Genomic DNA, 288,358 nt, shown 5'->3' with positions numbered 1-288,358 from the left:
GCTCGATACCTGTGGTGCTGATGGACATGAGGTGCAAATAATTGGGAGCTGAGGCCTGCTGTGCACCTTTGTACATAGTGTGCAGTAATGTGGTCGATAAGCACCTCTGGCACTGAGGTCCAGGCATGCCTCACTAGCCTCATTAAAGTCTCGTGAATCAGTGTCTGGATTTGACCAACGCTATAAGGGGAGAGGCATTGCTAAATAAAGTTATGAGTAACAAAACAGGTCAGGTAGATTAAGTAATTGTGCCTGAGCACCTCAGGCATAGTAGCCATAATACCATAAGGCTCAAGGTTTAATGTGAGGTGAAAAATCAAGGGCACCAGATTAGACGAGGGCAGATTTTAGAAAGATGAGGAATGAGCTAGCTGCAATGAGATGGAAACAGAAATTGTCAAAGCACTGTGATGTGATATTTTTAAAAAGGAGAATGCAAAGTTGGAGAATAAATATATACCATTTTAAAAAATGGCTTCAAGTTCAAATACAGCATGCTGTGGATAAATATAAAAGATAGAAACAAACTATTATTGATTCGATTTATATGTATGATGAAATAAGAAGATACAGGAAGAGAGGTTAAGGAGAAGAAGGAGACAATGTCAAAAATATTGTTTCAAAAATATTTGAAACAACAGTGTTACATAAATGCATCAGCAAAAAAGAGAATAATTAAATGTGAGGTGAGCCCTCTAGAGGTCAGTGTGGTAGTAGTGGGTAAACAGAAATTAGCAGTGTGTACTTAACAACTTCTCCATTTCAGTATTTACAATAAAGGCTTTTCAGGAAGGGGTAAATATTGAATTGAAAAAAGAAATGAGAGATATTATAAAAAATAAAAGAAACATATAGTCGTTTGGTAGCACAGAACTTGAGTACTGCTTAAACAAGACACGTTAAAGCTTTTCGTCTTGCACTCATCAGGACACTTTGCAAGAATACCAAATATAAGGGGAAAACACCCATTTATACTGTAAGAGAAGAAAGTGCTACTTGGTTGGCAAGTGGACTCTGATTGGTAGAGGTGTTGCCATGGAGAATGCACCAGTGATGATGACTGACAGTTAACTACCAAGCATTGTTTGGAATTTAAACCAGGCAGCTTAACCCTCATTGGTCAAGGCATTGCCCTGAGGAAGGAGTCAGCGAATGGTTGTCATTTATTTTGTTTAGCTGAAACAGGCGCAATGTGTGTACATGTTCTTTCTGTCTGCAATGAACAGGGCCCTGTGTATTAATATATGTAGCTTCCAGTACACACAAATGCACCATATTGTGAGCCTAACTGACAATCTTAAATTGGTGTCAGTGTAATTCTTAGTACACAGAGGGTTACTTAGCAAATGTTGTCCAATCGTGGAATCATATCTAATGTTGGATGCTATATTTTGAGTTTTGCAAGGATGGGCGAATAGCAGCTGGGACATGCTGTTTGATATGATCTGCCAGTCTTTGGAATGTGCAGCCTACATACCTAGCGTCACACTGGCACTGAAATTCATATACCACAGTACTTATTTGTGTGATAGGCAGAACGTCTTTTTGGCTTGATGGCAGCATCCTGTTAGTGGTGAATACCACTCGTGTTGCCACTGCATAGTAGCAGCGTGAAACAGCTAGCTTCACCTGTTGCTCAAATTTTTGAGATACATAGCCCTTCCAGGATAATCTGAATGAGACTGGGCACTTTTTAGGACCTAAACTGGCAGCCTTAGGCCCGTTCATGAATTTGCATGATATACAGCATGAAATGATCAGTTTAGCCATTATCCTGGAGGATGTCTTTGATGTGGCCTATTTCAGCATCAAGCTTGCATGGTGAGCAAATGGCTCAGGCCCTATTTACAAGGTTGCTGATAAGGCCAAATCTATAGCTTGTAGAACTGTAAGAATCCCAATGTGCATATTGACCAGTGAAGGACAGCTTGCACTAGACCGTGATAGAGAACCCCCTGGCAGATTTCTCAACTAGTACACGCTATTAAGCTACGAAGACTGAAAGATCGTATCAAACAGCATGTCCCAGCTGTTGTTGGCAACGGGCAAAGTACAGACCGTACCCAACCAGCCTGTGCTTGCAAAACTCAAAACACGGTGTACTACATTAGATGTGATTTCGTGATTGGCAACGTTTGCTAAATAATCCTCAATGTGCTAAGAATTACATTGACACCAATTTAAGATTGTCAGTCAGGCTTGCAGTGTGGTGCATTTGCATGTACTGGAAGCTACATATATTAATACACAGGGCCCTGTTCTTTGCAGACAGAAAGAACATGTACACACATTGCACCTGTTTCAGCTAAACAAAATGAGTGATCGCCATTCGTTGACTCATTCCTCAAGGCAATGTCTTGACCAATCCGTGTCAGGCTGTCTGGTTTAAATTCCAAACAATGCTTGGTAGTTAACTGTCAGTCACCATCACTGGTGCATTCTCCATGGCAATAACCCTACCAATCAGAGTTCACTTGCAAACGAATCAGCTCTCTTCTCATGCAGAATAAATTGTTGTTTTCCCCTTATATTGATATTCTTCTGAAGTGTCCTGATGAGTGCAAGATGTAAAGCTTTGGTGTGTCCTTTTACAGCAATACGGAAGGAACATATTTGAGAGTTATATAAACTAAAGGAAAAAGTAGCAGATCTTCATAGAATATATTCAAGGAACTTAGATTTTATATTTAAGAAGGCTGAGAGAGTGGATGTGTGCCAGAGGACTGCAGGGTGACCAATGTAAATGTATTTTTAAAAAGGGATACAGAGCTAACCTAGGTAATTACAGAACACTTAGCTTAATATATATAGTTCAATTATAAATGAAATTACTAAATATCTAGATGAAGAGAAAATACTTAGAAGGAAACAGGGAGTATGCGTTAAAGGCAGTTTCTCAGAATGGTTGAAATACATAGAGATGTCCCATATGGTTCTGTTTTTGGACTACGTCTGTTTACTATGCACATTAATGATTTGGACATAGGGTAGAGTGATTCGTGTCCAAATTTGAAGATGATCATAAAATAGGAGGCATAATAAGTAATTCTGAGGACCAAAGGGAGCTGCATGAACACTTTGATAAAGTGGCAGCATGGGCGAAAAAGTGCCTGATGGAATTCAATATTACTAAATGTGAGGTAGTACATTTGGGAAATAATAATAGTAAAAATTACACTCTAAATAAGAGGAGGCGAGGAGATATAAAAGAGTAGAATGTTTAGGCGATTCAGGTTCACAAGACCTTAAAAGCAGCACCTCGAGCGGATAAGACCATAAGGAAGCTCGTGGCTGTTTTTAGGCTCAGCTTTGTTGATGTGACACCAGTGGATGCCTAAACCAAGAGGCCACATCAGCATACTTGGGACAAGCTGCTGGACAATGCTCGGCTTAATACGCAGTTCACTGAACGTGCCGATCGGAGGCGCGCCTGCCCGTGCCCACTCCTGCACTTTCCCCGCCTGATGGGGGGGAAAATTCTTCCCTATCTCTACACACTGACTCCTGAGGTAGCCTGCACTACTCTCCTATTGGTTACTACAGATTATGTGACCTTCCTTAACAAGCATTATTCTTAAAGGTACATTACACAAAATAAAATCATAATTACTACATTCTTCCTGTTTTAACTCAGCTATACATATACTTAAAAGTACATATTTTTCAAGACAACATAATATTTACACTGTGTAAGGAATTTACAAATTCAGTCTTTCACGTGGTTTCCTGATGGTTGTGGAACGTCGCAGCTCCACAACTTCAGATTCTTTGTCAGAAACCTCCTTTTCCGGAGTTGCCTGAACATCAGCTGCTTGGTAGGCACTTGTAGTTCTGTATCCTCAACTCTTACAGGAATATCAGACATGTCAGTCCTGGGTTGGGTATCCTCAACAGGAAATGCAGGCCCGGTCATGGTCATTGGTGGAACCATATCTTGGTGATTTGTCTCTCTCTTCCTTAAATGGTCCATATGTTTCCAGATGATCCAGCCTTCCACCTCCACGTGGCAAGATAGAGGTCCAGTCACCACACTTATTTCACCCGGTAACCACTTTGATCCTTCTCCAAAGTTCTTCACATATACAGTTTCTCCCACGGTAAATTTCCGCTCACGACTACGCCAGTCGTGTCTAATTTTCTGGCTTCCCTGATTCCTTTCCACCTTCCTCTCTAAATTCGGCATTATTAAGCTGAATCTCATCTTGAGATGGCATTTCAACAATAACTCTGCAGGTATGACACCTGTTGTTTGAGAGTTATATAAACTAAAGGAAAAAGTAGCAGATCTTCATAGAATATATTCAAGGAACTTAGATTTTATATTTAAGAAGGCTGAGAGAGTGGATGTGTGCCAGAAGACTGCAGGGTGACCAATGTAAATGTATTTTTAAAAAGGGATACAGAGTTAACCTAGGTAATTACAGAACACTTAGCATGTGAGGGGTAGTCCTGTAATGAAAAAGAAAGTATACTAGTTTGGTCGCTAAGGAATCACCAGTTAGCTTTTTCATGCCTGCCTTGAACGTTTGAACCGCCCTTTTGGCCAGTCTGTTTGAGGAAGGGTAATATGATGCAGTTTTCACATGAGTGATACCATTGATGCTGATAAACCGTTGAAACTTAGCACTCGTAAATGCCGTGCCATTATCGAAAACGACTACTTCTGGTAGTCCGTGAATGGCAAAACACTGACGTAGCTTATCAATTGTAGCGCCAGATGTTGGTGATGACAATGAGCAGAAACACTGTTCCCAGGAAAGGTCCAACATAGTCAATGTGTAACCACACCCAGGGTCTACCTGGCCACTTCCACGGGTGTAACGGAGCTGTCATCGGCAACTTTAGCAGTTGCTGACATTGCACACAGTACTTCACTAAACTCTCTATTTCACCATCGATCCCAGGCCACCATAGATAGCTGCGTGTTATGGTCTTCACTCGGGAAATTCCTGGATGGGCCTTGTGTAATTCAATTAAAAGTGGCTCCCTTCCCTTTGGAGAAACTATCATTCATGCTCCCCACAATAAGATGCCATCTCTTCTGGTTAGTTCATGCCTCTGTTGAAGTACGGTTTCATTTAATCAGATAGGGACTACTGTGACCAACCATGCAGCACTTGTTCTTGTACTTGAGATAGGACTGGGTCCCAAATTGTCCAGTCTCTGATCTGTCGAGCACAAACCAGTGAGGAATCTAAGAAACTTAACAGCAAAACAAGTTCCTATAGAACTGGGACATGCTCATCATTTTCTTGTACATGCAAACGAGTAAGTGCATCGGCGTTTGCAATTTCATTGCCAGTCCTATGTACGAAAGTGTATTTGTATGCTGCCAGAATTAAAGTATTTCTGTACCTTTCTTTCTTCTTTCTAGCGCAGACTTTAATCTTGGCCTTCTTTCTGACTTCACTATTGGCCAGGCTTCTCTCAGATGCAAGCTCAACTTGTCTGAGCTCAGTGACTGAGTCTCCCAAAATTTCATTATCTGTCTGCTCCTTGGAAGATTCTGTGACTTTTGATTCCAAAATCTCTTTGGCTTCATTTTGCTGCTTCTTCAGTTCTTCTGTTTCTTATTTGTATTTGTTTGCTGCCTCCTGGAAAATTGAGAATTGTTGTGCCTTCTCTGCCAACTAATTTTTCAGTTTATTCGAAGAAGTGCTGAATTCTCTCTGTTTCTCTTCACATTTTTCCAAAGGTGCAAACTTTGACCTGAGGGAATCTATTAATGTGTGAAGGTCTTTCAACAGGTTTACTTTTTCCCTGCAAAGGTTGCTCACCTCGTCTCGAACTCTGTCATTAAGCAAGGTCTCTTCGGGTTTCTTCCGATGTTCTTCCAGGTTTTTGCTTAAGACAGCCTGCAATTCTTCAGGTTGTTGAGTCCTTACACACTCCTTTTCCAAAACAGGAATGCTTCCAGCTTCCATTTGGAATCTCAGTGGCCACTCAAGGTTGATTTCCCTTAGCCAATTTCACCCTAGAAGGCTTGATCCTCTGCCTCTCAATACCAGCACTGGTAGCTTTGCCAGTTGGCTTCCATAATGGAGAGTTACGCTGCTAATGCCTTTTACTTGAATGTCTTCACCCATGTATGTTTGAGTTTGGCAGCTGTTTATTCTAAACTTAATTGATATTCACCATTATTCACATGTCTGAAGGTGTGTTCCCCAGTTACTGTAGTGGAAGCTCCCGTGTCCACTTCCATTTTAATAGGTTTGCCATTTACTTTCACTGTGACAAATATAGGTTCTGTCTTTCCAACTTTCAGATTAAACAATGAGTAAATGTCTGAATTTGTTGTTTCAGGCTCTTCTACATTGTAGATTCATTGGGCTTCTTCTTTTGTTTACAATCCTGCTTGAATCTTTCCTTGCATTGCATCATCATATGTCCATTTCTGTGACAGTAATAGCATTCAATTTTTTTAAAACTGCAAATCGCTAAAAGACTGCTTTATTAGAATTATTCTTAGATTTCGCTGCTAAGTTATTTTTCTTTATTCTTCAGCTAGTGGGAGCTGTTTCCTGCTTCTCAGCAGAGTCTTGCATTTTTGCACCCTTTTCAGCTGGGGTTTCCCACCCAATGTGGAGGACGGCACCATTTTGCACACCTTGTATTCCTTTTGAATCTCTTACTGCGCTTTCCATGGTGCTACCTCTAGTGCCTTCTTGAAATCCAAATTCACTTCGGGCAATGATCTTTTCTGAATAATGTCCTCATTCACGCTGCACACTAAACGATCTCTGAACATGTCATTTAGAGGCGAACCAAATTCATAATGTTCCATTAGCTGCTTCAAATTTGCCACGTAACATGCAATTGTCTCACCCGGGGCTCTATTTCATGAATTAAACCTGAACTCTGCTTTGTGACTGAGGGCTTGTGTTGAATATGACCCTGCACGAGGTCCACCAATTCATCGAAATCTTTTGAATCTGGGGCACTGGATGCCGTCAAACTTCAAATCAAACTGTCAGTTTTGTTCCCACCTGTACTTAAGAGGATTGCTCACCTCTTCTCTTCCCCCTTGTCTTGTTTGCTTGAAAAAAGGACGTGAGGCATTCTATGTAATGAGACCAATCATCTGTGGCTGGTTCAAAAGGATCAATTCTCCCAAATTGCGGCATTTTGAGAGAGGATAACTTTTTCAGTTCTAACAGAGCTTGCAACTTACAATCACTGGGTGAGGTACAGTGCCAACTTCTTTCTGTTCAATCTTGTACATGTTCTCATCGCCAGTTTGTTGTGAGGGTGGCCGAGTTGCTACTATCGATAGCGTTGATCTGCAGACACTGCTTGGGTGGAAACATTAAGTTTATTTACAATGTACTCAGCAGCATCTACATGTGTGCTTTCAACTCCAACCTTATCTCTACACACTGACTCCTGAGATAGCCTGTGCTACTCTCCTATTGGTTACTACAGATCATGTGATCCTCCTTAACAAGCATTATCCTTAAAGGTACATTACATACTTAATGAAACTATAATTACTATGAAGACCCTCATGGCTCATTTGCATAAATAATCACAGCCTGCCCTGCTCAGGATTCTTTGGCAGCCACCAACTCTGGGTACGTTAAAACAAAATTAAAATAAAACCCATCCTGTAGAGTCAGGGAGAAAAGGAGTAATCTTTCAATTGCACAGGAGTCATGATTGGATTTCCCATGTAGCTGCCTCCAATCCCTCCTCTTGGGACTCAACTGAGGGTTGCAGCCTGCAATGCAGGCAGGCCAACATTGACCAATTGGGGGTGTGCCGCCATTTTAAGTGGGCGGGCCAATTAAGGCCTGCCCAACGTGACGTCTGCTAGAAAGCACTATGCGCTCCCTGGGCGGGCAAGGGGGGGTGGGTTTCCTCAGCCGAGAGTGTGCTGTTTCGCGCATGTGTGTGAAAGAGCACACTGATCTCCCTGAGGCTAAGTGCTGCCTCAGCGAGATCGGCTCAGAATTAAAACTTTGAAGGTAAGTGTTTGAAAAATTTCCCTGACATGTCCCCTCATGTGACACTGTCAAATGAGTTGGGACATGTCCATCACTTTAACTCTAACCTTTATTAAATATTTAAAAACCCTCATGAAACCTCATCCAGCCCGTGGATGAGGTTTCCTGCTTTTTCTTAAGCCCAGCAGGGCTCCCGGCCTGCCCGCCAACCCTAAGGTTGGATGGGCAGCCCTGTTAATGACCTCAATTGTTTTAGTAATAGCCTCAATAGGCCGTTGACAGGTCAGCGGGCGCACAGCTGACTCGGCTGCCCTTCTGCCGACCTGAAAATGGAAATGACGTGGGGTGACGTCGGGAGTTCCACCTGACGTCATCCTGCACCATTTTACGCGTCAGCAAGCAGGCCTAAAGATCCTGCCCATAGAGTTAGAGTTGAAAGCACATATATAGTTGCTGCTGTGTACATTGTAAATAAACTTAATGTTTCCCCCCCAAGAAGTGTCTACAGATCAACTCTATCAATAGTAGCAACTTGGCCACTCTCACAACAGTCTTTGACCTACATAAGATGTTAATTGTTAAAGAAATCAAGGAAACAAAGGGGTAAATGTACCCCAAAGTGCTAAAATATAAATTTCCTTGATCTTTTTAGCACTATAGTGGTGTAACAATGGCAAAAGTGATGAGGTAATGAGGAAATTTAGGCTCAATACATTTTACAATATGATTTTTTTAAAGAAAAGAAAAAATCTATAATTTATGTATTGTCTCATTCACAGCAACAATGATAAAGGATATAATATGACAGATTTGAAGACCTGTTAAATATAGTAAGGAACAATTATGAAAGTTGAAAGTTTATGTGGTTATTATTTACTTCTGACTCAATTTTGAGAACAACAAGCATCTTCCACTTAGTGGAATTGGAAGGACTGGAGGACACTGATATTTATGCTATTTTCCAGGATAATGCTACAGTGGATAAGTGGGAGAGCCCCTGCAGAAATGTATCCCTTACTGCCTTATCATTAACTACAACTAACCTTGTTTCTTGCTCTGATACTTTTAAAAGAATAGATTATGTTTTAGTTGTCTGTACCTATGTGGATAGCGCATTAAACAACATCTTCCATTTAACAACCCATTCAGATAACTTCTTTAAATCAGCTTTCTATCTACTAATCTCATTTCATTGCTAACCTTAGCGTACATTCTGAGTCGTATACAAATTTCCTAATAGCATTATTCATGCCCTCCTCAAGCTCTTTGATCAAAATACTGAACAATAAAGGACAGAGTTTAGGGGAATACTCATACTGGGTGACAGTTTGAACCCTCCCTGTTAATAACCACCCTTTGTTTATGCAATTTCAAATAACTCCCAATCCATTCCACTGTTTCTCCAATAAAGCCATGGCATCATTTAAAAAAAAACATTCCTCTATTTGGACCATTCTGTTCATATGTAGTCAAAAATCAACTTGGAAAACTTTATTAAGAGCTTGCCCAATGGCTTAATGGGTGCAGGTACCAGTACTGTGAGCCACAGAGAACAAAAGGATTCCTGGTTTTAGCTCACTGCCATTTGAGTTATCCAATCTCACGCAGGGTGGCTTTGCTTGGGGAGCTCCTGAACATTTGTGAAGGCAGGAGGTGGGCTGTATTTTACTGAAGTCCCTGTAGCGTACAATATAGAACACGTCAATAATGTCCATCAGGTCCCTCAGCTGTGTGTGATTTCAACAACTCGACACAAAATAATACACCTTGCATAATACATAACCATGATCCAGTGATCTTTGCCCTAAGTTCATGAGTATAGCCAGGTTCTAGCTCAGTTATGATGGGCCCCATTGACCTTTGCAGAATAAATGAGTGTAATTCAACCATTGCAGTGTAGAAAGAAGGCTGCCAAAGGATGACGTCATTGAGGTATAAAAAGTATTAAGTGATATAGGAAAGGGGAAAATATCACTTTCAAGTAAGTCAGGAGCATAGGATCAGGTTAAAGTAAATTTAAAAGAGATACCAGGATATTTTCTCTGCTTCACTGACTCACTCTAACTTATCTTCCTCTGAACGTACAGAACTTAGGCCCAACATTGTTATTGAACCTGCGGGCAAGGGTGATACTGTTGTTGTTTGGCTTACCAACCTGTAAATAATGGAAGCTGAACGCCATTTCTCCTACTCCTCATCCTACCTCTCCCTGGACCATGACCACATCAATCCATCATTTCCAAGATTGTCACTGACCTCAAATCCTCTGGAGAACTTTCCGGCACAGCCTTCAACCTCATAGGCACCCAATCCTAAACAGCCTATTTGAACCTCCTTCTCAAGATCCACAAAAAGAACTGCCCTGGTAGATACATCATTTCAGCCTGCTCTTGTCCCACTGAACTGATTTCTTCCAATCTCAACTCTACTTTTCCTAACCTTGATCAGTCTCTGGCCACCTACAACTGCTACCTTCTGACAGTGTCTGGCACTTTAACTGTTTCCAGTTTCTTGGCCCTGAACCTTTCCTTTAACCATTGACCTTCAATCTCTCTACATCTCCATCCCCCATCAGGATGGCCTGAGGGCTCTGGGTTTCTTCCTTGAATGGAGGCCCAATCATTCCCCATCTACCAGCACCCTCCTCCACCTGGCTGAACCTGTTTTCACATTGAGCTGCTTCTCTTTTAACTCCACTCACATCCTCCAAATAAAAGGTGTTGCTATGGGTACTTGCATGGGTCCTGGGTTATGTTTGCCTTTTTTGTGGGAATAGTGGAATATTCTTTTTGTCAGTCTGACTCAGGTCTCCTCCCTCAGCTCATTGGTGAGTTTCTTGCTCTTGCCAAAAGCTGAAAAGTTTAATCAACTTTTCCTCCAATTTCCATCTTTTCCATGATTCACCTAGTGCCACTCCCTAGCCTTCTTCCCTTAGCCCTGCACATTCTTCTTTTCAGATAATAGTCCAATTTCCTCTTAAAAGCCTCTATTGAACAAGCCTCCACCACACTCTCAGGCAATGCATTCCAGATCCCAACCACTCACTGCATAAGGAAGACATTCCTCATATCCCCAGTGCTTCTTTTGCCAATTACCTTAAACCCTTTTGTTCTTGATGCTTCCACCAATGGGAACAGTTTTCCCTATATCTATTCTGTCCAGACCTTTCGTGATTTTAAATACCTCCATCAAATATCTTCTCAACCTTCTCTTCTCCAAGGAAAACAGCTGCAGCCTCTCCAATCTATCCATATAACTGAAGTTCCAAGGGGAGGCAATGGCATAGTGGTATTGTCACTGGACTAGCATTCCAGAGACCCAGGGTAATGCTCTGGGGACCTGGGTTCAAATCCCAACATGGCAGATGGTGGAATTTGAGTTCAATAAAAGTCTAATGATGACCATTGTTGATTATTGTAAAAACCCATCTGGTTCACTAATGTCCTAGAGGAAATCTGCTGTCCTTTAGTCTGGCCTACATGTGACTCTGGACCACAGCAATGTGATTGACTCTTAAATGCCCTCTGAAAAAGGGCAATTTTGGGTGGGGAACAAATGCTTGCCTAGCCAGTGATGTCCACATCCCATGAATGAATAAAAAAAAGTTCCTCATCCTTAGAGCCAATTTTCTGCATTCTCTCATGCTTCACATCTTTCCTAAAGTGTGGAATCCAGAACTGGGCATAATGCTCCAGTTGTGGCTGAACCAGAGTTTTATTCAAATTTAACATAACCTCCATTATTTTGTACTCTATGCCTCTATTAATAAAGCTTAGGATACTGTATGCTTGCTTAACTGCCCTCTCAACCTGTCCTGCCACCTTCAATGACTAATGCACATATATACCCAGGTCTGTCTGCTCCTGTACCCCATGTGGAATTGTACCCTGTATTTTTTCCTACCAAAATGAATCACTTCACATTTCTCTGCATTAGATTTCATCTTCCACTTCTCCGCCCATTCCACCAACCTACCTATTTCCTTTTGAAGTTCTACACTATCCTCCTCACTGTTCACAATGTTTCCAAGTTTCATAACATTTGCAAATGTTGAAATTGTGCCTTGTACACCAAGATCTAGGTTATTAATATATATCAGGAGAGCAAGAGCCCCAATACCGACTCTGGGGAACTCCGCTACAAACCTTCCTCCAGGCCAAACAAAAATGTCCATTAACCACTACTCTCTGTTTCTTGTAACTCAGCCAATTTCGTATCCACATTGCTACTATCCCTTTTATTCCATGAAATATTTCTTTTCTCACAGGTCTGTTCTGCCACACTTTATCAAATACCTTTTAGAAGTCCATGTACACCACATCAACAGCATTACCCTCGTCAACCTCTCTGTTACCTCATCAAAAAATTCTAGCAAGCTAGTTGAACACAATTTTCCCTTAGGCAAATGCTAGCTTTCCTTAATTAACCCTCAAGTGACGATTCATTTTATCCTGAATTGTTGTTTCTAGAAGCTTCCCCATCACTGAGGTTAAACTGACAGGCCTGCAGTTGCTGGGCTTATCTTTTTTGAACAAGGGTGGAATGTTAGCAAATCTCCACTCCTCTGGCACCACCCCTGAGTCTAAAGAAGACTGGAAAACTATGGCCAGTGCTTTTTCAATTTCCATTCTCATTCCCTCGGCATCCTTGGATGCATCTCATCTGGCCCTGGTGCCTTATCAACTTTAAGAACAAACAACCTATATAGTTACTAATTTTAAACCCTTGAATTGTCTGAACAATCTTCTCTTTCACCATGACCTGTGCAGCATCTTCTTCCTTGTGAAAGACAGATGTAAAGTATTCATTTAATACCTCATCTATGTCTCCTGCCTCCTTGCGTAAATTCTCTTTTTGGCTCTTAATTGTCCCCACTTGTCTTTTTACCACCCTTTTACTATTTATATGCATATAGAGGGCTTTAAGATTCCCTTTAATATTAACTGGCAGTTTCTTTTCATACTCTTTCTTTGCTTTTCTTATTTGCTTTTTCACTTCCCTTCTGAACCTTCTATCTTAAGCATGTTTCTTAGTTGTATTATGCACCCCTGACACCTGTCAGATGTATACTTTTACTACCTCATGAGCAACATTTTCCCCGAGTCGGGGGGGAGGTGTTGGAGCAGATGCTGGCGGGCGGCCTTCCAATCAGCGCCCCCGGTCGGGGGGTGCCGCCATTTTACGTGGGCGGGCCAAGTAAGGCCCGCCCACATGATGTCCACTAGGAAGCGCTATGCGCTCCCTTTGCGGGTGGTGGGGTGGGGGGGGAATTCCCTCAGCCAGGAGTGCACGTTGTCGTGCATGCATGTGAAAGAGTGCACAGATCTCCCTGAGGCAAAGTGCTGCCTCAGGGAGATCGGCTCCGATTGACAACTTTAAATAAAGGTGATAAAAACATTTCCCTGCCATGCCCCCTCATGTGACACTGTCACATGAGTTGGGACATGTCCATAACTTTTATTGAAACATTTTATAAAAATTTAAATACCCTCATGAAACCTCATCTCACCCGTGGATGACGTTTCATGTTTTTTCTGAAGCCCGCCTGGGCTCCCGGCCTGCCCGCCAACCTGAAGGTTGGACGGGCAGGTCCATTAATCATCATAATTAGTTTTTCAATGGTCTTAATAGGCCGTTGACAGTTTGGCGGGCGCGCCAAACTGAGAATCTAAATGACGCAGGGTGATGTCGGGACGCATGCCTGACGTATCCCCCCATCATTTTACACATCGGCAAGCGGGCCCCAGCCCCGCCCCTGCTCACTGACGGAAAGATGCTGTCCCATCTTAATCTCTATCTATTCATCAGACAAGGACATACGAACATATGAATTAGGAGCAGGAGTAGGCAACTCTGCCCCTCGAGCGTGTTCCACCATTCAATAAGATCATGGCTGACCTGAATGTAACCTCCTGCCTACCCGTGATAACCTTTCACCCCCTTGATTATCAAGAATCTACCTCTGCCTTTAAAATATTCAAGTACTCTGCTTCCACTGCCTTTTGAGAAAGAGAGTTCCAAACACTCACGGCCCTCTGAGAGAAAAAAAATTCTCCTCATCTCTGACTTAAATGAACAATCCCTTTTTTAAGACAGATGAGGAGAAATTTGGATTTCTGGGAGCTCTCGATTTGTTTGCCCTATTTTTCCCCTTTGTGGGAATATACCTTGACTGTGCCCAAGCTATCTCCTGTTTAATGTTAGCCCATTGTTCAGTTACAGTTTTGCCTGTCAACATTTGATTCTAATTTATTTGGCACAGATCCGTTCTTACCCCAGTGAAGCTGGCTTTCCCCCAGTTAATCATTCTTACTCTGGATTGTTCCTTGCCCTTTTCTTTAGCCAATCTAAACCTTATGAAACAATGATCACTGTCCCATAAATGTCACCCTACTGACACTTGATCCACTTGGCAAATTACATTGACAAGAACAAGGTCTAGCAATGCCTCCTATCTCTTTGGATTGGAACATACTGCTGTTGTTATGATCCCAGCTGATGTTACTACTGGACCAGTCAGATCCCTGGGAGGAACGCCCCACTTTTTTGTTTAGAAACATGGAGGGCAGCTACTAAGCAGAGTCACAGGAGTCAGCTGATGAACTTTTAATCAAAGATCAAAATATTTATTAAACAAAAAAAGATAAACCATATTACAATACTTCTTCACCCACAAATATACCTTTACAGATATATACAGATTTGTAAGGATAACATAAGTTACAAATCTTATACTCTAATGTTCACAGGAAGTACACAAACCATGTAAACCAATAGGCGACCTGTGGTCAGGCACTCCACATTCTGAAACCAAGTGACCGATGCCACCCCAAACAGATGCTATAGATATTCAACATCAACTTCCCCCACCCCCCAGATGCTTGTCACACTGTGAGCCAACCAGTCTCACTGAATTCCGTTTTTCACACAAGGGTTTCTAATCTCCACTCTCGAAGAACTCGCTTTGGAATCTTCTCCCAAACGACACTTTCTCTTGGACACCTTGCATAAGGGCCCATCTCCAGGGTTTTGAACTCTCCTTCTGTTGTTCCTCTCCCCTGGGTCACCATGCGCATTCGACTTTATCTTCCATGCACTTTCTCTCAGATACTCAGCCGTGCCAAAAGAACACAACTGCTTCACATGCCCATATTAAAAGGTACAGATCTTTGGCTGTCCCCTTGGGTCTCCTGGCTTCTCGCAAGCCTATTTTGCTATAAGTCTGCATCCTGCAGCTTTCTCCCTTTAAGCTTGGAGCCTTCCTCTCTGCTCCTTACTTTCATTTCCACTGAACAGGACCTTTTCCAGACTCCTATTTTCCCTTTGACTAGAAGGTCATCTTGCGACTTTCTTCTTTTTCCCACTCCCTGGTTTCTGGGACCTTCTCCTGTTCTTATGGGAAATCTGCTTTCTGCAGCTCCCTCTCCTGTCCAGATCCTCCTAGGTCCTGGTTTCAATTGAACTGAAACTACTTTTCTGTTTTTCTCTGTCTCTGTGGGTCCCTCTTTCTGGACCCCTGTTGTAACAGCAGTTTTCTTCTACCTTGTGTTTAACGTCCCTTCAAGAGTCATAAAAGCTCATTAGAATGCAAGCATCTTTTAAAGTGAAACCAAATCTCAAGTTCCCCCCTTTCCTAACACACCAATACAGAAATACAAATTAAACTTAAACTTAAAGCTAAAACTCATTCCTAACACCTACAAATACAAATATAACTTACTTAAGCTATTTCTAGTTCCTAACACTGTAGAAACTTTTTGTGAACGCACTCTAGGAACTCTTGCCCCTCTCTTCCCTTTACACAATGACTATCCCAGTCTATATTTGGATAATTAAAGTCCCCAATTATAACTACTCTATAAGTCTTGCACTTCTCTGTAATTTCCTTGAAAATTTGTTCCTCTACACCTTTCCCATTAGTTGGTGACCTATAGACTTCACCGAGCACCGTAATTTTGTTCTTTAGCTGAAGCCAAATGGATTTTGTTCCTGACCCCTCTGGGACATTCTCTCTCTGCAGCATTGCAATGCTCTCCTTAATCAATATTGCCACCCCACCCCCTTTCCTTCCTTTCCTATCTTTCCTGAACGCCTTGTATCCAGGAATATTTAATACCTAATCCTGCCCTTCTTTGAGCCAGGTCTCTGTTATAAAAATAACTTCACATTTCCACATGGCAATCTGTGCTTGTAACTCATCAATCTTATTTACCACACTCCATGCATAGTAACTCCAATTTAGACTTTATTATTTTCTGTCTTACTCTGAACCCACCTAACATCTGACTATTTTCCTACTATAGTGCTATCTATCTTTCCCAGTATTCTGTGCACCTTGCTATTCCTCTCTGATATTACCTCCTGATTCCCACATCCCTGCCAAGTTAGTTTAAATTCTCCCCGATAGCAATTGCTAAGTGCCCTGCAAGGAACTCAGTCCCAGCTCTCTTTGAGTGCAACCTGTCTCCCCCAGAACTGCTCCAATGTCTGTGGAATCTAAAGCCCTCTGACCTGTACCATCTTTCCAGCCATACCTTCATTTGCTTTATTCTCCTATTTCTATACTTACTTGCACGTGGTACTGGGAATAATCTAGAGATTACTATTTTTGAAGCCCTGCTTTTTAATTTCCTACATAGCTCCCTATATTCTGACTGCAGGACCACATCCCTCTTTCTGCCTGTCCCAAAGTGGTCCATGACTGCTGACAATTTAACCCCTCTCTCAGGGTGCTCTGCAGCCACTCAGTAACATCCTTGACCCTACCACCAGCGAGGCAACATGCCAACCTGAATTCACATCTGTGGCTGCTGAAATGCTTGTCTATTCTCCTAACTTCCAAGTCTCGTATCACTATTGCTCTCCCAGTCTTCTTTGTAACCCCTATACAGCTGAACCACCCATGGTGCCATGGACTTGGCTCTGGCTGCACTCTCCCGGTGAACCATCACTTTCAAAACTGAGTACTGGTTGAAAAATGGGATGCACTCAGGGGATTCCTGCACCATCTGCCTGTTTAACATACAAACAAGGAGCAGGAGTAAGCCATTCAGCCCTTTGAGCCTGCTCCGCCATTTAATAAGATCATGGCTGATCTGAGAGTAACCTGAAATCTACATCCCACCTATCCCCGATAACCCATCACCTCCTTGCTTACCAAGAATCTACCCACCTCTGCCTTAAACATATTCAAAGACTCTGCTTCCACTACCTTTTCAGGAAGAGAGTTGCAAAGGCTCACAACTCTGAGTGAAAACAATTTGCCTCATCTCACTGGTGCCCTGCACAACTGAAGCATAATCTCCCTACTTTTGTATTCAATTCCTCTCGCAATAAATAATAACATTCTATTAGCTTTCCTAATTACTTGTTGTACCTGCATACTAGCCTTTTGTGTTTCTTCTTGACTGTCTGGTGTCCACCTATTCCCCCTCCTCCTGCATACTCTTACGCTGTGGGGTGATGTCTATAAACATGCTATACATACTTCTGATTGGCTGGTAGCTCTCAGGGGGTAGGACTTCTGCCCTCAGGGTCCTTGATCCTGGTGAAGGCCTGCCTCTGGCCTGTCAATGGCACTTAATGCAGCCGGCCTTCCAGAGCTCCAGCAAGCTCTCCAGCTGGCAGGCGAGACATCTGCCACCTCCATTAAATCCAGCTGGGCTGTCTAGGTTTCCTCCTCCCTAACTCTTCTTCCTCATGCTCCTGCTCCTCAGCTGTTTACTACATTTGGTGGTAAGAGCTGCTCCCTCATGATGGCGTGGTTGTGCAGCATATGGCTGGCTACCATGAATCTTGGCATCTGCTCTGCCATCCAGGCAGGGACCCAGCACACCAATTGTTGACTCCGGTACCAGCTTTGCTTTCATTGTATGTATGCTCGACACATTTGCATGGATTGCATTCCAGAGTCATAGAAACTTAGAATGGTTACAACACAGGAGGCTATTCAGCCCGTCGTGTCCATACCAGCTCTCTGCAAGAGTAATTCACCTAGTCCTGCTCGCCTGTAGTCCTGCATCAGCCATGTTGTCAGTAGGTAGCCCTTGTTGCGCTGTGGGCACATTTGGTTTGGTGTGGTGACTCAAATGTAGCTTGCACAATAGTCTGCCACAGAATTGAGGCACCACGACTGCTGCCAGGATGCCAGGCATTGACCTGCATAATTCACTGCCTATGGTCACACACCAGCTGCATGTTGAGGAGTGGAATCCTTTTTGGTTCCAGGATATGGCAGAGTTGGCATGTGGTACCTGCAAAGGGATGTGCGCACAATCTATGGCAACCGCACCATGGGGAAGCCGGGAAGTGTTGTGAACTTGCACGCTCATTCCATCTGTTGCTCTCCAGCATCGGGAATAAAATGATGCTAGGTCTCTCTGGATAGACAGCCTCCGTGGCCTTGCTGAATGAAAAATAGTGAAATGCAAACTGCAAGATGTTGCAAATATCTCCAGCACCAGCCTGGAAGGAGCCAGATGCATGAAAGTTCATTGTCACGGTCACCTTCACAGGCACCGACAGTGCAGTCATCACCTTTCACAGGCACCGACAGTGCAGTCATCACCCTTCACAGGCACCGACAGTGCAGTCATCACCCTTCACAGGCACCGACAGTGCAGTCATCACCCTTCACAGGCACCGACAGTACAGTCATCACCCTTCACAGGCACCGACAGTACAGTCATCACCCTTCACAGGCACCAACAGAGCAGTCATCACCCTTCACAGGCACCGACAGTACAGTCATCATCCTTCACAGGCACCGACAGTACAGTCATCACCCTTCACAGGCACCGACAGTACAGTCAACACCCTTCACAGGCACCGACAGTGCAGTCATCACCCTTCACAGGCACCGACAGTGCAGTCATCACCCTTCACAGGCACCGACAGTGCAGTCATCACCCTTCACAGGCACCGACAGTGCAGTCATCACCCTTCACAGGCACCGACAGTACAGTCATCACCCTTCACAGGCACTGACAGTACAGTCATCACCCTTCACAGGCACCAACAGAGCAGTCATCACCCTTCACAGGCACCGACAGTACAGTCATCATCCTTCACAGGCACCGACAGTACAGTCATCACCCTTCACAGGCACCGACAGTACAGTCATCACCCTTCACAGGCACCGACAGTGCAGTCATCACCCTTCACAGGCACCGACAGTGCAGTCATCACCCTTCACAGGCACCGACAGTACAGTCATCACCCTTCACAGGCACCGACAGTGCAGTCATCACCCTTCACATGCACCGACAGAGCAGTCATCACCCTTCACAGGCACCGACAGTACAGTCATCACCCTTCACAGGCACCGACAGTACAGTCATCAACCTGCTCTGAGGTTGTAGTTGCGGTGGCAGCAGATGGCAGATTTCAGTAAGGATGTCCTTTCTGAGGCACAAATGTCTCAGACATGTTGGTTGTTGAAATTCAAGTCTGGGGAAATGCTCCCTGATCACCCTGTGTGGATGTGGCCTCTTGCTGATGGTTTTTCTCCCCTCCTCCTCTTCCCTCTTGAGGAGGCTTGTCCTGCTCTTTGTGGCTCCCAGTCATGCTGTATTCCAAAGGGAATACCTACTCATACACTCATATCCAGAAGCAATTGGTTTCTACAGGGAGTTTGAAGTCCTCAAAAACTTCTTCAGTACCAGCCACAGTGCTCCCTGTAGACTTTTGCAACTTTAAATAACTATGGAATGCACCAAACACTTGTAAAATCAAAGCAACATCCAGAAGAAATCAATCAGCAACTTACTTGTAAGATGTTGATGCTCCCTTTAAATAGTGCTGGTGGGTTTCTTTCCTGATGTTGAAGGCATGTTCAGCTGTGTGAGTTTAGGAGAGGGTATTAGCTAGAGTGTTGAGCTCCAAAATGGCAGCGATGACATCAAATCTGTGTTGCAAGCTGACTGATGTCATGATCTTCCTGCTCTGCAAATTTCTGGTGGCCACTTAGTGTACATTCACTAATGCCCTCACCAGTATGGTGTCTGGCACAGTTCACTCTGATGCTAATTTGCAGCTCATAGCACCGAATAAAGGGCACCATTGATTCCAGTTGCATGCTCAAGAGGCAATACCTCATAAATCTACTGGTATTCTTGGAGCCATATCTAAATTAGTAAACAAAGTGAACCCAGGGGATATAATTTATTTGCTTTTTAGAGGAAACTTGACGAAACTCCACTTGAGGCTTTAAAAGATTGAGACTTATAGGGTAAATTTTCAGTTTGCTGCTCATCTGTAAAACTGAAATCAGCAGAAATGAAAAATGGATGGTTTCTATAAAAGGTGGCAGAACCACAATACCAGTTAGATGCCAGGCAGCAAGTTTGTCATCTACTCTATAGAATGGAAGACAAATTAGCTGATGGAATTTAAAACTGGTTTAACTGTAGAAGAGAGAAGGTGATGATAAATGAGGGAAGATTTGGCAGGGAGCATTGTCCAATAAAGTTTTCTAGATGTCCTTTCTAGGTGCCCCGGTATTCACACAATTCATGAATTATTTGGAGGTCCCTATTTCTTGTAAAGCTTACGAGGACATCAAAGATTAAAATAGTGCACACAAAAGTCTGACGCTAAAAATAACACGTAGAGGAACCCTTATGTGGCCAGATGATGAGTTTCAAATAGAACAAAAAAAACCATTTCAAACATCAGAATCGATGAAGTGGTTGGAGTGCTAGGTAAGTTTAAATGTATCTAAATGTCCAGTTATGCACATTGAAATAGGAATGATGAAACTTGTGTATGTTGTGTACCATTAGTAAAGGTGTAAAAGGAAAAGGAATCTGGGGGTGATCATTGAACATTCACTGAAAGTGACTATGAAACTGTTATCAATAATCAAGTACTCAGACACATTTTGAGGGGATCTGGTTTCAAGTCAAAATAATCTACAATGCAGTTCATTCTTAATGATCATTTTGTATTACATAGCAAATCTTAATTTCCAGAAGTACTTCTCCTTTATACTACTGATGCACTTGCACTCAATCAGAATGATCAGCAAACATTTAGTTATGAGTATTTTGAAGCGACTTTTTTTAACATTTCAGAAACAGTAAGGAATTTCATATTCTACTGAAAGCTATTAAAACTGAGTGACCAGCCTTGCTGCCCTCAGCTGTAGCTTCCTTCTCTCAGCTTTCCATGGGATACTGGTGTGGCCATGTTTAGAAAATTGTCAGCAAATTTGGGCACCCTACTCGCAAAGCACTTTATGGATTAAAATAGGTTCAGGGAAGAGGGGAAATGATTGCACAGATGTCAGAAAGTATGCATGCTCAGGCTGCATCAGCAACCACCGAAATGAAGGTCATGGTGGGTGCTCAGACACATGCTCACACAGCTCAATGACCATCACCTATTTCAGGAACCTCTGTCACAATAACCACTTGGCCATGCTTCTGCCACTGTGAGAGCACCTCATAGAAGCATTAGGTTACAATCCAGGTGTCAATAACAAGCACTATGGTGGCAAACAGTAAAAAAAGACCATGCATGGCTATAAAATGTGGTGGCACTTCATTAGCATTGTGTCACACGAACTTACAAATTAGGAGCAGGAATAGGCCCCTCGAGCCTGCTCCGTCGTTTAATAAGATCATTGCTGATCTGATTATAACCTCAACTCCACATTCCCACCTACCCCTTATAACCTTTTCCCCCTTGCTTATCAAGAATCTATCTAGCTCTGCCTTAAAGAATATTCAAAGACTCTGCTTCCACTGTCTTTTGAGGATGAGAGTTCCAAAGACTCATGACCCTCTGAGAGAGTAAAATTTCTCCTCATCTCTGTATAAAATGAGCGACCCCTTATTTTTAAACCTTGACCCCTGGTTCCAGATTCTCCCACAAGAGGAAATATCCTCTCTACATCCACTCTGTCAAGACCTCTCAGGATCTTAAAAGTTTCATTCAAGTCATCCCCTACTCTTTGAAAGTCCCGCAGATACAAGGCTAACCTGTCTAACTTCTCCTCATAAGATAATCTGCCCATCCCAGGTATTAGTCTATTAAAGCTTCTCTGAACTGTTTCCAATGCATTTACATCTTTCCTTAAATAAGGAGACCAATTCTGTACACAGTACTCCAATGTGGTCTCACCTATGCCCTATATAACTGAAGCACAACCTCCTTACTTTTGTATTTAATTCCCCTCGCAATAAATGATAACATTCTATTAGCTTTCCTTATTACTTGCTGTACCTGCATACTAACCTCTTGCAATTCATGCACTTGGATACCCAGATTCCTCTGCATCTCAGAGCTCTGCAATTTCTCACCATTTAGATAATATGCATCTTTTTTATTCTTTCTGCCAAAATGGACAATTTCATACTTTGCCACATTATACTCCATTTGCCAAATCTTTGCTCACTCACTTAACCTATCTATATCCCTTTTCACCCTCCTTTTGTCCTCTTCACATGTTCCTACCTATCTTTGTGTCATCAGAAAATCTAGCAACCATACCTCCATCCAAGTCATTTATATAAATTGTAAAAGGTTGAGGCCCCAGCACTGATCCTTGTGGCATACCACTCACTATATCTTTCAACCAGAAGATGACCCATTTATACCTACTCTCTGTTTCCTGTTAGCTAGCCAATCTTCTATCCATGTCAATATGTTACCCCCTACACCATGAGCTTTTATTTTTCACAATAGCCTTTGATGTGGCATCTTATCAACTGACTTCTGAAAATCTATGTACAGTACATCCACCGGTTCCTCTTTATCCACAGCATATGTTACTTCTTCAAATAACTCCAATAAATTAGTTAAACATGATTTTCCTTTCACAAAACCATGTTGACTCTGCTTGATTACTTTGAATTTTTCCAAGTGCCCTGCTATAATGTCTTTAATATTAGCTTCTAACATTTTCCCTATGACAGATGTTAAGCTACCTGTCATGTAGCTTCTTGTACTCTGTCTCCCTCCCTTTTTGAATAAAGGAGTTACATTTGCAATGACTCCAGTGGCCAGTGAATGTTCCTGTAGTGATATAATAGAATAGAATCCGAGGTGAAATGAATGATCTGCTTTGCAAGTGGATTGTGGTGGGAAGTTCCCATATTTCCAGCAATGAGAAAGATAGTTGCCGGACTGATAAGGAAGGGAACATGGCAGAAGGAGTACGTGATTTAGGTCCTCAAGTCTGTTTTGCCATTCAATTGGATCGTGGCTGATCTGCAACCTAATTCCACATACCTGCCTTCTCTCCAAATCCCTTAACATTTTGGGTTAACAAAAATCTATGAATCTCTGATTTAAAGTTAACAATTGATCTAGCATCAATTGTCTTTTGTGGAAGAGAGTTCCAATCTTCTACCACCCTTTGCTTATAGACATCTTTTCTAGTTTCACTCCCGAAAAGTCTGGCTGCAACTTTTCACCTATGCCCTGTAGACCCAGATTCCCACCCACTGGAAACAGTTTCTCTCTATCTACCCTATCTATTGCCCTTAATGTCTTGATAACTTCCATCGAATTATCCCCTAACTTACTTTTCATTTCATTTCATGGAATGCAATCTTCATTTGTGTAATCTTTCCTCGTAATTTGACCCTTGGAGTCCAGGTATCATTCTCAGGGCTGATGCAACCACTAGGTGAAATTGGCCGTGACCTAGGGTGGCAAGATTTGGGGGGCAACAACCACGGCACATGACACCGACACCGTGTCAAAAAACTGATGTTTGAATAAACTTTAAAATGATATTGAGTATTAACGAGACTTTATTATGAGCAGCGGCATCGTTCAGAGCATGCATGAGCACCTTAACCAAGTGACCAGGGGCGGGGCACGATGTAGTTTCACTTCCTCCTCCCCCACCCCCCCGGGGATTTTCTTGTAGGCAATAGCAGCGAGTGGCTCTTTCCTGGCCCCACCCAAACCCTGTCCCCCGCCGCACATGCTCATAGCCTCTCAACCGCTTCCCTCCACGTGGCACCTCCACATACTCACTTAACCACCCAGTTCCTTTCCTGACCTTGCCCTCTTCTGGCCAACACATGCTCAATGAAATCCTGTGAAAATCCTGTGACTGGTCCTCTTCTCAGCTTCTCTGACTCTGCCACCGCTGCTCGTGGCAATGTTGATTTTGATATCTCTTTGACTCAGCTGCTTGTGGATTCAGCCCCTTTTCAGCTGCCTTCTTCATTCAATGCAGCGCTCCTTACCTCCTGTGGCCCACTGTCTGCCCTCTGCTGCCGGGTGTGCTCGTGCTTTTAAAAAGCTGTTGTGCCATTGGTTTACTCTCAGCTGCTCATGGCCGCCCCCACCCCCACCTTCAGCCCAATTAACCACCTTCACTCCAGTGATTGCAGTGGGAGGAACTTGCACTTCCCTGCTCTGCAGGCAGCTCAAAGTCAACAGGCAACAGTCTTTGGAGACCTGAGAAAAGAATTAACAAGAGGAGTAGGCAGGGAAATGGCTGGAAAAGCCAGAGGTGTTTCGTAGGCTGCCAGTGCCAGTCAGACTGGGATAAGGAATGGTGAGAGTGTTAGTAGTGAGCTTCAGCTTCCTCTAGTCAGAGAAAATCCAGGGAATACTTAAGATCAATGGTATCATGGCAGATAGTGATAGAAAAAAGTTGTCTGGGGCAGGGTCTCATAAACGGAAGGCTGGAAAGGAAAAAGAACAAGCAAAGCAAGAAGGTTCCATTCTGAAGTACACAACATCAAGAAGATGAAGGTAGATGTAGCTCAAAGGATCAACCTGAGGCCAAAGCTGAGACTACAGTTTTACCTACAGTCTCACAAGTTGAAGTAATGCTTGAGGAACATCTGAATGTCAAAGAAGATGAACCAAATGAAGAAGTCCACCAGGGTCCAGATTTGAAAGGACGTGGGCCTGCTACCAGTGTGACCAGTTTGAACTATGGTGACACTGCTCCTGGGCCCAAATGTGATGGTCGTGTGCGACAGATGTTGGTGGAACATGGCCAGAACAAGTTCAGCAGTTCAATCTCCCTGGAGATCATAATCAAAGAAAATTCTCAACAAATCATTACAAAAGGATACTTACCAATGGAGAAGAAATGCACTGTCAGTGGCTACAGTATTCCATGTCAAAGGACTTTGTGTTTTGCTTCTGTTGCAAGCTGTTACCAGTGGTGCGTCATCTCCTTCTCCTGATATAGTTTCGAAAGATTGGAAAAACATGTCGGCAATTCTAGCAGCACACGGGAGAATCAGTGAACATTTGGAGAATTTTCAGAAGTGGAAAGAACTTGAACAATGATTGAAAAACAAGAAAGCAATTGATCAAGGAAATTTGCGCCTCATTCAACAAGAAGGAAAGCATCGGCAGCAAACCTTAGAATGACTGAGTGCTTTGGTGAGAGTTCTTTGCCAAATCTAGCCTTTTGGGGAACAAAAATGAAAAGCTGCATACTTCCAGTAATGGGAACTTCTTGAAATTTGCAGGATATCTAGCTTTGTTTGACCCAGTTAAGGATGAGCAGCTTCGTAAGAGAAAAGACAACGGCCAGAATATTACGGCTTGTCAGCGAGCATGTGCCCGACCCCAACAAGCGTAAAATGACACATGATGGCGTCGGGTGAGCGACTCGACGTCGTCGCACACTTGCACAATATTTTGGTCGGCGGGTGCACGTAGGAGTCACTTGAGGGGGCATGTTTCTTAACAATTTCCAATTCTTTATTTTTATTTCTTAAAATCTTCATCTCCCTGATGCAGAGCCATGCCTCAGGGAGCTTTACCTGCATATGCGGAAGTTTGCGCTTGCCCTCCTTCCACCCCCCCCGCCCCCCGCCACCACACAGGCAGCGCTGAAGGCCTGCCAGCGTGAAATCACGGTGTGGTTCCGATCGCAGGCAGCAGTTGGCTTCCCGACCACTCCCACCTGCCCCCACCGAGCCCTCATGATGAGGGCAAAACCCTGGCCCAATGAGCAGAATCTTGTTAAGGCACTGGGGGGTCTCACCTGCCAGCTGGAGAGCTGGCACTGTGTCTTTTCGGGAAAGCTCACTGAACCATGTGCCAATCAGGTCATGGCAAGGCCAGCGGCAAGCCTTCCCCTGGGATCAAGACCCCGGAGGTGGAAGTCTCACCGTACTGAGAGCTGCCGAGCAATCAGAGGCTGGCAGCTCCTGTACTCAGCAGCGCCACAGGGGAGGCCATGGCTGCTGCTGGAAGGACAGGCACCGGAGTTGCAGGATCGTGGAAATACCCTGGCCATGGGTAAGTAATGTGGAGGGCAGTGTGGGGTCGTGGGGTGAGGGGTGTAGGGGTTCGGCAACAAGGGCAAAGGAGTAGCTCTCAATGGGCACCCTCCTTCCTGATTTCCAGTCCTTCAATTGCGCATTGAGTGCTTTTGGTTGAGGGACTACACCCCTCCCCCCCACCCACCCCACCACCACCGCCGCCCCCCCAGCTGAGGAGATGACAAGCAGCCTCCACAGGGTTACCCGTCATACATGCTGCATGGTGACAGGCTCACCTGCGGCTGGGTAATGAGTGGTGGAGGGATGAGGTTCTTAAGTAGTCATTAATTGACCACTTCATGGCCTCAATTAATGGCAGTGGTGAGGGGTGGGGGGGTGGGGGGCGGGTGGTAGGTCGACCATGGGCTTTCCCTCCCAGAACTTAATTTGGAAGGTAGCGGGTTCCCACTATGCCATCATCCTGCCTAATTACATGTCCTTCCCGCCTCCAAGCTCCCCAGCAGGTGACAGCAGAAGATTCTGCCCAATGAGACACACGTGCGTTACTATCTTGGGAAAGATATACTGAATGAACTGATTTGGCTGTTACCCAACACCATCAAATAAGAAAATCGTAACATCTGCTCATGCTGCCCAAATACTTTTCAATCATTCCAAATTGTACACCAGATGTAGGTCATGTTGAAGAAATGACCATGCTCATTCACTTTGTGGACACAGCATCAGACACTGATAATTGGGAGCCAAAACACATAAAGGGACATTTCTTGGGATTTATGCCACTAAAGGAGACAACTATTGTTGGTATGACGGACACTATCCTCCACCAGTTAAAAGAGGTATCATTGTCTATTGAAAACTTACGGTTGGCAGGTGTGCGCGAGAGTCGGCAGCACGCCCGTGAACAATTAAGCGGCCTATTAAGGCCATTAATCAATTAATTGAGTACAATTTTTCGCTGCCCGTCCAACCGTTTGGATGGCAAGTGAGCAAAAAGGCCAAGCGGCCTTTGCATTTTTGGTGAAACTCCATCCATGGGCAGGATGAGGTTTCGACCAGTGATTAAAAAAAAACTTTTTGCACTTCTATTTAACATGTCCATGCTCATGTGATAGAGTCACATGAGGGGACATGTTTTCATTATTTTTCGTTTCTTTATTTTGAGCGCTGAAAATCTGCAGCTCTGTGCCTCAGGGAGCTTTTACTGCGCGCACCCATGCACATGCGTGTACTTCAACGCTCGCGCTCCTCCCGCCCCCACCCCGGTAGTGCTGAGCGGTGCAGCGTGCGTCCCACACTGGCTGACTGTTAATTGGCCAGCCAGCGTGAAATCGTGGTCGAGGCCCGATCGTGGGTGGCTGTTGGTTTCCAGGCCGCTCCCGGACACACCCACCACGCCTTCCTGACGAGGGCAGGATTCTGCACAGTGTGTATTTCTCAGCTTCAACATGTTGTTGGGAAGTTCTAATACTCCGTATGCCTAATCTTACAGTGAAACCATTGAGTGAAACAAGATGGGAAAGTTGGATTAATGGCCTTGAAACCTCTTTGCTCTCAGTTGCCTTAATTGAAATCTCTGATGATACTCTGACAGGAGCATCTGGCGATACCTGAGTAGATGCACAAGTTCTTGTAAAAGGCATTTCTAGTTTCAAGTTTGGGTTTCCCTTGTTGTGCGGTATGACATCCTCTTTGAGATCAACATGACTGGCGAACAGCTTCAGGTGAAGGAATTTGTCATACATGGTGCCTTTAAGCAGCCAAGAGAAACCAAGAAGTTTCTTGTAACTCTAGGAGTGATGAAGAGTTTGAGAAAACATGGGTAGATGCATGTGAACTTGATAAAGATTTGGAGATATTGGTAAACGATGATCTAGATCTGGTCCATATTAGGAGAAAGAGGAAGAAGTTCACTTAAGAAGTAAATGATGAGCCTATTCAGAGCCCCAAGGAAAAATCCAAAGTGAACAAGGATTTTTGTAGTCCTTGGCAGGGCAGTATAATTGGTTGAAGAGGGATTCACACAGATGCATTAAATTAGTAATAAAAATAGAAAGTGCTGGAAAAACTCAGCAGGTCAGACAGCAGCTGTGGAGAGGGAAAGAGTTAACGTTTCAAGTCTGTATGACTCTTCAAATTAGTGCTGTGTTTGGCTTCCTCGATGATGCTCACAGCTTGCAGAATAGCACATCAAGGCATATTATGGAACATTGCTTGAAGCTAGAGCAAGCTTTAAAACATCGGGTGGGGGGGGGTGGAATTCTCCCATCTGGGACCAGGCCTCATGATGGGGGTGGGGACAGGGAATGTTTCCCGCTGCGGAAGCCAACGGGAAAGCCTGTGGTATCTTCTGGCCCCAGCATCATTAATTATGCAGCTAGGGGTTTCCTGACATCGTGTATGGCGAGGCAGGCTGGATGGCGCGTGCCCCACTATCATATCTGAGTGCCATATTTAAAAGACGCCCCAACATCCTCACTGTCGATACAAACTACAGAAATGTCTGGAAGGGGAGGTGAAGGTCCAATGCTGAGGTTCAGTGACACCTCCCTGTACATCCTCCTGGACCATGTCCAGGTCTGGAGGAATACACGGTACCTGGCTGATGGGAGGAGGAGGCCAAGCAGGGAAGCCAACCCAGCATGTGCACAGGTGGCTGATGCCATAAGCACCTGGGCTGTACAGAAGAGGTCATCAATACCACGCCACAAAAGGATGAATGACCACATTCGCTCCACCAGGGTAAGTAAAGCCTCAGCTGGTCACATAAACCACGAGACCAATATGTCAGGGTAAATGGCCTCAGTGGCAATGGCATGGTTGTGCCTCAGAGCCTCATTGCAGTGCATCCACTCTGCCATGGAGTGACTATTGTGCCTCCTTCACCCTTCAACATACAGAGAGCATTGTGTGGACGGGGAGGGTGGGGGTGGGGGGAGGGAAATGAGCTTAGCCGCAGAGGGCACCAGCAACCTCTGCAAATTTGATGCCTATCTGAACCTTCTCCTTACATGTGGTTGGGCTCAGCGCTCTGACCCACAATCCTTCTGGACAACTTGCAGCACAGTTATGCCCTGCCACACAATAGTGGGCCATCTTAAGGGTGGAAGCATGTGAATTGAACCAAATTGCAATATACAAATGGATGCAACATGCAACTCCTCTCAAACCCATCTTGCCTGTTGTCTGAGCAGGAAAAGATGAGGCACAACTGTCGAGAATGGGAGAAGACGGGAGGGGCCGTCCACATCTGAGGCCTCTCACGGAGTTTGAAGAGAGGCCAGCTCAGCTGGCATCGTGGAGCGGGACCGGGAAATTGGCGATAGGGAGCTTGGACCTGGGGGCCACTCAGTAAGGATCCATCCATGGTATAGAAGCCTGAGAGTCAAACTGGAGGCAGCTCATGCTGTCACTTGCACTTTCCTCTCTCACTTACAGGGGCCAAGAGGAAGAGGTCAAGGCCTGAGGATGAGGACTTCCTGTCAGGTCTCAGCAGAAGACCTGGCTCAGGGAGGAGCGAGGAGAGAGGAGGAGAGATGCTCACCTGTACAGGTGTCACAGCAGACACCTGCACCTTCCACCAGCCTGGGGACACAGATGTCAGTGGGCATTATTTCTTGCTTAGGAAGGGTCTCACAATCTGGTGGTCATCATACAGACAGAAGGAGGTAGGTTCAGCCGAGCACACCAGCACTCGGAGGACTGCTGGAGAAGAGGCATCTGCAAGGTTCGAGTCTGATGACGAGCCTCTGGAATGAGCCTTCCAACTAATGGTGGAGAGTAAGCAAGAGGCAGGGGAACATCAAGCAGAGGTGCTCGAGGCCCTCAAAAGCGTGGCATGCACGTCAGTGGAATATGTCTGCCTGCTCTTTCATGAAGCCCAATTGTGCGCACATCAAGGTCGCCATGAGGAGGTAGGCGGACGTCATGAAGAACGTGGTCCATCAGAATGCCCAGTTTCTGCCAGAGCTGTGCACAGACTTGCACTCCATTGCTGTAGCCATGGGTGAGTTTTTGCAGTGGCAATGAGAGACGGGGACAGGGTTTCTCGACCTCCCTCCAGTTGTCCCTTCCTCTCAAGGATTCAGGCTGGAGCCTTTGGACACCCTAAAGGAGGAGGAGCGGCAACTGGACATCACTGGGTCATCTGCTCAGGGGCATCTCAGGAATAGTCTGCACTCTCTGAATCCCCTTTGCCTGTGACCCCTTCAACCTTGAGCTCTGTCACCACAGAGGGAGCAGCTGGCCCATGGGGGCAGCCAAAGGAAGTCAGGGCCCTCTAGGCCTCATTCCTCTAGAGGATGGCCACCAAAGTCATCAAAGCCAACAGGGCAAACTAGTCAGCAGGCTGCCTTCATCCCTGCTGTGGATGTTGGGGGAGCACCTGGGAGAAGTAGTAGGCCACGGAAAATAAATACATTTTGATCACAACTGGTTGCACATGATTGTCACAATTCTAACGTCTGGAAATATAACCTTTCACTGCTATAATGTCTACTTTCCTTTTTCAGCATGGTCCTAAGACTAAGCGATTGCCCCCACCGCCCCCACCACCCCACTCAAGTACCTCTCCTGCGGACACCTGGCGCCCTCAAGTGAGTCTGCAGGGAGAAGGGTGTGTGGCAGGTCCTTTGCGAGCCATGTGCAAGCACTCCCCCGCGCATTCTGAGCCTTCATCTGTCAAACACATATCCCAGGTGCCTAGCATTGTCAATACTGCCTGCTGGGGTTCCCTTTCAGTTGTCCAGTTGAGATGACCTGCACCTCTGCCTACCCACTGACCCAACTCCCATGCGGCGTCTTGGCCTGTCCAACACAAGGCTCTGCTTACTTTTGGTTTGACCAGCATGGTAGCTGTCAGTTCTTTTCTTCGCTCTGGCACCATTTCCCTTTCCCCAGTCACCTATGCCCTTTCCCCATCATCAATGACCCTCCTGGCATTACCTTCAAGCTCCCCACTGTCATCCTCCAGCCCGAAACCTTTTCCTTTGAAAATGTCCAGGTGAATGTTCACGTTCCCTTCTTTCCCGAAAATCCCACCCCCGTGCGCCTTGACCTGCCTGACCTCCTCCTGTCAACCCCTCAAGTCCATGTCTACTCCCCAGTCCCCGCAAATGACCCTCACCACTTTTTCACATGACACCGTCGCACCCTCACACTCCCACCCTATTGGCTCCTTCTGCTCCCTGTAACCATGACCATTCCCTCCTACCACGCCCATCCTGAGTTCGCTCCACAGGAGTCAGCGGTTGACTCCACCGAACCATCCTTGTGAGCCCCTTCACCTGGACATTACTCCCACCCCCACTTCACACACAAGGACATTTCCGCTCCTCCCCCCACACATGTGATCCCCCACCCTTTCACATACTTGGACATGACCCCAACATCCCCCACCCCTGTGGCAGCCAACGATCCTTACCCAACCTCCCCCATCCATTCCCTGTACCGCCTGGCTACACCCCTGTAAAACCCTTTCCTTCACCCCCAGCCATGAATGTCCTCCTCTAGGCTGCCACACCTCCACCACATCTGCAACCCTCTTTGCCTTCTTTAACCCCCCCACCTCCCCAACACTCCATCACCACCCAACTTTGCCTCCTGCTGCCTTCCATCCCACAGCTCAAGGATCCAATCCCATACCGAAGTCCCTGGAAGAATGTCTGAGCCCACAGTGACATCCCTGGAAGAATGACCGAACCTATGACGAGGTCTCTGGAAGAAGATCTGAACCTATGATGAAGACCCTGGGAGAATGTCCAAACCCACAGGGAAGTCCCATAAAGAATGTCCGAACCCATGATGACGTCCCTGGAAGAATATTCGAACCCATGGTGAAGTCCCTGGAAGAATGTCTGCAGCCTGAGCGAGGTTGCTGTGTGGAGAACTGCTACCTCTGGAAGCCGCTTCACAGAGGAAACAAGTGGATGAAGTTCCACCCACCCTGTGCTGCATGTGGTGCTCCAGGGTCTGGTAGTTGGAGGCCCCCAACACGTCGTCAGATGTCCATGAGCTGACCAAGGCCCTTAAGGTAAGTCCCAACTTTTGCACGCCACATTAGTCCAAATGTGTTCTGGACTGGCATGTTTTCCTGCTGGTGTTGCAGAGAATCGGGCGAGGGGGAAGATTCTCGTCGGGCCTTCATTTGCAGCACATTAGCGGGATGCAAATCAATTTCAAGCCGGCCTCCAGCGAGAATTGCGATCTGCCATGGCAGGCAGTATCGGAAAATCCTGCTGTCCTTTCATGCTGGCATGAAACCAATTTTTGGATCTCCTGCCGCATTCTAACCCCCACCCCCCCTCCACCCCCCCCCCCCCCACCCCGCCTGCCATTGATCCCACTGATGGGGGGGGCGTGGGAGAATTCCGCCCCAGGACTTCAAAGATATTGATGCCTCAGATTTGTGCAGTAAATTGCGAGCCAATGCAAGACAAATTCCAAAGTGTGGATCACCACAAGATGTATTGAACTTTTAATGCAAAAATAACTCAGGGGCAGTGCCCCCAACACATTTATTGCCCTCTGCATCCTCTTGACCTGCTCTGTGGCCAATGGTAAGAGAAGCTGTTCGAAGTTAAAGCTGATCAAAACGTACATTCAAACTTGCAAGAAACGCTTGTTGGGCTCTCCGGCTTGTCAATAGAACAAGAAATTGCACAAGACATTGACCTGAAGGAACTTGTTTCTACATTTGTGAATCTGAAAGCACAGAAAGGGCAGGATTTTTACCTCGTCCAGCGGGTGCGGTGGGCGGGCCCGGGATCGGCTGCCACCCACGATCGGGCCCCGACTGCGATTTCACACTGGCTGGGAGCCTCAGCGCTGCCAGGGTGGGGGCGGGAGGGGCGCGAGCGCTGACGTATGCACATGTGCGTGGGGCTGCGCATGGTGAAAGCTCCCTGAAGACACAGAGCTGCCTCAGAGAGCTGAAAATTTTTAACATTAAAAATAAAGAATTAAAAAATAAGGAAACCATGTCCCCTCATGCGACTGTCACATGAGCATCAACATGTTGAGAATGAGTTTTAAAAGTTTTGTGTTTTAATCACTGGATGAAACCTCATCCCGCCCGTGGATGCAGTTTCGCAAAAAATGCAAAGGCTGCTTGGCCTATTCGCTCACTAGCCAACCGAACGGTAAGACGGGCAGCAAAAAATCAATTGAATTGATTGATTAAGGGCCTTAATAGGCCTCTTAATTGTCAGTGGGCGACTCTCGGGCGCGCCCGCCAAGCGAAATACCGCGAGAGTGCGCGATGATGTCGGGACGCTCACCTGGCGTCCTCGTGCACTATTTTACTCTTGTTCAGGTCGGGTGTGCACCCACCCGATGAGGGAAAAATTTTGCCCAAAGTTACATTCTAAATTTTTTTTGATCAACTTGCAGGAAAACACATAAGATAATATCATGTCATGTGAGCCAACGTTACACATTAATGCATGTGCATTGTACATTTTATATCCTGTGAAAAGTGTTGAACAATGAGAATGTTATGTTCAATCAGTATCATAATATATTCATTTTTTTATTGTAAAATAAATCCGAAATGTATTAATAAATGCATACTAAACTAATGCAAAATACTGTTGATTTCTTTCCGTCATGCGTGGGGAAGGGAATGGGTGGTGCCGCTGGTTGAAGTACTAGCTGCTTAAATTAGAGTCCTGTGTTTTCAAGTTCAGCCATTCAGAAAGGTAAGCTCCCCTGCCCTGGGTAATGATCTCGTGTGATGCAGGTTGAGGTCTCATGAGGTTCAACCATTCAGAAAGACAAGCTCCTGGATGATGATCTCCATGATGCAGGCTGAGATATCGCGAGATGTGTGGAGCATACGAACCTAAGTGGCACTGAGAGGGAACATGGTGGTGCTGCAGAAGAAGCAGAGCAGTGGAATGGGACTTGGAAGGCTGAGGCCACTGGAGCTAGGGCTGAGGAGGGCAGGTCACGGAAAGCTCAACTTATCCTCTGTTGTTTGACAATTTTTAGTGGACTCTCAACTCACACACTCACAAATCCATCACACATCCACAGGGCCCTCACTCACAGCCAGTTCAAAGGACACCACCATTCACTCTCTCACACACACCTTCATCTGCCGTGCGGATCATGTCCTCATCCTGTCCATGGCACCACTCACCACCCACACATGCCAGGCATCCTTCTCATCTTCCTCCCATAGCTTCCAACTTGATAGTCGCCCAACCTCGGACGGCCCACTTCTACCTCCTACCCAAAATCCACAAACAGAACTGTCCTGGCAGACCGATCGTATCAGCCTGTTCCTGCCCCACGGAACTCATTTCTCGTTATCTTGATTCCCTTCTCTCTCCCCTTGTCCAGTCCCTTCCCACCTACATCCGTGATTCCTCTGACATCAACTATTTCCAGTTCCCTGGCCCCAACCGCTTCCTCTTCACCATGGATGTCCAATCCCTCTACACCTCCATCCCCCACCAGGATGGTCTGAGGGCCCTTAGCTTCTTCCTCGAACAGAGGCCTGAACAATCCCCATCCACCACTACTCTCCTCCGTCTGGCTGAACTTGTTCTCACACTGAACAATTTCTCCTTTAACTCCTCTCACTTCCTCCAAATAAAAGGTGTGGCTATGGGTACCCGCATGGGCCCCAGCTTTGCCTGTCTCTTTATGGGGTATGTGGAACATTCCTTGTTCCAGTCCTACTCCGGCCCCCTCCCACAACTCTTTCTCCGGTACATCGATGATTACTTCGGTGCTGCTTCATGCTCTCGTTGGGACCTGGAAAAATTTATTAATTTTGCTTCCAATCTCCACCCCTCCATCATTTTCACATGGTCCATCTCTGACACTTCTCTTCCCTTCCTTGATCTCTCTGTCTCAATTTCTGATGATAGACTGTCCACCAATATCCATTACAAGCCTACCGACTCCCACAGCTACCTCGACTACAGCTCCTCACACCCCACTTCCTGTAAGGACTCCATCCCATTCTCTCAGTTCCTTCGCCTCCGTCGCATCTGTTCTGATGACGCTACCTTCAAAAACAGCTCCTCTGACATGTCCTCCTTCTTCCTTAACCGAGGTTTTCCACCCACGGTCGTTGACAGGGCCCTCAACCGTGTCCGGCCCATATCCCGCGCATCCGCCCTCACACCTTCTCCTCCTTCCCAGAAACATGATAGGGTCCCCCTTGTCCTCACTTATCACCCCACCAGCCTCCGCATTCAAAGGATCATCCTCCGCCATTTCCGCCAACTCCAGCATGATGCCACCACCAAACACATCTTCCCTTCACCCACCCTGGCGGCATTCCGTAGGGATCGTTCCCTCCGGGACACCCTGGTCCACTCCTCCATCACCCCCTACTCCCCAACTCCCACCTATGGCACCTCCCCATGCCCACGCAGAAGATGTAACACCTGCCCCTTCACTTCCTCTCTCCTCACCGTCCAAGGGCCCAAACACTCCTTTCAAGTGAAGCAGCATTTCACTTGCATTTCCCCTAACTTAGTCTACTGCATTCATTGCTCCCAATGCGGTCTCCTCTACATTGGAGAGACCAAACGCAAACTGGGCGACTGCTTTGCAGAACACCTGCGGTCTGTCCGCAAGAAAGACCCAAACCTCCCTGTCGCTTGCCATTTTAACACTCCACCCTGTTCTCTTGCCCACATGTCTGTCCTTGGCTTGCTGCATTGTTCCAGTGAAGCCTAACGCAAACTGGAGGAACAGCACCTCATCTTCCGACTAGGCACTTTACAGCCTTCCGGGCTGAATATTGAATTCAACAACTTTAGATCTTAAACTCCCCTTCCCCCGATCCCCACCCCGTTTCTTCCCCCTTTTTTTTTTCAATAATTTATATAGATTCTTCTTTTCCCACCTTTTTCCATTATTTTTAAATCTACAACTAATACTTTGTTAGTCTGTCCACCCCAACCCCACTAGAGCTGTACCTTGAGTGTCCTGCCATCCATTCTTAATTAGCACTTTTCTTAGATAATATCACCACCTTCAACACCTCTTTGATCCTTTTATCTGTGACATCTTTTGATTATCTGCTCCTATCACTGCTTGCTTATCCCCACAACCACCCCACCCTCAACTTCTCTCTCCCCCCGCCCCCCGCCTTAGACCAGCTTATATTTCACCTCTCTCCTAATATTACTTCAGTTCTGCCGAAGGGTCGCGAGGACTCGAAATGTCAACTGTTTTCTTCTCCACCGATGCTGCCAGACCTGCTGAGTTTTTCCAGGTAATTCTGTTTTTGTTTTGGATTTCCAGCATCCGCAGTAACTTTTAGCTTTTTGTTTTTATCCTTCTCATCTGGTCTGGCAGGCGTCTGCTTACACTCTCTTCACCTGTCTTCATGCAGGACCAGCTGGCACACTGCAAAAGGGAGAGGTCGCAGACTGGTGGAGGAATGCCTGACATCAAGGTCTTCACGGACTTGGAAAACAGCCATCCAGCTGGCTGGTGACGATTGGGACTGTTCCTGTATTGACGGTGAGTTTGGCAGTGCTCAACCAAGTGAGGATCCAGCAGTACATCAACCAGTCTGTGAGTGAACTCCCCTGTTCTGCAGTCCCCTGCCATGCATTAATTATCTCTCCTTGCTTTCGCAGGCACATCTGGAAAGCAGCCGAGGGGGTACATGAGCCAGGTCCTCGACACAAGCCCTGAGGACACCTCAGATGAAGAATCTTGATGACACCCTAATTGATGTCTGCACCTTGATGGTGCTTGTCATTGCTGCCAGAATGTTGTGGGCAGGCGTCACAGAGTTCTGTCTTTCTCTCTGTGTGCTCTCAGCAACTTTGAGTTGGGGTTGGCCCCCATCTCTTCAGCACCTGTGACCAGTGACACTGTGCTCCTGAAGGGGACAGGTGCTGAATGCTGACAAAGGGTCAGGTGCATTTAAAATTTCACGATGGTGTCCGACCCTAATCACAGTGTGCAAGCAAGCTGCCCCCATCCAGACAGGAGTCAGGAATTCACCAAGGCTATGTGAAGGTCTAAGGAATGTCCTGACTGCATGTCGTCATCATCCTCCACGAATCTTGCGACTATAAGGGCCCCCCAAGCATGCCTGCCTCATCTGGCCAGTGCAATGGTCTCATCACCGGCATCCTCGCCATCAAGGACCTCATCATCATCATCATCATCTCCTTCGACGTCCTCCTGATGGGAGGATATGTGCAGCTGCTCCATCTCCTCCTCAGCCAGATCCTCCCTCCGTTGCAGCAGCACCAGGTTGTGTAGCACGCAGCAAGCAACAAGCAACGATGATGTGCGGCACCCTCCGACCTGTTGAGGTACTGGAACCTCGTTTTCTAAATGCCTATCGTTTGCTCCACCAAAGTCCAGGTCGCGACATGAACATCGTTACACCGTCGCTCTACTGCAGTCTGAGGCCACCGTACAGGCATCATCAGCCACGTCCTCTGCGGGTAGCCCTTGTCCCCAGGAAACCAACCCTGCAGCCTCGATGGACCCTGTTAGATGTCAGGGATCTGAGACCTGCTAAGGATGTAGGAGCCATGGACACTCCCTGGGAATCATGCGCAAACCTGTAGGATTGTTTGTGGTGGTCACACACCAGCTGAACATTCAGCGGGTGGAAGCCCTTGCAGTTGGCATAGTTGACTGCTTTTTGCCATGGAAATCTATGTGCCACATAAGCGTAGTCAATGGCACCCTGCCAATGGCAGTGATCTGCGCAAATCCCAGCTCTCTTGCTTCCTGGCTTTCGTGATCCTGGGTGAAATACACAAAGTTCTGTGCCTTCACAAAGATGGTGCCTGTGACCTCCTGGATACACTTGTGTGTGGAGGCTTGCGAAATCACACAGGTCACCTGTGGAGCCCTGAAAGGAGCTACTGGCGTAAAAATTGAGCACCATGGTCACTTTCACAGCCACTGGCAATGGATGCCCTCCATGTCCCCATGGCGCCAAATCCTGCAACAGGTGGTATATGTGTCCAACCAGTTCCCTAGACATGCGTAGTCTTTGGTGACATTGGCTTCAATCATCTGCAGGAATGACAGGCGACATCTATTGACACTGTGTCCAGATAGGTGCCTATGATCGACGGCTCGCTATAGCTCTTCAGCTGCATGTGCAGCAGGCCCTGCCACCACTTCATCTTGAGGGAGGTGTTCCTCCCTTTGCCAAGCCCAGGTGCCTCTTCTTCTGCATCTCTGGTCTCTGTAAGCCATAAGGCATACTGCTGAATCACCAGGCTGCATGATCCTGATGTTCTCCTCCTGCAGGATCAAAGAGAGAAACGCATGAGTTAGCATATGTGCCCTAACAACCTCTCTTGGTTAAGTCTGAAGGCCCCTTAACGCATGCTGGAGAGTGTTGGCTGCCACTTGGATGGCCAGCGTGTAGTGTGCTCATTGGCTGTCCGAAACCCCATCCACCTCCGCCCCCACTCCACTTGGCCCATTGGCAGCAGCTTCGGCCATTGAACTGCATGCTGTGCTCTCAGCTCAGGCATTCTCCTAACCCGCACTGCAAGGCTGTACTGTTAGCTTGAACCATGATGGATACTGGTTCAAACCTTAATAAAGTCATTGCAAGGAGCTGTGAGCACCTCCACCAGTGACTGCACCTTGGCCATCTTTCACAAGGAGATTATACAACTTGCCCAGTCGGCCAATTACTCTGCTGCCTCCTAAAACGCACATTAATTTGCAGTCTGCGCCCGAGGGGTGAAAAGTTCTGGAGCATTAGGTGGCCCTTTCATGCTTTTCCATTGCTTGAGTGGGCAGAAAAGCTTCAAAGGCCCAACTCTAAGCATATCAATGGAGCTGCAACTGAACGGTCTCAGCTGCGGAAGAATATTCACTTTTGACAAGCTTTTCCAAATGCATGGCGGCTTCCCTCACCTTGATTCTGACAAGCAGGGCTTATAATTAGATGCATATATATTAAAATGGCATTCCAGACAATTGGCGGCGGGAAATGCGGCCTGCCACTGACGGGTGGACCGGACAATCGCAAACTGGTTTCATGAGGGCGTAAAACCGATTTTTGGCCTTCTTGCCATATTGCCCCTCTCCCACACCCCCACCCCCCCACCCGCCATGTTGCCCGACACTAATGGGGCTGGAAAATTCCAGCTGGTGTCTCCCTTCTCAGAAAAACCATAGTCAAACTTGGCGACTCCAAGTGTATTCCATATTACATCACATGTAGCAAGATGTCATCATGCATGACATTCTGGTTGAACTATAATGGATCTCAGACTTATCAAGAAATGGTGCCTTAAGATTGTAATGGTGTGCTCAATGATGGCGTAGAAACATTGATCTCATTAAACCGGTGTTCAACAAATGTATGGGGATGGTGCATAGAAATCATAAACCACACCTGTAGTTTGGTTTAAAATAAAAACAGAAACTGACAAATGTCATTGGCATGGTAGGTGCAAAGAATGTGATCAGTATGATCTTGTGCAGATGACAACAACATAGCTGCATATTGATGGAATGAAAGCCCTTGCAATTCATGTAGGCAGCAGTATTGTGGACAGAAACATGCAGAATAACATCTGTGAAATCTGTGGTGCCAAGAACTTTGGGATATCCTGAAAACTAAGAAAACTCTGGAGCTTTCTTCTGCTGTTTCCAGATGTCCATGAGAAGGATGATGGAAGTATTTTCTCCAGTTGACTGCTTTATACTTGTAGGGACTGCAGAATGATTAATCTTGATTATGTCTCCTTCAGCATCCTGGAAGGAAATGGAGATAAAAGAATGTTGAGGGCTGCTACAGTCTCTGCTGCAACACGGAATGCATTGCTTCCCCTGGTGGTTGGCTGCAAATCATCCTGCAGGATGTGGCACAAGGCTGTGACTGCCTCCCAGGAAAAACATAGGGAGGATTTTAACTTACTGATCACTAGGAAAGGAGCAGCAATGGAGTACCACTGTTTCCCACTCCATGTCCACACTTCTGCAAATTTAAACACTGCTCGTTTTGGCGATGGGTGGACTTCTTGCCAAAATCTGTCAGGAGCCTTATTAAAAAATGCAAATCAGAGTGCCATGTTGTAAATTGGACCCCGGTTACATTGCAACCTGCTCCTGCAGCAGGTCTTTAAAGTAAGTTAAGAACGTTTTCTTAGTCAGGCCTAGAGGAGCAGGAGTGCTCTTTTGGATCACACAAGATGAATCCAGGCTACTGCTGTTCCAACCTACTCTCCCTGCCCCTTACAATACATGGACCTACCCTGCTACTGGCAACCTCCTCTCGGCGCTGGTGGGTGTAGGGTGAAGGGTTAACTTCAGAAGCACATATGATGCTGATGTAAAAATGATGTCAGATCACATGACTGAGAAGCAAGCGAGCTCTGAAAGGAGGAGAAGCTCCAACCTCGCCTAGGAGTCCAAATGTGCAATTAAAGAGTGATGGTTTTAGGAAACTGTAGACTTGAGCAGTGTACTTTGGGAGGATGGACAATCCCCAAAACCCCTGTCTAGAGCCTGGTCACACAACAAAACATGGTGACAACAAGTAAAAGACTGAGCGAAGCTTAAAAAGAAGCTAGAGGGCTGGCAAGAAAAGAGATCCGCAGAGGAAGGAGAAAAGAAAAACAATGAAGACTCACCAAGACATCAGAACATTGCTGGAGTCACAGATACAAGCCCAGGGGCCAGACAGCAGTGAGCAAAGGCCCAAAGTAGCCAGCATAGCACTGAAGCAGGAACAATTCCAGGGCTCAACAGAAGCATGGGAACCACACTAACACCATCAAAACCATTTCAGAGTGCAGAAAGCTCGTAACAGGCCCAGAACTGGGATAACTGGAGAAAATGGTTCACAAGGTACAGAACTGCTTCAGGGTTACACAAAAAAAAATCAAAAAAACCAGGTCAGCACATTATTTATGCAGTAGGACCTATCACTAACAATGTGATCGCGAGGCAGGGGGTTGATTGGACTTCAACTTCTTATGAAAAAGTCCTGCAAGCTTTTGACTCTTATTTCAACGTCCATCAGAATTTAATAATAGAGAGGGCCAAATTTAATTGAAGAAAACGAAGACCAGGTGAAAACATGGATTCGTTCAACAACCACCTCTATAGACTAGCAGGGAACTGTGATTGCAGAACCCTAAAGGATGAGCTGATTCATGATAGAATCGTGGTCAGGTACTAGGCGCAGCATTATCAGATCCCTTGCAGACAAGAGAGGATTTAACACTAGCGAAAGCTGTGCTGGTTGTGAGGCAAATGGAACTCAGGAAACAGAAATAAAAGCAGAAAAAGCTGGAAAAACTCAGCAGGTCTGGCAGCATCTGTGGAGAGAGAAACAGAATTAATGTTTCAAGTCCGTATGGCTCTTCTTCAGAGCCCCATCTCCATTGGACATTCTTCTCGCCTGTGTGGTTTGTTCCCGCCACACCGAAGACATGTCAAAGTGGCAGTTGGCGTGCTTTTCCCCATTTTGGCAGGCTTATGCTTTGGTACGCTTTCTCTTTTATGGTCTGCAAACTGAATGGTCTCACTCAATCTTCTCCAAGGGACCTCTCCTTCCCCGTGATTTCTTCCCCTCTGTTTTCTTTTAGCTTCAGGATTCTGTTTCCTGAGATAAAAGCAAAATACTGCAGATGCTGGAAATCTGAAATAAAAACAGAAAATGCTGGAAAAACTCAGCAGGTCTGACAGCATCCATGAAGAGAGAAACAGAGTTAACGTTTCGAGTCTGTATGACAACCTGTAAAAAGAGGGAGGAAATTTTAAAAAAGGGCCGCATAGAAGAAATAGAAGAGCCACAAGCAAAGGAATTAATGTTCCTGGGGGAAGGTAGATGATACTGAAAACAAATATTGGAGTATTAAACTCAAAGTAGTTGGATACCCCACAAAGTTTAAACTAGACACAGGAGCAGGGATTTCTGTTTTATCAGATGAAATTAAATAGCGTAAGTAGATTGCATTGCAACCCCTGTCTATCAAATTACAGAGTCCTGATGGGACAACTTCAAAAATGAAAGGCCAACTCATGGAAAAGCTGAAATATAAAGACCGAGAAATCCTTGAACCTCCCTAAGTCATTCAAAATCGAAAGTGCTCTCTACTAAGCAGAAAGGCATATCTAAAACTGAAATAAATCTATAAAGCAGACAAAGTTGCTGAAGCTAAGCCAATTTGCCTCTTTACACTGAAGAACTTCCCTCACCCACTCTTGGATAAAGTCAAAGATGAAACTGAAAACATGCAGCAGCAAGGGGTTATCTCACCTGTCACCATGCCGACAAAATAGGGTTCAGGTATGGTTACGGTCCCAAAGCCAAAAGGCTCTAGAAGAATCTGCGTGGATTTAACTCAACTAAACAAATCAGTGGAGGTGAGATCCACCCAATGGCCTCAGTGGTTGAGAGCCTTGCCAAAATAGCCAAGAGTACCTGGTTTTCCAAATTGGATGCGAACAGTGGATTTTGCCTGTTGTCTCTAGACAAAGAATCCTGATCGCTGACCACATTTATAATGCCATTCGGTTGTTATGTTTCAATGGTTTACCCTTTGGAATAGCAACTACTCCAGAAATTTTCCAGAGAAAAATGTCTCACATTCCAGAAGGCATGGGAAGGAATATTATGCTATATAGCTGACATACTTATACATTTCTCCATGAGAGAAAAGCAGGATTGCAGAGTAGAAGCAGTCCTGAGAGTCCTACAGGATGCAGACCTATCATCGAATGGAAAATTTGAGTTTGTCGAACTATGATCAAGTTTCTAGGTCACATAGTTAAAGCCATTGGAATCATAACTGATCCACAAAAAACAAAAGTAATCAGAAAATTTCCACCACCCAGGAACAAAACTGAGCTTCAACGATTCCTCAAGATGGTCGACCAAGTTGGCAGGTTTCCACCAAATTGTGAGAAACTGTTCCCACTCAAGAGAACATCAAGAAGTAGAGGGCACAGACTCAAAATAATCAGCAAAAGGAGTCGATGTCATGTGAGGAAAATTTTTTTCACCAGAGGGTGGTTGGAGTCTGGAACAAACTTCCTGAAAGGGTGGTGGAGGCAGGTTCGATCAAGGTAATTAAAAGAGGGAATTGGATTGCTCCCTGAAAGTAGAGAATGTGCAAGGTTACAGGGATAAGGCAGGGCAGTGGGACAATGTAGAATGCTCTTTCAGAGAGCCAGTGCAGACTTGATGGGCCGAATGGCCTCCTTTTGCACTGTAAGGATATTGTGATACCGCGAAATGCAGCAAGACCTAGACAATATCCAGGCTTGGGCTGACAAGTGGCAAGTAACACTTGTGCCACACAAGTGCCAGGCGATGACTGTCTCCAACAAGAGAGAATCTAATCATCACCCCTTGACATTCAATGGCATTACCCCCATCATTGAATCCCCCACTATCAACATCCTGGGGGTTACCATTGACAAAAAACTGAACTGGACTAGCCATATAAATACTGTGGGTACAAGAGCAGGTCAGAGGCCAGGAATCCTGCAGTGAGTAACTCACCTCGTGACTCCCCAAAGCCTGTCCACCATCTACAAGGCACAAGTCAGGAGTGTGATGGAATTCTCCTCACTTGCCTGGATGGGTACAGCTACAACGACACTCAAGAAGCTTGACACAATCCAGGACAAAACAGCCCATTGATTGGCACCACATACACAAACATTCACTCTCTCCGCCACCGATGAACAGTGGCAGCAGTGTGTATCATCAACAAGATGCACTGCAGGAATTCACCAAGGCCAGAGCTTTTCTCTTGTTGGGCGGGCGTGCACCTGACCTGAATGAATATAAAATGACGTGTGTTGACGTCGGGTGAGCATCCTAACGTCATCGCGCACTTGCACAATATTCCGGTAGCGCGCCTGCCGACATTTAAGCGGCCTATTAAGGCCCTTAATCAATTAATTGAGTGGAACTTTTCGCTGCCCATCCAACCGTTCGGTTGGTGGGCGGATGAAAAGGCCAAGTGGCCTGTGCATTTTTGGTGAAACCTCATCCATGGGCAGGATGAGGTTTTGACCAGTGATTTGTAAAGAACTTTCTACACTCATATTTAACATGTCTCTGCTCATGTGACAGTGTCACATGAGGGGACATGTTTTCATTATTTTATATATCTTTATTTTTATTAAAAATCTTCAGCTCCCTGAGGCAACCCTTTGCCTCAGGGAGCTTTTACTGCGCGCGCCCACGCACATGTGCAAGCTTCAGCGCCCGTGCTCCTCCCACCCCCACCCTGGCAGCGCTGAGCTTTGCAGCGCGCGTTTCATACTGGCTGACCATTAATTGGCCCGCCAGCCTGAAATCGTGGTTGGGGCCCAATCACGGGCGGCAGTCGGCTTCGCGTCTGCTCCCGGGCCCACCAGCCGCGCCCGCCCGACGAGGGCAAAATTCTGCCTCAAGGCTCCTTAGACAGCACCTTCCAAACCCATGACCACGACCACCCAGAAGGACAAGGGCAGCAGACACATGGGAACACTACCACCACCTGGAAGTTCCTCTCCAAGCCGCTCACCATCCTGACTTGGAAATATATCACCATTCCTTCACTGTCACTGGGTCAAAATCCTGGAACTCCCTCCCTAAGAGCACCTTGGGTGTACCTACACCACATGGACTGCAGCAGTTGAAGGAGGCAGCACACCACCACCTTCTCAAGGGCAATTAGGGATGGGGAATAAATGCTAGCTTAGCCTGCGATGCCCACATCCCATGAGTGAATAAAAAAAATCACTCAGCACTTACCAGCCACTGCAAAAAAAAAGTTGCAGCAAATAAAACAAGTCCAGCAATGAGATGAAAAGTGTCTCCGAGTTGGAGAATATTATCTGGAAGGAGCCAGACCATAACCCGGTAATCCAATACCATGGCAGTACTCTGAACAGCACAAGCATCTCACAGTCATTGATGACTTACTAGTCTTCAACAAGAGAATAGGCATACCGAGAGCACTCCGGCTTGATGCCCTTCAAAGATTTCACAAAGGTGTTTAAGGAATAGCAAAATGTTGTGTGAGAGCCTAGCAATCAGTTTTGTGGCCAGGCATTACTCGATCTACAGAAAAAATGATTTCTAACTGCCTTACTTGGGCCATAAGCAGCCAGGAACAAAAATTCAAACCCACCATCACCACAAATGACCATGAGAGCGTAAAACAGCATGAGGGAGAACAGAGAAACATCCAGGCTTGGAACTTTATTCACAGGCAGTTAACAGTACTGAAGCCTTGGGAGAGAGTATGGGTCCGAGACCAACATTAGGAAGACAATCATTGATAAAACTCCGCAACCAAGATCGTACAGGATTATGACGGACCAGGGTCTTGTAAGGAGAAACCGTAGTGCCTCCATATCCTTGGAGAGAAAGACATAGAAACTTGGGTTTACTACTGAGATCTTGATGAAGAAGCAGACAGACTTATTACAAGCTCCAGAGCCATTAGGAGAAGAACACTCACACTGACAGGACGGAGAGTATGGAATATCCTCAACCTCAAAAGGAGATTAAAACGAGACTAGGGAGATTGGCCAAGGCACCTCAGAGACTGATCCTGGGAAGCCTGAGACTTTGGAGGGAGGTATCGGAGGATGTAAATATGACAGGGATAAAGACTTGGGGGGAGATGTAGAGTAAAGGGTTAACATCAGAAGCATCCAAGATGGTGATGTAATAATGTTAGATCACATGACTGAGAAGTAAGAGAGACCTGGAAGGAGAAGAAGCTCCAGGCTTGTGTAGAGGTCCAAATGTGTAAATGCTTGATGTAAGTAAAGAGTAGTGGTTTTGAGAAACTACAGACTCGAGCAGAATACTTTGGGAGAATAGGTAATTCCCAAACCCCCTTCTAGACCCCGACTGCACAATGAAACAATGGACAGCCTCTGGGATGCTGGACCTTCAGTCTCCCAACAGCCAGCTGCTGCTTTCACCCAGTAAAGGCAAACATCTAACCAGCTGCATCCAAAGCAACCTCCGATGAAGACTTTTATACAGGATGTCTATCCACTCCAGCTACCGCCAGGATTGGTCCACTGCAGGCATTGCTTTTCAGTTTGATGCATGAATGTTCGCCTTGGTCTGCACATGCTGTAAGGGAAGGGCGGGATGAGAGTGGTTCTGAACAGTCCTCTGACATCTCGTGCCTCAAGGACCAGACCAGTTCTCTTCCTCCTCCTCCTAATATATCAAATAGAGCAGGATTACCATAGGACTTCAATGTTAGGTTTCCTGCAAAACTACACATGCAAAAATCCTTCCTGTAAACCCATTTCCAAACAGAGTGGTAGGAAATGGGCTTGGTTTTTCAGATGCAAAACCAGAGCAAAAAGCTCAATTTCAAATAGGAAGCCAGCTAGTGGAGTTGGGTAGATGGCTAATCTGCGGTTCAGAATAATGACAACAGCACGGGTTTGATTCCTGCTTTTACTAAGGCAAACCTGGGGCCTGATTCCTTGTGCTGCCTGGTAGTAAGTGGAAGGCAATGGCAAACTACCCCTGAAAAACAAAATCAGCCAAGGAAATGATTCAGGGTAAAGGATCAGCAGATAATGAGCCAAGGACCTGCCTTCAGGCAGAGCACACTTCAATCACTCACCCATATCCTCAAACAAGTCTCCCACTATATTGGCTTGTGTGATATTCAAGCATCCCAGGTAGCTGTCAGAAATAGGTGTTAGGTTGCTTGCATATGCCAACAAGGGGCCTAACTTCTGTTGAAGGCTCTCCCTGGGAAACTGGTCTGTGCTGAGTAGAGGAGACGCAAGGCCAGCTTAATTAGTTTTGGTTCCTCTTGTGACCTAACTAGTGGTCCTTAAAGGAACTGCTGGAGGCTGCAACCTAAACATTTTCTTAGCTAATATATTTTGGAGGAAAAACAAGGAAGTAAAGTATAAACTCAATGGAAAGGCATTGAAGGGTGTGCAGGAAAATAGAAAACCTTGTGTGCAGATATATATTTCCTAAAAAATGCAAGTAGGTAAAGCCCTAAAAAAGGCCAATAGCTCTTCAGCCTTTATAAATGGGGCATAGATACAAGAGCAAAGGGGTTGTGATAAATTTGTACAAACAATAGTTAAGTCACAGATAGAGTAAGGTGTGTAGTTTTTACATTCTATGAGAGAAAGAATATTAAAGCCACAGAAAATGTACAAAAGATAGATTCACCAGGAAATTGCCAAGCATGAGAAATGATAGGAACAAGGAAGAGTTGAGATAATTGGGCTATTCCCACAGGGTCAAAGAAGGCTGAGAGGAAATTCAATAGAAGTTTTTAAAGTAAGGAAGGATTTTAATAAAGTGAATAAGGCAAGACTATTTCCCTGGTTGAGGAGTCTGACAATGTGCCATGAATTTAAAGAGAGTGAGGAGAGAGGTAAGGGGAAACTTTTTTACACAGCATCATTGAAAAGAAGGATGCCATTCAACCCGTTGTGTCTGTGCCGGCTCTCTGCAGGAATAATTCAAAAACTCCCCCGCCTTTTTCCCTCAGTCCTGCAATATTTTTCCTTCAGAAAATATCCAATTTCCCTTTGAAAGCTATGATTGATTCTGCCTCTACCACACTCCTAGGCAGTGCATTCAAGATCCTAACCAGTCACTGTGTAAAAGAACTTTTCCTCATGTTGCCTTTAGTTCTTTTGCCATTCACCTTAAATCTGTGTCCTCTAGTTCTTGACCATTCTGCCAAAGGGAACAATTTCTCCATACCTACTCTAGCTAGGCCTTTCAAGATTTTGAATACCTCTATTAAATCTCCTCGAAACCTTCTCTTCTCTAAGGACAGCAGGCCCAGCTTCCCTAATCTATCAATGTTAATAAAATGCCCCAACCTTGGAACCATTCTTATAAATCTTTTCTGCACCCTCTCGAATACCTTCACATCCTTCCCAAAGTGTGGTGCCCAGAATTGGCCACAATACTCAAACTGAAGCCAAACCAATGGTTTGTAAAGGTTCATCATAACTTCCTTGATTTTGTACTCTGTGCTTCCATTTATATTTATTTATTTAAATTTATGGAACTTTTTTGGAACATGGAATGCTTTGCCACAAGGAATGCTTCAGTCAGAAACTATTTCATCTTATAAGGGAAAAGTAAATAAATATTTGAAGCAGGGGAAGATACTGGAGAGAGAGCAGACCAATGTCATTAACTTCAGGAAAAAGCTGGCATATACATGATGGGCCAAAGGGCCTCCTTCCATTTGTAACCATTTACAGTCCTAGGTTTCTACCTTCCTCCTCCTATGGTCGGAATCCAACTGTGAAACGTTTACTGTAAAAGTGCTTTATACACATAAGTTGTTGTTATTAATTCACCGGTATCGATAGCGGCTACATTGGTGGTCTAGGAAAAGGCAGTTAATATGGAATGTGTTTTAGTCAGTGACATTGCCAAGAGTACAATTTGTCTGGGGCTGATACTTTCAACTCTTTTATTCTTCACACAACCTTTAGTTATTAAAAATAAATGACTGCAGTTAGATCACTCAGTATAATAAATGCAATACCCACAAATTCTGAGGGTGTTTTGATTCCATAATACTAGTGGCTTTATTGGCAAATAACCCTTCACCAAAACAACGTCAAAATGGCAGTCACTCACCTGCTGCTTTTCCTTTCTTCAGTTAATATTTTGTTAGTGGAATTGCTTTATGCCACATCGGCACTTGTGTAAAATCACATTAACACACAAAGTGCACATCAGTGCCTGTAAGTCAAATAGATCATACTCTGTACCAAATAATGAAGCACATCACCTTCTGCACTGAAACATTGCACAAAATTAATTGTGCACCTCAAAGCAGAATCTAGCCTTGTACGCTCTATATGTTGCTCTCTTGCTATGTATCTATCATCCAGGGAGGGTATCTATTCTTGTGATTGAGCAGCTGAATACTGGCATAGCTTCCCTTGCACAAATGTACAATTACATGCAAATATAGAATCTATTGTTTTATAGAAATTTACATTATATATACATGTCAAATATTTCGGATTTTCTCACAGCATGATGAGGAACTGCTGATTGAAGGAAATAATCTGTGTAAATTCTGTATTAAATGACTCCTGTCAACTCTTGCATTTATTTCTCAACAGTGTTAATTGTTTTTAACATAAAATGTTTATTTGATTACAATGGGTTTATTGTAAGAATGAAAAGTTAGCATTTCTACGCTAAAATGTGTATATTCTTACCTCTCTTTGAAGGCAATAACTTGGCGATGTAGCTAGCTGTCATTTTCTCCTCTTTTGCATCTTCCCAAAAGGAGAGCCCAGGGCACTGTGGAATCACTGTCTCACACATTACAGCAGGCCTCATCAAGAAATTTTTTTTTAGCACTGCAGTGATACCTGAGGTCTGGGGTATTCTCAGATAAGTACTGTATTCCACTCATTGGGGTCACAAAGGTTGAATCTAATGCCAAGCAGCCAGCTCCATTTAGTTACTAGTACACCAATGCAGGAAATTATCAATACTGATTGTCTCCATCATCTCTCTGGGGAATCTGGTCTATAGATTAAACCTTCATTCACTGAAATATTGGCTGGAATTTTCTGGGTCCTTTGTGGATGGGATTGGTGGGGGTGCGGAATATCGAAACGGAAGACATTAGAGTGGAAGCCCAATATTGTCACGTTGCTGCCGAACATTCCCTATGATGGCCATGGGCACAGCGGGAAGGTAACTTTGCCAGTTAATTGGCCAGCTGTGAGTGATTTTATAGGGGAGTTCTAAATTTTACCGATGGTACATGGGAACCATAGGGCTTCAGAGACCTGCCTGGGAAAAGGAGGTGGTAAGCAAATGAAGCTCCATGCTGGTTTTTTCCTGCTGCTATGGAGTGAGCCTGAGTGGCATTCTAGGGAGGCTGGTGGAGCAGAGTGGGCACTAGGAAACAAAGGCAGAAGTGGTAAGTGGTGGGGGTGGGAGGCGGTGAAAGGTATCAGTACTGATACCTACAAATATGTGCTGTCAATTAAGTCCCATCTGGACACTGGCACTTGAGTACAAGAAATGCAGGTAGGGAAACAGGGGTGATGGTGTGTTTGCATAAGAGATTTTGGAAACTGAGAGATGACAACAGACATGGACCTCATTCATGGACCGAGGGCACCCCCACTCTGTGGTTGACAGGGCCCTCAACCGTGTTTGACCCATCTCCCACACCTCTACCCTCACCCTTTCCCCTTTCTCCCAGAACCATGATAGGGTCCCCCTTGTCCTCATTTTTCATGCCACCAGCCTCCGCATACAAAGGATCATCCCCCACCATTTCCTCCAACTCCAGTATGATGCCATCACCAGATACACCTTCCCCTCACCATCCCTGTCAGCATTCTGTAGGGACCATTCCTTCCTTGACACCCTGGGCCACTCCTCCATCACACCGAACTCCTCATCCCTTTCCCATGGCAACTTCCCGTGCAATCGTAGAACCTGCCCCTTTACCTCCTCCCTGTCCAAGGCCCCAAACACTGCTTTCACATGAAGCAGTGATTCACTTGCCATCTCCTTCAATTTGGTCTACTGTGTTCGTTGCCCCCAATGCGGTCTCCTCTCCACTGGGGAGACCAAACACAGACTGGGTGGCCGATTTGCGGAACACCTTAGGTCTGTCCGCAAGCAAGACCCAGGCCTTCCTGTTGCTTGCCATTTCAACACACCGCCCTGCTCTCATGCCCACATGTCCATCCTTGGCCTGCTGCAATGTTCCAGTGAAGCCCAATGCAAACTGGAGGAAAAGCACCTCATCTTCCGACTAGGTACTTCACAGCCTTCCGGACTTAACATTGAGTTCAACAACTTCAGACCATGAACTCTCTCCTCCATCCCCACCCCCTTTTTAGTTCAGTATTTTAATTTTTAAAATTTATTTTCTTTCTGTCTTTTTATTTATTCATCTTTTTTATTTTTTAATATTTTAAAAAATCCTTTTTTATCTTTTTTCCCCAACCACCACCCCCCCCCCCACCTCCCCCGTCCCCCAACAGGGTCACCTGTCACTTGTTTCTATGGGCAGGATTTTTAGGTTGTTGGGTGGGCGTGATCGGCGGGCCCAGGATTGGCTGGAGATCAGTCCCCAACTGCGATTTTACGTTGGCTGGCCAATTAACGGCCAGCCAGCATGAACTGCATGCTGAAATGCTCAGCGTTGCTGGGGTCGGGGCAGGAGGAGGGCAGGCTCTGACATAAGCGTGGGCGAGTGCTGAATGAAAGCCTCCCTGAAGGCAGAGAGCTGCCTCAGGGAGCTGAAGACTTGAAAGCAATTAAAGATTTTAAAACCAGGAAAAAAATGTCACAATCAGTCACCTGAACATATACATGATAAAAATGCTGTCCATAGGTTCTTATTTTTTTTCATTAAATAACGGAAACCTCATCCCGTCCTTGGATGAGGTTTCATGAAAAATGCAAAATCCGCAAGGCTGATTTGCCCATCCGCCAACCATTAAGATTGGACAGACCACGAAAAATCGGAGACAATTGTAATTTCAATTATACTAATTGGCTTCTTAATTGTTGGTGGGTGTGCTTCTGACTTTTATGCCTTCTGCCGACCTAAATATCGCGTGAGTGCAGGATGATTTTGGGATGCTTGTCTGATGGCATCCCGTGCGATTTTGCGTCCAATCGGGTCAGGTGCATGCCTGCGCGCCACCCTAAAAATTCTGCCCTTGTTGTGCTTTCACAGAGCCCTGACCCTTGTTCTGCTATTAACACATTCTGCTATCTTACTTTTATGCCACTATCAGCATCTTCTTTAGTCTTTAACACCACCACTAACACTCCCTTTGTCTTGTGTCCATGACCTTTGTCAATCTCTTCTGAGCTCCCACCTAGCCCTGACCTTCTATTTTGGCTCCACCTGCTCCACCCCTTCTTAAACAATATAAATTCCATCACATTTCTACTTCTCTTTAGCCCTGAAGAAGAGTGATATGGACTCAAAACATTAACTCTGTTTCTCTCTCCACAGATGCTGCCAAACCTGCTGAGTGTTTCCAGCATTTTCTGTTTCTTATATGGACCTCATTCATCCAAGCTTCGGGGCCCACCCAATGAGGAAGAGTAGCAGCAGAGAGGGAGAGAGGCCTAGGCACAGGCAATGGATTTCAGGAACCTTGGAGCCAACAGGAGGGCTTGCCTTGGGGTGAGGGCACAGAGGGCGCAGATGGGCACAGAATAATAATCATGATATTTTATTCAGGATATACATTTGCAGCATGAAGGCTGAATTGCAGTGTGACTTACATTGAAAAATTCATATATAATAAGTAATCAGGTTAAAAATATGCAAACGTGTAAAAATCATGTAGTCACGAAAATAGATAAACAAATTCAGCAGATAACAAGGAAGTAGTGGACCGGATAATTAAATAAGGATAATGTTGAATTAAAATTATATTAAAATGGCAAACAAGAAGAGGCTACTTGCCAGAGACGGTCTGCTGTCTGAAGCTCAGTTGTTTACAAATGTTTGAGTGGTAGTGTCAGCAACTTTGCCTCTTCAGGGAGGCCATCACTGATCTGTGTGCCATGCTGCAGGATGAGCTGAGGTGGACACCCAATGCCAGTGGCTCTGAAGGTCACCATGCACAGAACCACTACACCTCCGGGTCTTTCCAGGGATCCACTGGAGATAAGTGCAGAGTTTTGCAGTCCACAGTGCATCAATGCATCAAGGTGGTGACCAATGCCCTTTTCAAGAGGGCCAGCAATATGTATGTTTCTGCACTGATCCATTCAGTCAGACTGAGAGAGCCATTGGGTTCGGGGCCATCGCTGGATTCCCCCAAGTGCAGGGTGTGATTGACTGTACAGATATGGCCGTCAAGGCTCCCATGGACAGAAAGTGGCCTTTATTGGTAGGAAGGCTTCCATTCCATCAATGAACAACTACAATCACTGCAGGCGGATCCTTAAGGTATTATTCTGTGCCCATCTGCGCCCTCTGTGTCCTCACCCCAGGGCAAGCCCTCCTGTTGAGCCCCAAGGTTGCTGAAATCCATTGCCTTTGCCTCTCTCTCCCTCTCTGCTGCTACTCTCCCTCATTGGGTGGGCCTGGTTCCCGGGAAGCAACCACGATGAAACATACTTCGGCAGTCCCGGGTGCCACAGCTTTTCCGGCTCCCCAGCCCACCTTCAGGATGGATACTTGGTGACAATGGTTATCTACTGATGACATGGTGACTAATGGCTGGGAGAAACCTATGCACAGATGCATAGGGCAGGTACACCATGTGCCAAAGGGCAGCCTGAACTATCATTTAGCAGCTTATAGGGCTTCTGAAGATGCATTTTAGGTGCTTAGATTGGTTGAGCCCTTTGGTATGCCCCAGCAAGGGTTTCACATTTCTTGATAGTCTGCTTGAGAGACACTGGTGTCACTGGCAGAGGGACTGAGGAGCCACTATGCACCACAGGACTGCCCTGAGAGGAGCCCCAAGATACGAAAGACAGTCGTTCTTCCTCCCTTGTAAAGTAAACTTGTTTGTCCCTGCTGACCTGAAAAGTGCAAGGATGTGGTGGAGACTCCAGGTACCTTGTCCCTTCTCGTCTTGCCACTGCTAATCTGAGATCATGGACGAGGCGATGGCATGCAATCTGCCCACATCTTAGACATCCACTGAGTGGTCAGCTGGATCTGGCTCTCCATGAGGGTTCTGCCAATTTCACAATGGATGAAACCAATTGCTCACACACCTGAGACATGGTGGCATTCAACGCCGAGATTGACTCCTCCATCATTCATGCTTGACTATGCATAGCCTCTGGAAGCTCCACCAGGTGTTCTCTTATCTCACACTGCAGCGGCAACAATTGTCGAGTTGCTGATGACTCCAGATGCACATAATCAGCCTGGAGCTCAGCATTGCCCTGGCCTCCAACAGTCCTCCAACTCGACTGTCACAGCCTATATCAGCTGCTCAGGTGCTTCTGTGATTTGCTCACCACCTTGTGTCCCCAAATCTAAGCTCAAACGGATACCCACTGAAATGAGAATATCTGCGATGGTGGAGGGTGCAGTGGAGTGATGTTATGATGCACTTTTTGAGATCCTCTTCTCCTTCTCAGAGGCAGATGGCTGCACCTGGTCACTCCAACACCCTGTTCTTTGGTCTGATCTGCACGAGAGAACAGTTAGTTTAAAGGTTATGTGCTTCACGTTGCATCCTTCCAACTGTTCCTAGGGTTGAGCTCCATGTACATGAACACATTGCCTTGTGCGCACCAGGGTCTCCATTGTGTTTCTGTACTGGGCCACTCACTCTCTTGGATATGCACTCTTGTCATTACAGATGGAGTGGCCATCATGCTACCCTGCCAATTCCAATGCCTCCTCCTCCATGGGAGTTAGGGTGGTCCCTCAATGCCAGTCTTGGCCCATTCCTTGAAGTTTCTTGAAGTCTTCTGAAAGCAGAAGGATGAACATGGAGATAATATCTCCATGGAGCCAAGCACAATGCCCATACAGGTGGCAGCCCAGCAGTCCATGATGGGGGCACATGAATGCCTCCTGCTTGTGGCCACTCTTGAGAGATTACATGGGAGTCATCAATCAAAGACAGGCACCTCTCGCCAGGATGCAGCCATGCCTCTGACATCAAACTCACACTCTCATGTTGCTACAAGCAAGCCCCAAAGGGAAAAGAGGTATGGAGTACTCATCTTTTCAGACTGATTAAGGTAATTTGACATGCTTGTGGCAATGGAGCCAGGTTCAGGGACAAACCCATAGCTGCTGATCTCCTCTGTGATCTCCTTCCAGGCTTGCTTGGTGAGTCAGGCCAGTCTCCTTATCCTGGGCCTTGAAAAGAGGACTTCTCACCATGCTCTTGCAGCCTGGAGGAGAGCTTGCAGGAGGGCATCACTGAACCATGAGGCTTTCATGCTGCCATTCTTGCTGCCTCTGTTCTTTCTATCTCAAGGTTTCCAGACAGTCCCCATTAAATTCAGTGCAGCAGCTCTTTAAATATGGTGCCAGCACCACATTATGTGACTTGACGCTGCCTCCGCCACCTCTCAGCCTGGCTCCGCTCCCTCAGTGGTCGGGCCCCGTGCCGCGCACTGCTAATTTGCCAGCCACCAGAAGCACAATTTCATGTTTTGCAATACAAAATAATCCATTATATTCAACACACTAAACCTTGGCCAGTTGAGGCTTCTGCCTCGTACTCATATGTGTGTGTGAGAATTATGATAGAGCACGAGAGAAGAAATGGTCATGTACATTAACAAAAATTTAAAAGGTCCTGGCTCCTAAATTCCTGGGATGCGATCTTGGTGGTTATGCTAGGATCACGCCCATTGGTTCCCAGCAGCACTAAGCCCACTGTAGTTTTTGGGAGGGGCACCCTCCACCATCTCAGATATTCTCATTTCGGTGGGTATCCGTTTGAGCTTAGATTTGGGGACACAAGGTGGTGAGCAAATCACAGATGCACCCGAGCAGCTGATATAGGCTGTGACAGTCGAGTTGGAGGACTGTTGGAGGCCAGGGCAATGCTGAGCTCCAGGCTGATTATGTGCATCTGGAGTCATCAGCAACTCGACAATTTGCATGGAGAAAGTGGATGGAATTCAGGCACATCCACAGAATCCACAGAAACTCTGTCTTTGATCTGCCTGTGGTGAGGGGGGTTGGTTACGGCGCATCAACTCTGCTGATGGCCCTGAGCGATTGGGTCAACTGGGTGAATTCTTAAAAGACAAATTTTGGAACCTTCTGGGATCCAGTCTGCTTGCCCAATTGCACAGAGTTTGGAGAGTTTGAATAGTGATTAATACAACTGGGATTATATTTGGAGTAATTTGTAGCGTTCTTACTAGTCAGCCTTGGACTTCCTTCTCATTGCTGCTAGAAATCTGAGGTCACTGCAAATGTTTTACACCCCATCCCCTCTACCCACAATCAGGACATCTTAGAAGCAACAAAAGGAATTATTTATGGACATATCATTCTATGCCATTATAATGAAGGAGGAACAGCAAAGGGTGGAGGAAAGGAAAGTGAGTCAGCAGTTAATGGGCTTCACCCCACCAGCTACTATTACAGGCAACACAGGTCCAATGAGGAGAGTGTGATTCACCAAAGAGACAATAGAGGAACTCTGCCACTTACTTTACAAGGACCTGCTGCACTTATCTGCTCACACTGCTCTGTCTGTGGCTATTAAGCTGACAAATGCTTTATGACACAAGATCATTTCAGACAGTTGCAGAGGGAACTCTGTAGTATCAACCAAGGTGCAGTATGGCCATGTATTTGTCAAGTGACTAATGCTCTTTACTGAATACCTGGGAAACTCATCAACTTTGGTAACACAGCAAGGCAGCAGTGGGATAGGGCTATCCAGTTCTATGTGGTTGAAGGCTTTTCCAAGATCCAGTATGCAATAGACAGCACCCATGTTACTTTGCATGCTCCTACAGACAACCCTCCTCTACAGGAAGGACTTCTAGTGCCTGAATGCACAGATTGTGTATAACAGCCTGCAAAGGATCCTGCATGTCAATGAGAGATATTCTGGAAGTTGTCATGATACACGTATCCATGAAATTTGGCTCTCCCTGGTCTCTTCAAAAACAAAATCAGGTCAACAGATAGTTTGTGGATGTCAAGGCCTACCCACTACATAAATAGACACTGATCCCACTCAGAGTTCCCCAACAACAAGAGAGAATCATTACAATTAATCACATGCCTCTACAAGAATTTTCATTGAGAGAAAAGAGTAAGATTTGCTATTACGGACCAGCTATAAACATTCAGTAGATCAGCAAAGGCAAAAGAGTTTTCAGTTAAGTAATAGAGCAGATAACTGAATCATAGAGAAACATGGATATTTCCTAGAACAATACTTATGCATTGCCTGTAAGTGTATAGATGGGACCATGTCACTTAGCAGCACTTATGTTCAGTATTTTATGTACTATAAGGCAGACTTGCATGTTGAAATTTAAACAACTTAGGTCCTTGCTCCCTGACATATACCTAACTACTCTCTGTTCTGTCGATCCTTGTGACTGCAGGATCTGGCGACTACAGCAGCCAGTTAACACTATTTATTCGTTTTACAGGATAAGACCAATCCTGTGGAAGACCAGGCTACTGAACGAAAACATGGCAACATCTGAAATTTGACACCATATGAAGAGGAAACCAAGTCCATAATTGCCTTTGATTCTGGTTTGGCTGTTGAGAATGGAGTATGGATGTCTTTGTGGCTTCAGTAGGTTCATGAGAATGTATATATTATCTGTTTTAATGCTTCTATCTCTTTACCAGCTACCATCCCCTTTCCCAGAACCTTCTACCAAGGATCCCATGACAAAGAATTAACCTGTCCCATGTCCATCCCAGGATCTGAGGAGCCTGAGAGAAGGTGTGTGATGACTAGCTGTGAGGAAGAAGTATTTTACATAGACCATTGAGTGTTTGGTGAGAAAATGCAGATTTTTGATGAACTGAGACTTTCAAATAATAGTATTCTATTCATCTGTGATGGTGTACCAAACAAGTTAACCATGGGCCTGCTCTTCATGGGCTAGATTCACAGCATCAGCAATATTACCATCAGATAGTCTGGCATCCTTTGAGATATCTACCATCAGTCCATTCCAGATTAGAAAGCTATGAAGTGCACAACATTCTACCATAAATTGCAAGTCATTGCTGGGGATATACTTCAAGGCACCCCCAACCTATCCAGACACTCGAAACTTCCTTTGAACATCCCGCTCACTTGCTTCATCCTTATCATTATCTTCATGTGTGCATCATTGTAGCATTCCTGTGCAGCACTGATGGTCTTAAGAAGAAGTTTCACGAGTCATGGGAGTACAATGTATTCCTAGACACACAGAAGCCATCCCGGCCCTTGTCTCTGACATTGAAATGGGACTAAGACCCTGGGCTGCCTTTAATCCGTTATTTTAGTGATACCATGCTGATTCCAAACTGGAGTGTATAGTCCATCAAAGGTCAGGATTGCACTCTTCATGTAAGTCATTTTCTAATTGATCCGTGTCATCAATTGGGGGGGTTTTTGACTGCATTCGATTCAGTTTTGCCATTAGTGACTGTTGTATAACATATGGCTTCCCAGGAGTTGGTTTATATGTTACTTCAGTCATCTTCGGACTAATAGTAAGCCCGTAGCTACTAGCAGAAGCTGATTGCAAACCTATCCATCATCAGCTGAAGGTCCTCTTCAGAATGTACCACAAATGTACAATCATCAGCGTAAAAAAGTTATTGTAAAATTTGTTTAGAAACTTCAACTGATGCTCACAGTATTAATAGATCAAACAGTTTTCTTGTTGCATGAAAACAGAAAATGCTGGAAAAACTCAGCAGGTCTGTCAGCATCTGTGGAGAGAGAAACAGAGTTGACGTTTCGAGTCCGTATGACCCTCCTTCAGAGCGGTCTGAAGAAGGACCGTACAGACTCGAAACGTTAACTCTGTTTCTCTCTCCACAGATGTTGACAGACCTGCTGAGTTTTTCCAGCATTTTCTGTTTTTGTTTCAGGTTTCCAGCATCCGCCATATTTTGCTTTTTTCTTGTTGTATGGATTTGTGATCCAAATTTACTTGAAGGTTCTTTGTTGTGTCATCTAGTGTAACCGGATATAATCTGTTCTTGCTTCACATCATTCAAAACAGGGAAATGTTTAGACAGAGTGCCATCAATGCACATTCCGCCAGGCTTTCATTATTCAGCTGTTTCTGAACTGACAAGAACTCTCCAGACAACCTTTTCCTCATATATCTTCAAAGTCTGACCTGTCTGATGGTGTCAAGACTATTGGTCAGGTTAACAAATACCATACAAAGATCTTGACTTTGCTCCCCACACCTGTCTTGAATTAAGTTTGCAATGACCATTATGTCTGTGGTGCCTTCACTGGCCCTGGCACTAAGTACTGTTCTGGGAGATCATGTCCATTTTATTCAGCAACAAACAACAAGGAGAGAAAAGAATCTTTCTTCGAATAGCAGTCAACACAGCTTTCAATGGAGAGGATCCTGGCTAACCAAACTCCTTGGCTCCTTTGAGGAATTGACAATCCGTGCTCACTATGGAAACAGAAAATGATGTGTAGTTAGAATCCCATAAGGCATTTAATACAGTTCAATACAAAAGGTTACAGATTAAGTTCAAAGCTTTGGAAATTTCGGAGAAAAAAAGGGCATGAATAAGGCACCGGCTGAAAAAGAAAAAAAAACTTGGATTTACTTCATATTTTTATGAATTTAGGATGTCTCAAATTTTTTACAGCCAATTATGTACTTCTGAAGTGTACTCCCTGTTGTAATGTGGAAAAAACACTAGCCAATTTGCACACAGCAAGCTCCTACAGATGGCAATGTGATAATGACCAGATATTCTGTTTTAGTGATATTGTTTGAGTAATAAATCTTGGTCAGGATACCAGGGATTACTCCCCTGCTCTTCTTTAAAATGGTACTATGGGATCTTGTATAGCCACCTAAGAAAGCTTTAACGTCCCATCAGAGAGATAAATCCTCTGACAATGCAGAGCTTCTTCCATACTGCACTAGATTGTCAGCCTTGACTATTATGTTCAAGTCCTGGACTGGGACTTGAACCCACAATCTTTTCACTTAGAGGCAAGAGTGCCAGCAACTGAGCCAAGGCTGATACTTGATTGAATGATTCCAATCTCCCAGTTTCTCCATCTCCCTCGTATGTATTCTGACAATATCAATACCATTCTTCTGATATTTCTTCCTCTTCCTCAACCACAGATTCCCCTCAACTGTGGTTGACAGGGCCATTCAATTTCCCATATATCTGCTCTTACCCCTTCCCCTCCCTCCCAAAACCACAACAGGGTTCACTTGTCCTCACCTTCCATGCTGCCCATTCAACAGATCATCCTCTGCCTTTTCCGCCATCTCTAATGTGATACCACCACAAAACACATCTTCCCCTCCCTTCCCTTTCGGCATTCTGAAGGGACTGTTCCCTCTGTGACACCCTGGCCTGAATTTTTCCTGCGTCAGGTGGGCTCAGTGGGAGTAGGTGGGGGCAGTCGCGGAGCTGACCGCCACCTTCGATCGGCTCCGCACCGCCATTTTACATAGGCGGGCCAATTAAGGCCAGCCCAGCGTAATGCGCGAGTGGTAGCGCTCAGCGCTACCTGTGTGGGTGAGGGGAGGAGGGAAGAGTCGGGGCCAACGCTCTTTCACACATTCATCTGAAAGAGCGCTTCAATCTTCCTGAGGGAGATTGCCTCAGGGAGATTGAAGCACTTTTGAATGTAATAAATAAAATTAATAAAAATTTAATGAAACATGTCCCCTCATGTGACTGTGTTTTTATTTTTCAGGAAAACTTTTCATTTAATTCATAAAAGCTTTAGGAAACCTCATCCTGCTTGGGGATGAGATTTCCTGAAAAGCATAAAGGCCACTTTGCCTTTTCGCCTGCCTGCCAACAGTAAGGTTGGACTGGCAGTGTTAATTTGACATTAATTAATTTGTTAATGGCCTTAATAGGCCTATCAATTGTTGGCGGGCATGCAGCCAACTCTGGCGCATGCCCACTGAATGAAACATCGCGATGATGTTGGGACACACGCCTGACGTCATTACGTGTCATTTTACATGCCAGTGTGTCGGGCCCGCCCCCGCACGCCAACTGAAAAATCCTGGCCCCTGGTCCACACTTCAATCATCCCCAGCACCCTCTCCTTTTCCCATGCAAATGCAGGATTTGCAACACCTGCCTTTACCTCCTCTCTTCCCACCTTCCAGGGCCCAAAACACTCCGTCTAGGTGGAATAGTGATTTAGGTGAACTTCTTTCAATTTAGCATACTCTACTCGCTGCTCACGTGGTCTCATGTACATTGAGAAACCAAATGCTTTGTGGAATGCTTCTGTTCAGTCTGTTAGAGTGATCCTATGCTTCTGGTTGCCTGACATTTCACTTCTCCACTTCACTTCCACTCCGACCTCTGTCCTTGACCTCCTACACTGTTCTAATGAAGCTCAAAAAAGCTTGAGGAACAGAATCCCATTTTTTAATTAGGCACTTTACAGCCTATAAGATTCAACGCTGAGTTCAACAATTTCAGATCATAGCCTCTGCTCTTATTTTTGTTTGGATGACAACTGTTTATGATGCTTCTGCTATTATCATTTACACCTCCTCTAAACCGATCTTTTGTTCCTTGACCTGTTCCATTACCACTCCCTTTAATCTCGCATGATCATCCCTTTTGTCATTAAATCTCGCCAGACTCCTGCCCCTCACCCCTTTCCCTGCCACTGTATTTGCTTTCTGAGGCTGTTTAATCTGCTCAGAATTTCCAGCATTTTCTGTTTTTATCTCAGATTTCCAGAGAAAATGGGAGGTGATGGCATAGTGGTATTGTCGCTAGACCAGCAATCCAGAGATCCAGGGTAATGCTATGGGGACTGAATCCCGCCATGGCAGATGGTAGATTTTGAATTCAATTAAAATCTGGAATTGAAAGCCTAATGATGACCATGGAACCATTGTCGATTGTTGTAAAAATCCATCCTGTTCACTAATGTCCTTTAGGGAAGGAAATCTGTCGCCCTTACCTGGTCTGGCCTACATGTGACTCCAGATCACAGCAAAGTGGTTGACTCTTAAATGGCCTAGCAAGCCACTCAGTTGTATCAAACCGCTACAAAGTCACAAAAAAGGAATGAAACCGGACGGACCACCTGGCATCGACCTAGGCACCGGAAACGAAAATGGCAATCTCAGCCCTGTCGACCCTGCAAAGTCCTCCTTACTAACATCTGGGGGCTAGTGCCAAAATTGGGTCAGCTGTTTCACAGACTAGTCAAGCAACAGCCTGACATAGTCATCCTCACAGAATCATACCTAACAGATAATGTCCCAGACACCACCATCACCATCCCTCGATATGTCCTGTCCCACTGGCAGGACAGACCCAGCAGAGATGGCAGCACAGTGGTATTCAGTCAGGAGGGGGTTGCCCTGGGAGTCCTCAACATCGACTCTGGACCCCATGAGGTCTCATGGCATCAGGTCAAACATGAGCAAGGAAACCTCCTGCTGATTACCACTTACTGCCCTCCCTCAGCTGATGAATCAGTGCTCCTCCATGTTGAACACCACTTGGAGGAAGTACTGAGGGTGGCAAGAGCACAGAATATACTCTGGGTGGGGGACTTCAACGTCCATCACAAAGAATGGCTCGGTAGCATCACTACTGACCGAGCTGGCCAAGTCCTAAATGACATATCTGCTGGGCTGGGTCTGCGGCTGGTGGTGAGGGAACCAAGGGGAAAAAAGATACTTGACCTCATTCTCACCAACCTGCCTGCCGCAGGTGCATCTGTCCATGACAGTATTGGTAGCAGTGATCACCGCACAGTCGTTGTAAAGACGAAGTCCAGCCTTCACATTGAGGGCATCCTCCATCGTGTTGTGTGGCACTACCACCGTGCTAAATGGGATAGATTTCGAACAGATCTAGCAACTCAAGACTGGGCACACATGAGGTGCAGTGGAAGATCAGCAGCAGCAGAATTGTACTCAACCACAATCTGTAACCTCATGGCCCGGCGTATCCCCCAATCTACCATTACCATCAAGCCTGGTTCAATGAAGAGTGCAGTATGGCATGCCAGGAGCAGCACCAGGCATACCTAAAAATGAGGTGTTAACATGCTGAAGCTATAACACAGGACTACTTGCATGCCAAACAGCATAAGCAGCAAGTGATAGACAGACCTAAGCAATCCGACAACCAACGGATCAAATTTAAGCTCCGAAGTCCTGCCACATCCAGTTGTGAATGGTGGTGCACAATTAAACAACTCACTGGAGGAAGAAGCTCCACAAATATCCCCATCCTCAACGATGGAGGAGCCCAACACATCAGTGCAAAAGATAAAGCTAAAGCTGCAGCCAGAAGTGCGCAGCCTCCTCCGGAGGTCCCCAGCATCACAGATGCCAGTCTTCAGCCAATTCAATTCAGTTCACATGATATCAAGAAATGGCTGAAGGCACTGGATACTGCAAAGGCTATGGGCCCTGACAATATTCCGGCAATATAACTGAAGACTTGTGCTCCAGATCTTGTCGCGCCCCTAGCCAAGCTGTTCCAGTATAGCTACAATGCTGGCATCTACCCGACTATGTGGAAAATTGCCCAGGTATGTCCTGTACAAATAGCAGGACAAATCCAACCTGGTCAATTACAGCCCCATCAGTCTACTCTGAATCATCAGTAAAGTAATGGAAGGGGTCATCAATAGTGTTATCTAACGGCACTTGCTTAGCAATAACCTGCTCACTAACGCACAGTTTGTGTTCCACCCGGGCTACTCAGCTCCTGACCTCATTACAGTCTTGGTTCAAACATGGACAAAAGAGCTAAACTCCCGAAGTGTGAGTGACTGCCCTTGACATCAAGGCCGCATTTGACCAAGTGTGGCATCAAGGAGCCCTAGCAAAACTGGAGTCAATGGGAATCAGGGGGAACATTCTCCGCTGGTTGGAGTCATACCTAGCACAAAGGAAGACGGTTGTGGTTGTTGGAGATCAGTCATCTCAGCACCAGGACATCACTGCAGGAGTTCCTCAGGGTAGTGTCCTCAGCCTAACCATCTTCAGCTGCTTCATCAATGACCTTCCTTCCATCATAAGGTCAGAAGTGGGGATGTTGATGATTGCACAATGTTCAGCACCATTCATGACTCTTCAGGTACTGAAGCAGTCCATGCCCAAATGCAGCAAGATCTGCACAACATCCAGGCTTGGGCTGACAAGTTACAAGTAACGTTCATGCCTCACAAGTGTCAGGCAATGATCATCTCCAACACAAGAGAATCCAACCATCGGCCCTTGATGTTCAATGGTATTACCATCACTTAATCCCCCACTATCAATATCCATTGAGCAGAAACTGAACAGGACTAGCAATATAAATACTGCAGCTACAAGAGCAGGTCAGAGGCTAGGAATCCTGCTCTGAGTAACTCACCTCCTGACTCCCTAAAGCCTATCCACCATCCACAAGGCACAGGTCAGGAGTGTGATGGAATACTCCCCACTTGCCTGAATGAATGCAGCTCCCACAACACTCAAAAGCTTGACAGTGCCCAGGACAAAGCAGCCCCTTGATTGGCACCACATCCACAAACATTCATTCCCTCCACCACCGACGCACAGTAGCAGCAGTGTGTACCATCTACAAGATGCACTGCAGGAATTCACCAAGGCTCCTTCGACAGCACCTTCCAAACCCACGACCACTACCATCTACAAGGACAAGGGCAGCAGACAGATGGGAACACCACCACCTGGAAGTTCCCTTCCAAGTCACTCACCATCCTGCCTTGGAAATATATTGCTGGTTCCTCACTGTCGCTGGGTCAAAATCCTGGAACTCCCTCCCTAACAGCACTGTGGGTGTAACTACATCACATGGACTACAGCGGTTCAAGAAGGCAGCTCACCACCACCTTCTCAAGGGCAACTAGGGATGGGCAATAAATGCTGACCCAGCCAGTGAAGTCCACATCCTGTGAATGAATAAATAAACGAATAAATAAAAAATCCACAGTATTTTGCTTTTGCACAGGTGGATAGGTATTTGGCTTCAAAATTCAGCGCTCATCTGCTGCTGAAACCTTCATCTATTCCTTTATCGCTGGGCTTGACTATTCCAACACACTCTTGACTGACTTCCACCCTCTGTAATCTTGTCATCCTAAACTTGGGGGGCTAATGTCCTTAATCACACCAAGTTCTGTTCACCTATTGCCCCTGTGATTGCTGACCTAATTACCCATGGTTAAAGAACACCTTAATTTTAAAATTCTCACCTTTGTTTTAAAATCTCTATGAGGCCTCACCCCTCCATAGATTTTTAATCTCCCCCAGCCCCACGCCCTCCAAGATATTGGTGTTCATCTAAATCTGGCCTCTTGAGCAAGTCTGATTTTAACTGCTCCACCATTGTGGCCATGCCTTCATGTGCCTCAGTCAAAAGCTCTGGAATTCCCTCCCTAAACCTCTCTGCTTCTCTACTTTTCTTTCCTCCTTTGAGACACTTGTTAAAACCTCTTTAAACTAACTTTTGACCATCTGCCCTAATAGCACCATATGTGATTGTGTGTCAAATTGTGCTTTATAAAGTTTCTCTGAAGCACCTTGGGATGTTTTCCAACATTAAAGCTGCCAAATAAATGCAAGTTGTTTTTGGTGTTTGACTCTGAGATGAGCTCCTGACCACACTTTTGCTCCATCACTATTTTCACCTTCACCTCTATCTCAGATCATCTGTTACTGAAACCCTTATCCATTCCTTTTTTAAGCTCTATATTTGACAATTCTAAGGGACTCCTGTTGGGCCTCTCATCTTCCATCCTCCATAAACTTAAGTTCATTCAAAATCCTGCTGCCCAGATCCTAACCCACAACACAACCTGATCACCCATCAATGGCTCCCTCTTAATCAATGCCATGATATTAAAATTCTCATCCTTGTTTTCAAATCCCTTCCAGGCTTCATCCCTCCTTATCTCTAATCTCCTCCAGGCCAACAATCCTCTGAGATACCTGTGCTCCTCCAATTTTGGCCTCTTAAGCATTCCTGATTTTAATTGCTTCAACATTGGTAGCCCTGCCTTCAGTTGTTAACACCCCAAGCTCACAGTCACACATGCAATGTTTCACTGCTTTTTTAAAGAAACACTGAATATAAATTTTATTTCACTAAAGCTTTTGAAATTTGTCTTTTTTGTTTTTCAAAATCATTTCAAGAAAAGCTACTGAACAGAAAGCGTGCAAAACTAAGGAAAAATATTTCATTTATGCAGTTGATTCATGTTGGAAAGTTAGGAGCACTATACACGCTCAGATTGCACAGTCTAATTTCAGCTTACACAGTTACAGCTTTGGGCAAAGATGTCACAGTGAAGATCAGGCAATAGGGAAAGGGTGAGTCCTTCAAGTAAAATCTTTAATGAAGCCATAAAAGAAACAGAAGATACTTCAATGGATAAATGTGAACATGATATTGTGATACATGTAATTTTTAAAAATTTGTTTTTGATTCTTATCTTAGAGAATATAAATTTCAGTTACTGAAGAAAAACACAGCTTTGAGTTTATTTCATATTTCTGATGCTTTCTATCCCTTGTAACATTGCTCACATAACAGTGGTCAGAATTGATGTACACTGACATGGATAATATTCCCAAATAGAAATGCTTGTTTGTGGAACCCGTGACCTGTTTTTACAATTAAAATGTGATCTGCTCTCACTATAGAACAACATCTACTATGTGTCACACTCCACCTACAGAAGTTTCTGCAAATATTTATATTGGGTCGAATTATGCCCTAGGTTTGTTGGGACTGCATTTATCTATAGGCTTTCTATGGGGTTTTACATGGAAAGTTACTGACAGCCAAACAACCAAAAATGCAGTGCTCTCTGCAGAGCATCTTGTACCTATGTGAACAGGGCAAGCAATTGGGTATCTCCCTAACCAATCAAATTAAAAAATCATTAATCAGCAATGTAAAATCTAGACAGTGTGTGTCAGTTAAAATATTTAATTCAATGTTAAATCAAGGATTTGAAAGGGAAATAAAGATTGGATTAAGAGAGAAATATAAAAGAGAAAGAAAAGGTAAAAATAAAATACGTTTTATAAAAAATCTTCAACTACAATTAAAAGTTGTATGAATGAAACTCCAACTTGTAAAATTTACTTTTCAGTGCCAGAGAAGTTGTTTGGCAGTTGTCATTGCATTAAAAAAGTACTTAGGCTGGAATGGGCAAAGCCTAACCTTTACAGACAAATTTAGCCCTTATCTATGGGTTAAGTACTGCACTTTCACACAATTGGTACATTTGAATAATGGGACAGGTCATACCAGAGGAGTAGGAAATATTGGACAACAACCTTTAGATTTCCATATTTAAGTGTGGATGTACAGCCACCAGAAGTTGCTGCACAATTTGCCCATCAATAATGGTTAGTGTTATTAACTTCACTACTATTTTTACAGCAAAATCTGGCCCAATGGATTTTCAATGATTTTTACACTTCCCATACATCAAATTTACTATATGATAGATAGGTCTATATATATATATATATATATATATATCTATATATATAAGGACATTGTTTAATGCTTTATATTTGTTTCAATATTGTGACTATTGTGGCAGTTCTGAGAAGTAATGGTAAATTTATATTACAATTTGTTTTTATAGGAATATTGGAACAGGACTAGGCCATTCAGCCCCTTAAGCCTGTTCTGTCATTTTATTGAACCATAACTGATCTGTACTTGAATTCTATTTAGATGTGCTTTCTCCATATCCCATGATACCTAACAGAAATCCATTGATCTCAGTCATGAAAATTTCAATTAATTCAGTATCCATGCTCTTTATGGATAAGAGCTCTAAATTTCCACTACCCTTTGTTTCAGAAAGTGCCTCTTCCTTTCACTCCTAAATTCCCTGGTTATAATTTTAAGATTATACTGCTTTGCTCTTGACCCTCTTGCCAAAGGAAATAGTTTCTCCAAATTTATCGTATTGAACCAATGTATGATTTTAAACACCCGAATCAGATCATTCCTCACCCCTTTAACTTAATGGAATGCAAACTAAGTTTATGCAAGTTGCCCTCATAACTTAACCCTCACAGACTCAGCATCATTCTGGTAAATTTATGTTGTTATCCCTCTGGGCCAAAATACCTTTCCTGAAGTGCATTGTCCAAAACTGAATAGAATACTCCAGATGGGGTCTGACCAAAGCTCTGTACAACTGAAACATCACTTCCTCACTTTTGTCTTCCAACCCACTTGAGAAAAAAGCCAACATTTCATCAGCCTTTTTAATTACACAGGCTGGCACTCTTTTCACTTGAAAACAGAAGGCTGAAGGGTGACCTAATAAAGGTCTTTAAAATTATGAAAGGTTTTGATAGAGTGGATACAGAGAGAATATTTCCTCTTGTGGGGAAGAGCATAACTAGAGGTCATCAACATAAGATAGTCACCAAGAAATCCAATAGGGAAATCAGAAGAAACTTCTTTACCTAAATAGTGGTGAGAATGCGGAACTCACAACCACAGGGTTAGTTGAAGCAAATGGTATAGATGAAAAGCATATGGAGGAGAAGAGAATAAATTGTTACGATGGCAGATTTAGCTGAGGAAAGCTGGAAGGGAACTTGAGTGCAGTATAAACACCTGCGTGGACTGGTTGGGCAGAATGGCTTGTTTCTGTGCCATACATCCTATGTAAATTGCTTTTTGCACCCAGGACCTGCCTTCAGTGTACATAGACAGCTAAATCTCTTTGCTCCTTCACAGCTCCTAGTCTCTCGCCATTAAGAATATAGCCTGATTTGTCTTCCCCGGATCAAATCCCACCTCACATTTCCTTGCATTAAACTCAAATTGCTATAGTTTTGCCCATTCACTTAGTAAGCTTATTTCAATGTCCTTCACTCATCTATACAATTGAATATGCTTTTTAACTTTGTGTAATCTCAAACTTGGATAAATAACACTTTATTCTTGAAACTTAGTCATTAATAAATATGGTGAAAAGCTGAGACCTCAGTACAGATCCACTTGTTAGACTCTGCTAACCAGGCAATTGTTACGATCCCTGTAGAGGCTGATAACTTTTAAAAAGAAGTTCGAACTTCCAGTTAATAGCTGAAAGAATGACTCATCAAGATTTCATGCTTTGAGGTGTTTACTATAACAAATGACTAAAAATACTAGTAGCTAAACACTATCTTTATAGGCAACTTATACTTTAAACCACAGAAAGGAACCTTCCCATTTTATACTTATCATGCATCACAACCTCCACGGAATTAGAATCCTTAGAGCAAACAGTCCACAGTTGCTCCCAGTTTCCAAAGGATTCACATCACCTTGTTTCATTGAGTAGTAACTTTGAGTGACTGTCTTCAGGTACTTTCCTTAGTTTTCGGAGAGTTTCCTAAATCCACTACCAGAAGTAAAGCCTGTCCCAATGATTTTTACCCTCTAGCCGTGCCAGGTTGACTCTCCTGGAATCTTTAGATGGTGGCAGGATGTGCCTCTTCGACAAGAGACCATCTCCCTCCTGCATCTGGCTGTGGTAGATCGCAAAGTCAAGCAGTCTCTTCTCTCTGCTAACCAAACAAAACTGTGATATTCATTGATTTGTAGGGAAGCCTGTAACCTGATCTCAAAAATGGCCTCTTCTGCCCTCTTTACCATGGCAAGATGAAACACATTAGCCTTGCATCCAAGTAGAAATGCTGATTAGAAATATTCTTGACCCCAATTCTCTTTTACCTTAGAAATAAATGGACAGTTTACAGCACAATTATTTACTTTCTGGGACTTTGGGAGTCTCAGGATCTACCCATTGTGAACTCAGAGACTGCTGTCATTGTCTCCAATCTTGAATACCTTACACTATTGCCCCTTTGAGGGGCCTGCTGTCAAGTAATCTTCAGAACAGGTCACATGATCACCTCCATTTTACTTTAAATTAAAGACACAGTTCAAAAACATAACAATTTTATAAACTTCATAATTAACACAATTTTATTTTACGCCTTCTGTCTCCCACCTCCCAACCAATTAGAAAATCTATGTCACAAAATTACCTTCAATTCCATGCATGTTCATTTTTAATAATAATCTCTCATTTGGCAAATGTCTTTTAAAAGTTAATATAGGTAATATCCACAGACATTCTCCTATCCACTCTGTCAAAGGCCTCCTTAAAACATTTCACTAAATTAGTCAGGCATGACCTACCTTTCACAGATCCATGTCGAATGTCTTTGATCAGTTTTGACCGGTTCAAGATATTTTGGTTATTTTTATCAGCAGACAGTTCTGCAGTTCTTTAAGTTATCTGCTAGAGAAGATTATGGACCTCAGTAAAATTATAAGAAATAAAAAAGTTTTTTAATTTTATCAGCTATTATAAAATTTCAGTCTAATAGTTCCCTATAATGTGATGATGTAGGCAAATGTTATACATCTAATAAGTATCGCTACTGTAGTTATTTTTATGCATGTCTTCAAATTTCTTATGTGATTGTAAAGCAATTTTACATTGATAAAATTGAGATTTCACAACAATACTTTTGTCTTTATTATATAAGCTTTATAAAAGTGATATAGTTAAAACAAACAGTATATTTTACATTAAGTTTTAGTTCCATACTGAAATCTTTTACTACATTTTACCTTGTGTGTGTGTGTAGTGAGCAGTATTATAAAGTTTGCAGATGATACAAAATTTGATGAAGTGGTAGGTCATGAAGAGGGTAGTTAAAGGCTACAGGATGACATAGACAGAATGGAGAAATGGGCAGAAGCATGGCAGGTAGAGTTCAATGTGGAGACGTATAAAGTGATACACTTTGAGAGAACTAATATGAAAAGACCTTATGCTATAAATGGCACAAATTTGAAAAGTGTAGGTGAAAACGTACACAAATCCTTAAATGTGACAGGGTAACTGGATAAAGTGGTTAAAAAAGTATATTGGTTTCTTGAGTTTATGGATAGAATAGAATATAAAGGTAAAGAGATTGTGCTTGAACTTTATAAATCACTGGTTAGGCCTCAGCTGGAGTCTGTAAACAATTCTGGGTACCGCCTCTGGAACAATGTAAAGACCTTAGGAACGGTACAGAGGAGATTTACCAGGACGTTACCAGGGACGAGGGGCTTCAGTTATACGGGGAGGCTGGAAAAGTTAGGACTATTCTCCTTGGAATAGAGAAAGTTAAGAGTTGATCAAATACAGGTTTTCAAGACCATGAGCAATTTTGATAAAGTGGATAGAGAAAAATTATTCTCTCTTGCAAGTTGGTTAATAACTTGGGTGTATAGGTTCAAAATCATTGGCAGGAGCTCCAGAGGGCAGATAAGGATTTTTTTTTTCCACTGAAGAGTTGTCAGGGTCTGGAATACTCTATTTGAAAAGTTAGACAAAGCTGATTCCATTAATCCTTTTAGAAGGGGGTTGGGTAGGTACTTGGAGATGTGGAAATTACAGGGTTCCAGAGACAAACTAGGAATCTGAACAAAGCACAACTCCTCTTTCAAAGATCCAAAAAAGGGATGACAGACTGAATGGCCTCCTTATTCACTGTAAGTTTCTATAATTCATAAATATTTACCACAATATATTGCACATACATAGGCAATATTCCCAAAAATACCTGTTTTTCTTCTGTAAATTGTTTGTTAATAGATACAGAAAGGAACATATTTTGATGGTTATTTTGTGTTTACTTTGGTAAGATTGGATATAGGAAGTATTTAAAATTATTTAAAGGATTCGCAAAATTAGTTTTTGCATGTAACCCAATCTTATTCTCGATAGAACTGTGTGTTTTATTATATCATGTCGAAAATTGTTCATGGTTCTTTCATTTCAAAATAGGCTTTCCTGACTTTTTTGTGAAAACAATGTTCCTTTTGGAACTCACTTCCTAACAGCACTGTGGGTGTACCTACATTGCATGGACTGCAGCGGTTCAAGAAGGCAGCTCACCACCACCTTCTCAAGAGCAACTAGGGGTGGACAAAAAATGCCAGCAGAGCCTACATCCTGTGAATGAATAAAAATACTGTGAAACTTTCTCACTGTATTGCCACAATCTCTTATTGATATGAGTAAATTATGTTCAGTCTTCTCATTGACATTACTTTGATAACATGATACTAATTTCTCTGAACACTGGAAGCACCCACCTGGTCTAAAATCTATCAATATGAAACACATTTGTGTAGCTACAACATTAGTTTCCTAATTTTAGTGCCAACATGGAGAAAATATCTTGACAATTCTACCTGGTACAATGTTCTTCATTTACACTGAATGGAAAAATCCTTTCAAGCATTGTAAAAAGGGATACTTCAGGCCTACCTTGCTACAAGCTTGACAGAACACACTCTTGCAGTTTACAGCATATGTTAGTTTCTCCTTGGGCTAAATGGGGTTTACACAGTTCCAATGTTGTAATATTTGCTCTTTGGCTGCTGTCTCCTGGTATTATAATGATGTAATTAAATGTAACACATCTTTTTTAAGCTCTTACAAACATGGTATTTGTCTTTTGAACATGTTTTAGAATGCTACTTTCTATGTGATTTATAAAGCAACCTGACCTTTTCTCCCATACAGCATGCAATACATCCGATGATTACTTTAAACCAGCAACACCAAACGTTTCTGTTACTTTTCGCTGCACCGTTTTAGAGATTGTTCTTTGTCTGGGTTGTATTGGTTTTTCAGAGATCTAGTTACATACTGTATGTTGCATCTGTTGCAAGTGTCCCAATGCTTTCTCTGTGGCTTGCTCCCTTCCCGTGCTATGCTCCCTTGTAGTTCAACCGCATGCAATATGCCTGATGACGAGTTCCTATTCTAGTAGCTAGGTCTGTTTCTCTCTATCTCTCGCACACATTTTATATAAATCTTATTAAATCCCGTACGTTGTGAGGGGGGGGGAGGTGAACAACGTACCTCTGGACTGGCTGTTTCTCTTTCAACCCTCCCTTCCCTTTTCTGCTGCTGTAGTTCGTATTTAAACAAACTAAAAACGAGTTCTTGTAACAAGGCAGTTCTTTCTGCATGTGTGTGTGTGTGTCACACCGACAGGGGGAAAAAAAAGAGATGCAGGTTTGCTGTGTATGCGCACACATTTATACAGAGATGTTTTTATAAGCGAGAGAAGGTTAGTTAAACAGTGTATGTTTCTCCCAGTTGTTACAGTCTGTCTCTTTGGTTGCTCTCGGCTCTTGCTCGGGCCTGGCAACCAATGAGGGTCCCTCTTGTAGTGGCAGCTTCTCGCCCTCGTCCAAACAGCCGGAGAGAGAGAGAGAGAGAGGGAGTGTGAGAGAGTGAGTGAGAGAGAGAGGGCCAGCAGCAAGCAGCAACTTCTCCTTCAATCCGCCTGACTGTCACTTGCACAACAACAACCAGCAACAGAACAACAAGCAGCGACTTTTTAAACATACAACTTCTCTCACCCAACGCCACCCCGAGCCGGGGGTGGGGGAGAAGAGAGCACTCATTAAAGAGAGAGAGAGAGAAGCAGACTGTGTGAGAGAGAGAGAGAGAGAGAGAGAGGCTTTAAAAGGGCCGCCGGACGGACGGGACCCCGGCACCAGGTGTGTACCAGAACCACCATTTCAGTGACTGTAAACTTTTCATTGATTGTTTATCTCTGGCTTTTGGAAATACTGATCATTTTGTGGCGTTTGCGTGTGTGTGAGAGACCCAAGTAGGCCAGAGAGAGAGCAGAGCTAGGCCAGTGTTATAACACAGGGAGAGAGAGAGAGAGAATGTAGACAAGTGAGAATAATAAAAGGAAACTGTTGGCAGAGGGGGAGAGAGAGGATTGTGTCTCAGTCAGGGCAAAGTGGGATTTGTGCTGACATAAACCCTGCCTTTGGCCATGGGTAAATGTTGGGGAGGGGAGGAGGAAGGGGGTTAAATGCCGGGATTACAGGCGGCGAGCTGTCTCCATACTGGACAATAATGTGATGTTGTCAATAACTTAGGGAGAGGGAGAGAGAGAGAGAGAGAGAGGCCTAGTCCTTTAAACCCCGTTTTCTCATCTCTCTCCCTGTAATGGTGGAGTGAAAGCAATCGGCTCGGGGCTCAGACCGGGCTTTTCGCTTTCGGTTTTCTGTCATGAAAAAACAAACAAAATAAATAAGGAGGAAGGGGAGGGAGAGGGGGGGGACTGGATCGGAGAGAGAGAGGGAGAGGGAGATCGGTTTGTAACGGCGAAAGGATCAGCTGGTTCCCTCAGTACAGGAAAGTCTCTCAGTGAAAAACCCCCATTAACATCCAGAAATCTGCAGCCACCTCTCTCATTTTGCAAGAGTTTGAGCCGGGCACCGCCGTGACCTCCCCTCACAGAGAGAGAGAGAGAGAGGGGGAGAGGGAGAGGGAATCTGATGGATGAATAAGGTAGAGAGACAACACTGTGCAGCCTCTGTACCTGCTTTTTCTGCCCTTGTCTTCTCTGATCAAATCCCATTACCGCCTCATACGAGATTTGCTGTTTAATTATCCAGTGGTGCTGCGATACCACAGCTTTAAACACATCGCTGTTTATTTATTATTATTTTAAACCAGTGCACTTTTTCTCAGGAAGTATAATTCTGGTGCTGAGTGGGACCCCCCCCCCTCTCCCTCTCCCTCTCTCTCTGAGGGGAGGTGGAAGCTGAAACCATTCCGTGTCCTGCAAATGACACGTTTATAAGCGACTCACTCAGGCCAGGGCACTTCTTTTCCTTTCCTCTTTTTAAAAAAACAAAATAACCCCCCCCCCCCCCCCCAAAAACAAATTGTTATTAGTGTACAGGAATACAGGGACAGATCACTGAATGGCCTGGTGATAATCCACCAGAGATCTAACCTTGTAACTAAGAGGGAGTTTGGGTGAAGCAGGATGGAGTAACCAGCACTGAAATGGCAGCTTGTTTTGGGGGAGTTTTTTATCCTCCCTCCCTCCCTCTTTCTTTCTCTCTCCCTCCCTCTCTCCCTCTCCCCCTCTCTCTCTCTCTCTCTCTCTGTATGAGTGAGGTTTTTTGCACTTGGTTTCCCCGAAGCAAGATGGACTCTCTCGCTGTGTCTTGTCAGCCTTAGATCGACATTTTGCACAGCGATGCAAACTTGAGCTTGGCCTACTTTTACACTGCAAATAGTGTGATGGGATTAGAGGAAAACGGAACAACGTTTCTGAACGGCGATCGCCTTTAAATTGTAACTTCGGTCACTGTACTTTTTTGTTGCATTTGGGTTCTGTCGAGTTGCCTGTATCAAAGAGATTTTTTTCCCTGTGTATGTGTGTGTGTGTGTGTGTGCTGCAAGTAGTCCTTTTCCGGAACACCCCGTGTTTTGACGTGTGGTTTGAATGTACCTGTGTTGCTATCTAACAAACTGATTGATTTTTTACACTTTCTAATCATTCTTAGTGCCGAAAACTGTAAAATGACAGTATATTCTACTATTTTAATACGTAAGGCGTAGTGTACGTCCCATGTGCCGAGTATGTATAGCACTGTCGTATGGAGCTGACAGGTCCTGTAGCTACTGGCTGGGGCTAGTGAGCCAATAGCTAATGCAAGATTTAGAGTCGATCTGAAGCAAAATTCGTCACACTTCGACTTCTTAACTAAGTGCAAATAATATTGTTAACCCATGATGACATTTATAGCTTGCACTGGGAGTCTTTGATTCACAGTTTTAATTCATATTTCTGTTAAATACAGGTGTGATACTGGAGTGTAGATGAGTATGTCAGAAATCTCAGGGTGTACTGTTTGTTTTCAAAACTTCAGTTCTTCGAATGGAATAATAAGCGGAAGATCAAGGAAGTGAAGAGTTCTTGTTGGAAGAAAAGTAAGGCAAAGGAATCAAGTAAACTATTTTGTAATTGGAACTGGTGGCTTCTCAATCGAAAATGGCTGTTTATAAAATGGATTTAATTTCACAATTGATGAAAATAATCTAACCCACAAGTGATAACTTGTGTGTGAGATGATAGTGGTTTTCCTTATAAGGGACATGAACTTCAGGCTTTCTCCATTAGTCACAAAAATTGCCAATTGGAACAATAGTTGGCCAGATTTGAAGTTTATAATTGAAGTGTTAATGATGCAATTTGACAAAGTGCATTATTTTATTAAATAAGATGTGAACTATACCTTATTTCTAAACTTTTCTGCAATACTTTTTAGTATGCAATTTTAGTGTATTCCAGATATCTCAGTGGCTTTAGGAGGACAGTGGCACATTTACACTGAAGTAAAAAAGGAATTCAAGTGCACGTCAGAGATTGTGGTACATATTGGTACCAATGACATAGGTAGAAAGAGGGATGAGGTCTTGCAAGCAGAATTTAGGTAGCTAGGAAGCAGATTAAAAAACAGGATCTCAAAGGTAGTAATCGATGGATTACTTCCGGTGCCACGTGCTAGTGAGTATAGAAATAGGAGGTTAGTCCAGATAAATGCGTGGCTGGAGAGATGGTGCAGGAGGGAGGGCTTTAGATTTCTGGGACATTGGGACCGTTTCTGGGGGCGGTGGGACCTATACAAGGCGGACGTAATGCACCTGAACTGGAATGGGACCAACATCCTTGTGGGGAGATTTGCTAGTGCTGTTGGGGAGGGTTTAAACTAACTTGGCAGGGGGATGGGATCCTGAGAGGAGGTTCAGCAGGGGGAGATGCACAGCCAAAATTAGAAGAGAGAGTAACTGAGTCTGGAAGGCATAGAAATTATAGGCCAGTTAAGGCACAAGGGAGCTTGGCAAAGTTGGATGGTATTTATTTTAATACAAGGAGTTTGATGAATAAGGCAGATGAGTTGAGGGCACAAATTACCACATGGAAGTATGATGTCATTGCTGTCACAGAGACATGGTTGAGAGAGGGGCAGAATTGGCAGCTCAATATTCCAGGATATAGGGTCTTCAGGCGAGATAGGGAAGGAGGGAGTATTGCAATATTGATCAAGGAATCAATTACAGCAGTAAGGAGGGATGACATCTTAGAAGGCTCCTCAAATGAAGCCATATGGGCAGAACTTAAAAACAAAAAAAGAGCAATCACATTGCTGGGAGTGTACTATAGGCTCCCAAACAGTCATAGAGAAATAGAAGAGCAGATATGTAGGCAAATTTCAGAGAAGTGTAGAAGTAATAGGGTAGTAATAGTGGCGGATTTTAACTTCCCCAGCATTAACTGGGTTAGTCATAGTGTGATAGATTTAGAGGGAGTGGAATTCTTAAAATGCATCCAAGAGAGCTTTTTAAGCCAGTACGCAGAAGGTCCTACAAGAGAGGGGGTGGCCCTGGACTTAATTTTAGGGAATGAAGCCGGGCAAGTGGTAGAGGTATCAGTGGGGGAGCATTTTGCAGATAGTGATCATAATTCCAATAGATTCAAGGTTGTTATGGAAAAGGACAAGGATGGACCAGAAATCAGAGTTCTAAATTGGGGGAAGGTCGATTTTAATAAGATCAGATATGATTTGGCCAGAGTGGACTGGGAGCAGCCACTTTTAGGTAAATCTATGTCAGAGCAGTGGTACTCATTCAAGAAGGAAATAGGGAGAGTACAGGGCCAACATATTCCAGTAAAGACAAAGGGTGGGACCAACAAATCCAGGGAACCCTGGATGTCAAGGGATATACAGGTTTGGATAAAGAGAAAAAGGGAGGCTTAAGGGAGATACCGAGGGCTCAAAACAGCAGAAGCCCTGGAGGAGTATAGAATGTGTAGGGGAGAACTTAAAAAAGAAATTAGGAAAGCAAAAAGGTGGCATGAAAAAACATTGGCAGGTAAAATAAAGGAAAGTCCAAAGTTATTTTACAAGTACATTAAGAGTAAGAGGATAACTAGGGAAAGAGTAGGGTCCATTAAGGACCATAGTGGTAATTTGTGTGTGGAGCTGGAAGACATAGGTAGGGTTCTAAGTGAATACTTTGTGTCGGTGTTCACAAGTGAGAGGGACGGCATGGGTATGGAAATCAGGCAGAAGGACTGTGATATACTTAAAGAAATTAGCATAGAAAGGGAGGAGGTTCTAAGTGGTCTGGCAGGCTTAAAAGCAGATAAATCTCCAGGCCTGGATGAAATGTATCCCAGGTTGTTGAGTGAGGCAAGGGAGGAGATAGCAGGGACACTGGAAATAATTTTCAATACCTCTCTGGCCACAGGAGAGGTGCCAGAGGACTGGAGGACAGCCAACGTGGTATGTTATTCAAGAAGGGAGGAAGGGGTAAACCAGGGAACTACAGGCCAGTCAGTCTAAACTCAGTGGTGGGGAAGCTATTAGAAGCAATTCTGAGGGACAGAATTAATCTACACTTGGAGAGGCAGGGATTAATCAAGGACAGTCAGCATAGTTTTGTTGAGGGGAGGTCATGTCTGACCAATTTGATTGAATTTTTCGAAGAGGTGACCAGGTGTGTAGATGAGGGCAATGCATTTGACGTAGTCTACTTGGACTTCAGCAAGGCTTTTGATAAGGCCCCGCATGGGAGATTGATAATGAAGGTAAGAGCCCATTGGATCCAAGGCAATTTGGATCCAGAATTGGCTGAGTGGCAGGAAGCAGAGGGTGTTGGTCGAGGGGTGTTTTTGTGACTGGATGCCTGTGACCAGTGGGTTTCCACAGGGATCGGTGTTGGGTCCCTTGCTGTTTGTGGCATATATAAACAACTTAGACTTGAATGTAGGAGAGTTGATCAGTAAGTTTGCGGATGACACGAAAATTGGTGGGGTGGTAAATAGTGAAGAGGATAGCCTTAGATTACAGGAGGATATAGATAGGCTGGTCAGATGGGTTGATCAGTGGCAAATGGAATTTAATCCAGATAAGTGTGAGGTGATGCACTTGGGCAGGACAAAGAAGGCGCGGGAATACACGATGAATGGTAGGACCCTGGGAAGTACCGAGGATCAGAGGGACCTTGGTGTGCATGTCCACTGATCCCTTAAGGTAGCGGGAAAGGTAGATAAGGTGGTGAAGGAGGCATATGGGATACTTGCCTTTATTAGTCGAGGCATAGAATGTAAGAGCAGGGAGGTTATGCTGGAACCGTATAAAACGCTGGTTAGGCAACAGCTGGGGTATTGCGTGCAGTTCTGGAATCCGCATTATAGGAAGGATGCACGAGAGAGAGTGCAGAGGAGATTTACCAGGATGTTGCCTGGGCTGGAGAGTTTTAGTTATGAGGAGAGATTGGATAGACTGGGGTTATTTTCCATGGAGCAGAGGCGATTGAGGGGGGACATGATTGAGGTATAAAACTATGAGGGACATAGATAGGGTAGACAGGAAGGAACTTTTCCCCTTGGTGGAGGGATCATTAACCAGGGGGCATAGATTTAAGGTAAGGGGCAGGAGGTTTAGAGGGGATGTGAGGAAGAATTGTTTCACCCAGAGGGTGGTGGGAATTTGGAACTCACTACCTGAAAAGGTGGTTGAGGCAGAAACCCTCATAACATTTAAGAAGTATTTGGATGTGCACTTGCGATGCCATGGCATATAAGGCTATGGGCCTAGTGCTGGAAAATGGGATTAAAATAGTTAGGTACTTGTTTGACCGGTGCAGACTTGATGGGCTGAAGAGCCTTTTTCTGTGCTGTGGACCTCTATGACCCTAAAATGACCTTGTGTACTAAGATATACCACTATGTTAAAACATTCCAGTTGATTCTCTTCTCAAAGATATCACAACTTCAGCTATTAGTTTTGAAGATCTTGCATGAGTGAAAACATCTGCATGTTTTGAAAGCTTTAAAGAGCATTCTATACTCAAAGTACTGTTATTAGTATTTCCTAACAGTTGTATTAATGGCATCTGGGATTAACGCAATGCATCGACTTGCTGTCATTTATTACCTCTTTGTTTAGTATTTACATTGAGAATAGTGCATGCAGTTCTACTCACCATATTAGAAAAGGAATATAGAGGTACTGGAGAGGGTGCAGAGAAGATTTACAAGGATAACACCAGAAACGTGTAGGCATACACAGTTGGAAACGATTGAGGGGCTGGGTCTCTTTTTTTCTCTTGAAAAATGGAGGTTGAGTAGTGATCTAATGAAGGTCTTTAAAATTATGAAAGGCTTTGATAGATTGGATGCAGAGAATATGTTTCCGCTTGTCGGGAAGAGCATAACTTGAGGCCATCAATATAAGGCAGTCACCAGAAATCCAAGTTGGAATTGAGAAGAAATTTCTTCATCCGAAGAGTGGTGAGAATGTGCAACTCGCTATCACAAGGGAGTGGCTGAAGTGAGTAGTTCAGATGCATTTAAGAGCAAGCTGGACAAGCATTTGTGGGAGAAAGGAATGGATGGTTAGAATGGTAGATTTTGATGAGGAAAGATGGGAAGAGGCTTGTGTGGAGCATGAACACTGTCGTGGACTGGTTGGGCCGAATTATTTGTTTCTGTGCCATATGTCCTATGTAATCCTATTATATCTTTTAAGAACCCATAATTTAGTTTTCCTGGTAATGTTACTTTTATTCTAATAGCATCAGTTATTCCAAGTACATAGGTACATCATTGCTATTTTCTTGTTGCACCACTCAGTCTTCTCAGCTCCATGAAAATGCCAATGCTGCCAGAACCACTGTAGCTACAAAAGAAAAATTGTGTTTTAACTGCAATGTGGTTCATCTTGCGTGTTTCTAAATTATTTCTCTGTTGGCTAAAGAAGTGGTTAATCATGCTGGACTAGTGTTAATAATTAAAGGTATTTTAATGGTTGGAGTAGAGACCCATCTCTAAAAATCTGCAGAGTGTACTACACAAGTAGATGGTCTTAATGAACCAGTTCATTCTGAGCAGGTGGATTCCACACTGCATTGCCTAGCTATGGTAGCACTGAAGGTGTAAGTGGCATTTATGCTAAATTCTGAAAAAACTGTTGTGGGGAAGGAGAGAAAATCGGTAACTATCCTAGTAGTTATTTCCAAGAACTGGCAACTCAAACTGGAGCCAGGGAAAAATAATTTGTTTGATGTATTTGTACCTTAGTGTTCTATCTACAAGGATGGGGATCCTAGTGAAATTTAAAATCACCGAATAATTCAGTTGATTTCAGTGACTCTTGGCTTTTTTGTGACATGTTCTGGCATGTATATCAGATGTGTTTGAGGCCCATGTTGTATAAAAAAGGAAAACGGTGGATCTTATTCTCTTGGAGAATGCATGGTCATGATTTTACACAAATTTTATACAAATCAAGCATTAAATGACTGTCAAACTTCAGTTACATTGTTTTCATTCATTTCTGTGAGGTTTTCAACCTAATGTTTTGTGCAGCCCTTGCAAAAGGTGAAAAGGACTATGTGTCCAAATTTTGGACTTTATCTGGGATTATGTAGCCCAGCTTCAGGATCTAGGTAAGGACATCAATATGCTTTTAAGGTAAGATTATGCATTTTCACACATCCTGCTTGAAGTGGTCTTCACTGATAATGTTAGGTCTAATTGAAAGAGAATGGCCTTGAAGTGTCCAGTCTTGGCATTTCTGAAAGAACCGTTGGCTTTTCACAAATTTCATGTTGGTGAACCTCCTTGTGCGCTTGTTAAGCAGTGAGCTATTGTAGCGAATGCTGCCATGTTTATAGTCTTATGGTTTTGCACAGGGCAGGAGAGATTCTGATGTGGTGATTGAAAGATGTAAGAGGTTTTGTCCCAATTGTTGATTCAAATTAGTATCTGGGGTTTCTGCTGATAACTAATTTAACTTTGATGTAGTTGTTCTTTTGCATGCAATCCTGAATAAAGGCCACTGTTGTCTTGTCTCTCATTGATAATATGAAAACCCCAGAGTGAATTAAGCTTTTGGCTTACATAATATGTTTCCAGACAGTTCTTTATGGTTTAAGCTCCTAGCCATGAAAAAGCATGCTACCTAAGGCCTTGTGCAAGATCCAGGACCAATCCTTAATGTGGATTAGTGACAAAAGGGGGAAAAAAATAGGAGGTACATATCTTACACCAAGTTGTTGGTTATAGGAAGTTGACTCATGACAGGCATTTTCCTATCTGAAAGTATCTTACATGAAGACTTGATTAAGTAATTTCTTATAAGTATGGCTGGTATGAGATGTTGGACTTAGAAATTGCTGCTGAAGTGTTACTCCTCAAATTAGTGGAAATTCCATTTGATGGGGTATGATGTGTGTCCATACTGTGATCAGGTGGCAGTATGCTCACCCATTTTATGGTGAGTTTTAATGCTCACTGTGGTGCTTGTGAGGAGTTCCTATGACTTGCTGTTTGCCTAGTAAGAGCTCAGTCGAAAGGTCTAAGAACCAACCAATGTCTACAATTGTTGGGGATGAGAGGAAGGTAATGGGCGTTTTGTTGTTGATGAGTTTGGCCCAAGAGGCATGCCTGGCAATGGGAGATTGGGACCAAGTTGATTTTCTGTAATCCAAAACCTAGTATGGGTTGATCTGTAATACTCCAAGATGTGGTGATTGAAATTAATATTATTAATATTAATATTAATGATTGACTGGCCAACCTGTCCTGTTGATAGGATTTGTCCTGCCACTGGCTCGTTTGGCTTGAAATATAAGAATACAAGAACAGGAATTGACCATTTAGCCCCTCGAGCCTCTTCCCCCGTTCACTGAGATCATGGTTGATCTCCAACCTAACTTCATATACTTGCCTTTGCCTCACACCCTTTAATACTTAGGGATAAAAAAGACCTATCAATCTCCGATTTTAAAATGAACAATTTATGTAGCATCAATTTCAGTTTGAGGAGGAGTTCCAAACTTTTACCACCTGTACTAAACTAACCCTGCAAACAACTGCCCTGTGTGTGAAGGTTATCACTGTGTTGGTACAAGTTGCAGTTTCAGTAGCTTAATCTTGAGCAGAACTTTTAGCTACACTTGCGTACAAGATCTAGGCTGACACTTACTTTCAATGTAGTACTGAAGAGTGCTGCATTGTCCATGTCTTTCACTCGAAGAAATACCAAACTGAGGCACCATCTGACCTCTTGGGGGTGGTGGGGGCAAAGATCCTGGGGCACTATTTTGCATTCGACTAGGGGATTCCTCCTCCATGTAGTGGCCAATTTTTAACTCTCAGCCAGTGTCACTGAAACAGATTACCTGGTCATTATCCCATTGTTGTTTTGGAACCATGCTGTGTGAAAATTGGCTGCCATGTTTCTTGCATTACAACGGTGATGAAAGTTCAAAAGTACTTCATTGGGTGTAAAGAGCTCTGAGAAGTCCTTGGGTTCTGAAAGGCACTAGATAAATGCAAGTCTTCCTTTTAAGTTTTTATTGCGAACCCTTTAGCATTGACTTTTTTCAATTTGTACCTAAATTTTCTAATTTAGTTGAAATGGCTCCATATGAGAAGCACTAACATCAAGTAAAGTGAATCTCTAATTATTTCTTTGTAGGCTGTTTTCAGCAATCATAAGTATGGCGATATTTTCCGACCTATGTCTGGTGGCCAGTGGACCAAAAAAATGTTTCTCAGAGGAAAATAACAGAATCACCATAAATGTATTGAAGTAAAACCCTTGTTATCACACTGCGTTCATTGTCACTTTTTGTAAGATGGCAAATTGAAAGTGACAGTAATAGGAATCCTCATTCTCACATACCAAAGTGCACTGATTATCCAAGATGGTTATTGGAAATTTAAATAAAACAAGTTTCCCCCAAATGATTCAGCTGGTTAAGCAGCTGAGTTTTACAAACCGCTGTTGTCAGCTGTCTCTCGGTTCGAGGGTCATGTCTACTCAGGATCATGTCTACTCAGGATCATGAGTTGGGTCTTCATGGGTCATGGGTGGTCTTGTGACTGAACAGGCCTATTCTCAATCCACAGATCATCGGGCACCTGGGGCAGGACGTTCCACAAGGTAGTGCAATTCGGAGTGCAGGATTTACTTCTTTTTCCTTTCCCCTCCGTTGCTACTCTGCTTCATCATAGATTCAAAGTGTGATGGAGCTTGATGGACAAGTTCAAAGTTGACACAGTTTTGAACAATTGGTAGCAAGCTCTTCCCAGTCATTAATGTCAATGCTGCTGTGTTTTAAGGAGAGTTTTAGATGTCTTTGATGACTTTTCTTTGTCCTCCCTGGAACACTGGCGATTGGAGAGTTGAGAAAACAGGACCTGTCAGTGGAGATGCTTTTTGGCTATTCTGCCAAATGGTCCAGTCCAGCAAAGTTGGTTTTGCAGGAGTTTTGCCTGAATGGTTGTGAAGCTGGCTTTAGGAAGTACACTAGCATTTGTTTGACGGTCCTCCCATTGAATCTGGAAGATGCGGCGGAGGCAATGCTGATGGACTACCTCTGTGTCGTTGATACACAGTCTAGTTCTCACTGCAGTACAGGGGAGGCGGTGACGTACTGGTATTGTCACTGGACTTGCAATCCAGAGACCCAGGGTAATAGTCTGGGAAGCCAGGTTCGAATCCCACCACAGCAGATGGTGAAATTTGAATTCAATAAAAGTCTGGAATTAGGAGTCTAACGATGACCATGAAATCATTGTTGATTGTTGTAAAAACCCATATGGTTCACTAGTGCCCTTCAGAAAATCTGCCGTCCTTACTTGGTCTGGCCTATATGTGACTCGAGGTCCACAGCAATGTGGTTCATTGTTAAATGCACCCTGAAATGGCCTAGCAAGTCACTCAGTTGTATCCCAACCAGGCGGACCAGCCGGCATCGACCTAGGGACCGGAAATGACAATGGAAAACTCAGCCCTGTCAAATCTGCAAAGTTCTTCTTGCTAACATCTCGGGGCTTGTCTCACGAACTAGTCAAGCAACAGCCTGACATAGTCATACTCACAGAATCATTCCTTACAGACAATGCCCCAGAAACCACCATCACCATACCTGGGTATGTCCTGCCCCCCTGACATGACAGACTCACCAGAGGTGTTGCCCTGGGAGTTCTCAACATTGACTCTGGACTCCATGAAGTGTCATGGCATCAGGCCAAACATGAGGATGATGACCACGTACCGTCCCCCCTCAGCTGATGAATCAGTGCTCTGCCATGTTGAACACCACTTGGAGGACTAGGTGGCTAGGGCACAGAATGTACTCTAGGTGAGGGATTTCAATGTTCATCACCAAGGGTGGCTTGGTAGCACCGCTGACCAAGCTGGCCGAGCCCTAAAGGACATAGCTGCTAGATTGGGTCTGCGGCAGGTGGCGAGGGGACCAAAAAGAGGGAAAAAAATACTTGACCTCATCCTCACCAACCTGCCTGCTGCAGATGCACCTGTCCATGACAGCATCGGTAGGAGTGACCACTGCACAGTTGTTGTGGAGACGAAGTACCACCTTCACATTGAGGATACCCTCCATCGTGTTGTATGGCAACACCACCATGTTAAATGGGATAGATCTTGAACTGATCTAGCATCTCAAGACTGGGAATCCATGGGGAGCTATGAGTCATTGGCAGCAGCAAAGTTGTATTCAGCCTCAATCTGTAACCTCATGGCTCAGCATATCCCCCACTCTACCATTGCCACCAAGCCTGGTTCAATGAAGAGTGCAGGAGGGTATGTCAGGAGCAGCACCAGGCATACCTAAAAATGAGATGTCAACCTGTTGGAGCTACAACACAGGGCTACTTGCATGCCAAGCAGCATAAGCAACAAGTGATAGACAGAGCTCAGCGATTCCACAACCAATGGATCAGATCTAACTCTGCAGTCCTGCCACATCCAGTTGAGAATGGTGGTGGACAATTAAACAACTCACTGGAGAAGGACGCCCCACTAATGTCCCCATCCTCAATCACATCAGTGCAAAAGATAAGGCTGAAGCATTTGCAACAATCTTCAGCCAGAAGTGCCGAGTGGATGATCCATCTCGGTTTCCTCTGGAGGTCCCCCGCATCACAGGTGCCAATCTTCAGCCAAACCGATTCACTCCATGTGAAATTGGGAAACAGCTGAAGGTACTGGATACTACAAAGGCTATGGGCCTTGATAATATTCTGGGAATAGCACTGAAGACTTGTGCTCCAGAACTTGCCACGCCCCTAGCCAAGCTGTTCCAGTGCAGCTACAACACTGGCATCCACTAGGAAATGTGGAAAATTGCCCAGGTATGTCCTGTACTTAAAAAGCAGGACAAATCCAACCTGGCTAATCACCGCCCCATCAGTCTACTCTCCATCATCAATAAAGTAATGGAAGGGGTCATCAACAGTGCTATCAAGTGGCACTTGCTTAGCAATAGCCTACTCACTGGTGCTCAGTTTGGGTTCCGCCAGGGCCACTCAACTCAATAACTGATCAAAGCCTTGGTTTAAATGTGGACAAAAGAGCTGAACTCCCGAGGTGAGGTGAGAGTGGCTGTCCTTGACATCAAGGCCACATTTAACCAAGTGTGGCATCAAGGAGCCCTAGCAGAACTGGAGTCAATGTGAATCAGGGGGAAAACTCTCCACTGGTTGGAGTCATACCTAGCACAAAGGAAGATAGCTGTGGTTATTGAAGATCAGTCATCTCGGTTCCAGGGCATCGCTACAGGAGTTCCTTAGGGTAGGCAACTCGGCTCCACTCTGTCCAAGGGCAAATTAGGGATGGGCAATAAATGCTGGTGTAGTCAGCAATGCCCACATCCTGTAAATGAATAAAAAAAGTGTGGTGATGACAGCTGCTCCGTGTGCTAGGACTTTTGTTTACTTGCGGAGATCTTTTTTTGTCAAACACTCGCTACTGTAGATTGCAGAAAGCTGAGCTGGTGCAGCCAATTCGGTGTTCGATCTCCTTGTCAATGGTAGGCTTTTGAGAGGGGTGGCTGCCTAGGTATGGGAAGTGCTCAACTTATTCCAGAGTGTCTCCTTCACCATAAATGGACATGGAGTATTTGGCTGACCAGTTATGGGTTGGTATGATTTTTGATTTGGCAACATTCAAGGACAGACCAAGTTTCTTGTCTGCAGAATTGTAGAGATCGGGATTGGCTTGCAAATCTGGTGTAGAGTGGGCAATGACACTACAGTGATCTGCAAACTGTAGACCATGTATGTCCAAGGTGGTCAGTTTAGTTTTGGCATGGAGGTGACTGAGGTTAAAGAATTTTCCCTCCAGGAGGTATTTAATACTGACACCAGAGGGCACTTGATCTTTGATGAAGTGAATCGCCACTGTCAAGTAGATTGTAAATAGCATGGGGGCTATTACAGAGCCTTGCTTGACCCCGATCCAGATTTTGAAGGCGCCTGTTTCAGAACTCCCACTCGACAGTTGTGTCATATGATCCTGAAGCAGTTGTAGGTTTGTGATGAAGTTTATAGGACATCCAAATCTTTGGAGCACAATCCATAGAACCGTGTGATTTATTGAGTCAAGTACTTTGGTCAGGCCGATGAATGCAATGTAGAGTTCCTAATGGTGTTCTCAATGTTTTGCTTGGTTTTGTCTGGGAGGTCTAAATCCACACTCTGTCTCTGGGAGAATTTCCTCAGCCACAGGATCTCACTGATTCAGGAGAATGCATGTCAGGAAATTTCCTGCTATGGACAAGAGGGAAATACCTCAATAGTTTCTGCAGCATGATTTATTCCCCTTCTTGAAGGTTGTTAAATTGTTGCATTCCAGAAGTCAGTTAGAAGTTCTTTTTCTCCAAGCTCGTAGGATGAGTGCATGGCATCTTGATGTGAGCAAAATCCCGCCAGCTTTGAAGACCTCATCTGGAATATTATTGGGGCCACAGGCTTTATTGTTTTTCATCCGATTGTTTGTTGCAGTTCCCCTGTTGATGCTGGTTCTCCCATGGATTCTACCACAGGGTACTGGGGGAAGGCGTGGAGAGAATCAGCTGCCATTGTGGATTCATGGTTAGGAATTGTTGTAAATGTTCTTTTCAGCGTTGACATGTCATTGTCATCCTTTGTGAAGAGAAACACCATCCAGCGAGCAAAGTGGATTTTATCCATTTGACCTTGGCCTGTAGATGGCCCTGGTGGCTTCAAAAAAAGCTTTACATGTCATAATAGTCGGCACATCATTGGATCTCTTGGGCTTTCTTTTACCATCACCTTTCCTTTATTTTCCAGATTTGTCATTGGGTGTCACCCTTGAGCTGTTGGTATGCTGCCTTCTTGACTTGCAACTTTGAATTGTTCTGTCAGGCAATGAAGGCTGCTCACTTTTGTTCTAGGAGGTTACATATTTCAGCATCATTTTCATCGAACCAGGCCTGGTGATGACAATGCTCGAACAGTCTAGTGCAAATAACTTTATTTTATCCCACTGTTCTGGAATTCTTCCTCTTGGACTTTTGGGCCTTGCAATGTCTTGGTGCTAGATGGATGTTCATCACCAATTGAACAATTTATGATCAGTTGAGCAGGCATCAGTCCACAGCATGGATCAAGTGATACAGACATCACTTAGATCTTTGACCTGAGCAATTATATAATCCAGGAGGTGCCAGTGCTTTGAGCTAGGATGCCTCCATCTGGTTTTGTATTTGTCCTTCTGGTGGAAGAGGGTGTATATTATAATGAGGTTAAGCTGAGCATATTTTGTCAGTAGGAGAATGCCATTTGCACTGGCTTTTCTTACTCTGTTTTTCCCAATGGTTCCACTCTGGGCATCGGAGTCATGACCAAACCTGGCACTTGGGTTCCCCAGAAGGATGATCTTTTCTTCTTTCTTTTTTAGGGATGGTAGTGAGGACTTCACCAAGGTCAGAATAGAACTTTTTCTTAACACCCTCATTGAAGTCAAGGGCCTGGGCATAAATGCTGATGGCACATTGGTTACGGCTGAGCTGAAGATGAAGTGTCATGAGTCTTTCATTTACACAACTGGGGAGTTCTGGTAGTGTATCCAAGATCCTATTCCGGATGGCGAAACCAACTCCGTGGACACAAGGGTTGCTATCAGCCTTTCCTTTCCAGTAGAAAGTGTAGCTCCCTGCTTGTTCCTTCAGCTGCCCCTCCAGAGGAAGGTGCGTCTCACCGAGGGCGGTGATGTCAATTTAGAACCTAACTTACATGATATGATTGTAGTTCTTCTTTCCAGATGGTCACTCTTGAGTTTATCCATTAGTGTTCTAACATTACAAGTTGCAAAATTTAAAGTTTTTTTTCTTTCTTTGACCACAAATATGGTGACACCGCAGGGTGTGGTTCCCCAGCCAGGAGAAAGTGGATCAGCCTATTTTTGGGGCACCTTTTCTAGCCCCGTCCATGCCCCATTTGAGTGAGCAGAGGGCACCCTGAAGAAGACTGCTCAGTCACTGATGCTGCTGCCCAAAGACACCCCTGTCCTTACATAAATGTCCAACGACCTTCCATGTATCTGTCGCCTGTGTGCAGATTCTTTACTAGGGACTCCCAGGTTCATAGCCTTGACCCCGTCGCCAATTCTCTATCATCACAGGGCTTGGGAAATGCACCCTGGTAGAAGCCTGGTTTCTAGTGTGGGAGGAAATCAATTTACTAATATTTAATCCATGTAGGATACAGGGCAACATGGGGAATGCTTTGAACATGCATTTATTGCAGCACACAAGTTGCATGCATAAGTTTATATAGTTTAGCAAAGTCTAACTATGCTTTTAATATGTACATGATTTGCGTAGATGTGTGTATCTTTAGTGGAGCCTGGAGTAATTCCTCGTAATGTCACTGGGCCAGGTATGTTCTGGAGTTTTGCATTGTTATAAAACTGATAATGATGAATGAGGTTTCCATTACATTGTGATTTTGGTTTTTGTGGAAACAGCAAAATAACTTGTTCCAGCATTCTAGACCTAACACTTCAGTTATGTCAGTTTTTATGTGAACTTGTTTTTCAGCAGAAATATGTACGTATTGGGGATTTGAACTGTTCAGAAGTGTGCAGTTAGTATAAACATATGTACAGTACGAGTTTAACTGGTATTTACATGGTTCATTAACTTGTAGTTTCTGACCATTTCTTTTGTAATGCATTGTATAACAGAAATGGAACTGAAATAACAAACCTTTTTGTCAATGATGGACCATACTACATTGCAGCAGGAGTAGCCCAGTCAGCCACTCGAGCCTGTTTTGCTATTCAGTTAGATCATGGATAGATTATGTATCTCAACTCCACTTACCAACCTTTGATCATATCGCTTGATACTCTTATCTTAATAAAAAATCTATCAATTCCTGCCTCAAATTTCAGTTGACCCAGCTACCACAGCCTTTTAGGGGAGAGAATTTCACATTTCCATTACCCTTTGTCATGGAAAAATTGCTCCAGGTTTCACTTCGAAACACTAATGCTTTAATTTTAAAATTGCAAAATCATAGAATCATAGCAGGATTAAGGAACAGAGGGAGGCCATTTGGCCTGTTGTGTCCATGCTGGCTCACTGCAAGCCAACTCAGCTCATCGCACTCCCACATCCTTTCTCCGTAGCCCTGCAAAATTTCTCTCTTCAGATAATGATCCAATTCCCTTTTGGAAGTCACCATTGAATCTGTCTGCATCATACTCTCAAACAGTGCATTCCAGGTTACTTGCTGCATAAGAAAAAATAGTTTCCTCATGTCGCCATTAGTTATTTTGCCAGTTGCTTTAAATTAGTGCCCTCTGGTTCTTGATCCATCCGTCAGTGGGAGCAGTTTCTCTCTATCTACACTGTCAAGATCCCTCGTGATTTTGAACTCCTTTTTCAAATCTTCTCTCAACATTCTCTTCACAATTCAGCTTCTCCAATTTATCCATGTAACTGAAGTCCCTTGTCTTTGGAACTGTTCTCATAAATCTTTTCTGCACCCTTTCTAAAGCCTTTACAACCTTCCTAAAGCGTGGTGCCCAGAACTGGACACCGTCCTCCACTTGAGACCGATTCAGTGTTTTATAAAGGTTCATCATAACTTCCTTACTTTAGTACTTTATGCCTCTATTTATAAAACCCAGGATCCCACATGCCTTTTTAGCCACTTTCTCAGCCTGTCCTGCAGCCTTCATCGATTTATGCATGGAAATCCCCCAGATCTCTCTGTTCCTGCATTGCCTTTAGAATTGTACCCTTTATTTTGTGTTGCCCCTTGTCGTACTTCCTACCAAAATATGTCACTTCACACTTCCCTGCATTAAATTTCATCTGTTACCTGTCCACACATTTCACCAGCCTGTCTATGCCTTCTGGAAGTCTATCATCATTCTCCTCGCGGTTCGCAATACTTCCAAGTTTTGTGTCATCTTCAAATTTTGAAATTATGCCCTGCACACCTAGGTCTCATCCGAAAAACAACCATTCACTACCATCCTCTTGTTTCCTGTCACTCAACCAACTTTGTAACCTTGCTGCCTCTGTCCCTTTTATTCCATGGGCTTCAACTTCGCTGGCAAGTCTATTATGTGGTACTTTATCAAATGCCTTTTAGATGTCCATATACACTGTATCAACTGCATTACCCTCATCAACTCTTTGTTATCTCATGAAAAACTTAATCAATTTAGATAAACATGATTTTTCTTTAACAAATTGCTGACTTTACTTATAATTAATCTACAGTTGTCCAAGTGACTGTTAATATTGTCATGAATTATTGTTTCTAAAAACTTTGCCATAGCTGGTTAACTGACCACTAGTTGCTGGGTTCATCCATACACTTTTTTTGAACAAAGGTGCAACATTCCTAATTGGTTTTGATGCTAATGAGGGAACAAAAGCACCAAAACTAAATATGGCCGTCTGTAACTGCAGTTCTGTCTGGATGAAATTAAGGCCATAATTGCTGCCATACTCATTGAAATTGAAACATAGAATGTACTCGCTGTACCTGATGTACATGTCCTAACTGGAGGCACTATTGTAAAATGCCAATGCATGGAACTTCTCACGTGTTGGTAGAATGGTCCATGCATGAATGACTTGCCACTGGGTGATGCCTGATGTCACTGTCACTGGGTGAATTACATAAAGCAGAGGGCCCAGTGCTGTTCAGCACCACATACTGAGCTCGGATTAAGGTTGATCACAATATTTTGTGTCAAATTGCAGTATACTGTTAAGGGTTTATAAGTTGGATACTTAAATTTCATCCAAATGGCTAATTTATTTTTGTGATAGATTGCACGTACATAAGAACATAATCACTCAGGAGTGAGGGTAGGCCAGCTGGCCCACTGAAGCGTCTCCCTCTTGTACGTAATTTGTATTATAGTAGTATAACATTCTTTCCTAGCCGAAATTTTCAGAGTACCTTGTATTGACCATGGAAATCACAGAAGAAACCCATTGCTTGTAATCTCTATTTAAACTTGCAGGCAGAAAAGAAATCAGCTCCTTGATTGTGCAGTGCAAATCATGATTTGCTCTACAAGCGCATGTAGAGATATCATAACTGAATTTGGATGTGTAGTTTTGTGACATGATTATACGCTGAAGGGTGTATGGTTTAGTGGCATCATTTACATTGTGGTGTGTGCAGTGGTATCATAAGTGACCTGGAGTGGGAGAAATATAGGATTTTTAAAAAATTAAATTGTGTAGAATTGCACTAATTTGGGGCTGATAGTCATTCTTTAAATCCACATTGAATTTCTTTTCCCAGTGCCTTGATGTAATTGACAAGTCTTCAACAATGAGGTCGGTTGAAAGGTAGTTTTATTTCACTGGGTTTTGAAGTTGCTTTTCACCCAGTCTCAAATTTCCTTGTACATTTTCCTCCAGAATCATGCCTAAACCTAAATTTTTCCAAAAAGATAAAACTTTGAAGTTTGGTTTTGCCTGAAAATAGTTGCACTATTTAACTGAACGTCATTTCCATTTAATTTGTGAATGCTGAGGCCTAGTGCATTCCATTATTTTGTTATTTTTGTTGTAGTTCATTTCTTGGAATGGGGTCATAATTATGGTAACCATCTTACAAAATTGCCCCATGTGGAAATACTGTTGACAATTGTATGGGTAGTGTAGTAAATGCCACCATTTATATTGCTGATTGACAAATTGAGAAAAATTGGCTTATATGTAAGCACTTTAAACCTGAGTGAGAAAGCTGTGAACATCAGCACCACTCTCAAGATTTGAGCAAAAATTATAGACCGATACTTCATTGTAGTACTGGGGAAATGCTACATTGTCAGTGGTGCAGCCTTTGGATGTCACATTAAACTGATGCTTTGACTGCCCCTTCTGGCACTTCATAAATATTAAAGATCCGTAACAATGGAAGAAGAGTAGGAATCCCACCCAGTCTTTTCCCTCTACCGATATCAACAAAAATGTCATTCGTAACGTTGCTGTATGAAAAATAACTGTTATGTTCCCTATATAACAGCAATGGCACACACAATGTAGCTCCTGATGCGCAGGTGGTGGAGGGAGTTAATGTTTAAGGTGATGGATAGGGTGCCAATAAAATGCACTGCTTTTTCCTGGATGTTGTTGCAATTCTTAAGTGTTTTTGGAGTTGTACTCATCCAGGCAAGAAGAGAGTATTCTATCACAATCCAGACTTGTGGCTTATAAGTGATGGAAAGACTTTGAGAAATCAGGAGGTGAATTGCTTGCCACAAAATACCCAGCCTTTGACCTACCCTAGTAGCCACAGTATTCAAGTGACTGGTCCAGTTAAGTATCTTGTTAATGATAACCCCCCCAGAATGCTGATGGAGGTCCTACAATGTTAATGCCATTAATTGTCAAGGGGAGATGTTTACAATCTGTTTGGCTGGAGATGGTTATTGCCTGGTGATTGTATGGTATGAATATAACTTGCTACTTTATCATCTTAAGCCTGGATATTGTCCAGGCCTTGCTACATCTGGACATGGACTGCTTCATTACCTGAGGAATTATTAATGGAATTAAACACTCTGCAATCATCGATGAATATCCCTACTTCTGACCATGGATGATCATTGATGAACCAGCTGAAGCTGGTTGGGCCTAGCACTGAAGAACTCCTGTACCAATGTCCTGAGACTGAGATGATTGATCTCCAACAGCCACAACTGTGTTCCTTTGTCCTACTTGTGACTCCAACCAGTGGGGCATTTTCCCTCGATTCCCACAACTTCGGATTTTCTAGGGCTCCTTGACGCCACACCTGGTCAAATACTATCTTGATGTCAAGGGCAGTCGTTCTCAGTTCACCTCTTTGGAATCAGCTCTTTTGTTCATATTTGGACCAAGGTTGTAATAACTCCTGGGACCGAGTGGTTCTGGTGAAACCCAAATTGAGCAAATGTGAGCAGGTTACTACTGTGTAAATGTCGCTTGATGGCACTGTCTATGACATCTTCCATCACTTTGCTGATGTTGAGAGTAGACTGGGGCAGTAATTCACTTAATTGGACTTGCCCTGCTTTTTATGGACAGGATGATAGGCAATTTTCCATTTTGTTGGTTAGGTTCCAGCATTGTAGCAGTACAGTTAGCTCTGAATCACAATTCTTCAGCACTACAGCCAGGATGTTGTGGGGGCTCCATAGTTTTTGCTCTATACAATGTGCTTAGCCATTTCTTTATATCTTGTGGTGTAAATCGAATTGGCTGAAAACAGGCACATGCGACAGTGCAGTGGAGACCTCAGGAGGAGGCCAAGATGGATCATCGAGTCAGCATTTCTGGCTGAAAAAGGTTGCGAATGCTTTATCCATATCTTTAGCACTCACATGCTGGGCCTCACCATCATTTGAGGATAGGGATGTTCATAGAGCCTCCTCCTTTTCCCATTAGCTTAATTGTCCACCACCATTCATGACTGGATGTGACAGGATGCAGAGATTTGATTTGATCCGTTGGCTGTGTGATCACTTGGATCTGTTTAGCATGCATGTAGCCTTTTGTTGTAGCTTCACCAGGTTGGCACCCCTTTTTCACGTATGCCTGGTGCTGCTCCTGGTATACTCCTCTACACTGTCGCCTGGCTTGATGGTAATGCGAGAGCAGGGGATATGTCAGGCCACGAGGTTGTAGATTGTGGGAGTATACATTCTGTTGCTGATGGCCCTCGTTGATGCCAAATTCTGTGGTGTTAGAGCTGTTTGGAATCAATTAGCACAGTATGAAGACAGGACTTAGTTTCTACAAAAAACGCTTGGAATCCTATAAGTACTGTCATGGACAGAGACCCCTGCAACTGGTTGGTGAGGATGAGGTCAAATTGCTTTTTTCCATCTTGTTGGCTCGCGCCATCTGCTGTATGCCCAGTCTGTGGTACTTCTGAGTAGTGGTGCTACCAAGTCACTCTTAAGGGCATTGATTCATCCAGAGTTTAATTTGTGTCCCCTTGCAGAATACTGATGGATCAGCAGAGGGAGGGATGGTAGATGGTAAGCAGCTGATGTTTAACCTGGTGCAATGAGACTCCCTGGGGTCCAGAGTCAATGTTAAATATTCCTGCAGTGCTGTCACCTCTGGTATATATGCCCTGCCGATTGGAGAGGACATTGGAGATAGTGATGGGGGATTCTTACATGTTGGCTGATAGGTATGATTCTGTGAGTATGACTTAGGCTGTTGTTGCTTGGCTAGCCCTTGGAACAGTTCTCCCAAATCAGATACGAGGCGGGATTTGAGCTCCCGTCGCTGGATTGATAGTCCAGGCCTCTGGATTACTAGTCCAGTAATGTAGCCAGCATGTTACTATACCTCCATTGCATTGTGATGGGCTACGGATTGGTGGGACTGCAGGTTTCTTGGAGGAGAATCTTGGGGCAGTGTTAAAGCAATGGCCAGATTGGAAAACTTCATTGGTTTTAGCATGTCAACACTGAAAAGTAAAAGAAGAATGATACAATTCTTTCTCTTAATTTCCAGTTTGAGTTATATGACATGTTGCTTCAGTAAATCTATTATTGTACAGTGATGGGCGATCCAATTTTGTAGAATAGCTGCAGCAAGAATGACCAGAGTAAATGTCAGATACTACATTGTAGGTTTCTTGTTAACTATTAGGAATGCCATTGAAAATCCAGTAGGACATATAATATCATTCACATCCTTTGTGTGATATTCTAAGGCGAGAAGAGAATTGCTTCCATCTGACTTGACACCTTTATCGAAGAAGCTATTTAACTGGTCAAAGTAAAACCATGTTCTTTTGGTTGCTCAGATATCAAATCCAGGGTTCTCTGACTGAGCTTGTTTGTTTTATAGTAATTTGGAGACTTTTATTCAGACTGCCAGTTGCATCAATGTCTACATAATCCTTTGTGAATTGTGAGGAGGATGCAGAGAGCCTTCAAGGGGATTTAGACAGGCTCAGTGAAGGGGCAAGAACATGGCAGATAGAATATAATGTGGAGAAATGTGAAGTCATGCACTTTGGTAGGAAGGACAGAAATGCAGAGTGTTTCTTAGATGGTGAGAGGTTTGGAAGTATTGATGTCCAAAGGGACCTGGGTATCCTTGTTCATAAGTCATTGAAAGCTAACATGCAGATGCAGCAAGCAATTAGGAAGGCAAATGGTGTGTTCGTCTTAATTGCAAGAAGATTGAGCATAGGAGTAAAGAAGTCTTGTTGCATTTCTCTGGAGCCTTGGTGAGACTGCACCTAGTGTATTATGTGCAGTTTTGGTCTCCTTATCTAAGGATGGATAAACTTGCTATAGAGGAGATGCAATGAAGGTACACCAGACTGATCCCTGGGATGGCAGGATTGTCCTGTGAGGAGAGATTGAGGAGACTGGGCCTGTATTCTTTAGAGTTTAGAAGAATGAGAGGTGATCTCGTTGAAATATACAAAATGTTTACAAAGCTCGACTGGGTAGATGCAGGAAGGATGTTTCCCCTGGCTGGGGGATCTCGAACAAGAATAAGATCCCAGAATAAGAGGTAGGCCATTTAGGACTGAGATGAAGAGGAATTTCTTCACTCAGATGGTGGTGAATCTCTGGAATTTTCAACCCCAGTCTCAGTCAACTCTCAACTCTGTCATTGAGTATATGCAAGACAGAGATCGATAGGTTTCTAGATATCAAAGACACAAGGGATGTGGGGATATTGTGGGAAAAATGGCATTGAGGTGGATCAGCCATGATCTAACTGATTGGCGGAACAGGTGCTGCTCATGGGATGTGGGCATTTATTGCCCATCCCTAATTGCCCTTGAGAACTGAATGCTGTGGGTCTGAAGACACATGTAGGCAGATTTCCTTCCCTACAGTGATGGGTTTTGACAACAATTGGCAATGGTTTCATAGTCATCATTTGAATTCAAATTTTATCATCTGCTGTGTTGGGATTCGAACCCTGGTCCTTAGAGCATTACCCTGGATTAGTTGTCCAGTGACAATACCACTATGTCATCCCTTACACCTCCTATTTCCTATGTTTATGAGAGATGACAGTCTGGACATTAAAATAGTTTTAGGTGGTAATATAAGTTTTAAATAAAAGCAAAATACAGTGAATGCTGGATATCTGTTTCGAGTCCGTCATACGGACTCGAAACCTTAACTCTGTTTCTCCACAGATGCTGTTAGACCTGCTGAGTTTTTCCAGCATTTTCTGTGGGTTTGTTATATAAGCTTTAAACATTGGTAAATAATTTCTAACTCAAATTCACCAGAGTGGCAATTGTGCAAGACACTGGGGTGGAGCCAGATTACTGAAGTTCCTTATGCAAATCATGCAAAGAAAATATGCTAAACAGCACTATATGCTTAATTTATTTCAATCCTAAATGCCAACAATCTAAAACCAACATGATTTCAAGTGAAAACAGAAAATATTGGAAATACTCAGCATGTCTGGCAGCATCCGTGGAGAGAGAAACAGAATTAATGTTTCAGGTCGATAACCTTTCATGTTTAAATATCTAACAGGATTTACAATACAATCTGATAAATGTGTTTTATTAAATGCTGATGATGTTCTCCCACATTGTTAAATCTGCAATGTGTAAAACAAATCCATGTGTAAATATATGTGCATGATACTTTGGAATTGAGGCTACCTGTTGCAAATGGAATAATTTCAACCACTCTGCATGAATATGTTACAATAGTGGGAGCCACAGCACAAAAGAGCAACATGTATGACTGGACATTCCAGAAACTGTAACAGTTGTGTGTAGGATAGCAAACCTGTTGAAGGCTTCCCAGCTACAAAACTGGCATGGAGGGGGAAAGAAGATACTGGAGATGGAAATGAGAAAAAACTCAAATTGCTTCAAGGATCAGCAGTTTTTAGAGGTAAAGTGAATTTTCATTGTATTTTTATCATGGTAGCTTCTTCGTTGCAGCCAGGTGCAAAATTTGTATGAAAAACTAACTTGAAAAAAAGTTAATATTTTGTGCAGTGATGCATTGTTGACAGTGCTATAATTTCAGTTAATACTGGAATGATGTGTTAACAGTAAAAGTCATACTCTTCTGGAATGTACAATATATCACTGAGATTCATCATCGCTTTGTTCTCTTTACAGATCTGTAAAATACTGACAGACGAACTTGCGGAGCACACATTACTCAAAAGGAATGTTAAAGTTGATCTCGGGCCTGGGGGCATCTCAGATGTAAGAAATCTGAGTGCTGTTTCCAGACCTACATGGAGGTGAAAGATTTGCTGGTTTTATCAGCGTGCTGGTGAGCGGACATCCAAAGTCTAGAAAGTTGTGAAATGTGGTTTTGGAGTAGGATGGAGCAGGTCAATTGGAGAAAACGGAAGAAGTTGCTCTCAGAATGGTGGAGGAGGAAAAATCGTGAGGGAATATCATCAAGAGAATGCAACAAGGTTGGATTGGCCATATGCTAAGACATGAGAACTTGCTGAAGGAGATGATTGAAGGAAGATTTAGAGGGGTGTAGACCAGGAGGAAGAAAGAGAATGATGATGTTAGATAATTTTAAATTGAACATGGGAGGCTTCTACGAGCAACTGAAGAGGAAAGTGCAAGACCGTGAGGTATGGAGAAATGAGCAGAGGACCTTGCTTTCAGCAGATCACTATTATAATTATGAGCTAAAGGCCGGAAAATTAATCTGTTCCTTTAATAATGTTTAGAGCATTGTGCAAGGTCACTATCCATTAAGTTATTAGACTGAAAACTGGTATGAAAGTTGTTCATGGGTCAAGTGGGCTCATTTCTTCAGCAAGCTCAAAGATTGCATTGGAGATGTTGAAGGAGCAAGGTCTGTTTTGTGAGGCTGATGTCCGCTGAGGTGTGTTGTTATAAGACATGGTGACAAATGTAGCTTTGTCCTTTTGCTTGACATCACAACATGAAATCCATATGTTGCTGACCCGACTGGCTTCATTCGTACCTAAGGGTTTAACATGTTTATGTTTTTATTGTTCTCAAAGATGGTAACTGACTCAAGATTGGATTCAGTAAGCTTGGAAGATGGTGATTTATCTGTGGAGATAAAAATGAACTTTGTTTCTTTAATTCCTTTGGATTACAGAGGAATTGGAAATGTCAAAGAATTATTTCCATAGTCAGAGGCCAGTAATACTTGGAATTTTGTCAAGCAAAGGAATATCAACATAGTGACTTTTTCATGTGCTTTATGATTGTATTGTTAGGAAATGGATTGAGAAAAGTGTGCATGACGTAGACTGCATGGAACAGTTGTTTTCATACTTAGCAGACAGCTGTGACAGGAGGTGCTGTCTCCCTCATTAAAATTTTTAAAATCTTTATCATTTATCACTAAGGTCACTTTGTTTTGAGGTGTTTTGTGACTTCTTTGTTTTGCTGTAGCGTGTTTGTTGTTGCAATAGCTTTTCATTATTGCTACCTGTTTAAGTTATTAGTTATGGCTCAAGGCAACCCTAGTTCCTGGTAGGTTAGACATTTTGCTTGCTTTATGGTGTAGGGTCTCTATGACTCGGATAAATATTATTTTTGCCAAAGAGATACACTTATACTTTTAAGGAATTACAAATCATCTTTGGTGTTTCTCATGGAGAAGAAATTTTTGGTCTCCACACAACTGTGTTTGAAATCATTCTTTGTCTTCTTTCATTTTCTGTGGACCTTTTCTCTGTGATTTCCACTTTTTTTTTGTCTCCATATGGCTCTGACCTTGCTTTCCTCTTTCTGTAAATTGGTGTCTTAATCTCTATCCATCACACAGGTTTTCATCGTATTTTTCCTGTGCCTCTGTCTCAGGTGTTTCTGTACATTGAATTTTTCGAAGAGGTGACCAGGTGTGTAGGTGAGGGCAATGCATTTGACGTAGTCTATTTGGACTTCAGCAAGGCTTTTGATAAGGTTCTGCATGTGAGATTGATAACAAAGGTAAGAACCCTTGGGATCCAAGGCAATTTGGCAAATTGGATCCAGAATTGGCTGAGTGGCAGGAAGCAGAGGGTGATGGTTGAGGGATGTTTTTGTGAGGGGGGTTCCACAGGGATCGGTGTTGGGTCCCTTGCTGTTTGTGGTATATATAAACGATTTAGACTTGAATGTAGGAGGGTTGATCAGTAAGTTCGCGGATGACACAAAAATTGGTGGGCTGGTAAATAGTGAGGAGGATAGCCTTAGATTACAGGAGGATATAGACAGGCTGATCAGTGGCAAATGGAATTTAATCTGGATAACTGTGAGGTGATGCACTTTGGCAGGACAAACAAGGCACGGGAATACACGATGAATGGTAGGACCCTGGGAAGTACTGAGGATCAGAGGGACCTTGGTGTGCATGTCCACCGGTCCCTTAGAGTAGCGGGACAGGTAGATAAGGTGGTTAAGAAGGCATATGGGATACTTGTCTGTATTAGCCAAGGCATAGAATATAAGACCAGGGAGGCTATGCTGGAACTGTATAAAATGCTGGTTAGGCCACAGGTAGAGTATTGTGTGCAGTTCTGGAATCCGCATTATAGGAAGGATGTGATTGCACTAGAGAGAGTGCAGAGGAGATTTACCAGGATGTTGCCTGAGCTGGAGAGTTTTTAGTTATGAGGAGAGATTGGATAGACTGGGGTTATTTTCCCTGGAGCAGAGAAGATTGAGGGGGGACATGATTGAGGGGGGACATGATTGAGGTATAAAATTATGAGGGACATAGGGTAGACAGGAAGGGACCTTTCCCCTTGGTGGAGGGATCAATAACCATGGGGCATAGATTTAAGGTAAGGGGCAGGAGGTTTAGAGGGGATGTGAGGAAGATTTTTTTCACCCAGAGGGTGGTGGGAATCTGGAACTCACTGCCTGAAAGGGTGGTAGAGGCAGAAACCCTCACAACATTTAAGAAGTATTTGGATGTGCACTTGCGATGCCATGGCATACACGGCTGTGGGCCTAGTGCTGGAAAATGGGATTAGAATAGTTAGGTACTTGTTTGACTGGCGCAGACTCGATGGGCCGAAGGGCCTTTTTCTATGCTGTAGAGCTCTATGATTCTATGACTCTCCCATTCTTGCCTAGAGACTTGAAGGGAAACTTAGTGTTACAACTCTGTAATAGCTGCAATTTTGCCTCCTTTAGTTTTGAGACCATGGCTTTTGGCATTATACATTTCTGAAACTGCCTTCTGAATATTCTGAACATCACAAAGATTTTTTGTTCCAGGATATCACTGGTACGTGGCATCTCCTGATTGATCCGCTTTTAAAAAAAAATACACATTCTCGTTCTTTTGGGACTGTTGGTTGTCCCTCTTTATTGTACAGTGTCATATTCATCAGTTTGGTTCATAAATTTCATTTTTGCTTTGATATATTCTCTAAATAAAGATATTCCTCTGCCATCCTAACTGAAATTGCTACTTTAACATGTGGAACAGGCTCGAGGGGCTGAGTGGCCTCTCCTGCTCCTAATTCATATGCTTCTGTGAAGTGTAGGAAGTTTGGGCTTTTGTGTATACAGGTTTAGGCCTGTACCCACTAGGAACTGGGTTGAAACTGCACAACTCATTTTTTGGGGGGGATGGGGTGGAATTAACACTATTGATGCTGAACTTTAGGCAATGGATGAGTACATGAAGGATGTATAATTTCCTGTCCATTAATTTTGCTAGGTAGAAAATTGTGTGGATGTGTTAACTTCTGCTCTTAAATTCCCTATTACATTCTACTGGTTCGTGAAGCTTAGCCCTGGGAGTACTATTTCATAAAATCTAATCCTACACATACAGATATTTCAGTGCAGTTTCTAGAAGCTGAAGAGGTGGAAAGACAGTGTTGTATTGCACTGTACCTCCTCACACCACTTTTTTAAAAAAACACAGCTCTGTCATATCCTAGGCAATTACAGCTGTGTAATCCAGCCTATTTACTTTGATGGATGGATTCCACCCCAACAGTTTGAAAGTCACAATTTATAGTTTTATTTATTCAATGTCACTGAAACTCCATGATGTTTGGGATATGTCTGTATCGGCCACTTTTGTGAACGCCACTTTTTAGTGCCTGTAGGGGCAGGCTGAACTCATTGGCTCCCCTTACTGGCCAGAAAAAATGTGGTCTTTGAACGTAGGGACACATTTATATCTATTTCCGTGTTGCTGCTTTGGGGGTGACAGGGATTGATTTTTTTATAGAGGCCATTGGAAATAGCCCCAATTTAATTGACTTTACATTACTGCTGTTGGACTTTCTGTTGGCATCACCACTGTATGACAAAGGAAGTGTAATATATTTTGATGCCTAAAAAGCAACAAGTCTCTTCACTTCCATTTTTAGATGTTCAATGTATTTAAACATCATAAGCATTTTCAATATTTTTACATTTTGTAGTTCCCTGTGAAGTTGTGCTCTGTGCTTTATGCCCCCTTTTTTTTAGACTTATATGGCCAGAATGTTATTTGACCAATGTTAGCATTGTTTTGCTCAGCTTATAGTCCATAATTCTCTCACAGCTCTTCTGTAAATAAAATAGGCAAAATGGAAGCAGGAGTTTTATAAATCAGGAATCTCTTGTGGAACACTGTATTTTTTACTAAAATACCATGTCATGGAACGGTTAGGCGTGGCCATGAACTTGTGATCCCCCTCTGCTCTCAGCCTGTCTGTTTTGAATGGGGAATGTCTTAAGTGGCAAAGTGTGAAAACCTGAGTCAGACAGTTTCACTGCTTGCTACCTTCATAGCAGCAAGTTATGCTGAGGAGGTGCTGGAGCCCTGAGAATTAGTTTGTCTGTCTTCTGCAACACCAGGACCGATTGGAAATCCCGTGATATGGGGGAATAGCTTGAGACTGCAACCTACAATTTAGTGCTGCTAAGCCTTTGTACACTAACCGCCTAGGGAGAGCAAAAATATTTGATAATGGTGTGGAGAATTTGGTATTTAGACAGCATTCAAAAACCACTTCATAACAACTCAAACTTGATTGCAATAAATGCACATTTCAGAACACTGTCTGGCTGGTGAATGAGTTGAAGCTCTCAATGTGGTACAGGCAGTTATGGATTTCCATGGAAAGATGAAATAGGTAGGCCAAATGATTCCCTGTTTTGTACCTTGTAATAATTTGGGGCAATCTGTTACATACTTACTGCAGGGGATGTTTAATTGAACACAAACGAGAAAACAATTTATAGGGTGGGTGGGAAGGCCTTAGTAAGAGAATGTTCACTTTGGTAAAACAAAACTAAGTTTCTTAGATTTAATGCAGGGGACATCTTAGTAATAATTTAACTTTTTTGGAGTAATTATATAAAGGACAAATCCAAATGTTGCCTTTAGTTGACATCGAATTTGTGCAGCAGCAATACCATAAATGCAGTATCTATGGTTCCTGTTTCCAGCAGCCCTGTAAGTAACAGTGCTTGTCAGTGATAGCAAGTAATGTTAAGTGTGGCTTTAACCAAAGGAATATAAATTCTCTCTCTGTGCCTCCCCGCCCCTTCCACAATATACCGCCTTCTCTGATTTAAATCAGCGATTTAAATCCAGTATTTGGAATTCTTAACTTGGCGATACTAAATGAACAGAGCGTATATTTGAAATCGATTTATTGTTCAAGATTTACCAATGTAATTTTGTTACATGCTTTGAATGAAAAATTACACCAAATAATGTGTCTTACTTTTATGTTAAATTTTGCCCCAAAACAAGTGATTAGTAAACTTTCAGTAATTGTTTTCTGTTCTTTCATAAAGCTTCGCGAAGCTGCAATAGAGTAGGAATAATGCCAAGAAGGTAACTTGGGTGTTCTGCAAATTGCTATTTGAAGTTTACAGTGCATTATTTCTCAAAAGAAGAAACTCTCATATTGGCAAGGTTGAAATAATGTCATCAGAGTAGCCTGTCTAAAAGTGCTATGTGCCTTTTTGAACCATCAGTTACTGGTTGGCAGTAATGTGAACAAATGAATATTCTGAAGATTTATCAATAACTACTTGACTCAAATGTGCATATAATTATATGCACACAGACATAATCTGGAGAACAATATATTTTTAATGACCTATCATTTTGATCAATATTTTTCACGTTGGCCCAATTACCTGCCAGTATAAAAATATAGTACATTGAAAATTCATAGTTAATATTCAGATTGGAATCTCGGATATCAGTGGCATTGTGCATGGCTAAATTAGAAATATTTTCAAACAAATAGGAAGACATGTTTTCTGTTTTTCCATTTTTCTTTCGTTGCCATGAATGACTATGGATATTGTCTGATAATTATAGTTACATTTAACAGTACACAAGTTTTTCACTCTCTTCATATTTTTACACAAAAGCAAATAACGTGCATTTATATGGTAACTTTCATATCCTTTTACTCACTGTCTCTTGCATCTTAGAGTCCTTGTTCTCCTCTCTCAGTTAACATTTTGGAGCTTCTGGATTTCTGTGCTAAATCAACTTTTGAAATGCTGCAGGTAAAAGCCATTTATTACCCTACCACCAGCAGAGTGACACATAGGAACAGGAACTGACCTGCATAACAAATTTGTCCTCACACCTCTCCCTGCGCAGCCCCAACCCAACGCCCCCTCCCCCCCCACCCCCCAGCTATTGGTCACTATCAGAATCATGTGGTCGAGTAGAAGTCTGTCCTGGCCCATATTTTCCACGAACCCAGGGAATACTAGGCAATTTGTACAGCCATCACCTTGAACAGAAAGTTTTCAAAAGAATTAAGATAAGAAAAATAAAGCTGATTTCCCTCCTAATTCAAAGAACTGTTTCCAATTTAATTTATTTTAATTCAGGTAGTTAATCTAGTACAGTCATCTAGTATGGTGCACTCCAAATTATGTACTTTCATCTTTTTTTCTTTTGAAGAACACCTGAGAAAATATTGAGTGACAGATATTGAGAACCAATGACTGATCTCATCATTTTGCAGGGCTGGGACTTCCTGTTACCTTGATCAGAGTAGTTAGCACAACTCAGCTATTGTTAAAATAAAAATCCTGGGCTTTTGCTTTTCCTTTCTTTAATTATTTATCTCCTGTATGGCAGTTTATTTTAAAGTGTGCTGTGAATAATGGAATTGTTCAAACAAAAATGCATACAGTTATCAGAACCTGCTTTAAAATAGTATGTGTACAGGCCAGCTAATGCCTGCTAATGAGTTGGGAGTTGTTTCTTGTTATGTTTGCAGTAATGACATCCCAGTCATGAATTCTTCAGTGTGAATGCCTTCTATCAGTGACACAAAGCACACTAGCAGTTACTGTCTGTACTGCCAACTGTTGTAGGATACAAAACCTGACATAAAATTGAATGAAACCACCCATGAAGTTTGCACTGAAAAATGGCATCTCTTAAGTCATTACCTAATTATGAGTTCAGCTATTTTTTCCCAAACTCTCAGTTTTGTCACCTGTACGTCTTTGTTAATATATTGCTGTCAGCCATGGCTCAGTTGGTAGCCTGCCACTGAGTCAGAATGTTGTGGGTTCAAATCCTACTCAGGATCAACACAAATCTAGGCTGATGCTCCAGTGCAGTATTGATGGAAGTGCTACATTGTCAAATGTGCCATTGTTCGAATAGGACGTTAAACCGAGGCCCCATCTGCCTGCTCGGGGTCGGGGGGAACGGACGTACAAACTCCTATTGCATTATTTTTAGGAAGAGTAAAGTATTATAATCACTCCCTAACTATATATTATTCTTTGTATGTAGATTTGCTACATCATTATCTTCAGCTACACCACCTTAAGACCATGATATAGCCACAGTGCAGATAACATCTAACCAAAATTTCAGTCAAGTTTTTAATAACCTGCTTCAATTACATTGATAACCAAGTGAAGGTGGCACTCAGTAGAGCGCATATGTCTGCCATGCTGTGTTAACGTTAGTACAATTACACAGCTTTTCCTTTAGGTTTTTCTCAGTCTGGTTGATGTTCTGTAACTACAAAGCTGAAGAAAAGAAATCTTTTTAAGAACTTTCGTCTCACTGTGTGTGCTTCAGGCCAATCCTCAACCAACAACCTGCGCTGAACACTGCATACACTTTAACAGATGTGGCAAAAAGCAGATGACACTGAGAACATTTAAAGGCGGTTCAGTATATAATGTAACATTAACTGGATCACTTATCAAATTATTGTGGGATTAGTGTCTGATACTATTGCGAATTGATGAGACTACTCAAGGAGTAAACTCCTTAGATAGGTGACAAGTTAAAAACATTGGTTATCCAGTTTTCCGATTGGGCTGGAATTTATCTGCTGGTGATTAGCAAGGAGTCCAAGCTTATGTTTGCCCTCATGGGTAGCATGGTCGAGTTGATCTCTCTCTCTCTTGTGGGACAGCAGTGATAGCTTCTGGATTATCAAATTGATGATTCCCTTTACTGGTAGGATAATCTGTCCCCCTTGGATCCTTGGTTCAAGCTTATTCCACCATACATGCGTATCTTCCAGGTTGACTCCAAACTTCTTTGATTTCAGACACTTGTACTGTTAAGCAACACTCTCTGCTTGTGATGCAGCTATACATTTGACTTATTCTCTCTATCTTTGGAAATATGTCTTACTTTTAAAAGCACCCTTAAGGGTTACTACAGAAGAAGTCTTGAAACTACAAGCAAAAGCTACATCTAATGAAGATAAGACAAAGGAAATCTGGAAAGCACTTCTTAATATATTTAAAATTTAAGGAAAAAATCCCTTCCACACAAATGACCAATCTAATAAACTATTTTGCATGTCTTTTAATGGGCTTTTAGAATGGACAAGCTTGTATTTTTGGTGGACCTAAATTCATTTTGTCATTTTTTAGAATTTTACTTTTGAGAATGCACAGAGAGAGAAGGATTTGTTATGGCGTTGCCTTCTTTCCTTCTAATAAATAAATATTACCTGAGTCAACTCTAATGTTAAAATGCTTCATCAGGTTTTAATGAAACTTCAAAAAAATCTTAACCAGTGTTAGGTTCATTTTGAAAGCAGCTGTACTAGGAGCTTGTTGATGTTGGCCCATGTCTCTAAGTGTTTTTTAATTGAGTAATAATTTGAAAAATAGGCACTTCTTTGGACCGTTTTCTCATTAGTACCTTGATTGCTCTTGATATAAAATGAATTTCCGAAATGTAATTATGTAGCCATAAATACAAACCTAATAATTTAATTTCAACGTGTAAAGTGACTTGCTGCATTTGTTGCTGAATTTATTTGTAAATTCGGTCTAGTGTCAAGATTTCCGTTTACGTTAACTAGATAAATGTCAGACTACATGTGTACTATACAGCACATACATAAATACAGTTGATGTATTTTTTTGCTGTTACAAACGTCAACATATTTGCACCAGTGGGGGGAAAAATGAAATTTGTCACCAGCTTTCAATTCATACTTTTATGAACCCATCCATTTTCAATGAGCAGTCGTGACAGACGTTTCAGGAGGTATTTCATAACTCTGTCAACAAAGATATATTCCACTGAGAAAGAAAGACTATGAGAAGGATGCACCATCTGTGACTAACTAAAGAAGTTAAGAGTGGCATCAAATTGAAAGAAAAGGTGCAGCATGCTGCAAAGAGATAGGCTAGAAGATTGGGCAAGTTTTAGAAATCAGCAAAGCATCAATTTAAAAAAAAAAGAGGGGGAAAGTTGGAATATGAGAGAAAGTTCGCAAGAAATATTAAAACATAATGAAAAGGAAAAGAGTAGCTGAAGTGGGCATTGGTCCCTTAGAGAGTGAGACTGGGGAATTAATAATGGGAAATGAAAATATGACAGAGGCTTTGAAAATTATTTTGTGTCTCCTCAGTGGAAGACACGAAAAGCATTGCAGGAATAGGAAATAAAGATGCAAAAGGGAGGGAGGAACTTAAAATAATCATCAGCACAAGAGGAAAAGTAATGGGAATATGAATGATTTGAGGCTGACAAGTCCCCTTGACCTGATGGCCTGCATCCTAGGGTCTTAAAAGAAGTCGCTGCTGAGATAGTGGAGGTATTGGTTATAATCTTTCAAAATTCCCTAGATTCTGGAAATGTCCCAGCCATTGGAAAACCCCAAATGTAATACCCCTGTTCAAGCCTGTTCAGGAAAGGAAGGAGATGGACAGTAGGAAACTATAGGCCAGTTAGCCTAACACCATTGGGAAAATGTTAGAATCCCTTATTAAAGAGGTGGCAGCAAAACGTTTAGAAAATCATAATACAGTCAGGCAGAGACAATATGGTTTAGAGAAAGAGAAATTGTGCTTCACAAATTTATTAGAGTTTTTTGAAGATGTAACAAGCAGTGTGGATAAAGGAGACCAGTAGATGTGGTGTATGTGGATTTCCAAAATTCATTCGATAAGGTGCTGCATAAAAGGCTACTACACAAGAGTTTATTGTACTGGGGGTAATATATTAGCGCGGATTGACTAGCTAACAGCAAGCAGAGAGTCGGGTTAAATGGCTCATTTTCAGGATGACAAACTGTAATTAGTGGATTGCCACAGGATCAGTGCTGGGGCCTCAACTATTTACGATCTATATTAATGACTTGGATGATGGGACCAAATGTATTGTAGACAAATTTGCTGATGATATGAAGATTGGTAGAAAGCAAGTTGCGAGGAGCATACAAGTGGTGGGTTTTTCCGGTCCCACTTTCCGCAGGACCAGAAATTCCGACCTGGTCTGTCAAGTTTCTGTCTTGCCTGCAAAATATTTGGTAGATGGAATATAATGTGGGAAGATGTGAGGTTGTTCTATTTTGGTAGGAAGAATAAGAAAGCAGAATTTTTAAAAATTTGTTCATGGGATGTGGGCATCACTGGCAGGGCCAGCATTTATGCCCAACCCTAATTGCCCTTGAGAGCTGAGTGGCTTGATAGACCATTTCGGAGGGCATTTAAGAATTAACCACATTGCCGTGGGTCTGGAGTTGCATGTAGGCCAGACCAGGTAAGGACAGCAGATTTCCTTCCCTAAAAGATTTTAACTAAGACTCTCTCTCTCTCCAGTCTCTCTCTTCACATTAGTGAACCAGATGGGTTTTTACGACAACCGACATTATTAGACTTTTAATTCTGGATTTTTTATTAAATTCATATTTCACCATCTGCTGTGGTGGGATTTGAACCCAGGTCCCAAGGTCCCAGGTACTCTGGGTATCTGGAGTACTAGTCCAGTGACAATACCATTACACCACTGCAGATTGCTGTGGCACAGAGGGATCAGGTTGTCTTTGTACATGAATTACAAAAAGTCAGCATGCAGATACAGCGAGTAATTAGGAAGGCAAATAGAATGTCAGCCTTTATTGCAAGGGGGATAGAGTATAAAAGTAGGGAAGTCTGGTTACAATTGTACAGGGCATTGTTAAGACCACGCCTAGAGCAGTGCGTACAGTTTTGGTCACCTTATTTAAGGAGTGATTCACTTGCATTGGAAACAATTCAGAGATGGTTCAGTAGGCTGATTCTTGAGATGAGGGGTTTGTTTTATGAGGAAAGGTTGAGCAGATTGAGCCTATACTCTTTGGAGTTTAGAAGAATGAGAGCTGATCTTATTGAAAGGTATAAGATTCTGATGGAGCTTGTCAGGGTAGATGCTGGGAGGATGTTTCCCTTGTGGGGAAATCTAGAACTAGGGGGGCACAGTTTCAAAATAAGGGGTCTTCCATTTAAGACAGTGATGAAGAGGAATTTCTTCTCTCAGAGGGTCTTTAGTGTTTGGGATTCTTTTTCTCCAATGAGCAGTGGAGGCTGTGTTATCGACTATATTCAAGGCTGAGTTAGACATATTTTTGATCGACAAGGGAGTTAAGGGTTATGGGGGAGAGGCAGGAAAGTGGAGTTAAGACCACATTCAGGTCAGCCATGATCTTGTTGAAGGGTGGAGCAGGCTCAAGGGGCCGAATGACCTACTCCTGCTCCTATTTCTTTTGTTCAATCTAGATTTTAAGTCCCTTATTAACAGTTGAACCAAAATGGTGGGACCTCAGGCATATTTAGCTGGGGTTCGTGATTGCCAGGCAATGTGGACACTAATAGGGTAGTATTAGTATTCTTCACTGTTACCCTGTTGACATAGATATTCTTAAATACACAGCACATAATTTCAGTTTAAATTAATCTAATGTTAGGAGATTAGAAAAAAATGGATCATCACCATACGGGCTGCAGTGACTCCAGAAGGAACCTTACTACATTAACTAAGGGTGGGTAATAAATGCTGGACGTTCCAGAGATGCCCTGGTACCAAAAATGAATCACTTGATTTAAAAAAATAGTTTTGTACCCAGGCTGAAAGTATGCTTTCATCCCATAGTTAACATAATCACAACACTAAACAGGCTCCTTAGCAGCATCTCCACCATTGAGCTGGACTAAAAGTTGTTGTAACCTCCCTAAACCTAATCTTGAACATACAAAATATATTTATTTTGAAGGGGAAACAAGCATTACTTAAGTACCCATCGGTTATGAACCAAAGCTAAACTTATTCAAAATAAGTACACGTGATTACAGTTGTGACAGAACATAGCTGTGAAATAATGGAGCTTCGACTTTTTAAAGATTTTTTTTTTTGCTCAGCTTTCTTCTTCTGGTCAATTTACTGATATAGCACTAGAGTATCATCCCAGCTGGGGTCATCTAAATTTGCATAGATGATGAATTGAAATCAAGTAATGTAAAGTAAAACATGTTCATAACATTTGTCAAAAAACCTTTAAAATTTAAAGTTCTGTTTTAAACTAAATCCTCAACGTGTTGAAAGGCTGGAGACCCAAGAACATCTTGTATTCAATATGCCTGTGGTCTAAAGATGACGCTTGTATTTAACATAGGAGACATCCTAAGGTGTGATACAAAGTAAAGGAATAGATTCCAAACCATGGAGGGAAAGGCTAAGAAGTGGGTCTGAAAGCTTGTTTGGAAAGAGAAGATTTGAACAGGCTGTTAAAAGTGAAGGAATACGTAGAGTGGCAAGTGAAGGTGACGCTGTTATATAGTTAAATTGTAAATATTTTCAAACAAATAAGACGCCTTTTCTGTGTTTACTATTATAGCTAATACGTATTCCTAACAGTTATTTTTTTTGCCATCAACGCAGGTCGTGTCTGATAACTTTGGTTGAATTTAACAGTAAACTGTCTTTTTTCTTTTTTCCCTATTTGAGAAAAATTATCTTGAGAGACTATAGGGTGTCTTATAACCAAGCTTCACTTTACTGACGTTTGTAGTTGTTTGATAGTATTACTGTAAAAAGGGACATGCTGTTGAAGAGGTGGTGGAGTTGGTACATTCTCCATTGCAACGCCTTTACCAATCAGAGTACACTTGCCGAGTAATCAGCACTCACTTCTCGCGTAGTATAAATTGTTGCTCCCTTCACAATTGGTATTCTTGCGAATCTGTCCTGAGTGCAAGATGAAAAGCTTTGACAGCAAGTCTCTTTTTCAGCAAAAAATTTACTGATATTGGTATGATATGGAATTCGTTTTGGCGAATTATGTGTGCAATCTGCTCCATAGACTTGGCTTATATCTGCCTATCTCCATGTGAGGTAACCACTCAGTGTAGATATTTCCCAGTATGGATACAGTTTGACAAAGTTTTAACTCAATAGACGTCCACAAAAGAATTAATGAAGCAGTAAATCTATATGTCCATAGTAGTATTAATCATCATCTATGCCAGAGAGACATGGAATTGAACAGTAAAGGTGTCATGTTAGTTGGACAACTTTCACTAGCGCTGCCTATGTAAGATCCTGGGCATCACATGGAGAGACAGCATCATCAATGAAGAAGTGCAACAAAGGGCTGGTCAGAGGTGTCCGCAAGACATTGTGACAGAGAGATGACTGAGGCTGGCAGGATAAGTATTTTGCCTCCTGGCCTCTAGAGCGGCAATAGAATGGACACCACCAGACGAAAGAAAAAGACGTGGCCAGCTAAAGAAGACCTGGTGAAGTACATTTAAGGAGGACATCCAAGAATGGGACACCGCCTGAGCTGAAGCAAAAGAGATTGCAACAGACTGGGGCCAGTGGCTTAATCCTGCTGCCTATTGTCTCACACGGGATCGGAGGAACTAAGTGTAAGTAAGTAAATAGCAACAATCAAAATAAAACTCAAATTACTCTTTAGCTTGGCAAGTTTATCTAATGAATATGCTTCAGGTCTGATCTCCAGTCCACTAGCTCATCTAAGCTGGGGGGAGCATGTAGGGTGGGAGAATTGGCCTCAACTTCCCAGGGCTCGGAAGGGACAAGTAGGCCAGGAGTCCTGTTCCTGATCACTGTCTAATGACCACTGTTGGGAGACCTTGTGTGTAGATGCATGGAATTTTGCACCCGGCTAGAGACCCGCCCTCCCAGCACAGATGTCGGGGGCGAACCCAACCCTGCCCTGGCAGCTTGCCCCAGAGCTATTTAATGATTGGTAGGCCTTTAAATGGCTCAAGCCGAGGCTACTGCCCCCATATGGGGAGGAACTCCCAAGTCCAAGAGCTGCCAGCCTGTCAGCCAGTTGGAGTAGTGGCCACTGCAGAGACTGTATGCAGTCCTCAACGGTGATAGTTACTGGAGCTGGGTACCGAGGTAATTTTGGGTTGGGATGGGGACTGGGGTGGACTGGCCAAGGAGGGGTGTGGGGGAGTGAGACTCTGGGCGGTGGTGGGGGAGGGGGGGGATAGGGTTGGGGGCAGTGGGAACGGGGTGGCCTCGGTTGGGCCCATGGGGCTGGTAAAGGAAGTACCCCTCTCCCCACTGCACGTGCCTATCATCAGCCTGATCAGTGAAAGTTACTGGGCTTTCCAGTTGGCACTGGCTTCTGCCTGCCAGAGGAAAATTCCGGTGGGAGTGGGGAGAGGCTTGGTCCAAAGTTGGGCTTGATACCTCTCCTGCCACTAGTAAAACTGCAGTTGGTGCTGGGGTGGGCGGATAGACGCTGGGAATAGCGTGAATGGCATTGTGCTCAATTTTACGCCCCCTACCCGTCTGCCAACCTGCCCCTGGGATGGTGGGGGTGGTGCTTGGGGAAAGACGGTAAACTTCAAATTTTCTTGAGAGGATGTTGCAGATAATGGGGGTGATTTAGTAGAATGTTTAAAGATATGACAGGTTGGAACAGAATAGGTAAAAGCAGACTGTTTCCAGTTGTTGAGGGGCCATAGATACAAAGTTAAATGCAAGAGCTTTACAGCTTTAGTAGTTGAGGCAAAATCTTTGTTAGCATTTAAGATTAGATTGATTAGATGGATGAAGGAACAGGTGTTGAAGGAATATGGGAATGAGATGTATAAACTTGATCACGCGATCTTCTGACATAGAGGGTAAACACAGGCATGGACCGGTTAGGCCGAGTGGCTTGTTTCAGTGCTGTAACTTCTTTCAATGCTGTAATTTCTATGTATGTATGCAGGACATCAGAATTTAAACAGGGCAGCTCACTTTGAATACAAATGTATTTGGACTTCTGTCAGAGGCCTATATGCCTTTTGACCATGTTTTATACTGTTAAAATCAAGTTTTGTTGTTGTTTATATGGGCTAATGAAAAAACATTTCACATAATTTGATAATGCAATCTTCTGTTGACAGATTGTGTAGGATGAATGCATTGTTGGTCTCATAGGGAAGCCTATGGTCCAGATTGCTCCACTTACCAATTCAAGAAGGCTGTGTGATGTGTTGTGTTTGTGTGGGAAGTTGAGATAGTGTAAGGTTGGGTGTGAAGTGTGCGTTTTCAAAAACTTTGACATGACGTAGAGTATGTGGAACCCAAATATTTACAGTGCTGTGTATCCCAGTTGTTGAGACAATAGGCATATAGGTCTCATTTATAGCACTCGATTTTATTCATCTTGCATACTCTGTTTGAATGATTCATTCCCTATAGTAATATCTCTTTCTTTTTAGGTTGTGATCAAGTGAGAAGGATTTTGAAAAAAACTTCATCTTCATCACTTCAAATTCCATTTCCATTGTTTGGGTAAGGAAAGTTTGAAGCTTTTTGATGCACAAGTTCATCTAGAGTAAACCTCCTTACTGCAGATTAACAGGTCTAACAGAATTATTTCTTGTTTGGGTTCATCTTATTAAACCCTTTTATTAAATGTAGAGCTGTGGCAGGATCAAGAATTTTGCGCTGAAGAGGTTGTTATATTGGTGTTTGTTGTGACAAAGTTCTTCCAATTATCCATTTTGCGTTCAGGCTATTGCTGTCAGAAGTTGTCAATCATATATTTGTGTATTGCTGAAAAAAATAGGACATTTCGAAGCTTTTCGTTTTGCACTCATCAGGACACTTGCAAGAATACCAATAATGGGGAAAACAACAATTTATACTGTATGAGAAGAGATTGGTTGGCAAATGGACTCTGATTGGTAGAGGCATTGCCATGGAGAATGCACTAATGATGGTGACTGACAGTTAACTGCGAAGCTGCCTGGTTTAACATGTCTCTTTGACATGTCTCTTTTTTTTCAGCAATACTCCAATTCTGTACTACCAAACGACTAAATCATATACTGAGTCTTTTGGATATTAGAATACATGTGTTCTGCTTCTCGTCAGAGGTGCCCTTATCAAAGGAAAATACATTAAATATTTCCTCAAAAGTTGCCCTGTGTCAGGTTGAGGTGGGGAAGGAAATGGGGAGGGTAATCTATAACTTGTGGTTGATATACAAATTAACAGAAAGGAACATTTTTGGCAGATCTTTGAATAAAGAAAAATGCTCAGGAATCCAAAAGAGCACATGAAGTTTCTAACAGCAACATTTTAGGTACAATTAAGAAAAGCAGAATCAGCTTAAACTAAACATGAGTATAAGAAAACTTCATTTATACTGCAATGTCTCTATTAAACAATGGAGTAATTTCAATTGGCTTCTAAAATATAGCTCTTGCATTTAGCGCAGAACAATTGTGAAATATATGTCTCAGGTTGTTGTGTCTTCAAACATTAACCATTTTGGAGTGAGAAAGACTAATTCTGGTATTCCTGTTTCTAACTGTGCACATTCTCTAGTAAAACCAGAAACTACTCAGCAGGTCAGGTTGCATCTGTGGAAAGAGCAACAGAGATAACATCTCTGATCTCAAAGATGTACATCCTCTGTCAAAAAGTGATTAAAAATTATAGCACTCGACCATTTTATTCATCTTGCATATTCTGTTGAATGATTCATTCTGCATAGTAATATCTCTTTCTTTTTAGGTTGTGATCAAGTGAGAAGGATTTTGAAAAAAACTTCTTCATCTTCATCACATCAAATTCCATTTCCATTGTTTGGGTAAGAAAAATCCAAAGCTTTTTGATTCACAAGACCCTGTAGAGTAAACCTCCTTACTGCAGATTCACGGATCTGACAGAATTATTTCTTGTTAGGAGGGGTTCATCTTATTAAGCCCTTCTATTAACTGTAGAGCTATGGCAGGATCAAGAATTTTGCACTGAAAAGGTTGTAATATTGGCGTTTTGTTGTGACAAAATTGACCTATACTTCCAATTATCCATTTTGTGTTAAATCTATTGCTGTCAGAAGTTGGAAATTAGAGTACATATGTCCTGTGGTACTTCAGAGCTATTCTTTTCAAAGAAAAAAACAAATATTTCTTCTACAATTGCTGTAATTAAAATTCTCAATTAAACAATAGTGTAATTTCGATTGGCCTTTTAAGTGCGACTACTGCATTTAGCACAGAACAAATTGTGAAATATATGTCTCAGTTTGTTGTGTCTTCAAACATTAACCATTCTGGAGTGGGGAAAGAATCATTCTGGTATTCTTGTTTCCAAACTGCACAAATTCTTCAATCAAACCAGAAAATGCTCAGCAGGTCAGGTAGCATCTGTGGAATGAGCAACAGATAACATTTTAAGTTGATGCACTTTCATCAGAACTGGAAAAGATTAGAGATTGGAATAGATTTCAAGAAAGTGAAAATGGGGAGTGTGGAAATAAAAGCAAAAGGAAAGATCTGTGATAGGGTGGAAAGCAGAAGAGATTAAATGACAAGTGTTAGTGGTGCAGGGCCAAAGGGAGTGTTGATAGGACAGGGGAAAAAAAATAAACAAAAGATGTATCTAGAAGAGGTGTGAAAGGCAGAAGGATGGACATCATCTGTCAAAAAATGATTTAAAAAAAATAAGCAAGCAAGGAAAAAAGAAATAAGATGAGGGCAGTGGCTATTGTCAGAAATTGTTGAGCTGTGTTGAGTCCAGAAGGCTGTAAAGTGCCTAATCGAAAAATGTGGTGCTGCTCCTTGAGCTTGCGCTGAGCTTCATTGGAACAGTATAGGAGGCCGAGGACGGCGAGATCAATGGTGGAGAATTAAGATGACAGGCAATTGGAAGCGCAGAGTCATGCCTGCAGACTGAGGAAGGTGTTCCGCAGGGTGGTCACCCAATCTTTGTTTGGTCATTCCAGTTTAGAGCCAGATTCTCCAGTTGCTTGGTTGCAGCATTTCCAGAAATCTCTTGAAGTCTGACATTATAACCAGAAAGCTGTTCCTAGTTTAATGGCACAATAGTCTTTAATACCTAGGTGACAACAGGATTCAGCACATACAAGCATCAGCTCAAGTGAAACAAGGACATGATAACCACAATATAACTTGTATTTTTTCTGCATTTTATTCAAGTGAATTTGTTTTCAGCTCTTTCTCTCTGTGCAGATATCCATGATGGTAAACTAATGATGTTCCATATACTTGCTTTTTTATTGAATTTTTCTCAGTAGAGCAATGTTAATACATAACTGAGAATGAATGTAGTTGAAAAGTTCTTGTGAAAGGGTTTACTTACCTTTTAGAAATAGGTATAATCTAATATTTGGACTATAAGATAGATTAATATTTCAGTGAAAGAGTTTACACCGAAGTGTAAGAGAAAACTTTGAAAGAGAAAACTTTAATAAAAGGGACATGTAATACAGATGTATCTGTGATGTACTGAGAAAGTGAATATTATAGTGTGCTACTGTTTTTTTTAAATCGAATGAAATACTATCACAGTGAATATAAGACGTGGGCTGGAGTAGAAATTTAGAAAGCCTTCATGGTAAGTCCAGTAACAATGAAAAGTGATTTTACATTGATTGAAATTCAGCGCATTTGCCTTCACTACTTAACTTTTAACTTTGAAAAATAAACACGCGACCCTTGTATATATGGGCTTGAATTTTCCTGCGTCGGGCAGGCTCAGCGGGAGCAGTCGGGAACCCGACCACCGCCTGCGATCGGGTGTGCACTGCTATTTTACGCGGGTGGGCCAATTAAGGCCCGCCCAGCGTAATGTGTATCTCCGAGATAGGCAGGCGGGGGCGGGAGCTCAATGCCCGCTGGGTCCCAATGGCGACCCAGCGGCCTATTCAAAAACGGCGCAGGCAGCCGTTGACTTTGTGGAGCAGGACGGATGCAGAACGTCGTTGGAGAACAGGCCAGGCGGGAGGGCAGGCCGGTGGGGCAGTCGGCCCCGAGGTTTTCAGACGACTGCCTCGCTGCCCTCCTGGAGGAGGTAGCAGCACACCGGGATATCCTTGTTCCAAGGGACGGGAGGAAGAGGCGCCCCCACCTAACCAAACATGCCTCGAAGGAAGTGGCATCATGATGAGCCCCCATGATGTGGTGAGGCGCACATGGGTGCAGTGCCACAAGCGGTTTAATTACCTCCTGCAATCAGGGAGGGTGAGTACCGTGTTGGATTGGATCACTTAGCACAGCAGTTAGCAGCGGCCCCTCCCCTCTGGACCTCGGAGGTTTTAGAGTGTGAGTGGCAAATGTCAATGAGGCAGCATCTGGGCAAGGGGATGAGCCCTGGCTGCTTGGAATGAGTGTTTTGCGGCTCCAGGGTCACGAATTGGCTGAGCCCTGCGAGGTATTCCTCAGGTGGGGTTGGCCAGGCTGCAATGGCACTGCAGGTACAGGGTGGACTAATCAATGCTCCTCTGTCCTGTCAGGAGAAGACAGCCCACAATAATGCAGAGAGGCGGAGGACTGGCCCACCTTCTAATTTTGACCAGACGCGAGCAGGAGGCGCTGGAGCTGGAGAGGCACCATGCGCCTAGATCAACCGGCCGCGATGAGGTTGGGGTGCCACAGGGAGGTAAGAGTACAGTGCACTGTTGTCAGAATGTCTGTCATTACAATCATTCCACTGCATATTGATTTGAGCCTCCAACATGGAATCTCCATTAATAATGGAAAGACGAGGGCACCCTGATTTGGGTGCCAGGCATGCACAGTAACAGTGTAACTACTTCAACTAATCACTTGTCCTTGTTCTTCCTTTTAGGCTCACCAGAACACCCTCAGCCTCAAGAGCTTGAAAGACCGCTGCTCATGGAGGATCTGAATGCACCAGCATCACACCCTCTCAGCCAGGCAGTCACCAGGGCCGATACCAGCACCTCGGTGGGAATAAGATTGTTGGCTAGTATCTCGGTGCACAGCGGTGAGGCCACTTCACATTTGCTTGAGGTGCAGGCAGAGGCAGAGAGTGTCCAGGGCGCCGACAGTCAGAGGACTGATGGGGACCAGGAATGTGCTCAGACGGTGGTTGATGATGTGCCCCTGGAGTTGTCCCTGAGGCAGCAGATGCTGGAATACCAGCAGGGTGTGTGGGAGGATCTGGCGGAGATACATGAGGGTACGCGTGCCATGGTGCCCGTGATGGAGGAGTCCATGCGGAGCATGAGCAATGCAATGACCCTCATGGCCGAGTGCACTGCCTCCTCCATGGAGAGTGTGGCTGGCGACTGTCATGGAGAGGCTCCTTCAGGAGCTCAGTCACGGCTTCCTGGGGATGTACTCAGACCTGCAAGCCCTCACACCGGCAATAACTTCAGGTGGTCAGTGTCAGTGTGGGAGATGGATTATGCACCAAATATCCGAGCTCGGTGTCCATCCATCAGTGGTGAGCAGGGAGGTCCAGAGCGACTTGACATTGGCGCACGAGCTGCTTGTTTTCCCTGCGAGCTCCTCTCAGGGCGCTCCGGATGACGGCAGCAGCTCCCCCTCGCCTCTGCCAGTGACTGTGGCATCTGATGAGGCTGCAGTGACTGGGGAGGTACCAGCCATGCCAATTGGCCGCTCCCTCCCATGCGGGGCTAGCACAGGCTCCACGGGCCAGAGGAAGCCCGCCAAGGTCATCAAGGCCAACAGGACAGCACGGTGAGCAGGCTGTCTCCAATGCTGGTGCCAGCGAGGGGGAGCACCTAGATGTAGCACCCGTAAACGTAAATCACCTTAGGCACAACACAGGCTTCTCACTGGTGTTCTTTTTTTGCCCCACTTTTAAGTTCTTTATAAGCTGGTGTGATGTGATGTCAGGTGTGAAACACCTTTACATTTAATTTGATTTATGTATGCCAGGCTCCACACCAGTAAGTGTTCTTGTTTTCAACAAGCCTCTGGGTGTTTCACTAGTTCTGCAGGTAAAGGGTGACCCATGATGTTACGAGTGACGTGTTTGTCATTGTGCTTTATTGAAACGGCACATAGTGCATGTTGTTCATCAAGCAAATGTTCCTGTCGAATATCAAGTATGGAACCTGTAGCTCTGGCATTTGGTAGTGGTTCATATTTGGTAGGCTAGCTGAAGGAGCATTGGATCAAAGCCTCCTGGGTGTCCCTGCCTTCCTGGAGGTTGCCCAGTTCAGCACCTTATCCCCTCAGTGTTTTCCTGAGTGTGCTCGTCCTTGGACTCACTACTGGGCTCATCGTCTGCTGCCAGATTAGCCGCATCAACATCCGCTTCCTCCACTGCGTTCCCCCTTTCCAGCGCCAGATTGTGGAGAGCGCAGCATGCAACCACTATCAGTGACACACGATCTGGAGGGTACTGGAGTGCGCCCCCTGAGTGGTCCAGGCGTCGGAAGTGCATCTTGAGAAGACCGATGGTTCTCTCTACCACAGCCCTTGTGGAGGCGTGGCTCTTATTGTACCGCTGCTCGGCCTCTGTTCTTGGATGGCGGAGAGGCGTCATGAGCCACATTTTGAGGGGCTAGCCCTTGTCACCCAGCAGACATCCATCCAGCCGGGCTGGAACACTGAAGAGCCTCAGCACCTGGGAGTGTCTGAGGATGTAGGCGTCGTGGGTACCTTGCACAGACTTATAGAATCTGCATCCCGTGATCACACACTATCTGCACGTTCATGGAGTGGAAGCCCGTCCTGTTGACGAAGGCACCAGACTCACCTGCTGGTGCCTTGATGGCCACGTGTGCAGTCTATAGCACCCTGGACACGGGGGAAGCCAGCAATGGCCGCGAAGTCTCTGGCTCACTGTGTCTGGCTGGCCTCATCCGTGCGGTAGTGAATGAAAGTCAATGCATGCCTGAACAGAGCATCTGTCATCAGCTTGACACAAGTGTAGACAGCTGATTGGGAGACTCCACAAAGATCCCCCACTGAGCCCTGGAAAGAGCTGGAGGCATAGAAGTTGAGGGCCACTGTGACCTTTTGCACCACTGGCATGGGGTGTCCATACAGTTGGAGCTGATCTCAAGGCCAATTATCTGACAGATGGAGGTCACTGTCTCCCTTGAGAGGTGGAGCCTCCTTCGGCACTGCACCTCAGACATATTGAGGTAGCTGCATCGCTGCCTGTAAACCCTGGCAGCAGGATAGTGGCGTCTTCTGCGGCCTATTCCGCTGCACTTCTTGTCGGCCTTGTGCCCCTTGTGCCTGCGCCTGTCCTCCCACAGGTGGCTCCCCTGGAGGCTGAATAGGGACTCCTGGCCTCCTCCCACTTCTGGCCCTCTCTTCCTCCTCAGAGGAGGTGCCTCCAGTGGAGACCACAATCCCCATTCCCAGGGTAAGGGAAGGCTGCCTGATACCTGCAAGGCCCCAAGTGTTATGACTCCTCCGGAGGCCAGAACCAAAGCCTGTTTTTTCTGTTAAAGCAGCTCTGAAGCGAATGAAGTTGTCCTGTTCATACAAGCAAGTAGCAGTAAGTAATAATCTAAAGTTCTAACAACTCGCATTAGCGAGCCCACTCACCTCTCTTATTCCATCCGTGGATGAGGTTTTTGAAAACGTGGCCTGCTCGTTGCACCCGTGCGATGCCCTGAAAATCGCACGGGCTGCGCAAAATGTAAATCAGTTGCTGCCTTAAGGGCCTTAACTGCCCCGTTAATTAATGGCAGGCACCCATCCGTACTCATAGTGCGCCCGCCTTCCGAAATATCGTGATGGTGCGGGGTGACGCGGGGCACACGCCCGACATCATTTTACGCGCTGGCATGTTGGGCCTGCCACTGTACAGTCACTCCACCTCTCTTCATCACCTTCTGAGAATGAACTGTAAAATCCTGGCCATGGAGTATTTTTAAAAAATTATAATTTTCAGAAACGCAAATTGTTGATCAGAGATGACTTCTGTGTCAGCTGGGTCCTATGATGTTGCTAAACATATTCTCGTGCATTTGGGTGAAACCTAAACTGCACAGTGCTTGCAAACACATCTTGCTTCTGACACCTGGGGCTAAGTTCATTCTCAGAAGGTGATGGAGAGAGGTGGAGTGACTGTACAGTGGGAGGCATGAACCTTCTAACTGCAGTACAGTGTAGAGAATGCCTTGGCTAGAGAGATTGCAATATGCTACCCAATTGTACACTTACAAGTTCTGTTCCCTATAAGCACTTTGTTTCCATACTCATTCAGGTACACCCGACTTACACAACAAATCTGTTCCATGGCTGCACTGGTTTGCTGTGATTCTGATCCCAAGGATGAATTTAGGGAAGATTGATCCATGCAGTTCTCAAAGGAAAAAAAAGGTTTTCCTTAATTTATATTTATCAAAGTAACAGTAAAGCTTTTGAATTCTGCAAATTTTTCACCATTGAAAAATAACTTAGATTTTCTAAAAGAAATAATCGATTATATATCGAAAGCATTCATGTGAGTGTGGACTTGAATTATGTATCATAGCAATATATTGTATGCAAAATCCACCATTACTAGCTAAGCTGTAGTATCTAAAGAGCTGGAAGAGGATTAAAAGAAGAAATTTGACAAAACTAAATGCATCGAATGATGGATCGGGTACTTGTTTTGTGTGAAAGAATATTTTTCCCATGTTGTCTTTTTTCTCCATGTGCACATCTAGATCTTGGTGAAATAAAAATTTGCTTTGCCTTTTGTAATTAAAGCACACAAGTGCTTTTGCTACTATTAGCACATAGAGGACATTTGCTTATGTTTTTTATTGCTCCCAACTTTTGGGATATTTCAGAAAATTCTATAAAAATATGTTATCATATTTGCCAGACTTTTTAATGGTTTTATTTTAGAAAGAAAGCCTGGATCTGTTGTAGTGTCTTTCTCCACCTTAGGCTGTCCCATGAAGTTCTAATTTTTAAACTATAGTCACGACTTAATGTCAGGAAATGTGACAGTCAATTTAAGAAGAATGAATAAAAAAAAGTCTTACAAACAGTAGTTGCTGAAATTTAATTTGGTTTACTTCTGAAGCTGGGCACTATGTTGTCAGTCAGAATTTCAATGATTCATGCATCAACATCATCTTGGGAAGCCTAATAACTTCTCATCTAAAATTATTAGATGGTGTAATAAATACAGTTTGAAAAGCATACTTTAATCCATCATGAACTGACTTTATCAAAAAGCAGAGTACTGCCAATGCTGGAAATCTGAAATAAAAACAAGATGCTGGAAATATTCAGAAAATCAGAGTGCATCTGTGGAGAGAGAAACAGAGCTAATGTTTCAGTTTGATTACCTTTCACCAGAAAGTTCTGTTGAAAAGTCATCGACCTAAAACATTAACTTTTAGTTGCAACATAGTGGAGTCAACATGTAGGGCCAGAAATTACTGGAAAAATAATGATGAATCAAAGGCACTTGACATTTTTAGTTCATAAAAAATACAGCAAGTTGCAGCGAAGAATAGGTATACCAGGGGTTTCAATTTCCTACATATTGTTGCACTACTCTGCTGTTAGTCTTAATAAAACCAAAAAAAACTAGCTTGAGCATCTGTCCCCCATTGAAATTAATTGTATGCCATGAAATTGCTGGATTGATGCTGTCAATGTGGATTAATATCACCGTAGCCATTTAGGGTTGATAATTCACGTCACAAGACAATGTTGATAATATGGGACAGAATTTTTAATCCGAGGCCGGGAGTTGGAAATAAGGGCTAGTTCTAGGTCTCGACCCCATACCGCAACATACTTTCGACATGCCAACTGCAATTTTCAACACTTAAGCTAATTTTAGGCCACGGGGTAGGCTTGCTGTCCAATTGGGGATGACATTTGTTAATAGAATCAAAGCTGGTGAGTGGTCAAAACCTAGACTCACAGCTTTTCTTTACTGAGAGAGTTTATTGACTTTGTTCAGTCTCATGGCTCTCCTCAACCTCCCAGTGTCCCAGCTGCCCCCTATTTATATGTACTCAAAGTATTTAATTAAACCATGCCCTTCAGCTGTGTATCCTAACAATACAATTAACATTAACAAGGGGCAGGCTGCCAATGCCTGAGGGTCTCCCAATGGCTGAGGTGCGAGCTGCCAATGTGAGGATGCAGACAGTGGGGGACCAGTGCAGGTATGTTCATTTTAATTTTTTAAAAATGAGATAACTGTCTGGCCATGATCCTGGAGGGGCTGCTGTGGCCTGGCAGCCGTTATGTGTCTGGGGGGGGCTGGGAAGAGGTGTTTCCTTGCTTGATCCATTATGAACCCCCTCCCCAATTTCCTGCCCAAAGCCCGCGTCCAGGCAACAAGGGCTGCCTGCAGTGCTGACTGGAAATCCCAGTCAATGCGGGAACAGGACCTTGACAGGCTTTTTAATAAATATAATTAGCCTAAATTGGCTACCCGCCACTTGCCTGAGCTAATCCAACCCCAAGTGGCCTCTTTCAAAATGGTTCAGGGTTGGGGTCGCAGTGGGGAACCAGTACAGCTGCCAGCGGTGCTAAACTGCATGCCCGACCATCTCCAATGTCATTGAAACATAAAATTCTGACTGGGACGGACAGACTGGATGCAGGGATGATGTTTCCTCTGTCTAGAACAAGGGGTCACAGTCTCAGGGTATGGGGTAGAACATTTAGGACTGAGATAAGGAGAAAACTCTTCACTCAGAGGGTAGTGAACCTCTGGAATTCTCTACTGCAGAAGGCTATGGAGGCCAAGTCACTGAATATATTTAAGAAGGAGATAGATTTCTGGACTCTGAAGGCGTCAAGGGGTATGGGGAGAGTGCGGCGTTGAGATAGAGCATCAGCCATGATCATATTGAATGGCGAAGCAGGCTCAAGGGGTCGAATGACCTACTCCCGCTCCTATTTTCTATGTTTCTATGTTTTCCCAATCTGGACCCTAAAGTTTTAAAAAAATCCAATCCATAATTTTAGATCCTGACATAATATTTAACTTTGGAGGCCCAGAAAGGGAGCAATGAACCAAAAGAGTGAATTTTAACTTCAAAGAGTGAGTGGATTTGGGAGCGAGTGGGCGATTTAAAAGCATTATCATTAACAGCAGCCTGGAAGTCGGTTCCAACCCACCAACTTCAACTGTAACTTTAACTTTTAGCTGGTTCTGAAGAAAAGTCATATCAGACTCGAAACGTTAACTCTGTTTTTCTCTCTCTACAGATGATGCCAGACCTGCTGAGTTTTTCCAGCACTACTTGTTTTTACTTCAGATTTCCAGCATCTGCAGTATTTTGCTTTCATTTAACTGTAGTTGGCTTGGCTGCATGCAAGAAACCCCCTCCGGTAAGGCGGGTTGTTGATTTATTTATGTCAAGAGTTAATTAACAGCCATTTGACAAGATATTTCATTTTTAACAGTGGGTGAACAGGTTTCCTCAGAAATCACCTGTGAAAGTAATAGGGGCAGTTGATGGGGCTGAAGAAATGACAGGCAAAAAACACCATAAATACTGGGATTTCACTCCTGCCTCTTTGCCTATGTGAAAGGCTTTTGCTCGCAGTACTTGTTCTGAGTGTGACCTTTCATTCATTTTTGTTGATTTCTACTACTCTAGAGGTGCCTTTCACTACATTGGATGTTTGTACATCCGATCTCTACTTCCCATATCAGATCAGCATGGGTGCTGTTTATGTTGCTTTACCTTGGGCCTCAGATGTACAGCAGGGTCAGGAGGAGCAGTAGCCTTCTCTTCACAGACATGTTACTCCATCGGAGAGAGGAGATGAGCACAGAGGTGCAGCTTGGGGGCGAAACCCGCAACACGGTAATAAGGCCGAGGATCAGCTTCCTGGACCGTCCAAACACCAGTGCCTCAGGAGGCTCCAGGTATCGCATTATATGTCGCCGCAGACATTTGCAGCCTCCTGGAAAAAGACCTGTGCCAAGTGGACATGATGCCATTCTTTACAAGTAGCTGTCAAAGTGACCACCACCCTCAACTTCTCTGGTTCCTCCCAGCGATCTGCAGGAGGTGTTTGCAGAATTTTGCAGTCCGTGTCCCAAAAACCACGCACCACGCAGTTGACCGATGCCTTGTATGCCAGGGCAGGCTATTGCTGTACACTTTGCCACCAATGAAACCTGTCAGATTGAGTTGGGTTTGCTGCTCTGGCTGGCTTCTCACAAGTTCAGGGCATCGCCGGTTGCACACGTGGCAATCAAGGCACCCCCAGATCACCCTGAAATGTTTGTGAACCATAAGGGCTTCCACTCCATTATTGGGTAGCTTGTCTGCAACCGCAAAAAGATCATTATGCAGTGTGTAGGATTCTCCAGGAGCTGCCGTGTTGCATTTGTTCTGCACCAGCCCACCTTTCCTGAGCTCTTCACACCTTGGAACAGACTTGCTGACTGCCTGCTACTTAAAATGTGGCTGATGGTACCCTTGAGGAGCCCAAAAAGTTTGCCTCAAGACCAGTACAATCAAAGTCATTGATACAACCAAGGTGTATCATTGAGCAATCACAATGCTCAACATATGCTTCCTGTGTTACAACAAATCTGGAGGCGCCCTTCAATATGCAGCTACCAAGGCCTCAAGAATGATTGTGGTGTGCTAGGATTGCAGCTGCAGAAGGTGCAAGGTACATAGTGCAGTGTCTCTTAGGAGGAGAAGAAGGAAGAAGATAATGTGTCCATGGCACCAGTTGCAGTGCACATCGCTGCTGAGGTCCCAGAGATGGCCTCATGCTAGCGAGATTTAGTTAGTTTGTTTCAGTGCATCCATCTGCCAGCCACAGTCTGAACCCACGAAGATCTCTTTCCCTCAACACAAGACAATACTGCAATCAACAGATTATCCATGTCACAGACACCCATTGCTTAGCCTTAAGACCTGTTTTCTATTCATTAAAAGGGAGAGGACCACTTGTCGGGCAGTAGCTAAAAATGGTCAAGATGGGAAAGTGGTACAAACAAGTAATTTTTACGTGACTCAGATGCTAATCAGAAAATTAATGATCTAATGTTGTGCAACACACTTATGTGCACACTTTTATGCGACTACAATTCTTTACTCTTTTTCTGATACTCCTTTGAGGTGTAAATCCTCTGGCTTCAGCAGATGGAGAGGCAGCTGCCCATATCCCTGCTTTGACTGCTGAGGTGCCCTTGGCCGACAGCATCTTGGCTTTGGAGCCAGGAGAACCCGACCAATGGCTGTTTCACATGCATCTGTGCAGGAACAGGCACGATCATTGGGACTTTTTTTTTCCTTCATGGGGTGTGAGTATAGTTGCTCATCTCTAATTGCCCTTGAGAAGGTGGTGGTAAGCCACCTTCTCAAATGGCTGCAGTCCCCATCTGGTGCACATACACTAACAGTGCTGTTAGGAAGGAAGTTCCAGGAAGCAGCATTGTGGGACGCCGACTGAGCGGTGGCAACAGGTGAGAAATGAAAGTGCTTTAAGCAGAGTCCTCACTTTCATGATAAAAGCAAAATCCTGCGGATGCTGGAAATCTGAAATAAAAAACAGAAAATACTGGAAAAACTCAGCAGGTTTGGCAGCACCTGTGGAGAGAGAAACAGAGTTAACATTTCGAGCTCTGAAGACTCAAAATGTTAACTCTGTTTTCATTCCTCATTTTCGTCTCCTTTCTCCGTCCCCCTCCTGTTGGCCTACCTGCACTTCCTCGCTAGCAATGAACTGGAGAGCATTTTGCTGCAAATCGAAGGAACATTGAAGGGCCACGGCTAAGGTTTCATTAATCCTCTTTAAGGTGGCATTCAGAATGTGCAAGTCATTGGTGAGGGCCAGCATGCCTTCAGCTGGCCAATCTTTCTATGAATGAAGACATCATCGCAAAAACCTACGACATTGTGGCACTTATTCTTGGGATGGACTCCTCCAATTTCTTTAGAAGCATGAACAATGGGGTTGAAAAGCCAGCCAATATCTTTCTCAATTTTGCTGCTGCTCCAGAATTATCCTCGTCATTGACGGCCCCGGAGGTCCAGCATCTCTGTCCAGCTGAGTAGAACTTGGAGCATCCTGTGCCCTCCGAGGACTCTCCATCTCAGTGCCTGTTTCCACTTCCTGCTCTTGTTGACTTGTGTTGTGATGCATGAGACACCAGGTGAAAGCCCAACTATCTGTCTTACCAGACCCCCGAAATCTGTGTACTTGAGCTGGTGCATAGTCTGCATGAGCGCTTTCCTCTTGGACTGTATGGCCTCCTCTGTGATGTCTTTGTCCTCCTGCAGCACCTCCACTTGAAGGGTCTGTGGAAGATGTAAGACATGAATTAGCACTGTCAAGGTAAGAGGATGTCGTCATTATGTCCATGATCATATTTCACCAGCTCCTGACATCAGGTGAACATGAGTGAGTCAAAAGCAGTATAGATATTTTTCCTAGCTCTGATGAAAGGTCATCGACCTGAAACATTAACTCCGTTTCTTCCTCCACAAATGTTGCCTGACCTACTGAGTATTTCCAGCATTTCTGTTTCCGATTTCCATCATCCATAGTATTCTGCTTTTCCACATGTAGCAGTGTTGCATGCCTTGTGGCTGTGCGATATTTAATTTTATCACTGGGTAGTTGGGAGGCCCCCATTTCTCCACCTCTGGCAAGCACATTGTACTCATTTTATCTCTAGTGCCTCCTCCTTCCTCTGCAGCTGCCAGTTACAAGATGGCTAGAGTATTCCACCTCCAGTTCTCTGCTTCTCCCTGCTATTGTGTGCTCTCTTCTGCAAGGAGAGAAGGAGAGGCCTATGGGTGAGAGTAATGAAATGTGTTGAACAACATTTTTTTGAGGGAGACATGCGGGAGAGGCATGTAATTGCATTAAGATAAGGGCGAGTGGTGGATGGTCATATGGGGATGCAAGGAAGTGCATGCACAGAGCAGGATGCTTGCACCTGCAAGGTTGGTGTGAGGAGTGGACTTGGGAAGGCAGAGTATTTTTATTTACCCTTCCACGGGATATGTGTGTTGCTGACTAGGCCAGCATTTATTGTCCATCCCTGATTACCCTTGAGAAGGTAGTGGTGAGCTGTCTTCTTGAACTGCTGCAGTCCATCTGGTGTAGGAACGCCCGCAGTGCTGTTAGGGAGGGAGTTCCAGGATTTTGACCCAGCTACAGTGAAGGAATGATGATAGTGTTCCAAGTCAGGATGGTGTGTAGCTTGAAGGGGAACTTGTGGGTGGTTGTGAGGGGGAATTGGGTTGATATGCACATCAGGATGTAGTTGTGCAATTTTATCCACTTTCCATGCCTTGAATATTCTCCAGCCATGTGTTTTTGCTCTCTGCATTAAACTTTTCCTCCCATTGGCAGGGAAGAGTATCTCCCAACGAGTCCTTGCAGCCTGCAGTATCAGGTCTAGGGAAGTATCTGTGAACTGAGGCACAACCTTGCCTTAATGGGAATTCATTAGCTGCTTCCTCTGTTCTACCTTCACAATCCTTTAACTGTCACCTTCGTAGTGTCCCTTTAAATGACAACGACTCAGGTGGATTGTCATTTATGTGGCTAGGTTGGAAAGGCACAGACAGGTGCATTGCAGATACAGGCTTTCCATGTGCTATCATACTACCTCACCTCCATCAAGCTACCACATTAAAACTCCCCGCTGATAGTAATATGATATACAATATATATAATATAATATGATAAAACTCCTGCAGATAGTAAATTGTTCTTGTATGTTTTTGAAAGTTTTTAGTTGTCTTGACAGTATTGTTATTCACATGCCTGTTTAGAGTTGGGAGGCAAAGCTGTTTTGACACACAATGCGAATTCAGAAAATAATTTTGGGATACAATATATAGGCTAGAGATGTGATATATTAAGCGTAATGTTCTCAGGAGGAAAAAGGTGGCCTAGGACCTAGGGTCCCAAAATGGTAGAAAATTAACTAGAAAGGACTTTGGTGTCTTTTTGTCTAACAATTCTTATGTTCCCCTGAAAGGACTTAACTGTTTCTGACCATGATGGACAGCGCCACTAGTCTCATACTTCATGGGTCAAGAATGCTTGCATGTTTCACACACCTACCCTGCCACTCACTCATTAACTTCTCAAGGACCAATACAACAAATGCCAAACATAACCTGGTTTCAATATCCCCTTCTGCTTTTTTTCAATTGTTCTTTGACTTTCCCTTTTCTGTCATTTTTTCCCTCCTCTTGTTCACTCTCCTTGCCTTCTTTATTTCTCTCTTTGTATCTAATTTGACACTAATTCACTGTATTTCCTTCTCTGTTGTTCACTCTGTTTATTCTTCTAATCTTTTCTTTCATTGTTTAAGAATATAAACCATTGAGCTTGATGTTCACGGGCTCCTTGATTCTTCATTGACATTGCTGTGCTGTTTTTACTTTGCCATTCCAGAAATTTGTGATGCTAGTATAGTGTGATTTGATGGGTGAGGTTAAAAGTGTTGCTGGCTGTGAGAAGTGCCATTGCAGTAACTTATTTACCACAATATATAGCCCTATCCCAGTCACAGTTGCAGATTTCTACTGTCAGAGAAGACTTGGCCTGGATTTTGCGGTCAATGCTAAATGAATGGTGCCAGTCGTTCATTACATTCAAACTTGTCTACAGCCTTTCTGTGGGCTTTTGCACTGGAACGTGTCTTAATTAGAAGTTCAGATTAGTGCAGTGCCCTACAGGGGATCTTGAACCTGTGTGAACAAGGCAAGCAACTGTTTATCTCCTTAACCAACGAGACTGAAGAATCCTTACAGAGAAATATGGGACAGAACTTTCCCAATCTAGCAGACCTGGGTCTAGAGGTGGGAGCAAAATGAGAAAACAGTACATTGAGTTGGTTCCCTGATGTGTTCCGTCTCAGTGATCTTGCCAGAGTGGGAGGTCAAACAAGCACTGGCTACCCACCCAGGAGTGATGGGCAGACAATTTGGGTAATTAAGTACTCACTTGAATGCAAACTGGTGAAGCTGCCAGCATCTTCAAGATGTCGGATAGGTCCCCACCAATGGTGAAGACGAGTAGATGCCTCAATGTGACCTCTCAGCAGCAGGCTGGCACGCCATCGCCACCGTCTCTAAACTAAATTAACCCCCCCATCCTGGAGCTCCAACCAAAAGCAGTCCTGTGGAAAGGTTCCCCCTCCACAATGATGCCTTGACAGCCGAGTTGCCATTCTTTATTTTCAATTTTGCTGAACTGTCCAGAGAGCACCTGCATTTTGACATGATCTTTCACTCCCCTACCTGCATCACCCAGTGGGGCTGTTGGCCGTCGCCTGTCGACAGCTTCGGGTCTTCTGACTGGGTCTCCTGCCTCCTGCCCACTGTCCTTAATTGAATGGTGTACACAGAGGCAGCCTGTTAATTGGCTGCCCCGGTAAGATCATGCCAAGGGCACATCTCTCACCCGACTGTGCCAAGCCATGAAACTTTTCAAAGGGGATAAGATTGCGTCCACAGAGTCAGGACCAGGAAGTGTGAATTAGAATATTGAATTCAATAACAAATCATGTGCATAAAGCAAAACAAAGAGAATGCATGAAGGATAAAAGAAATAAAAAGAATAAGTTAAATTATTTTTTTCACTTTTTAAGATCTCCAGCATTGATTAAAATCTGAACAAATGAGACTCCACATTGTTACAGTTAATTTTCAGTGACAGAGAGGATGTTTGGCAGTAATTAAGATTTACCATGCTGTTAAAATACACTTGGACTGGAATGGACAAATCCAAGTTTTTCTGGCATGTTTATTGGTATCACCTAAGCACCCCAACTTTATTCCATTGCTTCATATTGGAACTTTATATCCAGCTCAACCTGCTCCACCCCCCTGAAACAGTATAAATTTAATCACATTTTTACCTCTCTTTAGCTCTGAAGAAGAGTCATCCGGACTCGAAACTTTAACTCTGTTTCTCTCTTCACAGATGCTGTCAGACCTGCTGAGATTTTTCAGCATGTTCTGTTTTTGTTTCGGATTTCTAGCATCCGCAGTATTTTGCTTTTATTCCATTGCGTGTGTTTCAATCCCTAGTCTCTTGGCGAGATACGGTTACAGTGAAACTTCTGGAGGACAGGGCAACTCGGACAGCAGCTTCCTTATTTCCATATTTCCACATTTAACTGTGCATTTGCAGGTGCTGGATGTGGCTGTTTGAGCGCTGATAGTCTTCTTATTTTTACTGGAGAGTCAGGGCCATTGTCCCTTTATGGCAATTGTTTAGCTGTGAGTATAAGAATTATGAGAATATCTAAACTTTAATGATTAGAATAGATGTAGATTACAACTCAGTTTCATTTGGTTGGCTTAAGACAAGTTAGTATATGTTGTAAAAACAAAAAACTACTGCGGATGCTGGAAATCCAAAACAAAAACAGAATTACCTGGAAAAGCTCAGCAGGTCTGGCAACATCGGTGGAGAAGAAAAGAATTGACGTTTCGAGTCCAAATGACCCTTCAACAGTTCTGTTGAAGGGTCATGTGGACTCGAAACGTCAACTCTTTTCTTCTCCACCGATGTTGCCAGACCTGCTGAGCTTTTCCAGGTAATTCTGTTAGTATATGTTGTATTCTGTATACTTAACTTGCATTGATATGATCCTAGAATGTACAGAGCATATATGCAGCATGGAGTGAAGCAAAGCCCACTGACTCCAATTAGAGTCATGTAATTCAATTCCAGAAGCCTGATCTTTCATTTTGTAGGTTGCTATAATTTCACAGAATCATAAAATGGTACAACACAGGAGGCAATTCAGCCTATCATGTCTGTGCTGGCTCTTTGTGAGAGTAACTCGGCTAATCTCACTCCCTGTAAACTCATTGTTCTATTAATTAATAACATTGCTACCTCGTGCTTTCCATTGATCAAGTTGCTTTACTTCAAAATTTGGAGTGCAAATGTGCATGTATAGATGAGGGAAATTTTGGCGTGCATAACACTATTAGGTCTAGCGGATTTTAAAGTACTGTCAGCATCTGCGGAGAGGAGCACAGTTAACGTTTTGAGTCCGTATGACTCTTCAACAGAACTAAGGAAAAATAGAAAAGAGGTGAAATATAAGCTGGTTTAAGGAGGGGGGGGTAGAGCTGGATATCCACCCCTCCCCTCTTAAACTAGCTTATATTTCACCTCTTTTCTATTTTTACTTAGTTCTGTTGAAGAGTCATACGGACTCGAAACGTTAACTGTGTTCCTCTCTGCAGATGCTGTCAGACCTGCTGAGTTTTTCCAGGTATTTTTGTTTTTGTTTTGGATTTCCAGCATCCGCAGTTTTTTGCTTTTATTTTAAAGTACTGTGTTGGCTTTAGGTGCTATGCTGGAACAAATACAGCACTACTGTAGGCTTGAACTAACTTGATGATGTGGTACACTTGAGTCAGAAGCAAAATACTGTGAATGCTGGAAGTCTGAAATATAAACCGAAAATGTTGGAAATACTCAGCAGGTTTCACAGCATCTGTGGAGTGAGAAACAGAGTTAATAGGCTGAATTTTCCTGGCCCTCTCCTCCATTTTGCTCATGGCAGAGTGCCCCCCAACTTTACGCGGAGGCCTCCAGATTAATGGAGGTGCCCTCCTCGCAGCAGGCCATCAGGCCATAGGAGTCAGAAACCCCATGTTGTAAAGAGGGGGCTGCAATAATGAGGCTGAGAATGACCCATCAGAGGGCTTGCCCCTCCACCGCAATTCATCTGCTGGGCTCGATCCAATTTTTTTGATTGTTGTGCAAGCCAGTATGGGCAGCTCCACGTTGAAGCACCCTCTTGGTCCCTGAGCTACCTCAGCAGTGCCCACCGCTCTGTGTGTTAGCCAAGTTTTCAGAGCTGCCGGCACTCCAGGAAGATTGCTCTGCTGGTCTCATTGCCGGCAGGTGCAGGCTTGGGATCCCCATTTGATCCCAACGTCTGTGTCCCAAAGCCTGTAGGAAAATTCTGCCCAGTGTTTCAGGTGAATGATCTTTTATCCAAACTGAAAAAGGTGAGAGCGGAACCAATTTTAAGCAAGTAGAGAGGGAGTGGGGGAAGGACACGGAAGAACAAATGAGGTAAGAAAAAACCCACAAAAACAAGAATAATGCCCTTGAGCTTACATTGGGTCTCATTGGAAAAGTGTAGGAAGTCGAGGACAGAGAGGTCCAAGTGGGAATGGGGCAGAGAGGTAAAATGACAGGTGGCTGGAAGGTCAGGTTCACACTTGTAGTGTGAGCTGAGGTGATGGACAAAGCAGTTATTTTTCGATTAATCACGACACAACCTTCCAGACTCGACATTGAGTTCAACAATTTCAGATCATGACCTCTTTCCCATTTTTTTTTTCTTTTTTTGTTTAGTTTAGTTTCTGAATGGCATTTATTGGTAGTGACTGTTTTTACATGTACAGCTCCTCTAGACCCATCTTTTGTTTTTTTACTTGTTCCATTACCACCTCCTTTTTGTTTTGCACCATTATCCCTTTTGTAATTTAATCTCTACTGCCTTCCACCCTATCACAGACATTTTTTGTTCTCTCCCCAACCCTATTTTCCTGCCTTTGTGCCTGCTTAAAATCTGTTACATCTCTACTGTTTTTTCCAGTTATGATGAAAGGGTGACCTCAAACATTGGCCCTCTTTCTCTCTCCAGGTGCTACCCGACCTGTTGAGTATTTCGAGCATTTTCTATTTACATTACACCTGAATCAGTATGTGAACTGGCTGTTCTATTAGGATTTTCAAGTTACATACAGGTTATTTGCTTTTATTGGTTTGAATAAATACAAGATGATACACTGATTAAACTGCTATGAGAGTCAGTTTGGGCTGTAAATCACAGTACAACAGGCGCAAGTGCAAAGCAACACATGGTGTCTCATGCATTATCCTATATTTATTCAACCAGTGCAAGCAATTAACTTGCCTCGTGTATGTTGTAATTTGAGCATCATTACAACATAATAGTGAATGCTGTTTGCTTTATGTGCAAAAACGCTGCAGTGCCCAATTAATTCTTTTTTAAAAAGTACTTTTGTTGCACTTGTCTAATACACTTGATGTATGCTGATGATAAACAGAAAACTCCAATAAATATGGTATCATTACAGCTCCCACAACACTATGTTGTATACCAATATGCTAATTTTCTAACACGTTCTTTGCCTTTGCATTTATTCTGTTTTGTCTGCCTCACTTTTCATTACCTTCTCAGTACCAAAGGGTGTGTATGCAAGTAATGGATATGAATGAAATACTTTTTGTTTGACTTTCCAAGTAAAATAATATTGGGGCAATGACACAATGTAAATTATCACCGATATTCTACTGATGGATGTTCACAAATCATAAGATATGGCATAGAAATTGCTTATTTTTTGAATGCTTTTAAGGAGACTAGGGCCTGAATTTCATGCTTGGCGTGTGCGTCAAGTTGGCGGAAGTGGATGTGGCCTCCACTCCCGGCTGCGGTCGCGTTGCAAACGTGATTTCACGCTGGATGGCCAATTAAGGTCACCCAGTGTGGAATGCTCCCTCTCAATGGTTGGGAAGGGCCGGGTGGGAGCCTGTCAGGCGCCGGGTCCAATGCCGACTCGGCGGGCACTTTAAAACCGGCAGAGGCAGCTCCCTGAAGGCTACCAGGGGAGAATCTTTGGAATCTGTCCAGGAGACTGGAACAACGATCTCACCACCGGCTGGAAACGTCAGCTGATTTTCTCTGGATAACTACTCCACTAACATATCAAAATGCTACCGTACCCTTGGTGAATCCCAGAGATCAATAATTTCTCCGTGTGGCTCGCACTCTGCTGCCATGCCTCTTGCTGGAAGTGTGGCAGAAATTCTATTTCTTCTTTTTGAACAATTCCTCCTTCATGTCTTTTTTTTTTAGTTGCCACATTCTCCATTTTACCACCAAAACATTACAAATCACTTTTGTACAGGCTTGTTCCTATTTGTTGGAACAGAAAATTTGAATAACTTCTCAGTTAACTCATTGCCGTAAGTTAAACTCTGGTGAAATTAAATCTTTGGTCTAACAATTCAGCCATCGGTTAATGAAGCAAAGCTAATTAAATTGCTTTTATTCTCTAAATACTTTCCCCATGAAACCTCAAATGTAGTAATCTCAAGATTACTCCCAGTTCCACGTGCTAGCAAGAGCAGAAATAAGAGGATAGACCAAATGAACACGTGGCTGGAGAGATGGTGTAGCCATGAGAGATTCAGATTCTTGAGGCACTGGGACCGGTTCTGGGGAAGGTGGGACCTGTCCAAACCGGACGGGCTGCACCCAGGCAGAGCTGGGACCAGTGTCCTTGCGGGAGCTTTTGCTAGTTCTGTAGGGAGTATTTAAACTAGTGTGGCAGGGGCATGGGATCCCAGGAGTAGGATCAGATAGGTCAGATTCAGATCAGAAAAATAGAGGTAGAACATTAGATAGGGACGTTGTGATAGACATGAAGTTACAGGAGAAGCAAAGTTTACAAGTATCCAGCAAGGGAAATTGACGGGGTTAACCTGTTTATACTTCAATGCAAGGAGTATTACAAACAAGGTAGATGAGTTAAGGACACAGGTAGACACAGGGCAGCAGGATGTCATTGCTATAACGGAGATCTGGCTAAAAGAGGGACAAAACTGGCAGCTTAATATCTCTGGTTATAGAGTCTTCAGACACAATAGAGTAGGAGATAAAAAAGGAGGGGGGGGTAGCACTAATGGTTAAAGAATCAATTCCAGTTGTGAGAAGGGATGATATACTAAATGGGTCAACAAACGAGGCTTTGTGGATTGAGCTTAGAAATAAAAAAGAGGCAGTCACACTACTGGGAGTATACTACAGACCCCCAAATAGTAAAAGGGAGATAGAAGGACAAATATGTCGGCAAATTCCTGCTTGTAAGAACAAGAGGGCAATAATAGTAGGAGACTTCAACTATCCTAATATCAACTAGGATTCAAACAATATAATGGGCACTGAGGGAGAAAAATTCATGCAGTGTGTCCAGGAAAATGTTTTCAACCAATTAGTGACAAACCCAACGAGAGGAGATGCAATTCTAGACCTAGTCTTGGGTAACGAAGACGGGCAAGTGGGTGAAGTGACAGTTGGTGACCATATCGGGGACATTGATCACAATTTAGTTGGATTTAGCATTACCATGGAAAAGGACAGAGGTAAGGTAGGAGTAAAAGTCTTGAACTGGGGGTAGGCAAATTTTGCAGAAATGAGAAGGGACTTGGCTGAGGTAGACTGGACAGCACTGCTGGAGGATAAAACAGTGGAAAACCAGTGGGAAGCACTAAAAAGCGAGATCCTAATTGTACAAAGTAGACATGTCCCCTACAAAAATAAGAGTGGCACTGCCAAATCTAGACCCCCCTGGTTGTCTAGAGGAATACAGGGGAAGATCAAACAAAAAAAGAAAGCGTACAATAGGCACAAAGAACTAAGTACTGCAGATAGCCTAGACGAATATAGGAAGTGAAGGGATGAAGTAAAATAGGAAATAAGGAAATCAAAGAGAGGGCATGAAAAAAGATTAGCAAGTAAAGTTAAAGATAACCCAAAGATGTTTTACCAAATCATTAATGCTAAAAGGCTAGTTAAGGAAAAAGTGGGAACTATCAGAGATGAAGATGGAAATTTGTGTGTAGATGCAGAGGCTGTGGGAAGGGTTTTAAATGAATATTTTGTCTCCGTGTTTACAAAGGAAAGGAGGATGTAGATATAGTAGTCCAGGAGGAACACTACGAGATATTGGACGGGGTAGTCATAAAGAGAGAGGAAGTACTTGAAGGGTTGAAATCCTTGAAAGTTGATAAGTCACCAGGGCCAGATGGATTGTTTCCGAGGCTGCTGAAGGAAGTCAGGGAGGAGATAGCAGAAGATCTGAGGATTTTCCAATCTTAACTAGATACAGGGAGGATACCGGAGGACTGGAGAAATGCAAATGTGGTTCCATTGTTTAAAAAGGGATCAAAGGAAATGCCAAACAATTATAGGCCAGTTAGTCTTACATCGGTGGTGAGCAAATTAGTAGAATCAATCCTGAGAGATAGGATTAACTGTCATGTGGAAAGGCATGGACTAGTCAGGGATGGTCAGCATGGATTTGTTAAAGGAAGGTCTTGCTTCACAAATTTGACTGAATTCTTTGAGGAAGTGACAAGAGGGCTTGATGAAGGTAATGCAGTGGATGTTGTGTACATGGATTTTAGCAAGGCATTTGACAAGGTCCCGCATGGCAGGTTGGTCAGGAAAGTAAAAACCCATGGGATTCAGGGTAATGTGGCGAACTGGATAAAAGGTTGGCTTTGTAACAGGAAACAAAGGGTAATGGTCGATGGATGCCCTTGCGAATGGAAAGTTGTCTCAAGTAGTGTTCCACAGGGCTCGGTGTTGGGACCCTTGCTGTTTGTGTTATATATTAACGATTTGGACGTGAACGTGGGGGGCACGATTGGGAAATTTGCGGAAGACACAAAGATTGGCCGAGTAGTGGATAGTGTAGAGGATAGCCATGATCTCCAAAACGATATAGATGGGTTGGTGGAGTGGGCGGTAAAGTGGCAGATGGATTTTAACGTAGAGAAGTGTGAGGTCATACATTTAGGGAGGTCAAACAGTTACAGGGATTACACAATAAATGGGAATATACTAAGAGGGGTAGATGAAGTGAGAGATCTTGGCGCACAAGTACACAGGTCCCTGAAAGCAGCAGTTCAAGTAGACAACGTTGTAAAGAAGGCAAATGGAATGCTCGTCTTCATTGGCAGAGGTATGGAATATAAAAGTAAGGATATAATATTGGAATTGTATAAAACACTGGTGAGGCCTCAACTGGAGTATTGTGTGTGGTACTGGTCACCACATTACAGGAAGGACGTACTAGCTCTGGAGAGAGTGCACAGGAGGTTTACAAGAATGTTGCCAGGCTTAGAAAAGTGTAGCTATGAGGAGAGATTGGATAGGTTGGGGTTATTTTCCTTTAGAACAAAGAAGGCTGAGAGGTGACTTGATTGAGGTGTACAAAATTATGAGGGGAATAGATAGAGTGGACAAGATAAAATTGTTTCCCTTGGTGGAGAATTCTAGAACCAGGGGACATAGATTCAAGATAAGTGGCAGAAGGTGTAGGGGGGACACGAGAAAGAACTTTTTTACGCAGAGGGTAGTGGGTGTCTGGAATTCGCTGCCCAAGTTGGTGGTAGAGGCAGAAACTTTAAACTCTTTTAAAAAGTACCTGGATCTGCACCTTAAGTGCTGTAAGCTGCAGGGCTGTTGGCCAGGTGCAGGAAGGTGGGATTAGAAAGGGCACCTGGGTGTCCTCGGGCTGGCATGGACAAGGTGGACCGAATGGCCTCCTTCTGTGCTGTAACTTTTCTATGGTTCTATGAAGTTTAAGGATGAATAAAATGTTGGGTTTGGTTCCCCCTGTTTATGTTAGGCATGGGGGCCTTCTGTTCTGCCATTTTTTGTTAATCTGTTCACTGGTGTGACCATTAACACCATATGTTCTTATGTTCATTTGATGTGAATGCTAACATGATATAAATTTTGCTTTTTCCTTAATGGCCTGAGTATGCTTCACTTGTTTTGTAGGTGTATGGCATGCCAGTATCTAATGCTGGACGTGAGTGGCTCTAAACGTTTTTGCACAGGCACTGAGTGGACTTTGGGTTCAAAGGGAAGGGTTCAAACATCCGGGATGGAGATGGCACCCCTGGCATGAGGCGGAAGCAGATCGTTGGCAACCTAGCTGAAGGAGTGTTGGATGAAGGCATTTCTGGTGTCCCTGCCTCAGTGAAGGGACAGAGGTCTGCCTCCACGCCCGCCCCATGCTCCTCACCGGGCTCCTCTGCTGACTCGCCACTGGATTCATCCTCTGTGGCCTGTGGAGCTGCCTCAAGATCCTCTTCCTCCAGTGGGTTCCCCCTTGCCAGTGCCAGATTGTGGAGAGTGCAGCATGCAATCACACTCAGTGACACCTGCTCTAGGAGGTATTGTAGTGCCCCCCCCTGGACGCCCAAGCATTGGAGGTGCATCTTCAGAAGACCTATGGCCCTCTTCTTTCACAGCCCTTATGGAGGCATGACTCCTGTTATAACGCTGTTCTGCCCCTGTTCTTGGCTCGTGGAGAGGCGTCATAAGCCACCTTTTCAAAGGATAGCCCTTGTCACTCATCAGCCACCCATCCAGTCGAGCTGGAGCACTGAAGAGCCTCGGCACCTGGGAGTGTCTGAGAATGTAAGCGCCATGGGAGCTGCCAAGGGCACCTTGCACAGACTTGCAGGATCTGCGTCTCGTGGTCACAAACTATCTGTACATTCAGCGAGTGGAAGCCCTTCCTGTTGATGAAGGCACTGGGCTGATCCACTGGCGCTTTGTGTGCCGTCGATTGCACCCTGGATGCGGGGAAACCCAGCAATCACTGCAAAGCCTCTGGCTCAATCAGCCTGGCCCTGTGCCCCTTGTTCCTGTGCCTCCCGTCCCACAGGTCGCTCCCCTGGAAGTTGCATAGGGACACCTGGTCTCCTCTCCTTTCTGTCCCTCTCTTCCTCCTCAGAAGAGGTGCCACCAGTGGAGACCACAATCCCCATTACCAGGGTAGCAGAAGGCTGTCTGGTGCCTGGAAGGGTTCACGATCAAAATCCTCCGGGGGCATTGGAGACACCAATGAGTCCTGAAATGAAGCCTAAAAATGTTAAGACTGGAGCTCAGAACAGAGATGAAGCTGTCAAATTCAAATAAGCAACAAGCAGCAAACCATCTCCTAAACTCCTCACTACTCACACCGGCAATGCTGCTGACCCTTTTTATCCCAACCTTGGATGAGGTTTTGTTAAAAGTGGGCTGCCCATTTTGCCTGTGCAATGAGTGTGAAATCGCGCGGGCAAGGTAAAATTGAGTACGATTGCCTTTTTAATGGCCTTAATTGGCACTTTAATTGGGCGTGGCTCCGACACCTGAAGATTGCTTGCGTGCGGGATGACATCAGGACGCTTGCCCGATGTCATCTTGTGCTATTTCGCGTCCATTCGGGCCGAGTGTGCGCCCGCCTGTGAGACGTAAAATTCTGGCCTAGGAATGAATAATGATCATTTTGGGAAGTTTAAGTTGTGGTCCTAAAGATGGGAGTAGTGGCCTTAAAGCTTCCTTGTTGTCCCAATTTTCATCTTCGAGGCTGGTAGTGGGAATTGGGAAAATTCCCATCTCAGCCGCCCGTCTCAGGGGAAAATGCTTGCAAGGATGGTATTTTCATTGTGGGGGGGGGTGGGTGTGGGTGTGGGTGTGGGCTGCAGCTGGGCCAGCCGACCCAGGAAAAAGTTTGGAGGCAGCCACAGGAGCTGCCGAATGCCGAGGCAGGCGTCTCAAAAGGCCCGGCTTGGTGCTGTGGGATTTTTGCCCAGTTCTAATGAGAAAATGGAAGGCCCTCTAGCCCCCACCTTCCCCCCCCCACCATAGATTCTCCATGCTCCATCCATGCCACCTCATGCCTACACCCACCTCTTATGGCCACTCATGCCCTCATGTCAAGGAATATCCCAACAATCCTACAGCCCCTCATGCCCTGCCATCCAAATTATGGCACTTCCATGGCCGGGGAAAATATTGCTTGACTGACAGCTCTGGCTCTAATCTATACTGTCAATTTCACAATGTTAATTTACAAAGATAATGAGGTTTCAAGTGCTTGCATTTTCAGCTATTGATATGTTAAAGGGTCTGGATTATTGGCCTATAATTAAATTAAGTTTTTTTAAGAAGGTGGAAAGTTATCAATGAATGGCTTTTTAAAGCATTTTTTACACATAATACTGCCACTATAGGGTTAATTGGTTCTATACAGTGTATAGTGGGTGAATTGACCTGGAAGTGCCATAGCATGAGGGGGCCATAGGGCCATACCCGTGGCATGGGGGTATCAGGAGGACCTTTTCAACTTAGCTTTCAAAAGGTCCGCTCATGCAGACAGTGTTTCACAACACGTCTAAGGTGCCGTGAACCACGACTCTTCAAAAAGCGGACCTGACTCCATGAAAATTGCGGAGGACTAGGACATGCCCCTCCCTGTAATGGAGCTGGCCAAGTTGGTGGTGCAGAATGCAGGCTCGTGATCCGAACCAGCACACACTCTTTAAAAGGCACTCCTGAGTATCGGAAACCCTGGAATGGGGTTGCGAATCCTGCAATCAAGACCCTCTTGCCATTTCTAAAGGGCCTCCAACTCATCCCAGCTCTGAAAATCCAGCCCAAATGAGACAGTTGTAGAGGCTTTGGTGCCCTTAAGGACAATTATACTGTTTTGTCAATCTTGACTACTATCCTGTGAAACCTGCTGGAAGGGTGTTCGTGTATTTGTTGGGCAAAGGCTGTTTTGAGTTCCACTGAATTGGTAGTCCATCCCCCCACCCCACCTCTTCTCCCTGTCAGTCAAATATTAGGCCAGCATTTACTGTTAAGGTTCACACCTGAATAATTGCCCTGTGGTAAAGTGCCAGAAGACAACACATGTGAAATTGTGCCCCAGTAATGGGTGAACATCTTCAGAAGAATGGTATGAGAGAAGTGACTGAGGAAAATTGGAGGAAAAAAGTTGTGAATTTATTGAAGAAGAGAACATTTATGAAATATGGAGTAAAACAATGTGGGATGTCAAACTGGATGTGAGTTACTGTATCAGAGACACTATAATCTCCTTTTGATTGTGATTGGTGGCCAATTTAGTGTGTTTATCAAAAATATTTGCTTAGTTTTGACATTTTGGTCCAGTGTACATCGTGATTGTGTCTTGGTATTGAAACTTAACATTCTTCTACCTCATGATCACATCTGAACTCTACGAGACATTTTACTGCTTTTCTATGTTTTAGTCTCTGTTTCTCTTAAATCATGATGTTTGTCCTTTCTCTTCGTAGACTCAGTAACTGCTTTCACATTTCCATATTGAATTTTTTTTGTAGTAGTAGTAATAGTAAGCTGTTCAACTTGCCAAGTCTCCCCAAGGTACAGTTAGCGTCTAGGGCAATAAACATTATCAGAACTCCTGATGAAACAATAATTGTGAAGAAAAAGAATTGCACCTAGAGACCAACTGACATTCACTTTTACAAAAGCACTGACAATTGCAAACATGAGTGGCCTGCCCGATCTCTTTCTACTGTATTACAATAGAAAAAAAATGGATTTGTCTTCAACACTTGGGGCAGAATTTTCGGGTCAGGGGGCGGCCGCGATCGATGGGCCTGGGAGTGGCCGGGGAACGGACTGCCAACCGCGATTTCTTGCTGGTTGGCCAATTAATGCAGGTGCGTGGGGGAAGCGTGGAAGGAAAGCTCCCTGAAGGCAGCGAGCTGCCTCGGAGCAGATGAATTTAAAATCAATAAAAACAGAATGTAAAATCTGGAAAAACTGTCCAAGCGACAGAATGAGGCACCTCAACATACGGATGATGAAAATTTTTTCAAAATGTTTTAATTTTTTTTTTAGTTAATCACGGAAACCTCGTCCTGCCCTTGGATGAGGTTTCCTCAAAAATGCAAAGGCCACCTGGCCGATTCGCCTACCCGCCAACCGTAATGTTGGACGGGCAGCTAAAAATCGCTGTCAGTTGCTACTTTAATGGCCTTAATAGGCCTCTTAATTGTTGGTGGGTGTGCTGCCGACTCTCGTATGCCCCCACTGACCGAAATATCACTCGGGTGTGCGATGACGTTGGGACGCATACCTGATGTCATCACGCGCTATTTCACACTCGAGTGTGTCAGGCGTGCACCTGCACGCCAAGCAGAAAATTCTGTGTCCTTGATTTTTAAAAAATTTTTTGCGAAGTAAACTCCTGAGGATAATTTGTCAAGGAAAGTAGCTTTTTAGCTAAAAAAAAAATGCATTGAATTCTCGAAATCTGAATAAAAGATAAAGGGGGCAAATGCACTTTAGGTCAACCAATGCATGAAAGAGAAAGGCAGATAATATTTTTTGGTGGGAATCTTAATTAGAATCAGTCCTCAAAGATCTCACCCACAACTGTAACCTGTTTTGCTGAAAAAAGAGACATGCCTAAGCTTTTCCCGTTCCTTGACGTATTATTTGAGAAATCTGGCTCTCTACCACAAGCCTACCTTCACTGGTCAATATATGCGTTGGGATTCTTACAGTTCCACAAGCTATAAGATTGGTATTATCAGCAGCCTTGTAAATAGGGCCCGAGCGATTTGTCCACCATGCAAGCTTGATGCTCAAAGGCACCCTGCAGGATAATATCTACCCTGATCAGATCATTTTGTGCTGTATATCACGCAAATGAACGGGCCTAAGGCTGTCGCTTTCAGCCCTGAAAAGTGCCCAATCTACCTCAGATTACCCTGGAAGGGCAAGGTTTCTCAAAAATTTGAGCAACAGATGAAGTTAGCTATTTCACGCTGCTACTATGCAGTAGCAACACAAGTGGTATTCGCCACTAACAGGATGCTGCCGTCAAGCCAAAAAGACATTCTGCCTATCACACAAATGAGTGATGTGGTATATGAATTTCAGTGCCAGTGTGACGTTAGGTATGTAGGCCGTACGTCCCGAAGACTGTAGACATTATAAAAAAGCATGTCCCAGCCGCTGTTCACAACGGGCCGGGTACAGACTGCACCCAACCAGCCCGTCCTTGCAAAATTCAAAGACAGTGTCGATCATTAGATGTGATTTGGCGATTGGACAACATTTGCTAAATAATCCTCAATGTGCTAAGAATTACGCTGACAACCAATTTAAGATTGTCAGTCAAGCTTGCAGTGTGATGCATTTGCATGTACTGGAAGCTACGTATATTAATACACATGGCCCTGTTCTTTGCAGAAGAAAGAACATGTACACACACTGTGCCTGTTTCAGGTAAATAAAATAAATGACAGCCATTCGCTGGCCCATTCCTCAGGGCAATGCCTGGACCAATCAGGATCAAGCCACCTGGATTAAATTTCAAATAATGCTTGGCAGTTAACTGTCAGTCACCATCAGTGGTGCTTTCTCCATGGCAACGCCACTTGCCACCAATCAGCATCCTCTTCACATGCAGTATAAATTGTTGTTTTTCCCCTTATATTGGTATTGTTGCGAGTGTCCTAATGGGCGCAAAACGAAAAGCTTAGCCGTATCTCTCTTTTTCAGCAACACTCGAGTTCTGTACTACCAAACGACTACTGTAGCCTGTCTTCTGCAGATGCCCTTAACTCACTAAGAATACCCTTTCGTGCTTCATTTTCAAGCAGCTTAAAAATGAAGCACGAAATACCAATTTCTGCATGGTAGGGCCTACTGAAGAAAGTTTGCTAGACTTAATCGTTCTTTGAGAAAAAAAAAGACCAGTGGCCGTAAACAAGCTGTTATCATTTATTTATCAAGAAACCTCAAAGTACAGTTAATAAATTTTTTTTTCCAAATATTAAATAGTGTTGCAGTTTTAAAATTAGTGGCTGTTTTATCATGTGATGGTAGATGCTGTCTATGTTTTCAAATTGCAAAGAGTGAGTTGCAAAAAAAGATGCAGGAATCTTTCGGTGATGTGGCTGTTTCTCCACAGGATTGGATCTGTAGTATAGAAATAATCAATTATGCACAGGGCACTTTTGCAGTGAACTTCTGTTCAGCACAGAACTGTTCTACCTTATTAGGAATGGGTTGGTTTCAGTGTTACTGACTGACTTTAGGTTCAAGTGAATAGATAGCTCAAAGTGAACCTTGATTCCAAAAGTGGTTGAAACAGTGAAAAGTTACTGTATTCCCAGCTGCTTCAAGTTCAGAGCTAAGTTGACTGCATAATACTTAATTGAAAGAGTTGCTATTCTAAACCTTTCCTTTAGTTGATCGGAATTATTTTTTACAATGCAACCAGAAATATAAATGTGCGCACAGATCAAGTTGGAGGAGCTCTATCACAAGATCTCAAGACAAGGCACAAGATCTAAGAGCTGTGAAGTTGGCCCTCCTAGACAAATTGGAAGGTTAGATTTCCATCCTGATAAAATGTCAGTTTCGTCATAAACATTGGGCGGAAACGTCCCAGATTTGCACTAAGTACGGTAGCGGGCGGGAAAAAGAACATCACACCCACTGGCTGCAATAGCGGCTTTTCATGCCGTATCATCCCAATTCCACCTCATTGATCATGCGTTCTCAGGAAACACGCTGTTTCGCAGGAGGGCAGCCTCTGATTTGCCCACCACGCCGTCTTCCTGCTGTTTCCTCATGCTGGGTGTCATATTTAAAGTGCAGCTGCGTGAACACCTCTCAGTGCTTCCAGCCCAGGACTGCTGCAAAGAAGACATGGCCCTGAAAGGCAAGAAGACTGCAGTCCCCCGATTCAGCGACGTGTCCCTGGAATGTTTTTCTGAGCGCTGTGGAGGCCCGCCGTGATGTCCTCTACCCCCGCTCTGACTGCAGGAGGGGCAGCAACATCACCAGTCCGGCATGGGAGACAGTGGCAGTGGTGGTCAGTGCCAGCATCCTGCAAAAGATGACAGCCACCCAGTGCAGGAAGAGGATGAATGATCTTCTCCGTTCTGCAGGGTAGTTCAGTCTTCTCACCTCTCTCAACTCACACTCACAAGCCCATCACACATCCACAGGGCCCTCACTCACTGCCGGTTCAAGGGACATCACCATTCACACTCTCACACTCACCTTCATTGTCCTCATCCTGTCCATGGGACCACTCACCACCCACATATGCCAGGCATCCTCCTCATCTGGCCTGGCGGGCATCCTGCATACACTCTGTCCATCTCTATTCATGCAGGACAAGCTGGCATACAACAAAAGGGAGAAGTTGCAGACTGGTGGAGGAATGCCTGAGATCACAGACTCTGAAAATTGAGCCATCCAGCTGGCCGACGGAAATCAGGACCGTTCTTGTGCTAACAGTGAGGTCAAGGGTGCTCAACCAAGTGAAGATCCAATTCTGCAACATCCATCAGACAACCATGCTGTGAACGATGTGTTCTGTTTCACAGGCTTGCTTTCTCTCCTTGCTTTTGCAGGCAAATCTGGGATACAGCTGAAGGGTCCATGACCCAGGTCCTTGACTCAAGCCCCAAAGACATCTTGGAAGAGAAATCTTCCGAAACCCTCATTGAAGACCCATCACAGCGCTCACCCACACCCTCCACCAGTGCAGAGACTTGCACCTCGGTGGGACCTAGCTCTAGAGTAGCCTTGGGATCACAATTTGGTGAGCATACCGCACTCTGATCCACTGCAGATGGCGGCAGGGTCTTCCCAGGTTTCCGGCACTCGGAGAACTGCTGGAGACCAGAAATCTGCTGAGTCCGAGTCAGATGACGAGCCTCTGGACTCGGTCATACCTCCTTTGCTGGAGCTGCGAAGCAAGCTCGGGAACATCAGGAAAGGATGTCCGTTGCACTCCTCGGATTGCAAGGCATAATGAAGGAGACCAGCCACCTTCAGACTGAGGTGATAGTGCCAGCATGCCAACACACAAAGGTCAACACTGGTAGGGTGGCAGCTTCCATGGAGACCTTGGTCCAGGACATCAGCCCTGCACTGCTGTGTGGGCTGAACTCCATCACTGACTATAGTTGCCCTCCAACAGTGTGTATGCAAAAGGGGTGTGGGGCAGCTCGATCCCACTCCAGCTTCCTCTTCTCCTCAAGGAGTCAGCCAGGGGCCCTCGGGGACCCATGAGGAGGAGGATCAGCAGGTGCACATCGTGGGGCCATCCACCCAGGTGACTCTGGGAGTTTCCGGCCCATCTGAATCCCCTCTTCCTGTGACTCCAGCAAATCCAGTTCCACAGGCCGAGGAAGGTGCCAGTGCCACATGGCGGAACCCCGAAAGCAGGCCAGGTCCCACCAGGTCTCGGTTCTCCAGAGTACATCTGTCAAGGCCATCACAGACAGAGTGTAGCAGTGAGCAGGCTGCGCCCACCTCGGCTGTGGATGTCAATGTAGCAGTAGGGTTAGGAAGGTTAAGAAGATGTTGTTGTGCACCCTGTGCATGGGTGTCAATCACTTGTACATATTGTTTACTTTATTAATAAACTCCCAAGAAGTCTCCTTGTCTATGGCTCCTTGTTCTGATAAGCAGTGTTTGTGTAACTCAGATGTGAGACCTTGGTCCCTGCACAAGATATAAACAAGTGTCTCAGTCCAGGGCCTCTTCCCTGTACTTTATACAACCTCCCCAGCGCACTGATGATGTGCCTTCTCTGTCACTGGTCACATCAGTTATGCCTGTACCTCAATGGGGCTTATCATTGCTGCCAGAATGTCGTGGGCTGGCAGCACAGAGTTCCGTCATTCTCTCTATGTGCTCCCAGCTTTGAGGTGTGGCTGGCCCCCAATCTCATCAGTATATGTGGCCGGTGATAGTGTGGTCCTGAAGGGTTCAGCTCATGAAGGATGCCATAGGATTAGGAGAAGTTAAAGTTTTCCCCGTTGCATCTTCATGATATGACCCTGTTCAGAGAGCACAAGTGAGGTGCCATCAGCCAGATAGGAGTCAAATGTTCACAGATACAATGTGAGGATCCATGATGTCCCCTCACTGCATGTCATCATCATCCTCCACAAATCTAGCAGCTATGAGGGCCTCCTGAGCGCGCCTGCCTTGTCTGGACAGTGCGATGGCCTCATCGCCATCATCCTTGCCTTCAAGGACCTCCTCACCCTCATCTCCTTCGATGTCGTCCTCCTCAGAGGAGACCCGCAGCTCTTCCATCTCCTCCTCAGCCAGCTCCTCTCCCCGTTGCAGCGCCAAATTGTGAAGGGTGCAGCAGGTGATGACGATGCGTGACACCCTCTGTGGACGGTATTGCAAGGCTGCACCAGACCAGTCCAGGCACTGGAACCTCATTTTCAACATCCCGATGGTTTAAGACCATAAGAACGTAAGACCATAAGACATAGGAGCAGAAATTAGGCCATTCGGCCCATCGAGTTTGCTCTGCCATTCAATCATGGCTGATAAGTTTCTCAACCCCATTCTCCCGCCTTCTCCCCATAACCTCTGATCCCCTTACCAATCAAGAACCTATCTATCTCGGTCTTAAATACACTCAATGACCTGGCCTCCACAGCCTTCTGTGGCAATGAATTCCATAGATTCACCACTCTCTAGCTAAAGAAGTTTCTCCTCATCTCTGTTCTAAAAGGTCTTCCCTTTATTCTGAGGCTGTGCCCTCGGGTCCTGGTCTCTCCTACTAATGGAAACATCTTCCCCATGTCCACTCTATCCAGGCCTTTCAGTATTCTGTAAGTTTCAATCAGATCCCCCCTCATCCTTCTAAACTCCATCGAGTATAGACCCAGAGTCCTCAAATGTTCCTCATATGTTAAGCCTTTCATTCCTGAGATCATTCTCGTGAACCTCCTCTGGACCCTCTCCAGGGCCAGCACATCCTTCCTGAGATACGGGGCCCAAAATTGCTCACAATATTCTAAATGTGGTCTGACCAGAGCCTTATAAAGCCTCAGCAGCACATCCCTGCTTTTATATTCTAGTCCACTCGAAATAAATGCCAACATTGCATTTGCCTTCCTAACTACCGACTCAACCTGCAAGTTAACCTTAAGAGAATCCTGGACTAGGACTCCCAAGTCCCTTTTCACTCCAGATTTCTGAATTCTCTCCCCATTTAGAAAATAGTCTATGCCTGTATTCTTCCTACCAAAGTGCATGACCTCACACTTCCCCACGTTGTATTCCATCTGCCACTTCTTTGCCCATTCTCCTAACCTGTCCAAATCCTTCTGCAGCCTCCCCGCCTCCTCAATACTACCTGTCCCTCCACCTATCTTTGTTTCATCTGCAAACTTGACCAGGATGCCCTCAGTTCCTTCACCTAGATCATTAATGTATAAAGTGAAAAGTTGTGGTCCCAACACTGACCCCTGTGGAACTCCACTAGTCACCGGCTGCCATCCTGAGAAGACCCCCTTATCCCCACTCTCTGCCTCCTGCCAGACAGCCAATCTTCTATCCATGCTAGTGCCTTGCCTCCAACAGCATGGGCTCTTATCTTACTGAGCAGCCTCCTGTGCGGCACCTTGTCAAAGGCCTTCTGGAAGTCCAAGTAGATAACATCCATTGGCTCTCCTTTGTCTAACCTACTTGTTACCTCCTCAAAGAATTCTAACAGATTTGTCAGGCATGACCTCCCCTTGATGTAACCATGCTGACTTTGCCCTATTTTACCATGCACTTCCAAGGAATCTGAAGTCTCATCCTTAATAATGGACTCTAAAATTTTACCAACGACCGAGGTCAGGCTAATCGGCCTGTAATTTCCCGTCTTTTGCCTCACTCCCTTCTTAAACAGGGGGGTTATATTTGTGATTTTCCATTCCTCTGGGACCCTCCCTGACTCCAGTGATTCCTGAAAGATCGCCACTAACGCCTCCACTATCTCTTCAGCTATCTCCTTCAGAACTCTGGGGTGTAATCCATCTGGTCCAGGTGATTTATCCACCTTCAGACCTTTCAGTTTTCCTAGCACCTTCTCCTTGGTAATGGCCACCACACTCACCTCTGCCCCCTGACTCTCTTGAACTTTGGGGATGTTACTCGTGTCTTCCACTGTGAAGACTGACGCAAAGTACCTATTCAGTTCCTCTGCCATTTCTTTGTTACCCACTACTACTTCTCCAGCGTCATTTTCCAGCGGCCCAATGTCCACTTTTGCCTCTAAGTTGCAGCATGAGCCTTGTTGCATATTCTCTCTGTTGCACCCTGATGCCGCTGCACGGGAGTTACCAGCCACGTCCTCTGCCAATAGTCCTTGTCCCTGAGGAGCCATCCCTGCAGCCCCTGTGGACCCTGGAAAACATCAGGGATCTGAGACCTACTAGGACTGCAAGAGTCGTGGACATTCCTTGGGAACCATGCACAGACCCGCAGGATGCGTTTGTGGTGGTTGCACACCTGCTGAACATTTAGCGAATGGAAGCCCTTGTGGTTGACGTAGTTGACTGCTTGTTACCACGGAGATCTGAGTGTCACGTGAGTGCAGTCGATGGCACCCTACTCCTGTGGAAAACCCGAGATCTGAGCAAATCCCAGCGCTCTTGCTTCCTGATCCTGGGAGAAATGCACAAAGTTGTGTGCCTTTGTGGAGATGGTATCTGTGACCTCATGGATGCATTTGTGGACAGAGGCTTGCGATATCCGACAGAGGTCACCTGTGAAGCCCTGAAAAGAGCCACTGCTGTAAATTTGGCCATGGGCAGTGGATGCCCTCCACGTCCCGTGGTGCCAAATCCTGCAGCAGGTGGCAGATGTGACCGACCAGTTCCCTGGATATGTGCAGTCTTCAGCGGCACTGGTTCTCAGTCATCTGCAGGAAGGATAGGCGCCGTTTATAGACCCTGGGTCTAGCTAGGCGCCGACCAGCGACGGCTCACTATGGTTCTTTGGCATGCGTGGGAGCCCCAGCTGCTCCTCCCGCTGCCCTGCCAGACTCCTCCATTGCTCTCTAATCCTTCATCTCCTCTCTCTGTAAGCCATGAGGCATACAGCTAGATCACTAGGCTCCATACCCCTGATGTACTCCCCCTGCAGGATGTAAGAGGCAGACGTTTTGGTTAGCTTCGGGTGTACTAAGAACCACTCTTTGTTAAGCCTGGAGGCCCCTTAACGCATCCCAGAGGGTGCTAGCCAGCACTTGGATAGCCAGAGTTTAGTGCGCTGCATGGCTGCCCGAAATTCCACTTGCCTCAACCCCACTTCACCTGACTGATTGGCAGCAGCTTCGCCCACTGGACTGCATGCTGTGCTCTCAGCTCAGGCACAGACATTCTCCTAAACCATGCTGCAAAACTGCACTGCTAGCTCGAACCATGGGGGAGACTGGTCCAAACCTGAATGAAGACATTACAAGGGGCTGTGAGCTCCTCCACCAGTGACTGCTCAATGTCCAGCTTCAGCAAGGAGATTGTACAATGTGCCCAGTTGTCCAATTGTTCTGCAGTCCACTAAAATGCTCATTAGTTTGCGGTCTGTGCCCGAGGGGTGAAAAGCTCTGGAGCACTTGGTGGCACTTTCAGGCTTCTGCGTTGCTTGAGTGGGCAGCCCTTGCCCCTACCCCCCCTTCCCCAACTCGCCTCAACTGCAGTGCAGCTCTTACCCTGGCACCACACTGTCAGCCAGCCGGGAAAATGCAACTTGCCTGTGCCCCTCTCCTGAATGCACAGCACCTCAACCTTGAAGTCCAAACGTTGGCCCTTGCAAGTGCTGCACACTGTTACTGTGTACTCACCTCCGAGTTCCCCTCAAAGTGCAGCTCACCAGGTGTACGCCTTACAAATGGTGTTGTGAAAGGTGCATGCCGATGTGTTTGGAATACCGACGTGGGAGGATGATTCCAGTGAACTGAGCTTATAGTGATGTGCAGATGTATTACAATGAAGTTTCCGCCGTGTGGCGGTGGGAAATGCTGCCTGCCATTGAAGGGCAGAACGGACAATTGCAAACTGGTTTAATGACGTCGTGAAACCAAATTTTGGCCTTCCCGCCATATTGTGCACCCACACCCGCCATGACGCCTGACGCCAGCAGGCACAGAAAACTCCGCCCAAAATGATGCATTGGAATTGTACACAAAAAATGTTGTTTGGATTAATTAGATGATTACGGTCACAACAAAGTTACTCTTCAAAATATTCTAGTCGAGCTTACTTTGATTACCAAAAAAGCTACTCTTCTCCAGGCAAAGTGAGAGGGTGATGGAAGGAATACAACATCGCAACTATACATAGTCAGAGTGGAACTGACTGGCAACAATCTACTTGCAGTTTAGTTCCAATAAATAATTCAGGTATTGTGCGAAAGAGATTAATTCAAGTATGTTGAGGATAGTTCATTTCACAAAGTGGCTTACACCAGGAAACCTTGTGATATCTATTTATAGAGTGGCTTATAAGTCAAATGAATGGAGAACCGGCCTTTCTGATTATGCATTTGCACTTATGTATGCTAAAGTGGCTGATAAGTTGACTGTATTGTATCCTGCTGGTGTGTAACTGCATTGGAAATTTTTTTTGCTTCTTAAAAAAAAAGCACTTAAATATACTTGTTTCTGTGTTGACACAGTTGAATTTTAATACATTATAAATTCAATTTATATTTTGCCCTGTGAAGATGAATCCTGGACATGTACTATAGCTTGCAATCACTGCAATCACACATGTGAAAATGTCTTCTGGCATCAAGCCAGAGGCCACAACTATTGTATGAATGATTGTAAGAATTTTTCTAACTAAACAGAGCCATCTGTGCAATACGTACATATATATGTATGTGTGTGTGTAGTTAGTATTGTATGACATTCCTCTGTGCTGCCATTAATGCTGGTTTTAAACTAGCACGTGGAAAATTTCATGCAAACATCATAACCCATGTGTGCGTAAGTAGTACTTTCTAGGTTTAAGTTTTTCAACAGTTTCCCTGAATGAAACTCCGCATATAATGGTTTCCATGTTTGATGCACTTGGAACTCCAATAATTTAATGATATTACACCATGTCCCCAGTTCGATATGCTACAATATAGACAGAAGGTTTTGTCATTGAAGTACGAGCTTATTAAGAAATATTTCTAAGCTTTTGACACATTATTGCCTTCCGCATGGAAAGACCTTCAGGCTAGGTAGAGTGACTGGAGTCCCGAAGTGTTCAGCTGAAAATGGTGGGTTCTTATCTCTGAAGTGGAACCAGTGATCATATTTACTCTAAAGACTACTGATCTCTGCTTAAAGAAATTGGGATTTAAAAAAAATTATGCCTATTGAGTACTTGTAATAGCTATTTATTGACCATAAGGTAATTATTTAACAATTGGGATTTTGATCAGCCCTGTTGGAGAAATGTAGATTACAATCCAACCGTACGGAATAATAAGTTTGAAATTCCTGCTTGCTTTGATTGCTATCATGCAGCTTTTGTTTCTCAGTAGTGTGAAGCAGTAAAATACATTTACAGGATTGAAGGAAGAAGAAAGCGATTTTATGGATACCTGCCAGTGCTGCATGAATAGGAAACCCCTGCTTCTCAAACCACTCCTTAGAGCCAAGCCTTTATTTCTCTAAGTTGCTGGATCCTATGCTAATTGGCGCACGACTCGAGGAACAATCCAGAGATTATTATTATCTCTGAGGTTCTGTGTTCCTATTTGGACCTTAACTCCTCACAATCTCTCAGCAGAACACAGTCCATCATTCTGCCAACTCTAGCATGATGCCAATCACTTTACACCCCACCAGCCTCCATATTCAAAGGATCATCCTCCACCAACTCCAGCATGCCAGTTCCGAACCGTGGTATATGTACATAGAAATTACAAAAACCACTGAATGCTGGAGGGGAGTCTGGGAACTGGGGAAGGCAGATGCTGCCTGTTTAAAAGAGGTGGCTAAAGTGAAGCAGGAGACTTCAGTCAAGTGAGTTTGACATCCATTGTGGATAAAATTATGGAAGCGCTTATTAAAGATCAGATCACAGAGCACCTGAATAGAAATAAGATCATAAAAGATAGCTAATGTGGGCTGATGAAGGAAAGGTCCTGCTAACTTACTGGTTTTATTTGAAGATGTGAGCAAGCCTGAGAGGAGTACAGCAGTGTGTGCGGTGTGCTTGGATTTCAGTAAGTCCTTTGGTAACAGTATGTTTGGAAAGGTTGGTGTTGAAAATGAAGAAAGCAGGAATTAGTTGAAATATTTTCAAAAGCATTAAAGTAAGTAATCAGAAGGTATCAGCACAGTGCTTGTCATCCACCTGGAAGAATGTTACCGTTGGTATCCCACAGGAGTCTGTTTGGGACTTCTTATTTTGTAAGTGATCTTCAGAAACGATCCAGAACTGGGCTCGAGCACAGTGGCTAAATTTGCAGTTAATACAAAGTTAAATAAAGTGGTCGACTCCAAAGCTGAACAGGACAAAATACAGGAATATGTCTGGAATTGGCAAGGGACATGAAATTCAATGTATAGAAAGGCAATGTGCTTTATGAGGGCTTATTCTACATAGGGGCAATAAGTCCAGGAAAGGTACTATTACTTGGATGGAAAGAATGGACTATGACGAGTCCTTTTACGTTCTGTAGTACAGTCAAACCCAAGGATATGGCCTATACTTGAAAGTGAGTAAATTCAAACCTAAACTGCAGAAGTAATATTTCAGAGAGCTCCCTACTTGGAAGCACTTAGTATTGATTTAAACAGTTGCAAATTAGATATATTTCTTTCAGAAAATGACATTTTGCTATGCAGTATATGAGTAATTTGAGATATAGGATGTGATAAGTCTAGCATGCTCAAGGAATAGTTGAATTTGGACCTACAGCTCCTATGACTCTCCACTATTGTGGTTTACCTTGTGGCTTATCTGGACCTGTTATAGAACAATTAATAACGATTTATTGCAATTATTCAACAATTCCATTGTTGTTACATCAAGTGACGACCTAGGTGGAAGATGCGAATTAGGTGATCTGGTCTTTTTGCATCCAACAATTCCTATATTGAAATGAAAACAGAAAGTACTGGAAAAATTCAGCCGGTCTGGCAGCATCTGTAGAGAGAGAAACAGAGTTGACAAAAGTCATATAGGACTTGAAACATTAACTCCGTTTCTCTCTCCACTGCAGCTGCCAGACCTGCTGAGTTTTTCCAGCATTTTCCATTTTTATTACATTCCATCATGCCTAGTTCTACCTATGTCATTGATTCCTATGTGGACCATGACAACTGAATTCTCTCTATCTCAATCCAAGTTTGTCTCCAGTCGCGAGATGTCCTTTACCTGGCACTGGACAGGCAACACAACCTTTGAAGCACCGAATTATGGCTGCAAGGAACAGTATCACCCTGCCCCCCCCGACTCAACTGCCCCATCACTACCACGTTTCTTTTCACTCCCCCTACATGAATGGCATCCTGCCCCATGGTGCCATGGACAGTTTGTTCATCCACCTTGTGTCCTTGTTCTTATCCACACACCTCCTAGCTGTTGGTCAAAGTCAAGGGCTGAGTCTCCTCCATCACTATATGCTGGATCCCTATACCTGCACACCCTCATTAACCAATCCTAAAAGTTTTACTTAACCTAAGGGGTCCGACTGCCTACCGGAAAAATGTCCAGGCACCTCTTGTCATCAATGATGCCCTGCAATGTCTGCAACTCAGACTCCACTCAGCATCTCTGAGCTAAAGCTGCACAAACTGCAAACATTGCAGATATGGTTATCTAGTGCATTTCAAAAACTCCCATGTGTTGCATGCACCACTTGCCCGGCCATGTTTGTCTAACCTTACTTATTTATTTGATTACTTTACTAAATTAACTAGTTGGCTAAAATAATAGCAAGTTACAGTCCCCTAGATTAGGAACAAAATAATAATATTCACTGGAGGTAAAACAAAAATAAAAAGCAGTACTTCCTTTCCCTTTAGCACTGAATGCCTACTTGCACAAAATTCCTAACTTTGCACTCAGTTCCCAGGTCACTCAGTGCGTTAGCCAACACTGTCCACTTCTATTGAGAGTTTATGACTTGCACCCAAATTACAACTATCAAATCAACTTCCTGCTGAAACAATTAACACTTATTCAGGTAGCCACTTTCAGGTGATTGAGATTTACCTGCTACTGCCAGGCAGTTTCTTTTAATTAGGTATCTTAACTAACTTGCAGTTTTTTTTTGCGATTTTAAAGTTCTAAATTAGATTCTAACTGTTAACCTAAATTACAGCTTGAGAAATACTTAGCAGAGAGATCCTACTTAATCCAAGTTCCCGATTTAGCTCTCTTTTCTCGGAATACTCTGTGCTTCCCACGTCCTTCCTGAAGCGTACTGTCCAAAAGTGGCCACAGTACTCCAGTGAGACTGAACCAGGTTCATCATAAACTTGTAAAGGTTCACTATAACTTCCTGGCTTTTGTACTTTATGCCTATACTCATACGAGGATCCATTATGCCTTATTGGTGGCTTTCTCAACCTGCCCTGCCACTTTCAACGATTCTTGCACACATATCCTGAAGCCCCTCTGCTCCTGCACCTGCTTTAGAATTGTATCCTTTATTTTATATTGCTTCTTCCTACCAAAATGTATAATTTCACACTTCTCTGCACTAAATTTTCTCTGCCACATGTCTGCCCATTCCACCAGTCTCTTGAAGTCTATCATTATGCTTCTCACAGTTCAGAGTAATTTTGTCACCTGTAAATCTTGAAATTATGTCCTGTGCACCCCAGTCTAGGTCATTCATATAGATTAAGAAAAGCAGTGGTCCTGATACAGATGCCTGGGGAACCTGACTATATACAGCGCTCCAGTCCAAAAAACAACTGTTCAACACAAACCTGTTTACTGTTACACAGTCAATTTTGTAACTGTGCTGCTACTGTCCCTTTTATTCCATGGACTTCAACTTTGCTGACAAATCTGTTATATAGCACTTTATCAAATGCCTTTTTTTTTGGCATGAATTGGTTTGACCAAATGGCCTTTATCTGTGCTGTAATGAGTCTGTTAATTTTGGATCTCAATAAACACTATATCAACCACATTACCCTCAACGACCCTCTCTGTTATGTCATTTAAAAACTCAATCAAATTACTTAAACATAATTTTCCCTTAATTTCATGCTGGCTTTCTTTAATTTGTCTAAATAACTGTCAATTTTGTCCCTCCATCTTTATACCCCTTTCTCAATAAGGGTGTAACATTTGCAATTTTCCTGTCCTGTGGCACCACCCCTATATCTAAGGAGGATCGGAAGATTATTGCCTCAGCAATTTCCACTCTTACTTTCTTTAGTATCCTTTCCTATCCTCTGACCTGCTCTTGTAGCCACAGTATTTATATGGCTAGTCCAGTTCAGTTTCTGGTCAATGGTAACCCCCAGGATGGGGGATTCAGTGATGGTAATACCATTGAACACCAAGGGGCGATGATTGGATTCTCTCTTGTTGGAGATGGTCATTGCCTGACACTTGTGTGACGTGAATGTTACTTGCCACTTGTCAACCCAAGCCTGGATTTTGTTCAGGTCTTGCTGCATTTGGACATGTACTGTGATCACACCATGGAGGAAGGAAGACGTGGGAAACGCGCCTGTGATACGTTAATTGCTGACAGGTTCCAGGAAGAGTAGAGTCAAGTGATGGAATATGGCCACATCTCTCCTAGCCCTCAATGCCATTTTGTTTCAACTCTGGGGATGATCACCCACTTGCAGCGAGAACGAGTCCCGTATTCACACGCGCGTTCTGACCCCATGAATTGCCAGGCCTTGACCTTTTCTTTGGTCCTTGGGGCCCTGTGAGTGAGCTCACTCTCTGGGAACTGAGAGTCCACTGAGGAACAAGAGCGATCTGAGAGAAGACTTGAAGCACTTGCTTTCATATAATGTTGCAAATACTGCTGCGACTGAGATGTGGGCATGCCTATGGATCTCCTCCTCCTGTGCATGTCTTGTCTTCTGCCACTACCACTGAGGAGACACAAATTCCGCTAGATTATCAATGCTGATGAGCTGCCCTCACGAAGTGGTGTTCCTTGAGGAAGAAGGGTTATGAACGCCTACATCATACATTTCCAATGAAGATTTAAATAAATATCCCTGACAGCACACAAGGGTGCTGAGACTAGTTTAACTGAGGTTGATATCATAGGAATGTGAATCTCAGATTGGGACACTATCACTGAGAGGGAGCAAGGCTCAACCTCAAAATAAGAGGATTCCAAAGTACAAAATCACAGCACCTTCAATTGACAGGAACATTCACGTAACCATCAAACGTATTAACAAAAGTGCAATTTATTTACATGTCTGACACGCCTGTGACCCAAAAGTGACATCAATTTTTCTTAACTTTCCGAACTCTACCGCTACACCTGGGTGCAGCCCCAACATCCACAGCAGAGGGTGTGGCAGCCTGCTGACAGCTACGTCCTGATGTCTGTGATGACCTTGGCTGATGTTCTCTGGTGGCCTGAGGCCTGGAGGGCCCTGGCCTGATAAGGGTCACCTACTCAGGGGCAGGCACGCCCTTGGCGGCCTGAGAAGCTGGAGTAGATGGGGTCACAGGCAGAGGGGGCTGTGAGTGGCTGCACATCCTTGGGAGTGTTCTGAGAGGAGGCCCCCGGGTTGTTTGGCTGATGTTCATCCTCGCTGTGGGTGCCCGAGGACCCCACCCTAACTCCTGCTGGAGATGGTGCACCTGGAGGGGTGGTCAAGTTGCCTTGTCACCTACGTCTTGATGGTGCCCACCAGGGTGTGTGGCCATTGGAGTGCAGGACCGAATGCAAATCTGGCAAGACCTGCAGGACCAAGGTCTCCATGGTGGTCACCAGCCTTCCCATGGTGACCTCGATGCACTTGCATGCCAGAGCAACGACATCAGACAGAATGCGGACGGACTCCTCCATTGTTTGCCCTAATCTGCTGAATGACAGTCAAATCTCTGCCTGATGTTCCACTGCCTGTCATTGGTGGGAGAGGCCGATCTCCCCTTCTCCACAGGAGCAATCCTGTCCTCCCCAGCCAGCTCGGCTGCTGCCTCATCAAACTCGGTGAGGGCAGTGATGTCAGCCGTCCCTCCCCCGGTCGTGATCTCTCGCGCTTGTGCACCAGCTTGGCCTGTATGAAGAAGAAAAAAAAGGCATGTGATGAGAAGGGATGGAGCAGAGGCTGGGTGAGATGCATGCGCCCTGTGTGTGGTGACCCCTCCCCAGACGAGCCAAAGGATGGATTGTGAGTAACATGACAGATGGGATAAAAACAAAAACAAAAAAACTGCGGATGCTGGAAATCCAAAACAAAAACAGATTTACCTGGAAAAACTCAGCAGGTCTGGCAGTATCGGCGGAGAAGAAAAGAGTTGACGTTTCAAGTCCTCATGACCCTTCAACAGAACTGAGTAATATTAGGAGAGGGGTGAAATAATTTCACCCTTCGATCTCGCCACCTAACCGAGGACGCACGAATCAACTCTCGACCTGCCAGGTGATTCGGACTGATACCTGCCTTTGCATAATTAATGAGGCTCCAAGGGCAGAATCGGGCACCAGTTCTCGGAACTTCCGAACAGCAGGGTGGGCACTGCCAAAACCGCCCGCCACTGCACTTAGTCTCATTTATGGCAAATTCTGCCCTAACTTTTTAATGTTGGGTTTACAATGGGATTTTATTTGACTGCTGTTCAGCACATTTTATTATCCAGATATTGGTGAATAATAACCATGTATAGATACCAATTTTGTGTGACCTAGAACTAAATTAATTCAACACGAGAATTGATATATTGCAACTAATTAAAACACAAGTGTACAGAGAGGGTGAAGCATTTCATCTGAATGAACCACTTCTAACAGTAAGTATGGCATGATGTGTGAAAGAGATTGTAAACTAACCCAGGGGTTGGGATGATATAATGGTCAGGGCAAAGCATGAATGGTTTATCACCACTATATGCATCTGAAGATTTAAATGGAACTCATTGTCTGATATTTATTACTGTGCATTTGTGGTCTTTTGATTGCATTCTGAGCAGTGTTTGTTTCAGAAATATTCTTCATTTATGATGCTCACAGAAGAAAATTCTTTTGATGTGTCTCTGCCACAATAATGAATCATTTTTAATTTATTATATTTTAAAATTATTGATGTCACATCACAATGTCAGCAGAATTCTGAGATTTAATTACAGCCTTTAACCCATTGCAGCATCTTTGTTACTGTGTATAATAGGCTTTAAACAATTCTATGAACTTGCTATGAAGCAAAGTAAAAGTCTGTTTGACAAGCTATCCTATATAGATAAAAGGGTAATAAAACGGCTGATCATATAGGACCTCAAGTTGTCATCACTTTACCACTCTGGTCACTTTCACCAGCATCATGTTACAAGCAAATCAACTATTGAATATATGCATATTGTATCACTTAATTTTGTATGTCATTGAATTTGGTTTTTCAGTCACCAGGAAAATAAGTAGCAGTAGTAGAAATAATGAAGCAACCAAGTCATGACTGACCACGAGCAGCAAGTAATTCAGAAAAAAAAAACACGCCCAAATATTACAGCATATGTCAACTTGCTGGCGTGTTCTGGAAATCTTTTAATTTTTGCAAGATTAAACAAATGTAATTGAATACACCATGTCATACTAATGTTAAATATCTGTTAGCAAAGAAGAATTGAATTGCATTTCTTCACATTACTGCATCATTGGTAACCCTTTCAAAGCTCTCTTTCCAAATCATGGCCTTAACTGAAAGCATAATAAAAAAAGAATACTGTATCCAATGAATAATCCAAATGCATTTGAGAAAATACTGTTTTAATCCAATTTTCAAAATTCTTTAAGCAAATGGGAAGTTGGCATTTAAAAAGGAGTTTACTTTAAGATAAAGGCATCATACAGTGATGGATCTCCTGTGTAATCTGATGCATTATGCAGTACCCTATGTTTTAATGGGATTTGTGCAAATAAGGAAGATAGTTGAGATGTTGGAATGCATATTCAGTGGTACATTTTAGGTTAAGATTATGTAGGAATATGAAACTTAAAATATGTTGAATGGATGTTGATTTCTTGGCTCAAATTTTGCAGTTGTAGTGACGGTAAAACTGTTAGTGTCAGCCGTCATTGCAACTGTGAAACTGATTGTTGAAGTCCCTGCAGATGTCACTCTTTTGAAGTAGCTTGAATTGATGTAAACATCCACTTTTAAGCTATCCGCCTCACTGTAACAATATGAAAAAGTTGTACCTTATTAAATGAAGTGCAACTCGCTTTTTAATGACCTATAAATCATGATTACTGCTGAACTATCTCCCTGGCCCTAAAAAAAAAATACTTCCATATATGTGGCATGTCAAATTTCTCCATTATGATTCTGTCGATTTTTAATTAAAAAAAAAAAGTTTTTCTCTGATATTTCAGCTTCTACCTTTGTAAGAATAGGGTCTTATTCCTTCAGATTTTAATTACTGTTGGAGATTTAAACAAAAAAATTATACTTGCTGTTCCTTTATCTCTATCTTAACCCCAGATTTCTTTCCTCCTACATTTTGTTTTTTATACATCGTTTGATGTTGACTTAAATATTCTAATAAATATTTACTGATTCAGGCTCTGCATGGCTGCATGACCCTGCATGAGGGTTCTTCAGTCTGATTGCTTAAGGAGATGCATAGTTGTTTGCCCTATTCATAATGATCTAAAATCCCCTGTACTTTTGGGCATTTCTTATCACTTCAATTTCCAGATCAGCAGCCACAGAAAGTCTGTAATTGTAATGAACGGCTAGTACCGTTTGTTTGCTGCTAACTGCAAAATTCAGACCAATATTATAATGAATAAGTATTGCTCTAAAAGTGCATTCAAATGTTATTTCTGATTTGTTGTATTATTGGTTGGTTCCCTTTTAACCTGAAAAAATACTGGTATTATGCCACCAGTCATTAGGAGGTCTGTAATTCAACTTATTGACTTTGACATAATTTACAAGAAGATTCTGGTGAGACTGAAAGGGTTCAAAATCGATACATCCTTGGGGATGGAAAGTATGTAGATGAGGGTGCACGGACTTGGTGAATACAGGGAGGCCCCACTTAATTGGAAATGAGCCAATATCTATTTTCAACTAATACAGCAAAACAAATCAGGGTAACTATCAAACCCATCAATAACTGTCAAAATAGTAGTATCGATCATAAGGAACAAACTATATGAAAACAGCTTAATAAATGTTATTCAACATATTTTCAGAAGGGAAAATCCTACCTAGCCAACCTCCTGGACTTTTATTGAGAAAGTGATATTGGATGAGGAGGGTAATGTGATATGAGCTAAAGGAAAGGCAGAGGAGAGCTGGCAGTAATGGAGTACTCACATTTATGTGTTATCATTGTGGAGCACCAGACCTCAAAGCCAAACAGCGTGCTGAATTATGATGCTAAATCACCAAGTGTAAGTCAGTTGCCATCATACTGAAGCTATATGGGGCTCTGGTCAAATCACTGCTGGCATAGGAAGAATAACTTAGAAATATAAAAAGTACAGAATATATGATTTTGAAATGGAGATTGAATTAATCATCTAATTATCCCCTCCCCTTTGATCCTGCTTCACCTGAGGACTACACTTGATCTTGCCTTACTATGTACAGCATCAAGGAAGATTGACTAGTGATTTACTAAATCCATGCAGGTTTCTTTATTGCTGATTATTTTTGGTTGGATTTTGGAGGAAGGGGAATTCCCTCCTAACTATTAGCTAATACTTACATATTTGGCAGTGGTGTGAATTTAGCCCTCAGCCTCTGGCAGATTAACGAGAGATTGAAATGGATGCACAGATGGGAGATGACCTTGTCTGATAGTATCATTGCATGCTTGTTTATTACTGATTTCCCTGCAGTAGATGTTCACAAAGAAATGGAGATAACAAAGCAACTCTCTCGGTAAGGACCTATTATTGATGGTAGAGTAGAACACATATGAGGAGAAAGTACAATGTTGGAAAGTGTTAATCTTGTCTCTAATCTCATTGAAATGATCTGGGGAACTCCTTGGGCGGTATTGAATGCCCTCCCCAGTGATGAGCATGGTGGCAGGGGAGCTTTTAATCAGACGGGAGGATGGCAGGTTGGGACCCTGCTTCCGTGGCAGGAAGGCCCATGGATGGACTTCCTGCCCTGCTGCCAATTCAGGCACTTAAGGGCCTCATCGCTTCACCGCTGGTATTAACCCAGCAGCGGGTTTTTTTAATATTCGTTCATGGGATGCGGGCATTGCCTTGCTAGACCACCATTGGCAATGCATGCCCACCTTGTCTACTGGATCTTGCCCCAGGATGTCCGCAACAACCTGCCATGAAAGCAGTGGGATATGAATGGCTAAATTATAGTGTGACAGGCGATTATCATATGATTTAGAGTAAAAAGAAAAACAGACTGCATTGTGGTAATTCTTTTGACAAAACATGAATTTCAACTTGCACCTGAAAAATATAATCAAGACTCAACTTTCTTTTACCTAAAAAGCTCATAGGGAATCAAGGGGCAGTATTTAATGGAGGTGACAGGGGTCTCGCTAGACAGCTGCGGAGCCCCATGTCAGCTCTTTTTGGGAAGGCCTGCCATATTAAACAGGACAACTTCAGGCCTTTCCTGGGATCAAGGACCCAGGGGGCAGATTTTCTTTGGTAATGTTCCTGTGAAGTGCCTTGGAGTGTTTTGATATGTTAAAGTCACTGTCTGGATGCAAGTCCGATAAAGGAGGATGGATATAGACATCTATATTACTGTGGTCTGAGGAAGAACTCAGTAAGCCCAAGCTTTTCTTACTAGAATACACCACTTCAATCATGTAGGCGGGAAATAATTAAGAAAAATATTCAAATTTGAAATTCAAATTGTGTAGAATTTTTCTGGCTGCTACGCATACATTTATGAGGATTTAAAGGGATAAAGGAGGAAATTGCAGGAACTCTGTCAAAATTCTTCCAGAAGTACATAGAACCATGGCATATAAACATAGAAACTACAAAAATCACTAAATGCTGTGGGGGTTGTCTGGGGACTGGGCAAAGGCAGATGTTGCCTGTTTTTAAGAGGTAGCAAAAGTGAAGCAGGAGACTCCAGCCAAGTGAGTTTGACATTCATTGTGAGTAAATTTATGGAAACGCTTTTTAAAGATAAGATCATAGAAATAAGATCATAAAAGATAGCTAATGTGGGCTGGTGAAGGAAAGGTCCTGCTAACTTACTGGTTTTATTTGAAGATGTGAGCAAGCCTGAGAGGAGTACAGCAGTGTGTGTGGTGTGCTTGGATTTCAGTAAGTCCTTTGATAACAGTGTCTTTGGAAAGGTTGGTGTTGAAAATGAAGAAAGCAAGAATCAGTTAAAATATTTTCAAAACCATTTAAAATAAGTAATCAGAAGGTATCAGCACAGTGCTTGTCATCCACCTGGAAGAGTGTTACCGTTGGTATCCCACAGGAGTCTGTTTGGGACTTCTTGTTTTGTAAGTGATCTTTAGAAACGATCCAGAACTGGGCTCGAGCACAGTGGCTAAATTTGCAGTTAATACAAAGTTAAATAAAGTGGTCGACTCCAAAGCTGAACAGGACAAAATACAGGAATATGTCTGGGAATTGGCAAGGGACATGAAATTCAATGTATAGAAAGGCAATGTGCTTTATGAGGGCTTATTCTACATAGGGGCAATAAGTCCAGGAAAGGGACTATTACTTGGATGGAAAGAAAATAATATACATGAAAAGTGAAAAAGATTTGCGGACCCCGATTGAAAATACACTGAAGCTATTGAAACACTGTCTGATGGTAGTAAATAAGACAAATGGTACGTTGGAATGATTAATATTGAATTGGAATAGCCATGTAATTCTGCCATTTTACAAATCATTGTTGTTCTGGTTGCCTCAATACAAAAAGAATTTTGCAACCATTGAAAGGATACAGAAGAGAACAATTCAGCGAATGGAAGAATTGGGTTTTTCCGAGTGACTATGTAAGTTGACATGAGAAGTCGAGGTTGAGTGGTGATAGGATTGATATTTTCAATATTCTAACAGGTCTAGATAATTTGGACTATGATGGGTCCTTTTATGTTCTCTAGTACAGTCGAACCCAAGGATATGGCCTACACTTGAAGGTGAGTAAATTCAAACCTAATCTGCGGAAGCAATATTTCAGCGAGCTCCCTACTTGGAAGCACTTAGTATTGATTTAACCAGTTGCAAATTAGATAGATTTCTTCCAGAAAATGACATTTTGGTATATAGTATGTGGGTAATTTGAGGCATAGGATGTGATAAGTCTAGCAGTCTCAAGAGGAATAGTTGAATTTAGACCTACGGTTCCCATAACTTTCCACCATTGGGGCTTTCCTTGTGGCTTATCTGGACCTGTTATAGAACAGTTAATAACGATTTATTGCAATTGGTCAATAATTCCATTGTCATTACATCAAGTGATTACTAGGATGGAAGATGACGAATTAGATGGTCTGGTCTTTTTGCATCCAACAATTCCTATATTAAAATGAAAGCAGAGTATTAGAAAAGCTCAGCCGGTCTAGCAGCATCTGTGGAGAGAGAAGCAGAGTTGACAAGAGTTGAAACATTAATTCTGCTTCTCTCTTCATAGATGCTGCTAGATTGGCTGAACGTTTCAGCACTTTCTGTTTTTATTTCAGAACTCCAGCATCCGCAGTATTTTGCTTTCATTTTTTTTTATTCGTTGATAGGATGTGGGCTTCGCTGGCTGGGCTGGCATTTATTGCCCATCCCTAGTTACCCTTGAGAAGGTGGTGATGAGCTGCCTTCTTGAACCACTGCAGTCCATGTGGTGTAGGTGCACCCACAGTTCTGTTAGAGAGGGAGTTCATATATTGATATGTTCAAAGAACCAACAAAAAAAGATGCTGTAATTGAAACCTCATTTAGGTAAATACACAAGATAGAGACAATAGAAATGGATGGATATTTTCAAATTTTATGTGAGGAAAAATAATCAGGAGGCTATACCTTCATAGCTTTACCCTGGATCTTATTGATGCTTTATTTATCGTATCCTTCCAATACTGCCTTGTTTTGTCCATCTGTTTTAGGTTACATTATAAAGATATCATTAATTGGCACTGCTTTTCTTGGGAGGTGAGGGGACACTTTTTTATTGCTTCTCAAGATTAGAGAAGTCAGGACTGGGCAATTGAACGTTTTCTTTTCTTAGCTTCAATGAAGTGTTCTGGTGGGGAATTTCCTTTAAGCTCAGTTCACTTTTCTAATGAAAGGAACTTGCCAATTAAAAATAGAAGTTCATCAGTGCATGCAGCTGCAGTGTAAAGGCAGATTTGCACTTCTACCTTTTTGTTTTGATTCTTTTTCTTTCTCCCTGCCTGTAATCACGCATTTATAAAACACTCATTTATTCTCCTCCCATTTGGTTGCCAACCTCTGTATGGCAAATTTAAGAGAAGATGGGGTTGTTCAGACCACAAAGTAAGTTTGAATGCCAGTGGGAAATTCCATACCCACTTTCTCCTGTCTCTGAATATGTTCCCAGTTGCATTATTTGGAACAAAGGCCTTCAAATACAGAATTAGATGTTGCTTGCATTTGGTTATTTTAAATCTGTAAGCATTATTGGTACCCCAGTACTTTCTATCCTTTCAGCTGCCATTGAGGATCAGACTGGTCTTTATTACAGTTGTTCTAAGTTACCACCTGTTTATGTCACCTAATAAATGGAAAAAAAGGATTACCATTGGTGCTTCATAATCAGCCGACAGGAGGCCTATTCTCTTCTGTTGCTGTTCTGGCAGTGTCTGTGTATGTCTCCCTCAGGTTAGTGTGCTTCACTATCACAAGGCCATCGCACTGCATACACTGCCAAGAGCTGATCAGACACATCGCGATTGAGGCTGGTGGATCCGTGCCAGACAGCTAGGGGACTGAGACCTGTGACTTGGATTATTGCGTAAGAGATTGCAGTCCCACGCTGTGGGGTTGATCTCTAATTTTGTTATGGCACACATCAAATTAATTTGGATTTTTTATATCTAAATAATGCAAGTTTTGTTTATCTTCCCTTATTAGTTAGTTTGGTTCTGACGCTAATAGGTCAAAGATTCACAACTGAAAGTCTATTGGTTTATATTCTGAATAGTCACAATTGCTTGGTTGCAGATTAAGAATGAGAAAACTGTCAAGCTGTCAGAAATGTTCCTACTATAAATGAACCGTAAAACACTTTTCATATGGAAACATTCAATTATCAGTATTCCCACATTAGCCATTTAAAGCCTACCATGTATGCCACAGCATGCTAATGACAACATTATGTAAATTTTTCTAGATGTTACTACTGAGAGATTTGTAACAGCTGAAGAGCTTTAGACACTGTCAACCCATGTATGATAACTTGAATTTAACAATCAAACACCACATACTAAATGTTAAGTTGTTAATGAAATGCTTTAAAACACTGGAAATCATTTTTGAGGCCTTGGTTTGAACCCTCAAAGCTTTTGTTGCTGCTATTGTATCAAACACCACAGGTCTTTTTAATTAGCAGCTAAGGGTTAAGTTTGTGGTATGTGTACTGTAATTATTTTTGTCAGTTGAGTTAACTTTGAGCAATATAACTTAGGTATTTGCAGTAAAAACAAAAAATGCTGGGAAAAACTCAGCAGGTCTGGCAGCATCTGTGGAGAGAGAAGCGGAGTTAATGTTTTGGATCCGTTTGAGTCCTGTTCTGGGCTAAAGAGAAGTAGAAATGTAATGGATTTTATACCGTTTAAGGGGGGTGGAGCAGGTGGAGCAAGGTAGAAGGTCATGGATAGTTGGGAGCTAAAGAGAGATTGACAAAGATGTGATGGACACAAGAATGTTAACTTTAGTGATAAAGACTAAAGAAGGTGCTGACAGTGGCATTTGGAGAGAAGAGCAGTATTTCTTCAAGGTAGGCATTCCTGGAAGAGAAGTGGCAGTGAATTAAACTGCTTTCACCTTAGGTATTGGCGGTTTAAGTTGTTAAGATTTAAGTGTTTATCCAGTTAAAATAACATATTAAATGTGTGCGCTTCGGAGACTAAGCTCTATGCATCTTTTATAGTTGACTGTTTCAATTTCTTGCAGGTACATTTTCCACTTCTTCCCTTTTCAGCCCAATATCTACAATTATTTTGAATTTTAAAAAAAGAACAGCCATTATAAATTTAGATATGCTAACTACTTTTACAGGCACGCCTGATGAGTTTAGTAGATTTTAAAATTCTATGTTCAAGGAAGAAGTGGAGGCCCCTCAGACCATTCTGGTGAGGGATGGTGGTGTAGAGGGATTGGATGCCCTTGGTGAAGAGGAGGTGGTTCGTGTCAGGAAACTGGAAATTGTTGATGTGACATAGGGCATCAGAGGAATCGTGAATGTAGGTGGGAAGAGACTGGACAAGGGGAGAGAGAATGGAGTCAAGATAAGAAGAAATAAGTTTTGTGGGGCAGGAACAGGCTGACACGATGGCTCTACTGGAACAGTCCTGTTTGTGGATTTTGGGAAGGAGGTTGTTGCTTCCCAAATTCAGGCCCATCTTTGTCAGAACTCCGTATTTGAACCCTTCCAAACTGGTTTCTTCCTCTGCCACAGTACTGAAGCGGCCCTTATCAAAGTCACAAATGATATCCTATGTGACTGCCTTAAAGATTAATTATCGCCTCCATCATTCACAATCTGTCTGCAACCTTTGGCAGAGTTGATCAGACCATCCTCCAGCGCCTCTCCACTGTCATCCAACTGTGTGGCACTCACACTGCTATATTCTTATCTATCTAATCATAGCCTGATAATCGCCACCAGTGGCTTCTCTTCCAGTCCACACAGTTACCTCTGGTACCCCCTAAGAATCTATCCTTGGACTCCTGCTATTGCTCATTTGACAGGGGATCCTGTCTATGCTGTTTTGTTGCTTATTTGTACTCATGCCCTCCTGAGCTATTTTCTTGGCTGTTTCCAGTGGTCGTTTGTCAATGCCTTTCACTGTGGCACTGGTTTAGTTGTTGACAACTTGATCATTGTGATAGAACAAAAGCTGCTGCAAAAAAGAGAAAAAAATAGGCCAGCATTACAGGTGCAGGTAGGCACCTCCCCCCCACCCCCCGGCATTGTGCTATGACTTCAAAGGTTAATCTCTTCCCCTCCTCTGAAAAGAGAAGCCCACTATTACCACCAACACTAATTGCCCTAAAGAAAATGGGAGACATAGCTAAGGTCTGTAATGACTAAAGTCAATCCTCAGACTGCACCGCTACAGTACCCAGGAGAAAATCAATAAATCATATTCCTGAAGCTTGCATGTTTTCTCTTTAGAACAGTGTAGGAGGCAAGACCAGAGTGGGAATGATATAGGAAGGTGATGTTGCATGTTATAGGAGGAGCAGGGCCAGACATGAGAAAAGAACAAAGGTGTTCAAAGCAATTGCCTAATACGTTTTTGATGTCTCCAATGTAGAGGAGATCACACTGTGAGCAGCACACTTAGCATATTAGATCCGAAGTACAGTAAGTCCCCATTTAACGTTGTTTCGCTTTAATGTCAGTCAGTTAGTGGGGCTGTATTATCGTTCAGCATCATGAGATTCGTTGTAAAGTTGTTTCCCGCCGGTTTGATGTAAGGCTGCCACTTTAGTGTGGTCTCTCCCACTTCCTGACCCTTTCTCTCACTGCTGACCCTCTGGCTCGTGGTCTCTCCCGCACCCTAGTCCACCCACTTGCTGCCATCGCTCCAACTTGCGGCTTCTGCTCCTTGACTCACTCTCGCAGATCCTCGCTCTCGAGGAACCTCCTGCTCACCGACTCTCCAGCTCGCTTCCCTCTTCCTGAACCTGCATTCCCGTTCAAGAAAGGTCCTAGGTCCGGATTCAGATCTGATCCGAAGCTGGAACTTGGGTTGTGAAAGTGCGGGTCCTGATGTTGCAGAATTGTTGCTATTATAATTGATGGTTTTTTAAAATGGATATAATATTATGTGAATGAGTTTACTTTCATTCCATATCGCTGTTTGCTATGCACATTTCCACCACTCACCATTGCAGTCACGTTCCCAGAGTCCTAGTGCCACTGCAGCTACTTATTTTCAGGGTCACATCTTGAAAACCCACTATCTCTCTGCAAACCCTCTTCCTCCTTATTCAAGGCTAAATACACCACAGAGTTCATTTTTAAGTAACTTGAGTTGAAGCCTCAAGTCGAAGCTGTCTCTTGCCGTTGGTTTAGGAGAGGGAAATGACAAGCGGGAGCATTTAAAAAAAAACAAAGAACTGTGGATGCTGGAAATCCAAAACAAAAACAGAAACAGAAATACCTGGAAAAACTCAGCAGGTCTGGCAGCATCGGCGGAGAAGAGCACAGTTGACGTTTCGCGTCCTCATGACCCTTCAACAGTTCTGTTGAAGGGTCACGAGGACTCGAAACGTCAACTGTGCTCTTCTCCGCCGATGCTGCCAGACCTGCTGAGCATTTAAATAAGATTGTTTATACATGTGAATAAATGCTGGATCTGGACCCTCCCAAGTGTTAGATGCCTTGATTATTGTCTGCAGGTATTTGCTTACAAGGTTTGCAATGGCCTTAAAAGCATGGCATTCTTTAGCATTTTACCACGTCACGCAGAAACATCTCAAAAGCATTAAGTAAATTACTTTGAAGTACGATGACTGTTATGCAGCGACCTAAGTTGGTTAGTTCTACCTCATGATGTACCACATATGCTGGAGTATCTCAAGCACCTACTGAAGATTGACATAATATTTGTATTATTTGGATTATGATGCAACAATTTCAATTTTTCATGATCTAGTTTGCATTTGGTTCTTGGAGGTGGGGATGCGGTGGGGTGAGGGCAGAAATCATCGCCATGGTTGGTGCCTCATTTTATTACAAACGTTTGGGAAATTGTGCTCAGTTTTGGACATTTTCAATGTTAACATACCTACATTTCAAACCTAAAGGTATGAATTTACATTTCTTGCAGAGATATTCGCAGCTTATATACTTAGGAAGCTGCAAGTCCTCAATGAAGATCAGCTGCGTGGTTATCTGCTGCTTAGTCAATGGTTTAGCTTTGGGCCCTTGTAAGTATAGGAAACAAATATGGTGTCAAGATTGTGCAAATGCCTTGAGTGGGAAACTTAATAACATAGAGCTGTGCCAATTTACATCGTGGAAGCAATGTTCCAATGATAACTTGTTGAGTAGTGTATTTAGTTTGGCATTTGACAATGTGATTATAAGACTCGTTCAGGATTTTACAATTTTATTTCGGTTAATAAGTGCTCCTGTTCTGTCACTGCCCTGAAAGTCAGTACAGCAGCATTGTTTCTGCTCTGTAAATGCAACTTTTCTGAGTTGAGTATTATTCTGAACTTGAATATGTGCCCTTCCTTATTTTCCCTTTGGAATGTCAGCCTTGGCTCAGTGGTAACACACTCTAGCCTGAGTCAGAGTTTTGTGGGTTGAAGCCTCATATCAGAGTTGAGCATATAATCTATGTATCCACTCTTGGGGATGATTGGAGCAGTGGTGCTTTATTTTGTTTCAACTGAGAATCTGAAAACGCTGTTTAGAGAAAGATCTGTTGATGAAAGATGCTAAAGAATATTGAAAACATATTTCATATTAGCAATATCCTATTCAAGACTACTTGCATGTACCCATGTAGCATTGTATGATCATGGAGTGATCTACAGAGACTTTTTTTTGTAGTCTGTGTTTGATATGTTGTTTCTCTTTGGTGATTTTCAAAATATTCCAATGAACATGTGTTTTGACCCACTTCCATATTGATCTGGAATTTTAGTTATGAATTCTGTGTATACTGAACTACAATGAGTTTTCTAGGGTCTGCACCATTTAATTTAATTGAGCCTAGTGATAACTTTGTCACTCTTAAACCTGTTACTTTATAGAATGTGCTGATTCTGAATACTGATTAAGATTGTTTGAAAAAATTGAGCTGATTCTGGATTCAGCAGGTTGTAGAAGGGCCAGGTATGAGTTGTAACATTTTCATTATCCTGTAAGAGCACACAAAAATTGGCTAGACTTTTTATCATCAATGCATTCTTATGAAATTAAAGTGCCTATTGTTCTATTCTCTATCGCATTGCTTAGTTCTCGTTATTACTCATAACCTCATCAATGGAAACAAAGATTAAATTATGGATGTGTTGTAAAGTTACATAATTGAGTTACTATTATTCTTAATAAGCAACCAAAGGGGGTCTCCTCTAGCATTTTTCACTCTGGGGTGAATATTTTAAATCCAACACATATTGGAGTTGAGTTTTTAATACATACTACATTCATGTGGTTCTGCTGCTTAAAATAGAGATCTCCAATAGCTCAACTCTGCCACTAGCAGGAGCTTAAAGGTACTGAGTATGTTTGAAATAATTGTACTACAGGAAGACAGTGATTCCTGGAGATACCTGTAATGTTGAGAAGTATCGCATACATTTGGTTTTCGTGATTGACTTGTAGAAATTGTAAGGAATGATCAGAGAGCTCAAATTAAATTGTATGCATCAAATTTGTCTACTCATCAGTTGCCATAGCATTCCAAAGTAATTGATTCTGTCAAGTTTTGTGTGTTTTTATAATTATTAACATTAACTTATAAATTACTAACCAACTTTAGTTTTGCCAACTTTTGGGTTGTGTATCCCCTACAAAATTGCAATATTCAGGATTTATAATCTTAATTTGGTGGGGAGGACATTTGAGTTTTATTGCTTTAGTATATGATGTTCCTTGTTTTGACATAGAATCTTGGCTGCAATTTTTACATTCTCTATTGAAAACTGTTACATTCTGCTGCTGCTATGAAAGGGAGATGCAATTTAATATTGCCAAGAGGATCTCTGATACTGAATTAGGCTTTTTGAATACTAGGTACTAAAGATGGATGCATTGATTAGCTGTCAGGAAACCAAATATGCTAAGGGAGAGATGGTGGCGTAGTGGTGATGTCATTGGACTAGTAATCCAGAGGCCAAGCCTGATGCTCTGGGGGCATTGGTGCAAATCCCACCATGGCTAGTGGAATTTAAATTCAATTAATAAATCTGGGATATAAAGCTAGGTTCAGTAATGGTGACTCTGACAACTATCATCAGCTGATTCACTAATGCCCTTTAGGAAAGAAAATCTGCTATCCTTAACTAGTCTGGCCTACATGTGATTCCAGACCCAAAGTTACTTAACGGCCCTCTGAAATGGCCTAGCAACCAGTCAGTTCAAGGGCAATTAGGGATGAGCAATAAATGCTGGTCTTGCCAGCGATGCCTACATCCCATAAACAAATGAAAAAACAGGAGTAGGTTATTTGGCCCTTTAAGCCTGCTTCGCCATCCAAAAACATCAGGCTAATCTTGATTCCCCTTGTATCCAAAAATCTTTCTACCTTTGCCTTGAATATACTCAAGGACTGAGAACCCACAGCTCTTCTGGGAAATAGAATTCCAAAAATGTACCACCCTCTGAGTAGAGAGGTTTCTCCTCCTTTCACCCTAAATGACTAACCCGTTATTGTGAGACCCTCCTATCAGGGAAAACGTCCTCCTAGCATTTACCCTAATATATATATATATATATATATAATATGCTTTATTACATGATTATAGGGGAAAATTATGGTATGTGAGAATTCAGTTACGTTGTGTTCATTTCCATTTTGTAAGCATGCTGCCTAATGATGTACCTAGTTTGACTAAATGGCCCTTGTACCTCATAGAGCTTTTCATTGAGATTCACATTTTAAGCAAATTTAGAAGCTGTGCTCTGCAGTGGAGTTTGTTCTTCCAAGACAGTAAAATGATTCTTTTGAAACTCTTAAGTTCTAGTTAATCAATTGTCCTGGGAATCTCTGGTTTTCAACATGCACTAACGTATGTTTCGTTAACCTGCTATTTTACAAAAGTACTCGCTGGCTCAGACAGTATTGAAAACTGCTGTATGTTCATTCAAAAATTAGCTCACATTGTTTTTAAAATCCTCATTAAATGCTAAGTTGTAAGTTCCAAATCTTTAATGCGCAAACAAATCTTAACTTGTTTTTTTGTTAAGTTGCATTTCGTTACACTTAAGTTAATTAATACGGAAGAAGAGGACACCCAGCAGCTAACCAGTAGCATAATACTTAACAGATTTCCAAAACAACGAAGAGTCCAAAATCTTTAGAAATTCTGTTTAAAAGTTGTAAAACGAATTACAAAGGATGTTTGTGGATAAGATCTCTGGGGAACCCATCTGGGACACTTCCACTGAAAGCACGTAGGCAGAGCAGAGAAATGAAAATACAAACACTTCCGTCTTTTTTGAAGTGAAGGAGGTACCTCTGAAGAACAGATGGATTCTTTTTTAATAGCCAGGCAATTAGATTATTAATCATTTATACTATTCAAGCAGGTGAAGTAGGAATAGCAGTCTCATGGCTCTATCTTTGCTCTCGACATGTGGCCAGAATAGAAACTATTAATTTGGGCCTACAAATTCTCATGCTTAAAAATTGTGGACTGGCCAAATTAATTCGACCTAATTGGATCCTGAATACCGTCAATGATATCACTGCTGCCATCACTAGCATAAACTAGTGAGATGAATGAAGTAATATCTGACTGTACGTTTCATCTTGAGACTAATTGGCGTATTACCGAAGAACACCTTTTGAGTTTTTGCTTTCACTTTTTAAAATATAATAACACACACACACACACACACACACACACACACAGGCAAATGTCTAAGAAAATTATGGAATGTTGTATGAAAGGTGGGAAAGGCAGCATTTTTTCAACTTTGAATGTTTTCAACAAATGCAGTAGGAAAGGAGAGATACTGCTAACTTTATGTGAACGACTGGTTGATAAAATTTGCATAAATGTTACTCGGCTGGTTCAAAACCTAAGCAACATTGACTATACTTACCTGGAATTTCTGTAGAGGTTCTCTAGCAAGAGATCAGTGTAATCTCCAGAGAAATGGTGTAAACAGCTTAAAAAAAAGCTATTTACATCTTTTCTCTGGGGGTTAAACCAAAGGTTAGACAGGAGATTGAGAGAACATTGCAGAAATTTGGGGACTCTACATTTGGTCAAAATGAGATAACTGATTAGTATTTAGCCAAATCCACAAAGGACCATAGGCAGCTGACTCCAATAGAGAGCAACAATTGGATATGTATGTGAGGATTGAACATGCACTGTTGGTGTCATTTGGCATTGCACTGTAGCCAACTGAACTTACTGGCCCCTAATTGGAATAGAACTGAAGTTTCTAAATGGACTTTTAGACCAGTTACTGGGCAAAAAGTCAAGAAATTCTGTCATACCTAAGGATGATTTACTAAATACTGAAGACATGGATTTCGTGGTCAGCAGTGAAGTTATGGCGCTTGCCGTTCACCTCACTGATTGTTAAGACACAGTTTTTGCAGGCTTTAGGCTACAGACTTGCTGTAATCTGGCATCTGATTTGGTGTGGCACCCTCTACAGGGGATCTGTGCTGTCTGAGCAGGTCAAAAAAACTGTCAGGCTCTTCAATCAGGTTGAAGTAACCTCACTAAGGTATGTAGAGTCCAAACCAGGAAGTATAAAGGAAGAAATATCAAATAGATTTAAATCATTTATAGAAAGTAAAATAAAAATGGGGAAGATAATTTTTTTAAAATTAACTCTCCAACACTAATTACCTTCTGAGGGAATGAGATTCCAAATTTGCAAAATTAATTTTCCAAGTTCAGAGAAGCTGCTTGATAGTATTTATCACACATCATGCAGTTTTAAAAAAAACTCCATTTTGAATGCAACAGTCCCCGCTTTTCTGCTGTCTGGTGCACAAAAAAATGAGCCAGTACTCCAAGTTCATGCTGTTGCAATTGCTTCAGTGCGGACAATGCACCCTGTGGAGGAGCAGGGTATTCCTGATCTCTGCATTTAACTGCTCATGTGTGGATGCCAGAAGTTGCTGTCCGATTAACCCCATTATAATGGTGATTGCTTTTATCCTCAATGTTGTTATTATTTCAAATCCAGCCATTATTTTTGTGTGTTTTTTTTTATCCCATCTGCCCTTCATTCAGATTTCCATCTGGCTAGCACGAATTAAATTCTTTGAAAGTGCTTGTATATAATTAATGATAAGGTTAGGTAATTTGTAGTTCAGTTGTCTGCAGAATATAGGATATATTTTTAGCATTGGATGGCTAGTGATGTCAACACTGAACAAATGGGAATCTGGTAAAGATCACTCTGGCTAGATCTATGAGTGTGGTGCACTTCATATTTTCTTCTGGCTAGCCTAGGATAACGTGATGTGTTTTATGCCCTATTTGTGCAAGCCCCTCGTTGCGCTATGAAAAAATACATTGAAATAAGTGCAGGTATTGCAGTGTTCTCATTGCGAACGCACGTGCATTCAGTTCACCTGTATCAAGTGGGAGTTCAGGCTCATGCACATGTTGGCTAAGGAAGTCTCTGTTTGAAAGGGCGGCAACTTATTTAGACTGGATGAAAGTGGATTTATGGCAGCTAAATTGTTAAATGTTTTTGGCACTTTGTTCATTTTTAGAGAACTATGTCCTAGATTTTTTCCAGCATGATTTATCATAGCAACATTAAAACCAGAGAGTTAGGAATTTCAGTGGCGTTTTCTCTCTCTCTTATTTGGAGGAGAGAGAAGAGCATGAAGAGGAGATTCCACAGCACCTTGGGGATATCTGAGGAAATCTGCCATTGTTCACAAGGAGTCAGTTGCACTGTGTGGTTAAACATGCTGACTATCTCCATCACAGGAATCGGTGACACTGTTGATACCAGTCACAGCAATCTGAATTTTGTGCCTCTGGCTCATTACAAGCTACTATAGGGAACATATGCAACATCAATCATTTTGCAGTGCACATATGCATCAAGTAGGTCACAAACGTTTTGGCTACCAGAGCAATTAACAGTATAAATTTTCTTTGACAACCTGACACAGAATCAGTATGCCCCACAATATGTTTTGTACTGTAGGATTTTTCAATGCCCAGGGCATTATTTGTGGCTTTCGTGTGGCCTGTACACAATCTGATGGCCAACATGAACTGCAAGGGTTTTAATACATCATTGTACAAGTGGTCAGTGATGGGTGTTGATATATGATTATGCACATCGGTACCTGCTTCCCAGACAAGTTGCTTTTGTTTTAGAACAATTCTCTGTGTTTAGACCATTTAAAGGAAAAAGTAAACATCAAGGGTGTATTCTAAAAGACCAAGGTTACCCTGTTCAGCCTGGTGCTACGACATCATTGAGCTAACAACAAACAGCAACTCTCATACCTAGATAAATTGGGATGTTTTACAATAAACTCTGGCATATCTCCAAGATTATCATTGTCTAGTGCCTGCTGCATATTTTGAAAGGCCAAACAATGGAACGACAAGTAGAAAGGGAGGCCAGCCACAACCTAGGGCAGGACAAGAAGCTGATGATCATCTAGAAAGTTTATATGCTGGAATACCCAGTAAAAACAGTGAGCTTCACAGAGGCTTGCGGTTAATTGTCACATCTGTCCTCACCACAAGAGTGAAATTTGGTGGTTCAAAAATACACCCAACTATATTAACCTCTGCACTATCTCGACTACCTTGGTTAATTAATTTAGGATCTTACTCAGCAGAAAAAAAATATTATAAGTTGAAATACTGTACATTCCTGAATGCCTACATTCATAAATGAAATAACCTTTAAATAAAATAAATTCAAAAGTATAAAATAAATACAATATACAATAAAAGTAAATAAATGTTTTTAAAAAATTACACTCACCAGCTGCCTGGTTTCAGATTGACCAGGCTCCATCTAATGGCAGGGACTTCAGTACTGAGGGAGGAGTGGAAGTAAGGGATGGAGTAGAGGAAGAAGTGCACAGACCCCAACAGCACTGTGGAGGTGTTGAGGTGGGGGAGTGCTTGGGTGGGGGGAAGGTGCAGTGAGAAGACGTCATGTGCACATTGGGGTCTGCAGGCCACAGAACAGGAAATGTGTGACAAATGATGTTACAGTGAACGCTGTAATGTTAAACAGATATATGGTCCCTTTTTTATGAACAATCCTAAAGCGAAACAATGTTGGGTGAGTCAACATTAAGCGGGGACTTACTGTATTTGCTGTAGTAAACGTGTTGACATGTGATTAATCATAAAAGCTGAAGTTCCTCCTTTGGATTTAAATTTAAGTACCTAATGAGACAATTCCCTAATGGCTGAGCAGATAAATTCACCATCCCCTTAAATTAGGGAGAAGGAAAAAAAACTATTCTGCATTTTGAGTGATTCCTAGGAAATGTGTATTTGAGCATTTTGTGTACTTGGTTGTGTTGCCTTTCACAGTTGAGCAGCCTTGCCACACCCAGCCAGGGTTTACACACAAAGGATCTGTGAAAGCTACTGAAGGGTTCCTGTCACTTGTGGAATCATACGTCAGTTTGAGTGGTTGGGAATAGGAAGGGGCAAGACAGCCTCAGTAAAGCCAATTAATAAGAAAATTAAATTTACTTATTTTGATGCTGGGACAAAGTGTGTGCAGGATCTGGAAAGAAAAAGGTTGTTTTGAAAACAATCTCTCCAGGAATCTTCCTCCTCTAAAGCTAGAATGCACAACGAAATACACCGACTATCCCAATGTATCCTTCTGTAAATACCCATGTACTGTGTCATTATCTAAATATATGTAAAAATGATTAAAAATAAAAGGAATTTGGGAAAATAAGTCAGACTTCAGAACTACAAACCCTAAACTCTAATCTGCTGTCATTCTATCTTTCAATTTTAACAAATGCTCAATAAAGCTCCATAACTGCACTTACAGACAGCCTAAAGTCTACTAGTGATTTAAATAACTCGTTAAAATATTAGAATGTTTAAGACCGTTTGGTGTTTACTCATGCTTTCCAGACCTTTTGATAGCTTCCTGTGGATTGTGATCCCTGTGTATTTAAGGCAGCCATCTGAAATTTTTATCCATACGTAATTTCTTAATGTACCTTCCTAAATTTGTCAAATTGTCTCAGAGCCCTTAGATTAGGGAAGAGAAATTCAGCCAGCTTCCAATTCCTGATTGCAAACCAGTGCTCTTGACCATAAGTTTTTGGGCGGATTTTAGAAGAGGGCAGGATCTTGCTTGGATTGGCATGGTCTTTATTGGAAAAACATGCTGACACTCTGTCAAGGTTCACACATGATGAATGGCCACTGGGGCAAAGTACTTGAAGGCACCAGCAGCTGTAGAACCCTGCCCTGGCAAGAAGTCAGTACCTTCAGGAGATGACGAAATTCATCAGGAACAGTGAATTATTATTAAGTAGGTGTTCAAAATTTTAACACATACTTACATTTATTATTTTAATATATATTTTTGTCATTGCTTCAGTTTTTTATGTGGAGAGATTTATTTCCAGTATTGCTTGACATCAGCTCAGCTTGCTGTATCTGTGTTTAATTTGTACAGTAGTGATGCCACTAATTAAAATGTAGTAGATAGACAGGGGTTGCTAAATTATTAAGAGCAAAAACCAAGAGGAACATTTACTGAAACACGTTGTGATTGGCAGAACTAGAAATTAATGTTAGCATAACCCTGTAAATAACATTCTGAAATGTAATTATTACCAAAAATAATATCCTGCTGTATATAAGTACTAACAATTCACAGGTCACAACCCTGGAATTAATTTCACTTTAAGAAGGAAAGTTAACGAATTCCCATACTGAATCACCCATTTGTCTGAATGTGCCGCCAACTAGACAAAATATCCTCTTAGAATGCATGGCAGGGATAATTACATTGATTTTTGTTGATTGTGTTTGTCAATCAAACTGAAAACCAGGATGTGGTTGACTGCTGCTGCATATCATATCCTCTGTTAAAAAAACAATTATAGTGTTCAAAAGCATAGTATAATTTCTGAGTTTTTAACGAACCATTTTCTTGTCAGTTTCACCACAATTCCCATAAGTTGATCTGTTTGCAATGATTCAGAAACTACTTACTCGGTAACCTGTTGCAAATTTGAGTTTGCTGGTGTTCAGTCAGCTGGTCCCATAGGTGGTTTGAGTGTCTTACCTAATGGGATTTAACTTCTATTGACCTATATCTATTTGCAGAATAGTGTTGCCTTGGGAATGTAACAGTACTATTGCCTCATGACCTGAACTGGACATTGATACCTTTCATACCTGTAGTTCTTCAATTCCTCCAAAAACAGACTGAGCAATCACTTGGTGAGGTCAGATGTCAATGGTTAAGCTGCTTTGTTTCACAGCATGTGATCAGAGTGCCAGTTATAATTAAAATTTGCTTAATTCATCAGACTTCATTTTGCTTCCTGTACATAAAAAAAAGACTTGCCAGGCTGCTCCATATTGGTGATCTGTTTTAATGGTATTTTCAAAATTATCTTTTTTCTGTATGCTGAAAGAGATCTGAGAATCCAAACAGACTAAGCATGTCCAACCTGTGTTTTGCAGTAATCGATAAAGTCAAAAGCTGTTATTCTATTGCTTGGGCTATATAGTTTATCAATAGAGCCAATAATGATCATATTTTATACTGGGCTGGTCAGACTACATTTTGAATACCATGTCCAGTTCTGGTTACCAAGAAATGACAGACATTCAGATGCCAGAGCAGTGCACGGAGCAGCTCACAAGACTCATCCACAATGTTAAGCATCAGTGTTCAGAGAAAGGACTGGAGATAGTTGCACTTTTCAGCCTAGAAGGGAGGCATCAGAAGTGATCTTACAGAGGTGTGCAAGATTGTTATGGGTATAGAACAGGTTAGCCCTGAATATTATTTCATACTGCAGGAGCAGAGGACAAGGGCTCAAACTATGAAAGGGCAATTTTAGGATTAATATCAGGAAATTCTCCTTCTGCAAAGAGTAATCAATATGTGGGATAAGTTTTAAGGCAAAGTAGTGGAGGCACCAATGCTCTTGCCAGGCTGCCATTTTATTCTGTGTAATTAACATTGCTGATCTGTACAGACCCTATTTTACTGCCAGAATGGTATAGTTGTGAATGCAACTTCAGGCAAACTAGTTATTTCTGAAACAAAAACAAAAAATGCTGGAAAAACTCAGGAGGTCTGACAGCATCTGTGGAGAGAAAGACGGAGTTAACGTTTCGAGTCCGTATGACTCTTATTTCTGAAATTAGTTTGGTGTTGCTCTGACCATTCTATTGTTTGGGTTATATAGTTTAAATAGGGTATTTGATTAACATGTACACTAAAAGTCTTGAGTAAAACCTGTATTGGACTTTAAATGTGTCTGTGGCGCAGATAAGTTTGGTTTTTTTGATTGGTAAATCGATGAAAAGAGCACTTTATCAGTATTCACTAATGCGGATTGATGCAAAATTTAAACACGTCACCATTATCCACTAATCTAGATTATCTTGAGGTTTTTCTGGAATCGGGTAAAACACCGCGCCAGTATCCACTTAATTTACTGTATCTTGTACATGTCACAAACTTCTATTCTATCCTTAACTAACTGCAACATCATGGGCGATCCACTAATGTATACACTACTTTTCAGTTCACTCCTGCTGAATCCACTGTTCTGTGAAATTCTTTCAATTTCCTGTTGTCTCAAATTATTGAAGGTTTTTATACATAGTTTCTGCTTGCTTCTACGCTTAGAATTTCCAACAACAGCGTTCTACTCATACAGGGGAAGCGATGACATAGGGGTATTGTCTAGTTTTGTCTCTGGACTAGTACTCCAGAGACCCGGGTCTGAATCCCACCACAGCAGATGGTGGAATTTGAATTCAATAAAAATCTAGAATTAAAAGTCTAACGATGACCATGAAACCATTGTCGATTGTTGTAAAAATCCATCTGGTTCACTTATGTCCTTTAGTCTGGCCAGAGCCACAACAATGCTACTCCGTTGTCTCAATCCACTAAAAGGTCTCAAAAAAGGAACAAAACTGGATGGACCACCTGACCTAGGCACCACAAACGACAATGGCAAACCCAGCCCTGTCGACCCTGCAAAGTCCTCCTAACATCTGGAGGCTAGTGCCAAAAATGCGAGAGCTTTCCGTATATCTTACGGATAATGTACTTTCCCTCCGGCCGGACAGACCCAGCAGAGGTGGCGGCACAGTCGGGAGGGCGTTGCCTTGGGAGTCCTCAACATCGGCTCCATGAAGCCTCATGGCATCAGGTCAATCATTTGCAAGGAAACCTCCTGCTGATCACCATGTACCACCCTCCCATCAGCTGATGAATCAGTGCTCCTCCATGTTGAACACCAAGGGCGCAAGGGCAGAATGTACTTTGGGTGGGGCAAATGGCTTGGTCGCACCACTACTGACTGAGCTGGTCAAGTCCTAAAGGACATAGCTGCTAGACTGGGTCTGCGGAAGGTGGTGAGGGAACCAACAAGAGGGAAAAACATGCTTGACCTCATCCTCACCAACCTACCTGCCGCAGATGCATCTGTCCATGACAGTATTGGTAGGAGTGATCACCGCACAGTCGTTGTGGAGACGAAGCCCTGTCTTCACATTGAGGATACCCTCCATTGTGTTATGTAGCGCTACCACCGTGCTAAGTGGAATAAGTTTCGAACAGATCTAGAAACTCAAGACTGGGCATCCATGATGCGCTGTGTGCCATCAGCACCAGCAGCTGAATTGTACTTTAACACAATCTGTAACCTCATGACCTGGCATATCCCCCACTCTACCATTACCATCAAGCCAGGGAATCAACCCTGGTTCACTGAAGAGTGCAGGAGGGCATGCCAGGAGCAGCACCAGGCATACCTAACAATGAGGTGTCAACCTGGTGAAGCTACAACACAAGACTAGTTGCGTGCCAAACAGCATGAGCAGCAAGTGATAGACAGAGCTAAGCGATCCCACAGCCAATGGATCAGATCTAAGCTCTGCAGTCCTGTCACATCCAGCTGTGAATGGTGGTGGACAATTAAACAACTCACTGGTGGAGGAGGCTCCACAAATACCCCCATTCTCAATGACGGAGGAGCCCAGCACAGCAGTGTAATAGACAAGGCTGAAGCATTTGCTACAATCTTCAGCCAGAAGTGCCGAGTGGTTGTCCCATTTTGGCCTCCTCCGGAGGTCCCCAGCATCATAGATGCCAGTCTTCAGCCAATTCGATTTACTCCATGTTATATCAAGAAATGGCTGAAGGCACTGTATAGTGCAAAGGCTATAGGCCCTGACAATATCCCAGCAATAGTACTGAAGACTTGTGCTCCAGAACATGCCACGCCCCTAGCCAAGCTGTTCCAGTACAGTTACAACACTGGCATCTACCCGGCTATGTGGAAAATTGCCCAGGTATGTCCTAAAAACCAAAAACGGGATAAATCCAACCCGTTCAATTATCGCCCCATCAGCCACCCCAGAGCATCAGTAAAGTAAAAGAAGGGGTCATCAACAGTGCAATCAAGCAACACTTGCTTGACCGAGTGTGGCACCAAGGAGACCTAGCAAAACTTGGAGTCAATGGGAATCAGGAGGAAAACTCTCCATTGGTTGGAGTAACACCTAGCACAAAGGAAGATGGTTGTGATTGTTGGAGGTCAGTCATCTCATCTCCAGGATATCACTGCAAGAGTTCCTCAGGGTAGCGTCCTAGGCCCAACCATCTTCAGCTGCTTCATCAATCACCTTCCTTCCATCATAAAGTTAGAAGTGGGAATGTTTGCTGATCATTGCACAATGTTCAGCACCATTTGCGACTCCTCAGATACTGAAGCAGTCCATGTCCAAATGCAGTAAGACCCGGACAATATCCAGGATTGGGCTGACAAATGGCAAGTAATATTGGTGCCATACAAGTGCCAGGCAATGACCATCTCCAACAAGAGAGAATCTAACTATCACCCCTTGACGTTCAATGGCATTACCATTACTGAATCCCCCACTATCAACATCCTGGGGGTTACCATTGACTAAAAACTGAACTGGACTAGCCATATAAATACTGCGGGTACAAGAGCAGGTCAGAGGCCAGGAATCCTGTGGTGATTAACTCACCTCTTAATTCCCCAAAGCCTATCCACCATCTACAAGGCACAAGTCAGGAGTGTGATGGAATACTCCCCACTTTCCTGGATGAGTGCAGTTCCCACAACACTCAAGAAGCTTGACACCATCCAGGACAAAGCAGCCTGCTTGATTGGCACCACATTCACAGTCACTCCCTCCATCACTGATGCACAGTAGCAGCAGTGTGTACCATTTACAAGATGCACTGTAGGAATTCACCAAGGCTCCTTTGACAGCATTTTTCAAACCCATGACCACTATCATCTAGAACGATAAGGGCAGCAGATAGATGGGAACACCACTACCTGGAAGTTCTCCTCCCAAGCCACTCACCATCCTGACTTGGAAATATATCACCGTTCCTTCACTGTCGCTGGGTCAAAATCCTGAAACTCCCTTCATAACAGCACTGTGGGTGTAACTACACCACATGGACTGCAGCAGTTCAAGGAGGCAGCTCACCACCTTCTCAAGGACAACAAGGGATGGGAAGAAAATGCTGGCCCAGCCAGCAAACCCCATATCCCGTGAATGAATAAAAAATATAAGGCAGAATTTTCACCTCGGCGGGCGGGTGCGCGTTCGACCCGCTCGATTGTGAAATGACATGTGTTGACGCCGGACGAGTGTCCCGACGTCAACGTGCAGTAGCGTGATATTTCGGTCAGCAGGCGTGCACGGGAATCGACAGTGTGCCCGCCGACAGTTAAAAGACCTGTTAAGGCCATTAAAGTCATAATTAACTTACATTTTTTGCTGCCCATCCAACCTTATGGCTGGCGGACAGGCGAAAAGGCCAAGTGGCCTTTGCACTTTTTAGGAAACCTCATCCGTGGGCGGGATGAGGTTTCCAAAAGCAAGTAAAAATAACATTTAAAAAATTTAATTAATGACATGACCCTGCTCATGTGACAGAGTCCCATGAAGGGGCATGTTTTATAACATTTTAAGTGCCTTTATTTATTTTTCTGAAAACTCTTTAAGACAGAGCTGCCTCAGAGAGATTTGCAAGCATGATGTTCGCGCTCGCACTCCCCACCCCCAATCCCCTCCCCCGTGCCTGCACAGGCAGCGCTGAGCGCTGCTGCTTGTGCCTCATGCTAGGCAGGCCTTAATTGGCCCACTAGCGTGAAATCGCGGTCCAGCCCCGCTGGTCAGCTTCCTGCCCTCCCCCCGCTACACCCGCCCAACAAGGGCTAAATTCTGCCCATATACTCTTTAGAATGACAACCCCTCACTTTCAACCAAAAAGCTGTTTAAGCGACAGCAACCCTACTTTTAAATAGGAACATTATTGAGTTCAGATATTCTATTCCTAATGTAAAACTTAGTTCCCCACTTTCTGCTCTAGGTCTTCTCTTATCCCTTCTGTTCCGATTTCCCGTTCTTTCGATTGTGACTCTGTGAATTGGTGCCTGCGTGTGAATGATTAACTAATTATTTACCACAAATTTCCTGATCTTGTTGGAATCACGATGGCATATGCTGGCTACAGAGAGAGAGGAGCTGCCAGGGGCACAGAGAAGCCAGAGTGAGAATCTTGTACAAGGTGGCTCAATCTACTTTTGGCCCCCAGTGATCTACATTGGCTACAGCATTAGTTGTGTGACTAGTATATCTGACCTGGCTGCGATGTTGTTGCATTGATAGACATTGAGAAAAAATTACACTCCCATGTGCTTAATACAAGAAATTTGTCACTTCTGTATTTTATGTTGATGAAATGCATTATTATTGGACATGTTTTTTGAACAAAGAGCTTGCATTTTATATTGTGCCTTTCATGACCTCAAGATGGCCCAAAATGTTTCACAGTCAATAAAGTGCTTTACAATTCTATTCAGTCTTGTAATACATGGCAGCCAATTTGTGCATTGACAGCAATGAGATAAATGACCAGATTAACTATTTTAGTGGTAATAGTTGAGAGTTAAATGTTGTCCAGGGCACTGACAGAACTTCCCTGCTGCTTTTTATTTGGACTATACAATCTCTTATACCCACAAAGAGGGCAGAAAGGGGTCCTTGTGTTAGTTTTAGAAGGCATCCTGATGGAGGAATAATAAAACGTCTCAAAGAGAAATTTGGATTTATATAATGCATTTCAAGCCTTCAGTTGCCCCAAAGTGCTTCACAGCCAATGGGCTGCATTTTACGTGCCCCTGCTGGGTGTGTTTTCCATTGGGGGGCATGTAAATTAGGGTGGATGCCCACCCCACCATCTTCCTGCCCAACTCCAAGCTCACCCCATAATACTAAATAAATAATTAAGGGTCAATTTAGCTGGTTAACAAGGCAATTGACCCCGATTAATACACTGCCCATATAATACTGTTGGTGTGGGCAGTCTGGTGGGAGTGGGCAGGCCGCGTCTTAGAAAAAAAACCTTTCAAAGGGTGGGAAGGAACAGGGAGTATTACCTTCAGGGGGTGCTCTTTGCTCATTGGGGGACAACCCCTCTTCTTATCTCCCCTTTCTTCCTAACTGCCAACTCTATAAAACACACCCACCCACACCTCCCCCCTCCCTAATCTACCCAAACCCTCCGTGTGTAAGAGCCTGGACTTACCTTGCTCCAGGACCCATGGGCTACCTTTTTCAACCTGCCTGCAGTCCCGGCAGCACCCACTGATGTGCTCTTGGCGCTGCCAGGACTGATGGAGCTGCTGGCCAATCCGAAAGCGGAACTTCCTCCCCGGTGAGGTGCAGAAGCCCCACACCGCCCTAATTCAGCCCGCCTGCAACATGTTACAGCTGTGAGGCGGGTGGGCGGGCTGGCATGGAGCGGGTTGGCTCCACGCCAACTTTGCTTTATGCTGCCCCGTGAATTAATTTTGAAGTCTAGGCATCGTGTTAATAGGCAATGTAGCTGCCAGTTTGTACACAGCAAGATCTTTCAAACAACAGTGTGATGAATGACAAGGTAATCTGTTTTGCTGGTGGTTGAGAGATGTGTGGTGGCTAGGTCAACACAGGAAGACTTGCTGCTTCTCATCGGAATAGTGCCACAGGATCTTTTGTGTCCGCAATACAGATGAGGCCTCAGTTTAATGACTCATCCAAACATGACATCTCCAACTATGCAGCATTCCCTTGGAGACTGCACCCTAAAGTCGTCGCTACCAAAACATATTACATAGCAGTTACTTCACTGGTAAGGAAACTGCCCACATCTCCCTGAAATAAACCATTAACTGTGTTGTAAGGAATTTTAGAGAATTCTGTGGGAATTGTTGGACATACAGGTTTATCTAGGTTTTGGATGTAATGGATAAATTAAAGTAAAATTAACTAATGATTGCACTAGTTTTGTTATAAGAAGCACATTTTTGTGTTGAATTTCTGGTTCTCAGAAAACGATTTGTCAGCTTCTAAAATATTGAGTATGTTAAAACAATGTTTTATCATAGATGAGCTGACTTTAAAAAAAGTATATATATATGAATTTAAAATGCAACTAAACTTAGCAATTCGAAAAAAGTGTTAGGACAGGAAAACAGGGTCAATGGAGCCAGTGAAGGGAACAACCCAAGGGAAATTAAAAACACAAAACATTGAAATCATTTCTCTTCTGAGGAGAAATTTTTTGCATTTCCATCAAACAGCACCTCAAGGCTAGCTTGTTCACGTTTAAATTGAACTATTTTCTGTTTTTAAAAAAACTGGAGGTATATAAATGAGTATAAAATTGCCGTCTGCAATGTATTTTTTTGCCTACACCGAAATTCCGGATTTAACAGGAAGAGAAGGAACTTTATGAAACGCTTGGCTGTGCTTACCATGATAGTATCTTGATAGATATATGGTAAGGCAGGTGATGTGAATTTATGGGAGGGAAATCTTACCTAACAAATATACTGGAATTTTTGAGGGAATGAAAGACCTTGTTGATGACGGAGATTCTGTGGACTGTATTTAGATCTCAGCAAGGATTTTAATATCATTGCACATAAATCCACAGGTGGAAAGGCTCCAACCTTAAGGTTGTCGGGCAGACGAAGTGCCCAGGCGGCCTTCGCATTTATCATGAAACCTCATCCACGGGCGGGATGAGGTTTCATGAAGGTTTTAAACTTTAATAAAAATTTTTAATAAAATTCATGGACATGTCCCAGCACATGTGACACTGTCACATGAAGGAACATGTCTGAATAATTTAAAAAAAATCTTTTATTGACTTTTTGATAATGAAATTAAACTCCCTGAGGAGATTTCTGTGCTCTTTCGTGCGCATGCCGACTCAACCTCCTCCCCCTGCCCACCTGCACAGGGAGCGCTTAGCGCTTCCGGCTACGCAGCATGCTGGCGGCGGGCGGCGATCAGCTGTGCACCCGCTCCCGCTCAGCCCCCCACTCCTCCCCCACCCCCACCGACGGGGAGAAAATTCTCCCCAAAGAGTTTGCAGCTGACACCAAGTTGGGGAGGAGGGTTCAAATATTAGGGGACAGGCAAACTAAATAAAAAGATCTGGATAAGATTGGTAAACTGAGGTTATGAGTTGCAATATGGGAAAAAACAGGGAAACGAGATTAGGGAACCAACAGGAGGAACATAAACCAAATGATTCTGAACTAAAGGACATAACACGGAACAGAGATATGGGGGTGCTGGTGAAACCAACATATGTGATAGCAGTAAGAAAACCTGAATCTAAGGGTGTATAGCCAAAGACGTAGCACACAAATTGCCAGAGGTGTTAGTCACTGGTATGGCAGCAGCTGCAGAACTGTGCACGACTCTGGTCATTGTACTGCAGCAAGGATGTCAAAGCATTGAAGATAGTTTAGCTGTCTTTTTCTGCATTAATACTTATTTTCAGACATCTGAGTTGTGAGGGAAGATTGCAAAGCCTGAAATTGTTTACTCTGAAGTGCAGATATTATTTGAGTGTAACAATGCTTTATGAAATAAATAAATGGAATTCTCATAGATGCCACAATCTCCAAAATTGGGGGTACGTGCTTAAGTTTAGCACAGGCAGATGCACAGACTTAGATGTAATTACTTTACATAGAAGGTGGTGTACATGTGGAATGGAATGTTAGAATGGTGGATAATGTGGTAAGATTTACAGCACAATTTGATAGATATTTGAGGGAGTTGACAATGAGAGGTATTAGTTTTTAGATATGGCACATGGAGCGCATTATCTTTTCTCCAGGCATGTACTATTTTACATTTCTACAAACATATTCTCTGTGAATCAGAGGACGTTTTACGTTGCAAATATTAGAGACATGATGAGGGATTTGTCAGGATGGTGATAGTGACTAGCCTTTTAGTTTTTAATCATTATGGATACCCTGGCCAATTTTATTTCTCAATCAACATTGCAAAATCAGATTATCTGGTCTTTCACAATGCTGTTTGTGGGAGCTTGCTGTGTGCAGCTTGGTTTCCAACACAAATTAGTTTTCAACATTATAACAGTGACTACATTTAAAAGAAAAACTTTATTTGTCGGTAGTGGAAGGCACTGTATAAATGCAAGTCTGTTTTTGGAAGATCGAAGTCAACATCTTCAACGTCCACCACAAACTTTGGCTGACCATTCTCTCAGGCAGAATTAAAATGCTTGGCAGAGCTGACCTCTCAATCACAAAGGCTGTTTACATCTGCTTCTGTAACTTTGCTTGCCTCTTCACCTACCTTAGCCAATCTGCGGCAAAATCCTGATCTATGCTTTTGTTGCTTTCAGGTGCTACTATTCCAGTGTTGTCCTAACTGGCCTTCCATCCTCTCTCCCCTATAAATATAAGCTCATTCAAAACTGTGCTATGCATTTCATATCCCATACCATTTCCTGCTTGACCATCATCCCTGACTCAAATGTTCTGGTCCTCTGACACTGGCTTCCTATATTTAACCCCATGATTTGCGCATCATTGACCACCGTACCCTCAGTCACCTCGGCCCCACGTTATAGAATTATCACCTTAAGGGCCTGCACCTGTCCCTTCTTCTGTAACTCCTTCCTTATAACCCATTTCTTTGACCAAGTTTCCAGTCACCCTCCAGATATCTCCTCCTTTGCCCTGGTGTCCATTTTTTGATTACACTTCATTCTGTTCCAAAGACTTGCTTATTATGTGAAATGCCACCACAAATATTATGTTCAGTATTGTAAAGTTGACGAAGAAAAATGTATATATACAATGCAACCAAATTGAATCTTAAAGGGGGATGGAGTGCTTGTGAGTAAATAGAGAAATAGTATTATAAGTCATTTGTTCACATCTAGCTTAATAGAAGTGGATAAAATAATGCAATGTACATTTTGTCAAGATACATTAACGGTTCTGTCAGGGAAGTCATTCACCTGTTGTTACTAATCCTCTGCTGGTCTTAACTAGTCTTGGTTTAGTGGGCCATTGCTAACATCAAGCCCTGGAAACCTGTGGTAATTTATCATCAGTTTAAGATTAAAAAGAAAATAATTGCAATCGCAATATGAAGTAAGTTTTAAGTTTGACGCTTCCAGTCATCTGAAACCTGAATCCACCGTCCATTATTGTGTGTTCAGTTAAGTATTGACCAGGGTGATAACTGGAATGCTTTGTGAAAGCTTAAGCATTTCACTGGTTTGAAGTGGGAGCATGAAGGATTGGTCATTTCCTTTCTCCTGCTTAATCCAAATATGTATTCTCAGCCTCGTTCTGTTTGACATTTGTCCACTGTTGTGGTCTGAATCCAGAAGCTCAGAGCTTTGTTATTCTCCCCCTTTGATCAAAAATAGAGGGAAGGGTAATGTAGAGAGAACTGATACGATCTGCCTATTTGGATTTCAGGGTGTTGAAGCAATACAACAGAATTTTCAACCTTGCTTTTCCTAACATGGTTGAACCACCTCCATCAGCACCCGCAGCTAGCTGATTAATAATTGGGACAGTCAATAGTATTTTACTGCAACTAATCATTGGAGGACCATGCCTTGCAAATACATCAGAATTAATCTGCCAATGTACTGTAATTGTACAGACAGTTACCCTGCAGCGCATTATTCATGAATTCACAGCAGCGAGTCTTAAATAAGAATCCTGTAGTTACATTTCATAAATGTTTTAATGACAGCATGCTGTGTTTGAATATATCTAGATTTTCCCTAGGTTTCTGTGACTAAAGAGATTCAACTGAATGGTCACTTAATCCATTTAACCTGTGGATCATTATACTGTAAAAGCAAATTAGCATTAAGTTAAACAATTCATTACTGCTTTCAGTTTATTCTAGCACTGACTGGGATTTTTTGTGTTTATAAATACTCCTTGTTCTTACTGTTCTCACACTGAGATTTAATAATCCTTGTTGAAATTGTTGTTCTTGTCCTTCCCAATATTTGTTTTATGGTGTGAGGCACACCTTTGCTTGCCTTACAGAAATTCAGAGATTTGTACAGTCATTACACCAGGCCTGTGTCATAGAACGCATGAAGGTTGACTACTCATTTTTCTTTAAACAGAATAAAAAAAGGTAGATTGCAGTTTAATGCCAAGATACAGTGTTTTCGCTTTCTTTTATGGTGCATTCCGAATATTAGGAACATAGGAGCAGGGGTAGTCATTTGTCCCTCGAGCCTGCTCCGCCATTCAACTAGATCATGGCCATCTTTACCTTGATGCCATTTTCCCACACTTTCTCTATATTGCTTGATATTAATACCTAGAAACCTATCGATCCCTGTCTTGTATATACGCAATGACTGAGCTTCCACAGCCCTTTGGGGTAGAGAATTCCAAAGATTTTCCACTCTTTGACTGAAAAAAATCCTCCTCATCTCAGTCTCTGGGACTATGTCCCCTGGTTCTACACACCCCAGCCAGGGAAAATATCCTTCCTGCATCCGCTGTGTCGAACCCTGTAAGAATTTTGTACACTTAAATGAAATCACCTCCCATTCTTCTAAACTCTAGAGAATATCGGCCCAGTCTCCTCAATTTCTCCTCATATGGCAATCCTGCCACCCCAGGCATCAGTCTGGTGAATTTGTTGCACTCCTTGTATGGCCAGTATATCCTTCCATAGGTAAGGAGACCGAAACTGTATACAATACCCCAGCCGCAGTCTCATCAAAGTTCTCTACAATTACAGAGAGACTTCTTTACTCCTGTACTCAAATCTTCTTGCAATAAAGGCCATTTGCCTTCCAAAGAACTTGCTGCACCTGAATGTTAGCTTTCAGTGACTTATGAACAAGGAAATCCATGTCCCTTTTAGAACTTCTCTGCATTTCTGTTTTTCCTACAAAGTGAATGTCTTCATCTTTTTCCACATTATATTCCAGCTGTCATGTTCTTGCCTACTCACTTAGCCTGTCTAAATCCCTTTAAAGTTCTTTGCATCCTGCTCACAGCTCACATTCCCACCTAGTTTTGTGTCATCAGCAAACTTGGAATTATTGTATTTGGTCCCCAGATCCAAATCATTGATATAGGTTGTGAATAGCTGGGGCCCAAGCACTGATCCTTGCAGTACCGCACCAGTCATAGCCTGCCAACCCTAGAATGACCCATTTATTCCTACTCTGTTTTCTGTCCGTTAACTAATTCTCAATTCATGCCATTATATTACTCCCAATCTCATATGCTGTAATTTAGCTTACTAGCTTGCTGTGTGGGACGTTATTGAAAGCCTTCTGAAAATCCAAATATACCACATCCAGTGATCCCCTCTTATCTATTCTGCTTGTTATGTCCTCAAAAAACTCTTAACGGGTTTGTCAAATATGATTTCCCTTTCCCTAGCAAAACTGGAGTCAATGGGAATCGGGGGGGGGGAACTCTCTGCTAGTTGGAGTGATACTTAGCACAAAGGCAGATGGTTGTGGTTGTTGGAAGTCAATCATTTCAGTTCCAGGACAACACTGCATGAGTTCCTCAGGGTAGAGTCCTAGGCCCAAACATCTTGGGATACTTCATCAATGACCTCCCTCCATCATAAGGTCAGAAGTGGGGATGTTCGCTGATGATTGCACAATGTTCAGCACCGTTTGCGACTCCTCAGATACTGAAGCAGCCCATGCCCAAATGCAGCAAGACCTGGACAATATCCAGGCTTGGGCTAATAAGTGACAAGTAACATTCGTGCCACACCAGTGCCAGGCAATGACCATCTCCAACAATAGAGAATCGAACCATCACCCCTTTGACATTCAATGGCATTACCATTACTGAATCCTCCACCATCAACATCCTGGAGGTTACCAATGACCAGAAACTGAACTGTACTAGCCATATAAATACTCTGGTTTCAAGAGCATGTCAGAGACTTGGAATGCTACGGCAAGTAATTCACCTCCTGACTCCCTGAAAACTGTCCACCATCTACAAGGCACAAGTCAGGATTGTGATGGAATACTCCCCACTTGCCTGGATGAGTGCAGCTCCAACAACACTCAAGAAGCTTGACACCATCCAGGACAAAGCAGCCTGCTTGATTGGCACCCAATACACAAACATTTACTCCCTCCACCACTGACAGACAATGGCAGCAGTGTGTACCATCTACAAGATGCACTGCAGGAACTCACCAAGTCTCCCTGGACAGCACCTTCCAAACCCACGACCGCTACCATCTAGAAGGGCAGCAGATGCATGCGAACACCACCACCTGGAAGTTCCCCTCCAAGCCACTCACCATTCTGAGTTGGAAATATATCGCCGTTCCTTCACTGTCACTGGGTCAAAATCCTGGAACTCCCTTCCTAACAGCACTGTGGGTGTACCTACACCACATGGCCTGCAGTGGTTCAAGAAGGCAGCTCACCACCCATCTTCTTGAGGGCAATTAGGGATGGGCAATAAATGCTGGCCTAGCCAGTAATGCCACATGCCATGAATGAATAAATAAGAAAAATCCATGTTGACTCTGCCCAGTCCTATGATTATTTTCTAACTATTCCGTTATCACATCCTTTATAATATATTCCAGCATTTTCCCTACTACATATGTTAGGCTAACAGGTCAGTAATTCCCCATTTTCTCTCTCCCTCCTTTCTTAAATAGTGGGGTGACATATGCTACCTTCCAATCTGTAGGAACCGTTCCAGAATCTGTAGAATTTTGGAAGATGACCACCAATGACCACTACCTCAACGGCCACCTCTTCAACAATCTAGGATATAAATCTTATCCAGGGGATTTATCAACTTTCATTCCCATTCATTTCTCCAGTATTACTTTTTTACTAATACTGAGTTCTTTCAGTTCCTCATTCTCACTAGTCCCTTGATTCCCTAGTGTTCTTGGGAGGTTTTTTTGTATCTCCCTCCACAAAGACAGACACAAAGTATTTGTTTAGTTTCTCTGCCATTTCCTTATTCCCCATTGTAAATTTTCCATTCTCAGCCTGTAGTGGGCAGAGAATCTTTTCCTTTTCACATGCCTCTCAAAGCTTTTACAGTCCATGTTTTACGTTTTTTGCTAGTTTACTTTCATATTCTATTTCCTCTCTCTTTATCAGATTCTTGGTTATCTTATGCTGAATTCTAAAATGCTCCCAATCCTCAGGCTTACTACTTTTTTGGCAACTTTTTAAGCTTCTTCTTTTGATCTAGTACAATCATTAACTCCTCTTGTTAGCCATGGTTGGATCATCTGTCCTGCTGGGTTTGTGTGCCTCAAAGAAATATAAATGTGTTGTAAAGCAACAATTCTTTAAATGCTAGCCATTGCCTATCTACTGTCATACTTCTCAGTGTAGATTCCCAGTCTAGCACAGCCAGTTTTGCCCCTCAAACTCCATTGTATATATTGAATTTATAGAATTTGTATATTGAATATATATTCTGCAATACAGGCTCCCTGTGGTGGAAATAAAACCACCATTTGTATTGCAGATATGTTTCTACAGTAGCTATCCCACTTTAAATCAACTGAACGTATGCAATTATGCCAAAGTTGCTGTTTGCAACTATTTGCTAGGCGTTGGTACCTTCCTTGATGGATGCTGAAAGTCCTTGTGAGCACAATTGCTTTGTCAACCTGTACAGGTTGAGTTCTTCATTTTGCCTAATTCCCTGGTAATGTATCAACACCATATTTATATTGAAATTGGAGTTTCTGAATGGAATAACTTTTAATAGTATGCATTAACCCCTGGCTCCAGGAACATGCCTTATTTCCAGTGCCAGTTTGTTGGCGATGACACAATATTAAACAGCATTGTCAGACGTTATTGAAATGGAAGACCTAGAAGCTTGTAGGCAAACAACAAATTAGGGTATTTGGTTGCAAGAGGTTTTGTTTTCTGTTTCAGTTACCACTATGCTTAGCAGGTTGGCGTGCATGTTTTTTTTTGTGTTTGGGGAGGAACATTCTGTGGCTAGTGGGGATGTGTTTACTTTCTCATTTGTTCATGGAATATGGCCTTCGCTGGTAGGGCTAGCATTATGGCTCATGAGAAGATGATGTAGGTACACTCACAGTGCTGTTGGGGAAGGATTTCCAGGATTTTGACCCAGAAGAAGCCTTAGTGAGTTGCTGCAGTGCATCTTGTGGATGGTACATACTTCAGCTCAATGCACTGGTAGTGGAGGGGATGAATGTTTAAGGTGGTGTATGGGAGGTCGGTCAGGCAGATTGCTTTGTCTTAGGTGGTATGGAGTTTTTTTTGAGTGTTATTGGAGCAGTACTAATCCAGGCAAGTGAACTGTATTCCTTCAGGTTCCTGAGCGTAAACCATCATGAGAGTAAACTAGCCAGGAATATAAAAACAGATTGTAAGTGCTTTTACAAACATATAAAAAGGATGAGAATAGCTACAGCAAACATTGTTTCCTTAAAAGCAGAGACAGGAGAAATCATCATGGGCAATGAGGAAATGGCAGAGACATTGAACAAATATTTTGGGTCTGTGAAGATACAATAAAAGATATAAGTCACATACCAGAAATGGAGGGTAACCTAGAGGCTAAAAGGAGTGAGGAAATTAAGGTAATTAATGTCAGCAGAAAAAAAAAGTATTGGAGAAGTTTGAGGGATTGAAATCCAAAACAATGCCCAGGACCTGATGGCCTACATCCTAAGGCTTCTAAAAGAGATAGTGGATGCACTTGCTATGGTTTTCCAAAAAGTCCTAAATTCTAGAATGGTCTCAACAGATTGTAAGTTAGCAAATGTAACACTGCTATTCAAGAAAGGAGGGAGAGAGAAAACAGGGAATTACAGGCCAGTTAGCCTGATAACTGTCATTGGGAAAATGCTGGAATCTATTATTAAGGAAGTCTTAGCAATGCATTTAGAAAGTCATAGTATGATCAGACAAAGTCTGTTTTTTGGTTCGTGGTTTTATGAGAAGAAAATCGTGTTTGATAAATTTATTAGAGTTTTTTTGAGGATGTAACTAGTAGAGTAGATAAAGGGGAATCTTTAGATTTAGTGTACTTGGAATTCCAAATCCCATTTGATGAGGTGCCACACAGAAGGTTAATATACAAAATAAGGGCTTGTGTAGTTGGGGTAATATGTTAGCATGGATAGACGATTGGTTAACAGGCAGGAAGCAAAGAGTTTTGATAAATGGGGAAGTGAATGGTGGAGTGCTGCAAGGATCAGTGCTGGGGCCTCAGCTATTTACAATCTATGTAAATGAATTAAATGAAGAGATAGAGAATAATGTATCTCAATTTGCTGACAGTACAACGCTAGGTGGGAATATAAGCTGTGAGGAGGACACAAAAGGCTGCAAAGAGATGGAGACATTAAGTGAGTGAGCAATAAACTGGAATATAATGTGGGAAAGTGTGAGATTATTTACTTTGGTTGTAAGAATAGAAAAAAATACTTTTTAAAAGGTGTGAAAGTTGTAAATTTTGATGTTCAGGAGGGAGTATACTTGCACAAGGGATTCAAAGTTAGCATGCAGATACAGCAATTAATTAGGAATGCAAATGGCATGTTAGCCTTTATTGCAAGGGGATCGGAGTACAAGAATAAAGAAGCCTTGCTACATTTGTACAGGGCTTTGGTGAGACCACCACAGCTGGAATACTGTGCAGCTTTGGTCTCCATATTTTAGGAAGAATATACTTGCATTGGAGGCAGTACAGTCTAGGTTTACTAGATTGGCCCCTGGGATGAGGGGGTTGCCCTGTAATGAGAAGCTGAGTAAATTGGGCCTATATTCTACAGAGTTCAGAAGGATGAGAGGTAATTTCATTGAAACGTTCCAGATCCTGAAGGTGCTGGACCGGGTGAGGTTGTTTCCCCTGACTGGGGAATCTAGAACGCTGAGCACAGTCTCAGGATAAAGGGTTGATCATTTAGGACTGAGACGAGGAGAAGTTTCTTCACTCAAAAGGCTGTGAGTCTTTGGAATTCTCTACCCCAGAGGGCTGTGCATGCTCTATCGTTGAATACATTTAAGGCTGGGATAGACAGATTTTTGGTGTCTCAGAAAATCAAGGGATATGGTGAGCGGGCAGGAAAGTGGTGGTGAAGCTGTAGATCGTCCATGATCGTATTGAATTGCAGAGCAAGCTGGATGGGCCTTATGATCTAGTCCTGCTCATATTTCTTATGTTTGTACGTCCCTAACTTGTACTTTGTAGATGGTGAATAAGCTGTGGGGAGTCAGGAGGTAAGAGAATTCCCAGCCTGTGGCCTACTCTTATAGTCCCAGTATTTGAATATTTTTAAGTCTGAGTTAGATTCTTGACTGACAAGTCAAAGGATATAGGGGATAGAAAGGAAAGTAGAGGCCACAATCAGATCAACCATGGCAAAGCAGTTTTGAGGGGCCAAGTGGCCTATTCCTGCTCCTAATTCATATGTTCCTATTCATGTGCTTGGTCCCATAAAGTTTCTGGGAAATAGTGACCCCCTCACCCCCAGGATGTTGATGATGGGGGAATTCAGCAGCGGTAAGGCTGTTGAACATCAAAGGAGGGTAGCTGGGCTCTTTTTAAAGATAGTAATTGTCTGGCACTTGTGTGGTGCAAATGGTGCTTTTCACTTATAAACCCAAGCCTTACTGTTGTCCAGGTCTTGCCCCATGCTGGCATGGACTGCTTAATTACCTGAGCGATTGAGAATGGAACTGAATATTGTACAACCATCAATGAGCATCCCCATTTATGATGGAGTGGAGGTCATTGATGAGGCAGCTGAAGGTGGATAAGCCTAGGGCATTGCCCTGAGTAACTCCTGCAGCGATGTCCTGGGACTGAGATGATTGGCCTCCAACAACCGCAACCATCATCTTTTATATTAGGTATGAAGTGGTAAGTTTTATCCCAATTCCCATTGACTTCAATTTTACTAGGACTCCATGATAGCACACAATCAAATGCTGTTTTGATGTCTAGGACAGTCACTCTCATCTCACGTCTGGAATTCAGCTCTTTTGTCCATGTTTGGACCAAGGCCCCAATGAGGTTTGGAGCTGAGTCATCCTGGCAGAACCCAAACAGAGCATCAGAGAGCAGGTTATTGCTGAGTAAGTATTGCGTGATAACACTGTCGATGACATCTTCTGTCACTTAGCTGATGATTGAGTGTAGACTGATGGGGTAATTAGCTGGATTGGATTTGTCTTGTTTTTGTGGACAGGACATAGCTGGGCAATTTTTCAATTTGTCGGGTTGATGCCTGTATGTGGACAACATGACTAGAGGTGCAACTAGTTCTGGAGCACAAATATTCAGTACTGCTGCTGGGATGTTGTCAGGGTCCATAGCCTCTTCTATGCTTTAACCGTTCCATGATTCTATCCAATGCACTCAGCCATTTCTTGATACCACTTGGAGAGATTCAGATTGGCTGAAGACCGGCATCTGTGCTGGTGGGGTCCTTGGGAGGAGACTGAGGTGGATCATCCACTTCATCCTTCTACCTGAAGATGGTTATAAACACTTCATCCTTCTCTCTTGCTCTGATGTGCTGGCATCTGGCTTCACGGAGGATGTGGATGTTCATGGAACCTCCTTTTTTGTTTAATTGTCCACCATGATTCACTACTGGATGTGCAGGTTTTGGAGCTTTGACCTGATCTGTTAGTTGTGGGATCAGTCAGTTCTGTCTGTAGCATGCTGTTTCTGCTGTTTAGCAAGCTTCTCTGTGTTGTAGCTTCTCTGGATTGGCATCTCATTTTAGGCATGCCTGATGCTGCTCAGTGCAGTAATATACTGCAAATATAAATGTCAAGTTAATTACTTACAATATGACAATTCCAGTGTGGCATAGGGGATAGCAGATCGTTGGTTGTGTCATGCATTACCACCTCTTTCATGCAGCAAGTTGTTTGACTGTACCTGGATTAGGGGTAGTCCATTATTGTGCTAGCTGTCTGCAAGAACAACTCAGCTAGTCCTATTGTCCCACTCCTTCCCCCTGCCCTTATCTCGTAGCTCTGCGAATGTTTCTCTTCAGATACTTATCCGATTCCCTTTTGAAAGCCCTAATTGAATCCGTCTCCACGAAGCTCTGAGGAAGTGCATTCCAAATCCTAACCACTCCCTGGGTTTAAAAAAAAGCTTCTCCTCTTGTCACTGTTTTTTTTTGCCAATCACTCAATCGCCTTAAATCGGGGTCCTCTGGTTCTCAATCCTTCCGCCAATGGGATCAGTTTCTCCTAGCCACTCTGTCTAGATGCCTCATGATTTTGAACCCGTCTAGCAAATCTTCTCTCAAACTTCTCTAAAGAGAACAGCCCCAGCATCTCCAGTCTATCCTCATCCCTCGAACCATTCTCATAAGTCTCTTCTGCACCCGCTCTAAAGCCTTCACATCTTTCCAGAAGTGCAATGCCCAGAATTAGAGGCTTATTGTAATTTCTTTGCCTTTGTACTTTGTGCCTTTATTTATAGAGGCCAGGATCCTCCACTCTCTCCACCTTCCCCACTACCTCCAGTGTTTACTGCACATATACCCCAAGGTTTCTCTCTTCCTGCACCCCTTTCCCTCCCCACCCCCCCACCCCCCCATTTAGAATTGTGCTCTTTATTTTGCTTCTCTTCATTCTTCCCACCAAAATGCATCATTTCACACTTCTTTGGATTAAATTTCATCTGCCACATCTACCTATTCCATGAGCCTATGTCCTCTTGAAGTCTATCATTATTCTCCTCATACTTCCAAGTTTTGTGTCATCTGAAAATTTTGAAATTGTGCCCTGCACACCCAAGTCTATGATCAAGAGGAGCTGTAGTCCTAGTGCCAATCCCTGGTGAGCTTTCCTACAGTCCAATAAACAATGGTTCACCACTACCCTGTTTCCTCTCACTGAGCCAGCCAACTTCTCAGGTTGAGAAAATTCTGCTGAATGCAGTTCAGAAATTCTTCCCCCACTCTACCCTTTGCATTATTACCATCCCAGTCTGTATTAGGATAATTGAAACTCCCCATTATCACTCCTCTACTGTTTTGAACCTTCGTAATTTCTCTGCAAATTTGTTCCTCTATATCTTTCCCACTATTTGGTGGTCTATGGAATACACACAGTAATGTAATGATTTCTCAATTGCTGCTTAACTCTGTAATAGTAAATTTGTCTATTTTAAGAGGTTACTGCTGTGAAATTAAAGCAGCATTGTGCTTAATAAAGCTTTCAAAAATGAGTTAACCTTTTCCTGGCATTTCATGGGGTGGCCAGGAACATTGACCCATTATTATCATGAGTAGTGAGGGAGGTAAAACACATCACTCACTGCTAGAGGGTGCTCCAGTCACGAACTTGTGATGTTTGCATAATATATTCAAATAGCCACTAGAGAGAGCTCCATTATAACTGGCGGCAGTTAGCACCAAGTCACTGCCCAGGATTTTGTAGCATTATAGATCTTTGAAATAAATCTACACCTTCTGAACTTAAATTATCAATTTAATTCAAGCTTGCACATGAAAACCTGAAATCAAAGCTTCCAATTATAATAAAATACAGAAAGCAATATTCTTTGTAACATGAAACCTTTTGCCTCTGCAGTGAAATTTGTACCTCACCTATAGCCCATTATCCTCGCATTACGGGGTGCAGATGTGGACCTGAAAGTTCAAATTTAAGCATCAGTGTTATGGACACCTGCTCTTGTGGTCCTCCTCACATTGCCCAGCTTTATACTCTGCATTTGCTGGATGAGATAAGGCTGTGCTTCAGACAAACATAAGCCTTATATAAATAGAACAGTTGCTTAAACAAGATCTATTTCAGGAGTTTTAACCAGGCATCATGACAAACAGATATCTTGTCCATAGAAAATAGATAGTAGACCACTGGTCTGCTTTTATATAATCCTTAAAGCAAGGTTAATTTTATTGGAGCTAATGCAGAAACATTTTTTTACAGTAAGTTTTTAAATAACAAGTTCAAGTCATAAGCAATAGTCCTTTAAGAGCTGCTGATTCATTGGAGCTTGCACCCCTGTTGACCAAACTATAGATCTGGTCCCTGTGTCCCATGCATTGGGATTGTATGAAAACCATAGGAAGAAGCAAACTTCTCAAAACTCAGTGAGGCCATGCCATGGGCACAGTTATGAATTTTCTGTTGTTGCAGAATTGGGGCTTAGATGTACAACTTACAGCTCAGATTTAAAGCATTTTAAAACTAGTCGTTTTTCAAACTAACCCACAATGGAAAGAGGTGAGGTAAAACGATGGGAGGAATGGTATCTATATAAAGTGACAGTTATTCATATGTGTGAGCACATGATGGTAAATATTTGAAGGTTATTTGCCCAGCACACTTAATCCTGTCCTTACCTCACTTGGCACCCACAAATGCACACTCACTGATGGCAATCAAGAGTGAGACTGAAGGCTGATTATTTTTTTCCTTTCATAAAGCATGGACACTGAGACCAGTTACAGTGCCCCTACTGTTGGCCCAGTTGAGAACAGTCTGCTCAGCACAGACTGGATCAAATCAGGGATTTCCCTGATGTGTGACTCAGGTACACACTGAATAAAATCGCTCAATGATTCCAGAGGTTCTTAAACTGTTTGTTTGAATTATGTATCTGCCTAAAATAGCTTTTGGCACTGTTAACCAGTCTTTCATGACATCTTCCTGGAAGTTTAATTACAGGAAAATGTAGAGTTCTTGAATGAGAATCGAGTAACACAAAATTCTTGAAGCAATTTACTTTAGTTTTACACTTTTAACTTTATATGCTATGAGCTAAGAGACAGAAGGGAATTCTTGTAGCAATTTTTTTTGTTTTATTTCAGGGTACTCTAAAACTGTAATTGCTTTTAATTTAAAGCTGCGGATGCATTATTTTCTGTTATGCTTCGAAAGATGAACCCATGCCTGCAGCTGCCTGCTCTCCCTGCACTGCCCTTCACTTTCCTCTCATGAGCATTCTTCTACAGACAAATAAAACTTGTGCAAGAAATATTTAAAACTCTATATGATTTAATGAGGTGTGCATTGTCAGGTCTGTCTAAGTTTGAGAAAGTCTTTCAAGGCTTATATGTTGGAAGGAGAATTAGCTTCCATGTGTAAACTTGACAAAGGAGCCATCGTGACTGAAAGGTGGATTGCCACTGCAATATCTAATGATGAGGTAGAAGGACTAGAGGGGACATGAGGAAACACGTTTTCACCCAGAGGTTGGTGGGCGCCTGGAATCCACTGTCCAAGTTGGTGGTTGAGGCTGAAATGCTCAACTCATTTAAAAAATACCTGGATCTGCTTCTGAAGTGCTGTAACCTGCAAGGCCATGGACCAGGTGCTGGAAAGTGGGATTAAAAATGAGTAGCTAGTTTCTTTTTTCTCTTTTTAGCTGGCGCAGACTCGATGAGCTGAATGACCTCTTTCTGCATCGTAACTTTTCTTATGGTTCTATGAGAGAAACAACATTTTTAAAAACCCTACTTTTTGGCTCAGACGCTCCTCTTTCCCCCATATGTGCCCGATAATAAGGTGGGTGATACACCCTGAATTGGAAATTCCTGAACTTGCACAGGTTTCCAGGTGCAGGCTATTTGCTTCTGCCCACACATGTTAGAAATCAATCAGCGAGGGAATTTGCAGTTCTTATTATTGGTAGTTCTTATTATTGCTGCTGCAAGCCTTAAAGGGCTGCAACAGCTTAACAACAAATTGCCGCTTTTCATTGTGACTGCAGAAGCTGTCAGTTGAGGTTTGGAAAATGGCCAACAGCAGAAAGCAATGAAGCACAATAATCACCCGGCCGGCAAGGAGGAGGGCACTGAAGGTGCTAGGAGAGAAAAGGCAGACTGAACGTGTTACAACATGGCAGATGTGCCAATGCAAGTAGCGAGAATCTGGGTGCTGGACAGGAAAACTGCTCACCAAGAGTTGCTAACCAAGGGCATGTATCTCAGTGTCACATTAATGCGTTGCTGCAACAATAACTGCATCACACTGTTCCTTTCTAAAGGCACATTCCTGAACAGCTCTTGAACTTCTCTTTGATGGCCACCAGTTATCACTTTTCAGAACCTCAGCAATACTTCCTTCATCGCAATGTGGCACACTGAAGCCCCATCTACTCAGGACCTGTATGCAGTATCAATTTGTCACACCAATACCAGCATGTAAATGAGCCATGAAGAAATGCTATTAATGGCAACTAAGCAAAACTTGAAGGTGTTGGTATTTCCATGTGCCACGGTCCATTTCCTTGTGGGTAATGAAGGTTTCAGCTGTCGAGGAAGCTTTGGCAAATTTGCTGCTGTGAGACCTGTAGATAGTATAGACTGCAGCCACAGTATGCTGTTCGGAGGGAGTGAATGTTTAGGCGAATGGATAAAATGCTAATCAAACAGACTGCTTTCTCCTTGATAATGCAGAACTTTTTGAATGTTGTTGCAGCTGCATTCATCCAGGAAAGTGGAGGATATTCTATTCCACATGGTGGAGAGGCTTTAAGCAGCCTGGAGGTAAACCACTTGCTGCAGAACACCCCGGATGGGATTTTCTGGCCCCGCCCACTGCCAGGATCGCCCGGTCTCGCCACAAGTCAGTGGACTTTTGGCTGGGCCGCTGAATCTCCCACGCTGGGGCCCGCCATGATGGGGCCGTAAAATCTCGGCCTCACTGTTTGACCTGCTCCAGTAGCCACTGTTTATGTGGCTGGTTCAGTTGAGCTTCTGGTCAATGGTAAACCCCATCCCACTGCCTCCTACCCCCATTACCTTAATTGTGAGGGAGTCGACGATAATAATCTAATATTATAATATATAATATTAAGGGGAGGTGGTTATGCTCTCGTTTTATTGGAAATAGTCATTGCCTGGCACTTGTATGGTGCAAATGTTACTTGCCACTGAAGTCTGCTATTCAGGTTTGATGCATTTGGGCATCTGAGGAATTTCGAATGGATGGGGAGTGTCAAGGTCACTGTTGAAGCAGCTCATGATAGTTGGGCACAGGGCGCTGCTCTGTGGAGCTTCTCCAGTGATGTTCTTGGGCTGAGATGATAAGCTTCCAATAACCACAAACACCTTCCGTTGTACAAGGTATGACTCCATTTGGTGGAGAGTTTACCCCCTGATTCCCATTGACTACACTTTCACTAGGGTTCTTCGATGCCACGCTCAGTAAAAATTCTGTCTTATGTCAAGGACAGCCATAGAAAATAGGAGTAGGAGTAGGTCATTTGGCCCTTTGAGCCTGCTCCGTCATTCAATACGATCATGGCCGAACCTCTATCTCAACCCCCTTCTGCGCTCTCCCTAAACTCCTTGATGCCTTTAGAGTCCAGAAGTCTGTCTATTTCCTCCTTAAATATATTCAGTGACTTGGCCTCCACAGCCTTCTCTGGTAGAGAATTCCACAGGTTTACCACCCCCTGAGTGAAGAAGTTTCTCCTCATCTCAGTCCTAAATTGTCTACCCTGTATCTTGAGACTGGGATCCCTTGTTCTAGAACCCGCAGCCAAAGGAAGCATTGCCTCCAACATCCAGTCTGTCCATTCCTGTCAAAATTTTATATGTTTCAATGAGATTCCCTCTCATTCTTCTAAACTCCAGTAAACACAGGCCCAGTCAGCCCAAACTCTTCTCATCTCAACTCACTTCTATTGTTCTGCTCTCTCTGCCCATGTTCAGAGGCCTGTAAGTGTGTGGTTCTTCCAGAAACAAACAGATCATAAGTGAGCAGGCTATTAGTGAGCATCACTTGATAGCACTGTTGATTGCTCTTCCATTATTTTGCTGATGATTGAGAGTAGGTTGATGGGGTGATCATTGATTTGGTTTGATGTTGCCCTGTTAATTTTGTGAATGAGATATACCTGTGCAATTTTCCACATTGTGAAGTAGATGGTTGATGTAATAATGGTACTGGGCACTTTATTAACAGCTCCAATGCCAATCGCTACCAATCGTTATAATTGTAATGCCACTTGGTACCTTTTTCTCTGGTGTCTTTTATTCAGATAATGATTGATCAAGGAAAAATTTATTTTAGATTTTTCCTTGGTGAAACTTTCTTATCCTTGTTATTGTATTTACTGCTTCACTTAGGCACAGGTGCCCTTTGTTTTGTATCCCATATTAGATGTACTGTGATATTAGTTAGTATTTGGATGTAGATGATAGGGATAATCATGGACTGAAATTAAATGCAACATTGGTGATAGTGCCTCCAGGGCACCTTTGCCACTTGAGTTTGGTCAGGGCACTCTTCCACTTGCTGCCTCAATCCTGCCATGAACCTGCCTCACTTTCCTGAATTGGCCCTAATTACTGCAAGGCATTAAAATTTGCTGGTGCTAAAGTGGATTATCAGTTTTAGCACCAGGAGGAGGAGGAGTCTGCATTAAAGGCAAAGTGCCCTCAAGATTTCAATAAAGTGTTTCACAAAATATTCTGTATAAGGAAAGGGGAGAAGTTGAGTTAGCCACTAACTGGCATTTGCCTTCTTATCAGGGTCATGAGAGCAATCTTCCTGTTGCTGCCCCAACATGTACTGTTCACTCCTCTTCTGTCAGTGTCAGAGTTGGTGATACCGCAATGAGAAAGCAGGGAAGTTGGGCTGTTTGCTTAACCCTCCATCCCTGCTGTTATTCAAGTGTGACATGGTGGTCAACAGTCATAAAGCTACTCCCTACTTTTGCAGCAAGGGGGAGTTAGTGGCATCAGTTTCAGGGTGAGGTTCTGACACAGGACCTCCCTGCCACACTTTCCTCTCCTCCTCTGTTGGTACTGCCTTTGGACTGTATGATGGTGTAAAATCCAGCCCAGCAGTTCCTGAGATTCTGTGGAAAGAGATGGGGTTATGTCTGGAGCACAATGCAGAGTAAATAGGTGGAGTAGAATCAGTGATAGGGTGGCTTCTTCATGGTCCTGTGGAAGGGATGGGATGATAGACCTTTTCTAATTGTTTGAATGCTGGGATGAGGAGGCAATTATACCAACTATGATAGGATGAGAAGCATTTCTACTGAAGATCATAACAGTTAACACTGAAGTTCCATAATTGCCTTCTGCATATCTAGGGCTGAATTTTCCCTGCGGGTTTGGGAAGCTAATGTCCAATTATTTTCGGATCCCAGCGCTGCACCACGTCTGCATTGCTGACACAACGCTATTTTAATACCCAAAGCCCCTAATGGGCCAGGAGCGAGCTTGGTACCCAATTAATGGTGCTGCCTGGAGGCAGGAACTGGCTTTGGAGTGCAACACTCAAAGGCAGATGGCAGCCAAGACTGGGCTTGGCATTACCTTGCAAATTGGAGCAGGCAAGAGAGCAGAGGCCCAGCAGCCTCACGGTGCAGCCAAGTGGCCAAACAGTCAATCACAAGGTACTTGACCCACTCTGCTCAATTGATGGCAAATTTGTGCCATTGTTCAAGCAGCTCAGTTTTTTTTTGGGTAACTTTTTAATTCAGCAGCAACATCACATTATGGTTCCCTGCAGTGCCTCCATGAGGTGTGCACTAACGTGCCCCAGATTGTTTGCTCTTCGCGCTGACTTCTTTGAAAATCTCCGGCTCCTCTCCAGGCCATTAACATGTTCTTCAATGAGCTAAACTGGTAGTCGAGGCAAGCAAGCTGCCGGTTCTCGTTTCCCCCTCAGCCCCTACCACCAATCCCCTCGCCATCTTGCTTTGAAGGATGCACATTCTGGAGGCATCAGAAGACTGATACACCACCCGGGAGCACTATTTTCCAAAAGCAGGCACCCCAATCTTACCCCTACGGGTGTTTGGAAATCCGGCCCCTAGTATCTATTTTCCTTTGCTCTTTGTCCTCCCAGCTGGCCTTCAATTTACTTCTCTTTAGCTCTAATTTGCTCAAAACTCATTTACTGATATTCTACCACTTTCAATCCTTTCACACTCTAAATCCAGTTCATATATCACCTCATTCTTGCCGAGCTGCGCTGACTTGCTGTCCCCCAGTTTATTGAGTTTAAAATCCTCATCCTTCCAACACCTTGCCACACCTTTTCTGTGCAGTCTACTCCAGCTTGGTACTTTCTGGTACTCCTTTTGTCCTCCTATTCTGGCCTTTTCTACGTTTAGTCCACTGTTGTTGGCAGAATCTTCAGGTGGCTCATCCCAACTCAGGATATCCCTCCCTGAACCCGTCTGCCACTCCACCATTTAAGACCTCCCTTACTAAGCTTGGCTTGGCGTCTGCTTCTTTATCCCTTTATCTTTGTTTCCCACGCTCCATCCCACCCCCACCTATGGAAAACCCATCGGGATATTTTCTGCGTTGAGGACCTCCTGTGAATGCCAGTTGTTGTTGACTACAGAGCCAATATTGTTATTCTACAAAAACAACAGTTCAAAAGTTCACAAGCTCTGGAATGAATTATAAAAACAGTCACAAAAATGAAATAGTCAAGCTGCTACCAATAGGTGTTCCTATCAACCATCTCGACAGTATGTCGAGATTTGTCATGTGGGAGGACGCTTCCCCTTTAAGAATCTCTGCAGCAAGCGAGCAAGTGCTGAGAATGCCGCTCCCTTATGCTCATTACTGGCTGACGGTGGTGCACTAGAGGGAGCTGTTGCTTTCACAGTTCCCTCAAGAATATTATGAATCTTTGTAACAATGAGCTGTATCACAGTTGCTCATATTTCTATAATTTGAAGATTAGTATCCATACCTGGGGTTTGATGTACAGTATCTGCTACCTCAGTCCTGTTGTACCATGACATCCCGAGTTGCTAATCATGTGCTGCTTCTATTTGTGTTATGCAGCGCAGCACCATGAAAGCCAGCAGCAGAAATAAAGACCACTCAGCAGATGGCGATGGAACTGGAAAAAGACCAAAGCGGAAGTGTCTTCAGTGGCATCCTCTGCTTGCCAAAAAGATGCTGGACTTCTCTGAGGAGGAGGAGGAGGATGAGGAAGATGAAGATATTGATAAGGTAGAAATGGGGATTTGTATTGTAGACTAGTGCTATTTTTAAAGTTGGGAACTGATTGGCCTACTCCTGTTCCTATGTTGATTGACAGTTTAAGGATTTTAACAATGGTTGCAGTCACACAATATGCCATAAATACTTAAAGCAGTTTTAACTCAATTAAACAGAAAAATATTATTTGTTTACCCTTCTTGCCCTGCATGATCTATTTGCCACTTTTGACACTGTCAGCTATTCAGTTCTTCTCTGCCTATTCCAAAGGATTCATTTTCTAGGTCCATTCCTGTCTCTCCCAATCTAGCCATTTCATATCCTTAAATGGCTTCTGCATTTTCCCCTGGTTCTTTCCTTGGAATCCCCCTGCTTATCTTCTACACACAATTGTTCTGTGATATCATCCTCAAACCGGGGCCAACAATCATCTGTATGTTGAACCATGCAACAATACCAAGACATGACCATCGTTGATTCCAAAGCCGTCTCAGTTTGATCTCTCGGATTGCCAAGACCTGGATGATTTGTAATTTCCTCTTGCTTAACATTGCCAAACCCAAAGTCATCTTTTTTAGTTTCCCCCACCTCCACCAATCTACAAGCTTCTTATGCATTTCATCAGCCCCTCTGGCTGTTCATATAGGCAGTGTTCACCTTTCGACCCTATATACTAAAGCTGCTTTCTTCGATTTAGAATCATAGATTTTTACAGACAAGGAGGAGGCCATTTTCACTACTGTTTCTAGCAGGGCATTCAATGCCCTAACAATCCTCTGCATAAAGGACATCCTAACCTCTCATTTTGTTCTTTTAATATAGGTTTGTTTCTTCAGTTATTAAAAGTGGTAATAGCTTTTCCCTATTTGCCTTATCAAAAAACCCCACTAATTTGAATATTTCCATCAGATCTCCTCTTAGCTTTTCTCTGTTCTCGTGAAAAGAACCCTAATTTCTTTAGTCTGTCCTGTAGCTAAAACTTCTCAGCTGTTGTTTCATCATCTACATCCCCCCGTTGGCCTTGACATGCTTTGTAAAATAGAACACGTGAAACTGAACTCACTGGCTCCGGTATTGCTTTTCCTTATGTATGCTCATACATCGGGTTTCCACCCGCTTCATGTTGTTTTAGGATTTCCAGAGCTTTGCCAAAGGGGCTGACATTAGGGGTTTACCTAAAAGGCACAAGCCAACTGAGTCATTCGCAGTACCCATGATATGTTAAAAGAAGAAATGGTGGATGTCTAGCTCTTACTTTGGAGGAGCATCTTGGTCTGGACACTTGAGTATTTGTTTGTGCTTTTGCATACGCACTAAAAGACAACAATGATTGTGCGCAGTGCTTCAAAAGATTCCTCCTAGAGATTGCAGCAGTTTGCAACCTAGGTGTCTGCCATTTTCAATGAGCTCCAGAGGAACTTAAGTGACGAATGCACACATCTTTACCCTGATCCTAATTCCAGCAAGTGCCGGGCACCAGGAAGCTGGGATTTGGCAATCTTTAACGATGCAGCTGTCGTCGCGTTCTTTAACTGGAATGTTCTTCAGTCCAAATTGGGCCACTGCTTCAGCACCTCCAATGGAGGCCTTCAAAGGAGTGGTATTCTTGTATCTCTATCTATATTGTGGACAATTCTTTTACTGTTCTGCCACTATCACATCCTTTTATGTCAAGCTGCAGCCCAATCTTAGCAGATTTTGTATTCCAGTTATACTACAGATCAAAATTATGGAACAAGCTTTTTCTAAACCATTAGCCAGTTAAATTGGGGTTGCATACTCCCATAACTTGATGCAACTCATGAACCACTCTCACAGGTGAAGCCCATGGACTAACAGAGACACATTTCTGGCTGACTTTCAAAACCTGAGCTTAATGCTGTAACATGCAATTGCTGTATTCCAGTAAAGTAACACTTAATTTTGCAATAGAGTACGTGACACTTATTCCTTCCAATGGAGAGGAGAGGTTAGGTGCCAGTCTGCCTTCTGCAGATGGATCAAAGCAGACATCTGATACAGGCTTACAGACATGGGCTGCTTGATCCAAACATGCTGGCATCCTCATCCTCACAATTAGGGTCTTTGTCTTTCAATTTGGAGAGCCAAGGATTCCACTCCGACTTGCTTGTATCATTGAAGCAGACACGTCAAAGATAGAAGGTACCCTACATGCTTAAAGCCTAAATTATTTAAAATATAGCAATCAGGTAAAAATATTGTTACCATGCCCCTCAATATGCAGTAATACATGGAAGTGTAATAGCATGCTGAGTAATCACACTTAAAATTCTGCTTCAAACAGTCATCAGTATATTGGATTGTGCATGAATTCACAGGGGAGAAAAATTATGGCAAATAAGGAAATCAGTTAGTACAAATAAATAATAAAACCTTTTAAACATTAGCTACTCTTAATGCAGCATGAGGATTCCTCTTTAAAAGATCTTCTGTGTTACTGTATGTAACAATGAACCCTGCAAATCTCCAAACCAAGTTTCAATGTGAAACTGAAGATGTCTGTTTTACAGTGAAGATTATTCTTGTTCTTGTAAAACATATTCTCAGATATCTTTATATTTTTGCAACAGGACACTTTGATGAGTACAGAGGGCCTTGAACATGAGGCAGATGAGACAGAAGATGATGACTCCTCTGAACAACGAGCTCGCAGGCCAATGAATGCATTTCTTTTGTTTTGCAAACGCCATCGTTCTCTGGTCCGCCAGCAACATCCTCGCCTCGACAACCGTGGTGCAACCAAGATTCTAGCTGATTGGTGGTCAGTTTTAGATCCAAAGGAGAAGCAGAAATACACCGACCTGGCAAAGGAGGTGAGCCAGCATAGCTGTATCACAATGTAAACTGTATTTCATGGTTGCCTTTGAAATGAGGACAATTTCTTGCATAAGACAGGTGACTTTTGAATCAAGGTTCTCAATTTTAAAATTGAAGGCATATGTATTTTTAACTACATTAATGCCAACAATAACTGGTGATTGAAGGTTTTCTCTGCAGATCCCTAAATATTTCCATTTAATTTAATTATGGAAGAAATTAAATGAACATTGGACATTAGTGAACTGCATCCCTGCAGAACTTGGATCTGCTAGTTTCCACCAGCATAGGTCTCTTGCAGGCCAATTGCAAATTCTTTTTAAAATCTTACCAGGGCCACTTGGCAAAACCTTGCACTCGATTACTCTGGAAAGAGACTAAATGGGCTTTTATCTATCATTTACTTCTATCAGTTACAAATGCATTCTGCAGGGATTCCCTTCACATGTTATTGGAACGTATCAGCTTCATTTACTTATCTGGACTGAGTGACTGATTGATTGTCTTTAACCACTTTGAAATATAGGTCGGAATTTGGGGTAGCAGGAACAGCGAGGCAATCAGCCCCCATCATTAGTAAAGAGTAAATTGGATGGCAACTTGGTGCTGCACATGCACAATTAAACAGGGAAATCAGGAAGTTGCTGGCTTGAGCTATCCTGCTCTTCCAGAAGCTTCACTATATTGGTATCTCATTGAGAGACTCAACATTGAAATACATGAAGTTGGAGTAATAGCCCACTAGGTACCCATTAAACGTGCAGAAAAAAAAATAGTGCATATCCATTTTAGTGTAAGTGAACTTTTAATAGTGTAATGAGTCTGAATTATTGCCAAATATCCTCTCTGGCACAGTAAATTAGCTTTTAAGGTGTGAAGTCTCATTCCTCCAGGCTTTAATTATTGTTGATTTTTAAAAATTAAAAAAAAGTCTTAGCTTTCTTTACTTTTTCTTTCTATCCCTTTTATCTTTCTCATAATCTCTTCTTTCTTTCCCATTATTTAGTTTTCTGTATGTGATTTTAAATTGAATTAAATATTCTAAGTTAGACTTCCTGGTTCAGACTCTGTGTGTCTCAGTAATGATTCTTCAATCTGTGACGAATATCTAGTTCATGGTTCATGTTAATAGTTTAGAGATAATAATTATTTTGGGAAGATTGTTGTTGTGATGGGAAGGTAACTAAAATGCTGGGCTTCAGAAATTGCCAGAACATCTAAAAGAAAATGGCAGTTCAGAAGGTTACCTATATTTGTTCAATAGAGTCAAAATGGAAGAACTGGAGCCATTAAACAGCAGGTGGGCTTACTTAGCTGAAGAATTGGAGATGAGGTGTCTACATTGCTTGCAATGAAGTGCGGCCCAGCGAGATGTTTTGGGAGTTAGAGCTAAATTAGTTTAAAAGCATTCAGTGAACCCTGAAAGGGTCCTGGAGATGGGTGGAGCTTAAGAAGGTTCTCTGGTTTCAGTTTATCTGTGTTTTTGATGGGAGTGGGGGTTGGTTGCAGTTTGGACTTCATGTGGTTTGCAGCTCACAGAGAGGCCAGGGAGTTGTTAGCAGGCTCCAGTCAGATAGGACTCCGAGAAATCCTGGGGACCTGAGAAGGTGGCACTGATTCCATGCCAGGCAGTTAGAGCTTGGAGAAGCCCGGGGAGCCAATTATCGCTTAGTATAGCTGGGAGACTAGAGTTGAGAGAAACCCAGGGGCAGTGCCAGCTTAGTGAAGCTAGCAGTCTGTGAAAGAGTTGGAAGTGTGTGCTGTTAATTAGAGGTGGGAGTGCAGCTTTGTTAACCCTGTGGAACACAGTCTCAGGAGAAGAGGTTGAACTATCGGCAGGTGAGCAGTCATTAAGGCAGTCTGAGTTGGAGTGGCTTTGAGGGAATTCAGAGGTTCAATCTTCATTAGGGAAGAGTTGAAATCTCTCTTGAGAGAGACTGTTTTACCAAGATTTTGTGACTCTCAGTGGTTATTGACATCTGGTTGGGTTGTTGAGAAATCCGTGGTATCTGTCTTGGTTTGATCTGCAATTTAATGTGCAGTGTGTTCAACCACAGTTTGCCTGTTAATTCATATTTACTTCACATTGGGGAGAATTTTCTCCCCGTCGGGTGGGGGGGGTGGTTGGGCGGGAGCGGGCGCGGGTGGGCGTGCAGCCGATTGCCGCCCGCGATCGGCTGCACGCTGCCATTTTACATGGGGGGGCCAATTAAGGCCCGCCCGGCGTGACGTGCTCCCTGTGCGGGCAGGGGGAGTGGGCTGAGTCGGGGCCTGCGCTCAGAAATCTCCCTGAGGCACAGAGCTGCCTCAGGGAGATCAGTATGATATTTAAAAATTTTAAATAAAGGGGAAAAAAAATTTTAAGACGTTGCCTCATGTGACAGTGTCACATGAGCTGGGACATGTCTATGAATTTTATTGAAAATTTTTATTAAAGTTTAAAAACCTTCATGAAACCTCATCCCACCCATGGATGAGGTTTCATGATAAATGCGAAGGCCGCCTGGGCTCTTCGCCTGCCCGCCAACATTAAGGTTGGACGGGCAGCTCAGTTAATTATTTTAATTGCTGTTTAAATGGCCTTAATAGGCCTTTGAACAGTTCGGCGGGTGCACAGCAGGCTGCGGTGCGCACCCGCCGAACTCAAGATCTGAATGAGGCACGGTGACGTCGGGACGCACACCCAATGTCGGCCCCCGCACGCCGACCCAAAGATCCTGGCCAATTAATTGTGAATGTTAGAGTATAAGATAGATATTGTGGATTGTCTTACTTTTCTGGTTTTGTCTAGTAAAGTTTATTTTGTTTGTTTAAAACAGTGGAATCTTGTGGCTCTTTTCTTTTAGTGGGTAACTGGGAATTCAAACTTTGTGTACTCTAAACAAAAAGTTACTGGCCCCTAATCAGATTGTAACAAATCAGATTGGTTAAGGAGAAACTGGCTTGCTTGCCCTTTTCGCTTAGGTTCCAGATCCTCTCCAGAGGGCAATGCCTGTTTTTGGTTTCCTAATTGCTGCAGCTTCCACTGCAAAAGCTCATAGAATGTCTGTGGATAAGTGTAATGAACAGTGAGTACTGTTCTTTTGGCACTGCAAATCTGGCACCAATTGAAGATGAATCAAAGAGCAAATGCTTTACAATTCCCATGCTTAACCATATAGTTTTATAGGAGTAGCTAGTTACTGTAAACTAGATTCTATAGTTCTATGAAATGACAGATGTGATCTGCTGAACATTATACTAAGAATTCATAAATCTGCTACAACAAACATGGTACATATATGTGATATAAGCAGCAATGACCTGACACCCTTACTTTTAATTGGCATTTCTCAGAAGCAATTTCCAAAGTGTCATAAACTTTACTCATCCACTTCCAATATGCAAGCTGTATTGATGAGGGCATTTTAATCCTCCCTATCATGCGGAAACTAGGTGGGCGGGCTCCCTATCATGCGGAAACTAGGTGGGCGGGCAACTTAAAATTGCAGTTTATTTAGCCATGTCAGCAAGTTTTTTTTCTGGCCCACATTTGGCAGTATGAGAGCTGGCTGATTTAAATCTTGGGAGCTGATGGGATTTTGGGATTTGGGATTTTAACTTGCTCAACTCAGCAGTTGGCAAGGGCACCCAATCAAAGCTAGCAGGATCCTTTATGCAATATGTGCCACCATCGGGACTCAACTGCAATGTTTGACTCAGAGGCCCGAATGGGAAGCCACAGTGAGTTTCTTCCAGGCTAACAGAGAAGGAAGAGGATCAGGGTCAAGGGTCAAAAGAGTAAGCTTTTAAAAACATTATTTTTAATTTTTGGGGAAAAAATCTATAATATCTATTATTAATTATGGTTATATATTATTGTTATATACATTATAATATACACATCAGTGAGTAAAGTTATACAATTGACTTGCATGAAGATGACACAACCCTGCAGCCATCTTTGTTTTAAATTTTTTTCAGCTTCTTTAACTAATTTCCAAGGTCCCATTGGGCTAGTTTTAGCAATGTTCTCTCACCATCCTTGCAATGATAAAGATGCAGGTGTTTATCTTGATTGTTTTGCTGTAGAGAGAGGACCTTTCCGCCTGTGATGCACTGTGTGCTGAAGCTATATTTTAACCCTTTCTTAGCTCCATGTTTCCTAACATTGCGCACCCCGCAAGGCTAGTTTTACCTAGGCAAATGGAGTTCTTTAGGCTACACAGTGATTTCTGTCAGTGTTGCCCCACAAGTGATAACAAGTACAAGGACTGTACCAAGTGAAGGCAGCTCTTTACCCCCTCCTCTTGATTTTCATTATTCCTCTAGGAGTGTCAAGTACCTGGCCTACAGTGAATATATAATAATATTATTACAAAATGTACAGTGAATGTAGTACATTGCCAGTACAGCAACTGACCCCAAACAAGCAAGGGTTACCTATCACTTTTATTCACCTACCACTTAGGAGTACAAAACAACTTTGAAAGGGTATGGTTTAGGTTATTAGCTGGGCCATCTGCAGAGAACATGGTATTTATTCGAACATAATATATATACAATTGTGTGTGTATTATATATATTAATAAAGCAGTGAAAATAACAGCAGTGTAAAGTGCACTCCCTCTGCTGGTGCAGATTCAGTTGATAAACCAAAATTTTAATAGTACCAGCAAGTTATCATTTCAATATTCAGTATTAGTAAAGATATGTATAATTTATTGAGCACAGTGCATTCATGAAATCACAGAATGGTACAATACAAGAGGAGGTCATTCAACCCATTGTCCATGTGCAGGCTCTTTGGTAAATCCATACAATTAATCCCGCTCCCTTCCTCTTTCCCCATAGTCCTATTAATTTTTTTCCCTTTTAAGTATTTATCCAGTTCTCTTCAGAATGTTACCACTGAATCTGCTTCCGCCATCCTTTGAGACTGCATTCCAGATCACAACAATTGCCGTGTAAAATAATGTTTCCTGTTTGTTCTTTTTCTTTTGCCAATCACATTAAGTTTTGTGTCTTCTTGTTACTGACTCTTCTGGAAACGCGCTCTGCTTATTCACCCTTATCAAATCAGTTCATGATTTCCCCCTCTATCGAATCTCCTCTTCTCCCAGGAGAACAATTCCACCTTTTACAGTCTCTCCACGTAACTGAAGTGCCTCACCCCGGCACTGTTGTAGTAAGTCTCTTCTGCATCTCCTTTAAGGCTTTGATGTCCTTCCCAAAGTTTGAGGCCCGAAATTGAACACACTACACTAAATGAAGCCTAACCAGTGTTTTATAAAAGGTTTAGCATAACTAACTTTGTCTTTGGCCAGAATTTTCCCATCGGCGAGTTGGGGGCGGGGCCCGCTCGCCAACGCAAAAATGACGCAGGATGACGTCGGGGGGGAAACCCGATGTCATCCCGGTCCATTTAAATATTCAGGAAGGCGGGGGGACAGCGAAATCAACTGTCTGCCCGCCGACCTGTCAATGGCCAATTGAGGCCATTGACAGGATAACTAAAACAATTAAAGGCCCTGCCCGTCCAACCTTAAGGTTGGTGGGCAGGCTAAGAGCCCCAGCGGGCTTCTGAAAAAACATGAAACCTCATCCACTGGCAGGATGAGGCTTCATGTCCGTTTTTAAAAACTTTAATAAAGTTTCTGTGCTTCTTATTAACATGTCCCATCTCGTGTGACGGCATGTTAATAATTTTTTATTTTTCTATTTTTAAAGCTTTTTTTAGACTGTCAGTAATCTCCCTGAGACAGCACTTAGTCTCAGGGAGATGTGCGCTCTTTAGTGTGTATGCGTGAAACAGCGCACTTTGACAGTTGGGGAATCCCCCCCGCACAGGAAGCACATAGCGCTTCCCGTCAGGCAGCCCGCCCACTCAAAATGGCGGCGGGGCCTGTTTTGGTGGCGGGGGTCGGCTACCCGCCCGCTGCCGAGCCGGTTGGGCCCACCCGCCCACCAAGGGAAAAATTCTGCCCTTTGTATTTAATGCCTCGATTTACAAGGCCAAGGATCCCAATGCTTTTTAACAGCTTTTTTAACTTGTCTGTCATCACAAAGATTTGTGTCCACACACACCCACTTATCCCAGGGATCCTGCACCCTGTTGAAATTCTACCATTTAGTTCATATAAAATCAACCCATGTTAGCAATCTGAAATTAAAAATAGAAAATTCCGGAAATACTCAGGTATGGAGGCATCTGTGGAGAGAGAAATGGAGTTAATGTTTCATGTTGATGACCGGTTCTGATGAAATGTCATCGATCTGAAATTTTAACTCTGTTTCTCTCTCCACAGATGCTACCAGACCTGCTGACCATTAAAGTCATATTTCCTCTCCTCATTCTTCCTACCAAAATGATGCACTTCACATGTCTCTGGGTTAAATTTCATCTGATGCCTGTCTGCCCAATTCATCAGTCTGTTTCTATGTCCTCATGAAATCTGTTACGTCCTCCTCATTGCTTACTATATATTCGAGTTCCCTGTCATCTGTAAACTTTAAAACTATGCCCCCTATGCCTAAGTCATTCATATATAACAAAAGGAGCAATGGTCTAATATTTATCCTTGAGGAACACAACTGTACGTCTCCCTGCAGTCTGAAAAATAGCTGTTCATCCTGAAGCCATGCTGCCACTGTCCTTTAATCCCAGTGGCGTTAATTTTGCTAACAGGTCTATTATGTGGTATTTTGTCCAACACCTTTTGAAAGACCACATGCACAACATCAGCTGCACTACCTTCACCAACCACCTCATCAAAGAGCTCAATCAAGTTAGTCAAACACTATTTGTCTTTAAGAAATCCATGCTGGCTTTCATTTATTCACCCTACTTTTTGAGCTGATGGTTTTTGAAGTTGGCTGTACCTCATCTCTAGGCAGTGGTGACACTCCATCAAGTGACCTGGCTGAGAAATGACCGATAATCTAGAATTTCAAATGATGCAAGAGAGTTTAGTACTAATCAGTGCTAAGTTTCAGGTTTGTAGTGACCCGGACGCCTTTAAATTGGAACGTACTCATTTAGCTTTGTGCAGTCGTTCATCAACTGCTCATTTCTGCCTACCAGACCTTTTCGAACAATTTTGCGTAATTTACTTGTACAGATGGGTCAGGATGTTTGAGGCAAGACAATAATGTCCAGCTCTCTTTTCCTCCTGCTGACAGGAATGTGAAAATAGCCCTGTTCTCTGTGCTGACAATTTTATTTATGACAAAGAGTTTCCCCTTTCTAAAAGATCAGTCAAAACATAAATGTAGATTGCTACCCAACTTCTGCTGGTGCCAGTGTTTATATTTGCAAGTACTGTTGACTCCAGTGGAGCCTGGGAAAACCTCATTGCTTGAGTCTCCGTGCTGTCAGAGGCAGCAGGCCTCATTTACATTACAGTTACAGCAATGTAGAGAAGCTGATGCTGCCATCAATGACGGTACTATAACATAAAGGGCATCAGAGTAAACTTCTTAAATAAAAGCAAAATGCTGGAAATCTAGAACAAAAACAAAATTACCTGGAAAAACTCAGCAGGTCTGACAGCATCTGAGGAGAGGAACACAGTTGACGTTTCGAGTCCGTATGACCCTCTTAGGAAAAAAAAACAAACTTCTTTGTTTTCTAAACTAAGGTGACTCTGGAGATAGTTATGGTTCCCATATGTATAGTTTAAGAGTAAAGGATATTTCTGCAGATGTAAGTATGAAACGAGGAAAACTAGATAACACACAGCAAAAGTGAGAGAATGCAGAGGTGTCTTTTTGCTATCCCGGTAAAATAACAGATAATGTGTTGATTTCAAACTAAGATGTCACAAAGTATGTGAAACAAGTAAGTTGTATTCATGCATAGCAATGTAATCAGGTGGGACCAAACTAGCAGTTTTCTATGCATGGTCCTACTTTAAAAGTGGCACTTAAAATATACATTGCTCTCAGGCAAATGGAACTGGTGTTTTTAATACATATTCTGTAAAGTATAGAAAAAATGTCATTACTACCTTATTTCCTTTAGTGGGTTTCATGTTTGTGGGCCGTGTAATATTTTCCTCTGGAGACCATCAGTTTCACCTGTTGGGATATATTACAGTGGTGTGCGCCTACACTCAGTTCATAGCACCCTCGCCTTTGAATCAGAAGGTTGTGGGTTCATGTCCCACTCCCGGAAAACCAAGAACTGTGAATGTACTCGAAAGAGTTACATGCGATCTGTTGATAACTCGAAAGAGTTATACTCACTCTATATATTCATTCCTTTTCACTGCACTTAAAATCTGGCTCCATTAAGCAAATGCATTTATATGCTTTCCTTTATTTTCAGCCCAAGTACAACAATACTGTGTAGTGTATTGCATGACATTCTGAGCTGAATTTTATGAGGGATGTCAGGACACTGACGCAGGGTAAAAAGTAGGCCCTGAGCCCACAATTGCCTACAGTGGGATCGATTTGGCAAATTTACTATAGATGACTTGCTAATTGATTACCTGTGACCCCACCATCCAATTAAGAATGGAGGGCGGGCTGCTGATACTGCTGGCCCAATCACAGGGCTGTCAACTTTGAAGCCTCTTTAGCGCCACCGGGAAAGGTGGGTGATGCTGAGGTACGTAGGAGATCTCAGGCCTATAGCAGGTCACTAAAAAATATTAAATATTCATGGGGCTAAGAGCCACAGGTAAAGCTGCGCTGAGGAGATCGTTAGGACGGTGGTTGCTACTTACCCTGCCATGGCCCCTTCTTTCTTCCATTAAATCATCTCTCATGGGCTATCATGGGGGGCACCTTGCTGTCCATAATTTCCAGTGCTGATCGCACTATAAAATGATGTCTAGTTTGGTCTTTAATTTTGTAGATCCTTGCAGCGGGCAGCCTTTCCACACCTGATCCCACTGTTAGAAAATGCCCTGATGGTGGGACTGCGTTGGGGAGCTGATCCGATCCGGATCCCAGCAATCTCACTGGCCTTCCCACTGCCCAAGGAATGATAAAATTCTGACCTCTATTTCAGCAATTAAGCGTTGGAGACCCTTGCATCATATTTCAGGCTCAGTGTGACGGCGTGAGCCAAAAATGCTCATTTTTCAATTAATTCATCCTATATAATGAAACTTGTATCAATTAAAAGAGGATACAACAATATTTGATAGGCCATCTATGTCACTGAACTGAATAATAAATCAAGCAGTGTACATACTTCCAGAGTCACAAGGCAGCACTTTGTGAGGTGGTTTTGTTCCTACGTCTGGAGACACTGGCCTACCAGCAGCAAAGCCCAGGGCTGCATTTCATTCTGCTTGTAGTTAGGCTGAGCTCTTAGTTTCCCTGTGCATGCCAGAAATGTGATGTTGACATTGCTGAATTGTTGATGGCAGTTTCCTGTTCTTAATGAAAGCCCATAATCAGAAGAAAAGAGTTGTAAAAAAATATAAGAGACTTGGCTAGAGAACAAAAATGCAAAGATTAGGAATAAAAGGAAATTTCTTGGACTCGAGAGATGTGGTGCTCCACAGCGGCTTGTACTATGGGGAGGGGTTTCATGGGAGGTGTTGGGTGCCCCTTATTTATCACGTACATGAATTACCTGGATTTGTGAACTGAAATTTGGTCGTGATACCAAAATAGGAAATGGTAGTGAGGATTGTGAAAGACTGCAGGGGGACGTATTGAACCGGGTTGGTGATGTGTAAGCCTGAAAGATGAGATTGGGCTGCGAAATTGACTGGCACAGCAGAAAATGCCTCATAGGTCCTTTGACAGCACTGTGTATCATTCAGTTAATGAGGAAAGTTTGAGACTTGAAATTGCTGCTGTTTGGAGATGTTGCCTGTAGCCCAGGTGTGAAAAGGTGTTTTTATACTGGGGCCGGATGAGATGCATCCAAGGATATTGAAGGAAGTGTGAGAAAATTGCAGGGGCACTGGCCATAAGCTTTCAGTTTTCCCTAGACTCAGGGGAGGTGCCAGAGGACTGGAGAATTGCAAACATTACATCCTTGTTCAAAATAAGTTGTAAGGATAAGCTCAGCAATTACAGAACAGTCAGTTGAACCTCAGGTTGTAGGGAAGCTTCTAGAAACAATTATTCAGGATAGAATTAATAGCCGCGTGGAAAAATGTGGGTTGATTAGGAAGAACATGGATTTCTTAAGGGAAAATCATGTTTAACTAACTTGCTGGAGTTTTTTGAAGAGGTAACAGAGAGGGCTGATGAGGGTAATGCTGTTGATGTGTATGTGGACTTCCAAAAGGCATTCAATACAGTGCCGCACAACAGACTTGTGAGAAAAGTTATAGCTAATGGAATAAAAGGGACAGTAGCAACGTGGATATAAAATTGGCTGAGTAATAGGAAACAGCAGGTTATGGTTAATGGATATTTTTTGGGCTGGAGGAAGGTTTGTACTGGAGTTCCCCAGTAGTCGGTATTGGGACCCTTGCTTTTCCTGATGCATATAAATGATCTAGATCTTGGTGTGTAGGAGACAATTTCAAAGTTTGCGAATGATACAAAACTTGGAAGCATTGTAAACTGTGAGGAGGACAGTGTAGAACTTCAAAAGGACATAGACAACTTGGTGGAGTGGGTAGATAGGTGGCAGATGAAGTTCAATGCAGAGAGGTGTGAGGGTGATGCATTTTGGTGGGAAGAACATGGAGCGACAATATAAAATAAGGGATACAACTCTAAAGGGTGTGCAGGAGCAGAAAGACCTGTGTGTATATGTCATTAAAGGTGGGTCAAGATGACACGCTTGTTGATGGGCATACAGAACAAAGTTCATCCTCTGTGCTAGGTAATTCCACAAAGCTCCTGTGCACTATTGATAATTGACTGACTCGTCAGGCTGACTCACTAAAGGGAACCACAAGAACTGGGATTCTTTTCACTTGGCTGCAGATAACCCTGTATGTAAAAGTCCAAATGTGTAGGGTGGTTCTTGCTGAACAGAATTGGTAAGCTAGGCAGCGATCTGATCTGGTAAGTTGCATGTCTTAGCCAGGTTAATGAGAGCAATATTCCTGCACAAACTTTGCAGCTCTCAACTGTAGCTCTGTAAACTTACATATGAGCTCCCTGGATTTAGTGAAATGGAGTTCCCCTTTGAAGTGAGAAAGTGCATTTCATATTGGCCAGACTGGAACTTTAATGATTGGTGTAGATTTCTTATTAACTTGAATTGGAGATTTTTAAATGTGTTGATGGGTTTATACATATGCTGGACATTTGCTTGCTTAAAATACAGAGTGTAATAAAAAGACAAAGCAGCCAATTTGGGCACAACCGAGTCCCACAAAATAAGATGAATGATGAACTAATCTGTGTTCCTATATGGAAATTTATTAAAATCCATTTGGAATATCCTACAGTCCTAACAGAAGAGGTAACTGGTGGTGGTGGATAATTCTACAAGTTCAGACATATTCATGTGTGAAAACTTTCCTAATTGCTGAGAATGTTATGGTGACATGGAATCAGGGCGATTATTTAGCACTTCTGTCATTGTGTTGTGAATTTGTTCACTGGCATCATTTCACTGAGTTATCATTTAAATATTATTAGAATTCTTTCCTGAAACGATTAAGGGATTGCAATCCTGCATAGGGCAGCTCACAGAATCACAGAATTGTTATGGTGTAGAGGGAGGCCATTCGGCCCATTGCGTCTGCACGGCTCTCTGAGCATTTTAACTTAGTGCCAATTTACTGCTTTTTTCTCCGTAACTCTGCACATTGTTTCTATTTCGATAATCATCCAATGTCCTCTTGAATGCCTTAATTGAACCTGCCTCCACCACACTTCCAGGCAGTGCAATCCAAACCCTAACTACTCACTGTGTGAAAAAGTTTCCTCTCACCTCGCGTTTGCTTCTTTTGCAAAACACTTTAAAACTGTGCCCTCTGGTTCTTGATCCATTTACGAGAAGAACAGTTTCTCCCTATCTACTCTCTCCAGGCCCCTTATTATTTTGAAAACTTCTATCAAGTCTCTTCTCAGCCTTCTCCTCTCTAAAGAAAACAGTCCCAACTTCTCTAATCTCACCTCATAACTGAAGTGTCTCATCCCTGGAACTATTCTCATAAACCCCTTCTGCACTCTCTCAAATGCGTTCACATCCTTCCTATAGTGTAGCGCCCAGAACTGTACACAATACTCCAGCAGAGGTCTAACCAGTGTCTTATATAAGTTCATCATAACCTCCCTGCTCTTGTACTCTATGCTCTTATTAATGAAGCCTAGAATACTGTATACTTTAGAAACAGCTCTCTCTACCTGTCCTGCCACATTTAATGACTTATGTACATATACGCCCAGGTCTCTCTGCTCCTGCACACCTTTTAGAATAATATCCTTTATTTTATACTGTTTCTCCATGTTCTTTGTGCCAAAGTGTATCACCTCACACTTCCCCACATTGGACTTCATCTGCCACCTATTTGCCCATTCCACCAATGTGTCAATGTCCTTTTGAAGTTCTACACTGTCCTCCTCACAGTTTACAATTCCCCCAAGCTTTGTGTCGTCCGCAAACTTTGAAATTGTCTGCTGCATACCAAGATCTAGATCGCTTATATATATTTGTAGATATATATATATTTATATATATCAGGAAAAGCAAGGGTCCCAATTCCGACCCCTGGGGAACTTCACTACAAACCTTCTTCCAGTCCGAAAAACATCCATTAACCATTACTCTCTGTTTCCTATCACTCAGCCAATTTTGTATCCACATTGCTGCTGCCCATTTTGTTCCATGACCTATAACTTTCCTCACAAGTCTGTTGTGTGGCACTGTATCGAACGCCTTTTGGAAGTCCATATACACCACATCAACGGCCTTGCCCTCATCAACTATCTCTGTTACCTCTTTAAAAAAAACTCCAGCAAATTTGTTAGACACGATTCACCTTTAACAAATCCATGCTGACTCTTTCGAATCAATCCACGTTTTTCCATATGACTATTAATTCTAGCCCGAATAATTGTTTCTAGAAGTTTCCCCACCATCCAAGTTAAACTGACTGCTCTGCAATTGCAGGGCAGATCTTTACAACCCTTTTTGAACAAGCGCGTAATGTTTGCAATTCCCCAGTCCTCCGGCACCTCCCCCGAATCTAGGGAACATTGAAAGATTATTGCCAGTGTCTCTGCAATTTCCACTCTTACTCCCTTCAGTATTCTTGGATGTATCTCATCCAGTCCCAGTGCTTTATCAACTTTTAAATATCAACAGCTTATCCAATATCTCCTCCTTATCAATTTTAAACCCTTCTAGTGATTGAGTTTCTTCCTCTGTCACCATGGCCTGGGCAGCATCTACCTCGGAGGTAAAGATAGATGCAAAGTATTTGTTTAAACCTCAGCCATGCTTCTTGTCTCTGGAGTAAATCCCCTTTTTGGCCCCTACTCCTCCTTTTACCACCCTTTTACTATTGATGTGTTTATAAAATACTTTGGGATTTCCTTTTATGTTAGCTGCCAGCCTTTTTTTCATCCCTCTTTGCTTCTCATATTTGCTTTTTCGCATCCCTTCTGAACCTTCTGTATTCAGCTTGGTTCTGACACCTGTTGTAAGCACACTTTTTCTTCTTTAACTTAGTTTCTATCTCCTTTGTCATCCATGGAGCTCTGGATTTGTTTGTCCTACTCTTCCCTTTTGAGGGAACATACCTTGACTGTGCCCAAGCCATCTCCGCTTTGAAGGTAGCCCATGGTTCAGTACTGTTTTTCCTGCCAACCTTTGGGCCCAGCTCCGTTCTTGCCCCATTGAAGTCCGCTCTCTGCCAGTTGATTTATTCTTACTCTGGATTGACCAATATCTTTTTCCACCGTAATCCTAAACCTTATGATACAAAGATCACTGCCCCCTAAATGTTCCCGTACTGTCACTTGATTTACTTGGCTCACCTCATTCCCAAGAACCAGGTCTAGCAGTGCCTCCTTTCTTGTTGGCCTGTTGTGCCCTTGTTGACACATACTGCTGTGGGAAATTCTCCTGAACACAATCTAGGAACGCTTATCCCTCACTGCCCCTTACACTACCACTATCCCAGTCTATATACGGGTAATTGAAGTCCCCCATTATAAATACCCTACGATGTAAGTTCCTTGCAGATTTGCTCCTCTATATCCTTCCCACTGGCTGGTGGTCTATATATTACGCTGAGCAACGTAATTCCACCCATTCCTTAGCTCTCACCAAATCGATTCTGTCCTTGAATCCTCTGACACATCCTCTTTCTCCAGTACTGCAATACTCTCCTTAACCAAAAAAGCCACCCCTCCTCCATTTTTCCCTTTCCTATCTTTTCTGAACACTTTGTAACCAGGAATATTTAGCACCCGAATCTGCCCTTCCTTGAGCCAGGTCTCCGTTATCGCCACAACATCATAATCCCACAAGGCAATCTGTGCCTGTAACTCCCCAATTTTATTAACTATACTCCGTGCATTCATATACATGCAGTATAACCCTGATTTAGAATTCATTACTTGCTCCCTTACTCCAACTCCGACTCTCTGTTTTAGTGCTATCTGCCTCTCCCAGCATTCCGTGCACCCTGGTATTACTTTCTAATATTCCCTCCTGGTTCCCACACACCTGCTGAGTTAGTTTAAACCCTCCCCAACAGCATTAGCAAAAAGACCCGCAAGGAACTCAGTCCCGGCTCTGTTCAGATGCAACCCGTCCTGCTTGCACAGGTGCCATCTCCCCCAGAGCCAGTCCCAGTGTCCCAGGAATCTAAAGCCCTCCCTCCTGCACCATCTTTCCAGCCATGCATTCATCTGTCTTATCTTCCTATTTCTGTACTCACTTGCACGTGGCACTGGGAGTAATCCAGAGATTACTACTTTAGATGTCCTGCTTGCTAATTTTCTACCTAGCTCCCTAAATTCCGATTACAGGACCACACCCCCTTCCTACCTATGTTATCAATACCAATGTGGACCACGACCTCTGGCTGTTCGTTCTCCCCCACAAGGATGTCCTGCACCCGGTCTGTGACATCCTTGACCCTAGCACCAGGGGGGCAACAAACCATCCTGGAGTCACGTTGACGGCCGCAGAAACGCCTGTCTGCTCCCCTAACTAAAGAATCCCCCATCAGTACTGTCCTTCTGCTCTTCTTCCTCCTCTGCTGTACAGCTGAGCCACCCATGGTGCCACGGGCTTGGCTCTTGCTGCACTCCAAGGATCCATTGCCCTCACCGATATCCAGAATGGAAAACCGGTTAATGAGACTCCTGCACTACCTGCCTGTTTCTCATGGGACTGCCTGGCGGACACCCAGTCCCTATCTGCCAGCTTGCCCCTAACTTGCAGTGTGACACCTCTCTGAACGTGCTATCCACGTAGCTCTCTGCCTCATGGATGCACCTCAGTGACTCCAGCCGCTGCTCAAGCTCTGAAACATGGAGCTCAAGCCTGTGCAGCTGGTGACACTTCCAGCACATGGGCTCGTCTGGGTCACAAGAAGTGTCCACGACTCCCCACATTCCACAGGATGGGCATTCCGCTTGGCTGAGCTGTCCTGCCATGCCTCAACCTTCAACTTTTAAATCACTTAAACTTTTAAATCCTACTTTATAAACCTTACCAAAAAGTACAGTTCCTCCTTTATTCTAAACCTTAGGAATAGAATAAACCTTAAACACTTAACTAGATACTCACCAAACAGCTAGCTTCTTCTCCAACCAATCAAATTGCTTCTTTCCAGTGATGTCACAATTTGTTTCTTTTCACTCTCCTTTTGAACTCAGCGTGGGCTGGTTCTGAGCAGCTGACAGGTCGGCCTCTCTGGCTGCTCTCCCCGAAGGTGAGTGATGTAGGCTGCGCTCCCCAGGCTGCATTGATCCTCACCCCACTCCGTGTATCTCCCACAGGTCCGCCTCTCCAACTGCTCTTCCCGAAGGTGAGTGATGAGTTAGACTGTGTTTTGTCTGTTTTGTACTGGGCTCAATTGTTAAGTTTCAAAACAAAATGCACAGCAGGGCACTTAACAACAACATTTAGACCGAAGAGTGAAGATTCAAAGCTTACACTCAAAATGTTAACTATTCTCTTTCAGATGCTGATTTATTTGTTGTGTATTTCCTGCATTTTAATTTTTTCAGGCTTCGTTTTTTTTATGTTTTACATGAGCAGTAAGCATTTACAAGTAATTGTCAGAAAACTGAGCTAGTGAAGTTGACACTGATGAATAAAAGCAGATTGAGTTCCGCACTTCTATATATTTCTTATATAATCAACAGTCTAAAAAGAAAACTGTTAAGCCTGATGAATGGAAAATAATTCTGTCTTTGTCCAAGTCTTGGAGTATCCTTATGTGATTTGCATCCTTGTTAACAACTTCAGATCAGTTTCCTTTTGGATACCAGATGCAGTTGCAGATTTTCCAAAATATCGTATTTTACTATTTTTTCCCCCATTTTTCTTAATGCCTTTATTGAAAAAAAATGTGCATGTGTGAATCTGCCATGTTGTTGCTCATTTAGCTCAAAGGCATGTTCCAGACACGCATGTTCTGTTATTTAGGTGAATTATTTATTAAAGGCCAGTACTGGGAATGAAATTTATAAATATTATAAAATTATGGTAACTAAAGGAGAGTAGAGGGAATATGTTCTACTGAAATTTATTTCCTTCTAAGATGGGTAGAACTAGGCAGTTAATGATATAAAGATTGGGCAATATATTTCTAAAAAGGCAGCAGTGGAAATGAAATTTATATTGCTAAATATACTTTTTTAAACATCTGGCATTGGCTATTTATTTGATTTATTTATTTATTTGAGGTGGCAGTTCAATTTATGAAAAGGATGCAATAGGAACATATTTTAGAAGGATTTGCTTCTGGGGAAAAAGACGAGCTTTGAGGGACATACCACTTTTTAAACTTAAGAACATAAGAAATAGGAACAGGAGTAAACCATAAGGCCTGTCTAGCTTGGCCCCACTATTCAGCCTAAACGCCACTTTCCTGTCACATCTCTTGATTCCCTGTGGGACCAAAAATCAGCCTGTCTCAGCCTGGAACATCGAGAACCCTGTGGGGTAAGAGAATTCCAAAGATTCCCAACACTGAGTGAAGAAATTTCTCCTCATCTCCGTACTGATCGGCCCCTTATCTGAGACTGTGCCCTTGTGCTCCAGCTTCCTCAGGCAAGGAAGCAACCTCTAAGGTCTGGATTTTCTCAAGAGTCGGGCTGACTCCGAAGGTCTTTAACAATGGCAGGTGGGACCCTGATGCGGTAGTCCTGCCCTCATTTCTGGGAGATCCCAATGTTGCTGGTGGGGTAAGGGGATGGGACATGAATCACACAGGAGGGCAACCCAAATTCAGCAGGGACATTTGAAATTGGTGTCGAGTTCAAACAGACCACATTGTCACTTTTCCAAGGGCTTTAGCCCGCAGTGTGGGAGTCACAATTTTACAAGGAGGCATAAACATTCTTGAAGGCAGATAAGGTCTGTTTAAATGTCATGATCTGAAAGGATTTAAATCTTCAGCCCCTTAAAAATGAAAAAAAAACAAGCTGCAGCTTTTGGTTAGAGAGAAAAAGAACAAATATCCAGTGCTGGAGTGCATTGATTGACTGGCCATCTGGTGTAGCTTAGAAAAAAAATTAGCTGTTGGTTCCTGAAGTTTCAATAGACCTCATTGTTAACATTTCCCAAGAGTGGTTATTATAACTGAGCCCATTTTGAATATTTTGCTGAGTTTCAAAAGCTCCAAAACCACCCATCTCAGAAGGGAGCTGAGTTCACATTTCGATTGACAACTTTAAAAGCCTGTCTTTGCTTGTTTTTACAACAGAAATACCACTTGAGGGGATTTAAATTTTGTGAAAGCGTTTCATGAATGAGAGTTTTCTTTCAATATCAAATGTGTATAACTGAGAACTCTCTTGGCTGATGAGAAGTTTAATTGTTTTGTCTCCACATGGCTTCTGAGGCCTTCCCATAGTGAATGCTAGGTGAGTGGCCATGGAGAGTCATGGAGCTGGTATGGGGGTGGGTGGGGGGTGTATAGGGATATGATAATTAGGTGGGAGGTGAGGACTAGAGGGCCCAAGAGCCTTTTATACAAATGGGCCAAAGTCTCAGAGAACTGAGGTGGGCCTTCTAACAAGCCTGCTTCTGTGGCCGCCTCTGAACTGCCTCCGGGGACAGTGGGCCCAACTCCATCCCACCTTTGCCTCTCCGGAACGAAAATATGCAGGGCAGAGGCCCTTTGAAAGGAGACAAGTCTGCCAAATAGGGAAATTTCCCAATTTAAGTTCCCGCCTCGATGGTGAAAATCCAGCCCTAAGTCTCTGTCAGGTCCCTTCAGAATCTTGTTTGTTTCAATGAGATCACCTCTCGTTCTTCTAAACTCCAGAGGGTATAGGCCCAATTTACTCAGTTTCTTCTCATAGGACAGGAACCTCATCCCAGGGACCAATTTGGTAAAGAATCGATCTCTCAGCTCCAATGCAAGTATATCCTTCCTTAGATCTAGAGACCAAAACTGCACACCACTCCAGTGTGGTCTGACCATAGCCCTATACAACTGTAACAAGACTTCCTTATTATTTTACTCTAATCCCATTGCAATAAAAATTAGGCCATTTGCCTTCCTAATTGCTTGCTGTACCTGCATGTTAACTTGCTGTGTTCCTTGTATGATTATACCCAATTCCCCCTGAACATCAACATCTCCAAGTTTCATGGCTTTAAACAAATTTTGCTTTTCCATTCTTACTATCAAAGTGAATGACTTCATATTTCCTGACATTATACTTCATCTGCCACCTTGTTGCCCACTCACTTAACCTGTATATATTGCTTACAGATTCTGTGTCCTCACAGCTTATGTTCCCACCCAGCTTTGTGTCATCAGCAAATTTAGATCTGCCTCTTCATCTAAGTCATTAATGTGGGTTGTAAATAGCTGAGACCCCAGCATTAATCCTTGCAACACTCCACCAGTTAGAGCTTGCCAACTTGAAAATGCCCGATTTAATCCCACTCTTTACTTCCTGTCTGTTAACCAGTGCTCTATCCATGCTAATATATTACCCCAACTCCACGAGCCCTTGTCTTGCCTTTTGTGTGGCATCTTATCGAATGCCTTTTGGAAATCCAAGCATACTACATCTACAGGTTCTATTTTATCTACCCTACTAGTTACATCCTCAGAAGACTCTAATAAATTTGTCAAACAGGACTTCACTTTCTTAAAACCATGGGGAGAATTTTCCCCCCGTTGGGGGGGGTGTCTGCGCCGCCATTTTATGTGGGCGGGCCAATTAAGGCCCACCCAACATGATGTGCGCCTGGAAGCGCTGAGCGCTCAATTGGGAGGAGGTTGGGAGGGGTGGCGGGGGGGAGGGGATTCCCTGAATCGGGGCCTGTGCTCTTTCACGCGTGCAAGCGAAAGAACGCAGAAATCTCCTCGAGGCACAGAGCTGCTTCAGGGAGATTAGTTTAAGTCCCCAAAATTTTAATAAAGAAAAGAAAAAATTTTAAGACATGTCCCTCCTTTTAATATACTTGTAAAAGCTTCTACAATATGTTTTTATTTTCCTGGCTAGTTAACGCTCTTATATTACTTTTTAAATTTACTTTTGGTGGCTCCTTGTTGGTTTCTAAGACACTCTTAGTCCTCAGGCTTGCCACTAACCTTTACAACACCCTGAGCCTCTTTTAATCTAATACTAAAGTTCCTTAAGTAAACAATGGATGGATCTTTTTCTCAGTTTTTGTTTTTTTAACAGGATGTACATTTGTTGAACATTTTGAATTGTTTCATTAAATGTTTCCCACTGTTTATTTATCGCCATACCTTTTAGCCTATTTATACAATCAACCTTGTCTATACCCCTTGGGAAAAGGAAAGCTTTACTGTAGTGAAGGGTTATTTACAATAGCTTTGAAATGCAACAAGTTCTTGTCATCATAAATATTTTAACAAATAGCTTATTACACGCTGCACGGGTAACCGTTTCACATTTAACAATTACACATATCGTAGTTAAGAAGTTATAAGGGCTTAAACAAAACAAAAGTAAGTAAATATAACAAGTAGGATTAGCAGAATTTAAGCATAATAGAATTGTCATAACTCAGATCCTGCCTTTTCTCCTGTTCCCCTTCAATAGGTAAACTAGGAACAATTCCCACAGTAAGAATTCTGTTTACTAAGTCACTTCATAAATTAAATTTTTACAAGGGAACAGGTTCATAAATCCCATGAATACACTCTATTAATACTTTTTTTTCATCAAACCACCTGGAAGACAAATCTCATCAGCCATCATCAATGACTGAACTGCCCCAGCATCTCTCAAAATATTAATTTATTTGTTTTGTTGGAGACAAAATCCAGTAACCTCCAGTAACCTGACTCACTTCATCAGTATCCAGGGAAGAATCCCCTTGACTACCCTGAGCCATATCCACTGCGCTAGTAGGTTTTGAAGAAACACACTGCAGTTGTACTATTGCTATTGTTTTATCACCTGTTCCCCTTACTCGCAGTCTCCCGAAGACTCCTTAGGCATTCCTATACTGCCACTGATTTAACTTTCAGCTTCCAACAATTTCATTTCACATGCCATGTCTTATGGAAATGAAAACATACCGGTTTCTTTACATCATTTTTATTCTCTATATCATTTTTATTGACTGGAACAGCTTCTGCCTTCTCCGTAAATCCAGAATCTTTTCTTTTCCTCCAGTTTCCCTGTGGGTTTAGTAATGGAGATCTGTTGTCCCCTCGCTGCTATTGGGATGCTGTTTCAAAATTCTTCCATTATTATTACCTCTCTCAGATTCTCAAAACTTTCTTCTAACTTCATTGATTGAAACCACCTGTCAAGCAGCATTTCTTTCATCCTGGCAAATTCTATAAATGTTTGATTCCTTTTTTTCAAAATCTAAAATTTTAATTGATACGCATTGGGGCCAATCTCATAAGCGTGAAGGTCCCCAGTATTAACTGTCTCATAATTTGAGGATCATTCTCCTGAAAGGCCAAAACACTCTGCAAAATAAGAGTCCATAGCCGGAATTTTCCAGCCCCACCCCCATGATGGGGCCGGCAAGCCACTGAAATCTCTGTTCGCATCGGCGGGACCGGAACATCCAGCCAGCATGAGGGGCTGGAAAATTCCGGCCACTGTCACTTTGTAGCCACTATTTCAAACAAGATAAAATATCTCTCAACTCCGTCCTCAGTGAATTTAGGCACTTGGTGAAGATTTTTTGTTAACTCAGAGCTTGGAGTGGGACTCAACTCATCCAACCTGTTAGTCTCTCTCTTTCACCCCCTAACCTAAGCATTTCTTTAGTCATACTGCCTGATTTCTTTCTCTCTTTGAAACGCTTTCCTTATCTCTTTCCTCCCTTGCTGACTTCTCTCTCTGGAGTTCAAGATCAATCTTTCATGTTTCTCTTTTTCTATTTCAAGCTGCTTCATCTGCAGCTGAATTGTAGGCAACTCAAGCTGTATTCTACCTGGGTCAGGCTTTTCTTCTTCCAATCCCAAATGTTGTGCTATTACCTCAATTATGTCTGCTTTTTTAGCCTCTGCTTTTAACTCTGGTATTAGCAGAAAGGTTGAAGTTATTAATCTAACTTTGGTTAATTGTTGCAAAACACTCAGGGATAAATCTTCCCTCTCCAGAAAAGTCGTAGCAAGTGACAAAAGCCATTTTGATTTTCAATAAGTATACTAAAATTTTGTTAGCCTTGACCCCCCCAAGTCCTAGCACACACATACAACTGTGGATTCAAATTCCGTGAAGGGCCCCCAAGCTTGTTATGATCTCGGTGGAGAACAGTAACTTTTTTTTAAGTAAACAGAATTGAAATCCCAGTTATTTACTAAGAGAATTAAGCCATAAGATTCCACAGTTTAAAACAAAATAATTTTTGCTATACAAGAGTCAACAAAGCAAACACTAAATACCATATATCCTATACTCTAATATCAGAATTAACATGAGTTAAACATGAACGAACATCCAAATTGTGGTCAAATATAACCTATAAACTGCACCTTAAATGGCAAACACTACAACTAAGACAGATCTTAAGAAATTGACTCAGCAGTCCACTCATATTTTAGTGGTCATAGTGAGTCACAAAGTACTTCAAACTCTATCCTCCTTACAAGGAATTTCAGCTCCTATCCTTCTAGGAGCTGATAGCATGCAACAACCTGAGTTCCACAGGCACGGTCTTCACCTCAAATGGCACACTTTGCAGAACCTGCTCAAGTCTTTCTGGTTGGCGTAGAGCCACTACTGTTATCTTCAACTAACAGAAGCAGCTACAGCAACTTGTTATCTTTGTCTATTCTCTGGATCGAGCCTCCTCTTCCTGAGTCTTCCTCAATTTGTCAGTTCTGCTCCAGTGGACTCAACAACTGCAAGTGCACAGCTTGGACTGATCTGTGTCCTTTTATATCTTTCAAAAAGGTTTCAGTTTTGATTTCCCAACTTCAGCTTGCTCCTGATTTCCTTAATGACTGGGAAGTTTAGTTTTATTTCCAGGTTTACCTTTTCCTGCTTTCTTTACAGTTTAATTTTCAGTTCAGCTTCTGTTTTGAGGTACAATCTGCCTCAAAATGATACAAATTAAATTTAAAAATATAGATACCCTTATGGTCTATATGAAGATTAAGTCCACCACAATTATTGCATTGCCTTTGCTACAAGCTCTATTAATTCTTGCTTAATGCCCTCTCCATTGGTATAACTACTTATTGGGGTCCTATAAATTGCTCCCACCAGCATTTTCTGATCTTTGTTATTCCCAAACTCCACCTATACTGATTCTACTTCCTGACCTTGCATATTGGCCCAAATCTTCCATTATGGTGCGAAGCCTCTGACTCAACTTACACCATTGATATACCTCAGGACCCTGAGGAAGCCACCATGTGCACACATCCATGGTACTTGTGCGGGAAATTTAAAGTTTCAATTGCCATTTTACCCTGCCCGGACTGCTGCATGATTCCAAAGACAATGGGATCAGATGGCCAGAACCACAGAGACTTAGGCTGTTTACACAATTCTTACCATGGTTTTTGCACAGTTTTTCATAGCAGGTATAAAACCCAGTGAAACTCTAGTGACCCAAGTAACTCAGCTGGCGGGTCAAAGCACTCCAGAAGCCTTAGCAATGTTCAGCCCCTGTCCTGCAAATGTTTACCCCTACCCAACAAAGTTAACTCTGCCCTTCCTGGCAATGTTTATCTCCAACCTTCCCCCTCCTGCACCCCAGACAGTGCTCACCCCCACCCGCACCCTGGATAGTGCTCACCCCCTCCTGCACCCCAGACAGTGCTCACCCTCTCCCGCCCTCAGACAGTGCTCACCCTCTCCCGCACCCTGGACAGTGCTCACCCCCTCTCGCACCCTGGACAGTGCTCACCCCCTCCTGCACCCCAGACAGTGCTCACCCTCTCCCGCCCTCAGACAGTGCTCACCCTCTCCCGCACCCTGGACAGTGCTCACCCTCTCCCGCACCCTGGACAGTGCTCACCCTCTCCCGCACCCCGGACAGTGCTCACCCCCTCCTGCACCCCAGACCGTGCTCACCCTCTCCCGCACCCTGGACAGTGCTCACCCTTTCCCGCACCATGGACAGTGCTCCCCTCTCCCGCACCCCGGACAGTGCTCACCCTCTCCCGCACCCTGGATAGTGCTCACCCCATCCTGCACCCCAGACAGTGCTCACCCTCTCCCGCACCCCGGACAGTGCTCACCCCCTCCTGCACCCCAGACAGTGCTCACCCTCTCCCGCACCCTGAACAGTGCTCACCCTCTCCCGCACCATGGACAGTGCTCCCCTCTCCCGCACCCCGGACAGTGCTCACCCTCTCCCGCACCCTGGATAGTGCTCACCCCATCCTGCACCCCAGACAGTGCTCACCCTCTCCCGCACCCTGGATAGTGCTCACCCCCTCCTGCACCCCAGACAGTGCTCACCCTCTCCCGCACCCTGGACAGTGCTGACCCTCTCCCGCACCCTGGACAGTGCTGACCCTCTCTCGCACCCTGGACAGTTCTCACCCTCTCCCGCACCCTGGAAAGTGCTCACCCTCTCCCGCACCAAACAGTGCTCACCCTCTCCCGCACCCTGGACAGTGCTGACCCTCTCTCGCACCCTGGACAGTGCTGACCCTCTCCCCCACCCTGGACAGTGCTCACCCTCTCCCGCACCAAACAGTGCTCACCCTCTCCCGCTCCCTGGACAGTGCTCACCCTCTCCCGCACCAAACAGTGCTGACCCTCTCCCGCACCCTGGACAGTGCTGACCCTCTCCCGCACCCTGGACAGTGCTGACCCTCTCCCGCACCCTGGACAGTGCTCACCCTCTCCCGCACCCTAGACAGTGCTCACCCTCTTCCGCACCCTAGACAGTGCTCACCCTCTCCCGCACCCTAGACAGTGCTCACCCTCTCCCGCACCCTGGACAGTGCTCACCCTCTCCTGCACCCTGGACAGTGCTCACCCTCTCCCGCACCCTGGACAGTGCTCACCCTCTCCCGCACCCTGGACAGTGCTCACCCTCTCCCGCACCCTGGACAGTGCTCACCCTCTCCCGCACCCTGGACAGTGCTGACCCTCTCCCGCACCCCGGGCAGTGCTCACCCTCTCCCACACCCTGGGCAGTGCTCACCCTCTCCTGCACCCTGGGCAGTGCTCACCCTCTCCCACCATCCCCCCCCACTCCCTGACAGACCTTCCAGTATCCCTGGCTGCTGTCTGGCTGATGTGGATAGAGTCAGCATTGTCAGAACGGACGTACAGGTTGAGCATTTGCATGTTTTCGTGGGTTGAGGGGGTTAACACTGTCAGGTATGAGATGGGGGAGGCGAGAGAGGGGCTTGAACATTTATGAGGGTGAGGGAGGGGATGAACATCGTCAAGGGGGGCTTAGCACTGTCAGTAGGGTGAGGCTGTGCAGTTTGAGGTTGTCAGCTCCATTTAAAACAATGTAAGTCAATGAACTAAAGACGGACTTTAAGGGGCGTGTCTGAAGTTCATGATAAGAAAAGGGGGCACGGCTGCGCTGGGATTACGCCCGACAGTTTGCTTCCCGACTGTGATCATCCCTGTATCCCTGCTGAGACCAGCATCGGAAGGTGCAAAGGCTGTAGCGTAAAATGGTAAGTGGGCAGATTAAATTGGAATCGGTGTCGGACGTTCCCTCTTCGACACTGACTGGAAGATCTGAGACATTGATTTTGAAATGTAGGAGTAGTCAGGAACTTCAGTGAGCGAGAGCAGAATTATTATTTTCAGCAATGTATGCAATAATGCAATGCAGAGATTTATTTATGGCGGTCAGGATCATTGTGCAAGAAAAAAAGGTCAAACAACTCTGCACTTGAGAACAAATGCCGTAAGGGCACAAAACAAGAATTTATTTATCATCTGTTTTTATAGCAGGGCCAGAGTTTTCTTGTGGGAAAACATGATGACACAGAGATAAGCTAAAATATTGTCTTGATGGCACCAAAAAAAAATTGTACTATTTGCCTAATCACCTTGTTGATTCCACCACCCCCACCCCCTCGCCCCCCACACTTTAGCTAATTTTAGTTTGCCTTTTTTTGAGTAGGGATATTGTAGGGGTGTGTGGGGGATACAGTGATGCAATAATACTCCATGGGTGTCATGAGGCACAGTGAGTTTGTGATCAGTTGGAGAAGAGTTGGTTGGTAGAGGGCATGATAATTTGGGAGAGGTGGAACTTGTTTCTTCAACTTTGACTCACCTCATTTCTGAATTGAATATGTTCACGTGACACAGTGAATTATCAGAATATGTCTCCCAAAGCAACCATTTAAGTGGATTTTTTATTTTTGCCCCTCTCCACGCCATCTGTTTCCACTCTCCAATTTTCATCGTAGGCAACTGATAGTAGCCCACTTGATACCTTGCCTGATTGATCATTAATGTGTGAGTTCGGACAGTAAACACCGGCGGACTGTTGGATCGTGGCTACAAGTGACCTGCATATTTCAGCATCCAAACAATTCCAAAAGGACACTGGTTAGAGATCAGAAACTTTTTTTTTCACAGCCTGGAGATGGTAAAGTGAATCGTCGTACCTTCATGAGTGACCCGCGTTAGCAGCTAATTCCCTGCAATCTGCTTTAACGTTCGATTGATTCTCTCTTGGCACTTGGAAGCCACTGTCTGTATTGTGAATCTAACTACAAGTGGCTTAAGTACATAAGAATGCAAGAATAGCAGGTTCATTCAAGTTGATTTTTTCAAACAGACAGCTTGCATTGTTACAAACTATCAAGCTTCAGGGGTAATAGGAGCTCTGTACCACAAAAATGATTATCAGGATCATACAGCTCATTGGAAATCAAATCCCTCAGACACTGTATCCCTGTTTGCTATGCTTTTTGTGTTTGCTGCTGTTTGTTGGTTATTGAGGATTTATAATGTCATAGATAATTGCACCCATCAACATGACATAATTGATTCTATAGACTAGAATGTAACCTAGTTGTAGGACTGTGCTTACCATTTAAACATCTGTAGTAAAAAGCCCAGCTCAAATCCTCTGGAGTGCATATGCTAAATTACTGCAAATTGCACTCTAAACTATGCTTTCTGAAACTTGTGCAGAGGTTTATCATGATTTGGGAATGTTCCTGCTCTTAAGGTAGTTTGTTGTGACAGCAAGCCTATTGTGGATTAAAATGGTATTGGATTATTTCTGTTAATAATTCTTCGTGTTACTTTTTCTTAGTACAAGGATGCTTTTCTGAAGGCCAACCCTGGTTACAAGTGGTGTCCAACAACAAACAAGCCATTGAAGAGTCCATCACCTAGTGTCACAACAAGGAAGAAGCTGTGGACATTTCCAACAGAACCTGCAAAGGAGTTTCCCATCACCAAAAGAGTGGTAAAGGCTGAGGAAATGCCACAAATCAACTTTGCCATGGCAGGTACTTAATCCCATGATGATTTAAAAGGAATCATCATATTTTACAATATGAGCAACAAGGACACCTTTGTTTTGACAAAACAATTCCTTTAAAAATTATTTTTTTTCCAGTTCTTTGTTTCTCTCCCCTTCCTCCTCATGCCCTATGCCTTGGGACCTGATGGGTGACTTGCTCCCAGAATTTTTCCAATGGCACTTTGTAATTAGGAACTGACTCTGCCCCATTCGACTCCACCCTTTAATTTACTGAGCTGAATGGCACCATACCACACTACACCATGGATTTATTTATCTGTTATCTATGTAATGTTTAAAAACAAGGTTGGAGAAATGGCCCACGTCACACCTGATTCCTGAGTGGAGAGTGTTTGTGGGATGAATTTCCGTCAGCCGTGCCCAGATTCTCCTACCGGAAGTACAGTATTGGAAGTCCAGAGTGGTTGCCTGAAACAGGCATGATGCGCTTTAAATACACTAAGTGGGGGGTCTAACGTCCCATGTAGCACCCCTTGACCCCAAATACGATCAAAACCTGGTACATGCTCTTCTTTCTTTTTCTAGCTTTATTGTAACCTACCTTTGGTGTCCAGTCTTGAGAAAATGAGGCCCAAGGCTCAATTCAGAGTAAGCCTTGGGCCAACGTATACAGCGGCACATTCCAGTTTTGCAGCCCACTTTGCCAGTTTTAAATGAGAACCCAGTTTCTTATCCTGAATGCCAACACTCCAGATATCACATATTGTGACAAATGCAGAACTATTTTAAAATCAGGACACCCCATTCCAGGACATTCATTTCTCTACAGTTCCTTACCATTTGCGAGTTAAACTTTCAGGGCAGGATTTCCCCGTCAGCGAGCGGGGGGGCGGAACCCCCGACGTCACCGCGCCCCATTTAAATTTTCAGGTAGGCGGGGGCTCAGCAAAATCAGCTATGCGCCTGCCGACCTGTCAATGGCCAATTGAGGCCATTGACAGAGTAATTAAACTAATTAGTGGACCTGCCCGTCCAACCTTAAGGTTGGCGGGCAGGCCAGGAACCCCAGCAGGAACTAGAAAAAGTATGAAACCTCATCCACGGGTGGGATGAGGTTTCATGTAGCTTTTAAAATTTTTAATAAAGTTTCTGTAAAAATTATGGATACGTCCCAACTCATGTGACAGTGTCACATGAGGGGACATGTTAGGGAAATTTTATTTTTCTATTTTTAGCTTTTTTACATTTTGAGCCGATCTCCCTGAGGCTGCACTTAGCCTCAGGGAGATGAGTGCGCTCTTTTGTGCACATGCGCAAAAGAGCGCACTCTCGATATTGGGATTCCCCCCCGCCCGCACAGGAAGCACATAGCGCTTCCGTGCGAACATCACGCTAGGCGGGCCTTAATTGGCCTGCACACGTAAAATGGCGCCGCGCCCCCGATCGGGGATGCCGATCAGAAGCGTGCCTGTGCGCACCCGCAATTCAACTTCCCCCTCAACGGGGGGAAAATCCTGGCCACAGTCAACGCTGAGAATGATTTTACTTAAAATTCCAAACCTTTTATAAGCTAAGAAAGAATTTCACTCAGAACTGTAATTGGCTCAAGCTTTAATTTCAAACATTTAGTGCAATTACGCTTTGTAGCCTTAAAGGGACATACATCAGCATTTTATAAAAACCATAATAAATTCTGCATTCAGTTAAAGGTAATTAAAGCTGTTTTTTTCTTCTCACCTCTTCCCCCGCCCATAAACCTTTTTAGGGTTGCTGGGGGCAACAAAAATTGATTGTCAAATTATTTATGAAAATGTCTCTTTCTTACTGCGAATCAGGTTCAATGATGTGTTTGTAATTGATTTCTCAGTAAGGGAAGAAAACAGAGAATTTGGGATCCACATCTTGCCGTTACTTTGCTGCTTTTAAGCACTGAATTCTTTGCAGTCATGTGCCAGAAAGCAGAAGCCCCCAAAAGCTGAGCACGTTTTCACGAGGCGGAAAGTTTATTTTCAGTTACTGTTCTACTATTTATGAATGTCTGAAAATGACAGATGGAAGACATCAGCCAATAACACAGTCAGTATTAGAAAGCTGTTCCTCATGGGCATCCGTGACGTGATCAAATCCTATTTTCACCTGATGTGTGCGCGCACACAACATCTAATGGAGATTGCTAGATTGCGATAATGAGTACGAAGCTTGGGCTCAGATTTCCGCCTTCCTATCCACTGAAGCCCAGTACTGGGCTGGCTAAGGTCAGTTTACCTGAGCAAAGGCCAAGGATATAACTTGAGGACTTTCCCATCCATGTCCAACATGGCTGCCGTGTTTGTTTACACAAGTGATTGTACTTGAAAGTATTTCATTGTACATTTAAATTATTCAAGTAGAGATTCTTAGAGATATAAGGTGGTATTGAAATGGGATTACTTCAGGAATGAATAACACATGCATCTCTTTACTGATAGATCCCACTCAAATGGGAGGACTAAGTATGCTGCTCTTAGCAGGAGAACATGCCTTGACAGCCAAGGAGGTAAGTTGATAGAAATGGCTTTGACCTCAGTGTATACATACTGTTTTCCGAACTTGCTTTCGGAACTTGAGATTGAATAACAACATTATACTTTACTGCACTTAGGCATACACTGCAGCTATGTTCACTATGCTGTTAGTTCTGCCTTTTACTCCATAATTTAAAAATACAATGAGAGCAAGTAAAATTGTTCATTAATCTGAATAGTTAAGAGAAAGCATGGCTTATAGTAACAGACAGTCGTTTTGTAGGTCAATTCATATTGAACAAAATTTGCTCTTGGTAATAAACCTGATGCCCTCAAACACTTGCAGATCTAATTCTACCTCTGTCACCACTATGCTCAACCCTTGTCAAGTATTTCCACTACATTTGAATATTTTCCATACTTTTGACGTTGTTCATCCTTTATTATTGTTCACATAAAATAGGGTGTTACTATTCCGTGGGGAGAGGATGGTGCATTTCCTTTTAAGGCAATCTGTTGTCAGATGCTCTTTTTCCATTCCACCTTGTATGAGGACTTATTCTGGGTTGTGCCTTTAGTTTTTTTCTCTCCTGCTATGAGCAGCACATGCATTGTCTCACACACCAAAAGATTTGCCATTTTTGAATGTTTGCTGGAACATAAACTCAAATATTCTCTTTATAGTCTTAGAGCTCATGGAGAGACATTGTCATTGCTAACTAAACTGGAGAAATTCAATTTCGCCAACGTCTGCAATTTATGGTCAAACACAGTAAGGTTGAACTCTAAGTGTGCCCTTTATTTGCTTATACTTCAGGGAAGGGTATTATGTATTTTTCACTGGAGGTCACTTGTCAGTACCCAACAAAATCTTTGTTGCTGGAGGCAGGATTGAGGATACCAGTGTGGATTGATGATTGCATTGTGAATCTGATAGTTTTGACCACATTGTGGTGCTGCATCTATAGTTATTTATGCAGGCTGTATAGATAAAACCTTTGCACGTTGGCCTCTTAACTTCTTGAGATGGTCAAGAGTGGTTAGGGAGCATTCAGTGCTCTCCACTGGTGACCTTCAGAATTATGTTGGATCTTAGTCTAATTCCCAATATTTCATGCTTTAAGCATTTCCTAGTGATGTCTCCCACTTTTTTATTTTGTACCTTAGTATGAATTTACTATTCTTGTGTAATCACTCACAAGTGGATACTGTTCATTTAATTATGTACGAATACTGCTACATGTTATAAATTCTACTTGCAGAGCTGGAAAGGGACTGGCAAAATAGTAGGTGGCAAAAAATCTTAAAACTCTGCCCTCGCTAAAGACCTTACAATTTAGCACCCACTTACTGAACCCTGATGATTAAGTGCTCAAAACTTAATAGTTTTCTTTTTTCTTTCCTCTCTAAGAAATGGAATTATTACAGTGAAAGGTATGATGGTTCAGCTGAAACTGGTTTCTTTTTTTTACGTCATGCAGATCTCCTCCAATACAGCACCATCAGGAGTCCCTGACTCGTCAAAGCAGTGTGGGAATTCAGCATTGTTTCAATTAGCAGAGGTATGCTTCCTGGGACTGGAATGATGCATAAAGAAATATATTGATGTTAGTTTCAGAAATGGCTTAGTTCTTCTACTGGAATGTGTGTGTGAGTTTATGGTGAATAAAACAACTTGTGTTTTACAGAAAAATAAATTACCCCCATCAGTATGTAAACCTTTCACAATTGAGGCTTCACAATCGGCTGTACAATTCAAAAGAGAATGCACCTGTGCACCCTTGTGAGAAGAACAGGACAGTAAACTTGCTTATACAAAAACAGATTAAAAGTAAAAGCTAAAATGGTTCACAACATTATGCAGCTGATAGAATCTCGGATTGGTATTCAAGTTATCAACTCAACTACCAAAGTCAAGTAAACTTTTGGTGCATTTTGAACATTTAATATTTATTTTCCTGTGCTTTTGGATTAATAATGGTATTGTCAATACATACACTAAATACAATGAGGCATCAAATGCCATCACCCATGGGTGACAGCTTGAAACATCTGCTGACTCATCTATGGTCACAAGGGTTTAAAGAGAACAGGTTAAGTTGGGAGGTGCTCAGATCCAATCTCAATCAAATTGTAGGATAAAGGGCGGGATTTCCCGCACCCGCCCGCCGCCAGGATCTTCCGGTCCCGCTGCAAGTCAATGGACTTCTAGCTGGGGCGAGGCCTCACCCACAGCGGGTCCCACCCACGACGGGGCCGGTAAATCCCGGCCAAAGTTTCTATTCATCTTCCAATTCAGTGAATGGCTGTTCAGCCAATAAAGTACTTTTATTGTTTGTTCACTGTTGTAATGTAGGAAATGCAGCAGCACAGCAAGCTCCCAACACAATGTGATAATGAACAGATAATCTGTTTAGTGATGCTGATTGAGGGATGGATATTGGCCAGAACACCAGAGTATAACTCCCCTTTTCTTTTGAAGTAGTGGCATGGGATCTTTCGCGTGCTCCTGAAAGGTTTACGGTCACGTTGATAGAATGCACCCCCAAAAGTGCAGCACAGTTTAAGTACTGCACTGGAGTGTCAGCCTTGATATTTGTGCTGAAGTTCTGGAGTGGGATTTGAACCCACAACCTTCTCACTCAGATGCAAGAGTGCTACCAACTGAACCACAACTGACATATGGGGTTGTTAATTTAAAAGAAATTGAATACTTATTTATTAGTTATAAATAAAGATGGGGTGGGGGGAGCTTGTTTGACTTGATGAGATGGTTGGCAATGTGAGGTCATGTGATGAAACTTCCAGGAATAAATCCAACCTGAGTTGGCAGCCCTCTTTGCATGTTGTCCTCCATTATCTTAAGTGGCAGTGGAAATTGTAGGAGTTTTTAGCCAAGATGTTCCTCTAAAGTTTCTGTTTAATTGTTACGTATTGGTTTTTTGCTTCAGATGTGTTCGGACCGGTTGGTGACAGAAGGAGTAAAAAATGAGCCTCCTACAGGTACCTCAGAGGATGGGCACACGTCTGAAGTCCCCACCGTTAATCCTGGATTAGGTACAAAGAATAACAATGATATTAAACCACAGGATTGGACTACTAATGACAAATCGCTGTCTTTGTTAACTGACACTTCTGTGACAAGTCTTAACAAAAGTGAAAAAATTAAAAAGAAGAAGAAAAAAAAAGTCAAACTCGAAACTACCAAAGCTGAAAAACAGACATTTAAAAAAAGCGGGAAAAAACGGAAATCGTCAGAGTCTGACATGGAAAGCTTAATGTACACAATTGATGCTGTTGCTAAGGGTGACTGGGGTACTGAAAAACCTTCAGGAAGCCCAGTGAAAAGTGGACGATGCTCAGCAAAGTCAACTGAAAATCTGTTACACTCTGTCTCTAGCCCACCAAAGAAAAAAATGAAACCAAAACAAATAAAATTACCTGCTGAAAAGATTTCAGAACTCAACAAACACGCAAAGGTTTCTGATCTCGAGAAGGTTACCATCAGCCCAGTCAAAACTGAAACTTTTTCTGTCACTGAGCAACTACTTTCCCATAATGCACTAGGTGAAGTGAAAGCTGAGAACAAGGAAATCAGTAAAAAAACAGAAGCATCTGGGTCCAGAAAATCTGAACGATCATGTAAAGGTGCTCTTTATAAAACTTTGGTGTCAGAAGGCATGTTGACATCTTTACGGGCTAATGTCGACAGAGGTAAGTCAAACGGTTCTGAATCAAACTCCCCTTGAATGTGCAATTTGCAGGGTTATTGATGTGCTAATACACTACACAATGAATGAAGGATATAATGTATGGTTTCAGTTAATTCTTGATCTCAACTGGAGAGGCACAAAGACAAATGAGGTACTTCTCCACAATGAACAGCCAAATTCAAAAGGGACAGTGCTATCTCTTGCTTCCTAGCATCTGTTTGATGAGCAACATAGACAGATACAACCAAAACAGCTTGCTCCCCTGGCTTTAGTCTGGATGTAGTGCATGGCTTGTAAGTGGGGGAAATGAGAGGGAGCTAGCAATGTGTGCAATGAGATGAATTAAAGCACAAGTTATATCAAAACAGCTCTTATCAAAGTCATAAATGACACCCTGTGTGATCATGGGAAAGGTAAACTTTTCCTGCTCATCCTTGTTGACCTGTTTGCAGCCTTTAATGCACTTGAGCACACCATCCGTCTGTAATACTTCTCCATTGTCGTCCAGCTGAGTGGGACCGCTCTCACCTGGTTCCATTCTTATCTATCTAACTGTAGTCAGTGAATCACTTGTAATGGCTTCTCTTCCTGGTTCCACACCATTGCGTCAGGTGTGCCCAAAGATCTATCCTTGGCTCCCTCCAATTTCTCATCTACGTACTGCCCCTCGACGACATTATTCAAGGCAAAGCATTAGTTTTCACATGTAAGCTGGTGATACCTAACTCTATGCCACCACCAGCTCCCTCGACTCTTCCATAGCTGCTAAATTATCAGACTGCTTATCTGACATCCAGGACTGGTTTGGCAGAAATTTCCTCCAATTAAATATTGGGAAGACTGAAGCCATTGTTTTCCATCCCTGCTCCAAACCCAGCTTCCCAGCTGCCAACTCCATCTCTTTCCCTGGTAACAGATTAAGCCAGTCGATTCACAGCCCTGGTGTTGCATTTGATCCCGAGGTGAGCTTCTGCCCCCGTATTCATGCCATCACAAAGATCGCCTATTTCCACCACCGTAACATCGCCTCTTTCTCAGTTCATCTGCTGCTTATTCGTGCCTTTGTTACCTCTAGACTTGACTGTTCCAACGCACCCCTGGCTGGTCCCAGATGTTCTAGCCTCCATAAACGTGAAGACATCCAACTCTCTGTTGCCCGTGCCTTAACTTGCAGCAAGTCCTTTTCTCCTATCACCCCTGTGTTCGCTGACCTACATGGGCCCCCAGTTAAGCAATGCCTCGATTTAAAAATTTTCATCATTATTTTCAAATCCGTTCATTACCTCGCCCCTCCCTATCCCTGTAATCTTCTCCAGCCCCACAAGCACTCCTCTAATTCTGGCCTGTTATGTGTCCTCAATTTTAATTGCTGCACCAATTGGTGGCCATGTCTTCAGTTGCCTAGGCCCCAAGCTCTGGAAGTCCCTCCCTACACCTCTCCTCCGCCTCTCTACCTTGTGTTCCTCCTCAAAACCTACCAAGCTTTTGGTCATCTGACCTAATATCTCCTTATGTGGCTCGGTGTCATACTTTGTTTTATAATACTCCTGTAAAATACTTTGGGACGTTTCATTATGTTAAAGGTGCCATATAAATATAAGTTTTTGTTGTTATAGATGGTGCACATAGACTGTGTTCCAGTTATAAGTCAATTAATTGTTGAATTGTGCACACTATCAAGTCATGATGCAAATACCCTGTTTTTCTACATGAGCGCACACAATATTCATACATTGACCTGTGGCCCTGGTGTTAATTGAAGCCTTGTTCCATGTCAACCAAGTGTGCCCAATGTTAAAAATTCAAACTAGTTTCAGGTGTGATTTTGTCAGGCATTGAAGATATTATTGGCATTTCTCTTCCACAATGTACGGTGATACCAATTGCTGAAACCTGAATTGAAAAACACAGGTTGTCCGGCCCAGGTGTTTTTGGCGTCCTTCAGTTAGCGTTATTTCTGTGGGGAGTTTGGTATGTCTGACTTCACCCTGAATAGGGCTATAACTGGATTACTGGGCTTTATGAATGGTACTTACATGAAAAATGAAGACATTATGAATGAGAAAAACACTTTTGGAATACTATATTAACCATACTGAACACCATTTCAGCTCTTTAATCAGGCATTGGTATTTCTCTTCTACAAGTACAATGATACCAATTGCTGAAACCTGAATTGAGAAACACAGGTTGTCCGGCCCACAGGGAGGCAAGGATTTCTGCATGAGACAAGAATTCTGCAGAATTTAGCACTAATAGTTTGGGAACCTCTGGCCTAGGAGCTTCTCTTGAAATCTTAAGCCATTCTGCGCTTATATTTATACATATGTAGCTCTGCTCACTGAATGATAATTGTAAATTGTGATTTAAAAGAAAGTGACCCTTAGCAGTCACTGTCCCACACCTAAACCTCAGCTGTAGTTCAAAAAGCCGTAATTCACAGAGACGTTGTCCCAACTTCTCACCCGTTCACAGAGAAACTCCTCTTTCGCCCTCCCAGCTCAACCTAGCACTCTTCCCAAAATCTCCCCTCAGCTCAACCCTGTACTTCTTTCATCACCCCTACTCCCGGCGCCCCCAGTCGGGAAGAAGTTATTTTACATTTCTATTCTCAATTCAACTTAGCATTGTTCCCTTCCCCTTTCCCTGGACTCCCAATTCAAGCCGGTCCTTTTCAAAGTCCCCCTGCTCCCCACCCTGCAATACCATTCAAGCTGGTGCTATTCTTCTCCTGTACTTCACTGATTAAAGCTGGCCCTCCAGCTTTAACATGACAAGTGTCACTTGTTCAGTCATGCTATCTCTCTCTCTCTCTCTTGTCGTTTCTAGCCAGCACTCTTTCCACTCCACGTCGCGCAATGTCTCCATTTCCTGTCAGTTAATGCTGACATTGTTCTTTCCTCCCTACGTCAAAGTAACACTCCCAGTTTCTCCTGCCTTCTGTCTCCCCTTTCATTGCCATCAATCTCCTACTGTCTCATCTCTGTGCTGCTGCTCATCACTGGGTCCCCAGCTGCTGCGTACCTGCTTTCATGGCAATTCCTGCCTGTAGTGTGCAGTGACTGGAATCCTTTCCATCGACAGTTGTACCTCGAAGGGCTCAGACAGAGTATGTTGATTTTTCTCATCAAATATTGACATGGCCTCAAATACTGATTTGTCAGTGTTGGCATACATTAAGTATCTCTCAGCACTTGTCTCCTTTCCATGGAATTCCTGTGCAATGAGTTGTACTAACCTTCAGCTCTGACCTCTACCATGGTCTCCCCTGGCTACCCTTTTTCTCCCTCAAGTCTAGTGTAGAGTGAAGCTGTTTTATTGTGTTTCTTATTTACTCTGGGTTCTGATGTTGCAGCTTTCAAAAGCTGTAAGGACTGGAATTTCAATACAAAGTTGAAAAAATAGCCTTTAATATTTAATAATGTTTGATAAGATATTTTTGCAACCAGATTGTATAAGTTTTCATTTTCCATGGCTATCCCTGAAGGTTAATTTGGGTGACAACATGCATATATGGCAAGAAATTCTTGTGTTATTTTGCCCAGTATTATAATGGTCAATAGATGGCAGTGTTGCAAATGTTTCCATAATAATGGCTACGTATGAGAAACATTTAAGGAAGGGTTTTCTGGAGAATCAGTGCATTGCGACTGCATAAAGCCACTGTCTTCGTCCCTGCCACAAACTCCACTCCCTAGCCACCAATTCCATCCCTCTCTCTGGCAACAGTTTGAGGCTAAAACAGACTGTTCATAACCTCGGTGTCCTCTTTGACGTGGAGATGAGCATGGCATCACTTGGACCACAGATTTCCACATTGCCTGACTGCACTCCAACTTCAGCTCATTTTCTGTTGAAACCCTTATTTGTGTCTTTGTTACTTCTATTTGACTTGACTTTTCCAGCCCTGGCTGGCCTTCCAATTTCTCCCCTCCATAAACTCATGGCCGATTAAAACTTTGCTGCTCATTTCGTACCTCTCACCAAGTTTCATTTCCCCATCACTCCCCTCCCTATCTCTGTAATCTGCAGCCCTACAACCTTCTGACACATCTGCACTCTTCCAATTTGGCCTCTTGTGCTTCACCATTGGTGGCTGTGCCTTCAGCTGTTGAGGTCCTAAGCTCTGGAATTACCCCTTAAAACCCCTCCACCTCTACCTCCCTTTCCCCCTTTAAAACCTATCTCTTTGATCAATCTTTTGGTGATTTTTACAACAAATAGGAGTAAGCAGGTCATTTTGGGTTGGCAGGCTGTAACTAGTGGAGTACTGTGAGGAGCAATGCTTGGGCCTCAGCTATTTACAGTCTATGGGTGGGATTTTCTGGCCCCACCCACCACCAGGATTGGCAGATCCTGCCGAAAGTCAGTGGACTTTTGGCTGGGCTGCCAATCTCCCGCGGCAGGTCCCACCATGACGGGGCTGGAAAACCCTGGGCTGTATCAATGACTTAGATGAGTGTAATGTATCCACGTTTGTTGACAATGCAAAATTAGATGGGAAAGTAAACTGTGAGGAGGATGCAAAGAGACTGCAAAGAAATAAAAAAACATGTTAAGTGAGTGGACAAGAACATGGCTGATGGAAAATAATGTATAGAAATATGAAGTTAGCCACTTTGGTAGGAAAAATATAAGCAGAATATTTTTTAATGGTCAGAGTTTGGGAATTGTTGGTATTCATTGGGACCTGTGTGTCCTTGTACATAGAAAGTTAACATGCAGGTACAGCAAGCAATTAGGAAGGCAGATTTTAACCTTTATTACAAACAGATTGGAGTAGAAGAGAAATAAGTCTTACTTCAATTATATAGGGCCTAGATGAGACCACACCTGGAGTATTGCATACAGTCTTGGTCTCTCTACCTAAGGAAAGATATACTTCCCTTAAAGGGAGCGCAACAAAGGATCACCAGTATGATTCCTGGGATGAGAGGATTGTTCTATGAGGAGGGATTGAGTTGACTAAACCAAACAGTTAATGTTGGAATCCATTTACAATAAAGTGCATCCTTTAGTTTATAAGTGAGAGCACCTGTTGCTTATTGGGGAAAGATTAGAGAATTATTCTTAATTGTATAAGAACCAGTGTACACTGCTGTGGGTGGGTTGGTGGGGGGGCCATGGGAATTCTGTGCCAGTGCACTCTGGTTTTGTGAATTAACCTTTTTTAAGCAAAAGACTGGTTCCAGATTCACCCTTTACTCAATTTATGAACAATGATTTGCACATTAAATTCCGTAGAGTTTAGAAGAATGAGAGGTGATCACATTGAAACAAATAGGGCAGAATTTTCGGGTCGGCGAGTGGGGGGCAGGACCCGCTCGCCAACATGTAAAATGATGCATGGTGATGCCGGGCGTGCATCCCGATGTCACTGCGCATCATTTAGATTTCCAGTTGAACCGTCAAAGGCCCATTAAGGCCTGTTAAAAACAAATTAAAATAGTTAAATGAGCTGCCCGTCCAACCTTAAGGTTGGCGGGCAGGTGAAGAGCCCAGGCGGCCTTCGCATTTTTCATGGAACCTCATCCACGGGCGGGGTGAAGTTTTTATAAATTAAATGAAGTTTTTCATTAATGTTCCTTGACGTATCCCAGCTCATGTGACACACTCACATGAGCTTAAAATATTTTCTTTCCTTTATTTAGCTTTCAGAAAACTTTAACTAATCTCCCTGAGGCACGGATTTCTGCGCTCTTTCGTGCACATGCGTGAAAGAGCACAGGCTTGCAGGTCCCGGCTCAGGGAATCCCCTCTGCCCGCACAGGGAGCACTCAGCGCTTCCGGGTGTGCGTCATGCTGGGCGGGCCTTAATTGGCCGGCCCACGTAAAATGGCAGCGTGGACCTGATCAGGAGCCCCGATTGGGTTCGCGCCCGCCCCCGCACAACCTCCCCCCCCCCCCCACCCCTGCCGACGGGGGTAGAATTCTGCCCGTAAAATTCTTAAAGGCCTTCAGGCATGGATGATGTTTCCCTGGAAAGTCAAAAACTGGTGATCACACTCTCAAAATAAGGAGTTGGCCATTTAGGACCAAGGTGACGAGAAATATCTTCATTCAAAGGGTTGTGAATCTTTGGAATTCTTTACCCCAGAACGCTGCAGACGCTCAGTCATTGAGTTTATTCAGGATAGAGATTGATATATTTTTGGATATTAGGGGAACCAAGGGCTATGTGGAAAGGGAGAGTTGAGGTAGAAGATCAGGCATGATTGCCTCAAAGGGCCAAATGGCCTTCTCCTGCTCCTATCTCTTACATTCTTATGTTCTTACCTGTCCTAAGATGATATTATGTGGTTCTGTGTGAAATGATGTTTGATAAAGCTTTTTTGAAGAACCTTGGCTTTTTATTACTATGTTAAAGGAACTATGAAAATACAAGTTGTTGTAAAGACACAAAACATTACAGTGGAAATTCACTTATTCAAGGTAATGAAGTCAACCCCCAGGTGGCAAAGAATCAAGATTTCCTAACTTGCTGCACACTGTTTATTACTCGCTCACTCCACACTCATCAGCAAAAGCATAATTTGCCTCCATTTACTCAGCCGCCCCTTGCTTCCCTCATGCAACTGCTTGACTAACTATAAACTGCGTGACTCTTCCAATACAGCTACAATGCTGGCATCTATCCAACAAAGTGGAAAATTGCCCAAGTATATCCTGTCCACAACAAATTCAAACTGGTCAGTTACCATCCCAGCAGCCTACTCTCAATCATCAGTAAAGTGATGGAAGGTGTCATCAACAGTGCTATCAAGCGGCATTTGCTCACCAATGACCTGCTCATTGATGCTCAGTTTGGGTTCCAGACCTCATCACAGCCTTGGTTCAGTCTTGGACAAAAGAGCTGAGCTCCTGAGATGAGGTGAGAGTGACTGCCCTTGATGCCAAGGCAGCATTTGATTAAGTGTGGCACTAAGGAGCTCCAGTAAATTTGAAATTGGTAGGATTGGGAGTCTTATTTTGTATGAAGGAAGATGGTTGTGGTTGTTGGAGGCCAATCATCTCAGCCCCAGGAGTTCCTCAGGGCAGTTTCTTACACCCAACCATTTTCAGCTGCTTCATGACCTTCCTTCCACAGGCACAAGTCAGAAGTGTGATAGACTTCTCCCCACTTGCCTGGATGAGTGTAGCTCCGACAACATGCAAGAAGCTTGACGACATCCAGAACAAAGCAATCCGCTTGGTTGGCACCCCATCCACCACCTTAAACATTCATTCCCCCCACCATAGGTGGCTGCAGTGTGTACTATCTACATGATGCACTGCAATAACTTGCGAAGGCTTCTTTGAAGCACCTCCCAAACCCAGGCCCACTATCATCTAGAACGGCGAGGACAGTAGGCATGTGCAAATACTATCACCTTTAAGTTCTCCTCCAAGTCAGACAACGTACTAATTTGCAAATATATCGCCGTTCTTTCATTAACTTGCGTGAAAATCCTGGAACACCCTCCAGTACCATCACTTTAGAATTCATAAAGTTGGCTCACCACCACCTTGAGGGCAATTAAGGGTGGGCAATAAATGATGACCTTACTTTGCTCATATCCTTTGAATAAATACATTTTTAAGGATTGTGTGAGCTACCCAAATAACTAGACAACAACAATTGTCCCCATTGTGCAGAGGTAAGATCTAAAAGGGAATATGTATTCACCTGCAGTGATAACGTCTGTAACCTGATGTTTGTGGAACTGCCTGTTTAAACTCACCTCTCATCAGCAGATGAGCACTTTTGAAGAGACAGGGAGCGTTCTGTATAGATTTTAACTTTGTCAGCTCTGCTAAGATCAGTGATCTGGAAGCTGCCAAAGGAATCGCTGGAAGTGAAGGTATACTGACTTTAATGCTTACCTCAGCAGCTGGGAGAAAAGGGGCACGATTCACATAGGGGGCACTTTGTCTATCAGTCCATCTGTCCTGTGACTGATCTGGCAGCTGGCAGGCAGATACTGTGAGGAACAAGGTCAGATGTCTTGTCTTGTCTCACTGCATGGAGGACTGCAGATCTCAGATTGTAGTGTAGCTGATGATTTTGTGCAGTTCAAAATGCAGAGTGGTAGGCGTAGTTAATGTTTCCCATTGTATACATGGCTCAAAAGGTTTGCTAATGAATTGTCAAATAAATTCACAATTTGGAAAAAATGGCAAATTGAAACTCTTATTTTAATGATATAAATTTTCCTTATTTAAGCAGTTAGTTACAAAAAAGAACTTTGGAGAAGTTGACCTTGAAAAGATGTAAGCTAATTCATTGCTGGGGGTAAGAATTGGGTTCTGAAGGAGCCTGATGGCTTGCTCTCAATTTGCATGGTGGAATATAGATCCAACTTCTGGAGTCTTCACAGAATGGTACAGAAATGTATTTGCATTTTTTTTTTAGGTAAGAAAGCCTCAGGGAAGGGAGGTTCATCTGACCATGAGGGATGTTGGAAGGAGGAAGATTGGCCATTTTCAAACGTTGGGACCAGTGGAACCAAAAAGTTGAAGAAGTTGAAACAGAAAGATGAATCTGCTCTTGGGTAAGAAATCCAGTTTCTTTCTCTGCTTTCCCTGCCACTCATGTTAGGGATTTAACCTGGCAGCCTGTCTGCCATTCATGTTTAGCTAATGGTTTTGTGTGTAGAACAGTCTTTTGTGTCTGTCTTTGCAAACTCTACTATTATAAAATGTACTCATCACTGATATCTGATTTTCAGTGGACCTTGAAAGAAAGGATTATACCTATGACACCATCAAGTCTCTTGTCTGTATGCTTTTAACTGTGACTGATAGCCTGATATTTTATCTGCATGGATGATGTGTCAGCTATTAAAGAGTACTTGGTTTTTCAGAATATTCTGCCATCAAGAATATTTCAAAATGTGTTCACATAAACTGTTTTTTTCCTCCGTAACTGAGTAATATTGAGGATTTGTTTAGGGATGGAAAAATTCTGCCAGTGTTTTATTATGTTTCTCACTTCTGCCTATACCCTCTTCAATCCTAGGTCTTTTACGTTTTGCACGTTAGCATTATTAGTTTTAATACACATCCTTCTAGTTTTTGTAAATCACAATTAACATGCAATTTTGCAAGGGAGGGACCTTGTGAAAGTATCTGGGTTGTTCTTGCATGTTATCAGTCATACCAACCCCGTTCTGAACCTGCATCTCTCTACAAGGTGTGACCAAAGTCTGGAGCAAATTACCCAGATACTGCTCCCCTGTGTCCAAGTGTTTCCAATGTGCATTTCAGCTCAATAACTCTGAGCCCCAGAGATTCAAGATGGAGATATCCACTGCAGATGTGATCACTCAGATAGTCTCTGTGCCCACTAACTCCTACATATTACAGTCCAGACACACAAGCTGTTCTGCCATCGTGGTCTGGATTATTTATACCCTCTTTTTAGATTGTTGTAAGTATTTATCTTTTCTACACACTTCCTTGCACTAAGCACCAAAAAACTGGACAAAAGTTTTTAAATACATACTATATATAGCAAGCTTACACGAACCGCTACACTGGAAGCAAAGAGCAGCACCTCCTTTTCCCTCTGCACCGAATTCCCACTTACACCAAATTCCCAACTTTTGCACTCTGTTTACTGTACAGCCTGTTCTGCTGTCACCCTGTGCTGGCCATTCTATCCAACAAAGTTCACCTGGTTTAATTTGGCACTGAAGGAGAAACCTTAAAACTTGTGGATGACCAAGACCATCAAAATAATGCATTTGAGAACTCTATTCTTTGCCTTCCAGGTTGGGGAATCTAGAGCAGGAATTTGCCAAGAAATTCAACAGCCTTCCACAATATAGCCCAGTAACCTTTGACCGCAAGAACACAACAGTGACAAGGAAAAAGAAAAAGAATAGGAGTGGATCCACTGAGCAACAAAAAAGTGATAAAGGTAGGACAGGAGGATATAAAGTAGTCTAGATGTATTTTAATTTTGGATGTCTAGAAGTAAACATGCCATCTAGTGGTTGCCAAAGCCCTTGTAGATTTCAGGCTACTTGTATACCATACAGAAAATGCTTGAAATACTCAGCAGGTCAGGCAGCGTCTGTGGAGATGGAATTGGAGTTAACATTCAGGTCGATCATGAAAGATCACCGACATACATAGGAACATACAAAATAGGAGCAGAAGTAGGCCATTCGGCCCCTCGAGCCTGCTCCACCATTCAATAAGATCATGGCTGATCTATTTGTATTTCGAGTTCCACATTCCCATCTACCCCCGATAACCTTTGATTCCCTTGCCTAGCAAGAACCTATCTACCTGCGCCTTAAAAATATTCAATGACCCCGTCTCCACCGCCTTCTGAGGCACTGTGTTCCAAAGTCGCACAACCCTGAACCATAAACTCTGTTTCCCTCTCCACTCATGTTGCCTGACCTGCTGAGTATTTATCGTGTTTTTATTTCAGATTTCCAGCATCTGCAGTATTTTTGCTTTTGCACTTATGTACCTTAATTAGACATGTTTAGCTGCTTTCTGGATTCCTACATGTTTTGAAAGAAGGGAAACAACAATGACATGTATTCATATAGCATCTGTTAACATAGAAAGTCCCAATGTGCTCTACAGCGACATAATTGGACACAAATATTTGCCTAGCCAAAGGAAGAGAGATTAGGGAAGGTTTTCAAAGGTTTGGTCAAAAATCTTTTTGCAAACAGTTTGGTTCAATCAAAGACTGGCTGGGAGGGTGATGGAATTAGTGACAAGTGTACAGAATTTGTGACGTAAGTCAAAGATGATGGCCTCGGCCTTCCTAATATTTAACTGGTTTAAATCAATCAAGATTGGATGTCAGGTAAGGGGACCCAGAGAGCAGGAATGCAGGAGCTTCAGCCCTTGCAATTGTCCAACAGGTTTGAGGTTTTTTCAGCTTGTTTGGATGAGAGTGGGGGCTGCAGGGTGGATGAACTAACTGGCCTTGGCACCGTGGTACAGGAAGCCATTCAGGTAGGAGGAGTTACAAGGAACGTAGTGGTAGTAGGGGTCCCTATAGTCAGAGGGACTGACACCATTCTCTGCAGCAAAGAGCGTGAGTTCAGACGGCTGTGTTACCTGCTGATGCCAGGGTTCAGTACAACTGCTTGGGGCTGGAGAGGAACTTACAGTGGGAGGGGGGGACCCGATCATGGCGGTCCATGTTGGCACCAGTGACATAGGCAGGACAAAGAAGGAGGTTCTGCACAGTCAGTACGAGGAGCTTGGCACCAAATTAAGAAGCAGAACCTCAAAGGTCATAATCTCTGGATTATTACCTGAGCCATGTGCAAATTGGCACAGGAAAAATCAGATTAGATGATGAATGCGTGGCTTAAAGCCTGGTTTGAGCGAAGTGGGTTCCAGTTCGTGAGGCACTGGCAGCAATACTGGGGAAAATGGGATCTGTACCATTGGGATGGTCTATACCTGAACCGTGCTGGGACCGGTGTTCTTGTGAGCCACACAACAAGGGAAGTAGAAAGGGTTTTAAACTAAGTAGTGGGGGCAAGAGATCAAATTTGGGAAGATGTGATAAATCAAAGAGTAGAGACAAAGAGAAAGGTATTATTACAGGAAATGAAAAACAGACCGTAACAGGAAGAGATAGAGAGTACAAATCTAACCGTAAATCAACAGATGGGACGAGAGGTTATAAAAACAATAAAAAGATAAAACTAAAGGCTCTGTACCTTAATGCACGAAGCATTTGAAACAAAACAGATGAACTGAGAGTGCATATAGAAATAAATAAGTTCGATATGATAGCCATTACAGAGACATGGCTACAGGAGGACATGGATTGGGACCTGAATATGAAAGGGTATAGGACATTTAGGAAGGACAGGAAGTGAGGAAAGGGGGGCGGGGGCACTGTTAGCCAATGATGGTATTAGCACAGTAGAGAGGGATGACCTAAGTTCAGGAAACCAGGATGTGGAAACGGTTTGGGTAGAGATGAGAAATGGTAAAGGGAAGAAGTCACTTGTGGGAATCGTGTACAGACCCCCTAATAGTAACCACATGGTAGGGTGGAGCACAAAGGAAAAAGTAATGGGAGCTTGTCAGAAAGGCATGGCAATAATCATGGGAGATTTTGACACACACAAAAACAAAAAATGCTGGGAAACTCAGCAGGTCTGACAGCATCTGTGGAGAGAAAAACAGACTTTCTGCTGTCAGATGCTGTCAGACTTGCTGAGTTTTTCCAGCATTTTTTGTTTTTGTTTCAGATTTCCAGCATCCGCAGTATTTTGCCTTTACGTTATATATATAGATTTTAATCTACATGTAGACTGGAAAAGTCAGATGGGCAAAGGTAGCCTAGATGAGGAGTACATTGGATGTTTTCAGGATAGTTTCCTAGAACAGCATGTTCTGGGGCCAACTAGAGAGCAGACTATACTAGACCTGGTGTTGTGCAACGAGATGGGATTAATTAATGACCTCATAGTGAAGGCGCCCTTAGGTAGCAGCGACCATAATATGATTGAATTTTGCATTCAGTTTGAGGGAGAGAGGAGTGAGTCTGAGACCATGTTTTTAAACTGAAATAAGGGCAATTATGAGGGCATGAAAGCAGAGCTGGCTAAAGTGAATTGGCAAATTAGCTTAAGGGATAGGTCAATAGAAATGCAGTGGCAAAAATTTAAGGGGTTACTTCAGCAAACACAGAATAAACACTTTCCAACAAGTAAGAAAATGTCCAAGTAACCGTGGTTAACCAGAAAGGTTAAAGATAGGATCAAACTTAAAAAGTATATAATTGTGCGAAGATAGGTGGAAGGTCCGGAGATTGAACAGAATATAAGGAATAGCAAAGGATGATTAAAAGATTAATAAGGAGAGAAAAATTAGAGTGCAAGAGTAAGCTAGCCAGAAATATAAAAACGAATAGTAAGAGTTTCTATAAGTATTTAAAGAAGAAACACGTTAACAAAGGGAGCATTGGTCCTATAGAAAGTGAGTCTGGAGAATTGATAATGGAAAACAAGGAGATGGCAGATGAATTAAACAGGTATTTTGCATCAGTCTTCACTACAGAGGATACAAGTAACATCCCAGAAGCATCTGTAAATCAGGAAATGGAATGTAGGGAGGAACTCAGGAAAATTACAATCACCAGAGAAGTGGTACTGAGTAAACTGATGGAGCTGTGGGCTGACAAATGCCCGGGTCCTGATGGAATTCATCATAGGGCCTTAAAAGAAGTGGCTAGTGAGATAGTTGATGCATTGGTCTTAATTTTCCAAAACTCCCTAGATTTGGGGAAGGCCCCATTAAATTGGAAGATAGCAAATGTAACTCCATTATTCAAAAAGGGAGACAGAAAGTGGGAAACTACAGGCCAGTTAGCTTAACATCTGTCATAGGGAAAATGTCAGAAGCTATTATTAAAGAAGGTATAGCAGGGCACTTGGATAAGTTCAAGGTGATCATGCAGAGTTAACATGGTTTTGTGAAAGGGAAATCATGTTTAATCAACTTATTGAAGTTCTTCGAGGAAGTAACATGTGCTGTGGATAAAGGGGAACCAGTGGATGTACTGTATTTAGATTTCAAGAAGGCATTTGATAACGTGCCACATCAAAGGTTATTGTGGAAAATAAAAGCTCATGGTATAGGGGGTAACATATTAGCATGGATAGATGATTGGCTGGCTAACAGGAAGCAGAGAGTAGGTATAAATGGGCCTTTTTCAGGTTGGCAAGCTGTATCGAGCTGTGTGCCACAGGGATCAGTGCTGGGACCTCAACTGTTTACAACTTATATTCATGACTTGAATGAAGGGATGGATGGGATGGTTGCCAAATTTGCCGATGGTACAAAGATAGGTAGGAAAACAAGTTGCGAAGAGGACATAAGGAGGTTACAAAAAGATATAGATAGGTTAAGTGAGCAGGCAAAGATCTGGCAAATGAAGTATAATGTGGGAAAATGTGAAATTGTCCATTTGGGCAGGAAGGATAAAAGAGAAGCATATTATCTAAATGGTAAGAGATTGCAGAGCTCTGAGATGCAGAGGGATCTGGGTGTCTTAGTGCATGAATTGCAAAAGGCTAGTATGCAGATACAGCAAATAATAAGGAAAGCTAACAGAATGTCATCATTTATTGTGAGGGGAATTGAATACAAAAGTAGGGAGGTTATGCTTCAGTTATACAGAGCACTAGTGAGACCACATCAGTACTGTATACAGTATTGGTGACCTTACTTAAGAAGGATGTAAATGCATTGGAAGCAGTTCAGAGAAGGTTTACCAGACTAGTACCTGGAATGGACAGGTTGTCTTATGAGGAAAGGTTGGACAGGCTAGGCTTGTATCTGCTTGAGTTTAGAAGAACAAGAGGCGATCTGATTGGATGTGGAGAGGATGTTTCCTCTTGTGGGAAAATCTAGAACTTGGGTTCAAAAATATGGGATCGCCCATTTAAATTGGAGATGAGGCGAAATGTTTTCTCATAGCGTCGTGAGTCTTTGGAACTCTCATCCTGAAAAGGCGGTGGAAGCAGAGTCTTTGAATATTTTTAAGGCAGAGGTGGATAGATGCTTGGTAAGCAAGGAGGTGATAGGTTATTGGATGTAGGCAGGATGCAGATTTGAGGTTACTATCAGATCAGCCATGATCTTATTAAATAGCGGAGCAGGCCCAAGGGGCTGAGTGGCCTACTCTTCCTTGTTTGTATATATGTTCATATGTAGATAACCGGCCTGATAATACAGAAGCAGTTGTGGGGTTGAGGGGTGGTGGAAAGATAGAGTTAAGTGTCACTACTATATGGAAGTTCACCCCATGTCTTTGGATGATATTGATGAGGGGAAAAATGTGGATTAGGAAGAAAATATCCATATTGGTTCCTGGGGGTGGGGCTCCAGTGGATGGGAAACAAAGTCATTTCTGGAGACATTCTGGCTTTGATAGGATAGGTAAGAGTGTAATCAAATAACCTTCAGCTTGATAATGGATGAATGGTGTTGAAGGAGAGTGGTTTGGTCGGCCGTGCCAAAGACTGCAAAGAGGCTGACGAGGGCGAGACGGGATAGTGCACCACTGTCACTGTCGTAGTGGATATCATGTTTGACCTTGATATAAGTTGTTTCTCTGATATGGCAGGGACAGAAACCTAATTGGAGAGATTGAAGCATGGGTTTTTGGTAAAGGTGAGAGGTGACAATATATTCAAGGAAAACGAAGTAGAGATGAAACAATAGATTACGAGCACAGTGAGGGTTATTTTTTGAGGGGGGGATATGATGATTGTGGTTTAGAAAGGGAAGGGGATAGTACCTGAGGATTGAGAGCCATTTACAATGCCAGCTAGCATGGGGGAAGGAAGGTCAAGGGTGAAGTAAGATACAATTCTAAATAGAGCACCAGAAATACCTGAAAAGCTCCTAACAAAGATCTTGCAAGGTCAGAACGAACATTGAGTCTGTGTATGTGCTAACAGAAATGTAATAAACTTGAGCTTATAGAAGCTTGAAATCAGACTCAAAAGCATATGAGTCCTACTTTATTTCAATATGCCAGTACACAGTGTATTTTCACCTGGTTCATATGGAAAATGCCAGCTGCCTTATAATTGATATTACTATATGGAAGTTCACCCCATGTCTTCGGATGATATTGATGAGGGGAATAATGTGGATTAGGAAGAAAATATCCACATTGGTTCCTGGGGTCGGAGCTCCTGTGGATGGGAAACAAAGTCATTTCTGGAGACATTCTGGCTTTGATAGGATAGGTAAGAGTGTAATCAAACAACCTTCAGCTTGATAATTGATGCTTTCTTTTATGTGACTATCTGGTGGAGTGACCAATGGTGTTGGTAGGTTCTGCATGGAACAATCTTCCTTTAGTACAATGATGAACAAATTTGTTACTGAACACTTTGACTAGTCACAGGTCTTCAAATGTTGAATAGTTCAGGTAGGAAAATATAACGTAGAATAGAAGCTTGTTATTATTAAATTTGAAAAGCAACGTTATGGAAGATTGATTAATGTCTGTGACAACACAGGAGCAAGGACATGTATTCAATTTCAGGAGATTTGTTCTCAATAATTAAGTTCAGACAGTGTCCATTTTTTTTTCTGGAGCACCAGCCACTTTGGTGGCAGATGTAATCAGAGCACTTGATTTTGTGTCGTTCCTGAGAGCTATTCAAAGTCAACTAAATGAGTATATTTACACCTGGCCACTCCCACCACTCTTGTGAACATCCCCCCACCCCCTTCTCCCCACCATATTAATTCTACAATGGAAGTTAGCAGGTATACTGTCCTTGTACTGAAAGTGACCAGTGAGCCAGCAGTCAAACACTGATTTAAATAGTCTAAGGTGTATCTGTATTTTCATTTTCCATTAGTTAGAACAGATTATGGGTTTACCATTATTCTGTTAGCATTAGGAACCCGTTTGATTAAAGCCAACATTTTCTATTTTTTTTTATATTTTTATTTATATTTTTTAGGATCATCTCAGAAAATAGTCAGCAAGTGTAAACACCAAAAGAACACACACCATTTAACTGAAAAAGGTACAAATAAAGGTTAATTTTGCTATTAAGTAGAAATTTTTTTGATGGAGAGAAATGGGGTAAGGGAAGAGGTGGCCTCAGTTCTTGAACCCTTTCAGAAATATTGCACTGTCTAGCTTCTGTATAAGAGCTGTAACTGCAGATATTCACATAACGAAGCACGGATGGAAATAAGCACATAAAACATTTTAATTGTTCCCAGAGGATGTTACACATACGAAAGCATGCATGTAAATTTGTATGTAATGGCCTAAGTGCCCCAGTGAGACTGTTAGGTTGAATATTGTGGCATAGCAGTCTGTTGGAATATAATTAAATCCATGGCAATCTTATCCAGTTAATCTCTTTATATTACCATAATCATAAATTATACTAACTATGAAACAAGTTACACTAACTTTCAAGTGGAACAGCCAGTAAATGGATTACTGCAATAAAATTCTTTCACAGTATCCTAGTCTGTGTCGACCAGTAATTAATACTAAGAAGCATGGTGTCTCATATGTGGATAATATAGGCCAGACTAGACCATTATAAAACGATCTTGGAATTTAACCTGAGCTTTCTCCAGTGTCAGGAACCTAATGATAAAAATGTTTGCTGTTTAAAATCCATTGGCTTCTGCATTATGGGTAGAATTTAAATACCCAGATTCTACTGCAAAAATACACATTCCATTTCTAATAGAGTGAAGCCTAATGACCTCAATAATGTCATAGCGTCCAGTTTGGATAGCTATTTAATAATTTTGAATATTCCACTGAATCTAGTAAACACATCATTAATTTACCATAAAGCACCATTGCAAATCTTTGAAACAACTGTCATTTAATCATTCAGCAACTCAGCCTTATAATGCACTGAATAAAGCCCTAAGTATGAAAATGATCTTACTATCTCTTGGTGAGATTTGGAATGTACTTATGCCATCACATATTAAATTAAATTCTGTTAGCCATTGTGATATGCTTTTTTGGCACTGGAAATTCTTATAGGAAGGAATTAAGTACAAAGCAAGTTCTAAACATCCAGCTAGTTATGTGTTTATCTATAATTAGTTGTATCAAGGTCACTGATATTGTTCACACTACCTATGGCTTCTCATCTCATTCTACAGATTTCATTGCTGCAACAATCGTTTGTTTCTGGCATGTGTTTGTGTCATTATGGATTAATATAGAAGGATTTTAATGTCAGTCTGGAAGCTAGGAAAAATGTTCCACAAATTTCGGGCATCAATATTTTATAGTGATGGAATTAGATGATGCGGTTATGCTTAAAAAACATTTAGACAATGAACTGAATTTCCTTTTAATATGTACATAATGTGTACCTTTTAGATCAAGCCATTTATTCAATTGGAGACACTAAGTAAAAATTATTAGCAATGTAGAGCACTTTCAAAGTGGTCCAAAGTGCTCCATAAACTAATAACAAATTGGTAGAGGTAGATCACTTGAGGGAGGCATAAATATCTTGGCACTGAAAATAGACGTCTACAGTATTTTCTAAACAAACTAACAGAGCAGTCTTTTTTATGTCCGTAGATACTACTGAAGTGTTGGGAAGTTAACTTAGTTGTTTCTTATATTTCAGCCATAGTACCACAAGACACGAACTCTGAGGAACATACGGAGAAGGTGGACCATGCTCCATCAGTTCCAAGCAGCCCGCTGACACCAGTGACACAAGAACCCCTCGTTGGTAGCCAAAAGCGCAAGGCCAGAAAAACAAAAATAACACACTTAATACGAACAGCTGATGGCCGCTTGTCACCTGCAGGAGGTAAGTGCAGGGTGGCCAGACTTTGTGGTCAGTGGCGAAGCAACAGTGCTCACCGTTCATTATGCTGCCCATAGATTTTATGTAGGTTTTTGGGTAGCAATTGGGAACCTCTATAGCACCCTCTAGAGGGGATCTGTGGCGTGTACGAGCAGGGAAAAGAAAACATGTCACTTCAACCAACCAGATTGAAAAATCCTGACTGAGGCACACAAAGTCTAAGCCAGGAGCTTTAAATTAGAATATTGAATTCAATATAAAATTATGTACAGAAAGTGAAATAAAGAGACAGAGAAAAAGATGGGATTGAGAGAATGAGATAAGAGACAAAGAGAAAATTTAAAAATCCTTTTTAATCCCTAACAATATTCAAAGTCTGAGTGAGTGGAATTTTACGCTTATAAAACTAAATTTTCAGGTTGTTTGGCAGTGTTTAAAAGTTATTAGGCCCTTAAAAATTCACTTACTCCTGAATGTGCAAGCCATAACTTCCTCTGACATATTTAGGAGTTAAAACTAGTGGGCAAATACTGCAACATCATGGGCGGAACCGTCCCAGATTTGCACTAAGTGAGGTAGTGGCCGCAATGGTGGGTTTTCAAGCCATGTTATCCCAAACCCACTGCATTAGTTATGCAATCCCGGAAAACACGCTGTTTCGATGGTGGGCGGGCTCTCATTCGCCCGCCATGCCATCACCTCACTGCTTCATCATGCCGGGCACCATATTTAAAGTCCAGGCTGCTGCAGGGAAGATGTGCACGAAAGACAAAAAAACTGCAGCCCCCAGGGTTTAATGACGCATCACTGGAACATCTTTTAGAGACCATGGAGCCTTGCCGCAATGTCCTCTACCCCCCTCTCTGGCCACAGGATGGGCAGCGGTGTGACCAACCAGGCTTGGTAGGCGGTGGCAGTGGTGATCAGTGCCAATGCTGCACAGATGAGGTTGGCCATCCAGTGCAGATAGAGGATGAATGATCTCATCCGTACAGCCAGAGTATGGCAACCATCTCATCACTCGAAACTCACACACTCAAGCCCATCACACATTCACTGGCATCTCACTCACTGCCAGCTCAAGGCACATCACCACCCATTCTCACACACACCCTCACATGTCCATCTGGCCTTATCTCCTCTGGAGACTGCCTCCTCAGCCCTCACCATCTTGAGGCCACTTGAACAGATTAACATGTGCCCCCTCACACACCCTGGATTACACTCCTTCACCAGTACAGCCCTTGTCCTGCCGCCTGAGGCCATTTCTCCCCCTTCGCCAAGCAAGCCCTAGCCCTGCAGCCGTTGAAAAGCCACCTACACATGGCTGATCTGGTAGGTAGAGACTGGCCTGTGAGTCCCCCTAAAAGTGATGTGGTGCTGTCTGTGAAGCCCAATGCTGATGACTACAAGTGCTGACCGAAGTAAGGTAGGCAAATAAACCTCGAAGTCCTGAGTGAAGTGCACGTCGCTTATGTGCTGCTGTGAAACACGTCGCCGTGTTTTCCCACCATTAGCGGGTTAGCCTAATAATGATATGCAGATGTATTTTAATGAGGTTCCCGACATCCGATAACGGGAAACACAGCCAGCCATTGGCGGACTAAGTTGATGATCCCAAACTGGTTTCACGCCGTCGTGAAACCGATCGTGCCGTATTGTCCGCCGACGCCACCGAACACACCTGACGCCGGTGGGCACAGGAAATTGAGGCCCATGTCCATTGTATGCTTAAGTGCCAACTCTATCAGTGAGTTACTGGTGTAGCAAAGCTTGTGGAGGAGCAGGGCAACTCAGCACTTCCTGATTTCCTCATTTGATTGTACAGACTCAAGACATTTCTGGCACTGATAGCTTAACCATTATTTCTGTCATAAAGTACAAGTAACTGTACGTGCATTCTTATAAAAATGAAAGATGGCACACTTAGAGGCTGGACTTCTGGGTTGTACACAGAGCACACCAGAAACCTCCATACTGAATTTTTGATGGCATTAAAACATTGATATCAATTTCCATTTGGAACTATATTTTAGTTTCCTGTGAGACATTCAAATTAATTTTGATTGAATTTTTTTTTGTGTGTTTATATGCAGGAGAGTATTATACCTGCATTACACATAGGCTGTGATTATAACTCAGCTGTCGATAAAGTATTGATCTGCAAATTCTGAATCTTATTTGTTTTTTTACTTGTTTTTGTGGATGTCAATGAAGGGTGCGTTTATTATCTATCCCAGGTTTCCCTGACAAGATGATGGTGGCCTTCCTGTAGAGATCGTTCATTCAAATAAATGACTTGCACAGCCACTTCAGAGGGCACTAAGTCATTTAAATAGTGTGGACTGGAGTTAATTGTGTGACATTAAATAGTGGCAGCAAGTTTCCTTCCCTGAAGCGTTAGTGAAGCGTTGGGGCAGAATCTTCTGTTTGGCGTGCGGGGGCGGGGCCCGCTTGCCGATGCGTAAAATGACTGCGGTGACGTCGGGCGTGTGTCCTGATGTCACCGTGCGTCTTTCCGAGCTCCAGGTCAATGGGTGTGCACCAGAGTCGGCTGCGCGCCCGCCGAACTCTCAAAGGCCTGTTAAGACCATTAATGAACCAATTAAAGTACTTGTCAGGGCTGGTCATCCAACCTTAAGGTTGGCAGGCAAGCGAAGAGCCCGGGCGGCTTTTGCATTTTTCATGGAACCTCATCCACAGGCGGGATGAGGTTTCATGAAGGATTTATTAACGAAATAAAAAATTTTCATCAAAATTCATAAACATGTCCCAGCTCATGTGACACTGTCACATGAGGAGACATGTCGGAATATTTTTTTTAAATTCTTTTTTTCAATTTTTCGGAATGAAATTAATCTCCCTGAGGCAGCTTCGTGCCTCAGGGAGATTTCTGTGCTCTTTTGCACACACGTGAAACAGCGCAAGCCCCGACTCTCCCTCCTCCCCCTGCCCGCACAGGTAGCATTGAGCGCTTCCGGGTGCGTGTCACGCTGGGTGGGCCTTAATTGGCCCACCCACTTAAAATAGCGGCGTGCAGCCAATTGTGGGTGGCGATTGGCCCCCCACCTGCTCCCGCCTGTCCCACCCAACACGGAGAAAATTCTCCCCTTGGAGTTTTTGCAACCATCTGACAGCTCTCATGGTCATTTGATTTCGTGCTAGACTACAAATTACCATATTCAAATCTCTGGGTTACAAGTTCAGTACCATACCCACTGCAGTACTGCACTTAGTACCTGACTGTCATGGGCAGGAGCAAGCTTTGCATATGTGTGCTTACACATACACCTGTGCAAGACCTTGCCCCCAGCTGGTAATTTTTAAACATATTGAGATCCCAGACAAGTGCACTGAGTTCTCAACACATTTAAATAGACCTTGTTTGTTATAAAGTGCCCAGGAGGCCTCCCAAAAGGGTCTTATGCAAAATGCTTGAGGTTGAACCCTAACTCCAGAATTCAATGGAAATGGCACCAGAAAGTAGACCTGTACCTTAAGTGCACCATCCTTCATCCATTCCTAGTAACTCTAAGACAGCGCCACAATATTTTTGATAGTAATTATTCCTCCATCTTGGGCAAAGGTTTGTGCTAGTGTTTTGTTCTGTGGTGAGTTCTTGATCTCTCTCATGTATAGGGAATAATGGGAAGTGAAGCCGTTGCATACAAGAATAGGTAATGAGCGTCCAAACCACTCTGTCTCCTTACATATAGCCTCTGCAGTTGGTCTCAATGGTTGGTTACACAATACCCATTAGAAGAGACCTCAAACCAGGCTAGCTATCTACCCTCCGTCAAAGATGGGATATATAGAGGGGAGTGACTTACTAAAACAATGAAAGTAAATCATTTTTAAATGGGCTGACGTTTTTATGCACTACTTTCCCTTTCTAACTTCCCTATCTCAAAATTGCTTTTTAATTTCTGCAGATCTGACAAAGGAGAAGATGCCGTGTAAACAGGAAAAGAAAAAACAGCCACTAAAGACAGACACTTTAGTTAGTGGAGTCAACTGCAGTCGTCCAGAAACGGAGCAGGCGTGCAGCATTTCACCAGAAGTGCAAACGACATCTGCAATCCCAGCGTTTTTCAGTTTAGCTGCCTTGGCAGAAGTTGCAGCCATGGAGAATGCACATAGGTGAGGTGACTAGTAAGTTATTGGCACATTATAAAAGAATAATCAGTCAGTAACTGCAAAGTGTTTGTTTTAATCGTAGGAAGAGAAATTGTTGGAAAATTTTGAATTTACAAATATTGGATAAAAATCACGTTCCATAGTAAAACCATTCAATAACACAAAACTAGTTCATCACCGTGGTGTTCCTCTCAGTTTTTTTAAAATGTCTACGTATTGCAGTATATTTAATGCTATTCCTTTGGTTGCTGTAGCTATATTACATGGAATGGATTTTCTAGCTGCCCTTTCTGTCTGGTGCTGAACAGGAACATTAAGGGCACAAGAGCACTGGCATTTTCTACACAGCAAATAGCTCTAAATACCTCTTAATATTTTGAGGTTCTGGAAAATATTGAGGGGCCAAGTTTTCCCTTCAGCGACGGGAACAGAGAGGGCATTTCGCAACGTTACATTCCTGAATTCAGAAAGTCAGCCCATTCAAACGGGGCTAGGCTAGAGTCGGGGCCACTACCTCCCGAGTAGGTCCCGAGGCAGCTGCGGAGGTGGGCGGATGGAGGTGGGAAGGTTAGAAGGCCCGCCTTCGGTCTTGGAGTGATTGGCTCAGTGCTGTTCACGGGTCTTAGGTACTCTAGCCCCCACTGCCCCGCCCACCCCAGTACCCCTCCCATGCCCTTTTCATACTTCAAGTGCATGTCAGATCACAGCCCACCACGTTTCCCAGCCCAAGGAAAATGACAGGCAGCAGGAATGGCCTGGTAATTATAAAATTGCGGCCCCACACGTCTCCCGTTTGGTCCTCCCAGTGCAGCTTTTCTCAGTGTTGGGAGGAGAAAATTCAGCCCCTAGTCTTTGGCTTGCACATAAGATCCCCCTGTTAGTGGAGTCCATGGGAAGGGTTTCACAGATTAGCCTTGTTCCAGGAAAACAAAGCAAGAGGCCAAAACCATCCAACCCCACCCCCACCCTGAAATCCTACAAATACACGGGCAGTATAAAGGAGATAGGAACCCAATAAAATGGGTCTTCACTTTTTGATCCTTAAGAAATGAGTGTTCTTTAGGGGCAAGGTCATAAAACTGACCCTGCGTCTGCAACATATTAAAAACCTTGAAGCCATGAGCGCTTCCTGTAAACTTTTTGTGTTGCTATTTTCTACCTGTACTTCTCTGCATCCAAAGTTCCCATATATTTGACTGGTTAATGAACAAGAATAGAAAATCAAAAGATTATACAATGTTAATCTGCACGGAGAGAACAGGGAAGCTGAAATTGTTCTGCTTAGGACAGTGAAGGTTATGGGGAAAGTTAATTGTGGTGGGGAGAAACTGAGGGAGTAAATAAGAAGAAACCGTTTTCACTGGTAAGAGGGTTGGTAAAGATGGGGCATAGACTTAAGATAATTGGCAAAAAAAAGGAAAGATCAGGACAAATGTTTTGACACAAAGGGCTGTATTTTCCCAGCACCGATGAGTTAGGAACGGAGGCAGGACTGTAGAAAGAGTGGCCACCGAGGAGCACAGCTGGGCCTCCTGCATCCATTTCTGCCCTCTGCCATTTCCCCAATGGCGAAGGGAGGAGTGGGCTTTGGAGCAGGCCCGATCCGGTTATTGGGGTCCTTAACACCGACATGGACTCATTAAGAGCCTGTCCCTAGTAAATTTTCTAATCTTTAGCAAGGCAGCCGTACCTTAGCAACTATCGGGAATCAGACCAGCTCAATGAAGCCGGGACATAGTCGGCTGCAAGTTTGTGTGAGAATTTGCAGTTTGAAGTGGAATTGAAGAGGCTGCTCATGGCAGAGAGGTCAGACCCCATTATATAAAAATTCATAAATTCTAAGGAATGCTATTCTGGCCTGGGTTCCAGACCTCCCGCTGCCCTCCAAAATGTGGGAAATTTTAACTTTTCGAACTTTTGTCCTAAAAGATTAACATGTAAATGGCAGCCACAATCATGGCTGCCGAAACGAGTCACAATGTGGTCTGCTTTTCGACTGACCTGCCTCCGTTTCCACGCTCTCGCCAGCTCGTTGGAAGGCAGACCCGTCACTTAAGCAGGTAACTTCCCCAGCTCGATGAAAATAGGAGCTGCTTCCTGTTTCGTGACCGGCTTGGGTCTTGGAATTAAATCCGCCTCCCGATTCCTGCCTCTGGCGGCAAAATCCAGCCCAGCGAGTCCTTATGGCCCACAGTGCACAGCCTGAAGGGGTGGTGGAAGCAGATTTAACATTCATTTTCAAAAGGGAATTGGATATCATCTTGAAAGGGAAACATTTGCAGGGCCATGGGGAAAGTGCTGAGAAGTTGGGCTAACTGGCTAGCTCTTTCAGGGTGCCTTTTCGTGCATGCACAATGGGTCGAATGATCTTCTATAATGCATACTAAAAATGGAGGCAGAATGCATGCATGGCAGTCTTGTTGAAGCCAGTCTAAAATTTAACAAGCAGATTCTAATTTCACAAATGCAGCCCTGGTCGTGTCCATGTTAGTGTTTGTTTGTTGCGCCATCTAGTGGTATGGTTTGGGTACAAAGTAAATGAGCTACTTTCAATGTTTTACTGCAAATTCAAACTTATTCGAATACGGAAAGCTTGTTGGTAGATGCACCATTGTAGTGTGCAGGTCCCCATAAAAATGTGGAACACTAAATGCTGGTAGTGAAGGTATCTTGCTGGTCAATGTGTGTATATGTGGTATTGATTTTCATTGTTTCCTTCTTCTGCAGAGGCCAGCATGCAGTTTCTCTGAACCATGATGGACAGCCCAAGGAAATGGCACAAACCTCAGTACTTATCTCCTGTGCAGACCAATAATGCATTATTACTTTGTATCTCTACAAAGTCTGAAACACAGGAGATGGGTCAGTTTGACCTGATATTGACTGCATTGTGGGAGTCTCACCCTTCCAAGGCTGGGTTCCTCACAGAAACAGCTGGGAAACACTGGCTCAGCAGAGCCCCATGGACAGGCTCAGAATCTGAGCATCAAACATTTACGAATGGGGCTAAACCAGTTTCTTCAGCCTTTGGTTCCCTATCTGAAGACAGCCTGGCTATATAAAAAAAAATAGCTGTTACACAGAACAACTGCCCATGAAACCTACTGGCAATTCTTGCCGCTGCACGCAACACGATCAGAGTGTGAGCTACTCGAGTTTGCTGCAAGTTCTAGCTTTTCTCAAGTAACACTGATGCACTGTGCTAGTGACTAGATATTGTCAACCTCTCTCTTTTTTCCTTTTTTTAAGCACATTTTGATTTGAGTTTCACGGAAACCGTTTAATCATGAACTTCTGCCTGATTACTGAGATGGTGTGGCAGGAAAAGATATTATTGAAGTTCTTTACATTTTGCCCATTACATTAAGATATTTTATTTCAACAGCGCCATTATTTAGTTGAAACCTCTGTTAATCTGTAGTTGAGTTTAATAGCACAATCTGTCTCTGTACAGATGGTACCTTTTGTTACACACGCAATCTTTTTGCTTGTTTTTTTTTGTTTTCCACGATGACTTAATACCTATTGTTTTTGCTTTCTCTTGCTAAACCTCACTGACCCTGCATTGGGCCAGTTTACTGGACGTGACTGTTTTCCAATATACTGTTAAGATGTGTAAAAGTAATTTGCTTATTTTTTAAGCAATTAGGCACTAATAGTGGCAGAAATCCTGCAAAGCTTTTTAGGTCCCAACTGTTGCACTGCTGTGTTTTTACAGTGAATGATTATTATGATGGTTGTAGGGTTACTAATTCAGCAAATTACTGAGGAGATATTCAGGTTTTATTTCAGGTTGCAGAAGTACATCAGCACAAAGGAAAAAAAAAGTCTTCTGTCAGACCAACAACTAGAATTACTGATGTTTAGTACTGCTTAGCTTGAATGCAAAATATTTTTCTTCCCATATTGGTTGAAGATCATGTTACCAGAATGGAAAACAACTTGGACTGTAAGTGAGGTTTCAAAACAGTAGCACAAGTTTTGAGAGTTAGTAAAGTCATCAGCAGATACTCAAACACAGTTCTTATGCTGTTCCATGAAGTCACAGTAATACAACACCAGTTGTTGCCTGGGCATTATGATTGTTAATGCAACACCCTTGACACCAACAAATGCCAGATATTAATTGTGCAAGAATAAGTCTATTTTTCAGGAAACCTGCAAGGTTATTTGGTGTACTGTATGTATTATATCCAGTTTTTATAAGCAGCATATGAGGAATAGTACACACTGTTCGCATCAGAGATGTTTTGTTCTTTTTGAAGATTGTGACTGGAATTTGCAATAAAAAGCTAAATAATAAATATCATGGCACAGTTATAATGGAACATGTATTAGGTGCTCCTGTCTGAACTAAACAAACCTAGTTGATGCACAATATATCTTGCTGTTTGGATTAAATACATGTTAAACCTAAAGCAAGATCTGATTCCAAGAATAATGGTCAACAGATTCATGGTCAAAATCTTAAGTATAGCATTTCTTGGTAAATTGTCATATTCATAGTAGGTTTCATTTGCGATGTTAAATTCCTGGCAATCATATGCAACTTCTAAGAAACGTTGGCTTTGTAATTAAGATTTGTAGCCCAAAAAATGGAATCCAGAAGGATTCTGTAGAAAAGAATGATGTCTGCACGTGATATTCTTTTTGAGTTCTTAATTTATTTGCGGTTTTCAAGATACGCATATACTTTTCTCCAATGTAATCTCTGTGATGACAGTTATAAATTTACTCAAAATGCCTCACTTTGATTTCCAACCTTGACGGACAGATTAATTTGCTTTTTTTTTTCACCCTCCGTGGATGAGCTTGAGTTGGCCTCAACTGAGCTGCCAATTATAGACACTTTGAATATACGTAATGCCTGCCCTAAAGAAGAAAATACAAATAGTACGGTGGCAATATTAACCATATTCAGGATTTTTAAAACAAGCATGAGCTTCCATTATGGCATTGTGGGTTCATGAATCACTTGATGTGATCAAGATGCAGTTTATATTTGTGATCTTGCTGCATCAGCTCATCTCGCTGGCGTTTCTACATTAATCCATTTATCCTCAGCATCCAGATGATTATCTGTGCCTGATGGGTGTCCAGTAACCACACCGATGCCCCGCCCCCAACAGTGAAAATGAATATATGTGACCACCAGAACTGAGCCTCAACTCTGTTGGCTCCAAAGTGAAATGGTCATCAGTGTTTGCACGAAGAAGGCCAATGACCAGGGTGGGATTGTGTGGGGTAGGAGAGGAGGGGAGCGGGGTGATAATAGGTCTGTGATCATATGTAGAACGATGCATTAGCGTAGAATGTTACCATCAGGAGAGAAAGAGCAAAGGGAGGAATTTGGAGGAAAGCAGAGTTTCCAAAGTGTGCAGAACACAGAAACCTGGATAGATCTAAGTGCATTATTTCAGGTTGGGTCAACATTTACATCAGTATCTTTAAAAAAAAACTTCCATTCGTGTGGATAGTACAATTTTATTAGTGAAGACATGAAACCTGATACAAGTTTCATTGCAATTTTGTGCCAGTTTATAATTCATACTTCAACTTTATACAGCGATGAGTAAGCAAAACTATCAGTTAGATTCAAAAAGTGCCCACACCATATAGAACTGATGCATTTTGCTCTGAATTCTCAGACGTTATTCAGAGAATGAATTTGCCAATTTCTTTGACAAAATGAAATATAATTCTGCCTGGGAATGTGCAAACCCTACTGAGCTCATGAGTTGGCCTTTACACATCATTATTACAGGGTAAGGTGGGTAAACTTGCGCTTTAGGCCCATTCTGTTTCTTGCTTAGTCCATCCATTTATAACTTTTATGTGAAAAATCACTGAATTGGCAATTCAGATTTCCATACCAAAATTGGCAATTGGACCTGAAGAAAGCTGTGGCTGCATTGTCGATGTGCTTTATTTTGAAGCTTTGGTCTTCACTGTTGACTCCCAGGAAATGGATGCACTTCTCTCAACAAAACAACATGAACAAGTAAACCAAAAATCCTTTTCCTGATTTGTATCTAAAGTGCACCATTCATTTATCCATCAACTGATGCTGTACAGCACAAATTATCATTCGGCACAAAATTACTGTTTTCATTTCCAAACAGATTTTTAAACTTTCTGCTTAAACATGCTGCACTGTAAGATTAATATTGAGTTAATTAAAGTTAGTTAAAGGGGAATCAGGGTCTAAGCTAAACTGGAGAGTTAAGCAAAAAAATGGGCTTTGCTCGTTAAATAGTAGTGGCATATTGTAACTTTTATAGCCATAGTCTTTGTAGAATTAATTGGAGTAAGACTTAATTGTACTCAACTTCTTGAAGATTGGTAAGACAGTTTCTCGATTGGTTTAGGGTTTGCACATCTCTTTCACTGGCTTAACAGGTAGACTAAAATAGCCCATCCTGGTAACATGATCCTTTTGTGACTGCTTTATACAATAATTCATTTACTGTTTGTCATTCTAGCTGTAAAGAACATTTTGTTAACGTTTTGTGCAATTGCCATCCTTTGCTTGTCATTAGAAATATGTCTTTTCCTCGTTGTAGAAACCAGCTTTTGCCCAAAGTCTAGCTAATATTTAAAAATGGAAAAAAGTACACAAGTTACTGTATTTAAATGTTCACAATGCTTTTTCACAAAAGTTGAGTATAATGAGAAAAATGTCTACATTTTATGCTTGACCAAGTAGAATACAATTCATTGTATTTTTGCATTTATTTTGTTTCCTTTACGATTAAGTGACATTTCCATGAGATTAATAGGTGGGATATGGAGTTTACCTATGATCTCCTTTCTTTGAATTATAAAAAGTGTGTGACTACATTGAAGTATAGCTTATTGCACTTGATATCACTTTTTTAGCATGTGAAAAGGCCCCAAGATTTGGTCATCAACATAGATGTGTGAGTTCTTAAAAGCGGTAATATTACATGTATCAGCTATACTGGTGCTTAATATGGGAATGTGCCCATTTGCTTACATTGAAGCTCATTAACATTCACGGATGAGGAAAGTGACAACACGGAGAACTGATAATTCATACGCGTGTTCTACCATTTCTGCTTTCACTGCTACAAATTATTGTGTCAGAAGCATTGAGAACAGCAAGAGTTACCACAGAGTGAATTTACTATTCTTTCTACGCAGAAGTGGAGAGGAAGAGTTGCATTATTGGGTTTCAGGAATGACACTCTGTTTATTTTCCTTCTTCAAAACATTAGCAAACTCTTAAGTTTTGCCCTTGCACATATTTAAATGGATACATCAAGTGAGACTTGGAAACGATAAGATCTGTGCCAGAATTTTTCTCGAGGCTTCTCCTACTCCAACACCATAACTTAGGCAGAAGTTTGGCAGAAACCCTGCTTAAGTATGTAAACAAGGTTCAGCTGAAGAACAAGGAGAATCCCCATTGAAATTCTCACAGTGGAAATTTAACAAACAGGAGATTAACCCTTTCGGCTCTCAATGTTCACTACTATTTGTAAAATGTGTAATTTTGTTCTTACGGCCTTTTGGTTTTTTCAAAGTATTAATGCTCAACAAAATTAGGTAACCATGGAACATTTAGAGAGTAGGATTGTTTAACTATATATAACCAAACATTTTATTTTGATGCATAATACATGCCCTGTCGTTAAAGGTTAACAGGTTGATACAAGGGTGATTGCTGCAGGGAATATTCCTCTTGTAATACCCCTGTTAAATGTGTGACAGTAGTAATGGTTTATGTACAACTTCTAGATTGTGCCCCCAACTGGAGTTGCTGTGATTAACCTGATATAATGGCCCATGGACCTGCATTTGACACCCAGCATTACAAGTTACACTATTAGTTATAACAATTGTGTTGAATTTTCACAGAATAAATTAATAAAATGCAGCAACCCAAGCATTACATCGTAATTTCCTGCCACCTAAAGAAAATAAATGTCTAATAGTTCCTTTACAAATAAAGTAGTAGTTATAAAATTTGCTTTCTTTTATCTATCTGCAGGACACATTATTTTGCAAAGGGCTCAGAATGTCTGTTTTTTACACTCCAATTTTTTAATACGTTGATTAGTGGTAGAAAAAGTTATCAGCAAGATAGTTATCAGAAATGCCCACTCATACATTATTTTTTACAAGAATATACTAGGTAATTATCTAAGATCAACTAATTCAAACTGTAACTGTTGGTGAGATAGTGGGCGTGATGAAGTACCAATTTTGATTGTCCCAACTGGTTATTGCTGTTGACAATTGTGCTGCAAACAGGAAGTTCTTTTGAACAGCATTCCCTGTGGTAGACTAAGAATTCTGTCACAGTTTCACCCTTTTTTTTTTAAATGTAACTTTCTTTAGAGTAATTTGGAAACACTCAAAACCAAAAGCCAGTTACAGCTGGTTAGCGATGCCTGCTGCAGGGACGTGTTTGGCAACCAAAAATTTCCATGCTACTGTCACATTTTGCTGATCAGGAAAAAGTGCAGCTTGAAGTATCACAGAAGTGGTCACAAATACACGCTGATTATGACTTTGAGAGAATTAGTTGAAATAAAAAGTTTTAATGCAAGTTTGGCTATACCCGAAAGACCCATTTGCACCTAAGAATTGCCATTATTCTGAATGAGAATAGTCCAGGCTGTTGTAGCTTGATTTATACAGAAAGGATTTATCTAATCCTTGATGTAAGTGTTTTATTCACAAAGCATCATCCAATTAACCTGTACTAGTAAATTCTAATTAGGGCTTTTATTGTTAGGAAATGCAATAACTGATCATTTACTGTAGCCCCTGAATAAGTTAATTACTATTGCTTTGTCCATCGTGAGCGGAATGGGCGTGTGGCAGTTCTAAGAATGACATAGTGTGTATATTTGGAGTTCTTGTATGGATGCAGAAAGCGGGGTGGGGGGGGGGGAACAATATAGCAGTCTTAAAGGCGTGACTCCACATCCTATATATGGAGACTGGAAATTTGACTAATTTTGATTGTAAACAGTTATCCCAGTAATTTTGTTTAAGACCAAGTTGACAAGTTGCTCAGTTAATGAAAGATAACGTTGGGAACCCTCGTCATATAAATAAATAATTGCTGAGCCGAGAGTTAGTTTGTCATTAAACAATACTCTAAGCAGTGACTGAAATAGCAACAAATTATTGCTGCCATGTAATTAATGTTTTGTTCAGACAGCTGAACCTGGAATATTGATCTACACTTTTATAGTGGTTGTGAGAAAATGCTTTGCGGATGTAATTTCCTAACTCAGATCTAACATGCACATTTTTTTATCGTAGATGTTTATTTTAAATGAAGTTAGAATTTTAACAGAATGGGTAATATAACTTGGAGAAAATTATTTCTTTATGCATGAGAGTAAGGCACATTTAACAAACTCAAAATGTGCAGTGTATTCCAGCAGACACTTTTATTTGGCCTTAAAAATGTTTAGTGAGGTATTTAAATATTTTTTTGAATTGGTGTTGGAGACAAAGATGGCTTTACAAAAGTTAAACTTTTTTATTGTGGTGATGTCTTATTTATAATTGCTGCAGTAACACCTTGTGGCCAAAGAGATCATTCATCATTGCATTTCTTACATATAATTTGATACCGAATTGAGAAAAAGTTTAATTTTTGGAAAATATAGATTTGGAAGAAAAAATAACTCTATTGACCCAGTGATGTGTGCTAGCTAAAATGTTTGTGTCATACCCTTTGGTCAGAGGTTCAAGTCCTGGTAAAAGCAGCAAGACCAATAGATCACCCAAATAATGATGGAGAGGATATACCATCATAAAACATAACCCACTATTACAAACAATAGAATGTGGCCTACAAAGGGTTGGCAGAGAACTGACTGATACACCTGTATTTTTGACCAAATGTATGATGCAGTTTAATATTTTATAAATCGAAATTTGTTTTAGGCCAATTAACAAAATGATTCCAGTAGTATATTTTTAAATGGTGGTTTGACAGATAGACTGAAATATTTAATTTTTTTGGAAGAGGGTTGGAATAGTTTAATGATGTACAATTGATTTTAATTTTAATACCAAAAATGCAGGGATGTTTCCTGATTCACAAGAAGTATTAAATGAATTATATTTCATTAGAATAAAAGGCAGATGTATAAATAATTAGTTTACAGCAGACCGTCAAAGCCATGTTGACTAGCCCAGAAAATCAACATTAAACTTTGTAAACATCTATAACCTCCGCGATTTGGTTATAATGCTGACACTGTTCAAAGGAAGACCCTAACTTGTTCCACACCAACAAAGGTTTATGCATTCTTGTGATAATTCAGTTATTTGTTTACACTTAATTGTTTAATTCAAAATATAAGAAATTTCAATAACACAGCAAAGTGGGAATTTAATGTTTAAAATTAAATAATCAGATAATCTGCATTAAGCAACTTTAAATTAAAAATAGACTGTATACACAAACATGTTCAGTTTGTAAAAAAGCAGAGCAAAGTTGCGGTTTAAATTTTACATATGCATAGCACTTGTTGAATGCCAGTTTACATGCCCATTGTAGTCATGTGTCCACCAACAATGAAATAAATTAATTATCAGCCCTAAGAAAACTAATTAGATTTATTGTTTATTCTGTCTTTTTAAGAAAAAGCTCATTTTGAGATTCCCTTGTGATGTTTTTACAATTAATATTCTGTTGTTTTTGCACTGTCCACAACTGTAATTTTTGATTCCAATTCAAGTCTAGATTGGTGGCTGTGTTTCAACAGTGCTATTATCATACCATGTTTTGGATCCGAACTGAAGTGCCAACCATCCAATCTTTGCAAATCCATAGAAAGGTATGGAATGCTTCCTTTGAACATTCACAGCAAGTGAACTTCCATTGATGTAGCTGGAAAGATTCCACTGGCTCACTTCCATTTTATTATTTGGGTGTATGGTTCAGGGAACTGGGCAGCTGTCCACTAATGAGCCAATGGTTTTGATGCCAACACTGCATCAGCAACAGGGCTTAACTGTGCAAATATTCCTCTTTTAGTGAGATGGATCACAATCAGCAGTACTTCAATTCAGTTTTAGGAGGCCTTTGATGATCCATATGCTTCAAATTATTTATATCAATAAAATGTAAATAGAGTTTCAGATGTGTTAATGTAACCATTGATACCAGTAGCATCGCTATGGCAGTGTTTTGGTGGTAAATAATCCATCTACAGTTTGAAAACTCAGGAAGGTGCTGAAACCTCTAATTACATTAATCAAACTCGTATCAGACACTTTTTAACATCACAGTTCACAGGAGTATCCAAATTAACGATGCAATTACATTGCACATAATAAGACTGTTTATACAGACCCAAAAGTCACATGCTGAGGCTGACCAGTGCTTTTTTTTATTCTTAGCCCTGGTTTCTATTTTACAAACTTGTTTAACAGGTTTCTTGAGTTATGTTGTCCCAGTCAACGCACTTCCGAAGAGCTGGCTGTTCAATGACAAGCAACCCTGATATCAAGTGTGAGGTTTTGAGATCTGTTGCAGTAAGAATTAAGATGTAAAGGCCCTGTGTCATCTCATGGTTTGTTATGAGTAGAACCACAATGTCCGAAAAAGGGCTAAGCGTGGTTCCTGTCGCAGTGGTATTTAAAAATTACTTGCAGGATCAGTACACTATTAGGCATGCACAGAGCAGGTGTGACGACGTAGATGCTCAGCGACATCATCAATATACTGAAATATTTGCCTTTTTCTTCTTGTTGCAGGCAACAAAGTAGATGACATAGAGCCTTTATTTGTACAATGTTCAATAGTATACTATAATTCAGAACATTAATTGAAAAGATACATGGTGTGATTGAATGGCATCTTCAGTTTGATCTTGCAGAGTGAATGTCGATGTAAGCTATTCGGTTAAACACACTTATGGTAACTGGGAGACTGCTGTAGGTTCTCATTTTGATGTTCCTAGAAGAGAAATTTCAGTGAAGTATAATTTTGAAAACGTGAAGCAAAATTCTTGGTGATGTTAGGATATCCCCATTACACGAGAATCAGTTCTTGTTACAGAAGGTGCCTGTGTATATAGCTCCTTTGTATTGCTTTGAGCAGAGTCCCTTATATATTTCTTACTAATATGCTCTGTAGAAATTGAATTCAGAAATTTTACTACTGATAATTAAGAGTTTAAAGCCACTAATTATATAAAAGTTGCATAATTTGACAGATGATCATTTTATATTGCGTACTGTTTATTGCCTGTCTGTTTAGTTTTGTGATTGAAACACAGATTTCCTTTTCCCTCTGTTATAATGCTGTATGCTGCTGCAGTGTTATTCTCTATCATTATTTCCTAGCAGGCAATAAAGCATATTGTACAGTATTATATAAATGAGTGAGATGATTATTTATAAGAAAATGAAATCTTGATTTACAACCAAAGTCAGCCCAAAATTGAAAGACATTGAAAGAACGTGACTTAATTCACCTTCACAAGTTGATTCTGGATGAATAATTAACATTGCTTAAAACATACACATTAAGTTTAAGTATAACCATGCCAATTTGCATACTATCGCAATTGAGCCCCTGCTCAATTGACCAGGCTATATGGAATGCGATTAGGCTATGAACCTTCTAGAATTGAGGACTAAGCTCTTGAGCATTGTTGTTAGCAATCTAGGCAAAAAATACTTTGTATTAGCAGTTGGCGTTTGCGAGCTCCTAATAGTCCAGAGCTGCATTTCTTGCTCCATCATGGGAAACGTGAGTAACCTCACTCACTTCAAAAGAAAAATGAAAGTACTTCACAACCTTCTCGGACTCCAGACTGATGAGAAAAATCCAAGCTGCTGGGGTATAAATCCCAAGACACTGTGGGTATTTAAATTAATCGATCCAGCTATTATTTTCTTATTTCCACCCAGTCCCCAAAGTTTCTGAAACTTTGATTAAACTACCAAAAGTTGCTAAAAATAGACATTTCCTGATTTTTTTTTTAGAAATAAGTATGCTATGTAGTTTTATGTTTATACATTATTAAATGTTGCAGGATATGTTTCAAAGCTACATGTAATTTGTTGGGTTTGTATTACTGTAAGTGTGGGGTTGGGAGGAAGAATAGAATTTTGTTACAATACAACTTGTACATTTTAGGTGTTAACACATAATCTGCACAGTGAAATAGAATACACATCCTATCATTTGCTTTTTAGGTTGAACCTATTTGTTAATGACATGACTGAAATTTGTGGAGTAATGCACTGTTTAAACAAATTGATCTTCAAATTAAATATTGAGTGACATTGAACACCATTGCCATTTTTGAATTCCGTGCCATCAGCACTTGGAGGCACGATTGACCAGAAACACAACTGGACCAATCACAATAAATACTGTGACTACAAGAGCCTGGACATACTCTGGCAAATGACTTACCTTCTGACTCCCCAAACGTATCCACCACCCATAAGCCGCCATACGTAAATGTGATAGAATGCTCTCCATTTGCCTGGATGAGTACAGCTGCAACCATACTAAAGAAGCTCACGCCATCCAGGGGAGAGCAGCCTACTTGATCTGCACTCCGTTCGCCACCTTAAACATTCATTCCATTCTCCACCATTTGTGCTATCTTCAAAATGCCCTGCAGCAACTTGCTGAGGCTCCATTGACAGGACCTTCCATTCACGCAGCCTCTACTGCCATGTAGGACCAGAGCAGAAGGTGCTTGGGAGCATCACTAGGCATCATTGTTCCTTCTCCATTACTGGGTCAAAGTCCTGGAACTCCCTCCATAACACCACTGTGGGTATACCTACAAGGACTGCAGCAGTTCAAGAAGGTGACTGATCACCACCTTCTCAATGACAATTGGGGATGGGCAATAAACGCTGGCCTAGCCAGTGATGCCCACGTACCATGAAAGAATAAGAAGAGTATAGCAACTTTTCTCTGGTCTCAGCTTTTTAAAAACTACCACCATCCTAGCTGAGATAAGCTAAACTTTTGTTCCTGGCCTCTGGCTCAGTTTGCATATTTACACTAATAACAGTACATAAGAATTAGGGAGGAGTTCATGTAGTCAGTAGTCACAATCAGATATCACTTGCTTAACCCTGTGAAACGTGGATGGAATTTCATTTTAAGATCTATAGTGGAAACTGGTGAGTGGCAGGGAGAAGAGATCATTCAAACTCTCCATAAGCATTTTGAAGCCACATTTTAAACATAACTTATATTCTGATTCTGACCTGTATCAGACTTGGGCAGAACAACATCAGACCACATAAGACTTGGGCAGAATGCATTAAATTTCTGCCAGCGTACATAGTTGTACAAAGCCATTGCCTTATTTTACATGGGCTTTTCACTGCTAATTTTGAAATAAAGACTGAGTGCGTGCTTCCAAAATAAGCATAGCCATGGATATGATTTCACTTGATATAATTTTCCTAAGTTGAACAGAACAAAATTTGCAAGGAAATATGGAAAGGTGAGCAGTAACTCAGCCATGTGACAATGGCAAACAGTGTGCTGTTTCCTCCAACAGTGGAGGGATAGAGTTGGAAGCTACACATCATTCATTGGCGCTCTAACCTCTCTGGCTGGTATTTGAACATGTCTCACTTTTTACAGCAAAGGTAGAAAATCTGGAGGGACTGCAGTGTTGTTAACTGTTTTCATCTGATGTAAATGAGGAAGCGGCACAACCACAGCGCACTAGCTAAAGCAACCGCTCAAAAATGGAGATAACATATTATTTACAGCACAGAAACAGGCCATTTGGCCTAACTGGTCTCTTTTTTTCATTCATTCACAGAATGTGGGCGTCGTTGGCTGGGCCAGCATTTATTGCCCATCCCTAGTTGCCCTTGAGAAGGTGGTGATGAGCTGCCTTCTTGAACTGCTGCAGTCCATGTGGTGTAGGTACACCCACCATGCTGTTAGGGAGGAAGTTCCAGGATTTTGACCCAGTGAAGGAACGGCAATATATTTCCAAGTCAGGATGGTGAATGAGTTGAAGGGGTACTTCCAGGTGGTGATGTTCCCATTTATCTGTTGGTGTTAAAGCTCCACAGAAACTTCATCGCACCCTATAAACCTATCAACATATGCTTCTCTTCCTTTCTCACTCATGTAATTACCTAACTTCCCATTAATTTCATCGTACTGTTTTCCTCAACTACTCTGTGCGATAGTTCCATTTTCTCGCCACTCTGGATAAAGAGATTTAGTAGTGACTATCTTAAACTTGTGACTCCTAGGGTGGAATTGTCCGGTCCCGTTGACATTGGGCGTCATGGCAGGCTGGTGGAGGGGACAATATGGCAAGAAGTCCAAAAATCAGTGTCATGCCTCCGTGAAACTAGTTTGCGATCGTCCGTTCCACCCATCAATGGTGGGCTTAATTTCAATGTTTTAGCATCGCATTATAAGCCCTGCGTACTGGAATAACTCCCCCCACATCAAGTTTACCTCCCACGTCTGTGTGACTTCAGAACAGGGCCTGAGCTGAGTGCACAGCGTGCAGTCCAATGGCCGAAGCTGTCGCCAATTTGTCAAGTGGAGTGGGGCGGAGATGGGTGGGCTTTCAGACAACCAATGAGCGCATGACACACTGGCCATCCAAATAGTGGCCAGCACGTGTGAAGGGGCCTTCAGACTTAAGAGAGGCTCTTAGGACACACACTAACTCATGGGTCTCTCTCTTTGATCCTGCAGGAGGCGAACATCAAGATTGTGGAGCCTGGTGATTTAACTGTGTGCCTCATGGCTTACAGGGAGCAGAGAAGAAGAAGAAGAAGAGAGCGGCAGAGGTGCCTGACTCAGCAAAAGGAGGAGCACCTCCTTCAAGAAGAAGGGGCCACAGGGCCTCCTGCACACACAGCTGAAGCTGTCGCTCAAAGGTGCTTCGCTAGGCACAGGGTCTATAGATGGCACTTATCATTCCTGCAGATGCCTGAGAACCAGTGTCGCTGAAGACTGCCCATGCCTAGGGAACTGGTCAGTCACATATGCCACCTGCTGCAGGATTTGGTGCCACGGGGACTTGGAGGGCATCCGGTGCTAGTGGCCGTGAAAGTGACCACAGCACTCAATTTTAATGCCAGTGGCTCCTTCCAGGGCTCCACAGGTGACCAGTGAGGGATCTTGAAAGCCTCCATGCACAAGTGTATCCAGGAGCTCACAGATGCCTTCTTCACAAAGGCACAGAACTTTGTGCATTTCGCCCGGGATCAGGAAAGCCAGGAAGCAAGAGTGCTGGGATTTGCGCAGATCTGTGGTTTTCCACAGGTGCAGGGTGCCATCGACTGCATTCAGGTGGTGCTTAGATCTCCATGGCAACAAGCAATCAACTACATCAACCACAAGGGCTTCCCCTCGGTAAATGTTCAACTGTTGTGGGATCACCACAAATGCACCCTACAGGTCTGCACACGATTCCCAGGGAGCTCCTACATCCTTAGCAGGTCTCAGATCCCTGACATCTTCCAGGGTCCACAGAGGCTGCAGAGTTGACTCCTCGGGGACAAGGGTTACCAACAGAGGACGTGGCTGGTGACGCCTGTGCAGCGGCCTCAGACTGCAGCAGAGCGACGGTATAACGAGGCTCATGCCACGACCCGGACTTTGGTGGAGCAAACGATAGGCATTTTGAAAATGAGGTTCCGGTGCCTCAACAGGTCTGGTGGAGCACTGCAATACAGTTCCCCGAGGGTGCTGCACATCATCATCGCTTTGCTGCTCACTGCACAACCTGGTGCTGCAACGAGGAGAGGACCTTGCTGAAGAGGAGATGCAAGAGTGCACGTCCCCTCCGATGAGGAGGACCTCAAAGGGGATGATGTTGATAAGGTCCTCAAAGGTGAGGATGCCGGCAATGAGGCCATAGCGCTGACCAGATGAGGCAGGCGCACTTGGAAGACCTTCATAGCCACAAGCCACCCGAGACACTGAATAAATTTAAGGAGGAGATAGACAGATTTTTAATTAGTAACAGGTTGAAAGGTTATGGGGAGAAGGCGGGAAATTGATGTTGAGGCCGAAATGAGATCAGCCATGATCATATTGAATGGCGGGGCAGTCTCGAGGGGCTGAATTGCTTACTCCTGCTCCTAGTTCTTATGTTCTTATGTAAGATTTGTGGAGGATGATGACGAGATGCGGCGAGGACAGTCCTAATGTCCTCATCTTGCGTCTGTGAATGCTTGACTCCTGTGTGATAGTAGCGCACATACCCTCAGTGCTCAGGCTCCTGTCATGGAGGGCAGTGAGGCCCTAATAGTTGCTCAATTCCAGGAAGATGATGATGACATGCAGTAAGGACGCTCCATAGATCTTCACATAGCCTCTGTGAATGTCTGACTCCTGTCTGGCTGAGGGCAGCTTGCATGCACTCTGTGATCAGTCTCATATCATGGAGATGCAGCCATGAAACTCTAAATGCACCTGATCCTTTATCAGCCTTCAGCACCTGAGCCCTTCAGGAGCACAGCGTCACTAGTCACAGATGCTGACAAGATGGGGGCCAGATGCACTTCAAAGGTGCTGAGAGCGCACAGAGAATGACGGAACTCTGTGACGCCTGCCCACAACATTCTGGCAGCACCATCGAGGTGCAGGCATCACTGATGTGTCCGGTGAGTGTGAGGCTGGACCATCGCTTTGGTCTGAAGGTTACACACTGCACAGGGATGAGGCCCTGGACTGAGACACCTGCCTTTATCTTGTGCAGAAAGGTTTCACATCTGAGTGACATGAACACTGCTCATCAGAACAAGGAGCCATAGGCAGGGAGACATTCTTGGGAGTTTATTTACAATAGTGAACATTATGTACAAGTGATTAACCCCCATGCCCAGGCTGTGCAAATAATTCCCCTTAATTGTCCTAACCCTGCTGCTGCGTCTTGGTGCTCCTCGGACATCCACAGCAGAGGTGGAGGCAGCCTGCTGACTGCACGCCCTATCCGTGATGACTTTGGTGGGTGTCCTCTGGAGGGCTGAGACCTGGAGGGCCCCGGCCAGCTTTCGGGGTCCTGCTGTGTGGCAGTGGCACCCTCCTCGGCCTGTGGAGCTGGAGCTGCTGGGGTCACATAAAGAAGTGATTCAGATAGGCCGGACCCTCCTGGAGTCACTTGGTTGAATGGCCCCGGTGTGTGCACATGCTGGTCCTCTTCCTTTTGGGTGCCCAGGGCCCCTGGCTGACTCCTTGAGGAGAAGGGGTAACTTGAGTGAAATTGAGCTGCCCCACACCCCTTTCGCATTGACACTGTTCAAGGCTAACTATGGCATTAACAATGGAGTTCAGTCTGTGCAACAGTGACATTCTGGACCAAGGTCTCCATGGCTGCCGCCATCCTACCAGTGTTGACCTCGGTGCGTTGGCATGCCGGTGCTATCACCTCAGAGTGAAGGCGGACAGACTTCTCCATCATGCCTTACAACCTGAGGAGTGCAGCGGACATCCCTTCCTGATGTTCCCGAGCTTGCCTTTGCAGCTCCAACAACTGTGACATGACCGAGTCCAGAGGCTCGTCATCTGACTCGGGCTCAACAGATTTCTGGCCTCCAGCATTCCTCTGAGTGCCGGGGACTTAGGAAGACCCTGCCTGCACCTGCTGTGGATCAGACAGTGCGATGTGCTCACCAGATTGTGATCCCAAGGCTACTCTAGAACTAGGTCCCAGCAAGGTGTGTGTCTCTGCACTGGTGGAGGGTGTGGGTGAGCGCTATGATGGTTCTTCAATTAGGGTGTCATCAGATTCTTCTTCCGAGGTGTCTTAGGGGCTTGAGTCGAGGACGTGGCTCATGGGCCCCCTCACTGCTTCCCAGATGTGCCTGTGAAAGCAAGGAGAGATCATTAGTGAATAGCTGGGGACTGCGGAACAGGGGAACTTACTCATAGTATGGTTGTCTGATAGATGTTGCACTGCTGGATCCTCGCTTAGTAAAGCACCGCCGACCCCACCGTCAGCACAGGAATAGTCCGGATCATTGCCGGCCAGTTGGATGGTTCTGTTTTCAAAGTCAGTGAGGACCTGGATGTTGGGCAATCCTCCTCCAGTCTCCCTTTAGTGACCTCTCCCTTTAGTTGTGTGCCTGCTTGTCTTGCATGAATACAGGTGGACAGAGTGTAAGCAGGACGCCTGCTAGGCCAGGTGAGAAGGATGCCTGGCATGTGCGGGTGGTGAGTGGTGCCATGGGTGGGATGAGGACATGATCCACAGGGCAGATGAAGGTGTGTGTGAGAGAGTGATGGTGATATCCCTTGGACCAGCAGGGAGTGAGATCCCAGTGGATGTGTGATGGGTTTGTGAGTGTGAGAGTTGAGAGTGAAGAGAAGAGTGACTTACCCTGGCAGAATGGAGGAGCTGATTCATCCTCTTTTGGCACTGGGTGGCTGTCCTCTTCTGCAGGGCGTGGTCACTAACCACCGCTAACACCGCCTCCCATGCTGGATTGGTGACCTTGCTTGCTGGTTTTCACCCAGAGTGGGTGTAGAGAACTTCATGGTGTGCTCCTACTGCGCCCGAGGGAGGCGTCGCTAAATTTGGGGGCAACATGTTTCCCCCCTTCGGCAGCCATGACTTTCCAGCAGCTTTCGATCACTCAGAGAGCACTAGCTGTGCATAGGGATGGCCTTTAAACACGGCGCCCGCATTACTGAAAGCCTGAGGTGACAGTGGGGGTGGGAGAATCAGAGGCCACTCCCCCAGCGACCTGGCGTGTTTCCCGTGAATGCATTTTTAACAAGGCGGACGTGCTGGGAATGGGACGATACAGTGCGAAAACTTGCTGTTGTGGCCAGTGGGTAAAATGACATATTTCAAGCCCGCTGCCGCACTTAGTGCAAATCTGGGGCAATTCCACCCCTAGTTTGAAATCCCCCCACGAGTGGTGATTATTGAATTAAGTGCAAATAACTTCATAAAGAACTCAGACTTTTGTGAATTTGAATCCATTTCAATCTTTGTACATTGCTGAGTTGTTTCTGAATCAGTTTACAGAGCATTAGTAATTATATGACAATCCAAATGGGATTCAAGGATAGACTTAACAAAAAGCGCTTTTAAAAATAGTCTCACACCAGAAAATGACATGAAAACACGATTAATTACATTTAAGCAACCAGGTCAGGAATTCAGGATTCCCAAATATCTCTAAATTCAGTCCTAATTGTAACGACAGCCTGGATCTAACATTGAGCAGAAACCCTACGCTTACTTTCTGCACTGCACTGACTGACCTCTACAGGTATTTCAGCTTATTCTAAATGGCGATTTCATTATAAGCACTTTGGGATGTCCCTAATGAATGGAACTACATAAATGCAAGTCTTTCATTCTAAACCATCTCCAGTATGGTGATACAGTTGATTGGTTTCCAACTTTAAACGCAGCAACAACCCCTATTAAGACATTGGTTTTCACGCTTCCATTATATTAATACAATTCAGCTCTCTGTTGGTGTATAATGCCTATGTTTATTATGCGGTGTAGGCATTTCCCACAGCACCCTATACACCCGACTGGGCATCAGGAAATGTACCATCATTGTAGGGATAGAGTTAGAGATTCAAAAAAATCTGTAAATAACAGAAATGAAGGTTCACATTTTGATCATAAACAATCCGTTTCATCTGTGGACAGGTTTCCAGTGGAAGTAAGACAAATGATATCTTTAACGAGAAGCATTGTAAAGTATACTTATTTGAAGCAGGAAACAGCAAAAGTGTGACCTTATTTTCCAATTGGACTATTTTGGACTTCAAGGCCCTCTTGCCTGGCACTTGTTGCTAATGAATTCAGTTTGTAACTGCTGATCTTTTATCACTTAGCACAGCTGGTTCAAATTCATCATCAATAAATTAAAGAAAGCAGGTTGTAGCCCTGATTTTTTTTTTTGAGACATAGTTGGTGAATTGGGGTGTTACACCAGGCGCATGACTCTGCATGCTTGAGTCATACATGCCCCCATTTGCAATGGGCAATTTTGAGGGACAAAGAGAGGCAATGTTAAAGGCAAGCATGAACCTCATTAGTTTTCTACATTGCTTAAAATTAGATTCCAAACTGAATTTCATGACTTTGCGTAAGATCCCATAGCACCAATGGGATCTTTTACATCCACCTGGGATTGCAGATGTAGTCTTGGTTTCATGCCTTACACCAAACCACTAATTTTACATTATTGATAGGTGCATTTCTGTGAGTGTGTTAAGTGGTTCAGACAAGGGTGATTGTCTTGTCTAGGACAACTCCATGGGTGGAACAGTCCCAGATTTGCACTAAGTGCGGTAGCAGGCGGGTAAAACATCATTTTACCCGCTGGCCGCAATGGCGAATTTTCATGCCATATTGTTTGTTCCAAACCTGCTGTATTAATTATGCATTCCTGGGAAGCATGCCATTTCCATGGTGGGCGGGCTCTCATTCGCCCACCACGCCATCACCTCGCTGCTCCAGCATGCCAGGCGCCAATTGAAAGTCCAGCCGCGTGCGCACCTCTCAGTGCTTCCAGCCCATGACGGATGCAAAGAAGACATGG

At 43.0% G+C, this 288,358-nt stretch overlaps 1 protein-coding gene and 1 long non-coding RNA gene across 9 annotated transcripts; one reads left to right on the top strand and one right to left on the bottom strand.

Annotated features, from left to right (window-relative positions):
* Window positions 1-68,919: 68,919 nt before the first annotated feature.
* On the bottom strand, window positions 68,920-72,572 carry LOC144691691 (uncharacterized). The gene is made up of 3 exons (XR_013579188.1): window positions 72,361-72,572; window positions 69,988-70,087; window positions 68,920-69,347 (listed from the first exon to the last, which is right to left on the bottom strand). It is a non-coding gene; the product is annotated as an uncharacterized LOC144691691 (long non-coding RNA).
* Window positions 72,573-72,821: 249 nt separating this feature from the next.
* Window positions 72,822-279,198, top strand: bbx (BBX high mobility group box domain containing). 8 transcript variants are annotated; one of them, XM_078560035.1, is made up of 16 exons: window positions 72,823-73,365; window positions 75,481-75,610; window positions 113,937-114,009; window positions 115,240-115,315; window positions 208,219-208,389; window positions 210,969-211,211; window positions 237,977-238,175; window positions 240,619-240,686; window positions 242,136-242,216; window positions 243,606-244,368; window positions 252,760-252,898; window positions 254,120-254,268; window positions 260,834-260,899; window positions 262,496-262,684; window positions 266,614-266,821; window positions 269,546-279,198. In XM_078560035.1, exons 5-16 carry the CDS (start codon window positions 208,228-208,230, stop codon window positions 269,631-269,633), a joined length of 2,355 nt encoding a protein of 784 aa, XP_078416161.1. In that variant the 5' UTR covers window positions 72,823-73,365; window positions 75,481-75,610; window positions 113,937-114,009; window positions 115,240-115,315; window positions 208,219-208,227; the 3' UTR covers window positions 269,634-279,198. The 8 variants fall into 8 exon arrangements, with proteins under 8 accessions (XP_078416165.1, XP_078416161.1, XP_078416160.1 ...); XM_078560034.1 differs by lacking the exon at window positions 75,481-75,610; XM_078560036.1 differs by lacking the exons at window positions 72,823-73,365; window positions 75,481-75,610 and adding an exon at window positions 74,549-74,971.
* Window positions 279,199-288,358: the final 9,160 nt, after the last annotated feature.

The sequence above is a fragment of the Cetorhinus maximus genome, chromosome 16 (assembly GCF_964194155.1).
Source record: "Cetorhinus maximus chromosome 16, sCetMax3.hap1.1, whole genome shotgun sequence".
Taxonomy (NCBI): Eukaryota; Metazoa; Chordata; class Chondrichthyes; order Lamniformes; family Cetorhinidae; genus Cetorhinus; species Cetorhinus maximus.
Note: the sequence above shows the minus strand (reverse complement) of the source record. Positions and strands in the feature narration are given on the sequence as shown.

What these genes read in the sequence shown, in the direction of transcription:
- bbx (XM_078560039.1), top strand. Translation starts at nt 208,228, where the DNA reads ATGAAAGCCAGCAGCAGAAATAAAGACCACTCAGCAGATGGCGATGGA. An exon ending in AAAGATGAATCTGCTCTTGG is followed by an intron (nt 252,899 to 254,119) that starts GTAAGAAATCCA and finishes TTTGCCTTCCAG; the next exon opens with GTTGGGGAATCTAGAGCAGG. An exon ending in CCGCTTGTCACCTGCAGGAG is followed by an intron (nt 262,685 to 266,613) that starts GTAAGTGCAGGG and finishes TAATTTCTGCAG; the next exon opens with ATCTGACAAAGGAGAAGATG.